The sequence below is a fragment of the Phyllobates terribilis genome, unplaced genomic scaffold (assembly GCF_046119375.1).
Source record: "Phyllobates terribilis strain yellow unplaced genomic scaffold, ASM4611937v1 Scaffold_1__5_contigs__length_1240528914, whole genome shotgun sequence".
Classification (NCBI taxonomy): domain Eukaryota; kingdom Metazoa; phylum Chordata; class Amphibia; order Anura; family Dendrobatidae; genus Phyllobates; species Phyllobates terribilis.
Window position 1 is genome coordinate 714045769 of NW_027362761.1, and position 288358 is coordinate 714334126.

The following is a 288358-nucleotide window of genomic DNA, read 5'->3' on the forward strand; positions in this document are numbered from 1 at the left end:
ATTACCCGATCCCTGTTTCAAACGTCTCAACTCAGTCTCAGCTGATGCCACACGGTCAGGATCATCATATAATAGTCCTAAAGCAGAAAAAAAACTATCCACTGATCTGAAGCATGTATCACTAGGTTGCAAAGAAAAGGCCCACTCCTGAGGCTCTTTGCGCAAAAGTGACATTATGAACCCTACGCGCTGGGATTCATCCCCAGAGGACTTGGGTCTCAAACGAAAATACAATAAGCAAGCATTTTTAAATGAAAAAAATTCTCGATGTTCACCAAAAAATAAATCCGGCAAACATACCTTAGGCTCCAAGAAATATGCTCCAGGACAGTTACTCACGTGCTGACGGAGCTCGGCCACTTCCAGAGAGAGTCCCTGCAGGTGTTTAGCCAAATCCTGAACCGACACCATGATGGAACAAAAAAAAAAAAAAAAAAAAAAAAATCTTTCCTTAGAGAATTTGCAGGCTGGACTTACTGTTATGTTCTGCTACCAAAGCTAAGGAAAGAGAGGAGATCTGTCCCTACTATAAGACTCAGCTGAATCCCTACGATGTAACAGGGAACCTGATCCTGCGATCAGACCTGCTAAAGTCCTAATCTAGTCTGTACGGAGACCTATAGATGTGAGGAGGGAATCCCTACAAGTACTAAGGACTGGGAGGAATATGGGACACCTCCTAACAGAAATAGTAGCAGACAGACGAACAAACAAAATAGATAGAACATAGAGGTCCGTAGACCAAGCAAACTAACAGAGTTAGATACAGAGCACAGGCTAGCTAGAAAGTAGATATACAATGAAGTCCAGCAAAGCCAGAAGGGCGGAGCAGGATTAAATAGGCCAACAAGGTCATGTGACCAGCAAAGGAAAAAAAACCTAACAGCAAGGTTCTAACACTGCCGGCAGTGGAGGGCTATGGGAGGTCTTCATTAAATTAGTTATCTGACCCTGCAACTGACATTGTGATGACTCCAGACTTTGGCATTCCTTAGCCAGATCCAGAGTCATCTGCTTCAGATTTGCTACCTGATCACAGAGAGTGTGGACAGTCTCAATACTGGCGAAAAAGAAAAACGTATGGACCAGACTTAATGTGATGCTGAGTCACTTTTCACGGCCAGGCTGTGAGAAGGGATAGTCAAGGAGTCCGAAGTCAAAGTCAGGAGGGTACGTTATAAACAGAGGGAAGAGGCAAAGGCGTAGTCAGGTAATGTACCGTTGGTCAGAATTCCAGGAGGACAGCAGATCAGAGCAGCAGGGGTTAAACAGACGTATGGTCAGAACAAGGTCCAAGGTCAGGCAGCAGAAGATCAATAAACAGAACACAATGCACAGAGAACAAACCACACACACTAGCTGAATGTATGTCTGGCAGAAATCTGGGACAAACAGCTCAGTTAAGTAGCCAGGTATTCACCTGGGATAATGAACACCTGAAGATAGCCAGTGCTTCCCAGTCTCAGATTGGACGGTTAAGCTGTCAATCACAGTACTGACAGTTCCAGCATGCCCCTGTACAAGATTGGACGGCTGAGCTGTCAGTAACTGCGTCCCAGACACAGTGACGAGTGGAACTGTGACAGTGCTAAGGAGGTCATCCGTGAGAGGAAATCTCCGCGCCTTGCACCAACCTTCCAAAGGCCAGTCCTTCCGCAAGCCTCTGCCTCGGCATCCATCCCTTAATCTATGCAGGTAGACCAGGTAAAGATGGTCAAGTCTCGCTAGGAGGCCATCCGCGCCGAGGGAAGATTCTTTTACTGTGGCAGTCCGAAGCATCTAATCTGCTCTTGTCCAGAGAGACACGGAAACTCCAGTGCCTAGGATCGCTTGGAGAGGTCGTCCTGGGAAAAATCCTTCCTCTCCATCCCTGACTCTGTCTGTATCGATAACCTGTGGTAAGATACATTTTTTTTGAGACTGCCTATCTGGATTCCAGTGCCACTGGGAATCTTATTCAACAGGCCATTGTGAAGCAGTATCAGATCCCCATTCAACATCTTTCAGATCCGTTGGCGGTTTCTTCAGTGGATGAGAGGCCCCTTTCAGAGCCCATCTTGTTCGTCAGCGAGCCTGTAGTTCTCCAGATAGGAATGCTTCACTCTGAGAGAATCTCCTTCTATGTGCTGTCCGGTCTCTCACATTCCTTGCTGCTTGGCCTACCCTGGCTTCAGACACAGGAGCCGGTTTTGAATTGGAGTTCGGGAGAGGTGCTCAGCTGGGATCAGGAGTGTCAAAAAACCTGCTTGGTTCCTGTCCGTCCTGCTCGACCTCTGTCTACTCCAGCTAATTTGCCCGGCTTGCCAGCACCCTACTGGTCATATGCCGACGTCTTTGACTAGAAGGAGACTGAGACACTACCCCCTCATAGGCCGTATGACTGTCCTATCGACCTCATCCCCGGTGCCTCACCACCCCGAGGTCGAATTTACACCCTGTTGTTGGCCGAGACTTGTGCCATATCCGAATACATTGAAAAGAATCTTGCTAGGGGATTTATCCAGAAATCCACCTCACTGGCTGGAGCAGGAGTCTTCTTCGTCAAGAAGAAGGATGGCTCTCTTCGCCCTTGTATCAACTATAGGGGTCTAAATCTAATTACTATCAAAAACAAGTATCCTCTGCCTCTCATCTCTGAGTTGTTTGATCGCCTCAATGGCGCCAAGGTCTTTACTAAGCTCGATCTCCGTGGGGCATTCAATCTGATCCGGATTCGCCAGGGTGACGAGTGGAAGACAGCATTCAACACTCGGGATGGCCACTACAATTACCGCGTGATGCCCTTCAGACTCTGCAATGCACCAGCAGCCTTTCAAGAACTGGTGAATGACATCTTCCGAGATCTTCTATATTCATGTGCGGTAGTGTACCTGGATGATATCCTGGTGTTCTCTTCTGATCTTACCTCACATCGAAGGGACGTTCGACAGGTATTGCAGAGGCTCAGGAAGAATCATCTCTATGCCAAATTCGAGAAATGCGTTTTTGAACAGACTTTTCTTCCCTTCCTGGGATACTCAATCTCGGAGACCGGGCTTAAGATGGATCCCGAAAAAGTGTCCGCTGTTCTCAAGTGGCCCCGACCTGAAGGGTTGAAGGCAATTCAGTGGTTTCTGGGGTTTGATAATTATTATCGCCTGTTCATCCCTCATTTTCCCTCCCGGACTGCTCCCATCTCTGCCCTGACCCGCAAAAGGGTTAATCCCAAGGAATGGACTCCCGAGGTGGAGAGTGCCTTCATATCCTTGAAACAAGCCTTCTCTTCTGCCCTGGTGCTTCATCGACCTGACTATAATAAGCAGTTCTTCGTGGAAGTTGACGCCTCTTCCTCTGGGGCCAGAGCAGTTCTCACCCAGAAATCCTCGTCCGGGCAAATGGTGACCTGCGGCTTCTTTTCCAAGCTCTTCTCTCCTTCGGAGAGCAATTATTCCATTGGAGATCGAGAACTGCTGGCCATCAAACTGGAGCTGGAGGAGTGGTGGTTCCTACTTGAGGGGGCCTTGCATCCGGCGGTCATCTACACGGACCACAAAAATCTCGCCTACTTGCAGTCCGCTCAACAAGTTAACCCTCGTCAGGCCAGATGGTCTCTGTTCTTTGCCCACTTCAATTTCACTCTCCACTTTCGTCCAGAAGACAAAAATATAAAGGCAGATGCACTCTCCCGATCATTCCTGTCTACCAATCAAGAGGAGGAGCCTTAATACATCATTGAGCCCTCCAGAATAATGACTGTCGCCCCGTTTGATCTGTCCCATCTTCCTCCTGGTAAGACCTTTGTGGCGGCTCTGGATATGAAGAGGGTCTTTCTCTGGGGTCATTCATCTAAACTGGCATGTCACACTGGTCAGAGGAAGACGTTTCTGCTAATTTCCCGACATTATTATTATTGACCCTGCGCAAGGACGTTTTAGTTTCGGCTTGCTTCTCCTGTGCCCGAAACAAGACGCCTAAGCAACTTCCGACTGGTCGACTTCTTCCTCTACCAGTGCCTTCCACTCCGTGGCAACATATTGCGATGGATTTAATCACAGATCTTCCTGTATCGACCAGCAGGACTGTCATTTGGGTGGTCGCTGACCGCTTCTCCAAGATAGCTCATTTCATTCCCTTGCCAAGTCTTCCTTCTGCACCAGTGCTAACTAAAGACTTCATCCTTCACATCTTTCGTCTCCACGGCCAACCTTTTCATATTATCTCGGATAGAGGAGTTCAGTTTACTTCACGTTTTTGGAGAGCCACATGCAAGTTGCTGAATGTCGCTTTGGATTTCTCATCGGCTTATCATCCACAGTCCAATAGCCAGGTTGAGCGTATCAATCACTAGCTTCCTTCGGCACTTCGTCAACACTCACCACAGCGACAGCGACTGGGTGGAACTTCTGTCTTGGGCCGAATTTTCCTACAATAACTATGTGAGTGAATTCTCTGCCAAATCCCCGTTCTTTGTGGTGTACGGACAGCATCCCAATATTCCGTTTCCTTTTTCTACTGCCGTGGACAATCCTCCTGCAGAGTCTCTTGTTAAAGACTTTTCTGTGATTTGGGAGGGCACTAAATCTGCGCTGCTGCAATCCTCTGAGCGGATGAAGAGACACGCCGACAAGAGACATCTCGATCCGCCTCTATTTCATCCAGAGGAGAAGGTCTGGTTATCCTCCAAGTATGTTCGGCTCAAGATACCTTCATACAAGTTGGGTCCGCAGTTCATCGGTCCTTTCGAAATTCTGAGCCAAATCAATCCAGTGGCGTACAAGTTGAGACTCCCTGCCTTGTTACGGATCCCCAATTCCTTTCATGTGTCTCTCCTCAAGCCTGTCGTCCTCAACTCCTTCTCTGACGATCCAGGTACCACTCCAGCTCCAGTCTCCACTGAGGACGTTTTTGAGGTAAAGAACATTCTGGCTAACAAGAGGGTAAGAGGAAAGACTTTCTTTCTTGTGGATTGGAAGGGGTTTGGTCTGGAGGAGAGGTCATGGGAGCCCAGGGAGAACATTCATGCTGCTCTTCTTCTGGAAAAATTTCTTGCGGGCTTGAAGAAGAGGGGGCGTAAAGGGGGGGGGGTACTGTAGTGTCGGCCTCTCTGCCTCCTGTCCGGCAGAGACGCCGACCCCCTTACCGCCTTACCCCTTAGCGCGGATTCCAGGGCACAGTGCTTAGGGCACGCACGCGCGATCCCTGCCTCTTGAAGGGGCCATGCGCACCGTCCTAAAATGTCCCCGACCAATGGCCGGACATCTGCTATTTCAGGCACCTTCTCCAAGATGGAGGTGCCTGTGCAATGTTGAAGTTTGCGTTTGTGTGCTAACGCTTCCTCCAGCCCTCAGGTCCCAGTGCTTGCCTGCCAGCCTGTCTATCAGCCGTGCCCGCCAGCCTCTCTATCAGCCATGCCCGCCAGCCTGTCTATCAGCCATGCCTGCCTATCAGCCTGCCAGCTGAGCCTGTCCGTCTTCCTGCACTACCTACCTACCTACAAGCCGTGCTCATCTGCCAGACCATCTGCTGTGCCAGTCTGCTTCGGCTGCCAATCCTGTGGGAGTCGCCTGCTCTCTCAAGGTTGGTCCCAGAGTGGCACCTGGTTCACCTTCCCGGTCCCTCCTTGGCTCATGGAGTCAACTAAGCCGCCGTGTAGCCAGCGTCAGTCCGGGTAGGTCCTTAGTTACGCCCCTCTGGTCCCTCCTTGTACCACGGCACAGTGATTCCACCATCCAAACTCGTAACACGTTACCCCTGACCCGGGAACTCTAGAAGGGTTAGAATCAGATATATAGTATTGCTTTCTCTTATACACTGTTTATATAGGCCTCATATACAATAATGGTCCTAACCTCTATATTCTTGGCTCCTACACCTTAGGTGTTCCAGAGTGCAGCTTTCTTTATTTGCATGTTACAAATATGTTTCAGACTCTTTAATGATACTGCTATATGAACCCTTATATCTGTGGTAATCTAGGTACCATCTATCAGAGTGTCTATCTATACCACTTACAGTGTGCTGCTCTTTAACCCCCGATCTCATTTTGAAATGTGTACCTACTTTTTTCTTATTTTTTTCTTATAATTTTTGTCTAATTTTTCTCTCACTTTCGTCTTTTTCTCCTCTTTCCGTTTGTCTTCTCTCTTATTCGGATCTGACCTGTTTACCAATTATCTTTTAGCATTGATTATAAGGTATATTCGTGCTTGTATAAAATGTTTTCATACATTATTCCTTTCTTTGACAGGCTGTTCAATGAATTCTGTTAAGCCGGAATCTTTTCTCGTTTTTTATGTGCATATACTGTATGAAATTATCTAAACCTCTAGGAAATTATATTATATGCTGTATGCATTCTAACATAGCTCTACGCAGTTCTGCGTACCTGTATATGCGAGTTTGATCTGTTCCCCTTTTCTTTGTTGTTCTTAAATGAGTGCCGGATTCTACTGAATTATTGCATTATAAGGATTGGGACCCTATCCGTGCACCATAATCAACAAAGGAGTGCCATACTTCCTTATATGAATTACACAGCTGTCTGACATCAACCCCAAAAACTATTACCCTGATTGCCACGCACCAAGGCAATCAAGAAGAGTCAAGGCTAAGCGCCAGAATAGGCACATCTAATGGATGCACCATTTCTGGCGCAACTAAGGGTTGGTCTTATTAGGCTCGGAAGAAGCCAATATCCACGGACCTTCCCAGCCTATTAATATCAGCCCCCAGCTGTCTGTTTTGCCTTAGCTGGCTATTAAAAATAGGGGGGGCACCACATCATTTTTTTAGGGTTCCCCCATTTTTAATAACCAGCAAACTAGACAGCTGGGGGATGATATTAATAGTCTGGGAAGGTCCATGGATATTGGCCCTTTCCCAGCATAATAAGACCAGCTCACAGCTGTCTGCTTTCCTTTGGCTGGTTATTAAAAATAAGGGGGAACCCCACATTGTTTTTTTCATTTATTTATTTATTGATTAACAAGTACAGTACGAAACACACACACACACAAGGCACTGCTGCACTCCTCCACTTGGACTTCTGCTTCCTGGTTCAAGATTATTATTTTTTAGTTTTTTTATTCTATGTTATTTTAAGTCATTTCCCTATCCACATTTGTTTGCAGGGCAATTGTCCTGCTCCTACCCCCATTTTGTTTCCTTTTTCAGCCCCCTAGCCCTTACTACGACCATTTTACAGCCATTTTACAGCACCAAAGTTCGGGTCCCCATTGACTTATATGGAGTTCGGGTCCTTCATCAAGTTCAGATCACGTTCTGGTACCTGAAAAATTCAGCCGAACCTGACGAACCGGAACTTCCACGACAGGTCCGCTTATCCCTAATTGCGACATATAAACCCAATTGAGTGTGGGGATGGAAAACATTCCGAAGTTCGCACAGCCTACTTGAAGGTCAGCCCAACCCAATTTAGGTACAGTTTACATGACAGATATCATTTATTTCTTAGAAATGGAAAAGCCAGTGTGAGCAGAACACATGAGAAATAAAATGAAATAATTTTCACTGATGTCATTAATTATATGCTGTTTTACATTCAATTTATTTTTCAGCTAAATCAGACTTTTGTGATTTACGGTACTTTTTAAAAAATGTGCGCCCTACCAATTACTCTTTACATTCATGTGAATGCTGTGTAAATCCAAAGAAAAAAAAATAAAGGCAAGCTTATCTAAATGTCTAAGCCTCCACTCACAGCAATTACTGCCTGACAGATGTTTGCTCTAAAGGATTGAGATCCAGTGATTGTATAGGCCAGTTTATCACAGCATTTCTCATCTCGATGTTTCACAACATTTTCTAGGTTTTGCTACTGTCTTAAGAAATGTTTAATTTTCAGGACCAAAAAAAATTGGTAAGTGTGGTAAATGTGATAAAATAATACAAGAAACAGTAGTTACCTGTTAAATTCCCCTCTCTGGTGTGTGTGCCAAGCCATTTCAAAATGTTATCACTGCAATGACTGGTCTTGTCACACACCATTGTGGACAGATGAGTACTGCATTTTTTTTATGAAAATGTTAAACCCGTTTAAGGGGAATACATACGGTATATGTATAATCAAATTTGGCCAAATCGGTAAAATTTGGTCATCTATCTTATGTGTATCGGGAAGTTCTGAATCCCAATGGTAGATGTTTTGAAGAAAGAAGGATCAAACCAAGTTTAGTATGCATGCAATTTGGGAAGTCAGAAAGCTTAGTTGTTTGCCTAAGGCCTGTTGAGCATGCCTGGCCGCCTTTAAACCTTTGCTTTAGATTGTTGTCCTGTAGCATATTAGGCTTTAAATGAATACATTGTTCAGCATAGAAAATTGTGTGATCTTGGAAAATAGATCTGCTTCATTATTCACTACGCTCTATAAATATTAACTAGTGCCAAGGCAGCCTCATGCCATTACATTTCCTACAACTTGTTGACAGAAGACTTCAAGAACTCCTCAACATCCTTTCATTTGCATTTTCACATGTTCTTCTCTTTGATCTAGATGCCTCAACACTTGTTCTTTGGCACATTCTAGACTTTTCTTTCTATTTGGCAATCTCAAACATTTTTCTTTATAGCTCTGCCATAACGTCAGCATCTCATCATCCTGGAGTCTTCTCTAAACTATTGCACAAGACACTGGTATTTGGTATGTACTATTTAAAAAGCATCTGTGACAAAATTCAAGTATCTAGCTCATGTTATTGAGGGACATAGGCATTGCGCTGGCCTAAACTGGGAGTATAGTTCCTCTAGGTAATCGTAATTATCACCCATACCCCTCTCTGGCCAGTGGCACCATGAGAGATGAGTGTAGTTCCTCTAGGTAATCGTAATCATCACCCATACCCTGCTCTTGGCAGTGGCACCCTCCTCCAAGTGTTCTCCCATGTAGTGCCCTTAGCCTCCCATTTCTTCTCTTTCATTAGAAAATAGCTTTACCAGTAGGATTTAAAGGTTACTGCAGCTGAGCTTAATTTATTTGCGCTGCACATTACCCTCATCTTCAAGGATGAGTAATTGCTTTCCATGCAGCACTTGAGTGAAAGAAAGATCCCTCCTCCCCTTCTTTTAGACTGACTACTTGACCTCTCTAATAGTATTTCAAAATCCAGAGGCGAAACTTCAGATGACAGCCATGGATTCCTATTTTGCCTGCACAAGTGACGCGCCCCCTGGGCCGTGGGGTACTCGGCAGCCAGGCCTCTGGTTGCTGGGGGATATCACGGTAGCTGGCCCGGTCCGTGACCCAGGGCGGTCAGTAAAAAGGGTGGATAGTTAGGGGATTTGGGAAAGTTCGTGACGCCACCTGTGGAATGCGGCTAAGGGGTGCCGCCGCTGCGGAGCAGTCCTCTGGAGCTGGTGTTACGGCAACAGGGATGGTGTGGCTCTCCACAGGTAGAGCTAGCTCCAGGGCAGCGTGGGGTGTAATGGACGGTGGTGCAGGGGAGAGACGGCAGGACGGTCCCGGAGGAAAAACGGACACTCACATGGGGGTAAGCTTCAGTATCTTTACTGGTGATGATGCAGGCACGGTCCAGGGTACTCCAGGTGAAGGGCACTCTTTTGGACTCTCCCCAGTGAGCGGGTATAGGGCCTCCTGATCCGTTGCTTTATTCTCTAAGCTTCTGACCTGCCTGGAGCTAGGCCTAGCTTGGTTACTGTCTCTCTTTGCACCTGCTGACCTGGTGGTAGGGCCTTCTCTTTGGAGATCACTCTCCCTGGATGCTGGGACCTCCGTGACTCCTAGTCCTGGTACTGTAATCAGCGTTTGGTGAACCTGGGACCTGTAGTCCTCCAGGGGTTCCGGTGGTTCCTACTGGGTATAAAAGGTCCCTGTAGGCGCAGACCCAATGTCCGGTATATCTATCTCGGGGTGAGCCTGGTATGCTCCTCTGCCCCCTTGCTACTTCTTCCTTCTCCTCTCGCCTTCGGCCCACTCAAGGCCCTCACTAGGCCTTCACACGTGCTGTAGGCCTCGGCTCGCCTAAGCACAGCAGCCAGCTTGCTGCTCTCTGAGTGTCAGCACGCTCTCTGCTCAACTCTGAGCTTTGTCCCTCTCTGTCTCTTAAGCAGGAACTAATCTGAAAACTAAACTGAGCTGCCTGCCTCCACCCTCCCTTTATATATCCCTAACGGGATCCCTCTGCTGGTCTGAGGTGGTAGGGTGGAGGTGTGTGAATGTGTGAGGGCCTCTTGTGGAGAAGTCCATCCAAGCACCCTTCTGGGTTCTGTGGCACCAATGCGCAGCAGGGTGCCACATTCCTCCCTAGTAAAACTCAGTACTCCAGGACTGAAGCATTTTATTCAAAACAGGTTAACAATAACATTTCTTCCCTTTATGGGAGGCACTTTTCTTGAACGTTACAGGTAACATTATAATACAATAATAACAATTATAAATAACATTAATTAAGTCACAGTAAGTCCCATAACCTGGTGTCCATTTCACCGATGAAGGAACATGAGGGACCCGCCTGAAAACCCTCAACGTAGGCCCTGGGCGTGGCTACAGAGCATAGGTGATCCAGGTGCTGGACCACATCTTCGGACACGCCAAACGGGTTTTTGTTCCGTGGTCACTTAAGGGGCACTCCAGGGAGTGCAACTATGTACATGATAGTTTTTGGGCTGCTCGCAGTCAGCCTACAAGTCTTTGTACCCTGACGGGTAACTAAAGGCGCATATATTTAATTTCAGTTTATACAATAAACATTATGCAATACCCTACTGGGTAACTATTTATACTGTCAGTGTTTCTCTATTCACTCTCTATACCTGACAGGGGTCTGACCTTTTGTGCTACGCGATGACCTACGTAGTACTAGAATGCGTGTAGTGTGGGTGCTTGCGCTATTTTCCGCTCTATGTGTTGGTGGACTGCAAGACTACCTTAACCTCTCTACGGGACTGGCAAGTTCACTGGTTACTGGGCCTTCTGGCTCTGCTTCTAACGGTGATCCTTCTTCCGGGGATTCTTCCTGAGCAGGCTCTTCTGGGGCACTTACAGGTCTTACTTGCAGTGGAGAGTCGTCTGGCTGTTGGTAGAAGTGTAGCACAGGTATTATTACCGCTCCATCCAGTTGAGGCCAATCTGCTGGGAAATCTCCTAAGACAGTATGGAGTACTTTTTCTTTAGGCTCCTCCGGTACGGTGAGAGACACTTCCTCCTGGGGCTTCAGCTGACTTGGGCACAACTTCAGATGGTCTCTTGATACTGTTGCAGTCGTTCTTCATCCGTCTTTGCTAATTAGACAGGTTTTTCTATTATCGAATCTGGAATTCAACACAGTGTAAGGTTCCCTTTCCCACTGGTCGTCAAGCTTGTGGCCTCTTCTCTTTCGTTTCAGCACAACTTCTCCAGGTGTCAATGGTTCTGCGGGTGTACTCTTGTTGTACTGTGCTTCCTGCTTATCTCTCACCCTACTTAGACTGTCTTCGACACAGGCCTGTACTCTCTTGTACTGCTCCTGTCGAGTCACATCCCAGTATTCAGTGGACATATCTGCTTCTGGCTCGACCACTCCAAGCTCCAGGTCCATGGGCAACTTTCTGGGTCTCGCTCTCATGAGGTACGCTGGAGTACAATTGGTGGAACTCACAGGTATGTGATTGTACAGATCTACCATGTCAGGTAGCTTGTCTGGCCACTGGTTTCTTTCTTCTAGGGGTAAGGTCTTCAACAGGTCGATGACTATATTATTCATCTTTTCACATAACCCATTGGTTTGGGGGTGGTACGGTGTAATCCGGATCTTCTTACACCCATACAGATGGCAAAACTCTTTGAACAGCTCGGCTTCAAAGGCAGGGCCTTGGTCCGTCAGCACCTTATCCGAGTATCCATGGGGCCTGCAGAAGTAGGCTTGAAACGTCCTTGCTGCAGTTTCTGCCGTCAGATCCTTGACGGGGGCTACCACCAGGAACCAGGAGTAGTGATCCACCATGGTCAGGGCATACGAGTAGCCTGACCTGCTGGGTGACAACTTGACGTGATCCAGGGCGACGATCTCCAGGGGCAGGGTTGTCTTGATGGACTGCAAGGGTGCTTTCTGGCTGCTGTAGTCTTTTCTTCTGAGGCTACAGGGTCCACAATCCCGACACCACCTCTCTATGGAGCTCCGCATTCCAACCCAATAAAACTTACTCTTCAGGAGGGTCTGCAGCTTCTTCCAACCAAAGTGCCCTGCTTGATCGTGGTAGGCCTCCAACACCATCTGGATGTCTGTCCTGGGCACTACGATCTGCCATACCATCTCATGGGTCCTAGGGTTGACGTACCTTCGGCACAGCTTCTCTCTATAGATGAACAGCCGGCTTCTCTCATTCCACAGTTGCTTGGCTTGTGGAGACGCATCCTTCTCCAGGGAGGAACCTTCCTGGGTTATCAGTTCTTTGATACGGCTGACAACCGGGTCGCTGTCCTGGGTCTCCTTCCAACTGTGATGAGGTAAAGAGTTTAGTGTCTTACCACGATACCTTCTAGAGGTGCGCTGCTCGTGGACCATCCCATTTCTATGGAAGGCAGGTAGCTCAATCTCCTCCAGGTCATCCACTTCTTCTTCAGTGTCCGACTGGTGAGGCATTCTGGATAGGGCATCGGCGTTGGCGTTCCTGTGGCCTGCCCGGTATTTGATGGTGAACTGATAGTTTGACAGACGGGCCATCCAACGCTGTTCCATGGCTCCCAAGTTGGCTGTCTCTAGATGCGTCAAGGGGTTGTTGTCAGTATAGGCCGTGAACTTTGTGGAGGCCAGGTAGTGCTTGAATTGTTCAGTGATGGCCCAGACCAAGGCCAGGAGCTCCAATTTGAAGGAGCTATAGTTTTCTGGATTCCTCTCTGTAGGACGGAGCTTCCTGCTGGCATAGGCAATCACCTTCTCTTTGCCATACTGCTTCTGGCTTAACACAGCTCCTAGTCCCTCGTTGCTGGCATCAGTGTACAGCAGGAAAGGTTGGCTGTAGTCAGGGTAGGCCAAGATTTCTTCGCCAGTCAGGATCTCTTTCATCACTGCAAAGGACTCAGCCTGCTCTTTACCCCACTGGAAGGGGGGGTTCTTGCCTCTGTTGGACTGTCCCACCAGGAGATCTTGCAAAGGTGCTGCCTTCTTGCTGTAGTCCTTCACAAATCTCCGGTAGTACCCGACCAGTCCCAGGAACTGACGTACCTCCTTGAGATTCTTCGGCTCAGGCCATTTCTGGGTGGCAGTGACCTTCTCTGGGTCTGGTGCTACTCCTTCTGGACTGACGATGTGCCCCAGATACTGAACCTTCCATTTGAGCAGGTGGCACTTGGAAGGCTTCAATTTCATCCCATACCGGGACAATGCTTCAAATACCTCCGCCAGGTGCTTCAAATGGTCCTCATACGTCTTGGAGAACACTATCACGTCATCCAGGTATAGCAGCACGGTCTCGAAGTTACGGTGTCCCAAACAACACTCCATCAATCTCTGGAACGTTCCAGGGGCGTTGCAGAGTCCGAACGGCATACTGTTGAACTCGCAGAGTCCCATCGGGGTAGTGAAGGCCGTCTTCTCCCGGTCCTCCTCAGCAACTGCTACTTGCCAGTACCCACTAGTGAGGTCAAGGGTAGAGAAGTAATTTGCAGACTTTAGTGCAGCCAGGGATTCCTCTATACGGGGCAAAGGGTATGCATCTTTATGTGTTATGCGATTTACCTCTCTGTAATCTACACACATTCTCATGCTTCCATCCTTTTTCCTGACCAGGACCAGGGGAGCTGCCAAGGGGCTACAGCTATCTCTTATTACCCCTGCTTTCTTCATGTCGTGCAACATTTCCTTTGCTTTCTGGTAGTGTGCTGGTGGGATTGGCCTGTAACGTTCTTTGATGGGTGGATGGTCGCCTGTGGGTATATGGTGTTGTACCCCTTTAATCCTCCCAAAATCAAGTGAGTGTTTGCTGAATACCTGTTCGTATTCCTGGACCACCCTGTATACCCCTTATTTTTGATGGACAGGAGTGGCGTCAGTCCCAACATGGAGCTGTTGACACCAATACTCCAACTGAGCTTCAGAGTCATTGTCCTCCACTGTATCTGGTGGGGTCAAGGATTCCACTGTGTGTATGGCCTCATCATTCACGGTGTACAACCTGGCAACAGTGGCGTATCTTGGTAATTTAACTTCATCCTCGCCATAATTTAGGAGACGTACGGGTACCCTCCCATTGCGTACATCAACCACCCCCCTGGCGGTTAAGAGTGTAGGTCTGTGCTCTGAGCTAATGGGCTCCACTACCGCCTGGTAGTTCTGTCCTTTGAGGCCTATTGCTGTCCTACACCAAATCAGCATTTCACTCATCGGGGGAATCACAATGGGTATCGGGTCTGTCACCCGTACATTACCAATTTCACCACCTGTTAGCTTTACCTTTTGCTGGTACAGGAGGGCTCGTATCTCCCTATGGAGCACCTTCCTCTGCCCTGGTTTGGCGGTGTCAGCAATCTGTTGGAGCAAAAACAACACTTCTCCCAAACAGTTACCGACAATATTTGTACCAAGTATCATGTACAAGTCTGTATCACTAGGGTTAGTTTCCACTACAATCAGTCCCTGGTCCTTTAGCTCCACTCTCCCCAACTTCACTGTCACATCCTTAACCCCTACTAGGTTAAGAGGAAGGCCGTTAGAGGCATACACGGAGAGGTTCGGGGCTGGCGGCCGAAGTTCATCTACGGACCAGTACCTTTTGTAGAGGACATTAGGCATGATGGTTACCTGAGATCCCGTGTCCAGCAGGGCAGGTGTCGCGATGTCATCCAGCACAATGGACAGGAAAGGTCTTCCTCCCACAAACCGATGGTACCAGCTTGATGGGCCTGCTTGATTTACTCCTGGGTGTCGGCCCTCGGCCCCAGGGTTTGCTCGTTTAAAGGACAGTTCCGCGCTGTGTGGCCTGCCTTCTGGCAACGGTAGCAGATTAATTCTCCTGGAGGGTGACGTTGGTCGTTGGCCCTGCCACGGGGTGGTGTTGTCCTCCTATGGGGTGGCGTTGTCCTACTTTTTCTTCTCATCCAGGGGACATCCTCAGGGCTGTCGGCGAGTAGTATCCTTCCTTCCGCCTCGGGCTCCTCCCGTAGCTGCAGGGTGCTCAGGACAGTGGCCAGGGTTTTACTTAACTGGCGCACTTCAGAGCGTAGGCTGTCCAGCTCGCTAGGAGGCACTGTTGGCATCTTTGTTTCCGCCGTTAATGAAGGAGCAGTGGGTGCTGCGGGCACTGGGGTGGCCCCACCCTGGTAACGCTGGATAGCATTATCTGATGTTTCCAAGGGCTGTAGACCCTTTACAGCCATGTCCTTAAGGGTGTCAAAGGTGGCATCTGGATGGTCTAAGGCCCACCACCGTACAGTTCTGCTCTCCTCCTGGGACCTCAACCCCCGGATGAACTGTTCTATCAGCATTTTATTTTCATTTTGTATGCTGGCTGGACTAACCTGTTTCAGGGCCCGCAGGGCTTCCTGTAAGCGCCAGACGTAGTCCCGGACACTGTCCTCAGGTTTCTGGACACAATGGTAGAACCTCATCCGGAGATCTGTCTCAGTGCGGTTTTCAAACACAGTTTGCAGTCTCTTAAAGATGATGGATACTGATTCCTGGTCTGCGGCTGGCCAGGTTTCAACTTCCCGCTCTGCGGCACCAGTCAATTGTCCCAGCACAACAGCGGCTCTCTGTTTACCGGTCATAGAATACATATCTAGCACACCGCATATTTTTCTCTTGAATCCGGATAGGGTGTCCGGTTTGCCATTATACTGGGGAAGCCATTTCACTCCAGGGGTATACGGCAGGGCCATGGGTATCAACAGGGTCACGACCCCTGCTGGTGGAGCGGCCGCTCCGGCCTGTGCAGCGCCGGGCGCAGGTTGGGCATCTGGAGCGTTAACCGGTGCCCCGGTGGCTTGCCGGTCGTCGGCCATTGTTGCGCCCCCTAGTGAACTGGAGCCTACCTTCTTCACTTTCTCATCAGGTAGGCCGCAGCTCCGCAGGCGGCGGTCTTCTTCCAGGACCTTGCGTCGCTCGCGTCTGATGTCAGAGTGTCCTCTGGGCTCCTTCCAGGACCTGACGCTTCCTGGTTCGACGTCAGGGGCGGGGCGTGTTCTGGGCGTCGCGCGCTTCCAGCAGTTACGCCTCTCCGATTCCCGCGGTTACGCCCATCTTCTTCCCACGTGGCGGCAGGAAAAATGGCGGGGAATGGCGGGAAAACTTCACCACAGTGAGTATTACAGTCTCTTAAGGCACACAGTACCCGGTGGCCACTGGCACGCAATCCTGTTTGTGACGCCAAAACATGACGCGCCCCGTGGGCCGTGGAGTACTCGGCAGCCGGGCCTCTGGGGGATATCACGGTAGCTGGCCCGGTCCGTGACCCAGGGCGGTCAGTAAAAAGGGTGGATAGTTAGGGGATTTGGGAAAGTTCGTGACACCACCTGTGGAATGCGGCTAAGGGGTGCCGCCGCTGCGGAGTAGTCCTCTGGAGCTGGTGTTACGGCAGCAGGGATGGTGTGGCTCTCCACAGGTAGAGCTAGCTCCAGGGCAGCGTGGGGTGTAATGGACGGTGGTGCAGGGGAGAGACGGCAGGACGGTCCCGGAGGAAAGACGGACACTCACACGGGGGTAAGCTTCAGTACCTTTACTGGTGATGATGCAGGCACGGTCCAGGGTACTCCAGGTGAAGGGCACTCTTTTGGACTCTCCCCAGTGAGCGGGTATAGGGCCTCCTGATCCGTTGCTTTATTCTCTAAGCTTCTGACCTGCCTGGAGCTAGGCCTAGCTTGGTTACTGTCTCTCTTTGCACCTGCTGACCAGGAGGTAGGGCCTTCTCTTTGGAGATCACTCTCCCTGGATGCTGGGACCTCCGTGACTCCTAGCCCTGGTACTGTAATCAGCGTTTGGTGAACCTGGGACCTGTAGTCCTCCAGGGGTTCCGGTGGTTCCTACTGGGTATAAAAGGTCCCTGTAGGCGCGGACCCAGTGTCCGGTATATCTATCTCGGGGTGAGCCTGGTATGCTCCTCTGCCCCCTTGCTACTTCTTCCTTCTCCTCTCGTCTTCGGCCCACTCAAGGCCCTCACTAGGCCTTCACACGTGCTGTAGGCCTCGGCTCGCCTAAGCACAGCAGCCAGCTTGCTGCTCTCTGAGCGTCAGCACGCTCTCTGCTCAACTCTGAGCTTTGTCCCTCTCTGCCTCTTAAGCAGGAACTAATCTGAAAACTAAACTGAGCTGCCTGCCTCCACCCTCCCTTTATATATCCCTATCTTGGCTCCCTCTGCTGGTCTGAGGTGGTAGGGTGGAGGTGTGTGAGGGCCTCTTGTGGAGTAGTCCATCCATGCACCCTTCTGGGTTCTGTGGCACCAATGCACAGCAGGGCGCCACACAAGCACCAAGTACCATTTTGGTAAGCCTGATCTGCTGTGTCCTGCATGCCTGGGGGCCAGACAACTCTGCATAACCCTCTCACTCCCTGAGCTAGGAACACCTCATACAGATCATCCTAAATCAAAATATGCCCTAATTCTCTGTATTCATCAGTGACCTTGATCTCCCATTCCATGATGGACTGCTTTGTTAGCAAAGCCATTAGACCCTTGAGCCTGATGACGAAATTGCATATTCGCATTTAAACGTTATACAAAACTCCAAGTTGCACATTATGGTGGACTGACTTATCTGACACTCTTCAGATTGAGGGTAAAGTCTTCCTGTAGCCTGAGGTTGTTTTTCTTTTGCTGCTCTAAGCAGTCATCATCTGAGGTATCCCTTTCTAAGTTCAAAGAAGTTATCTTTAAAAAATGGACAAGAAGTACTCATGTATTAAGCTTTCCAAAAGAGTCCTCAAATATTCTAAGTTTCCATGAAAGTATCCTCTGGTATATCACTGTAACATCCACTGTGTCATGGACCGAGGAGAGCCTGGAGGGGCTTGACTAGGTGAACACCTGACTCTTTTCTAGAGCCCCTGATGGTGGTGTTAGACTTAGCTCCAGATGGATGCCAGGTGCTACTCCAGGGCGGACCTCGAACACATGGGCAGCTGACCCCCAAAGGGGCAGGTGGAATGGCAGGTGCAGACAGATACGGCTGGTATACAGGCAGGCAGGTCCGGCTGGCATACAGGCAGCCACGGCAGGTGCAGACAGATACGGCTGGTATACAGGCTAGCACAGCATGCAGACAGGTATGGCTGGTATACAGGCAGGTACTGGAAGAAACACTAGAACAGGGTACCTGAGAACTAGCAAGCATGCAAAACAAAGCAGAGTTAACTCACGTTTCTCAGGCACCTTTGCAACAGGTGGAGGTGCCTTAAATAATAAGTGCCTCCCAGCCATCGGCTGGGGACACTTTAGGACAGTGCGCGCTGTTTCTCTAAGATAGAGGGAGCGCGTGCTCTCCCTAAGCACAGTGCCTGGGGATCTGCCAGTTGTGCGCAGACCCTGAGAAGCAGCAGAAGGAGGAGGTGCGGGATGAGGGCCGGAGCGGTGAGTGAGTTGCTACAATCATCTACCCAAAACAGAAGCAAATACCATTTCACAAGCAGCCTCCTTTCACAATCTGTTATACTGCCACATAAAATCCTTGGCAAGGTCTTCCTTTAAAGCAGCAAGTTTGTCCTTCACATCCATCTTTGAGTCTACCTAGGCAAGCAAAGCCTACACTGAAAGGGTCTGCCAACTTCTTCACAGTATTGTTTCAGAAACACCTGTGAAAGAATTTTAAGAACTGACTAACTAGCTATGTTATGCCAGGAAGAATCTTTGTAAATCCTGCCTAGATGCAGGACTACTTAGCAATAATGCCTTATTTCTGTTCTAGCCATTTATAGTTTGGCTCAGTTGCTGGTTGTTAGATACAACTTCCTTGTGCACTTTAACAGCTGAATCTTTTGCAGGGTTTTCCTCTTTTTGAAACCCAATTGGTAGAAATTATATGTAAAATCACAAATGGCAAGATTTTCCATTGGCCCTGGAATAGGATTAGTAGCTCTGGACATTACAAAAAAAATAGTTCCTGCTTTTGGTCCTTTCGCAACACTATGAACCGTTACTCTGCTAGACATTCATCTCAGCATGAAGCAAACTAACAATCCCTACTTCAAGTCTTGTTCTGATGACCTTATGCTCTGTTTTCTAAACAAGAAGCTACGTTTCAGTCCATCTCAAACCAATAACTCCAAACACGTCTCTATTTTAGCTTAGGGTACTGTTGTGTTTGTCCCCTGTTTTCCTAGATCTTCTTGGGGAGAAATGTAGATCGTAAACAATTGTTTCTGACAATACTTCTACCCAAAAATGGTTCCCCCAGAGTCTTATGATTTAGTGCCCGAGGGACACTCTAGGATTAACAGTACTACCCAACTGGTAACCAGAAATATTTAGTGCCTAAACATTGTTCTAAATTGTAAGAAATATGTAATTGTTTGTGGAATCTGTGCTAAAACACCCCTAACCTGTCATGCCAGACTTCTCCAGTCCTTACCTACTCCTAACAGTCCTTAGACTTATCTCTCCATGGACTTGATTACTGACCTGCCAACCTCTGAAGGAGAGGTTTTATGTGGTTAGTGGTAGGCAGATTTTGACAGATTGAGTAAACATTGTCATTTTGTTCCTCGGTCTGGGATGCTTAACCTTAAGTAACTTATTAAATATATTGTTCGTTAGATGGTATTTTGGAAAATGTAGTTTCCAACTTGGGGAACTCAGTTTGTTTCCAAATTCAGAAGGACATTCTGTAATAAAATTAACGTAGAATTGTCCTTTTTCTGCTTACCACCCAGATACCAGTGGTCAGACTGAACATGCCAATCAGACCCTCAAGCTATCTCTTTTATGTTATGTCACTGATCATCAGTTTAATCTGGAGAAATATCTACCTTTAGCCGAATTTTCCATGAATCTGAATCTATCTTGCTCATCACCCTCGCTTTGGTTTCTTTTCAGTCTCCAACTTGGACACACCTGGGGCCAATAGATCTGTAGCTGAATTAAAGCTTATCCGGTCTGAGATCAGAGAAAACCTGAGAGGTGCACAGGGTAGACAGATCTCTACTGCTAATAAAAGATGCACTGATGGGCCATGCTTTGGGATTTGTGGAAAAGGTGTTATTAACCACTAAAATATTAAACTAAAGGTCCCCTCTGTTAAACTACAACCAATATTTGTCCATATGAAATAACTAAGGTCGTCAATCCAATAGCCTTCCATTTAAAACCTCCCCCTATTTTGGGATACCCAATTGTCACACGGGCACTGTTTGTAGTCACATGGCAGATCCAAAAACGCAACCACGAACATGCATGGGGCAAACTACTCTGCTTCCCCGAGCACAAGAGTTGCCCTGGCCGTCACCCTTTAATCCCTGTACAGGGATCTGGACTTACACAGGGGCCCCTAGGCAAGGACCACAGCGTCAGCTGCTATTCGGTGTTGCAAACTGGCAAGAAGGATAGTCAGATAGCCGGGTAAGATCCAGGAGGTCACATCAGGAACAGAATCGTAAGACAAGCGGATGGTCAAAATTAACGCCAAGGTCAAAAAACAGGAGGAATCAAGAAAACAAAAGACACATGTCTAGCGCACAAGTCAGGCAGCAAAACTAATTGACTGGCAGTGGAAGTGGAGACCCAGGGGTTTAAGTAGCAGGCAGCCCCGCCCATGTCTCTTAGAAAGGAGTAATCAAAAAAACAGACAGTTAACCCTATAGATCCCTAATCTAGTGGTACAGTATTACATAAATCCCTGCTCAACATGTACTGTTCACATGAGGTACCTGGTACACGGGAAAAGTTACAGCCCTGAATAAAGATCTTGAGTGGCGGCATGTAACATCAATGTCGATACACTTATTAGTAAATTCCAGTGTTATTTTTTTGTTAAGCCTTGCCCTAAATGGTCCAGAGATTCTTGTAAGTGGGGGACACTGTGCTATCCATGTCTGTTCCAGCCCCCTCTGCTTGTGCTTCCATCACCACACGTTGCCATGTCTTTGTCTCAGGAAATGCGGAGCGACAGTGCAGTAATCCTGTGTGATTCTCTGGGACTTGTGGTACCACTGTGTTAAGGAGCTTGAGGGTTAACTTGTGTCTTTGAACCTTGGTGGGGTTGCTGACTATTTAAGCTTTGAATAAGGCTATGTGCCCACGATGCAGAAATGCTCCGAATTTTTCCTGAGCATTTCTGCTTCTCCCTGGCAGAAAAAATGCATGCGGATTGTACATGCGGATTGTACATGGGTTTTCCTGCCAGGTAGAAGAGTTTGTCAAGCGTTTTGCACATGCGATTTCATATGCGGGTTGTCAAGCGCTTTCCAAGCGATTTTAGCATCATTTGGAAAGTGCTTGATAACTTGGTCACACTATATAAATCCATGCAACCGGCATGGATTTTATATAGTGTGACAGAGTCAGTTAAAAAAAAAAGAATAAAAATGGTAAAAAAAAAAAACCTTATACTCACCTTCCGATAGCCCCCGGTCTCCTTATCCAATGCGTCCGGTCTCCCCGATGTCTTGCGGTGGTGTAAAACGACCTTCCATGACGTCATTTAGTCATGTGACAGGTCACACGACTGCCGACGTCAGTGGTCGCGTGACCGGTCACAAGACTAAATGACGTCATGGAAGGTCCTTTTAGACCATCGCGAGCCGCCGGGGAGCCAGGACGCACCGGGGAGAAGACCGCGGGCCATCAGAAGGTAAGTATAAGGTTTTTTTTTTTATTTTAAATTCTTTTTTCTACAGGTACTATGGTACCCGGGTTCGGAGGAGAGTCTCCTCTTCTCCAGACCCGGGTACCATCCGCACATTGAATCGCTTCATATCCGCGTGGGCACATGTAGTCTTGCGGATATTAAGCGATTCAATACAAGTCAATGGCGGCAAAAACGCAGCACTTAGGCAAAATAATTGGTAGTGCTGCGGATTTTTCCGCAATGATAATCCGCAGCGGAAATTTCCGCAGCATGTACACAGCACATGCTGATTATCATTGGGGAACATGGCAGACCTTCTACCAAGCTTATTTTAAGCGTTTCTGCGGCGGAATTGCTGCTGCAGAAACGCTTAAAAAACGCATAGTGGGCACACAGCCTTACTGTTCCCCATTGCCAGTTGCAGTTTTTCTAGACCTGGTTTATACATGTTTGTCTGCCTTTGTCCTGCTATTTGTTTCCTGTTATTTTGACCTTGGCCGTATTCTGACCATCCACCTGCCTGACTTTTCTAAACCTTTTAAAGGACCTTCTGGTTTTGACATGGTTTCCCAAAAGAATTGATGCTGTCTTTAAGGCAATGGGTGATCACACCAAATATTGACTTGATTTAGTTTTATCTTTTGTTCATTCACTTTAACTTTTGTTAATTGGTAAAAATAAACTATGAACTCTTCTATTTTTGAAAGCATTCTACTTTGCAGCATTTTTCCACACCTGTCTGAAACGATTGCATAGCACAGTTTATGCCAAATATACAGTGTATCAAATGAACGCACTTTTGGCCAATTAATTCTAGAATAGCATTAGCACACACATGGGAAGTTGTTTTTTTTTTCTCTTGGTTCTGGCTGTGAATCCCAAACAAGATGTGAATTAAGCATTTGGCCCACAAGATATTATTGGATACATTTTTGTCACCCCAATTTGTGGAATTGCTATCATTTAATTTCAAAACAGCATGTTAGCTGATGTTTCTCTGATGATGCGCTGTTCCAGTCACATGAACGCAGCAGCCAATCACAGGCTTCAACAGTCTTGTGAAAGGAGAGCTGTGGTGACATCATTGCTACCGATGCCGGCACAGAGCACAAGAGTGGCCTATGCTGGATTCACGGCAGTGATAGCTGGAGAATATGTTAGAAAAGTCCTATTTTCACCTCATCCAAGCTGTGGTACCGCTTTTATTTAGACCTGACAACTTCTTTCAAAATGTATTTCTACAAGTCATCTTTATAGAGTCTTCTCAATGCTGCCCTTGTAATTGTGGCAAAGCCACAACATTGTTGTAATACCTTTTTCAGTTTTACCACTATTACAAATTGTAGTAAAAATAATGTGAAATATACCAATCATAGAAATACAAAATGTCAGTGCAGTACATGCATTGCAAACCAATGAAATGCTCCTCCAGAAGCGTTATAAAAAAGGGGATATCTCAGGATGAAGCTAGCAACTCTCACCATTAGGCCACGGCCCCACTATCAGTATTTGGTCAGTATTTTTTCTCAGGAGTGGGAGCCAAAACCAGGAGTGGGTGATAAATGCAGAATTGGTGACTTGTTTCTATTCTACCTTTTCTCTGATTGTTCCTCACCTGGTTTTGTCTCCCACTCCTGAGAAAAAATACTGACCAAATACTGTGAGTGGGGCTGTGGCTTTACCCCTACCCCCACAAATTGCCAGGAAAAGTTGCATCTAGACATTTATTTTGCAGTTCGTTATGGCAATGATTGAAACAATTGGTCTTCCAGGTATTGATGATTTGGGACACTTAGGCTATGTTCACACATTGCTTTTTTCCCAGATTTTTCTGCATGTTTTTTGCCAAAAAATGCAGCATTTTACTGTCCCAGCAAAGTGAAGGACATTTCTGACGTCTCATGCACACGGTGCTTATTTTTTCCTTGCAGATTTGAAGCAGTTTCAAAGCAGCATCATGTGAATTCTTTCAGCGTTTTTGCAGCAGTTTTTCACCCATTTTAATGAATGGGGAAAAAAACACAGCAAAAATCCACATATTTTACGCAGCATTTTCCCTGCTAACACAACAGATTTTTCTGCTGCAAATACTGAGCATGCACAAACCCTTATAGCGGGTCTAGAAACTCTGGCAGCACACAGAGGAGGTTCTCAAGCTGGGGTCCCCCTCTATGATATTCATATGACGCCATATCCTATGACAACTCCCTTAACTGGGGTAATGAATGGAGTTGTACAAGAATAAAAAACAAATTTCCTGAGCAAAAAAATAATCTAAGTGATTAGGAATGAGCTCAGTGCCTGTAAACCTGTCTGTTCTACTGCAAATTGGAATAGTTTATTTATGTTTTTTACATGTGTAACATTAAAAAATGCAGCAAAAAAAAAAAAAAAAACAGACACGATTTTCCCAAATGATTTGTCTGGATTGCATACTTCAGCTCTGACACTGGCGGATACAGACAGATAAGGGCCCCTGTGCAAGGACAATATATGGGCCCTTTCCTGTCCAATAACTCCTCATAATGCACAATTCCACGTGCTGTAGAGATGGAAGTGGGGCCCCTTATCTCTTGGGCTCCTGTGTGGCTGCACCAATGGTATGTCCGCCCTGCGCTCATCACACACCTCTGGAAACCGGAGTATTGGCTGCACAGTCATCTATGAATGAACCACATATTCCCATACGAAAACCCATCAGACCGATGAACTTTGCCTGCTTTTAGAATAGGAATGCCGTGTAGTTTGCACAACTATATACTGTATAAAATGAGAGCTGATATACATTTATAAGGTTTTTTTTGCCGCTGTTAACATCACAGAGGAATCATACCTGCACAACCTGTTTGGTGTACTTGTTTTATGGGAAAATACTAAAGTAAGCCATTAGTAGAGATGGAATATAAATGTCCAGAAGGTGACGTTTGAGCCCCTACATTGTCAGCCCAGTGACCTAATAATTGTGTTACAGACAAACGACTGCAAGCAAAAAAAAAACCTCTTGAGATAACACACTAATATGCAAAGTAGTAAGATACATTTGGCGGTAAAAGGGTTACTTCCCACCCACAGTCACACTCCTCCACCCTTTTGCTTCCAGCTATGCAAGTTCTCTTTCTCTAACTCTCAATCCATATGGTGTGTGCTCCGTTTCCATTGTAAGTATACAGCTGTGTTTATCTGTACAATGACATTTTAGATAGGAATTTATTTACTCTGTGCTTTATGCCTTAAAGGATGTTAATTTCCGGTATTTTTTTTCCCTGAAGATAATACATTTAATTTTTGTAATAATAGCCATGTGCTCTTGACTGCCACATTAACTTTCACTGACTTAGGCACAAGCAGCACCAGCTAATTTCTGGTGGGTTTCCTACATCTACGTAAAAAAAACTACTATGGAGGGGTCTATAGATCCACTGACCAACTGAGCGTGAAGAGGTTCCAATCTTAATATAGTGGTCTAGTACAAGGAAAAAACACATGATCCTGTCTTTATAGCACATGTATAGTGATAAACCCTCACTAGAGGACAGCTTGGCACTAAACTATAGCTAGAAGACCTGTTCACATACAAGCCAGCATTCAGAGGACAAATGTAAGGCCACGGCCCCACTATCAGTATTCGGTCAGTATTTTTTCTCAGGAGTGGGAGCCAGAACCAGGAGTGGGTGATAAATGCAGAATTGGTGACTTGTTTCTATTATACCTTTTCTCTGATTGTTCCTCACCTGGTTTTGGCTCCCACTCCTGAGAAAAAATACTGACAGAATACTGACCAAATACTGATTGTGGGGGTGTGGCCTAAAAGAGACTTCCAGCTCAAGCAGAGTGCAGTGTAAGGCCACGGCCCCACTATCAGTATTTGGTCAGTATTCGGTCAGTATTTTTTCTCAGAAGTGGGTGATAAATGCAGAATTGGTGACTTGTTTCTATTATACCTTTTCTCTGATTGTTCCTCACCTGGTTTTGGCTCCCACTCCTGAGAAAAAATACTGACCAAATACTGATAGTGGGGCCGTGACCTTATGCATCTGAACATGGTTTGGTTGCTTTTCAAAGATCGGAAATAATTGCCAGAAATTTAGAAAAGTCCAATGACATGGAGTCTCAATGTAGCTATATGTTCAGGAATAAGTATTTCCAGTGGCAGATTCTTGCCATTGTCTGCATTTTAGATTTAACAATTAAATAAAATCAAGGACTAATAAGTAAATCCTGGTTTTCACATCTGACTATTCTGGGTTTGCTTATGCTAATTAGACCGAGTGAATATTAGAGTTTGTTACTCAATATTACGATACGTGCTGTTTTTTTTCTCTTTAAGCGCTAAATCATAAAAAAAAAATATATATGTAAATTCTAAGTCTCATTCATCAATTGTTATTTCTCAGTTACTATTTCTTAGGAATGTACTTTAGGGAAAATAGGTGTGAAGGGTTTACACAGGGACAGGGTTGGTCACATCTGTTAGTTTTATTTTCTGCCTAACATGTGAATTTGTGCTCTTGTGTCCGACCTATAGACACTTTGAACAATATGTCTCAAACATCACAAGGATTATAGGTATGTCCAGACTGTGTTTATGGCATATATATAGTATATTTATTTATTATACTCACTGATATAGTACCATTATTTCCACAGTGCTTTACAGACATTATGGGCACTGTCCCCATTGGGGCTCACAATCTACATTCCCTATCAGTATGTCTTTGGAGTGCAGGAATAAACAGAGAACCTGGAGGGAAACCCACACAACCACAGCAGAACATACAAACTCCTTGCAGATGTTGTCCTTGGTGGGATTTGAACCCAGGACCTCAGCGCTGCAAGGCTGCAGTGCTAACCACTGAGCCACCGTGCTGCCCATATAGTATATGCATCGGAAAAGATCATGGCACATCTACCAAACATATCCATAGGGCCCAATTCACACAGCAGATGCCAACAGAATTTCCTTTTGGTATATGCCGGGATTATATACTTTTATTGAAAAGCAAAATCCACCTTTCTATGTAATGACGGCCCGCAGAACAGTTTTGACTACATAGTGTAGAATTTTTTTTTAACATGAAGTATGCCAGTATTTGTTTTAACATCATAAGTAGTGATGAGCGAGCACTAAAATGCTCGGGTACTCGTTGCTCGGGTCGAGCACATTGGAATACTCGGGTGTTGGACCCGAGCAACGAGCCCAATGTAAGTCTATGGGAAACTCGAGCATTTTTCAGGCGGCTCCCCCGGCGGTCTGCAGAGGGCCTAAAAATTGTTCAAATTGATGGGAACAGTGCTCAAATGACATGTGAACAGCATGGGGAAGACCCCTGGAAGCATTTCTGACTCCCAGGTCATTTCTGTCAACAACATGGTCAGAGTATTACACCACTTTTACGGACTCACAATAAAACATACCAAAACGAAACCAAAATGGATTTTCCTGGGAAATATGTTAAGGAACATCCTTTCCATGACATGTACAATGTATATAAAGCAAAATAAATAACCAAAAACAAAAATACTCCTCCACACCTTGGGCTATGTTCACACGTAGCATTTTTGATGCGTTTTTGCACTTTTGCATTGCTTTCAACCATGAAATTTAATTTTAACATTTTACAACCTTATCTGGCCATGTGCTGTGTGACACATGCATACAGTGCTGAAAAATCATGGGAACAGGATGGGGAAGACCTCTGGAAGCATCTCTGTCTCCCAGGTCACTGCCTAAAAGTGTGCCCATCATAAGTGATCCTTGGCGCATGCGAAGATGCCTCCCACCATGAATCTGTCGTTGCAGACTTGCAACAATCACCGTCCACGTCCTTGTCGTACTGCAGCGTTCAGTTGTCCCTACCCCATTCCTTGGAATGCAAGTGCAAGTATGCAGGTGACGCGTCCAGGTGATGGGGATGACTCGGTACCCGGGCCTTTGCCTGGTTTTGGGGATGTCGCGGTGGTCGGCTCCCGGGCCCGTACCCTGGGGTCACTCTTGAAAAAGGTGATTGGAACTTGGATAGAAATAAAAATAAAGTAAATAGTTCGTGACGCCACCTGTGGTGTACCTGGTAAGGATTACCAGCGCTGCTGCAGACCTCCGGGGGGTGATGGGATGGCAGCTGGGATGTTTCTGCTCCCCACAGGCAGAGCGGGACCCCGGGGCAGGGATGGTGTGAAGGGATGCAGGAGAGAGGGGAACCAGCCAGGTCAGAGGAAGAACAGACACACACACAGGGGTTTGCTTCAGTACCTTGACTGATGATGGTAGTCAGGTACGGTCCGGGGTACTTGCAGGTGGTGTGCACTTCTGGAGTTGCTCCCCAGTGAGCGGGTGTAAGGCCTCCTTGCCTGTATCTCCCTGTCTCTCTCCCTGGAGCTTCTGACCTGCCTGGAACAGGGTCTAGCTTCCGTGATGATTCTCTCACCCGTCTGCTTGGCGGCGAGGGCTTTCCCCGGCTTACCACTATCCCTGGACACTGGGGCCTTCGTGGTACCTAGTCCTCTGAATGTGCGGTATTCACGAGTGGACCGAGGGCTATAAAATCCTCCTCGGTATGCCGGATTCCCCACTGGGCATAGAGATCCCAATAGGCACGGGCCCAGTGCCCGGCTTGCGTCTCGGACGAACCTTCTATGGTCCCTCTGTCCCAGATGGCTCTTCTCCTTTACTCTGCCTTCTGGCCCACCCTAGGCCCTCACTGACCAGAGTAGCCCACAGCCGGGGGCCTAGCCTGGCCTTCAGCCACACAGACGGCAGCTTCCTCTCTGTCTGGAAGTTGACTCAGAACTCAACTAAACTGCTCTGAAAGCTCCCTAGCTAAACTCCACCCCCCAGTATCTGCATACTTGTCAGGGCTCCATCTAGTGGACTTGGGTGGAGATGTCTGCATGTATTGAGGCCACTGGGGAGAATCCGTCTGTGCAACACCCAGGAGTTCTATGACAGCCTGCAACTGCAGGGCGTCACAAGGCAGCCACCCACCCACAGGCTGCAATACTATACCACCAAATTTTTGACAGCTGCTTGCACTTGAAATGTGGCCTTTTAGGCTCGTGGAGGTGGAAGCTTTTCATAACCTCATGCCACTATATTTCCCGGTATCGCTTCCGCCTTCCACAAGCACGGGTCCCACAACATTACCCGTGTCCTCCCCAGTGCACTTACTGGGAAGGACCGCCTAACCACAAACACGTGGACAGGTGAATGTGGCCAGGGACGGTACGGAGCCAGTCCACAACTTTTTTTACTGACAGTTGTATTTAGCTCAGTGAAAGGACTGGCATAGAGGGAAACCGTATCTACCCTGCGTGTCATTTCTCCCAGGAAGTCCTGTAAAGCTGCTTTCACTTGAAATGTGGCCTTTTAGGCTCATGGAGGCGGAAGCTTTTCACAACCACATGCCTCATGCCTCGTGTCCATACTCGGTCCCCAGCCGTCACTATTTCTCCCGGTGTTGTCTCCGTCTTCTACAAGCGCGAGTCCCTGAACATTACTGCTGGTACTTTTCTGTGGGAATTTGTTTGCCTCCTACCAGCCTAGAATATTTCCAGCAGACTATGGTACGACACCATGGTATTAGCACTGCCCCCAGCACCAGTAGCGAAGCCATCCCTAATTTCCTTCTCAGGAATTTTATTTGGTAGACTGAGTGGCTGCCCAAATACATTTTCTCACAAAGGAGCTGAAGATAGAGTGGCAGTAGGTGCAAGTTTCTCCAGCCTGTTAGATATTAGAGGGTGAATGGCAGCACATTGGATCAGTGGTTAGCACTGAAGCCTTGCAGCGCTGGGATCCTGGGTTCAAATCCCAGCAAGGACAACATCTGCAAGGACTTTGTATGTTCTCCCCGTGTTTGTGTGTGTTTCCTCCTCATTAAAAAAGCAGCCATAGAGTGTCCAGGAACCTTCCCACACACTTTTCTTAGCCAGGACTGCTTGGCAGGGTTGGACGGTCCCTTGGCTTCTACCTCAGGAGAGTTAATGATAGCGCTAACTTTGCAGCTGCTATGGGGCTCTTGAGCGGGGGAGAAAGGTTACCCCTCAGAATCAAATCCTCTGGTGGGCACAATGTTTTTCAATCTGAAACAGCTTCTCAGTGGGAGTTGTATTTCACCACAGCCATATTCTTTAGCTCGGTGAAAGGACTGGCATAGAGGGAAAACGTATCTACTCCGGCTGTCATTTCTCCGTCACCAGGTTCCACCCATTGTCACACACGACCATGCCTGGCAGTATGTTCAGCGGTAAGAGCCACAGATCAAGCTGCTGTGTTACAGCTTTCAACAACTCTGCAGCGCTGGGCAGTTTGTCAATTAAGCATTAAACATGTTATCTTCAGCACAGCCTGTTGCCGCTTGGCCAATGCAGTGCTGCAGTGCTGTCAGCTTGTGACTGATGTGATCATTTCGGAGATGGAGAAGGAGGTGCATGAGCTGAACAATGTGACTACATTGTTGTTAAATTGGCAACGCTATTTTTTATGCTAAAGAAAGATCCTATTGTTTTGTTTTTTTTTAAAGACAAATGCATTCACCGGGAAATGTCATTTTAACATTTTACAACCTTATCTGGCAATGTGGTGTGTGATACATCATCAGACACATCCTGTTTTATTTATGATGGAGGGACTCTGAAAGTCATAAAGCCTATTTTTATAGGGACATCAGACGGCCCTTACTATTCTTAAAATTCTAGCAGTCGGCCCTAGCTATTGTTAGAGAGCCATCAGCCGGCTATGCTTTGTTGTTCCCATTATTAACAAGTGGGTCTCCTATACTGTTATTGCGTATCCATTGACTGCAAGGGCTGCCAAAAATTTGGACGCAACCCAATACCCCTTTGAAGAGACAAAGAGGAGGGTCTCAGTAAAAAAAATGTTCCCATTATAAAGGAGCGGGTCTCCTATAGTGGTAATGCCCATGCTGTGACTGCAAGGGCTGCCAAAATTTTGGAAAAACCCCACTAAGAATTTAAAGACACATAGAGCAGAGCCACAGTAACAAGTGCGACATGTTCCCATTAGAAAGGAGAGGGTCTGCTATATAGTTATAGGGTACGCAGTGAGTCCAACGGCTGACCAATTTTAGGAAAAACCCCACTAAGAATTTAAAGACACATAGAGCAGGGCCACAGTAATGACAAATTCCCATTAGAAAGGAGAGAGTCTCCCATAGTGTTGGCCTATGCAGTGAATGCAAGGGCTGCCCAAAATTTGGAGGCACTTCAATGCCCTTTGGAAGAGACGTGGAGGAGGGCCTCATAAAAAAAAGTTCCCATTAGAAAGGAGTGGGCCTCCTATACTTGTAATGCCCATGCACTAAGTGTATGGGCTGACAAACATTTACCCCTGGTGGGTATACCTTTACATACTGTATAAAAAAATTTTTTTACGGGCATCATAAACACCCTTTAAAAAAATTAGGTGGGTGTTGCATCACAGACCACAATCACCCTGGTGATATGGTGGTGGAGGATGAGGACAAGAGCAAATAGACAAAATCAGGAAGCGTATACCCATGTGTGGGTATGAAGAGGTGCATGGGAATACACCTCCCAAGAAAAGACACTGGATTTGAGTTTGTTACGCTGGTATCATTTGGTGGTGTTGAGAAGTCTGGTCCAATCCAGCCCTTGTTCATTTTTATAAGAGTCAGCCTGTCAGCATTTTTAGTTGACAGGCTAATGCGCTTAATCAGTTATAATTCCACCAGCGGCACTAAAAACCCGCTCTGATAAAACGCTGGCGACAGGGCAGGCCAGGACCTCCAAGGTGTAGAGAGACAGTTCATTCCACGTATCCAGCTTGGATACCCAATAATTATAAGGCACAGAGGAATCATGGAGGACGTTGGTACAGTCAGCAAGGTACTCCCTCAGCATCTTCCCAAACTTTGCACTCCTTGTGAGAGTACCCCGCGCCTCAGAGCCTGTCCGATGGGAGGGTCTGAGAAAACTCTCCCAGAACTTTGACTGTGTTCCCCTGCCTCAGCTGGATTGAAGTTGTCTCTCTCTCGCCTGTACTCCTTGGTTGTCCAACGAAGTGTGCCCTCTGCCGCCAGCGTTTTCAGATGGGAATTTTCTTAATAGTTCCGCAACAAGGGCCTTCTGGTACAGCCCCATTTTTGTAGACCTGTCCGCCTCAGGAATAAGAGATATAAAGTTCTCCTTGTAGCGTGGGTCTAGAAGTGTCACCAACCAATAATGACTGTCACCCAAAATTTTGAGACTGAGAGGGTCATGGGAAATGCAGCGTAACATAGTAGTCTGCCACGCTTGGCTGAGTTTAACAGGCAAGACTTCCGTGTCCTCACCAAGAGGATGACTGACCATGCTCTCCTCCTCCTTCTCTCTGTCCTCTGGCCATCCACGCTGAACAGATGGTATGACAGCTGTGCAGGTAGTACCATCTATAGTGCATGAAACTAGCTCCTGTCCTTCCTCCTCCTCCTCATTGTCACCCAATCCACGTTGGGATAAGATGAGACTTGGCTGTGTGTAATCACCCTGTATGGTTCCTTGCTCCGTCTGCAATGCATCCTCTTTGATTGTGAGCAGAGAGCGTTTCAGAAGACAGAGAAGCGGGATTGTGATGCTAATTATGGCGTCATCGCCTCTCACCATCTTGGTGGAGTTCTCGATGTTTTGGAGGATGGTACATATGTCTGACATCCATGTCCACTTCTGAGGTCTTATGTGTGGAGTCTGAACTGAATACCGATGGCCTTGTTGATGCTGGTACTCAACAACTGCCCTCTTCTGCTCACAAATCCTTCCCAACATCTGCAGTGTAGAGTTCTAACACTTGGGGACATCACACATGAGTCTGTGAGCCGGAAGCTGCAAACGCTGCTGAAACACTGCAAGGGCGGCGGAAGCTGTAGCTGACTTTCTAAAATGGGCACACAGGTGGCGTACTTTACCTAGCAGATCCGGCAGCTATGGGTAGGATTTGAGAAACCATTGAACCACAAGGTTAGGCACATGGGCCAGGCATGGTACATGTGTGAGCTCGCCTCGCCTCAGAGCTGCCACCAGGTTCCGGCCATTGTCACACACGACCATGCCTGGCTGTAGGTTCAGCGGTGTGAGCCCCAGATCTGCCTGCTCTTTCAGAGCTGTCCACAACTCTTCAGGATTGTGCGGTTTTTCACCTAAGCATATTAGCTTCAGCACAGCCTGTTGCCGCTTGGCCGAGGCGAGGCAGTGCTGCAGTGCTTCCAGCTTCCAGCTCATTTCGGAGATGGAGGCTGATGAGGTGCAGGAGCTGTAGACCATGGGGGCAACCCTGATTGACCTAGGGCCCCGCAATCCTTGGCGTCGGGAGGACGTGTTCCGTCCCAAGGTCCGACTGGGTCCCGGCTTCCACTATGTTAACCCAGTGTGCCGTCAGCGAGATGTACCGTCCCTGCCCACAAGCACTTGTCCACTTGTCCGTGGTTAGGTGGACTTTACCGGTAACTGCGTTGTTGAGAGCACGGCTAATGTTTTGGGACACGTGCTTGTGTAATGCTGGGACGGCACACCGGGAGAAATAGTGGCGGCTGGGGACAGAGTACTGAGGGACGGCCACCGCCATCAGGTTGCGGACTGCTTCAGTCTCCACGAGCCTAAAAGGCAACATTTCAAGCGCAAGCAGTCGTGAAATGTGAAAATTTTGTAGTGTGGCCTGTGGGGTGTTGGCTGCTTATTTGCGCTTGCGTTCCAAGGACTGGGGTATGGACAACTGAATGCTGCGCTGGGACAAGGACATGGACGTGCTTCCTGATGCTGCTACTTGAGTGTGCAACGACAGGTACAGGGCAGGACACATCTTCGCATACACCATGGACAGGGGATTGGCTTGCATGCACAACAGCGGAAGAAGCAATGGTGCCACCCGCAGACACTGTTACTGGACCCTGGGGTTCGGCCCACAAAGTCGGGTGCTTTTTTGCCATGTGCCTGATCATGCTGGAGGTGGTCAGGCTGGTCGTTTTGCCACCCCTGCTGATGCTGGACTTGCAGGTGGTTCAAATGGCCTTTTTGGGGTTATCGGCAGAGTCTTTAAAAAACAACCAGACTCGGGAAGACCTAACAGTTGTAGTGGCAACTTCCTTCGTGTTGGTGTTACGGGAACGGTTGCCTGCCTTCTGTCTGCGGCCACCACACTGCTTCTTCCTGCCTGTTGGGGTGCTCTGCCTCCCTCCCCCTGTGTGCTGCTGTCCTCACTCTGCATGTCCTGCTGCCAGGTTGGGTCAGTTACTATATCATCCACCACCTCGTCTTCCACTTCCGCACCCTGGTCCTCCTCCTGACTTTATGGCTATTGTGTCTCATCATTGTCCACCTCTTGTGACACTTTCCCACCGTCGCCTTCGTGTGACCGTGGCTGCTCAAATATTTGGGCATCGCTACATGCGATCTCCTCTTGCCCCGCTTCAAGTGGACCGGGCGAGAGGCCCGAATCTATAAATGGAAAAGTGAACAGCTCTTCAGAGTGTCCAAGTGTGGGATCAGTTGTCTCTGGGTACTCGGCTTGGTGGGAGGAAGGAGGATCAGGGTGAGGAATATGCGGTCAAGACTCACGGCTACTCAGACTTGACCGTGTTGGAGACCAGGGTGGTGGTGGTGGTGGCTAAGTGACTGGAAGCATTATCCGCTATCCAACCAACAACCTTTTGACACTGCTCTGGGTTCAATAGTGGTGTGCTGCGGTCTTCTAGAAATTGGGACAGGAAGGTCAGGCGAGAAGATGTGGGTGTTTGTTGTGGCACAATTTCGGCTTCCCCACGGCCTTGTCCTCGGCCTCTGCATGCACGATTACCATCATGTCCAGTTCCCCGTCCCTTGCCACATGCCTTGCCCATTTTAAATGGAGGACAATATCTTCCACGCTCACTAGAAATGACTGAGTTTGGAGCGAATTTATATGTGATCCGTGTGACGGAGAAAACAGAGTTTTAAATACCTGGCCTGTAGGTAAGTAGTTTGAACAGCAAACTGCGGTGAATTGCTTCACTGACACACTGAAAGAAATTTTTAATGGAGGCCAGAAATGGCAGTATTTTCTGACAACGTATATGTAATCCGTGTGATGGAGAAAACACAGTTTTTTGAATAAATGGATTTTAGCGCTGTAACATGGAAAGGACCTGGCTGTATGCTGCAGTTCCAACAAGCAAATGGCGCAGAAAAAACGGGTTCTCTGGATTGCTTTTTAAGCAATTAATGAGGATTAAGATGCAAAGAAAAAGTATTCCTGGCCTCTGAGATCTGGGCCTTTGTATAGAAATATCTAACAGCAGCAGAAGGCAGAATTGGAATGGAGCCTCTTGTGCTATATGCACTGCAGATGCTATATACCCTGCCTGCCTATATACACTGCCTGCCTGATATCTCTGCAGATGGATTAGTCCTCAGAAGGACTGTTTGTTAAGATGGATATGTGTAATGTACGGTTTTTCTCCCTACACTACCTAATACACGATCAAATCTTTCCCTGACACAGCAGCCGCTCTCCCTACACTGTCTGATCCGGAGTGACTGTGATGAGCATGGCGGCGCCAGGTTTGATATACACCTGATGACGCTGTGCGGCCTACCAATCACTGTAATGCCCACAACCAACATGGCTACGGCATTACAGTGCATGGCAGGCAATCCCTGCATGTTCATTGGCTCTCTAAAGAGCGCCAAACATGCAGGGAGGGGACCCGAGTTCCCGCCTGAGCAACCCGGAAATATTCGCCGAGCTTGTCTAGCACCGTGATGCTCGGGCGAGTACCGAGTAATGGCGAGCACGTTCGCTCATCACTAATCATAACCCTTCCAGTAGAGCAAAAAGTCTTTAATATCAGTTCTAACCCATTACTACAAAAGTATTTGGCATAGAAAGCACATGCTAGGTTTATTATTAATGGCGGATTCAGATAGCTAATCGTATTAAAAGAGAAGATGATAAGTGAGTTGACTAAGCTACAAGAGCACTATTCTTTTCATCAGGCTCCTGCCAGCTAATTCAATTTAGCAGCGATTTTTCTGTATGTAACTCACTAATATGGTAATAAGAAAAGCAAAATGTAGGACTATAAAATGTAATCTTTACTAAATCATGTAAAAGAGCAATGTGGTCAATAAAGTCAACACCAGCAAATCACCCTAAGTGAATACCAACACCAATAAAAGTCCTAAAAGAAGTACAATATACTCACAGTTCTTACAATGCTCTTACCCAACACAAAAAATTTATCTTACTTGGTAACCATATAAGCAAGCAGGGATTGCATGAAACATGGAGGCTCAGGTAAGTAAATGAAACAGTCTCACCCAAATGTGTTCTGGGACATCAGTTAAAGTTTCAGACGGGTCCCTTTTAAATGGTGCTGGAAGAGATTCAGTTATCCATCATAGACCAGTAACCAAGGGAACAAGAGATACCCATTTCCTCACAAATGATTCATCAAGGAAGTATCCAGTCCTGTCATGTCCTAGACAGCATAGGCAGAAAAAATATATACATGTTTCCCCATCTTAAATGGCTTTTTTAAAGAGTAAGACGCCCTTCCTGGCGCCAAAATGATCAGTTTGTCTCCTATCAAAGCGTCTGGCGCGTATTAAAACACATCCATGGTACGCAGGGTGTCATCAAATGATGCCAGTCAAGCCATGGAACGCATCGTGAAACGCAAAACGTCACATCCGGGCACCAGGTGATCCCACCAACGTCACTTCTGGGTGCCAATACAACCATCATCAAACGGCGCGAGTCAGGCCATGGAACACATTGGTGAGACGCAAAGCGTCACTTCTGGATGCCGATTATCCGGCACTCTTGAGAAGCAGAACTTCATAGCCAGGCGTCGGGAAATGGAACACACAAGGATGCAACTGCCGTTATACTAAAGAATCGCATATTCCATAGGGCACAGTATTATAGGACCAACCAGAAGTGGCAAATAGAGAGCGCATAATGGGGGATCGGGAGATGCATATATCAATGGAGCCTATAAGTATATGAACGGAGTATAAAGATATAGGTTCCAATACAGTAAAAATAGCAGACACCAACTCATCACCCCTAGTCATATTTGGAAGCCCAGAAGGGTCAGATGATTCCAGATATAAACAGTCTTAGGAATGAAATAAAGATAGTCAACATTATAATTAACCGGATTTAAAGCCATATTAGATTTAGAAAATACAATGGAAGAGGCCTTGGATAAAAAATCCTATAGATAAGAGTTTCGATGGAGGATCCAGACACAATAGAGGGTGGGAGGGGACAGATACCATAACTATACTAGAAAGATCTACCTAACCGCATGGGTTGGCACCCTAGGACTTGCACAATGGCGCCCTTACTCATTGGCGGATATCCCTCACTGACTGACCCTGAAAGACCCTAAATGTGAGATAAAACAGCCAAAGGAAAGTTGTTTGTTAAGGCCCAAGGGCGTGACTGTCTTCAGATGGTGAATCCACTTAATTTCGTCCCAATTGCCACCCCTCATAGTTTTGTAGGCATTGATAAGGTAAAAAAAACTAATTCTTGACGTCAGACTCCCATGCATCCACAGCTATTTCTACTGACTCCTCTTAAACTTTTCTTTGACACCAGTATAAGTGGTTCGGATAGTTGCCATTGGTACCACTTATCATGGGAAAACAATTAGAATTAAATCTGTTTACAAAGACCTTATGCTTATGGCCAGCATTCTCCCTTGCCAGCAATAATGACCTGATACTTAGGGGTCTGGCATGCATGTTTGTGCATTGCTGCCAACCTTATCCATTAATATCTTGATTATAAGACTGGACTGAAAACATTAATGAAATAAAACATACACACGGTCTCTATGAAAAGACATACATCCTGCCTTAAGGTCACAAGACCAACATTCCTTTGTATTACATTGCATTGTATTTTAAGCATTTCTTTTTAAGGTATTCCTTGCATATTAACCCCTTAACACCTCATGATCTATCCATCATGGAGCATGTCAGGGACTTTGGAGAGAGCAGCAGCAATGGCTCCACACAGGGCAGATGATGGCTATAAATACAGCTGACATCTCCTTCTAGCAGCAGTGATTTACATGTCTGCCGATTGCTGCCGTTGACCTTCTAAACTGCTGCCAATTTAAGCGCGTCAATCCGTCATGAATGTTAGTCCAGGAGGCCATCTGCTTTCCTGCAATGCGACTGCAGGGAACCAATGGGTTGTTATGACAGCAGGGGGTGGGCTAAACGCCCCGTGCCTGTCATGTGATTTGGTCTGTGACATCCAGTCTTTTTGCAGTTTCATTTCTCTTGTAATTTTTTCCCTATCTTCCAGTAAACAGAAAAAAAAACGAAGAAAAAAACAGCTAGTCCCACAAAAAAACAGGTCCTCATATGGTTTGTCAGTGGCAAAATAAAAAGTTACAGCTCTTGAAAGAAGGTTATGGAAAAATGAAAGCGCAAAAACAAAAAATAAGTTGCTCGGTTCTTAATTGGTTAAAAAAGGAAACAATTAGAATTCAATTTGCTAACTTTGTCATAAAGTTTTTGCAAGAGTGTCCCACCAGCTATGACTAAAGCCTCTCAACATACACCTTAAAGAGCTGCCGGACAAGCAATAGATATCTCAGGGAGAACATGCCTGACCCTTAACTCTCCGAATAATCATATGTCTGGGACCTCGATACACACTAGACTGTCACCCAAACCCGAAGATGTCTGCAGGTTCGGCCGACATTACTGTAATGTATATGGGAGGCTTACAATGCAGATACAATAAACAAACGATGTTAGGCTAAGAAAGCAAAATGCTAATCAACTGTTAAAGGGGTTACCTCATGAACAAAGTGCATTTTAATTAATAAATCTTGGAATAATAATAATCTCCACAATTGGATGTTTAAAAAAAAATGTTCCTGTGCTGAGATAATCTTATAAATGTGCCCCTGCTGTGTACTGTGTAATGTCTGTGTCTGACCGTGCAGGAACATGGTCTGATCATACCACAGCTCCTGGGCAGGGAGGAAGCAGAAGACTATACAGACATTACAGCATGGGATCACAGATGATTCTTTCTGTGAGGTAAAACGAGTTTTTAAACAGGCAGAAAAATGTTTTACCTCACAGAAAGAATCATCTGTGATCCCGTGCTGTCCTGTCTGTATACTCTTTAGCTTCCTCCCCTGCCCAGGAGCTGTGGTATGATCAGACCATGTTTCTGCACGGTCAGACACAACCATTACACAGTACACAGCAGGGGAACATTTATAAGATTATCTCAGCACAGGAACATTTTATTTATCACATTCAATTGTGGAACTTATTTTTATTCCAAGATCTATTAATTAAAATGTACTTTGTTTATGGGAAAACCCCTTTAAAGCAAATCATCAAGTCCCCCACGTTTTTCTCTGTAATCACAGAATAAACACTGTAGCATTGTTTAAAATCTATTTCTGGAAATGACATATATGTGTCTAATAAGCTATAGATCCAAAACCAGTTCTCTGTTTGGCAGGATTAATTTAAATAACCTCTATGAGATAATTTCCTTATCAACATGTTTCTGTGCTTTTAGGCTAAATTCCCATACTAAGAGAACATATAATTGAACATATGCAGCTATATGTACAGTACAGACCAAAAGTTTGGACACACCTCATTTAAAGATTTTTCTGTATTATCAAAACTATGAATTAACACATGTGGAATTATATACTTAACAAAAAAAGTGTGAAACAACTGAAAATATGTCTTATATTCTAGGTTCTTCAAAGTAGCCACCTTTTGCTTTGATGACTGCTTTGCACATTCTTGGCATTCTCTTGATGAGCTTCAAGAGGTAGTCACCAGAAATGGTCTTCCAACAATCTTGAAGGAGTTTCCAGAGATGCTTAGCACTTGTTGGCCCTTTTGCCTTCTCTCTGCGGTCCAGCTCACCCCAAACCATCTCGATTGGGTTCAGGTCTGGTGACTGTGGAGGCCAGGTCATCTGGCGTAGCACTCCATCACTCTCGTTCTTGGTCAAATAGCCCTTACACAGCCTGGAGGTGTGTTTGGGGTCATTGTCCTGTTGAAAACTAAATGATGGTCCAACTAAATGCAAACCGGATGGAATAGCATGCCGCTGCAAGATGCTGTGGTAGCCATGCTGGTTCAGTATGCCTTCAATTTTGAATAAATCCCCAACAGTGTCACCAGCAAAGCACCCCCACACCATCACACCTCCTCCTCCATGCTTCACGGTGGGAACCAGGCATGTAGAGTCCATCCGTTCACCTTTTCTGCGTCGCACAAACACACGGTGGTTGGAACCAAAGATCTCAAATTTGGAGTCATCAGACCAAAGCACAGATTTCCACTGGTCTAATGTCCATTCCTTGTGTTCTTTAGCCCAAACAAGTCTCTTCTGCTTGTTGCCTGTCCTTAGCAGTGGTTTCCTAGCAGCTATTTTACCATGAAGGCTTGCTGCACAAAGTCTCCTCTTAACAGTTGTTGAGGAGATGTCTGCTGCTAGAACTCTGTGTGGTATTGACCTGGTCTCTAATCTGAGCTGCTGTTAACCTGGGATTTCTGAGGCTGGTGACTCGGATAAACTTATCCTCAGAAGCAGAGGTGACTCTTGGTCTTGCTTTCCTGGGGTGGTCCTCATGTGAGCCAGTTTCTTTGAAGCGCTTGATCGTTTTTGAAACTTCACTTGGGGACACATTCAAAGTTTGCCCAATATTTCGGACTGACTGACCTTCATTTCTTAAAGTAATGATGGCCACTCGTTTTTCTTTACTTAGCTGTTTTTTTCTTGCCATAATACAAATTCTAACAGTCTATTCAGTAGGACTATCAGTTGAGTATCCATCAGACTTCTGCACAACACAACTGATGGTCCCAACCCCATCAATAAGACAAGAAATCCCACTTATTGAACCTGACAGGGCACACCTGTGAAGTGAAAGCCATTTCCGGTGACTACCTCTTGAAGCTCATCAAGAGAATGCCAAGAGTGTGCAAAGCAGTCATCAAAGCAACAGGTGGCTACTTTGAAGAACCTAGAATATAAGACATATTTTCAGTTGTTTCACATTTTTTTGTTAGTATATAATTTCATATGTGTTAAATCATAGTTTTGAAGCCTTCAGCGTGAATGTACAATTTTCATAGTCATGAAAATACAGAAAAATGTGCAATTTTCATAGTTAATAAAATAAAGAAAATCTTTTAAATGAGAAAGTGTGTCAAAACTTTTGGTCTGTACTGTGTGTGTGTATATATATATATATATATATAATATATATATATATATATATATATATATCACACACACACACACACACACACACACACACACACACACACACACACACACACACACACACACACACACACACCTCAAAAAAAAATAAAGGGAACACTTAAACAACGGAGTAGAACTCCAGGTAAATCAAACTGTCCACTTAGGAAGCAACACTGACAATCAATTTCACATGATGTTGTGTGTCAGGAATATTATAAAATATTGATATCAGGAAAATGTCCTTCCACCTGAGTGACACAGATGTTCGCCCCCCTCCCTTATTCTCCTTCTGCCAGCACAAATCCCCAATTAACGCACTACTGATAAATAGTTATTCACACACACGGCCAGGGAAGAAGTGTTAAAACTTCGTTAGGGAACCAAGCCTCTTGTCCCTGAGAGAGCAGGGGGTAATTACTATGCGGGCTTGCGCTAATTTACATGTAACTGTTGAAGACCAGTTCCCCAGCTTCAAAGGGGAATTTGCAGACATGATGACTCCGATATTAGATATGAAATAATATGAGTTCTATAGGTCCGACAATAACGGGACCCATATGTGGAGTAACCAAATCAGCCCCGGAATATGCAGGTATTTTTCCACGGCCGTAACCAACATCGGGGGGCCGTAGTGCAAAAACACCCGAATAGTAGACTGCAGCTGTGGGATGCGTGATATCAAAAGAAAGATAAAATCATGAGGGAAAATATGGCGTAGTTTGCGAGCTTCATGAGTTATCGCAAAAGTCAGCATTTCTAATAAAAATCTACAGGCTGAAGACCGGCCCACATGATGTCACCGCAAGGGGCGTGTGGCCAGGTCTCTCCTTAGGTATAAAGTAATCTAGGGGGAAGACAGAAGCACTCATTGCTGGGGGGAATACGAATTATACGCAAAGGGTCCTGTTCAATAACCGCAATCTGGAGAACCCCCCCCCTCCCACTATATTGAATCGTCTCCATGATCGTGTAGTGTAAGTAATTTTCACTCTTTCCTCCTGTTTATTTTATGTATCTGTTTATGTATTTTAATGCCCCCGTTTGTAACATCCTTATGTATATATTTTTCCTAAACACTGCCTCCCTTTTGGATTAAATATAAAATTTAATAGTTCTGCTTCTTTTGTTCTGTAATCGTTCTCCTCCCCGAAGCCATAAACACTATCGGGTTGGTTCCTGACCCGATGCAAGTCCATTAATACCGGGCTGTATCAAACCAGAACTGGTGGCAGCATACCATCTGGGGGATTTGAGGAAGGCTGGCAGTGACGGTCGGAGGTGTGGATATATATTACTGGCGCAGCCAGGGAAATATATATATACTGCCCTCACTGCCGAGGGCCTCAGATACCCAATGGGCTACAGGACGGCCTCTCCGGCGACCACTCGCTCTAGGTGCAGTACCTTGACTGACCTGAGAGGCGAGGGGGCGCCAGAGAGTTGTGCCTGCATTGTGGCGTCACGGATTGATGACGTGTAAGGGACAACACACCACCGTGTTTTCCCCTGTTGGTAGCAGCTTCCTGGCACTACTTACTCTAGGTGCAGTACCTTGACTGACCTGAGTGGCAAGGGGGCGCCAGATAGCTGCACCCACCGGCCGGCAAGTTTTCCTGACAAATTAATCCCACCGCTGCCACCAATTTGTCAGGAAAACTTGCCGGCCGGTGGGTGCAGCTCTCTGGCGCCCCCTTGCCACTCAGGTCAGTCAAGGTACTGCACCTAGAGTAAGTAGTGCCAGGAAGCTGCTACCAACAGGGGAAAACACGGTGGTGTGTTGTCCCTTACATGTCACCAATCCGTGATGCCACAATGCAGGCACAACTCTCTGGCGCCCCCTCGCCTCTCAGGTCAGTCAAGGTACTGCACCTAGAGCGAGTGGTCGCCGGAGAGGCCGTCCTGTAGCCCACTGGGTATTTGAGGCCCTCGGCAGTGAGGGCAGTATATATATATTTCTCTGGCTGCGCCAGTAATATATATCCACACCTCCGACCGTCACTGCCAGCCTTCCTCAAATCCCCCAGATGGCATGCTACCACCAGTTCTGGTTTGATACAGCCCGGTATTAATGGACTTGTATCGGTTCAGGAACCAACCCGGTAGCGTTTATGACTTCGGGGAGGAGAACGATTACAGAACAAAAGAAGCAGAACTATTAAATTTTATATTTAATCCAAAAGGGAGGCAGTGTTTAGGAAAAATATATACATAAGGATGTTACAAACGGGGGCATTAAAATACATAAACAGATACATAAAATAAACAGGAGGAAAGAGTGAAAATTACTTACACTACACGATCACGGAGACGATTCAATATAGTGGGAGGGGGGGTTCTCCAGATTGCTGTTAATGAACAGGACCCTTTGCGTATAATTCGTATTCCCCCCCAACAATGAGTGCTTCTGTCTTCCCCCTAGATTACTTTATACCTAAGGAGAGACCTGGCCACACGCCCCTTGCGGTGACATCATGTGGGCCGGTCTTCAGCCTGTAGATTTTTATTAGAAATGCTGACTTTTGCGATAACTCATGAAGCTCGCAAACTACGCCATATTTTCCCTCATGATTTTATCTTTCTTTTGATATCACGCATCCCACAGCAGCAGTCTACTATTCGGGTGTTTTTGCACTACGGCCCCCCGATGTTGGTTACGGCCGTGGAAAAATACCTGCATATTCCGGGGCTGATTTGGTTACTCCACATATGGGTCCCGTTATTGTCGGACCTATAGAACTCATATTATTTCATATCTAATATCGGAGTCATCATGTCTGCAAATTCCCCTTTGAAGCTGGGGAACTGGTCTTCAACAGTTACATGTAAATTAGCGCAAGCCCGCATAGTAATTACCCCCTGCTCTCTCAGGGACAAGAGGCTTGGTTCCCTAACGAAGTTTTAACACTTCTTCCCTGGCCGTGTGTGTGAATAACTATTTATCAGTAGTGCGTTAATTGGGGATTTGTGCTGGCAGAAGGAGAATAAGGGAGGGGGGCGAACATCTGTGTCACTCAGGTGGAAGGACATTTTCCTGATATCAATATTTTATAATATTCCTGACATTGTGCAAATGGAATAGACGATAGATGGAAATTATTGGCAATTATCAAGACACACACAATAAAGGAGTGGTTCTGCAGGTGGGGACCACAGACCACATCTCAGTGCCAATGCTTTCTGGCTGATGTTTTGGTCACTTTTGAATGTTGGTTGTGCTTTCACATTCGTGGTAGCATGAGATGGACTCTACAACCCACAGAAGTTGCTCAGATAGTGCAGCTCATCCAGGATGGCACATCAATGCGAGCTGTGGCAAGAAGGTTTGCTGTGTCTGTCAGCGTAGTGTCCAGAGGCTGGAGGCGCTACCAGGAGACAGGCCAGTACACCAGGAGACATGGAAGGGCTTGTAGGAGGGCAACAACGCCGCAGCAGGACCGCTACCTCCACCTTTGTGCAAGGAGGAACAGGAGGAGCACTACCAGAGCCCTGCAAAATGACCTCCAGCAGGCCATAAATTTGCATGTGTCTGCACAAACGGTTAGAAACCGACTCCATGAGGGTGGTATGAGGGCCCGATGTCCACAGATGGGGGTTGTGCTCACAGCCCAACACTGAGCAGGACGCTTGGCATTTGCCACAGAACACCAGAATTGGCAAAGTCGCCACTGGCGCCCTGTGCTCTTCACAGATGAAAGCAGGTTTACACTGAGCACATGTGATAGATATGACAGAGTCTGGAGACGCCATGGAGAGCAATCTGCTGCCTACAGCATCCTTCAACATGACCAGTTTGGCAGTGGGTCAGTAATGGTGTGGGACGGCATTTCTTTGGAGGGCCACACTGCCCTCCATGTGCTCGCCAGAGGTAGCCTGACTGCCATTAGGTACCAAGATGAGATCCTCAGACCCCTTGTGAGACCATATGCTGGTGCGGTTGGCCCTGGGTTCCTCCTAATGCAGGACAATGCCAGACCTCATGTGGCTAGAGTATGTCAGCAATTCCTGCAAGATGAAGGCATTGAAGCTATGGACTGGCCCTCCCGTTCCCCAGACCTGAATCCGATTGAGCACATCTGGGACATCATGTCTCGCTCCATCCACCAACGTCACGTTGCACCACTGACTGTCCAGGAGTTAGTGGATGCTTTAGTCCAGGTCTGGGAGGAGATCCCACAGGAGACCATCTGCAACCTCATCAGAAGCATGCCCAGGCGTTGTAGGGAGGTCATACAGGCACGTAGAGGCCACACACAATACTGAGCCTCAGTTTGACTTATTTTAAGGACATTACATCAAAGTTGGATCAGCCTGTAGTGTGTTTTTCCACTTTAATTTTGGGGGTGACTCCAAATCCAGACCTCCATTGGTTAATAAATTTGATTTCCAGTGATGATTTTTGTGTCATTTTGTTGTCAGCACATTCAACTCTGTACAGAACCAAGTATTCAATGAGAATATTTCATTCATTCAGATCTAGGATGTGTTATTTGAGTGTTCCCTTTATTTTTTTGAGCAGTATGTATGTATGTACTGTATGTATGTACAGTACAGACCAAAAGTTTGGACACACCTTCTCATTTAAAGATTTTTCTATGTTTTCATGACTTTGAAAATTGTACATTCACACTGAAGGCATCAAAACTATGAATTAACACATGTGGAACAAAAAAGTTAACTTAACAAAAAAGTGTGAAACAACTGAAAATATGTCTTATATTCTAGGTTCTTCAAAGTACTTAACAAAAAAGTGTGAAACAACTGAAAATATGTCTTATATTCTAGGTTCTTCAAAGTAGCCACCTTTTGCTTTGATGACTGCTGTGCACACTCCTGGCATTCTCTTGATGAGCTTCAAGAGGTAGTCACCGGAAATGGTTTTCACTTCAGAGGTGTGCCCTGTCAGGTTTAATAAGTGGGATTTCTTGCCTTATAAATGGGGTTGGGACCATCAGTTGCGTTGTGCAGAAGTCTGGTGAATGCACAGCTGATAGTCCTACTGGATAGACTGTTAGCTGCTTTTTTCTTGCCATAATACAAATTCTAAGTAAAGAAAAACGAGTGGCCATCATTACTTTAAGAAATGAAGGTCAGTCAGTCCGAAAAATTGGGCAAACTTTGAATGTGTCTCCAAGTGCAGTTGCAAAAACCATCAAGCGCTACAAAGAAACTGGCTCACATGAGGACCGCCCCAGGAAAGGAAGACCAAGAGTCACCTCTGCTTCTGAGGATAAGTTTATCCGAGTCACCAGCCTCAGAAATGGCAGGTTAACAGCAGCTCAGATTAGAGACCAGGACAATGCCACACAGAGTTCTAGCAGCAGACACATCTCTACAACAACTGTTAAGAGGAGACTTTTGTGCAGCAGGCCTTCATGGTAAAATAGCTGCTAGGAAACCACTGCTAAGGACAGGCAACAAGCAGAAGAGACTTGTTTGGGCTAAAGAACACAAGGAATGGACATTAGACCAGTGGAAATCTGTGCTTTGGTCTGATGAGTCCAAATTTGAGATCTTTGGTTCCAACCACCGTGTCTTTGTGAGACGCAGAAAAGGTGAACGGATGGACTCTACATGCCTGGTTCCCACCGTGAAGCATGGAGGAGGAGGTGTGATGGTGTGGGGGTGCTTTGCTGGTGACACTGTTGGGGATTTATTCAAAATTGAAGGCATACTGAACAAGCATGTCTACCACAGCATCTTGCAGCGGCATGCTATTCCTTCCGGTTTGCGTTTAGTTGGACCATCATTTATTTTTCAACAGGACAATGACCCCAAACACACCACCAGGCTGTGTAAGGGCTATTTGACCAAGTAGGAGAGTGATGGGGTGCTATGCCAGATGACCTGGCCTCCACAGTCACCAGACCTGAACCCAATCGAGATGGTTTGGGGTGAGCTGGACCGCAGAGTGAAGGCAAAAGGGCCAACAAGTGCTAAGCATCTCTGGGAACTCCTTCAAGATTGTTGGAAGACCATTTCCGGTGACTACCTCTTGAAGCTCATCAAGAGAATGCCAAGAGTGTGCAAAGCAGTCATCAAAGCAAAAGGTGGCTACTTTGAAGAACCTAGAATATAAGACATATTTTCAGTTGTTTCACACTTTTTTGTTAAGTATATAATTCCACATGTGTTAATTCATAGTTTTGATGCCTTCAGTGTGAATGTACAATTTTCAAAGTCATGAAAATACAGAAAAATCTTTAAATGAGAAGGTGTGTCCAAACTTTTGGTCTGTACTGTATGTATGTATGTATAAATATATAAAAAAAGACACAAGTGGCAAAGCTACCACAAAAAAAAAACATTCAAAAGGACATCAGAAAACAAGCTTTAGTAAAAACACCGCCGGTGTTTTCCTGAGGGGTTTTCTGTCTCAAAAATGATGGGGGTACACCAGCATCTATATGATGCCGTCTGCACATACCCTTTGGGCTCGATTCATCATTGCATTTGTGATTTATTTATTTTTTTCCCCTAGATTTGAGTTTTTTGCATGATTTTCATCTGAACTATATTCTTTTCATTTACATATTTTTTATGTGTGTTCGGAGCCTGTATTTTTAGGTTGTCACTGGGGTGTGGTTTGAGGTTTCCAGATGTTTTCGGTTGATTCTTCAATTAAAATTTTTGTGCAAATTTACTTCAATCCTTCGACCTGGAGTGATTTTAAGTATGTCTGTAATTTTTGCACAATTTTTTTGATATTTTAGCAAAACATGAAAGTTGCAAAACTTGAAAGCATCCTTTTACTTTGCACAAAATTCATGACTCACGTGAACCATTTTGAAGAATTTGGAGCAAAATATATCAATGAATACCCCAAGAAAAAAAAAAAGAAAAGTACAAATGATGAATCCGGGCCCTTAGTTCACAAAAATTTAAGGTATATAACTGTTCCTCCACAAAGCTTATGTCTATTAGCCAGAAAATCAAAAGCATGCCAAATGGCAGAAGTGAGTGAGCCAAAATCCTGCCACAACATAGTTGTGTAATTTAATAACTAGAATGTAGGGCCCATTATTAGCCTTTTTTTTAAAGTCACTTTTAATTTTTTTGTCTTGTGATATTTGTTGACTTTTTTGCGCCAAATTCTTCAAAATAGCTCACGATTCATGAATTTTGTGCAAAATCAAAAATGCTCTATACTATTTGTCTTTAATCCCTTCACAACATATGACGTATATTTACGTCATATTTCGTGAACCTGACTTTTATATGGGTTACAATGCTGAGCCTGCATCTTTACTCACATATGATGGCTGATTTAATCAGCCGTTCTATGCCTTTAACAGTTGCTGGTGGAGCTGTGTTCCTGCCGCAGCTGTTAACCTGTTAAATCTCTGACAGCAGGATTTAACACTTGCCGGCGGGGCACACGTTCTTTCATGCTTTCATCGTGACCTGATCGCGGGGTGCCAATGGGTTGTCATGACAGCTGAGGATCTGCTGAAGACCCCCGTGCCTGTAATTACGATCCTCCTGTGAACGACGGCTCGTGGCCGGCGTTCATAGGAGATTGTGATTTCTGCTATATATACTGTAGCAGTGGTGAATCACTGCTATGTATGGCACATGCTATTGGACTATCACAGCTTCAAGTCTCCTAAGGAGGTTACTAAATAAAGTAAAAAGTGACATTTTTTAAAAAATATGAAAAATATAAAAAAACACAAGTTTAAATCACCCCCCTTTAGCCCCATTGAAAATAAAACAAAAAAATACACACATTTGGTATTGTTGTTTTCAGAATTGCCTGATCTATCAAAATATAAAATAAATTAATCTGATCGGTAAACAGCGTAATGAGAAAAAAAATCGAAACATCAGAATTACAATTTTTTTGGTCACAACATTGCAATAAAATGCAGTAGGAGGCGATCAAAACATGTTATCAATAAAAATGTCAGCTCAGGGCACAAAAGAAAAAGCCCCAGATCCTAAAAAATGAAAAAGTTACTGCTCTCTGCAATTTTCAATAGAAGCAAAAACTTTTTTTCGTACAAATTTCAGATTTTTCTAGTTCTCTTCATCTCTGAAGAGACAATTTGCAGACTTTTTTTCATCACTTAAATAAAAAATAAACTATACATGGATCTGTGTACTCATACTGACCTGGTGGGGAATCATATTGCCAGGTCAGTTTTACCACATAGTGAACATGGTAAATAAAATATGGAAAAAAATAACTGTGGGATTGCAATCTTCACCGCACTTGAAATTTTTTTCCCGTTTTCCAGGACAATATGTGGTGAAATCAACAGTGCTATTCAAAAGTCCAACTCATCCTGAAAAAAAACAAGCACTCGTACATCTACAGTATATTGACGGAAATATAAAAAAGTTATGGCTTCTGGGAGGAAAAAACTAAACCTAAAAATGGCCCGAAGGTGAAGGGGTTCAACTGTTTGCTACATTTTAGTGTAAGAAGTTGCAAATTCCACTAAAATGTCAAAAAAAATTCAGTTGCACATAAAATCACTCCAAGGCTACATTCCCACAATGAACTTTGGTGAGTTTTTGATGTTGCAGATTTTCAACAAAAAATGCAATTAACCTAACTTAATGGGTGCAGAAATGCTGCAGAAAATCTGCAACATCTAAAGCTCATCAAGAAGCTCATCATGGGAAGTTAGTTCGAGAGGGAGTAGTATACATTTGGTCAAAAATTTTGCGACTTTTTAAAAAGTTGCACTTGATGAATCAGCCACAAACATCTAAAAAAACAAAAAATACCCCCCAACAGCAAACATAAAAAAACACACACGTACATATATAAAATAGATTTTTAAAAAGGCACAAATGAAAGACGCACAAATAAATAAACAAATAAATACAGACCTAGTGTGCTCAATAAATCCATACCGATTACTCACAACAGAGTAGGATTTTTGTCTAGAAATTTAATTGACATTCTACAGCAAGGCAATTCAGAAGAAGAGAACTTGAACTCTAGTGCCATCTATTGGATGTAGTAATCTTAAAACTCAATATTGACCCTGTGCATTGCAACATCTGCTGACTGAGCTGCATAGTGGATTGTTTTTTTGCAGGACAAGATGACATTTTCAGCGATACCATTTTTATTTACATTAGAATGTTTGATTGCGTTTTATTCCACTTTTTGTTTGGCAATATGATGAAACAGCATAATTTTTTGACAAGTTTTTTTATTTATTTCTCTTACAGTATTCACTGAAAGGGTTAAATGGTGAGATATTTTTATAGATCGGGTCGTTCTGAATGCAGCGATACCAAATATGTGTACTTTGTTTCTTTATTTTAGTTTTTACATTAATATATATATTTATTGGTATAATGTTTTTTCATTATTTATATATATATAATATATATATATATATATATATATATATATATATATATATTTTTACAATTTTTTTAAATATATATTTATTACTTTTTTACCTTGTCCCAGGATGGGACATCAACTTTCCCTGCCCTAATCGCTGTATGCAGCCCTACGTGAGTAACATCACCCCTTTTCGCACGCATCACCATAGGCATATCACCCACTTCCCCATGCAGCCCCCCAGCACACATCCTCATGAGTGTAATATCACCCTCCTCCCCACGCAGCCCCCCAAGAAAGCAACCCCACGCATGTATCACCCCCTTCCCCACTCATGTAACATCACCCCTTTCCTCACATAGCCTCAGCACGCAGTCCCACGTAAGTAACATTACCTCCTTTCCCATGCAGCTCACCAGCATACAGCCCCTCAGGCATGCAGCCCTCACGTGAGTAACATCGCCCCCTTTCCCACGCAGCCCCATACGCATATTACCACCCTCTTAACAACACATGTAGCATCACCCGTTACCCATGCAGCCCCATACAAGTAATCCTAACCCTTTCCCACACATCAGACCCCCAGCACACAACCCCAAACACAATCACCCCTTTCACTATGCAGCCCCATGCACATATTACCCCCTTCCCTGTTCAGCCCCCCAATATGCAGCCCCATACAAGTAGCAGCAGCCCCTTCCTTGTGCAAGTCTTCAACATGCAGCCCCATGTAGGAACATCCACTTATTTGTACCCCCAAAACACCGCCTCAGATCACTCACACTTAGTCCTGTGTTTAAAAAGAGCATCACTCCATTATGCAGCAGCTCAGTCCCCTCAGTTTAATTTGTCCATGAGCCTCTTTTCATCACCAGCAGGCACAGCACAATGCTCCTTCCTGGTATTAGGTCTGGGTTCTACTGGAGATGGCTCCGCCCCTTCCCGTGACTTCATTCCCTCATAAGAGAACCTTCATTGGGCAACGAACACATGCAAAAGAAGGGTAGAATTTGGACCTGCCCACCCACATCATGCTGGTCAGATGTATGGGCCCTTGTAGAATTCTAAATTCTCTGAGGACATATGTGTTGCAATCTCCCCATTATGTAGTAATGTGCCCTATCCTGTACTAATGTCCCGCATCCTGGGTCACTTCCAGGAGCATATATGTGTGTCCCCCATCCTGGGTTCCTTCCTGGTATATATGTTCCCCATCCTGGTATTCGTGCCCCATCATGGGCCCTTCCTGGTATATATACCCACATTCTGGGTTCCTTCTTGGTATACCTGTCCTTCATCCTAGTATATATGCCCTCCACCCTGGGCCCCATCCTGGTGTATATATTATACAGTATATGTCCCCAATCCTGGGCCCCTTCCTGCCTGATATATATATATTATATACACTGCTCAAAAAAATAAAGGGAACACTTAAACAACAGAATATAACTCCAAGTAAATCAAACTTCTGTGAAATCAAACTGTCCACTTAGGAAGCAACACTGATTGACAATCAATTTCACATGCTGTTGTGCAAATGGAATAGACAATAGATGGAAATTATTGGCAATTATCAAGACACACTCAATAAAGGAGTGGTTCTGCAGGTGGGGACCACAGACCACATCTCAGTACCAATGCTTTCTGGCTGATGTTTTGGTCACTTTTAAATGTTGGTTGTGCTTTCACACTTGTGGTAGCATGAGACGGACTCTACAACCCACAGAAGTTGCTCAGGTAGTGCAGCTCATCCAGGATGGCACATCAATGTGAGCTGTGGCAAGAAGGTTTGCTGTATCTGTCAGTGTAGTGTCCAGAGTCTGGAGGTGCTACCAGGAGCCAGGCCAGTACACCAGGAGACGTGGAGGGGGCCGTAGGAGTGCAACAACTCAGCAGCAGGACCGCTACCTCCGCCTTTGTGCAAGGAGGAACAGGAGGAGCACTGCCAGAGCCCTGCAAAATGACCTCCAGCAGGCCACAAATGTGCATGTGTCTGCACAAACGGTTAGAAACCAACTCCATGAGGGCGGTATGAGGGCCCGACGTCCACAGATGGGGGTTGTGCTCACAGCCCAACACAGTGCAGGACGCTTGGCATTTGCCACAGAACACCAGGATTGGCAAAGTCGCCACTGGCGCCCTGTGCTCTTCACAGATGAAAGCAGGTTCACACTGAGCACATGTGATAGATATGACAGAGTCTGGAGACGCCGTGGAGAGGGATCTGCTGCCTGCAACATCCTTCAGCATGACCGATTTGGCAGTGGGTCAGTAATGGTATGGGGTGGCATTCCTTTGGAGGGCCGCACAGCCCTCCATGTGCTCGCCAGAGGTAGCCTGACTGCCATTAGGTACCGAGATGAGATCCTCAGACCCCTTGTGAGACCATATGCTTGTTCGGTTGGCCCTGGGTTCCTCCTAATGCAGGACAATGCCAGACCTCATGTGGCTGGAGTGTCAGCAGTTCCTACAAGATGAAGGCATTGAAGCTATGGACTGGCCCTCCCATTATCCAGACCTGAATCCGATTGAGCACATCTGGGACATCATGTCTCGCTCCATCCACCATCCACCAACGTCACGTTGCACCACTGACTGTCCAGGAGTTGGTGGATGCTTAAGTCCAGGTCTGGGAGGAGATCCCACAGGAGACCATCCGCAACCTCATCAGGAGCATGCCCAGGCGTTGTAGGGAGGTCATACAGGCACGTGGAGGCCACACACAATACTGAGCCTCATTTTGACTTGTTTTAAGGACATTACATCAAAGTTGGGTCAGCCTGTAGTGTGTTTTTCCACTTTAATTTTGGGGGTGACTCCAAATCCAGGCCTCCATTGGTTAATAAATTTGATTTCCATTGATGATTTTTGTGTGATTTTGTTGTCAGCACATTCAACTTTGTACAGAACAAAGTATTCAATGAGAATATTTCATTCATTCAGATCTAGGATATGTTATTTGAGTGTTCTCTTTATTTTTTTGAGCAGTGTGTATATATATATATATATATATCTATCAGGCAGGAAGGGGCCCAGGATTGGGGACATATACTGTATAATATATATATATATATATATATATATATATACAGTCATATGAAAAAGTTTGGGCACCCCTATTAATCTTAAGCTTAATGTTTTATAAAAATTGGTGTTTTTGCAACAGCTATTTCAGTTTGATATATGTAATAACTGTTGGATACAGTAATGTTCCTGCCTTGAAATGAGGTTTATTGTACTAACAGAAAATGTGCAATCTGCATTCAAACAAAATTTGACAGGTGCATAAGTATGGGCACCCCACCAGAAAAGTGACATTAATATTTAGTAGATCCTCCTTTTGCAAAAATAACAGCCTCTAGTCGCTTCCTGTAGCTTTTAATGAGTTCCTGGATCCTGGATGAAGGTATTTTTGACCATTCCTCTTTACAAAACAATTCCAGTTCAGTTAAGTTTGATGGTCGCCGAGCATGGACAGCCTGTTCAAATGATCCCACAGATGTTCAATGATATTCAGGTCTGGGGACTGGGATGGCCATTCCAGAACATTGTAATTGTTCCTCTGCATGAATGCCTGAGTAGATTTGGAGCGGTGTTTTGGATCATTGTCTTGCTGAAAGATCCATCCACTGCGTAACTTCAACTTTATCACTGATTCTTGAACACTATTGCCAAGAATCTGCTGATACTGAGTGGAATCCATGCGTCCCTCAACTTTAACAAGATTCCCAGTGCCGGCATTGACCACACAGCCCCAAAGCATGATGGAACCTCCACCAAATTTTACTGTGGGTAGCAAGTGTTTTTCTTGGAATGCTGTGTTTTTTTGCCACCATGCATAACGCCTTTTTGTATGACCAAACAACTCAATCTTGGTTTCATCAGTCCACAGGACCTTCTTCCAAAAAGAAATAGGCTTCTTCAAATGTGCTTTTGCATACCTCAGCCGACTCTGTTTGTGCGTACTTGCAGAAACGGCTTCTTTCGCATCACTCTCCCATACAGCTTCTCCTTGTGCAAAGTGCGTTGTATAGTTGACCGATGCACAGTGACACCATCTGCAGCAAGTTGATGCTGCAGCTCTCTGGAGATGGTCTGAGGATTGTCCTTGACTGATCTCACCATTCTTCTTCTCTGCCTTTCTGATGTTTTTCTTGTCCTGACACTTCTGGCCTTAACAAGAACTGTCCCTATGTTCTTCCATTTCCTTACTATGTTCCTCACAGTGGAAACTGACAGGTTAAATCTCTGAGACAGCTTTTTGTATCCTTCCCCTGAACAACTATGTTGAATAATCTTTGTTTTCAGATCATTTGACAGTTGTTTTGAGGAGCTCATGATGCCACTCTTCAGAGGAGATTCAAACAGGAGAACAACTTGCAAGTGGCCACTTTAAGTAGCTTTTCTCATGATTGCATACACCTGGCTATAAAGTTCAAAGCCCAATGAGGTTACAAAACCAAAAAAAGTGCTTTAGTAAGTCAGTAAAAAGTAGGCAGGAGTATTTAAAACAAGAAAATGATAAGGGTGCCCATACTTATGCACCGGTCAAATTTTGTTTGAATGCAGATTGCACATTTTCTGTTAGCACAATAAACCTCATTTCAAGGCAGAAACATTACTGTGTCCAACAGTTATTACATATATCAAACTGAAATAGCTGTTGCAAAAACACCAATTTTTATAAAACATTAAGCTTAAGATTAATAGGGGTGCCCAAACTTTTTCATATGACTGTATATATATATATATGACTCGCCCCCTGGGCCGCGTGGGGAACCCGGAACCGGGCCTTTTGTGGGATGCTGGGGGTTGTAGTCACCGTGGCGATGGCCCGGTCCTGTGGCTCAGGGTGGTCAAACCAGTGGCAGTCTATTTATGGGGTTTTTATGGTTTAATGTCCGACTACACCACCCGTGGATTGCGGTCAGGATGAACCGCCGCTGCAGGGCAGACTGCTGAGGCTGGTGTTGTGGGTGCAGCAGAGTGTAGTACAACTCCCCACGGGAGGAGTATAGCCTCAGGGCAGTGTAGAGTGATGATGGTGGTTGTGGTGCGGGGCGTCCCAGTACTAGTAGTGCTGACGCGGTGAGAAAGCACAGAGACAAGGTGTTGCAGTTCAGGTTCTTTACTCACAGTTCTCATCCAGGTCACTTGTGCACAGGTAGGACCGCCTGAGCCGTGCTGCGTCCACCAGGCAGGGGGCTCGATCAACCCCCAGGTAATTCCGGAGTGTGGCACAGGACTCCCTTCTATCCTTTCGTCAGCCGTGCCCCACCAGTGACACTACTTCTGTCCAGCTGCCTCGGGTCTTCTCCTGGGAGGACTGGATGTCCACTTCCCTGACCCTGTGTGGTGTGCCTTCCTAGTAGGTGTAGTGAGGGGTCGCACCGGTAAATGATCACGACCTCCGGTTCTTGGTTAAGGATTAGTCACCTCCACCAACTTGGGAACCGGTACCCTGTTCTGCCAACCCGTCACCCGTAATCTCCTGGGTCCTTAGGGTTCCTTCTGCCTTCGTGTCTCTGGGCCTCTCTTGGTGTTCTGTTCCTTCTTACTTTCCTTTCTGTTCTCCTCTCTTCTCTCGGGCCGCGGCCTCTACTCTAGGCCTGGCCCTGGAGCAGAGCTCCTGCAGAGCCTCTCCTCACAGACTGCACTTCTTCTCTGCACGACTGAACTCTCTACTGTCCTAAGATGGTGCCCACCTCTTATACCTCCCTCTCTGTGTATGAGCCCAGGTGACTTGCAACCAATGGGCTCCTTCCTATGTCCAGAAACCATCCCCTCCTGCTCCTACATCACTGGGTTTTCCTCCCCCCTCCCCACTCCAGCCAGGGACATGATCTGTCGTGCCTGCATTACTGTACTAATGGGAGCACCGTTGAGCTGTCCCCCGGAAATGGGGGGTGTGTGTGATGCATGCAGCTAACTGAGTCCCTGTCCACACACCATCCTTACCCGGGAGTGGGATATCACACCTCTGGGTGAGGTGCAATACCTCTGTAGCGACCGAACCCTCGGGGCGCTATATATATATATATATATATATATATATATATATATATATATATATATATATATATATATATATATATATATATATATATATATATATATATATATATATATATATATATATACACACATACATACATATATATATATATATATACACATACATACATATATATATATTCCCCATCATGGTATATATGCACCCCATCCTGGGTTCCTTCCTGGTATATATGTACCCAATCCTGGTGTATATATCTCTCATCCTGGGTTCCTTTCTTGTATACGATATAATGTCCCCCATTCCTTGGACACACATCCCGCTGAAATTGGCACTGTCATTGGCTAGCCCACCTCCCACATGGACCCGGTTGTGGTTATGCCCCTGCTGGAGTGCATGGGCTTTGTAGTGCTGTGGTGTGCTGGGGCACGCATGCCATAGTACTGCCACCACTGCAATATGCACAGCCGGCAGCACTCATGCAGCCCTAAACCATGACACTCCCACCACCATGCTTGACTGTAGGCAATACACACTTGTCTTTGTACTCCTCACCTGGTTGCCACCACACACACTCGACACCATCTGAATAAAATAAGTTTATCGTGGTCTCATGAGACCATAGGACATTGTTCCAGTAATCCATGTCCTTAGTCTATTTGTCTTCAGCAAACTGTTTGTAAGCTTTCTTGTGCATCATCTTTAGAAGGGGCTTCCTTCTACGACGACGGCCATGCACACCAGTTTGATGCAGTGTGCGGCATATGGTCTAGGCACTGAAAGGCTGACCCTCCACCTCTTTAACCGTTGCAGCAATGCTGGCAGCACTCATACGTCTATTTTGAAAAGATAACCTGTGGATATAAAGTTGAGCACGTGCACTTAACTTCTTTGGTTGACCATGGCGAGGCCTGTCCCGAGTGTAACCTGTCTTGTTAAACCGCTGTATGGTCTTGGCCACCATGTTATAGTTCAGATTCAGGGTGTTGGCAATCTTTTTATAGCCTAGGCCATCTTTACGTAGAGCAACATTTCTTTTTTTTTAGATCCTCAGAGAGTTCTTTTCCATAAGGTGCCATGTTGAACTTCCAATGACTAATATGAGAGAGTGTGAGAGCAATAACACCAAATTTACTATACCTGCTCCCCATTCACACTTGAGACCTTCTCACATGACACCACGGATGGAAAAAGGCTAATTGGGCACCATTTGGCCATTTTCACTTGGGGGTGTAGTCACTTTTGTTGCCAGCGATTTACACATTAATGGCTGTGTGTTGAGTTATTTAGAGGGCACACCAAATTTACACTGATATACAAGCTGTACCCTGACTACTTTACTTTACATTGTATCAAAGTGTCATATCTCCAGTGTTGTCACATGAAAAGGTAAAATATTTACTAAAATATGAGGGGTGTACTCACTTTTTTAATATACTGTAGTTCATAGTGGAGCTAAGTAAGAAAGTAAAAATGTAGAAAAAAATATAATATAAAAAAACTTACGTAGAAATGTCTTGTCACTAGAAAACTCCAGTTTTATGTAAAATCAAAAATAGACAAAAAAGTATAGATATGTTATTGTAATATCTGGAATGACCTGAGCGATAAAACTCTGTCCCATTGTGTAATCTGTACAGCGAACACGGTGAAAAAAAACCCACTCCAAAAATATAGCCTTTTTAAAAATGACACACAAAAAATGGAGAAAAAAAAAACCTAAGCCCTCACATGCCTATGTCAGCCAGAAAATAGAAAAGTTGTAACTATCAGAATATGGTGATGCAATAGTTTTTTTGTGTACCAGAGTATTAAAATAAAAAAATGTGGTACCACTGGAATCGTACTGACCTGAAGAATAAAGCTATAGTATCACTTGTACCACATGGGGAAATGGTGTAAAAAAGATAAATAGCAAAAATTTACGAATTTCTGGTTTTTGTTCATACTACCTTAATAAATCGGAATAAAAAGCGATCAATAAAATGTTATGTAATCCAAAATGGTACCAATTAAAATTTTAACTCCTCACCCCCCCCCCCCCCCCCCAAAAAAAGGCCCTATTCAGATCTGCCATTTATCAACAGAGAAATGTAGGTTGTACGCGATACTAGTAGCTTAAAGGCGCTGGAAACCTGATATAGCTCCCAAAAACCAGTCCCGTAAAATCCACTCTCTGAAAGCCAGATGGCCCTTCCTTCTGAGCACTGCAGCGTGCCCAAACCACAGTTCACACTAACCTGCATGGCACTGCTGCAGAGGGGAGACCCCATTTAAAGGGGTTCCCCTGGACTTTGATTGATGACCTATCCATTAAAGAACTATCTTACCAAATTGTGGGGTCCAATTACCCCTTGTGAAAATGAAAAGAAGGGTTAACTAACTTCCTAAATGCAGTTATGAATACTTGGAGGGGTGTAGTTTTTTAAATCTTATTCCTTTTGGTGATTTTTTTGACATATAGGCCCCATAAAGTAAATTCAAAGCTTAATAGGTCTGTAATAAAATAGATTTTGTACTTTTTGAACATTTTTCTCCTAAACTTTTAACCCTTATAACATACTCAAAAAATAAAATGACGTTTGAGAAGCAATCCCAGCATAACGTAGATATATGGGATATCTTATCAACTATTTTGTGCGGCAGGACTTTGTTATAAGGGCCTAAAAATTCTAATTTTAAAAATAGCACATTTATTCCATATTTTCACCAAATTTTCAATATATTCACAAATAAACTCAAATTTTATCGACTAAAATTCACCACTATCGTGAATCACAAAGTTCAATGAAAAAATAGTCTCAGAATCACTGATATATGTGGAAGTGTTCCACGGTTATTACCATATAAAGTGACACAACAGATTTGAAAAATGGGGCTTGGTCGGGAAGGTGAAAACAGGCTTTGGTGGTAAGGGGTTAAGGAACTTCAGTCTTGGACTAACGTAATGAAATGTTATTACAGCATTGCGCCTCATAGAAAAATATTAATTCTATAATGCTAGGTTTACATTATGAAATGGTTTGTTTCCGTCCAATAAAGGAAATATTTTCTCAGTGTTTTATGAAAGGTCAAACTAGAATTGGCCATTCATATAATAGTCATCTTCCCTGAATTCCCCATGAACATGCACCCTAGGATCAGCTGAATATTCATGTATTTTGCGATCCAAAGAGTGGAAGACACATCTGGCAGCAGCTTATTTCCTGAGAAAACAAAAGATTGGGCATGATGGAATCCAACATTCTTGATAATTCTTTCTGCCAGGTTGCACCCATGCAAATATAATTATTGGCTGATCCCATTAAAAGTTAATGTAGGGAGCCGCATGAATACAGTTCCCGCATGTGGTTTGCACTGTAGATGTTAGGGGGTCTCCCGACTGTCAATTGGGTGATCGAAGTTAATCGGTTGCTCCTTTTGTTCGTCGGGGAAATAAGCCACTACCAGATGATTTTACAGCAACTCTCTCATAGAGAACACATGGAAGTTCGTCCAAGTTTTCATGATTATTGGGGGGGGAGGGGAGACGAGAAATAGCTGTTAATTTGGCTGCTATCTAATGTGTATGGCCAGCAGGCACTATGGCTGACTTTGAATGTACTGTTATATTGTTATTGTTATATTGTGTATGGCACTGGTAAGGGAATCATGGATTGGTTGGATTACTAAGAGCAGGTTTTATATTTAAAAAATATTCTGATTCTTACCGATCATACCTCACTAGCCTAAAATTTGGACAAATTGTGTGTTTCAAAAACCTGCTGACAGGTTCCCATTAGTGGTGTAATAAAAGATATGTTGGTGCCTCTTGCCTTTTTTTGATTTGTAAAATGTGTTACAAAGCAACAAAGGTAAAAAAGTGCAAATCACGGATAGATCACAAGAGAATTTTTTTTTCTCTATCGTAACTGCTAGTAGGGCCCCTCATGAAAAAAAGAATACTTTCTTCCAGGGCAGGCTCTGCTCCTGTGATATTGGTGCTATGATTCCCAGCCCATCACCTGACATTCTTATGTGTAACCAGTGGCGTAACTGGTGTTTGATGGATCCCTGTGCAAAATTTTGAACTGCCCCCCCCCTCCCATGTTGTTTAGATGTAAGTGCCCTTGTAGCGTTCTAAATCCTTTAAGTACATACTGTACATGTTGCCCCCCCTCCCCCGTTATGTAGTAATGTTCCCCATCCTGTACTCCTTCCAGGTATATATGTACCTCATCCTGGGTCCATCCTGGTAAATATATCCCCAATCCTGGTATACATGTCCCTTAACTTGGAACCCATGCTGGTATATATACAGTTAGGTCCATATATATTTGGACAGAGACAACATTTTTCTAATTTTGGTTCTAGACATTACAACAATGAATTTTAAACAAAACAATTCAGATGCCGTTGAAGTTCAGACTTTCAGCTTTCATTGGATGAAGGGTTTAGGAGTTTCCGCTCCTTAACATGTGCCACCCTGTTTTTAAAGGGACCAAAAGTAATTGGACAATTGACTCCAAGGCTATTTCATGGACAGGTGTGTGCAATCCCTTCGTTATGTCATTCTCAATTAAGCAGATAAAAGGCCTGGAGTTGATGTGAGGTGTGGTGCTTGCATTTGGAAGGTTTTGCTGTGAAGTAAACATGCGGTCAAAGGAGCTCTCCATGTGGGTGAAACAAGCCATCCTTAAGCTACAAAAACAGAAAAAACCCATCTGAGAAATTGCTACAATATTAGGAGTGGCAAAATCTACAGTTTGGTACATCCTGAGAAAGAAAGAAAGCACTGGTGAACTCATCAATGCAAAAAGACCTGGGCGCCCACGGAAGACAACAGTGGTGGATGATCGCAGAATAATCTCCATGGTGAAGAGAAACCCCTTCACAACAGCCAACCAAGTGAACAGCACTATCCAGGAGGTAGGCGTATCAATATCCAAATCTACCATAAAGAGAAGACTGCATGAAAGTAAATACAGAGGGTTCACTGCACGGTGCAAGTCACTCATAAGCATCAAGAATAAAAAGGTTAGACTGGACTTTGCTAAAAAAACATCTAAAAAAGCCAGCACAGTTCTGGAAGAACATTCTTTGGACAGATGAAACCAAGATCAACCTCTACCAGAATGATGGAAAGAGAAAAGTATGGCGAAGGCATGGTACAGCTCATGATCCAAAGCATACCACATCATCTGTAAAACACGGCGGAGGCAGTGTGATGGCTTGGGCATGCATGGCTGCCAGTGGCACTGGGTCACTAGTGTTTATTGATGATGTGACACAGGACAGAAGCAGCCGAATGAATTCTGATGTCTTCAGAGCCATACTGTGTGCTCAGATCCAGCCAAATGCAGCCAAACTGATTGGTCGTCGTTTCATACTACAGATGGACAATGACCCAAAACATAAAGCCAAAGCAACCCAGGAGTTTATTAAAGCAAAGAAGTGGAATGTTCTTGAATGGCCAAGTCAGTCACCTGATCTCATCCCAATTGAGCATGCATTTCACTTGTTAAAGACTAAACTTCAGACAGAAAGGCCCACAAACAAACAGCAACTGAAAACCACCGCAGTGAAGGCCTGGCAGAGCATCAAAAAGGAGGAAACACAGCGTCTGGTGATGTCCATGAGTTCAAGACTTCAGGCTGTCATTGCCAACAAAGGGTTTGCAACCAAGTACTAGAAATGAACATTTTATTTACAATTGTTTAATCTGTCCATTTACTTGTGCCACCCTGTTTTTAAAGGGACCAAATGTTAAGGAGCTGAAACTCCTAAACCCTTCATCCAATTTTAATGTGGATACCCTCAAATGAAAGCTGAAAGTCTGAACTTCAACTGCATCTGAATTGTTTTGTTTAAAATTCATTGTGGTAATGTCTAGAACCAAAATTAGAAAAATGTTGTCTCTGTCCAAATATATATGGACCTAACTGTAGGTCTCCCATTTTAGGCCCCATCCTGGTATATATAGGTCTCCCATCTTGGGCCCATCCTGGTATACAGTCATGGCTGAAATTTTGGCACCCTAGAAACTGTTCTAGATAATGAAGTGTTTCTCCCAGAAAATTATTGCAATTACAAATATTTTGTTATTCATATGTTAATTTCCTTTGTGTGTATTGGAACAACACAAAAAAAACTGAGAAAAAAAGGCAAATTGGACATAATTTCACACACAACCCCAAAAATGGGCTGGACAAAATTGTTGTTACCTTTCCAAAATTGTGGCTAAACAACTTTGTTTCAAGCATGGGATGCTCGTTCAAACTCACCAGTGGCAAGTAACAGGTGTGGGCCATATGAAAATCATACCTGAAACCAGATAAAAAGGGGAGAAGTTGACTCAATCTTTGCATTGTGTGTGCCAAACTAAGCATGGAGAACAGAAAGAGAAGACAACTGTCTGAAGACTTGAGAACCAAAATTGTTGAAAAATATCAACAATATGAAGGTTACAAGTCCTTCTCCAGAGATCTTGATGTTCCTTTGTCCACGGTGAGCAACATAATCAAGAAGTTTACAACCCATGGCACTGTAGATAATCTCCCTGTAATTCATGGACGGCAGAGAAAAATTGATGAAAGTTTTCAACGTAGGGTAGTACGGATGGTGGATAAGCAGCCCCAATCAAGTTCCAAAGAAATTCAAGCTGTCATGTAGTCTCAGGGTGCATCAGTGTCAGCATGAACTATCCGTCAACATTTGAATGAAATGAAATACTGTGGCAGGAGACCCAAAAGGACCCCACTGATGACACAGAGACCTAAAAAAGCTAGGCTGCAGTTTGCCAAAATGTACTTGAGTAGTTCCCATGGATTAAATCTCCGCTTTTAACCCATAATTAGGGTTCTTTTTGAGACTTTACTTCTGAAATCCCAAAACCGGACTCTATCTCCCAAATAGGGCCTTTACAATAATGAATGTCTAGCGTGTTATACTAACCTAATTTGTCTTTGTCTTTCTATACTTCTCTTTAAGATAAGCTGTTATTTGTGATTAAACATTCAGCAGTATCTATTTGATACTAGAGGTTAGAAATATAATGTACCCTTGTCATTGTCCCTATTTAGGGACTATTTCCTATATTTTACCCTTTGTTTCCACCACCCCTCCCTTTTTTCCCTAAGCTATTAAAATTCGTTTATCTTGCCCCCCCCCCTTCCATATTCCCTTCCTTTCCTTTCCCAACAGTTAAATGTTGTGATTAATGTTTGTTATGTCTAAAAATGTATAATTCAATAAAAAAATATTTAAACAAAAAAAATTTACTTGAGTAAGCTAAAATCCTTCTGGCAAAGTGTCTTCTGGACAGATGAGACCAAAATAGAGCTTTTTGGTTAATCACATCATTCTACTGTTTACTGAAAATGGAATGAGGCCTACCAATAAAGGAACACAGGTCCTACAGCAGTGAAATATGGTGGAGGTTCAACGATGTTTTGGGGTTGTTTTGCTGCCTCTGGCTGTGGGTCCCTTGACTGTGTGCAAGACATCATGACTACTGAAGATTACAAAAGATTTTGGGTCGTGATGTAGTTTACAGTGTCAGAAAGATGGGTTTGTGTCCTAGGTCATGGGTCTTCCTGCAGGACAATGACCCTAAATGTACTTCAATAAGCACCCAGAAATGGTTGGAAACAAAGTGCTGGAGAGTTCTGAAGTGGCTAGCAATGAGTCCAGATTGAAATCCCATTGAACACCTGTGGAGAGATCTTAAAATTGCTGTTGGGAGAAGGCACCCTACAGCATGAGAGACCTGGAGCAGTTTGCAAAAGAAGAGTGGTCCAAAATTACAGTTGACAGGTGTAAGAAGCTTGTTGACGGTTATAGGAAGCTATTTGATTTCAGTTATATATTTCAAAGGGTGTGCAACTAAACAGGGGTGGATTAAGAGTAGCAAGGGCCCCGGGCAGTTTAGAAGGCGTGCCCCCCCCTACACACACACACACACACACACACACACACACACCTGATTTATCACGTGACATGTCACATGATCCTCTGTGATAGATCATGTGATAGTTCACGTGAAATTAATTTGGCACAATATTAATTATAATAATTTTTTTTAGGCTGTGTGCCCACTATGCGTTTTTTTAAGCATTTCCGCAGCGGCAATTCCGCTGCAGAAACGCTTAAAAAACGCTTGGTAGAAGTTTTGCCATGTTCCACAATGATAATCCGCATGTGCTGTGCACATGCTGTGGAAATTTGCGCTGCGGATTATCATTGGCGAAAAATCCGCAGCATTACCAATTATTTTGCGGAAGCGCGGCGTTTTTGCCGCCATTGACTTGCATTAGAACGCATGGAATCCGCATCACTGCATCTGTACATGCGGAATCCAAGCGTTTCAATGTGCGGATGGTACCCGGGTGTGGAGGACAGGAGACTCTCCTCCGGACCCGGGTACCATAAAACCTGTAAAAAAAGAATAAAATAAAAAATAAATATTATACTTACCTTCTGATGGCCCCCGGGGTCTTTATCCGATGAGTCCTGGCTTGCCGGCAGCTCACGATGGTCTGAAAAGGACCTGCCGTGACGTCATTTAGTCATGTGACGGGTCACGCGACCGATGACGTCGGCAGGCCATCAGAAGGTAAGTATATATTTCTTATTTTTTACCATTCTTTTACGGTCACACTATATAAATCCATGCTGGTTGTATGGATTTATATAGTGTAACCAAGTTTTCAAGCACTTTCCAAGTGATGCTAAAATCACAACCCGCATGTGGAAATGCAAGTGAAGAACGCTTCACATCCGCATGTCCCTGGCAGGAAAACGCATGTACAATCCGCATGTACAATCCGCATGTAAAATCCGCATGTAAAATCCGCATGTACAATCCGCATGTAAAATCCGCATTTAAAATCCGCATGCGTTTTTTCTGCCAGGGAGATGCAGAAACGCTCAAAAAAAAATCCGGAACATTTCTGTATCGTGGGCACATAGCATTAAATTAATTGTATGACTCAATATTGAGCACACGTAGCCATCTATACACAGCGGGAGGCTGCACGGTGCCATCTATACACAGCGGAAGGCCGCACGGCGCCATCTATACACAGCGGGAGGCCGCATGGCGCCATCTATACACAGCGGGAGGCCGCACGGCGCCCCCCCCCAGAGACAGCAGGAGGCCGCACGGCGCCATCTATACTCAGCAGGAGGCCGCACGGCGCCATCTATACACAGCGGGGGGCCGCACGGCGCCATCTATACACAGCGGGGGGCCGCATGGCGCCATCTATACACAGCGGGGGGCCGCACGGCGCCATCTATACACAGCGGGGGGCCGCACAGCGCCATCTATACACAGCGGGGGGCCGCACGGCTCATTTCTATACACAGCGGGGGGCCGCACGGCTCATTTCTATACATAGTGGGAGGCCGCACGGCACCCCCCCCCAGAGACAGCAGGAGGCTGCACGGCGCCAACTATACTCAGCAGGAGGCCGCACGCAGTCACGCACACACGCAAACATATACAGACATATACATACACGCATAAACACATTTTAAGCACAAAAATACATATAAACAGACATCACACAATGATATCTGCCTACACACACACACACACACACACACACACACACACACACACACACACACACACACACACACACACACACCATCCCCCGACTCAATTCTTTCTGCCTGCTCTGACTTCTCCGCTGCAGCAGTGCAGGCCGGGCGCGCAGTGCGTGACGTCACAGCTAGGAGACACGGCCGCGCACAGGGCCGTGTCTCCTAGCAGTGACGCGGCCGGGCCAGCACAGGGAAGTTAACTGCTGCAGTGCTGGCCCGGTCGATGAAGAAGTAGCGGCGGCCGCTGCTGGGGGAGCGGTCTGGGGCCCCCCCTCCCACCACTGCTACCGGTATGTGCCGCGGCGGTCCGCACATATAATGAGGGCAATCCGGCATTAGACACCCCGCCCAGAGCCGCGGGCCCCTTGCAGGCTCGGGGCCCCGGGCGGTAGCCCGTATTGCCCTCATTATAATCCGCCTATGCAACCAAATATTAAGCGGAGGGTGGCAACAATCTTATGCCGTCCATTTTTGGGGTTTTGTGTGAAATTATGTCCAATTTGCCCTTTTTTCCCTCTGTTTTTTTGGCTTGTTCCAATACACACAAAGGAAATAAAAATGTGTATAACAAAACATGTATAATTGCAAATTTTTTTAGGAGAAATACATTATTCTCTGGAACAATTTCAAGGGTGCCAACAATTTCAGCCATGACTGTATATGTCCCCTGTTCTGCCACTGTTCTTTAAAACATGAAAAACCAAACAATTCTACTCACTTTACTAAAGCTCCTACACTGTGCTGCGTCCTCTTCTGCATCAGGCACAGAAGACGACAGTTGACTTCAGCGTGCAAGCAACGGGCAGCACATGACGTTACTGCCATGCGCCGTCAATGACTTGCACACAGACGTCGGAGGGCCCCCCTCCAGCACGGGCCTGGTTGCGGTCGCATCCTCTGCGACCGTGATTGTTACACCCCTATATGTAACTGTATACATACTGTACAGTATTAAATAATTGTCCAGAACAGCCATTTTTTGAAAGTAACATGCAAATTATTGGTCACGACAGCCAAAGGTAGACTAGTTGTCACAATTCCTTCACTCAGTGCGGTGAGGCGCTGGGGCATGTTGAGCTGTCAGTGTGGTGAATGTCAGTCCAGTAGACCAATCAGGGCCGGGGCGTGCTTGGTTCCCTACAGGTGTCTCCTGCTCAGAGTGACTCCCAGGCTATTTAACTGGCTGTCTGCCTCTAATCTCTGCCAGTTGTAGCTATGTTCAAGTGGTATGTGTGTGTGTGTCTGCTCTGTACTTTAAGTTATAGTATTCAGATCTTTGTTGCCCGACCTTTTGGATTTTTCTTTAACCATCTTTTTGCTTGGCCCCTTTGTCATGATTTGTTACCTTCTTGGAATTCTGACCCCAGACTGTTAGCTGACTACGCCTTTGCCTCACCCCTCTGTTTATAACGTACCCTTCTGGCTTTTGACCTCTAGTCTTGCTCCTTGACTTCCCCAACTCACGGCTTGTCCGTGAGGAGAGACTAGCATCACATTGCTACCTGGACTATACGTTTGTCTTCTTTGCCAGTATGTATGCTAGATAGATTAGATATTAGAAAAAACTTTTCGACGGTTAGGGTGATCAATGAGTGGAACAGGCTGCCACGAGAAGTGGTGAGTTCCCCTTCAATGGACATCTTCAAACAGAGGCTGGACAGATATCTGTCTGAGATGATTTAGTGAATCCTGCTTTGAGCTGGGGGTTGGACCAGATGACCCAGGAGGTCCCCTCCAACTCGACCATTCTATGATTCTATAATTCTATATGCTGTTCACACGCTCTGTGACTAGGTGGCGAATCTGACGCAGATGATTCTGGATCTAGCTAAAGAATACCAGAGACTTGAATCATTGCAGGATTAGATAATTATTTTGATGAAAACTTTGTACAGCGCTCCACTGCCGACAGTGGCTGTGACGTCCGTACCTTCTGATTTACACTTGGTCTCTCTCGAACCTGTGATGGGCCTCCCTGATAAATGTCCAGGAGAGAAAAAAACAGTTTAGGGTGTTCAGGGATAGCTGTAGGATATTTTTTACCCTGCCACCTCGGTCTTCAGGGGATGAGTACCAACGAGTGGGGATAATCATGTCCCTACTGAAAGGGGGCTCTCAGACCTGGACATTTACTTTGTCCCCACAAGCCAAAGAATGGTCTTCTGTTGACACCTTTTGTGACGCCTTAGGTTTGATCTATGACGAACCTGACAAGATCCAGGTCGCTGAGGCAAAGATCATGAACCTGGCACAGGGGGGCCGCACTACTGAGGACTATTGCAATGGTCCACTGATAATCTACGCATGATGCAGCCCTAAGGTGCCAGTTCTGCAAAGGTTTTTCCGAGACTCTTAACCCCTTAACCCCCGAGGGTGGTTTGCACGTTAATGACCAGGCCAATTTTTACAATTCTGACCACTGTCACTTTATGAGGTAATTACTCTGGAACGCTTCAACGTATCCCCCTGATTCTGAGATTGTTTTTTCGTGACATATTGTACTTCATGATTGTGGTAACATTTCTTCGATATCACTTGCGTTTATTTATGAAAAAAATGGAAATTTGGCGAAAATGTTGAATATTTTGCAATTTTCAAAATTTGAATTTTTATGCCCTTAAATCAGAGAGATATGTCACACAAAAGAGTTAATAAATAACATTTCCCACATGTCTACTTTACATCAGCACAATTTTTGAATCAACATTTTTTTTTGTTAGGGAGCTATAAGGGTTAAAAGTTGACCAGCGATTTCTCAGTTTTCCAACAAAATTTACAAAACCATTTTTTTAGGGACCACATCACATTTGAAGTCACTTTGAGGGGTCTTTATGACAGAAAATACCCAAAAGTGACCCCAATCTAAAAACTGCACCCCTCAAGGTGCTCAAAACCACATTCAAGAACTTTATTAACCCTTCAGGTACTTCACAGGAATTTTTGGAATGTGGAAGAAAAAAATTAACATTCAACTTTTTTCACAAAAATGTTAATTTAGACCCAATTTTTTTTATTTTCACAGGGGTAACAAGAAAAAATGGGCCCCAAAATTTGTTGTGCAATTTCCCCTGGGCACGCAGATACCCCAATGTGGGGAAAAAACACTGTTTGGGCGCACGGCAGGGCTCGGAAGGGAAGGAGCGCCATTTGACTTTTTGATTGTAAAATTTGCTTGAATAATTAGCGGACGCCATGTTGCGTTTGGAGAGCCCCTGTGTGCCCAAACATTGGAGCTCTCCCACAAGTGACCCCATTTTGGAAACTAGACCCCCCAAGGCACCTATCTAGATGCATAGTGAGCACTTGGAACCCCCAGGTGCTTCACAAATTGATTCGTAAAAATGAAAAAGTGAAAAAAAAAACACTTTTTCATTTTTATGAATCAATTCCCACATTTCGCGACTTCTTGCGCTAGAAATGTTGCCTTTTAGGTCGTGGAGACAGAAGCATTAAGCAACCTGAAGGCGGCGGCCATTCCTCGGTACTCAGTCCCCAGCCGCCACTATTTCTCCCGCTGTGCCATTCCCGCATTACACAAGCACGTGTCCCAAAACATTAGCCGTGCCCTCAACAACGCTGTTACCGGGAAAGTCCACCTAACCATGGACACGTGGCCAAGTGCTTGTGGGCAGGGACGGCACACTGGGTTAACATAGTGGAAGCCGGGACCCAGTCAGACCTTGGGACGGAACACGTTCTCCCGACGCCAAGGATGGCAGGCCCTAGGTCAATCAGGGTAGCCCCCACAGTCTACAGCTCCTGCACCTCATCCTCCTCAGCCTCATCCTCCTCTTCAGCCTCCATCTCTGAAATTACCACATCAGTCACAAGCTGGAAGCACTGCAGCACTCCCTCGGCCAAGCGGCAACAGGCTGTGTTGAAGCTAATATGCTTAGGTGACAAACCCCACAATGCTGAAGAGTTGTGAACAGCTCTGAAAGAGCAGGCAGATCTGTGGCTCACACCGCTGAACCTACAGCCAGGCATGGTTGTGTTTGACAATGGCCGGAACCTGGTGGCGGCTTTGAGGCGAGGTGAGCTCACACACGTACCATGCTGGGCCAATGTGCTTAACCTCGTGGTTCAGCGATTTCTCAAATCCTACCCGGAGCTGCCAGATCTGCTTGTCAAAGTACGCCGCCTGTGTGCCCATTTTAGAAAGTCAGCTACAGCTTCCACCGCCCTTGCCGTGCTTCAGCAGCATTTGCAGCTTCCGGCTCACAGACTGGTGTGTGATGTCCCCATGCGTTGGAACTCTACACTGCAGATGTTGGGAAGGATTTGTGAGCAGAAGAGGGCAGTTGTTGAGTACCAGCATCAACAAGGCCGTCGGTATTCAGTTCAGACTCCACACATAAGACCTCAGAAGTGGACATGGATGTCAGACATATGTACCATCCTCCAAAACATCGAGAACTCCACCAAGATAGTGAGCGGCAATGACGCCATAATTAGCGTCACCATCCCGCTTCTCTGTCTTCTGAAATGCTCTCTGCTCACAATCAAAGAGGATGCATTGCAGGCGGAGCACGATGAGATGGAGCATGGAACCATACAGGGTGATTACACACGGCCCAGCCTCATCTCATCCCAATGTGGATTGGGTGACAATGAAGAAGAGGAGGAGGAGGAAGAACAGGAGCTAGTTTCATGCGCTATAGATGGTACTACCTGCACAACTGTCATACTGTCTGTTCAGCATGGATGGCCTAAGGACAGAGAGGAGGAGAAGGAGAGCATGGTCACTCGTCCTCTTGGTGAGGACACTGAAGTCTTGCCTGTTAGCAGTCTGGCACGCATGGCTGAGTTTGTTACGCTGCCTTTCCCATGACCCTCGCGTTCTCAAAATTTTGGGTGACAGTTATTACTGGTTGGTGACACTTCTAGACCTATGCTACAAGGAGAACTTTATATCTTTTATTCCTGAAGCGGACAGGTCTACAAAAATGGGGGAGTACCAGAAGGCCCTTGTTGCGGAACTATTAAAGAAATTCCCATCTGAAAACGCTGGCAGCAGAGGTCATAGTTCGTTGGACAACCAAGGAGTACAGGCGAGAGAGACACAACTTCAATCCAGCTGAGGCAGGGGAACACTGTCAAAGTTCTGGGAGATTTTTCTCAGCCCCTCCCATCGCACAAGCCCTGAGGCGCGGGGTACTCTCACAAGGAGTGCAAAGTTTGGGAAGATGCTGAGGGAGTACCGTGCCGACTGTACCAAAATCCTCTGTGATTCTTCGGTGCCTTATAATTATTGGGTATCCAAGGTGGATCCGTGGAATGAGCTGGCTCTCTATGCCTTGGAGGTCCTGGCCTGCCCTGCCGCCAGCGTTTTATCAGAGCGGGTTTTTAGTGCCGCTGGTGGAATTATGACTGATTAACCGCATCCGCCTGTCAACTGAAAATGCTGACAGGCTGACTCTTATAAAAATGAACAAGGGCTGGATTGGGCAAGACTTCTCAACACCACCGAATGATAGCAGCGTAACATAAACTCAAATCCAGTGTCTTTTTTTGGGAGGTGTAATCCCATGTACCTTTTCACACCCACACATGGGTATATACTTCCTGATTTTGGCTATTTGCTCTTGTCCTCCTCCTTCTACTCATCCTCCACCACCATATCACCTGGGTGACCGTGGTCCGTGATGCAACACCCACATAATTTTTTTAAAGGGTGTTTATGATGCCCGTAAACAAAATGTTTTTATACAGTATGTTCATGTATACCCCCCAGGGGTAAATGTTTGTTAGCCCATACACTTAGTGCATGGGCATTACAAGTATAGGAGACCCACTCCTTTCTAATGGGAACATTTTTTTTATGAAGCCCTCCTCCACGTCTCTTCCAAGGACATTGGAGTGCCTCCCAATTTTTGGCAGCCCTTGCATTCACTGCATAGGCCAACACTATGGGAGACCCTCTCCTTTCTAATGGGAATTTGTCATTACTGTGGCCCTGCTCTATGTGTCTTTATTTCTTAGTGGGTTTTTTCCTAAAATTGGTCAGCTGTTGGGCTCACTGCATACCCTATAACTGTATAGCAGACTCTCTCCTTTCTAATGGGAACATGTCGTACTCGTTACTGTGGCCCTGCTCTGTGTCTTTAAATTCTTAGTGGGGTTTTTCCCAAATTTTGGCAGCCCTTGCAGTCACAGCATGGGCATTACCACTATAGGAGGCCCGCTCCTTTATAATGGGAACATTTTTTTTACTGAGACCCTTCTATATGTCTCCTCAAAGGGGTATTGGGCTGCGTCCGAATTGTTGGCAGCCCTTGCAGTCACTGCATACGCAATAACAGTATAGGAGACCCACTCGTTAATTATGTGAACAACAAAGCATAGCCGGCTAATGGCTCTCTAACAATAGCGAGGGCCGACTGCTGGCCCTTTAAGAATAGTATGGGCCACCTGATGGCCCTATAAAAATAAACTTTATGACTTTCAGAGTCCCTCCATCATAAATGAAAAAGGATGTGTCTGATGATGTCACACACCACATTGCCAGATAAAGTTGTAAAATGTTAAAATTACATTTCCCAGTGAATGCATTTGTCTTACAAAATAATGTAAAAACAAAACAGTAGGATCTTTCTTTAGTATAAAAAACAGAGTCGCCAATGTAACCTCAATGTAATCACATTGTTCAGCTCCTGCACCACCTCCTCCATCTCCGAAATGACCACATCAGTCACAAGCTGAAAGCACTGCAGCACTGCATTGGCCAAGCGGCAACAAGTTATCTTCAGCACAGCAACATGCTTAATGCTTAGGTGACAAACCGCCCAGTGCTGCAGAGTTGTTTAAAGCTGTAACACAGCAGCCTGATCTGTGGCTCTCAGCGCTGAACATACAGCCAGGCATGGTCATGTGTGACAATGGGCGGAACCTGGTGACGGAGAAATGACAGCTGGAGTGGATACGGTTTCCCTCTATGCCAGTCCTTTCACCGAGCTAAGGAATATGGCTGTGGTGAAATACAACTGCCACTAAGAAGCTGTTTCAGATTGAAAAACATTGGGCCCAACAGAGGATTTGATTCTGAGGGCTCACCTTTCTCCCCCGCTCAAGAGCCCCATAGCAGCTGCAAAGTTAGCGCTATCATGAACTCTTCTGATGTAGAAGCCAGGGCACACGAGAGTATTCTCTGGTGGGACTGTCCAACCCTGCTGAGAAGCAGTCCTGGCTAAGAAAAGTGTGTGGGAAGGTTCCCAGACACTCTATGGCTGCTTTTTTACTGAGGTGGAAACCCACGCAAACACATGGAGAACATACAAAGTCCTTGCAGATGTTGTCCTTGCTGGGATTTGAACCCAGGATCCCAGCGCTGCAAGGCTTCAGTGCTAACCACTGATCCAATGTGCTGCCATTCACCCTCTAATATCTAACAGGCTGGAGAAACTGGCACCTACTGCCACTCTATCTTCAGCTCCTTTGTGAGAAAATGTATTTGGGCAGCCAGTCTACCAAGTAAAATTCCTGAGAAGGAAATTGGGGATGGCTTCGCTACTGGTACTGGGGGCAGTACTAATACCATGGCGTCGTAACATAGTTTACTGAAAATATTCCAGGCTGATAGGAGGCAAGCAGATTCCCACAGAAAAGTACCAGCAGTAATGTTCAGGGACCCGCGCTTGTAGAAGGCGGAGACAACACCAGGAGAAATAGTGGCGGCTGGGGACCGAGTAGGGACATGAGGCATGAGGTTATGAAAAGCTTCCGCCTCCACGAGCCTAAAAGGCCACATTTCAAGTGCAAGCAGCTTTAGAGGACTTCCTGGGAGAAATGACAGCTGGAGTAGATATGGTTTCCCAAGTCCTTTCACCAAGCTAAAGAATATGGCTGTGGTGAAATACAACTCAGCAAAAAAAGCTGTGGACTAGCTCCACCGTCCCTGGCCACATTCACTTTACCACGTGTTTGTCTGTAGGCAGTCCTCCCCAGTAAGTTCACTGGGGAGGGCACGGATAATGTTGTGGGACCCGTGCTTGTGGAAGGCGGAGACGACACCGGGACAAATGGTGGCGGCTGGGGACTGAGTATGGATAGCCGGTCGCCGCCGCCATAAGATTGTGGACAGCTTCCGCCTCCACGAGTTTAAAAGGCCACATTTCAAGTGCAAGTAGCTGTCAAAAATTTGGCAGTATAGTATTTCAGCCTGTAGGTGGGTGGGTGGCTGCATACTTACGTTTGCATGTGTCTGATGATGTGTCACACACCACATGGCCAGATAAGGTCGTAAAATGTTAAAATGACATTTCCCAGTGAATGCAATTGTCTTGGTTGAAAGCCATGCAAAAGTGCAAAAACTCATCAAAAACGCTACGTGAGAACATAGCCCAAGGTGTGGAGGAGTATTTTTGGTATTGTTTTGTTTTTTTGCCTTATATACAAGTCATTACCTTGGAAAGGATGTTTCTTAACATATTTCCCAGGAAAATCCATTTTGGATTTGTTTTTGCAGATTTTGTGAGTCCGTAAAAGTGGCGTAATACCTCTGACAACGTTGTTGACAGCAGTGACCTGGGAGTCAGAAATGCTTCCAGGGGTCTTCCCCATGCTGTTCCCATGTCATTTGAGCACTGTTCCCATCGATTTGGGCAATTTTCAGGCCCTCTGCAGACCGCCAGGGGGAGCCGCCTGAAAAATGCTCGAGTTTCCCATAGACTTACATTGGGCTCTTTGCTCGGGTCGAGCACCCGAGTATTCCAATTCTCTCGACCCGAGCAACGAGTACCTGAGCATTTTAGTGCTCGCTCATCACTACATAGAATCTCTCGGCACAATTCTTCATCTCGGTGGAGTGCGATCCTGGTCCCGCACCATCTCCATCCTACTACTAGTTATTCACAATCCTGTTATTGATTGGTGTCAGAAGGTGATAAGTGGAGCCTTAAATGTCATAAGAAATGTCTCAGTTCTCTACAAATATGCTCTTCAAGCCTGGAGGGTCTGCTGGCGTACCTGAAGGACTTCGCCTCTTTTTTTGAAAACACCTCTCCGGAGATATTACCTCCCCATTGTCCTTAGGATTGTGCTATTGATCTTGTCTCTAATGCCAGATTACCTAAAGCTTGCCTTTACAATATGCCTGGGCCTGAACATACCGCCATGAATAATTATGGAAACTTTACATAAAGTTTACGGAATGGTCATATCTATCCTTCCTCCTCCCCTGTAGCTGCTGGACTTTTCTTTGTAAAGAAGAAAGATGGTGGCATCTGTCCTTGCCTCGATTTCCGAGAACTGAACACTTACCCACTTCCACTTAGCCCACATCAGCTGATCATATAGGTAGGGGATAACTGGTTTTCTATACTCGACCATAGAGAGACTTACAATTTGATACTCATCATGAAGGGAGATGAGTTGAAAAGCTGTGTTTTTAACGTCTGAGGGTTTATTAGAAAACCTTGTCATGCCATTTGGGTTAACCAATGCATCAACAGTATTTCAAAACTTTTTGAATTATATTTTTTCTGATTGCTTTGGGAGATTTGTTGTGATTTACCATGAGGATATTTAAATTTTTTCGCCTGATTTGCATTCTCACCAGGAACATGTCAGTGTAGTATTAAAAAAGTTGAGGGAGAATTCTTTATTTGCTGAAATTAATTATTTCTGTTCAGGAAATTTCATTCCTGGGGTTAATTTTATTGTCTGAGGGGTTTAAGACTGATCCTGGGAAGGTGCAAGCCATAATAGATTGGGTTCAATCTAGTGACCTGTAAGTTTTGCAATGTTTTCTAGCATTTGGCAACTATTAGAGGAAATTCATTAGGGGTTTTTCTCAGATTGCTAAATCTCTTACTGACCTCACACGTAAAGGGGCGGATCTCAAGGTTTGGCCACAGGATGGTATTAGGGCTTTTTAAAAATTGAAAGAGTGTTTTTATGTCTGCTCCGGTTCTAATCCAACCCGATCTCCAAGAACCATTCATTGCGGAGGTGGATACTTCGGAGGTCAGGGTAGGGGCCGTTTTATCTCAGGGATCCAAAATGCTGACCAATTTGCAGCCATGTGCTTTTTTTTTCTAGAAAAAAAATTTTGTCTGCCGAAAGAAATTACAATGTTGGGAATCGTGAGTTACTCGCTGTTAAATTAGCCTTTAAGGAATGGAGACTTTTTTTTGGAGGGGGCAGTTCATCAAGTCACTGTGATCACTGATCATAAAAATGTAGCATATATTGAATCAGATAAACGGCTAACTCCTAGACAGGTCAGATGGTCTTTAGAGATAAACAAATTTAACTTCTCCATCACGTTCAGGCTGTGGTCTGAGAATGTGAAGGCTGACGCACTATTACACAGTCTTAGTTAAGTTTCTCCACGACCTCCATTCTCCCTGAGGACATTGTGGTCTCTGTGGTATCCTCGGAGTTGGAAGCTGAGATCCTTCAGTCTTTGGCTCCTTCTGCCACTCCATGGTCCAAATTATTTGTACTTGTGTACCTAAAATTTCATCTGTTGCAGCAGTTTCATGATTCTATCTTGAGTGGCTATCCTGAAATCATGGCTACGTGGAAAGCTATTACTAGGCTTATTTGGTGGCCATGTGTAATTATTGAGATTAAAAATTTTGTATCTGTGTAGCATCGACGTCTCTGCCTCCAGCCAGGCAGAGACGCCGTTCCCCTCACCGCCACGGTCCAGGTCCGGTGTCCTCCAGCTCCCCTGCTGCTGCGGCACGCTCTGTGCGCAGCTTCTCGGGCTCTGTGCTTAGGGCGCGCGCGCTCCCTCCCTCTTAAAGGGGCCGCGAACGCCGCCCTATAGAGTCCCCGGCCAATGACCGACGAACTTCCCCTATATTAAGCACCTCCTCCAATTTGGAGGTGCCTGTGCAAGGCTGTTGTTCCGTGTGTGAACACTTGCTTCAGCCCTCAGGTCCCACTGCTTGTCAGTCCTGCCCGCCAGTCTGTCTACAGTCTAGCCTGCCAATCTGTCTACAGTTCTGCCCGCCAGTCTGCCAGTTACCTGCCGTGCCCGCCAGCCTGGCTACCTGGAGCACCTACCAGTTACCTGCCGTGCCCGCCAGCCCGTCAAACCGGAGCACCTGCCAAGTAACCTGTCGTGCCCGCCTGCTTGCCTACCCGGAGCACCTGTCGGGCTATTATCCGTACCTGCCCGCTTATCTACCTGGACAACCTGCCAGCTTGCCTGCCGTGCTCATCCGCTGTACTGGTCAGTTCCTACCATCTGACCCGTGGGAGTCACCTGCTCTCACACAAGGTCAGTCCCAGAGTGGCACCTGATCCTCCTACCCGGTCCCTCCCTGGTTCACGGAGTCGACTAAACCGCCGTGTGACCTTGGTCAGGCCAAGTAGACACTTAGTCACGCCCCTCTGGTCCCTCCTTGCACCGAAGAACAGAGGTTCCACCACCCAGACCTGTAACGGTTTGCACAGGCCATGAAACCCGGTGGCCCCCAGGCTCCTTCGCTCTCTGACCTTCACCAGGAGGTCTCAAGTCAGAGATCCCAACAGGAGACTATCCTGTCCTATCTGCGTAATGTCATCTCCCGCCTGGACACGCTGTCAACCCCGTCTGTGTCCGTCTCTAGCCGAGTGGCACCTGCTCTGGCGGCACCTCAACCTACTGGCGCTATGGCACCCAGCTCTGAACCCCAGCTCTCTGCCCCTCCACGTTTTGGTGGTGACCCCATCTTATGTCGGGGCTTCTTAAATCAGTGCACGCTGCACTTTGAACTCCTGGCACATCAGTTCCCCTCCGACTGGGCCAAGGTGGCGTTCATCATGTCCCACCTCACCGGGGAGGCATTGGCATGGCTAAACCCTCTGTGGGAAAGAGGGGATCCCCTGGTGTCCGATCTTCCGGCTTTCCTCGCTGCCTTCTGGAAGGTCTTCGATGAGCCCGGACGAAAATCTTCTACTGCCTCCTCATTTCTCCATCTCCGCCAAGAGAGTCTCTCCGTGGGCCAGTTTGCCATACATTTCCAAACCCTTGCATTTGAGCTTGCCTGGAGCAATGAGGCCCTGGTGTCCACCTTCTGGGAGGGTCTTTCTAGACGGATCAAGGATGAGCTAGCCGTTCGTGACATCCCTTCCACCCTGGACGACCTGGTGTCATTAGCTACCCGGATTGACATCCGTTTTCTGGAATGTGCTAAGGAGACTACCCGGGAGAGAAGATCTCCGTGTCTCGCTCCTGTATTCCAAAAGCCAGCCTCTCAACCCGCTATTCCCCGGGCATGTTCACCTGAGCCCATGCAAATTGACCAAACCAGGATGGTCAAGTCTCGCCAGGAGACGCGCCGAGCTGAAGGCAGTTGCTTCTACTGTGGCAGTAAAGAGCATCTGAATCCGTTCCTGCCCGATGAGGCCGGGAAACTCCAGTGTCTAGGACCGCTCGGAGAGGTCGTCCTAGGCAAGAGTAAATCCTCTCCATCCTTGACTCTGTCTGTTTCTATTTCCAATGGTGAGACCCGCTTCTTCGGGATTGCCCATATGGATTCCGGAGCCGCTGGGAATCTCATTCAACAGGCTGTTGTGGAGCGGTATCAGATTCCTACTGTATGCCTGGCTGAACCGTTTGCGGTTGCCTCCATGGATGGGAGGCTTTTTCCGGAGACCATCTTACTCGTCACAGAGTCTGTAACCTTCAGGTGGGAATGCTGCACTCGAAGAAGATCTCATTTCATGTGCTGTCCAGTCTCTCTCACCCCCTCTTGCTTGGTCTACCCTGGTTACAAAGACATGAGCCCATCCTGAATTGGAGATCTGGTGAAGTGATCCGTTGTGGTCAGGAATGCCATGAGTCCTGTCTGGTCCCGGTTCGTCCAGCTCGACCCCCGTCTACTCCGGCTAATCTACCTGGTCTGCCGGCACCCTACTGGTCCTATGCTGACGTCTTCGACAAAAAGGAAGCAGACACACTACCACCTCATAGGCCGTATGATTGCCCCATCGACCTGGTACCTGGCGCTTCTCCTCCCTCACGGGCGTATCTACCCCTTGTCGCTGGCTGAGACCTGGGCCATGTCTGAGTACATAGAGGAGAATCTTTCTAGGGGATTTATCCAGAGATCCACCTCTCCGGCTGGTGCAGGATTCTTCTTCGTCAAGAAGAAAGACGGCTCCCTACGTCCATGTATTGATTACAGGGGTCTTAACCAGATTACCATCAAAAATAAGTACCCCCTGCCTCTTATCTCGGAGCTGTTTGACCGCCTTAAAGGCGCGAAGATCTTCACTAAGCTCGATCTTCGTGGGGTGTATAATTTGATCCGGATCCGCCAGGGAGACGAGTGGAAGACGGCATTCAACACCCAGGATGGTCACTACGAGTACCGCGTGATGCCTTTTGGTCTCTGTAATGCTCCAGCCATCTTCCGTTATCTTCTGTATTCTTGCGTAGTGGCATACCTGGACGATATCTTGGTCTTCTCTCCAGATCTGCCCTCACATTGGAGGGATGTTCGTCAGGTTCTGTTAAGGCTCCGGCAGAATCGCCTATATGGTAAGTTCAAGAAATGCCTCTTTGAGCAGACCGGTCTACCGTTCCTGGGCTATATTATCTCCGAGACTGGTCTGCGGATGGATCCCGAGAAGGTCTCAGCCGTCTTAAGGTGGCCCCGTCCGGAGGAGTTGAAGGCGATTCAGCGATTCCTGGGCTTCGCAAATTATTACCACCTCTTAATTCCTCATTTCTCCTTCCAGACTGCTCCCATCTCCGCGCTCACCCGTAAAGGAGCAAATCCCAGGGAATGGACTTCCGAAGAGGAGGAGGCCTTAGTCTCCCTGAAACAAGCCTTCTCTTCCACCCCTGTGTTACACCGTCCAGATTGCAACAAGCAGTTCTTCCTGGAGGTTGATGCATCCTCCGCCAGAGCGGTGCTCACCCAGAAGTCCTCGTCCGGGAGAATGGTAACCTGCAGTTTCTTCTCCAAGCTCTTCTCCTCGTCTGAGCGCAATTACTCCATAGGAGATCGTGAGCTGCTGGCCATCAAATTAGCGCTGGAGGAGTGGCGCTACTTGCTGGAAGGGGCTCTGTACCCAGTGGTCATCTACACTGACCACAAAAACCTCGCTTATTTGCAGAACGCCCAAAGATTAAATCCACGCCAGGCCAGGTGGTCAATTTTCTTTGCCCGATTCTGCTTCACTCTGCATTACCGCCCAGCTGACCAGAACATTAAAGCTGACGCTCTATCCCGCACATTCCTGTCTTCCGACCAAGAGGAGGAACCTCTACATATCATCGACCCCTCCAAAGTAATGACTGTGGCCCCGTTTGACCTGTCTCATCTTCCACCCGGTAAGACCTTTGTAGCGGTTCCGGATCGTAAGAAGGTTCTACTCTGGGGCCATTCATCAAACTAGCCGGTCATGTTGGCCAGAGGAAGACCTTTTTGCTCATCGCCCGTCATTACTGGTGGCCTTCCCTGCGCAAGGATGTTGCGGACTTCGTCCCGGCTTGTTCCTCCTGTGCCCGTAACAAGGTTTCCAGGCACCTTCCATCTGGCCATCTTCTTCCTCTTCCTGTGCCTTCCGCTCCATGGCAACACATTGCAATGGACTTCATCACGGATCTCCCTGTTTCTGCTGGTTGTACTGTTATTTGGGTGGTCGCTGACCGCTTTTCTAAAATGGCCCACTAAATCCCTCTGCCTGGTCTTCCGTCTGTATCTGTGCTGGCTAAGGACTTCATTCATCACATTTTTCGTCTCCACGGCCTACCCCTCCACATTGTGTCTGATCGCAGGGTTCAGTTCACTTCGCGCTTCTGGAGAGCTACGTGTAAACTGCTGGATGTCTCCTTGGCTTTCTCCTCTGCTTATCATCCTCAGTGCAATGGTCAAGTGGAACGTATCAACCAGGTTCTTACCAGCTTTCTTCGGCACTTTGTCAACGCTCACCATAACGATTGGGTTGAGCTCCTGCCTTGGGCCGAGTTCTCCTATAATAACCATGAAAGTGAGTCCTCTTCCAAATCCCCGTTCTTTGTGGTCTACTGTTAATACCCCTGGATTCTGTTTCCTGTCTCCTCTTCAGTGGACAATCCTGCCGCAGAGTCTCTGGTCAGCAAATTTTCAGCCATTTGGACACTAGATCTGCACTTCTTCAGTCTTCAGAGCGGATGAAGAAACATGCTGATAAGAGACGCCTGGATCCGCCTCAATTCCGTCCAGGAGACAAGGTCTGGCTTTCCTCCAAATATGTTCGTCTTAAGATACCTTCCTATAAGTTGGGTCCGTGGTTCATCGGTCCGTTCGAGGTTCTGAACCAAATCAATCCCGTGGCTTACAAACTGAAACTCCCGGTCACCTTACGTATTCCCAACTCCTTTCATGTATCCCTCCTCAAACCTGTTGTCGTTAATTCTTTCTCTGATGATCCAGGTACCGCTCCAGCTCCTGTCTCTGCTGAGGACGTCTTTGAGGTAGAAAACATTTTGCCCACCAAGAGGGTAAGAGGAAAGACTTTCTTTCTTGTGGATTGGAAGGGGTTTGGCCCTGAGCAGAGGTCTTGGGAACCCAGGGAGAACATTCATGCCCCTCATCTTCTTAAAAAAATTTCTTGCGGGCCTGAAGAAGAGGGGGCGTGAAGGGGGGGTACTGTAGCATCGGCGTCTCTGCCTCCAGTCGGGCAGCGACTCCGTTCCCCTCACCACCGTAGTTCAGGTTCGGCGTATTCCCGCTCCCCTGCTGCTGCAGCACGCTCAGCGCGCAGCTTCCCGGGGTCTGTGCTTAGGGCTCGTGCTCACTCTCTCTTAAAGGGGCCACGCATGCCGCCCTATAGAGTCCCCGGCCAATGGCCAGAGGACTTCCCTCTATATTGGGCACCTCCTCCAATTTGGAGGTGCCTGTGCAAGGTTGTTGTTGTTCCGTGTGCTAACACTTGTTTCAGCCCTCAGGTCCCGCTGCCTGTCAGTCCTGCCCACCAGTCTGTCTATAGATCTGCCCGCCAGTCGGCCAGTTACCTGCCGTGCCCGCCAGCCTTTATACCTGGAGCACCTGCCAGATACCTGCCGTGCCCGCCAGCCTGTCTACCTGGAGCACCTGCCAATTACCTGCTGTGCCCACCAGCCTGTCTACCTGGAGCACCTGCCAGTTACCTGCCATGACCGTCAACCCGGGCCACCTGCCAAGTAACCTGTCGTGCCCGCCTGCTTGTCTACCTGGAGCACCTGTCGGGCTATTAGCCGTATCTGCCTGCTTATCTACCTGGACCACCCGCCAGCCTGCCTGCCGTGCTCATCCGCTGTACTGGTCAGTTCCTACCATCTGACCCGTGTGAGTCACCTGCTCTCACACAAGGTCGGTCCCAGAGTGGCACCTGGTCCACCTGCCCGGTCCCTCCCTTGTTCAAGGAGTCGACTAAGCCGCCGTGTGACCTAGGTCAGGCCGAGTAGGCACTTAATCACACCCCTCTGGTCCCTCCTTGCACTGAAGCACAGGGGTTCCACCACCCGGACCCGTAATAATCTGCTTGTGAAGGTTGCACATAACAAGCCAGCTGGGGAACTGGCTCCATTGTCAATTCCAGAAAGACTGTGGACTAATCACGGATTTGCCTCTGTCTGGTCGGAAAACTGTTATTTGGCTAGTGGCTGACCGATTCAGAGCAAAGGCTCATTTTATTACTTTTTCAGAGTTACCTAATGCTGAGACACTGTCTAAGTTGTTTGTCATGTTGTGAGATTGCATAGAATTCCTCTTAATTAGAGATAAGTGAACCCAAACCGTAAAGTTTGGGGTCCATACCGAACACCTCAGGAAGTCTGTGTTACTGTTCGGGTCCAGGTTCATCTGCGTGATAGCACCGGAAACACAGGCTCTGATTGGTGGTAACTTGGGGGGCTGATCCACTGGGGGTTGATATTACTAGTCGAGGAAGGGGCCATTAACCAAAAATGTTCCCTGGCTATTACTAACAGCCCACAGCTGTTTGTTTAGCCTTTACTGGCTAGATTACAGGGGGACCCCTGAAAAAATTGACGTAGGGTCCTCCTATAAAATCTAACCATGAAAGGCTAAACAGACAGCTGTGAGCTGATATTAATAGTCAGGGAAGGGGCCATGGATACTGGCCCTCTCTGGGGCTAATAATATCAGCCCTCTTCGGCCCCAGAAATGGCGCATCCTTAAGATGCACCAAATCTGGTGCTTAGCCTCAGCTCTCCTCACTTGCCCTGTTGCGGTGGCAAGTGGGGTAATGGGGTTGGGGTTCATGTCACCCTTGTATTGGCAGCTGACATGAAGCCAAGGTTAGTAATGGAGAGGCGTCTATAAGACGCCCCCATTACTAACCCCATAGTACATGTTTGGAAATAAAGACAACGGCAAGAATTAAGTCTTTAATTCTAAATAAAAGTCCACACCATTTTTTACATATTTATTTAAAAATAAAAAACGGTTATACTCACCTAACGCCTAATCCATTGTCACCTGTAAAAAAACAGAAAATAAAAAACAACCATATCCCTCACCTATCCGCCGTGTTGACATAATCCCAAGTGTCCCACGGCGATCGGATCATTTGAAGGACAGTCACATCAGTAGTCACTCATGTGACTGCTCTACAATACAACATGCTATACGCTGACACAGGAGTGTAATTTCTCCTGTGTCAGTGTATAGCGCTGAGCTGCCGTGAGGTCACTGGAGTTCAATCAGCTGATGAGCCCAGGTGACCTCCCTTATGGCACCACTGCTGCGTGGGAATTTTCTCACTCAGCCTTTGTGTCGTAAGTGAGATCACCGGAGATTCATCATCTGATGAACTTCAGTGACTTCACTCCTGGCAGCTCAGCGCTATACACTGCAGGAGCGATGACGCTCTTGTCAGTGTACTGCTGGCTGCTGAATAGAGCAGTCACATGTAATGATGTGGCTGTTCTATTCATGAGATCTGCATCGGACACTCAGGACTGCGGCGGATAGGTGAGGATTATGGTGGTTTATTATTTTTTCTTTATTACAGGTGACATGGGCATCGGGTATTAGGTGTTAAGGTGAGTATATGTTTTTTTTAAATTTTTTACAGGAGACGAGGGCATCGGGGATTAGGTGTAGGGGAGTATAATGTTTTTTTTATTTTTATTTATTTATTAATTTTAACTTTACTTTCAGCACAAGTACTGCTGGATGAGACTACTGCTCCCATCCAGCGACGGGTAGTAGTCTCATCAGCCGGCGCCTGTCTCCTGCGGCAAGCTTTTTACTGTGGGTGACAATCACAGCTGCTGGATCACGCTGATATCTGACAGCATGATCTCGCAGCGCTCTGACTACGGTAACGATGTTACCGCCGATCAGAACCCATGTTTCCCGCGCTGGCGCGTAGATGACAGCATGGGAAACCAGGGATGTTTGGGTCCACCATTCATATGAATGGGGCCTGTGTTCGGGTACTGTTCTGGTACCCAAACCCGAATGTTTAATAAACTGTTCAGGTGAACTCCCAGGACCCGAACGGTCAGGAGTTTGCCCATCATTACTCTTAACATTGTTTCTGATAAGGGAGTACAATTTGTCTCCAAATTCTAGAGAACTTTTTGTATGGAATTATTGACTTTTTCTTCTGTCTACCACCCTGAAATCAACGGTCAGACAAAAAGGTCAAATCAATCTTTGATCGCCGTTTTTGTTAATTATGGTTTTCATCCCTATTTTGGTGAATTTTCTAGGATAAATTCTGAATGTCCTGGGTAAGAGGTCACTATACAGAGACTTGGGGATGTCTGGAGGGAGGTTCGAAATAATTTTGGGGACACTCAGATTTGCCAAAAACGGAAGGCTGATAGAAAGTGTCCAGCGGGTCCTGTCTTTAAAGTCGGTGATAAGGTTTGGTTGTCATTCAAAAATATTAAACTTAAAGTACCATTTGCAAAGTTGGATCTGAAGTTCATTGTACACTATGAGATTCTAGATGTGGTCAATCTGGTGGATTTTAAGTTGAAGCTTCCTCTATCACGTCGCATCCCTAACATCTTCCATAAATCTCTGTTATGGAAGTTTGTCCCTTCGATTTTGTCTCCCTCATTCCCACTTCCTCTGGTTTCTGTCAATGACCGCTTACTGTTCTAGGTACAAAAAATTGTGGATTCTCAGAATGTCTGTAATTCCTTCAAGTATCACATCCATTGGAAGGGATGCAAACCAAAGGAGAGATCCTGGGTTCCAGCACGAAATGTGAAGGCTGATCGCCTCGTCAGGGACTTCCATTCTAGATTTCCTGGGAAACTTGGGGGTCCAGTGGCCCCCTCTAGAAAAAAAGGTACTGTCACGATTCCTCCACTCAGTGTGGTGAGTGGCAGCTCAGACGTCCAATCTTGGGCAAGGGCATGCTAAGCTGTCAGTGTGGTGAGTGGCAGTCCAGTCACTCAATCAGGGCTGGGGTGTCCTGGGTTTCGTATAGTTTCTCCTGTTCGGAGTGACTCCCAGGCTATTTAGCTGGCTGTCTGCCTTTAATCTGTGTCAGTTGCAGCTCTGCTCAAGTGGTGTGTGTGTGTCAGCTCTGTGCTTTAAGTTCTAGTATTCTGATATTTGTTTGCCGACCTTAGATTTCCCTTTGACTATCTATTTGCCTAGCCCCTTATTTTTGATCTGCTACTTACTTGGAAATTTGACCGCGGACTGTGACCTGACTACGCTTTTGCCTCACCCCTCTGTTTATGACGTGAGTAGTGACTCGTGTTACACTAGCCAGCCAAAAACATTCTGTCAGGTTGGAGTTTTTTGGCCTTGGTCGGCCAAATTCAGACAATCATTTCCCAATTTTCTCAAGCTTTCACTATGTTACCTGATTGAACAGCTTAGTCTCTTATGTTGCTGGTGGGTCCGTACTTATGAATAATTTAAAAGATTCCGGACATTCAAACTATTATGTGAATGGACAGCCTTAGTCATTCATTCATCCGAGGTATGAATGACAACCCAATGTCAGACTGCAATAAAAAGGAATCTTCGTGTTTCCTATCTGATTTCATTTAGTATTTGTTCAATCATTTCTAATCATCATTTTGATCTGATCACAAATCCTAGCATGTAAACCCAGGCTTAGCATTAGATGCTTGAGGAACAGTGGAAATATAGCAATAAGTCTAGTTTGCAACATTTTTGAAAATTGTCACAAATGGAAATGTTAATTATAAATCTACAGATTTGTAAACCTCGAGCTATAGGTAAGTATAAGCATTTCTCTAACATTCCCATAACTTTACTCCAATGCTTTCCTTTTTTTCCTCTTTCACCCACACACTTTCTTCCTCCCCTCCTCTCTGGTTCTCTCTCTGTAACACCCCCTCCCACGTAGGCAGCCCCTGCTCTGCCTCCTTTTACACATTTCTGTATTTCTTCTAGCTTGAGATACTCTGTCTTATCAGTAACACGAAGGGAAATCTGTTGGAACAAGATCTTTGGAACAGGTAATTACATCTATCGAAATCTAATACTTCCCTTGTGTACACATCAGAACATAAATCTTAATACCAGGTCACGTCACATCATCATGTCACATACCTACAAACTTTTAATTGATGGGCTTTAGGGGACACCTTTGTATTGGGCTTCCTCCAAATCATCAGAATGTCCATCCAATTGATGATGAAAATTAATTAATATAAATGACAACCCAACTCTACAGAATGGGAGAGAATATATTTATTCAGATCATCTGGCATGTAACTGTCCAAATATGTTCCATTCCTGCTCTAATATTCCCTAATTCTACCTTTATGTTAGATATAGGCTTCTTATGCCTTCTAAAACACATACAACATACCTTCCACTTTCCTCACATACCTTTTTTAAAGGCACTGGCACACTCATTGCATTTTAGATGGAAGCTGTGTAGCTGGAGTTGTCAAGTACATTACTTATGCTACTGAAGGGATAACAAGTGGTCTCAGTACGAAACCTCTTTATGGAAATGTTCTCTCTATATTATTTCCTATTTTTTGTTAAGACTTGATGATGACTTGAAGATATATCTTCCAATCTAGGTTTTCTATTATGTATTCTTTTGCTGCTCTTGTGCTTTTGTGTGTTATGTGTTTGCTTACTACACTGTTCAAGAAATTTTCATGAATTCTTTGTAAATGCATTCAAATGAGGTTATTTTACATTTTTATGACCATAAGGAAACAGAATATTACCATATGGCTAAATCATTAGCTCTAGATTTCAAAAATAGGAGATGTGGGGCAATCAAATTAATAAAATACATGGTTACAAAGTGAAATTTACAAAAAGCTTCCACACACTTATTGGGAATTTTTTTATGACAAACTATTATTACATGGGTCAAAATACATAATAAATAACTAACTACATTTGTTGCAATTTTAAGTTGGGCGCTTTCTCTTGGCCTGTTGTTTGTAGTGTAGCTCTGGAGAGTCTCTCTTGATTGTCCAGCAGTAGTCTCCTAACATTGCTGGGCTCCATTTCCCTTCATAACTTTTCTCAATGGCAGCAATATTCTGATGGAATCTCTCACCGTGTTCATCACTGACGGCTCCACAGTTCTCTGGGAAGAAGTCAAGGTGGGAATATAGGAAGTGAGTCTTCAGAGACGTGTACCCCAAGCTTGTGGTAGCACATGAGCATCTTATCCACCAGCTCTTTGTAATTGAAGGCACCCTTGTTTCCCAAAAATGCTGAACAAACACTCAACCTCTTCAAGAGCTTGGATGTATGGGTACGTCCTCAAAATGGCATCAATAAAAATGTCAGCTCAGGTAGCAAAAAATAAGCCCCAGATCCCTAAAAATGGAGATTCTGTGGGTCTCGGAAAATGGCGACATAAGACAATTTTTTTTCTTACAAACTTACAAATTTCGGATTTTTTTTCACCACTTAAATAACAAAGAACCTATACATGTTTGGTATCTGTGTACTCGTACAGACCTGGGGAATCATATTGTCAGGTCAGTTTTAGCATTTAGTGAACATGGTAAATAAAAAAACAAAAAACTATTGTGGAATTTCACTCTTTTTTGCAATTTCACCGCACTTTGAATTTTTTTCCCATTTTCTAGTACACTATATGGTAAAATCAATGGTTTTATTCAAAAGTACAACTCGTTTCGCAAAAAAACAAGCCCTCATATGGCTATATTGACAGAAAAATAAAAAGTTATGGCTCTGGGAAGAAGGGGAGGGAAAAACGTAAGCGCCAAATCGGAAAATCGCAAGGTGTTGAATGGGTTAAAACTATTCCAGGATGCCTTCTCGACAGCCTGAAGTACATCATCGAACTGAATGTTCTTGTAAAGCTCCCTAATCTGTGGACCAACAAAGATGCCCTTTTTTTTCACTTTGCAAGACTTAATCAAGGAAATTTTAATGTCAAATACTTGAAACCTTCACTTTCTTGTTGCACGCTCTTTACAAAGTTTTTCGTTAGTCCTAGTTTGATGTGTAGCGGAGGGAGTACAATTTTCTTAGAATCAACCAATGGTTCATTTTGTACATTTTTTTTGTACCAGGTTGAAGTGTTTCTCTTCCCCGGATATTGCCATCCTAATATGAAAAAATATCTTTTCTTCCATACATTTACTGCATTACAATTCTCCACAATAGACACTTGTAGAATAAAAACTAGAGCTAATTCTCAATTTTATCTGTCATTTTCATTTTAGCAGTATAAAATCTATACAAATTAGCTACTTTTGTCCAATTTAGAATTCTGCTGTTCAACAGTGTTATCGGTCTTTAGCTGAATGAAGAATAAACACCAAGAATATAAAATATATTTGTCCTAGTTTTAGTTTTGATTACTGTCCCCCACAAATACTTACCATAACCATTTTAATGTAGTAACATTTTAGATAAATTTTAGCCAAAACACAATTATCTTCTGAAAGAGGTAATAATAGAAAAGGGCAAATGAATTTCCCCATTTTATGCATCTCCATTTTCTATATACCCTGTACATTTCTCACACCTGGCAAATCAATGTAACATTTTTGTATCAGCTAAACCAATGTACTAGTATCTATTAGGAAGTTATTTGTATAGAAGATCTTATTTTCATGTTCAGAAAGGGTATCACCTTTGGGGTAAAACCTTGGAGCCTTTGTATCGATATCACTTCCCAGCACCAAAGAAGTTCAGTAGAGGTCTTCAGTCTATGTAAGTCCAGCTTCTGCCCTGCTGAAATATGAGAATGCTAATATTAGAAAGGCAAGAAGGTTAGTAGATACTTTGTGATAAGATCAGACCCTGCAAAATGTTTCCGCAACGCGGAGTTGTGAAAAAATAATGTGGTATTTGGCTGCCAATTTGAAGCAGCTTTGCCAAAATAGGCAGAGCTGAGGAGGAGCCAGAACATGCCTACGCCCTCACGTGAAATTCAGCAAAAGTGCCAGCGTTTCTTACACCAGAAATGTTACTCCAGTTGCGGACTGGAGTAGCATTTCTGGCGGGCGTACAAGCCACTGAAAAGAAGTGCTGAATTCATTAAGTGGCATGTGCCTCTTAATGAATTCGAAACATCATACTTTAGCGAGCCTTCTTGATACTGGCGGTGCAATGCCATACTTAATGAATCGTCCCCTGTCTCTGATTTAGAAGACAACATCAAACACCTGAAATAATCCCATATTTACCTACTGGCAACACCTAGAAATGGCTATTAAACCTGCCTCTGAGTCCAACCCCTTTCATTACTCATTTTCTTTTCCTTTTTATTAAATACTTCATTAGTAACTTGCATAAATTCCATTTCAGACGGTTGGCAAATAAGCTGCTAATACAGCTTATTGGGCTTGTGACACATGCTGGTGAGAGAACAACATGCTATTATACCAGTGTGGATCCAGAATTTTTTACTTCTTTTTAAATGCATTACGCCATTCCAGATTCTGGGATATTGCTATGAATCCTTCTTCCTGACTTCAATTAGTCATACAGCAGATTTATGACCTGGGCTGATAAAGTAACAATGGAAAGTCCGTGCAGACAAAAAAAACGTAGGCTTGTGTATTTTTCATAATGTTTATCAATGCGGAATATTGAAGTGTTGGTGGAACCGATATACCTAAATATGGCATAATCTGCCACACAGGGTCAGACATATACAAAATGTGCAGAGAATACAATAGAGATAATCGGCTCTATATACGAATGTATGAATCGCGTACCAGGAAAAATAAGTGCCGCTCGGAGGAAAAAACTCCGTATTGGGGGGCAGGTGAATCAGCTTCTGCAGTAAAATATTTATTAATCCAGTTCTCGTTCCGCAAACATGTTACATTATAAACTTTAGACTAAAATCTATGAATGCCCATGTCATTCCATACAATTAAAGCCATCCAAAATCCTGCCTGGAAGAGAGTTTAATGCGACACAGAAATTCCAATAATATTGTAATAGGTCATTGTTATTTAATCAATTGCCTAAAGAGTCTTACGGTAAAAGTGACAGGACCTCCCTACCACCTTTTTTTCTGTAATTGGAACAGTGATGACTCGTTCTCTGGGTCTTCCAGTATTTTTAAGACATCTGTTCATCTTATTACTGATGGACTAACGGAAAAGAACATTGATACAAAACCTTAGAGCACAAGGTTAGAGAAACTTAGAAACTTTTTTCCCTCCTACCACTAAAAACAGAATGTGACTTCTTATCATGAACTTGAGGTATTATAGTTTATAGCTGTTGTTACACTGCCAGTCTCATTTAGTCCTCTGATATCCATATGACTGTTAAAGGGGTTGTCTGACCTTGGGCTACAGTTTTGCAGCCAATCTATGTAACTGCAGACTTGTGAATTCTTATTGCAAGCACTGTGGGCGGTAATGTGACTGCAAGCATACAATTTGCATACTTCCAGCCACATTCAGACTAGATTGTGTCTGGCCTCGCTCAATACACTTGCATTGAGCTACCGCATGCATGAAAATCGTATACTTGCGGTCACGTTCCCACAGCCCCCGGTGCTGTCACTGCACAGTGCATGCTGTCACGTCAATAACCAACGTGTCTCCTCAGCGCCACCCAACTCATCATGGTCACTGAGCGGCGTCTCCTCGCATCAGGTCGGGTCATTGAGGTTTGTTTCCTGATACACTCCTTTGCACTGCTACTAAAGTATGGTGGTTCCATCTGACCTTAGGGGGGCGTACCGGTCTCTGCAGGAATTTAAACCTGCTCTTTCCTGCAGAGATCTGGCTCCCCGGCCTATTCCATGTGAGTATGCTTTATACTAGGCAGCTCCTCCCACCACTCCTTGCCTAAACGTTTAGTTCCTACCCCGTTTCGTCATGTGTATGCTTTCTTCTGTATTTTGCTTTCTGTTGTTGACCCAGCTAGCTCTCCCATCATGCCTGACCTCGGCTACTCCTACTGATCCTGGGCTGCCTGCCACGTTTAGTCTTAGCCCTTCTGTACCTTGAACACATTTCTCTGACCCTCCGGTCAGGTGCCGCAGACCTGGGGACTGACCTGGAGTGGTACCTGGTGACTATCTGCAGCCAGGCCTAACCTCCCCACCAGAGGCCCTAGCGAAAACCAGGTAGTCGCTTAGTAATGCCCCTCCAGGGCAAGCCCGTCCTGTGGTAAAGTGGGTCCACACCCATCAGTGTTACACTTATGTGAGGATTCACAAGTCTGCAGTTACATAGAGTGCCTAAGGCCAGACAAGCCCTTTAATAACTATTTCTATAATAATTGCTCATGGATCCAATTGCTGATAGCAAATTCCTGCTGATAAATCACCAGGAAGTAGGGGAGTGATCATTTACTGGTTACATTACTATCTTGGTCATGCCAGGACACCTTGATTGTAATTTATTGCACTTGGCAGAAGAACTGTTCTAAGGTGTTGTTTTATTATATTAAGTGGAAGCTGAAGTGCCAGCTGTTTCATAAGAATTTCACAGATGTTAGATATAGATCATAGCAATGGTTTGGTGCCAAATTATAGCAACCCTCCAGTTGACACCTAAAATTTCACTATACGTGGTATGTAAAATTAATATACCTGGTTCCCTTCTTCTAAATCATCCTGCTACCTCCTGTGTTCAGATTCCCAATGCTCTTTGTCCCAAAGTAAGCTCAGTTATCTCAAACAACTCTACGGACAATGCTATAGAGAAGTCCTTCCCCACCCATTCTATTACTTTTTGGATAGGAAAGCACAATAAAATAAAAGCGCCAGGAGCCAAAATTCAGGAATGGCATCAAGATGCTTCATAAGGAGGGTACTAGGTATGTTCAGCATAAATGTGGCATATATAGTGATATTTTAGGTTTTAATTGGAGAGTCACGTGTCTAAACTGTGTTGAAAAAGCCATTTTCTATTGGATTCTAGTCTTGGAACTTACTTTTTATATTATAACCCAAAGACCACCACTAGCTGTGTTAATCTCATTACATTTTAGATTTAAAGAGGTGGTATACTACATTGTATATGCCCCCCATCGATTTACGTCTTTTTAACTAAAGGTACCGTCACTTAGCGACTCTACAGTGATCCCGACAACGATACGACCTGTCAGGGATCGTTGCTGCTTCGCTATGTGGTCGCTGGTGAGATGTCAAACAGTCAGATCTTCCCAACGACGCAGCAATGATATGGCGACCCATAGCGACCTGTATAATGATGCACGCCTATGTGTCTCAGTTCTGAGTCGCCAACGAGGTCGTTGGTAAGGTGTCAAACACACCAATGCATGCTACCCAGCGGGACCTCAACGATCAAAAAATGGTCCAGGCCATTTCGACACGACCAGCGATCTCACGGCAGGGGCCTGGTCACTGCTACGTGTCAAACGTAGCGAGATTGCTGCTGAGGTCGCTGTTGCGTCACAAAACTTGTGACTCAGCAGCGATCTCGCTAGCGATCTCGCTTAGTGTGAGGGGGGGCTTAAGTCTTTTTGTAAATACCTTCTGCTTCTATATGTGCCTGTGAGCTGCTCTATCGCTGACCGATCAGTCTGCATCACTTGACCCCAGTCCGACACTGATGCAAGGTATGTGTCACAGAGATGGCTGTCCTCTGTGATGTAACCCGGAGTGTTTCTCTAGAACACGTAAGCACTTAGAGGATCTTTTGGTGCACCTGGTATGGGTAGCTAGGAGAGTTGTGCGGGTCAAGCTAGCTACCCACGTACCTCACCTCTGGGTGTGGTTAACAGCCTTTAAAATGGATGCTGATGTTTGGAGGGAGAAGGCCTCCTGTGTGTTGTTTCGCCGGACTGAGCTTAAGCAGATACCTGCTTGATGGACATTTTACTTTGCTTTTGCCTGAAGCAAAGGCTGTTTGTATTCCTTTATTTTTGCCGTGCTTATGATGTAATAAACCAACATGAAGGTTTAAAGATTTAAAGTTTGGACACACCTTCTCATTGACTATGAAAATTGTACAGTCACACGGAAGGCATCAATACTATGAATTAACACATGTGGAATTATATACTTAACAAAAAAGTGTGAAACAACTGAAAATATGTCTTATATTCTAGGTTCTTCAAAGTAGCCACCTTTTGCTTTGATGACTGCTTTGCACACTCTTGGCATTCTCTTGATGAGCTTCAAGAGGTAGTCACCGGAAATGGTTTTCACTTCACAGGTGTGCCCTGTCAGGTTTAATAAGTGGGATTTCTTGCCTTATAAATGGGGTTGCGCAGAAGTCTGGTGGATACACAGCTGATAGTCCTACTGAATAGACTGTTAGAATTTGTATTCTGGCAAGAAAAAAGCCGCAAAGTAAAGAAAAACGAGTGGCCATCATTACTTTAAGAAATGAAGGTCAGTCAGTGCGAAAAATTGGGAAAACTTTGAAAGTGTCCCCAAGTTCAGTTGCAAAAACCATCAAGTGCTACAAAGAAACTGGATCACATGAGGACCGCCCCAGGAAAGGAAGACCAAGAGTCACCTCTGCTTCTGAGGATACGTTTATCCGAATCACGAGCCTCAGAAATCGCAGGTTAACAGCAGCTCAGATTAGAGACCAGGTTAATGCCACACAGAGTTCTAGCTGCAGACTCATCTCTTCAACAACTGTTAAGAGGAGACTTTGTGCAGCAGGCCTTCATGGTAAAATAGCTGCTAGGAAACCACTGCTAAGGACAGGCAACAAGCAGAAGAGACTTGTTTGGGCTAAAGAACACAAGGAATGGACATTAGACCAGTGAAAATCTGTACTTTGGTCTGATGAGTCCAAATTTGAGATCTTTGGTTCCAACCACCGTGTCTTTGTGCGACTCAGAAAAGGTGAACGGATGGACTCTACATTCCTAGTTCCCACCGTGACGCATGGAGGAGGAAGTGTGATGGTGTGGGGGTGCTTTGCTGGTGACACTGTTGGGGATTTATTCAAAATTGAAGGCATACTGAACCAGCATGGCTACCACAGCATCTTGCAGCTGCATGCTATTCCATCCGATTTGCGATTTAGTTGGACCATCATTTATTTTTCAACAGGACAATGACCCCAAACACACCTCCAGGCTGTGTAAGGGCTATTTGACCAAGAAGGAGAGTGATGGGGTGCTACGCCAGATTACCTGGCCTCCACAGTCACCAGACCTGAACCCAATTGAAATGGTTTGGGGTGAGCTGGACCGCAGAGTGAAGGCAAAAGGGCCAACAAGTGCTAAGCATCTCTGGGAACTCCTTAAAGATTGTTGGAAGACCATTTCCGGTGACTACATCTTGAAGCTCATCAAGAGAATGCAAGAGTGTGCAAAGCAGTCATCAAAGCAAAAGGTGGCTACTTTGAAGAACCTAGAATATAAGACCTATTTTCAGTTGTTTCACACTTTTTTGTTAAGTATATACAGTTAGGTCCATATATATTTGGACAGAGACAATATTTTTCTAATTTTGATTTTAGACATTACCACAATTAATTGTAAACAAAACAATTCAGATGCAGTTGAAGTTCAGACTTTCAGCTTTCATTTGAGGGTATCCACATTAAAATTGGATGAAGGGTTTAGGAGTTTCAGCTCCTTAACATGTGCCACCCTGTTTTTAAAGGGACCAAAAGTAATTGGACAATTGACTCCAAGGCTATTTCATGGACAGGTGTGGGCAATTCCTTCGTTATGTCATTCTCAATTAAGCAGATAAAAGACCTGGAGTTGATTTGAGGTGTGGTGCTTGCATTTGTAAGGTTTTGCTGTGAAGTAAACATGCGGTCAAAGGAGATCTCCATGCAGGTGAAACAAGCCATCCTTAAGCTGCAAAAACAGAAAAAACCCATCCGAGAAATTGCTACAATATTAGGAGTGGCAAAATCTACAGTTTGGTACATCCTGAGAAAGAGAGAGAAAGCACTGGTGAACTCATCAATGCAAAAAGACCTGGGCGCCCACGGAAGACAACAGTGGTGGATGATCGCAGAATAATCTTCATGGTGAAGAGAAACCCCTTCACAACAGCCAACCAAGTGAACAACACTCTCCAGGAGGTAGGCGTATCAATATCCAAATCTACCATAAAGAGAAGACTGCATGAAAGTAAATACAGAGGGTTCACTGCACGGTGCAAGCCACTCATAAGCATCAAGAATAAAAAGGCTAGACTGGACTTTGCTAAAAAGCATCTAAAAAAGTCAGCACAGTTCTGGAAGAACATTCTTTGGACAGATGAAACCAAGATCAACCTCTACCAGAATGATGGAAAGAGAAAAATATGGCGAAGGCGTGGTACAGCTCATGATCCAAAGTATACCACATCATCTGTAAAACACGGCGGAGGCAGTGTGATGGCTTGGGCATGCATGGCTGCCAGTGGCACTGGGTCACTAGTGTTTATTGATGATGTGACACAGGACAGAAGCAGCCGAATGAATTCTGATGTATTCAGAGCCATACTGTGTGCTCAGATCCAGCCAAATGCAGCCAAACTGATTGGTCATCATTTTATACTACAGATGGACAATGACCCAAAACATAAAGCCAAAGCAACCCAGGAGTTTATTAAAGCAAAGAAGTGGAATATTCTTGAATGGCCAAGTCAGTCACCTCATCTCAACCCAATTGAGCATGCATTTCACTTGTTAAAGGCTAAACTTCAGACAGAAAGGCCCACAAACAAACAACAACTGAAAACCACCGCAGTGAATGCCTGGCAGAGCATCAAAAAGGAGGAAACACAGCGTCTGGTGATGTCCATGAGTTCAAGACTTCAGGCAGTCATTGCCAGCAAAGGGTTTTCAAGCAAGTACTAGAAATGAACATTTTATTTACAATTATTTAATCTGTCCAATTACTTTTGGTCCCTTTAAAAACAGGGTGGCACATGTTAAGGAGCTGAAACTCCTAAACCCTTCATCCAATTTTAATGTGGATACCCTCAAATGAAAGCTGAAAGTCTGAACTTCAACTGCATCTGAATTGTTTTGTTTAAAATTCATTGTGGTAATGTCTAGAACCAAAATTAGAAAAATATGGTCTCTATCCAAATATATATGGACCTAACTGTAATTCCACATTTGTTAATTCGTAGTTTTGATGCCTTCCGTGTGAATATACAATTTTCATAGTCATGAAAATACAGAAAAATCTTTAAATGAGGTGTGTCCAAATTTTTGGTCTGTACTGTATGTTTTGGTGAATTTTTTATTACTTTTTTGATGGGGGTATGGAAAAAAACTGATTTTTGCAATTTTTTTTTTTATGGCTCTTTTTACAGTGTTCATGCAGTGATAGTGACATGTTGATTCTACTGTACTATCAGTCAGATTGTGCAGATTCTGTATCAGTCAGATTGTACATTATTTTTATGTTTCCTTTTTTTGTGCAATCAAATCGGTGTTAATACAAAAAAAAATCATTTGTTTTTTGTCACCATATTCAGATACCTATACTTTTTTTTTTTTTGCGGAATGACTTGAGATTTTCATATAGTGCCATTTTAAGGTATGTGCACACGACATCTTTTCCAGGTGTATTCCGCCTGAAACTGATCTGAAAAAGTATTAAACCCCACAAAGAATGGAAAAATGCAGAGCAGTGTAAAAACAACTTGCTGTGCATATGTTTAGTCTTTTTAAGATTATATTAAACACTTCAAAGGTTTTTACAGACATAAAGCGGTTAAAAGAAGTCAGCGGTCCATTCTTGTGGGGTCCTCCACTTGGGAAACTTCACTATTAACAGTCACAATATTAAAAAATAAAATAATAAAAAAGACTGAAAAGACATAGAAAAGGCACTTCAGGAAAAACAGTTACCGTTTTCCTAAAGCATCTTCCTATAGCAAAAATAATTCGAACACACCAGGTTCTATAAGATGCCATGTGTATATACCTTTAGAGTACATGTAATGTAAAGATGGATGAAAAAACAGTAATTTCAACATTGGGGGAATGGGTGACTGAATGACTTGCAGAACGCTCACTACCATTTTAAAATGTCAGATTACTGCGTGTGACCATAGCCGAAGACAACTGGCACCAGTTGTGTGGGGAATGGGCTGAGACCAACTGTATTCAGTCTCCACCACCTGACTGACAGTTGCAGCTTGAACGGAATGGTTGTGAGCTCTCAATGAAGAGCTGTCAATCAGGCTAGGTGGGCAGAGTTTGAGATTCTGACATGGCTTTTCAATGTGAGCACACCAGCCTCATCAGGTCTTGGCAACTAACTTGATGTATGCAGTTTCTATATTGAAATTTTGTGACAGATTTTTTTAAAAGGCAAAAAGACTAATTTGCAAAAAGGGTAAGGGCAGTCATGACTGTATCGCTGCAGATTTAGTGCTGAAGAAACCCACCTGGTTTTTGGTCTAGAAAATTTAGACAGAAAATGTGCTGCATATATGTCCTCAGAGCATATACCCTAAAGGTTACAGAACATCTGTCACCAGTGTGTCCGGTGTAATAGACAGTCGCTCTGGATAAACTGTAGCTGTAGAAGGTCACTGTGTTTGGCATTGCAGACACCTTGTTAATACTTCTTCCTTTAAGACCCAGCGGCGACCTCCCTCCTGCTGCTGATTGACACACCCTTGCATGGGAGTTAAAAACCCTCAGTTTGCTCCAGGCAATCGCTGGTGATATTTCTATGTACCTTTGTGCATGCTTGGAGCACTATCTATTGGCTGGCTTCTTCTCTGGTGCCCTTGGAGGACAGTAGGCGTTACTCCTCTGGTGTCTGCTCAAGCTAAGATAATCCCCTTTGTTTGTCTACCTTGTCTTTAGTTTGTAGTGGGGCCTGACCAGTGCTCACGCTCCCTATCTAGGGCCAAGCTCTAGGGACATATGTAGCACCCCGAGGGCTCGGCTGCTACAGGGGTATTGCACCTCAAACCAGAGGTGTGATATTCCACTCCCGGGTAAGGATGGAGTGTGAACCAAGACTTGGTAGGCTGCATGCACCACACACACCCCATTTCCGAGGGACAGCTGAACGGTGCTCCCACTAGACTGAAGTGCAGGCACGACAGCATCTGTCCCTGGCTGGAGTGGGGAGGGGAAAGTACACCCAGTGGTGTAGGAGCAGATAGGGGTGGGTCTCTGGGCATAGGTAGGAGCCCATTGGTTGCTAGTCACCTGGGCTTGGGTGTTAGAAGCAGGTATATAAGGTGGGCACCATCTTAGAACAGTGTTGAGTCAGAGGGGAAGACAGGAAGCAGAGCCTCTGCATGGGCTCTGCTCCGCAGGCAGGCCTTGTCCGGAGGCTGGAGCCTGAGAGAGAGAGAAAGGAGAAGGAACAGAAAGGACAGTAAGCAAGGAACAGGAACACAGAGAAAGGCCCAGAGACACGAGTGAAGTAGGAACCCTAAGAACCCACGAGATAACGGGTGAAGGGTTGGCAGAGCAGGGTACCAGAACCCAAATTGGTGGAGGCGACTAATCCTCAGCCAAAACCGGAGGTTGTGACCACATCTTGGTGCGACCCCTCACTACATCCACCAGGAAAGCATACCACATAGGGTCAGGGAAACCGGAGAGAGGTTTCGCCAACAGAAGGCCCGAGGAAGCTGGACAAAGGTGGGTCACTGGTGGGGACGGCCAGAGAAGGGAAGAGAAGGGAGTTCTGTGCCACACTCTGGAATTGCCTGGGAGTTGACCGAGTCCCTCACCTGGTGGACGCAGCACGGCTTGGGCAGTCATCGCCTGCAGCATTGACACGAATAACAACTGTGAGTAAAGCATTGGAAACTGCAACCGCACGTCTCTGTGTTTCATCGCCGCACCAGCACCATTAGTACTGGGACGCTCGCACCATCACTCCCATCATCTCTCACACTAAGTGCCCTGGGGCTGCACTCTTCCCGTGGGGAGTCACACTACCTAAGCTGCGTATACCATCAGCCCCAGCGGTCTGCCTTGCAGCGGCGGTCCCCGCTGACCGCAATCCACGGGTGGCGTAGTCGGACAATTACAATACCAATAGACTGCCACTGGTTTGACCACCCTGAGCCACGGACCGGGTCACCGCCACACGGAGACTACAACCCCCAGCATCCTACAACAGGCCCGGTTCCGGGTTCCCCAGCACAGGCCCAGGCGGCGCGTCACATACAGGGTTTAGGGTCCTGCTCTGCGATAGGTGTGGAACCTATATAGAGACGGTAGGGTAGGCAGGGTGTTATTAGATCTGCCTAGGGGTCTCCACTCCCCATTTCTCTAGTGTTTGGGCTTCCTCCCCCTCTTCCCTTCGTTTTGCACTTAGTCTTTCCCACACCTTGCGTGACAAAATCTGAGTTTAGCAAACCCGTGTGAGCTGACATTGTAGTTAATTCTAATTTATTAGCATTAATATTCTCCATAATGCTGAAACCAAAATGTTCATTATGGTACAGTATGTCTGTTAGAAGTTCTGTAAGAATTTCCTTGTAACAGATTTATGACCCAAATAAACTATCACGACATTAGAGCTGTCCATGGCTGGATATCCTATAAATATCTCTTAAATACAGATGGGAAATTGGGTGCGTAGTACAGAATAAGAATCTACATAGGAAGCTCAGTGACAGATTAGACAAGGATTAGTGAGAAGGATGGAGAACTAGAAACCAAATAAAGAGAATAAGGACTAGATCATTCTTGGATTGGTGATTGGTAATAACAGAATGTGTGCCATCTGTATTAATGTCACAGCGGTCATGACCCCAACTAGCATATGCAGGAGACAATGCTCAAGATTACATGAGATTAGAGGTAGGTGGACAAAATTAAATATATATGTATAGAGATATTTGCTTTCAGTGTTTTCTGCATAGATTTAAAGGGTTTGTCTTAAGTTTGGAAGTCATACCCCTATCCATGGTACAAGGGATAACTTCCTGATCGATGGGGTTAAGACCATTGGGAAATCGCTGTGCAACCTCCAGCATGTTTGCTGGACTTGCAGGAGCAAGTAGACTGTGTATCAGTGGGGTCAAAAGCTTGATGCTGGCAGGAGAACTGTGGTGAGGGGGGCTATTATACTGATGGAGCAATGTTTATTGTTCTGAGGGGCTATGGATGCCATTATACTTGGGGTCTATTATATCAAGGGGTGATGGATGATATTACATTGGGGACCCTATTAAACTTGGGTGGTATTTTAATGACTGTGCTATGGATGTCATAATACTGGTGGAAATGTGAGCTTAGATGTCACTATTGTGGGGTGGGGTAGGAAACTAATGGATGCAATCATACAAAGTTTGTCTGACACAGAGTTATGAGGGTCTAGGGTTAGTATATATCGGAAGGATCTTTATTTGGCGGAGAAGAGGAGGCCTGGTCCACTCTAAAATTCAAGGATGGTCTGTTTACAAGGAAGTTTTGGCCAGGAGCCTGTATACAGTGATGGGGTTTATATTAAGAGGGTCTGGTCTTTGATTAATTAAGATGTCCGGAATGGGTTTTGTGTTCAGTTTTGGGGTCTTATATACTTATGTATCGGGAAATGTTCTAAATAGGAAGGGGAATAGACAAAAATGTTGCTCCTTTTAGTAGGTAGAGCAATAAGCAAAAACTTTGGAAAATATATTTGCCTCCAGTTAGCCCTGTCAGAGTCCTGGATCTAGCCGTTCGGTACACGGTTGGAACTTTTCATCATCAGCGGGTCCATGGTTTATAGAATTCCGGAACACTAGTTTTAAGAACAAACAATGGGGAAGACGCATCAAAACTGTTTTAGGATGCATGTGTGTCACCCCAGGCCTGGATGCCACAAATATTAAAGGCTGTGTCTGAGAGCAGGAGGGAGGTTCCCTGGTCAGGGACCATTAGCATGCAGCACCTCCTGTCCCAGGCCAGTAGGGGGAGCAGGCTGCCCCTATAAAAGCTGGAACTGGGGCAGGGTTAGAGAGACCAGAACCCACTTCTGAAGTGACCAGAAGGGTTCCTTAGAGGAAGGGACAGGTCAGCAGTGGCTGAGGAGTCCGTGAGGCAGAGGAGAGACTGCGAGCCAGGGACAGAGGCGACGAGAGCTGGTCCTGGCTGAGAGAATCACCACCGGACATTGGGGTCCGAGGCTGTCAGGGTTGCAAGCCCAGCAGCAGAGAACCAACCCGCGAGGGATTTCAGGTCCCTTGGCCTAAGAAGCCTGGAGGCTCCGCCACACAGAGGGACCAGTACAGTAGGGGAAAGCAAAAGGTACCTAAGGCCCGAGTCGCAAGCCATACAGGCAAAGTACACGGCCAGCTCAGGGACTGGGGCTATTACACCACGAAGAGGGGGATAGTCAGAAAGAGCATAGAGAGAACGGTAGGCCTACACACTCACCCTGACCAGTGGGGCTCGCCCGAATGCTCTCAGATACCCAGGCCCACTCCTAACCGGTACTCCTGTTGGGTCAGTAATAACATCTGCAATTAAGACCCTGGACTGTTTGAAGTGGACTCTGAACTCTTACTATTGCGGCCTGCACTATCACCCCCAGCATTCACCTACACTGCCCTGAGGCTACACTCTTCCCGTGGGGAGTTATCCTACCCCTGTGCTGAACACCAACACCAGCCTCAGCAGTCTGCCTTGCAGCGGCGGTTATCCCTGACCGCAATCCACGGGTGGCATAGTCGGACATTCACAAAACACTGATAAATAGACTGCCACCATTTGGTCTGACCACCCTGAGCCACGGGATCGGGTTGCCACTACTACCCCCAGCATCGTACAGAAGCCCGGTTCCGGGTACCCCACGGCCCAGGGGGCGAGTCAGTTTTGGCGTAGTCGGCAGGATTGTGACCAACCCGCCACAAACGGGTATTGCGTGCCTGAAAAAGACTTTATACTCACCTGAGTGAAGTTTCCCGCCAATCGGAGCCGTTTCCCGCCATCGGGCGCCATCTTCGGGACGCCGCGCGGGAAGAAGAGGGGCGTGGACGTCAAAAACGCGCGAGACCTGAAGCCCCGCCCTACGCTGAGACGCTGCGCAAGGTCCTGGAAGGAGATCCAGCGGACCCCGACGTCATCACCGAGCGACGCAAGGTCCTCGCCCAGAGCATCGCGAGTGGAGCCGCGGCCTACAGAAGAGGATCGCCGGAAGGTAGGCCACGGTTAACTAGGGGGAGGAAGATGTCGGACGCAGAGGGACCCTCTACCACCAGCATAGCCACTGCAGCTGTGATGCCATTTTCCATGCCCTATATCCCCGGAGCAGCCTGGCTGCCACAGTATGTCGGCGAGTCGCATACCTTGGGCGACTTTAAAGAAAGGCTGTATAGCCTGTTCAAAGTTTATCCCCTGACAGAAGAACAGAAAGTAAGCATACTGATAGGGCAGTTAACTGGTGCGGCCCAGCGGGAGGTAAAGTCTTGGACAGCTGAGGAGAAAAGGACTGTAAAGGGGTTCTGACCCGTCTACGGGACACCTTTGATACCCTTACCTCAGCAGAAATCAAAATGCGGTTCTATGAATGTAAGCAGCGAGCTCAAGAAAGCATCAGAGACTATGCCCTAAATTTACAGGAAGCCTTGGGGGCAATTAAGCAAGCTGACCCTGGCAGCGCGCAGGATACGGATAAACTGTTGACTGATCAGTTCATAGAAGGTCTGCTGTCCAGCGCCCACAGAACCCAGCTGTGCCTCATGGCCCTACAGAACCCCGATTTGACTTTTGCACAGTTCAAAGATAGGGCCATCCGGGTGCTCCGAGAACCCGCACCAGGTGGCGCTGTAGTTTCCCGGCGCCCTGCCATCACTTACCACCAGGAGGCAGCGCCCTACCCTGCAGAGCTTGTGGGGGCTGATGCGCAGGCCCTAAACCCATCCCCACCTGCACCATCAGGTCCAAGAACTGACAAAGAATGTTGCTGCATTGACCAGGACCGTACAGTCGTTACAGATGGACCCCTCAGGACCAATCAAGCTGGCTTCCAATCCGGAGGATGTCCCGTGGCGTTGACGGAGGAGGATCCCGTCGTTCAGAGGGAGGCCCGCCGATCGTTACACTGAGGATGGACAGCCGATTTGCCGCCGTTGCAGCCAGCCGGGACACGTAGCCAGGTACTGTACTTTAAATGGGTCCGACCTGGGGCAGAGGGCCAACCCCCAGGCATAAGGTCACCAGGCCCGTCTAATTGGCGTGATAAGTACGTAGGGGGACGCCTGGTTTTACCCATAGTGCTGGACGGTATCCCCATGAGTGCACTGCTGGACACCGGGTCCCAAGTGACTACCATCCCCTATGTACTTTTCAAGCAGTTCTGGAGTGACACTGACATAACCCGCTATCCAGACAGTGACTTGAGCATCATCGCCAGCAATGGCCAGCCCGTGCCGCAGGTGGGGTTCAGAGAGATGACCATTAAGATTGGTAAAGTTGAACTGCCGGCACAGGGAGTGATCATTGTGGACATTGACCGTCGAGAAAGTCACCCTAAAATAACTTTGGGTACTAACGTGATTGAAAATTGTCTTTCAGAAGTGATTGTAATTTTGCAGCAGGTGGCGATGAATACGAGCTCCAGCCAACAGAGGGTCCTCCAGAAAGAGATAAGAGCCCTGATGAGACGGCAACAGGTAGAACTGTCTGGTGGTGAGATAGGTAGCGTGAGGATGAGCGACCCGTTCACCATTGCCATGCCTCCCAAAAGTGAAATGATGATCTGGTGTCGGACTGCAATCGGGTTAAGAGGGAGAGACTACCAAGCCATGGTAGAACCTGTGTACTCAGACAGCAGGCCCACCATTTTGACAGCCCGGGGGGTGGTTGATGTCCGCCATGGAAGGGTGCCCGTCCGGATCTTAAACATTGGGGAAAGGGAAGTATACTTGCCCCGGTACGCTACATTAGCCAAATTGTTTGCTGTCGAACACAATGCTCTAAGGGTCGTGGAACCCTTGCCTCCATCTCCACCCGTGGAGGATAATGGCTCCCAGAAGCACAAGGAGGACTGGTGCCAGAAACTCCACGTGGGTGCTGACTCCACTCCCTCACACCAAAAACAAGGAGTCTACCGGGTGGTTCAGGAGTACGAGAGAATCTTTAGTAAGCACCCGCTAGACTTCGGCAGGGTGAAAGGGGTAGAACACCACATCCCCACAGGGAGCCACCCACCAATAAAAGAGAGATACAGACCTGTACCCCCTGCACATTATCAGAACGCAAAGGGCATGCTGAGAGAAATGAAAGAAGCCGGGGTCATTAGAGACAGCTGTAGCCCCCTTGGTTCTGGTAAAAAAGAAATACGGTACCATGAGAATGTGCGTGGACTATAGACAAATCAATCGTATCACCCATAAAGACGCGTACCCGTTACCTAGGATAGAGGAGTCTTTAGCCGCACTAAAATCAGCTAATTTCTTCTCTACTTTGGACCTTACTAGCGGGTACTGGCAGGTTCCTGTGGCAGAGGCTGACAAGGAGAAGACCGCCTTCACCTTCACCACCCCGATGGGATTGAGTGAATTCAACTGTATGCCATTCGGGCTCTGCAATGCACCCGGGACCTTCCAGAGGCTGATGGAATGCTGTCTAGGGCACCGAAACTTCGAGACGGTCCTACTTTACCAGGACGACGTGATTGTCTATTCGAAGACTTACGAGGACCATCTAAAGCACCTGGCCGAGGTGTTCGAAGCCCTGGCAGGCTATGGCCTGAAAGTGAAGCCCTCAAAGTGTCACCTGTTAAAACCGAAGGTACAGTACCTAGGGCACGTGGTGAGTGCTGAGGGAGTAGCCCCCGACCCCGACAAGGTTACAGCCATCAAGAGCTGGCCAAGCCCCTCTAACATCAAAGAAGTGAGGCAATTCCTCAGGTTGGTAGGCTACTACCGAAGGTTCATCCCCGGGTTCACTAAGATGGCAGCTCCAATGCAGGACCTCCTGATAGGTCAGTCTAAATCCAGAAGTCACAAGCCACCCTTCAAGTGGGACAAGCCGGAAGAGGAGTCCTTCCGCCAGTTGAAGATGGCCCTCACGGGGGATGAGATCCTGGCCTACCCCGATTATGGCAAGCCTTTTATCCTCCACACAGACGCCAGTAAAGTGGGGCTATGAGCCGTACTGTCCCAAAACCAACAGGGCAGAGAAAGGGTGATCGCGTACGCCAGCCGGAAGCTGAGGCCCACTGAAAGGAACCCGGAGAATTACAGCTCCTTCAAGCTAGAATTCTTGGCAGTGGTGTGGGATGTCACAGAATGGTTTAAACATTACCTGGCCTCCGCAAAGTTCACCGTGTACACGGACAACAACCCCTTTGACACACCTGGACAATGCAAGACTTGGTTCCCTAGAACAGCGGTGGATGGCCCGGCTATCGAATTATGACTTCACAATCAAATACCGGGCAGGCAGAACCAACGCCAATGCAGACGCCCTATCAAGAATGCCCCACCTACCCGAAGGAGAAGAAGATTCGGAAGAGTTGGAGGAAGTAGAGCTCCCTGCGTTCCACCGGTATGGGGCCACTCAGTATTCTCACCGGGTAAGAGACAAAGACCTAACCACCGTCATGTTCAACCCCTTACCCCACCACGGCTGGGCTGAAACGCAAGATAGTGACCCTGCAGTTCGCTTGGTGAAAGACCTGTTAACCCAGGCAGACGCTAGCCCTGGCCCAGACGCTCCAGAGGAAGCCAAGCAGTTATGGAAGGAGAAAAGCAGGCTATTCCTCTACGAAGGTAAGCTGTGCAGAAGGCTTGTCAACCACCGGACGCACGAGCTGACCTGACAGGTAGTGGTCCCGAGACGGGATGCAGCAATGGTCCTGGAGGTCTACCATGACCGAGCGGGACACTTCGGGTGAAAGAAACTGGAGTTCCTACTGAGAGATCGGTTCTACTGGATCGGTATGAGAGGGGCCATAGAGAAGTGGTGCAGGGACTGCGGCCCATGTCACCTCAGAAGGAACGACCGTACCAGCCAGCAGACACCCTTGAGGCCCATCGTCACCAGGCAGCCTCTTGAGCTGGTAGCTCTGGACCATGTGAAGTTGGCTCCAAGTCGGTCGGGCTACATCTATGCCCTCACGATTGTGGACCATTACTCCCGGTTCTTGGTGGTGGTCCCAGTTAAAGACTTGACGGCCCAAACGGCGGCCAGAGCCTTCCAACAACACTTCTGCCGTCCACACGGGTATCCGGAACAGGTCTTGACAGATCAAGGTCCAGCGTTTGAGGTGGAAGTCTTCCAGGAGTTCTGCAACCTCTACGGCTGTAGGAAGATTCGGACAACGCCTTACCACCCGCAAACCAACGGGCTGTGTGAAAAAATGAATAATATCATCATTGATCTCCTCAAGACGTTGCCCTGGAAGAACGCAGCCTGTGGCCGGAGAAGCTGCCAGACCTGATAGACTTGTACAACCATATCCCGGTGAATGCTACCAACTGCACCCCAGCTTACCTGATGCGAGCAAGACCAGGTAAGCTGCCTATGGACCTGGAGATGGGAGTCCTGACACCCGAGGATACCTCCCCAGATGCGGACTGGGATACGGAACGGCGGCTACAGTACAAGAAGGTACAGGAGAGTGTGGAGAGGAGTCTGGCTCAAGCGAGAGAAAAGCAAGAGAGGCTCTTCAACCAAGACGCCCCTGCTGGTCCCCTGGAACCTGGTGAGCAGGTCCTGAAGCGGAAGAGAAGGCTTCACAAGCTAGATGACCAGTGGGAGAGCGACCCGTACACAGTACTGCCGTCCAACCACGACAACCCGAAGGTATGTGTAATTACCAAGGATGGAGGAGAAACCACTAGCACTGCCTCCAGAGACCACCTAAAACAGTGCCCCGAGCAACTGCAGAGTCCAAGTGAAGATCAAGATGACCTTGAGCCCGCAGTGGACAAGGAAGAAATGGTCAGCACCGTTCTCGGAGAGTTCCCCCGGTCCTGGACTCGGATAAACGATGCCATAGTGGTACCCTTCCTACACTTCCTTCAACCTACCTAGCAGGAGCCTACAGGAGAGCAGGAAGAACAAGAAGAACAAGCAGCTCCAGAGGCAGAAGAACCCATGCCAGCAGCCCGGGAGAGTCAACCCTCTGTTGACAGTGAGCCTGCCATGCCTGCGGTAAGCCAAAGGACCCGCCTGTAAACCCAGCTAGTAGCTGTACCCTAAATGCTAGTGGGGAAAGCCAGGTTAGACCACCACCAGACAGTGGGTTACGCAGGTCAACCCGGAGCACTAGGGGTCAAGTACCAGCTCGCTGGAAGATCGAAGTACAAAGTCTACATTTACCTGTAAATTTAATGTCTTATGGTTGTTACCTGATAATTAATAATGTTTTCCCAGTTTTTCTAGATACAATGGACTGACAGGTCATGGACACTGAATGGCCGGAACTGAGTTGTAGATAGTTGCACTTGGTGCCCTCTTGTATAGATGGCCACGGAAGAAAAACCTGTCCGGCGTGGCCTCCTTGTGGCCCAAAGTAGTTAGCTCGGCCTTGTCGCCACGCCCAAAGCCAGAAACTTGGGGTTTATGGAGACAGGTCCCCACACCGTGGAAAACTTCACCTTGTTGGGTGATATGGACACCCGGTCACGGAAGCGCCGTGACCTTAAGGACAAAATGTGCTTGTAAATATGTTATGTTATTGTTTATACCCTGTTCGTTGTTGGCCAAAAAGGCTTAGTCCCGGAGTACTAAACTTTACTAGGGGGGAATGTGTCACCCCAGGCCTGGATGCCACAAATATTAAAGGCTGTGTCTGAGAGCAGGAGGGAGGTTCCCTGGTCAGGGACCATTAGCATGCAGCACCTCCTGTCCCAGGCCAGTAGGGGGAGCAGGCTGCCCCTATAAAAGCTGGAACTGGGGCAGGGTTAGAGAGACCAGAACCCACTTCTGAAATGACCAGAAGGGTTCCTTAGAGGAAGGGACAGGTCAGCAGCGGCTGAGGAGTCCGTGAGGCAGAGGAGAGACTGCGAGCCAGGGACAGAGGCGACGAGAGCCGGTACTGGCTGAGAGAATCACCACTGGACATTGGGGTCCGAGGCTGTCAGGGTTGCAAGCCCAGCAGCAGAGAACCAACCCGCGAGGGATTTCAGGTCCCTTGGCCTAAGAAGCCTGGAGGCTCCGCCACACAGAGGGACCAGTACAGCAGGAGAAAGCAAAAGGTACCTAAGGCCCGAGTCGCAAGCCATACAGGCAAAGTACACGGCCAGCTCAGGGACGTGGGCTATTACACCACGAAGAGGGGGATAGTCAGAAAGAGCATAGAGAGAACGGTAGGCCTACACACTCACCCTGACCAGTGGGGCTCGCCCGAATGCTCTCAGATACCCAGGCCCACTCCTAACCGGTACTCCTGTTGGGTCAGTAATAACATCTGCAATTAAGACCCTGGACTGTTTGAAGTGGACTCTGAACTCTTACTATTGCGGCCTGCACTATCACCCCCAGCATTCACCTACACTGCCCTGAGGCTACACTCTTCCCGTGGGGAGTTATCCTACCCCTGTGCCGAACACCAACACCAGCCTCAGCGGTCTGCCTTACAGCAGCGGTTATCCCTGACCGCAATCCACGGGTGGCGTAGTCGGACATTCACAAAACACTGATAAATAGACTGCCACCATTTGGTGTGACCACCCTGAGCCACGGGATGGGGTTGCCACTACTTCCCCCAGCATCGTACAGAAGCCCGGTTCCGGGAACCCCACGGCCCAGGGGGCGAGTCACATGCACTTATAAGCCAGTGAAAATGGTGCAACTTTTGCCAAAAATATGAATTTAAAATGACAAATTTGCTACAGCTTGCACCATTTTTCAGTCTTATAAATTTATGCTTCCTGCCAAAGTTTTGATCTATGCTGCCTTCTGTTTTGCCAACATCACATAATCGTTGATACCAGTATGTGCACTGCTTATAAGTTGCACAAAAAAGAGGTCATCATTGATACATTGGCCCTTTTTACAAATACTCTAAAACTGAACAGGTAGGTGTTAAAAGCATCTTCAATACATAGTAAATTTGGTACATGTTGTATACTTTATTTACTTTTGAAAGCAAATGACTTTTAAAATGTATATATATTTTGTCCTTATGGGCCTAAGAACTTACAGGCAGGTAGTTGCTAACTACCTACCTGTTGTGAGGAAGGAGGGTTCCAGCTTAATAAGAATTGCAAAACTCTATTGAAAAAATATTTAAACATTCCATGTCATGACTCATCATAGGGAAGCAACGCGTTTCGAACGCAAATTGCGTTCCTTGTCAAAGCTCACCTGCCTGTTGTGCCTGGCGCAGATTGGTCAAAGACCTTTCCTGCCTGCGATCCTACGGCTTCCGCTGATGTCACTTCGGCAGAGCAGGAGCTTCTCTTCCACTCTGCACTGCTGATGGGACGTGACTGGCAATGACTGCGGGGAGGCGGTTGTCAGTCAGAATGACATTAGCAGATATGCCCCGTGGACAGAGCAGTCTGAAATGAGAAAATTTGCTCTGTTGACGTTGGGTCAAGTGAAGCAGTAGAATTGTCGGCAGGAGCAATCCATGACCATTCTGAGCTTGTGTAGGCAGAGTGGGCAGGTAGTCAGTTCTTCGCCCCATGAGAAAAAAAAATAGTTCCTGATAATGTAACCTAATATTACTGATGTCACAAAAAGCAAGAATTTGCTATTTTATCTGTGAATTCCACGTGCCGGAGCAGGTACTGAATACTATGTTCACTCTATCCAATTAGCATGCATTAATACAATCTGTTTAGTTGTAACATGTAGAATGATATGAAGTGATGAATGAAAAGTTATTTTCTAGGCGTAATTTATAGATCAAACTGTAGTTATCTTCTTTTATGGAGATTAAACTGCATTAATTGCCGGTGTATGTTAATAGGCATTGTTCATATTTTGTTCTCAGTCATAGTGAAAAAAGTGAAAAAAAAAAGTTTTGCCAATACATACGCATTTAGAGCAGGTCTAATGTGGAAAGAAAGCTGCACCACAGGGCACAAGCGACATCACTCCTTCATGTTGTAATTAAGATTTTGTTTTCTTGGACTCATCGCTTGAGGGGTGGAACACTGCATTTTATAGTTCCATATGAATTTACAATCTTCTACATTTTTGCAATTTGTCTCATCTTTGGGAAAGTTTAATGAAACAACTGTTTCTAGAAATAGAATATATGAGGCAGTAAGAGGCCAGGGCTACATGGCGACACGTGTCACGCAACACTGAAATTGTAGAGAGTGAGACATTGCAATATTGGATGTAACGATCTCCTATGGTGTCATGTTGCGACATGCGATGTACTGCAACTGCCACATACAGTCACAAATATTTCCAAATGTGTTGGATTTTCGGCCACTGGTCGCAAGTCGCTCACAACACAGACTTCAATGCAACTCACATGTGACTTAATACAACAGCCAAGTTGTTCACAACAGCAATATCAGAGCTCTAAAATATTTGTGTGACAGCAAGTCGCACACAAGTTCCACAAGTGTTTTGGTCGTTTGACTTGTCAGACAACTGCTGTCGTGCAACACATCATCGCTATGCAGCTCCAACCTTAAAGGGGTTGTTTGGCCTTAATATACAAGTCTATAGTCACTCTATGTGACTGCAGACTTTTGAATCCTCACAGTACATGTTGTAATGATTCCCCGGTGCTGGGAGCAGCAGGAGCGTGACCACAAGTATGCAATTTAAATATATGTAGTCACATGCTGACTAGACATGTGTGGTCTCGCTCAATGTAAGTGAATTGAGCGAGGCCTGACACTTCTAGTTGGAATGTGACCGGAAGTATGCAAATCATAATCTTGCTGTCACATGACCCCCTGCTAGGAGTGCTGGCAATGAAGAATCCTTGCAAGTAACAAATCTGCAGTTACATAGTGACTGCAGACTTGTACCCTAAGGCTGGACAACCCTTTTAAATGGGTTTCCCAATGTCAGCACTCCTATTTTAGTTGTTAAGGTCCCAAACGATAAGTTGATCCTAAGGTGTCCTGCTACTGTGACCTTCCATGGTCACCTGCAACTTGCATAAGAACCTTGGTAGCAAATATTCAGCATCACCCAAGTTCCCATTAAAATCAATAGGTGTACGTACAACAACTGTTTTTTCATGCCTCCTTATTAGTGTTGAGCGAACATGCTCGACACTGCTCGGTACTTGCCCGAGCATCACGCTACTCGGGATGTTCGGCGAGCACCGAGCATTTCCGGGTTACTCGGGCGGGAGCTCGGGTCTCCGCCCTGCATGTTTGGCGCTCTTTATAGAGCCAATGAACATGCAGGGATTGCCAGCCAGTCACTGTAATGCCGCAGCCATGTTGTTTGTGGGCATTACAGTGATTGGCTGGCCGCACAGCGTCACCTCGAGTATTTAAAACCGGGCGCCGCCATCTTGGACACAGTCGCTCCGGATCAGACAGTGTAGGGACAGCGCTGCTGATTTAGGGAGAGATATATCCTGCAAAATAGTTAGTGTAGGGTCTGTAAAGGCTGCCAGATCAAACAAACAGTCCTTCTCAGGACTAATATCCATCCCAGGTATATCAGGCAGGCAGGCAGGCTGTATAGGAGACGCAGTGGTTATACCAGCAAACGCTGCATTACAGTCCTGTGTGCTGCTCCTGTTGCTGAAATTGCTGGACTTAGCTCCAGGTCCCGGGGGCCAGGAAAAATCCTTTTTTTTTATCTAAATCCTCTTTTTTTTTTCCTCCTTCACAATGTACAAATACCCATCTTATTAACCTTTTGGTGTCCCCCCCCCCCCCCCCCCCCAAAAAAAAAAAAAAAAAAGTGTGCCTCTGATTTTTCAGACCCAAATATATCTGTTGAAAATAGTCTGGTGTAGGCCAGAGAAATAGAAGTGTGGTTTTGCAGTTCTATGGGCCATTTGTATCTAAAAAAAAACAGTTTGAGTGTGTCGCTCACTGTTCAGCCGCAAATATATATATTTTAAAAAGTCTGGTATACACCAGTAAATTATTACTGTGGTTTTGATGTTCCACAGTAAAAAAATCTCTATTATCCTGCTTTTGGCATTTTTTGCCATAAAAAATAAATAGTGTCTCCTGATTGTTCAGACACAAATATATCTGTTGAAAATAGTCTGGTGTAGGCCCGAGAAATACAAGTGTGGTTTTACAGTTCCACGGTTCAAACCTCTGTATTATCCACTTTTGGGCCATTTGTATCTAAATCTAAGTCTGGTATACACCAGTAAATTATAACTGTGGTTTTGCCATCCCACGGTAAAAAATCTCTATTATTCAGCTTTTGGTATTTTTTTCCGTAAAGAAAAACAGTAGTGTCTCCTGACTGTTGTGACACAAAAATATATCTGTTGAAAATAGTCTTGTGTAGGCCCGACATCCCAGTGTGGTTTCGCAGTTCCACGAGTCAAATCGCTGTACTATCCAGTTTTGGGCCTTTGGTATCTAAAAAAATAAGCAGTTTGAGTGTGTCGCTCACTGTTCAGCCGCAAATATCTCTATTTAAAAAAGTGTGGTATACCCCAGTAAACAATAACTGTGGTTTTCCTCTTCCACGGTTCTAATCTACTCTTTATTAATCTTTTTCCATTGATAGTGCAAGTGTAAGCTGATGCTCCTTCCTCCCACCATGCCGAGTGTCGTCAGACAGCAAGTGATCCCACACTTGGACACTCTGAAGAGCTGTTCACTGGTCCATTTCCATATTTGGGCCCCTCGCCTGATACGCTTGAAGTGGTGGAAGAGGAGATCCCATGTTGCGATGCCCAAATATTTGAACAGCCACGGCCACAGGAAGTCGACGTTGGCAATCTGTCACAAGAGGTGGACGATGACGAGACACAATTGCCAGGAAGTGAGGAGGAGGATCGTGGTGCGCAAGTGGAAGAGGAGGAGGTGGTGGATGATCTAGTAACTGACCCAACGTGGAAGGAGGACATGCAGAGTGAGGCCAGCAGCACACAGGGGGAGGGAGGCAGAGTACCCCAACAGGCAGGAAGAAGCAGTGTGGTGGCCGCAGACAGAAGACAGGCAACCGTTCCCCGTAACACCAACACGAGGGACGTTGCCAGTACAAGCGGTAGGTCTTCCAGAGTCTGGAATTTTTTTAAAGACTCTGCTGATAACCCCAAAAAGGCCATATGTTCCACCTGCCATGCCAGCATCAGCAGGGGTGACAAAACTACCAGCCTGACCACCACCAGCATGATCAGGCACATGGCAGCAAAGCACCCGACTTTGTGGGGCAAAACCCAGGGTCCACGACCAGTGTCAGCGGGTGTCACCACTGCTTCTTCCACTGTTGTGCGTGCAATAGAACCCCCTGTTGTGTGTGCAAGGCAATCCCCTGTCCATACTGCATGTAAAGATGCCCCCTCCTCTCAGTCTTCACTTGTTATGGCAGTTTCTCAAGAAACAGCATCAACGTCCACGTCCACGTCCCACCGCAGCGTTCAATTGTCCATATCCCAGACCTTTGAACGAAAGCGGAAATTCGCAGCTAACGCCCCACAGGCCACAGTCCTAAATTCGCACATATCACGACTGCTTGCATTGGAAATGCTGCCTTTTATGCTGGTGGAGACGGAATCCTTCCGCAATCTTATGGCGGTGGCCGTCCCAGCCGACACTATTTTGCCCGGTGTGCCATCCCCGCACTACACAAGCACGTGTCCCAAAGCATCTGCCGTGCCCTCAACAACGCAGTTACTGGGAGAGTCCACCTGACAACGGACACGTGGACAAGTGCTTGTGGCCAGGGACAGTACATCTCTCTGACGGCACACTGGGTAAACATAGTGGAAGCCGGGACCCAGTCGGACCTTGGGACGGAACACATCCTCCCCACACCGAGGATTGCGGGCCCTATGTCAGTCAGAGTTGCCCCCACAGTGTACAGCTCCTGCGCATCCTCCTCCTCCTCATGTTCAGCCTCCATCTCAGATATCACCACATCAGTTACAAGCTGGAAGCATTGCAGTACTGCCTCCGCCAAGCGGCAACAGGCTGTGCTGAAACTCATAAGCTTAGGTGATAAACCTCACACTGCTTGTGAGTTGTGGACAGCTGTGAAAGAGCAGGCAGATCTGTGGCTGAGACCGCTGAACCTACATCCCGGCATGGTCGTGTGTGACAATGGCCGTAACCTGGTGGCGGCTCTGAGGCGAGGTGAGATCACACACGTACCATGCCTGGCTCATGTGCTTAACCTCGTGGTTCAGCGGTTTCTTAAATCATACCCCGAGTTGCCAGATCTGCTCGTGAAAGTACGCCGCCTGTCAGCTCATTTTCGCAAGTCGGCTACAGCTTCCGCCGCCCTTGCTGTGTTGCAGCAGCATTTGCAGCTTCCGGCACACCGACTGGTGTGTGATGTCCCCACACTTTGGAACTCTACCCTTCACATGTTGCAAAGGATTTGTGAGCAGAAGAGAGCAGTTGTGGAGTACCAGCTGCAACAAGGCCGTCGATATTCAGGTCAGACTCCACACATAAGACCTCAGGAGTGGACCTGGATGTCTGACATATGTACCATCCTGACAAACTTTGAGGAGGCCACCAAGATGGTGAGTGGCGATGACGCCATCATTAGTGTCAGCATCCCACTTGTCTGTCTTTTGCAACGCTCTCTGCAGAGAATTAAAGAGGAGGCATTGCAGCCAGAGTATGATGAGATGGATCAAGAAGCCGTAGCGGGCGATTACACACAGCCCAGCCTCATGTCATCCCAACGTGCATTGGGGGACAATGAGGGAGAGGAGGAGGAGGAAGAACAGGAGCTGCTATCATGCGTTGTAGACGGCAGTACCTGTACAAGTGTCATACCGTCGGTTCAGCGTGGGTGGCCTGAGGACAGGGGGGAGGAGGAAGAGGAGGAGGAGGAGAGCATGGTCAGTCGTCATCTTGGTGAGGACACGGAAATCTTGCCCGTTACCAGTCTGGCACGCATGGCTGACTTTGTTACGCTGCCTTAACCGTGACCCTCGCGTTGCCAAAATGTTGGGTGACAGTCATTACTGGTTGGTGACACTTGTAGACCCCCGCTACAAGGAGAACTTTCACTCTCTTATTCCTGAGGTGGAGAGGTCTACAAAAATGGGGCAATACCAGAAGGCCCTTGCTGCAGAACTCTTAAAAAAATTCCCATCTGAACACGCTAGCGGCAGAGGTCACAGTTCGTTGCCCAACCAAGGCGTACAGGCGAGAGAGACGCAACTCCAATCCAGCAGAGGCAGGGGAACACTGTCAACGTTCTGGGACAGTTTTCTGACACCCGCCCAGCTTACAGGCCCTGAGGCGCGGGGTACTCTCACAAGGAGTGGAAAGTTTCAAAAGATGGTGAGGGAGTACCTTGCCGATCGTACCAGTGCCCTCCGTGATTCCTCTGTGCCTTTTAATTATTGGGTATCCAAGCTGGACACTTGGAATGAACTCACTCTGTATGCCTTGGAGGTCCTGGCCTGCCCTGCCGCTAGCGTGTTATCGGAGCGTGTTTTTAGTGCCGCTGGGGGAATTATAACTGATAAGCGCACTCGCCTGTCAACTGACAAGCTGACCCTTATCAAAATGAACAAGGGCTGGATTGGGCCAGACTTCTCATCACCACCAAATGACAGCAGAGTAACATAAAGTCAAATCCACTGTGTTATTTCGGGAGGTGTATTCCCATGCATCGCTTCACACCCACACATGGGTATACGCTTCCTCATTTCGGCTGTTTTTTGCTCTTCTCCTTATCCTCAGCCTCCACGACCACTATACCACCAGGGTGACCGTGGTCCATGTTGCCAGCATTGCAAGTTCCTCTGTCCTAATTTTTGGCAGCTTTTGCTTGGAAGGCATAGGCAAAGACTATGGGAGACCCATTCCCCAATAATGGGAATAATGTTTTTAATATGCTGTACTGCATGGCTCTTGTAAGGGGCATTAAAACCGTCTTTTTAAGCTACTGTGACCTCCACGTCTCTTCCAAGGGTCGTTAATATTGTCTTTTTATTCCACTGCGACCTCCACCACTCTTCCAAGGGGCATTAAAAGCGTCTTGTTAAGCTACTGTGACCTCCACGTCTCTTCCACAGGGCGTTGATATTGTCTTTTTATTCCACTGTAACCTCCACCACTCTTCCAAGGGGCATTGATATTGTCTTTTTATTCCACTGCGACCTCCACCACTCTTCCAAGTGGCATTAAAACCGTCTTGTTAAGCTACTGCGACCTCCACATCTCTTCCAAGGGGCATTAAAACTGTCTTGTTAAACCACTCTGAACTCCACAGCTCTTCCAAGGGGCATTGACATGTTGTTTTTAATTACCTCTAACCTCCACGACTCTTGCAACGGGCATTGCATTTCCTCCTAATTTTTGTCAGCTTTTGCTTTTCAATGCATAGGCGAACACTAAGGGAGACCCACTCCCCAATAATGGGTAGAAGGTTTTTAATACGCTGTAATCCACGTCTGTTTCAAGGGGCATTGCAGTGCCTAATAATTTTTGGAAAGCCTTCCATTCCCTGCTTAGGCCAACAGTGTACAGGAGACCCAGTTGCTATAAATGGTAAAAACAGTTTAGTTAAGGCCCTCTGACCTCCATGTCACTTCCAAGGGGCATTGGAGTGCCTCGATATTTTTGGTAGGCATTGCATTCACTGTATGCCTTATAACTGTGTAGCTGAACTGCTCCTTTTGGTACAGAAACATATCCTACAAGACATGTGTGGTTGGCTGGCCTGATATTGATGTGAATGGTCCCTGTTCCTCCTGCTCTTTCTCCTTTGCCACCACCTCATCCATCATTCATCACCTGAAGCTTTGTTTTAACGGGAGTCATAGAACTGGGATAGTAGCAGGAAAACATCCAGCAATCCTCGAAGGAGGTAGAATATGCGCCAAAACGCTGACCACCTCAGGCCTAGCTGTTACTACATACATGCGCTTGCATTCCAAGGAACAGAAAGCTAAGGAGGTGGATGGCCTCATGATCATGAATAATTTACTCGTTGTGTAGGAGGCCAACCACTGCTTCTGTCTACCTTCTGAACTTTGTGTTGAAGCCTGATTGACCCAGGACCCGCAATCCTCTATGTCTGGAGGACGTGTTGCATCCCAGTGTCCAACTGTGTCCCGGCTTCCACAATATTAACCCAGTGTGAAGGCGTCAGTGAGATGGACCATTCCTGGCCACATTCACTTGTCCACGTGTTTGTGGTTAGGCTGTCCTTCCCACTAAATGCACTGGGGAGGGCACAGGTAATGTTTTGGTATGCGCGCTTGTGTATAAGGCGCACCGGGACAAATAGGGGCGGCTGGGGACCGTCTATGGACACCCGGCCACCCCCATGCGGCTGGGGACTGTGTGTGGGCACCCGGCCACGGGGCGGCTGGGGACTGAGTATGGTCACCCGGCCGCCCCCTGGCGGCTGGGGACCAAGCGTGGACACCCGGCTGCCGGGCGGCCGGGGACTGAGTATGAATACCAGGCTACCGACGCAACCATGACGTGGTGGCCAGATTCCACCTCCACATGCCTAAAAGGCCCAATTTCAAGTGCAAGCAAGCTAGCAGTATGGTATTGCAGCCTGGGGGTGGGTGGGTGGCAGGCTGCATACTTGCGCTTGTATTGCAAGTTATGGGGGAGGTACAATTGAACACTGCCCTGGGACTAGGACTTGCATGGGGATAGTTGCAAGTCTGCATCTTCTGATGCGGCAAGGATCACTTCTGATGGGCACACTTTTAGGCAGTGACCTGGGTGTCAGAGATGCTTCCAGGGGTCTTCCCCATGCTGTTCCCATGTCTTTTTAGCACTGTATGCATGTGTCACACAGCACATGGCCAGATAAGGTTGTAAAATGTTAAAATGACATTTCCCGGTGAATGCATTTGTCACGGTTGAAAGCAATACAAACGTGCAAAAACGCATAAAAAATGTTACTTGTGAACATAGCCCAAGGTGTGGAGGAGTATTTTTGTTTTTGGTTATTTATTTTACTTTATACACAAGTCTTTACCCTGGAAAGGATGTTCCTTAACCCCTTTCCGACCTGGTCAGTAATAATACGCACCAGGTCGGGAAGGCCAGTTCAGCGGGGGCTCCGGCGGTGAGCCCGCACTGAAGCGAGCACATGTCAGCTGATTATTGGAATCGCAATCCACCCGCGGCTGTTAACATGTTAAATCTCTGACAGTGGCATTTAACTCGCACTTCCGGGAGTCCTAAGCCCCGCCCATCAGTGACCCCGTCACGTGATCGCGGGTCACCAATGGGTGGGCATGACAACTCAGGGTCTGCAGTAGACGCCTGTGGTTGTCATGTCTCAATTGCTATGAGCGCCACCTAGTGGTCAGCGCTCATAGCAAGTGAGCATTTCTCCTGGATACATGCGACCTGCTCATCGCTTGTATGCAGTAGAAGCAATCAGACAACTGCTGCTTCTAGTCTCCTCTGGAGACTATAGAAGCAAGCAGAAAGTGTAAAAAAAAAAGTTTTTAAAAAAATAAAAAATATATAAGTTTGTCACCCCCCTTTCGCCCCATTCAAAATAAAATATATATATATAAAAAAAAAAACCACATACACATATTTGGTATCGCCGCGTTCAGAATCGCCAGATCTATCAATATAAAAGAAGAATTAATACAATCAGTAAACGGCGTAACGAGAAAAAAATTTTAAACGCCAGAATTAAGTTTTTTTGGTCGCTACAACTTTGCAATAAAATGCAATAACGGGCGATCAAAACATCGGATCTACCCCAAAATGGTATCAATAAAAACGTCAGCCCAGCACGCAAAAAATAAGCCCTCACCTGGCCCCAGATCCCGAAAAATGGAGAAGCTAAGGGTCTCGGAAAATGGTGTCATTTTTTTTGTTTTTTTTAGCAAGCTTTGGATTTTTTTTTCACCACTTAAATAAAAAATAACCTATACATGTTTGGTGTCTATGAACTCGTAACGACCTGGAAAATAATGATGGCAGGTCAGTCTTAGCAATCTGTGAACGTGGTAAAAAAAAGGACCCAAAAAACAACTGTGGAATTGCATTTTTTTTGCAGTTTCACTTCACTTGGAATTTTTTTCCCATTTTCCAGCACACGATATGGTAAAACCAGTGATGGTGTTTAAAAGTACAACTCGTCCCGCAAAAAATAAGCCCTCACATGGCCATATTGAACGAAAATTAAAAAAGTTCTGGCTCTGGGAAGAAGGGGAGCAAAAAAGGAAAACACAAAAACAGAAAGACCCATGGTCGTTAAGGGGTTAACATATTTCACAGGAAAGCACTTTCACTTTCGTTTTTGAACGTTTTATTGTGAGCCTGTAAAAGTGGCTTAATACCTCTGACCACGTTGTTGACAGCAGTGACCTGGGGGTCAGAAATGCTTCCAGGGGCGATCCCCATGCTGTCCCCATGTCTTTTTAGCACTGTCACTATCGTTTTGGGCACTTTTTAGGCTTTCTACAGACTGCCGGGGGTGCCGCCGCAAAAATGTTCGGGTCTCCCATAGACTAACATTGGGCTCGTTGCTCGGGTCGAGCACCCGAGTATCACAGTGAGCTCGGCCCGAGCTTCGAGCACCCGAGCATTTTAGTGCTCTCTCAACACTACTCCTTATATAATCAACTAATTTTTCAGGGAAATGGCTGTTTCACCGACAATACGATGCTACCGGTTGTAACGGTCATGCAGTGTTTAAGGTGAAACAGATGTTCACCAGCAAATGTAAGGCACTGTGTAACTATCATGAAAAGTCCGCAGCAGATCAGGGATGCCCTGCCAAAATTGAAGTCAATAATTTGGGCAGCTTAATGATTTGGATAAGCATGTATCTTTAATGAACGGTGTTGTCTGTTGTTTTTCTGTGTATTGTAACATGCATAACCATCACTTAGGACTTTAACCTCACACATTGGAAATCCAAGAGATTTTTATGTGATTAATTTCACAAATGAGAGATATCTTTAATTATAATTTAAGTATCCCTTATAGCAGCAGAAAGGCACCCACATAGCAACTGATGGGGTTTCTATGGCAATGTCATAGCAACCTTGTGCAATCCTTATAGATTCCCTATAGTGTCATGGGAAACTGTCGGAGACTATATTTTTAGAAAGAATCTTACAGTGTAAAAGCGGATCCGACAGTTTAATATGCGACCACACATACGGGCCGCGTATCACAGTGACAGGTTAGTAATTCTAGAAGCCAAAACAGTAGCCAAATAGCATAACATATTTTATCTATGAACCTTGCAAGAGTAAACTTGACACGTAGACACCCGATTCATTAAGGTATTTCTGCCAGTTTTCTGGCGTAACAACAACCCTTTTATAAGTGGCTAAATTTTTGCGTAACTCCAGAGGTTGCACAACATTTTTCTGACTTTTGCCATTTTCACCCCAGTCCCGGACAGCTTCGCCAAAATGTACTACACCCACCCATCTAATTTATGAAAAGTTACGTGACTTTAGTGGCATAACGTTCAACAGAAATGTACTTCAGTAAGTGATCTTACTAAATTGGGCATATCTTGCTTCTACATGTCCCCTCATTAAGACTGGTGGGTACAATGCCAGTGTTAATGAATTGGACCCATAGTTTGTGTCTGGGGATTTCATTAGTGTCGCAGAGTGCATCTTCTTACAGTCACCGCTGTACTTACGAGAGCTTCAATCAGCAAGATATCTTGAGTAAACAGTATTTACTTCATACTGGTTAAACATGAGATACAATTCAGTGTCACACAGTCCGTGTGCTGCTGACATAACACATTCAGGAAAGAAAGAAAAAAAAACGAAGTAAAAACAACCAACAATTGAGAGCTTTCCGCCCACCATTTTACAGCAAGCATATAACTTTACACACTATCGCCATCTGCTGTCTGGTTAGTATAAAGTCCTCCTTTCACTTATAATAAGTTCTAATCTGTTGCATATGCCAACACCCTTTCTCAACAGTAAGGACTTATTCAATCAAACCCAACTTTTTTATTAGTCTCTGGTGTTTATCAGCATTCAACGCCTTCGTGAAGATGTCTGCTGTCATTTCTTCAGTAGGACAATACTCTTAACTTCAAGACTCCTTGTTCCTGATCTCTCAAGAAATGATATTTCACATCAATATGCTTGGTTCTTGGATTGACTCTTTCCATCTGAGCAAGAACAAGACATCCTTGCTTGTCCTCTTTCAGTTTTGTTGTTTCCAACTGTGGTTGTCCTAATTCTGTCAACAATTGTCTTAACCACAGTACTTCTTGACTCGCATGTGCTGCGGCAACATATTCTGCTTCTGTTGAAGACAGTGTCACAATTGACTGTTTCTTACTTGTCCAACTTATTGGTCCACCTGAGAGGAAAAAAATATGTCCACCGGTAGATCTTTTGTCAGTTGGATCTCCAGCCCAATCTGCATCAACATATCCTGTTAAAATGCAATTATCACTTGTGGGTAATTTCAGCTTAACATTGCTGGTTCCTTTCAAATAACGCATTACTCTCTTCACGGCATTCCAATCAGCTTTATTTGGTTTTGATACCTTTCTACTCAGGATTCCTACTGCTGCTGCGATGTCTGGTCTTGTAACGGTCACTAGATACAGTAGTTTTCCTATTGCTGTTCTGTATTCTTCATTATTTGGTAGCATATTTTTTTCACTGTTCATTTCTTTGAGATAATTAGTTTCCATTGTAGACTTTACTGTTTTTGCATCCTTTAATCCAAATTTTTCTGTTATGTCTTGAATCATGTGATTTTGATTCAGTAGGAAACTTCCGTCTTCTCTTTCTACCTGTATTCCTAGGTACTGTTTCACATTTCCCAAGTCTTTGATTTCGAAATGTTGCTTCAGGATTTTTAGAATGTTTTCTTTATCCCTTTCTTGTTTAAAACAAATCAAAATGTCGTCTACATATACGAGTACATAAATCCATCTATTAATCAGCCTTTTTGTGTATAAGCATGGATCAGCTTTGCTTCTTTGAAATTTTTCATTTGTAAGTACTTTCGTGATTTTGTCATTCCACGCTTTAGCTGCTTGCTTTAAACCATATATGCTTTTCTGTAGTTTGCAAACTTTGTTTGGATTTCTTTCATCTTTGAATCCTGGAGGTTGTTCCATGTAAATGTCTTTTGTTAAATCTCCATTCAAAAAAGCTGTCTTTACATCCAGATGTCTCAGTTCCATCTGTTTCATTGCTGCAACTGTAAGTAAAGTTCTTATTGTAGTGTGTTTGACAACTGGAGCAAATGTCTCATCATGGTCTTCTCCATATTTTTGAGAATACCCTTTAGCTACGAGTCTTGCTCAGTATCTTTCAGCTGTGCCATCTGTTTGGTATTTTACTTTAAAAATCCATTTACATCCTATGGCTTTTCTTCCTTCTGGTAAATCTGTTAGTGTCCATGTATTTGAATCATGCATGGATTTAATTTCTGTTTCTGTTGCTTCTATCCGTTTATTAGCTTCTTCTTCAGGAAGTTTAGATATGTCTTCCCAAGAGGTAGGCTCATATATATTTCTTATGCTTGTCTTGTATGAGAGACGTTTTGGTGGTTTTCCTTTGTTCTCTCTCATTGAACGTCTTGGTTCTGTGTCTGTTTGTAGTTGTGATTCTTCACTTTCAGTATTTTGTTCTTCATTAATTTCTACTTCTTTCTCATCAGATATTTCTTCAGTTATGTCACTATTGTTTTTCTCATTTTTTGCTTCAACTGAAATCATAATGTCTTCATTTAAATCTTCAATGAATGTCACAATGCTACTCACCGTAACTCTGTCTGTTTTGGGATCTAGGATTCTATATCCTTTGCAATTTTCACTATATCCAACGAATATTCCTTCCATGGATCTGTTTTGAAGTTTGGAACGTTTTTCTGTTGGAATGAATATAAAAACTTTACATCCAAAACCTTTTAAATGATTGACACTTGGTTTCATACCTTGCCACAGTTCATATGGAGTTTTCGTCAGTTTTCTGGAAAAAAGTCAGTTCTGTAGATATGTAGCTGTCATTGCTGCCTCACCCCAATATTTCTCTGGTAGTTTGGAATCCGTCAGCATTAGTGTTGAGCGATACCTTCCGATATCAGGAAATATCGTATCGGATTGGATCGGACCGATACTCAAAAAGTATCGGATATCGCCGATTCCGATACCGGAAACCAATGCAAGTCAATGGGATACTAATATCGGAATGAAAATAAACCCTTTCTTTCCTTGTAGGTTAATTCTACATGAAGTAAAACAACTGAGAATAATGTAGAATGTATTATGCGAAAAGCCGGCAATTCATCAGCGCATACACCGGTCCCCGACAATTTACAACAGAAAGAATAGAACATCACACATAGATTAGATAGATAGAAACATGTCAGTCACATATATAAGAAGTACAGTGACAGTGTTGTTTACTGTACTTGTCATTTAGTGTAAAGGATTTATTAAAAAAAATAATAGTGTTTTCATGCACCGTCTCTTTAAAAAAGCCGGCCGGCAATTCAGCAGCGGTACCCGACAATTTATAACAGACAGAATAGAGCTTCACACATAGATTAGATAGATAGAAACAAGTCAGTCACATATATATGAAGTACAGTGACAGTGTTGGTTACTGTACTTGTCATTTAGTGTAAAGGATTTATTTAAAAAAATAATAGTGTTTTCATGCACCGTCTCTTTAAAAAAGCCGGCCGGCAATTCAGCAGCGGTACCCGACAATTTAGAATAGAAGGAATAGAGAATCATACATAGATTAGATAGATAGAAACATGTCAGTCACATATATAAGAAGTACAGTGATAGTGTTGATTACTGTACTTGTCATTTAGTGTAAAGGATTTATTTAAAAAAATAATAGTGTTTTCATGCACCGTCTCTTTAAAAAAGCCGGCCGGCAATTCAGCAGCGGTACCCGACAATTTAGAATAGAAGGAATAGAGAATCATACATAGATTAGATAGATAGAAACATGTCAGTCACATATATATGAAGTACAGTGACAGTGTTGATTACTGTACTTGTCATTTAGTGTTAAAATAAAGGATTTATTTAAAAAAAAATTGGCGTGGGGTTCCCCTTAATTTTAGTCTCTAGCGGAGGTTAAGCAGACAGCTGGGGCAGATGTTTGAAGCCTGGGAAGGGGTTAATACCCACGGAGCTTCCCAGGCTACTAATATCAGCCCCCAGCTGAATACCTAGCCTTTACTAGCTATTAAAATGGGGGACCCCCCCCAAAAAAAATGACGTGGGGTCCCCCCTAATTTAGTAGCTAGCAAAGGCTAGGCAGACAGCTGGGGGCTGATATTAATAGCCCAGGAAGGGTGCCATGAATATTGGCCCCCTCCCAGGCTAGAAACACCAGCCGTCAGCCGCCCCAGAACTGGCGCATCCATAGGATGCGCCAATTCTGGCACTTAGCCTCGCTCTTCCACGCTGCCCTGGTGCGGCGGCAGGGGGTAATAGGGCTGGGGTTGATGTCAGCTTATAATGCCAGCTGACATCAAGCCCAGGTTAGTAATGGAGAGTAGTGTTGAGCGATACCTTCCGATATCAGGAAATATCGTATCGGATTGGATCGGGCCGATACCCAAAAAGTATCGGATATCGCCGATTCCGATACCGGAAACCAATGCAAGTCAATGGGACACAAATATCGGAATGAAAATAAACCCTTTCTTTCCTTGTAGGTTAATTCTACATGAAGTAAAACAACTAAGAATAATGTAGAATGACATGAAAAGCCGGCAATTCATCAGCGGCATTCACCGGTACCCGACAATTTACAACAGAAAGAATAGAGCTTCACACATAGATTAGATAGATAGAAACATGTCAGTCACATATATATGAAGTACAGTGACAGTGTTGCTTACTGTACTTGTCATTTAGTGTAAAGGATTTATTAAAAAAAATATTAGTGTTTTCGTGCACCGTCTCTTTAAAAAAGCCGGCCGGCAATTCAGCATCTGTACCCGACAATTTATAACAGACAGAATAGAGCTTCACACATAGATTAGATAGATAGAAACATGTCAGTCACATATATAAGAAGTACAGTGACAGTGTTGCTTACAGAACTTGTCATTTAGTGTAAAGGATTTATTTAAAAAAATAATAGTGTTTTCATGCACCGTCTCTTTAAGAAAGCCGGCCGGCAATTCAGCATCTGTACCCGACAATTTAGAATAGAAGGAATAGAGAATCACACATAGATTAGATAGATAGAAACATGTCAGTCACATATATATGAAGTACAGTGACAGTGTTGATTACTGTACTTGTCATTTAGTGTTAAAATAAAGGATTTATTTAAAAAAAAATTGGCGTGGGGTTCCCCTTAATTTTAGGCTCTAGCGGAGGTTAAGCAGACAGCTGGGGCAAATGTTTGAAGCCTGGGAAGGGGGTAATACCCACGGAGCTTCCCAGGCTACTAATATCAGCCCCCAGCTGAATACCTAGCCTTTACTAGCTATTAAAATGGGGGACCCCCCCAAAAAAATGACGTGGGGTCCCCCCTAATTTAATAGCTAGCACAGGCTAGGCAGACAGCTGGGGGCTGATATTAATAGCCCAGGAAGGGTGCCATGAATATTGGCCCCCTCCCAGGCTAGAAACACCAGCCGTCAGCCGCCCCAGAAATGGCGCATCCATAGGATGCGCCAATTCTGGCACTTAGCCTCGCTCTTCCACGCTGCCCTGGTGCGGTGGCAGGGGGTAATAGGGTTGGGGTTGATGTCAGCTTATAATGCCAGCTGACATCAAGCCCAGGTTAGTAATGGAGAGGCGTCTATAAGACACCCCCATTACTAACCCCATAGTCAAAGTTAAAAGAAAACACAAACACCCAGAGTAAAGTCCTTTAATTGAAATAAAGACACAATTCTTTATTGTTCTAAATTAAACCATACTTACCATCACGCCCATTCCAGCTGAAGCCAACGATCTCCTGCAATAAAAGAAAAATAATAAAGCAACCTCATCCTTACCTTTCGATGGTTCCCAGGACAGCTCCAGCTCTGCTACATCGAGATGACAGGCTGGACCGCAGCAGAAAGCTGCCATCCAGCCTGTCATCCCGCAGACACTGAGAAGCGCAGGCATGCTTGCGCTCCTCAGTGTCTCTCTGTGACGTCATCCAGATGAGCCGAGTTCATGTCCAATGAACTCAGCTCACCTCATGCACGTCACTGACAGCGTGGGAAAATTCTCCTGCACTCAGCGCTTCAGCGTGAGAATTCTCCCACGCTGTCAGTGACATACATGAGGTGAGGTCATGTCCAATGAACTCAGCTCACCTCATGCACGTCACTGACAGCGTGGGAAAATTCTCACGCTGAAGTGCTGAGTGCAGGAGAATTTTCCCACGCTGTCAGTGACGTACATGAAGTGAGCGGAGTTCATTGGACATGACCTCGGCTCATCTGGATGCCGTCACAGCCAGACACTGAGGAGTGGAAGTATGCCTGCGCTTCTCAGTGTCTGCGGGATGACAGGATGGATGGCAGCGTTCTGCTGCGGTCCAGCCTGTCATCTCGATGTAGCAGAGCTGAAGCTGTCGTGGGAGCCATGGAAAGGTAAGGATGAGGTTGCTTTATTATTTTACTTTTATTGCAGGAGATCGTTGGCTTCAGCTGGAATGGGCGTGGTGGTAAGTATGGTTTAATTTAGAACAATAAAGAATTGTGTGTTTATTTCAATTAAAGGACTTTTTTCTGGGTGTTGTGTTTTTTTAAATACTTTACTAGAAATTCATGGTGGTCATGTCTAATATTGGCGTGACCCCATGAATTTTGGGCTTAGGGCCAGCTGATAATGCCAAGCTGGCCTTAACCCCTTTATTACCCAGTGAGCCACCGCACCAGGGCCCTGGATGAGTTGGGTACAGCGCCAGAAGATGGCGCTTCTATGAACGCGCCATTTTCTGGGGCGGCTGCGGACTGCAATTTGCAGCGGGGGTGGCCCAGAAAGCTTGGGTCTCCCTGCGCTGCGGATTCCAGCCCCCAGCTGCCTAGTTGTACCTGGCTGGACACAAAAATAGGGAGAAGCTTCACGTATTTTTTTTTTTAATTATTTCATGAAATTCATGAAATAATTAAGAAAAAAAGGGCTTCCCTATATTGTTGTGTCCAACCAGGTACAAATAGGCAGCTGGTGGTTGGGGGCAGCCCGTTCCTGCCTGCTGTACCTGGCTGGACACAAATATAGTGCGAAGCCCCACGTCAATTTTTTTTAAATCATTTCAGGAAATTCATGAAATAATTTAAAAAAATTGATGTGGGGCTTCGCCCTATATTTGTGTCCAGTCAGGTACAGCAGGCAGGAACGGGCTGCCCCCAACCACCAGCAGCCTATTTGTACCTAGCCGGACACAACAATATAGGGAAGCCCTTTTTTTCTGAATTATTCCATGAATTTCATGAATTTAAAAAAAAAAAAACGTGGAGCTTCGCCCTATTTTTGTGTCCAGCCAGGTACAACTAGGCAGCTGGGGGCTGGAATCTGCAGCGCAGGGAGGCCCAAGCTTTCTGGGCCCCACCCGCTGCAAATTGCAGTCCGCAGCCGCCCCGGAAAATGGCGCGTTCATAGAAGCGCCATCTTCTGGCGCTGTACCCAACTCATCCAGGGCCCTGATGCGGTGGCTCACTGGGTAATAAAGGGGTTAAGGCCAGCTTGGCATTATCAGCTGGCCCTAAGCCCGAAATTCATGGGGTCACGCCAATATTAGACATGACCACCATGAATTTCTAGTAAAGTATTTAAAAAAAACACAAACACCCAGAAAAAAGTCCTTTAATTGAAATAAACACACAATTCTTTATTGTTCTAAATTAAACCATACTTACCATCACGCCCATTCCAGCTGAAGCCAACGATCTCCTGCAATAAAAGAAAAATAATAAAGCAACCTCATCCTTACCTTTCCATGGCTCCCACGACGGCTCCAGCTCTGCTACATCGAGATGACAGGCTGGACCGCAGCAGAACGCTGCCATCCAGCCTGTCATCCCGCAGACACTGAGAAGCGCAGGCATACTTCCACTCCTCAGTGTCTGGCTGTGACGGCATCCAGATGAGCCGACAATGAACTCGGCTCACCTCATGTACGTCACTGACAGCGTGGGAGAATTCTCCTGCACTCAGCGCTTCAGCGTGAGAATTTTCCCACGCTGTCAGTGACGTGCATGAGGTGAGGTCATGTCCCATGAACTCGGCGCACCTCATGCACGTCACTGACAGCGTGGGAGAATTCTCACGCTGAAGCGCTGAGTGCAGGAGAATTTTCCCACGCTGTCAGTGACGTGCATGAGGTGAGCTGAGTTCATTGGACATGACCTCGGCTCATCTGGATGACGTCACAGAAAGACACTGAGGAGCGCAAGCATGCCTGCGCTTCTCAGTGTCCGCGGGATGACAGGCTGGATGGCAGCGTTCTGCTGCGGTCCAGCCTGTCATCTCGATGTAGCAGAGCTGAAGCTGTCCTGGGAACCATGGAAAGGTAAGGATGAGGTTGCTTTATTATTTTACTTTTATTGCAGGAGATCGTTGGCTTCAGCTGGAATGGGTGTGGCGGTAAGTATGGTTTAATTTAGAACAATAAAGAATTGTGTCTTTATTTCAATTAAAGGACTTTTTTCTGGGTGTTTGTGTTTTTTTTAAATACTTTACTAGAAATTCATGGCGGTCATGTCTAATATTGGCGTGACCCCATGAATTTCGGGCTTAGGGCCAGCTGATAATGCCAAGCTGGCCTTAACCCCTTTATTACCCAGTGAGCCACCGCACCAGGGCCCTGGATGAGTTGGGTACAGCGCCAGAAGATGGCGCTTCTATGAACGCGCCATTTTCCGGGGCGGCTGCGGACTGCAATTTGCAGCGGGTGGGACCCAGAAAGCTTGGGTCTCCCTGCGCTGCAGATTCCAGCCCCCAGCTGCCTAGTTGTACCTGGCTGGACACAAAAATAGGGCGAAGCGCCACACATTTTTTTTTTTAATTATTTCATGAAATTCATGGAATAATTAAGAAAAAAAGGGCTTCCCTATATTGTTGTGTCCGGCTAGGTACAAATAGGCAGCTGGTGGTTGGGGGCAGCCCGTTCCTGCCTGCTGTACCTGGCTGGACACAATTATAGGGCGAAGCCCCACATAATTTTTTTTTAATTATTTCATGAATTTCCTGAAATAATTAAAAAAAAATTGACGTGGGGCTTCACACTATATTTGTGTCCAGCCAGGTACAGCAGGCAGGAACGGGCTGCCCCCAACCACCAGCTGCCTATTTGTACCTAGCCGGACACAACAATATAGGGAAGCCCTTTTTTTCTTAATTATTCCATGAATTTCATGAAATAATTAAAAAAAAAAAAAACGTGGAGCTTCTCCCTATTTTTGTGTCCAGCCAGGTACAACTAGGCAGATGGGGGATGGAATCTGCAGCGCAGGGAGGCCCAAGCTTTTTGCCCTCCCCCCCCCCGCTGAAAATTGCAGTCCGCGGCCGCCCCGGAAAATGGCGCGTTCATAGAAGCTGGATGCTGTACCTGGCTGGCATACAAAAATATGGCGAAGCCCACGTCAAAAGTTTTGGGAAAAATTTATTAAAAAATAAATAATAATTTAGGGACTGCATCTTTATTAAGTCCTCAAATGTCATTTAGTGTTAAAATAAAGGATTTATTTAAAAAAAAAATGGCGTGGGATCCCCCATAATTTTAGTCTCTAGCGGAGGTTAAGCAGACGGCTGGGGCAGATGTTTGAAGCCTGGGAAGGGGGTAAAACCCACGGAGCTTCCCAGGCTACTAATATCAGCCCCCAGCTGAATACCTAGCCTTTACTAGCTATTAAAATGGGGGACCCCCCAAAAAAAAATGACGTGGGGTCCCCTCTATTTTAATAGCTAGCAAAGGCTAGGCAGACAGCTGGGGGCTGATATTAATAGCTCAGGAAGGGTGCCATGAATATTGGCCCCCTCCCAGGCTAGAAACACCAGCCGTCAGCCGCCCCAGAAATGGCGCATCCATAGGATGCGCCAATTCTGGCACTTAGCCTCGCTCTTCCACGCTGCCCTGGTGCGGTGGCAGGGGGTAATAGTGGTGGGGTTCATGTCAGCGCCAGCTGCCATGAAGCCCAGGTTAGTAATGATGGCCGTCTATATGACACCCCCATTACTAACCTACAAAGTGTTAAAAAGAAAAAACACACTACACCCAGAAAAAAATAATTTATTTGAAATAAAACACCATTTTATTTAATTCTTAGTTTACTAAAAAAAAAATAGTTACCTGTCCACGTTCCTGCGCTGATCTCCCGTGCACAGCTGTCACATCTGGAGATGGTGACAGCTGTGCATGGCTGCTGTAAGCTCACGCTGCCGGGAACACGTCCGCTCCCGGCAGCGGGAGCCACTGACTGAGGTCACCGGAGTGCATTCAGGCAGCGCAGCTCCGGAGACCTCCTTTACGGCAGTGCTGTACCGTGGGAATTTCTCACGATACAGCAGTGCCGTAAAGGAGCTAACCGGAGCAGCGCTGCCTGAACTCCGGTGAACCCTTACTGCCCCGTCATTCTAGCGGCGGCAGCGGTTCAGAGCGGTCACATTCTATGTGGCTGCTCAGAACTGGAGATCTTCGTGGGACACTCGTGGACTACTACGGAGGGGTAAGGATAAGGTTGTGGTTTATTATTTTATATTTTATTACAGGAGATCGATGGCTTCGGGGAATTAGGTGTCTTGGTGAGTATAGGTGTAGTTTTTTATTTTTTACTTTATTTTAGGTGGCGATCGGCAGGGACAGGTAATGTATGAACTAATTTCTTTTAGGTAACCACTGGCCACCAATGACATGTATTTAACATTTATTGGGGACACAGTAGGGCAATTTAAATAGCAGGATCAGGCTGATGGGAACTACTGCTCCCATCGAGCTGATCCTGCTGGCAGGAGTGGACGGGGGACAGACATAGGCCGATGGGAGTAGTAGTGTCACATCGGCCTATGTCTGCCCGCACACACACCCGCACACACACCCGCACACACACACCCGCACACACACACCCCGCACACACACCCGCACACACACCCGCACACACACCCCGCACACACACACACCCCGCACACACTAATCATGACGGGTCCGGGAGGTGAGGCTGACCTGTGCGGCCGTGGGAAAGTTGATGTGAGTTCATGCAGTCAAGCATGAACTCACATGAACCCTCTGAGGGCACCGCGGCTACTTCAAATGAACAGCTGATCGGCATCACCTGATACCTCAGCTGTTCATTTGAAATAACCGGCGGGAAAGCGCAGCACAGAACGGGAAAGCCGGCGGTGAAGTCTTTTCACTGCCGGCTTCCCCGCCCGGGTCCTTCGCTCCTTGGTGCTGCGCTCCCCGCCCGGTCCTAATTTACGATCGGGATGGGAGGTGGCGAGGGGAGCGGAGGATCGGGGTGGGAGGCTGCGGGGAAGCAGTATGGGGCTGCGTGATTGTTTAAAAGCCGGCGGCTTTTTACCGCGCGCCGGCTTTTAAACAATCAGGAGAATTCTCCCACGCTGGGATGGCATTCTGATGACAAGCTGGATCGCAGCTGAGCGCTGCCATCCAGCTTGTCATCCTTCAGAGACACTGCAGAGCGCAGGCATTATGGGAACTTCCGATTCCGGTATTCGATATTATAAAAGTATCGGAATTAAGTATCGGAATTCCGATACAGTGAATATCGGCCGATACCCGATATTTCAGTATCGGAATGCTCAACACTAATGGAGAGGCGTCTATAAGACACCCCCATTACTAACCCCATAGTGAAAGTTAAAAAAAAAAACACAAACACCCAGAATAAAGTCCTTTAATTGAAATAAAGACACAATTCTTTATTGTTCTAAATTAAACCATACTTACAGTCACGCCCATTCCAGCTGAAGCCAACGATCTCCTGCAATAAAAGAAAAATAATAAAGCAACCTCATCCTTACCTTTCCATGGTTCCCACGATGGCTCCAGCTCTGCTACATCGAGATGACAGGCTGGACCGCAGCAGAACGCTGCCATCCAGCCTGTCATCCCGCGGACACTGAGAAGCGCAGGAATGCTTCCGCTCCTCAGCGTCTCTCTGTGACGGCATCCAGATGAGCCGACAATGAACTCGGCTCACCTCATGCACGTCACTGACAGCGTGGGAGAATTCTCACGCTGAAGCGCTGAGTGCAGGAGAATTTTCCCACGCTGTCAGTGACGTGCATGAGGTGAGCCGAGTTCATTGGACATGAACTCGGCTCATCTGGATGCCGTCACAGAGAGACGCTGATGAGCGGAAGCATTCCTGCGCTTCTCAGTGTCCGCGGGATGACAGGCTGGATGGCAGCGTTCTGCTGCGGTCCAGCCTGTCATCTCGATGTAGCAGAGCTGGAGCCATCGTGGGAACCATGGAAAGGTAAGGATGATGTTGCTTTATTATTTTACTTTTATTGCAGGAGATCGTTGGCTTCAGCTGGAATGGGCGTGACGGTAAGTATGGTTTAATTTAGAACAATAAAGAATTGTGTCTTTATTTCAATTAAAGGACTTTATTCTGGGTGTTGTGTTTTTTTTAAATGCTTTACTAGAAATTCATGGTGGTCATGTCTAATATTGGCGTGACCCCATGAATTTCGGGCTTAGGGCCAGCTGATAATGCCAAGCTGGCCTTAACCCCTTTATTACCCAGTGAGCCACCGCACCAGGGCCCTGGATGAGTTGGGTACAGCGCCAGAAGATGGCGGTTCTATGAACGCGCCATTTTCCGGGGTGGCTGCGGACTGCAATTTGCAGCGGGTGGGGCCCAGAAAGCTTGGGCCTCCCTGCGCTGCGGATTCCAGCCCCCAGCTGCCTAGTTGTACCTGGCTGGACATAAAATTAGGGCGAAGCCCCACGTATTTTTTTTTTAAATTATTTCATGAAATTCATGAAATAATTAAGAAAAAAAGGGCTTCCCTATATTGTTGTGTCTGGCCAGGTACAAATAGGCAGCTGGTGGTTGGGGGCAGCCCGTTCCTGCCTGCTGTACCTGGCTGGACACAAATATAGGGCGAAGCCCCACATCAATTTTTTTTTAATTATTTCATGAATTTCCTGAAATAATTTAAAAAAAATTGATGTGGGGCTTCGCATTATATTTGTGTCCAGCCAGGTACAGCAGGCAGGAACCGGGCTGCCCCCAACCACCAGATGCCTATTTGTACCTGGCCGGACACAACAATATAGGGAAGCCCTTTTTTTCTTTATTATTTCATGAATTTCATGAAATAATTAAAAAAAAAAATACGTGGGGCTTCTCCCTATTTTTGTGTCCAGCCAGGTACAACTAGGCAGCTGATGGAATCTGCAGTGCAGGGAGACCCAAACTTTCTGGGCCCCCCCCGCTGCAGATTGCAGTCCGCAACCACCCCGGAAAATGGCGCGTTCATAGAAGTTGGATGCTGTACCTGGCTGGCATACAAAAATATGGCAAAGCCCACGTCAAAATTTTTGGGAAAAATTAATTAAAAAATAAATAATAATTTAGGGACTGCATCTTTATTAACTCCTCAAATGTCATTTAGTGTTAAAATAAAGGATTTATTTTAAAAAAAAATTGGCGTGGGATCCCCCATAATTTTAGTCTCTAGCGGAGGTTAAGCAGACGGCTGGGGCAGATGTTTGAAGCCTGGGAAGGGGGTAATACCCACGGAGCTTCCCAGACTACTAATATCAGCCCCCAGCTGAATACCTAGCCTTTACTAGCTATTAAAATGGGGGACCCCCCCCAAAAAATGACGTGGGGTCCCCCCTATTTTAATAGCTAGCAAAGGCTAGGCAGACAGCTGGGGGCTGATATTAATAGCCCAGGAAGAGTGCCATGAATATTGGCCCCCTCCCAGGCTAGAAACACCAGCCGTCAGCCGCCCCAGAAATGACGCATCCTATGGATGCGCCAACTCTGGCACTTAGCCTCGCTCTTCCACGCTGCCCTGGTGCGGTGGCAGGGGGTAATAGGGCTGGGGTTCATGTCAGCGCCAGCTGCCATGAAGCCCAGGTTAGTAATGATGGGCGTCTATAAGACACCCCCATTACTAACCTACAAAGTGTTAAAAAGAAAAAACACACTACACCCAGAAAAAAATAATTTATTTGAAATAAAACACACCATTTTATTTAATTCTTAGTTTACTAAAAAAAAATAGTTACCTGTCCACGTTCCTGCGCTGATCTCCCGTGCACAGCTGTCACATCTGGAGATGGTGACAGCTGTGCATGGCTGCTGTAAGCTCACACTGCCGGGAACACGTCCGCTCCCGGCAGCGGGAGCCACTGACTGAGGTCACCGGAGTGCATTCAGGCAGCGCAGCTCCGGAGACCTCCTTTACGGCACTGCTGTACCGTGGGAATTTCTCACGATACAGCGGGGCCGTAAAGCAGCTAACCGGAGCAGCGCTGCCTGAACTCCGGTGAACCCGCTTATGCAATGACGGGGCTGCTTTACGGCCCCGTCATTCTAGCGGCGGCAGCGGTTCAGAGCGGTCACATTCTATGTGGCTGCTCTAAACTGGAGATCATCGTGGGACACTCGTGGACTACTACGGAGGGGTAAGGATAAGGTTGTGGTTTATTATTTTATATTTTATTACAGGAGATCGATGGCTTCGGGGAATTAGGTGTCTAGGTGAGTATAGGTGTAGTTTTTTATTTTTTACTTTATTTTAGGTGGCGATCGGCGGGGACAGGTAATGTATGAACTAATTTATTGTAGGCAACCACTGGCCACCAATGACATGTATTTAACATTTATTGGGGACACAGTAGGGCAATTTATATAGCAGGATCAGGCTGATGGGAACTACTGCTCCCATCGAGCTGATCCTGCTAGCACGAGTGGACCGGGGACAGACATAGGCCGATGGGAGTAGTAGTGTCACATCGGCCTATGTCTGCCTGCACGCGCACACCCGCACACATCGCACAGACACCGCGCACACACCCGCAGACATCGCACAGACACCGCGCACACCCGCACAGACACGGCGCACACACCCGCAGACACCGCACACACACCGCTTTCACCCGCACACATCCGCAGACACCGCGCACACACGCACACATCGCACAGACACCCACACACACCAATCATGACGGGTCTGGGAAGTGAGGCTGACCTGTGCGACCGTGGGAAAGTTCATGTGAGTTCATGCAATGCAGTCAAGCATGAACTCACATGAACCCTCTGAGGGCACCGCGGCGACTTCAAATGAACAGCTGATCGGTATCACCTGATACCTCAGCTGTTCATTTGAAATAACCGGCGGGAAAGCGCAGCACAGAACGGGAAAGCCGGCGGTGAAGTCTTTTCACTGCCGGCTTCCCCGCCCTGGTCCTTCGCTCCCCGCTCCTTGGTGCTGCGCTCCCCGCCCGGTCCTAACTTACGATCGGGATGGGAGGTGGTGAGGGGAGCGGAGGATCGGGGTGGGAGGCTGCGGGGAAGCAGTATGGGGCTGTGTGATTGTTTAAAAGCCGGCGGCTTTTTACCGCCCGCCGGCTTTTAAACAATCAGGAGAATTCTCCCACGCTGGGATGGCATTCTGATGACAGGCTGGATCTCAGCTGAGCGCTGCCATCCAGCTTGTCATCCTTCAGAGACACTGCAGAGCGCAGGCATTATGGGAACTTCCGATTCCGGTATTCGATATTGTAAAAGTATCGGAATTAAGTATCGGAATTCCGATACCGCGAATATCGGCCGATACCCGATATTTCAGTATCGGAATGCTCAACACTAGTCAGCATACATCTTATCATCTCTGTTAGAGTTCTGTTTTTTCTTTCTGCTACTCCATTTTGTTCAGGTGTGTATGGAACAGTTTTCTGGTGTTCTATTCCATTTTGTCTTAAGTAGTCTTCTATTCTGTGACCTGTAAATTCACCTCCATTATCACTTCCGATGACAATTGGCTTCCTTTGAAATTTGTTACTTGATCTTGTTACATAGTCTACAAGTTTATCAAAAACTTCACTTTTGTTTTTAATTAAGTATGTGACTGTGTATCTTGAGTAGTCATCTATAAAAGTCAACATATATCTATTGCCTCCTGATGTAGTCACTTTCATCGGTCCACATACGTCAGTATGCACCAAATCAAGTAGTCTTTCGCTTTTCATCTCACTTTCTTTTGGAATAGATATCCTTGTGGCTTTTGATTTTATACAACATTCACATCTTACGGTAATTGAGCAATCTGATATCTTTAAATCTTTTGTCAATTCTTTTCTCTGTAGTTCCCTTATACTGTCAGGATGTATATGTCCTAGATGTCTATGCCACATGTGAATACAGTTTTTGTGATCATGTGTACATACCTTCATCTGTTCCTTTGGTGTGTCAAAATGATATAATTGTTCATCAGCCTTGACTTTGGTCATCACCTTGTTTCCTGCAATAATTGCACACTCATTGTCTTTGAATTTTACTGTAAGTCTTTTTGCTGTTAAACGTTTCACAGATAATATTCCGCCTTCCAATTTTGGAACATACAACACATCCTGTACAAGTATCTTTGAATCTTGTCCGAACTTGTTTGAACAATTTAGCATACCTTGTCCGATATCTTCTGCGGTTATTTTGCTTCCATCTGCAAGATAAATGGCTTCTTTCTTATCGAAATCAAGATCAGTAAAGAAATTCTTGTCACTTGTCATATGACTCGTTGCTCCTGAATCAATAAACCAACCAAGTGATGATTTCTTGTCTGTTACTTTAAATGTGCCATTCCAATTATTCTCGCATGAATCGGAAATTGTGTTTTTTACTTTCTGTGTATGCTTTTTATGTTGTAATTTTTGTTGTTCTGCTTTCCATATGGTACAGTCTTTCTTTAAATGACCTTTTTTCTTACATCTGAAGCATTCTCTTGTCACTTTATTATAGGTTTTTTTTTTAATTCTGTAGCTTTAAGAGCGTTTTCACTGTCCTTTTCAGTAGAAGAATCATTTCTTTGTTCTTTTCTTCTCTGATATTCATCTATTAGTCTTGTTTTCACAAAATCTAATGTAATATCAGTTTCTGGTCTCGTCTCAAGGGCATTTATCAAGGCTGTATACGAATCTGGTAAGCTGCACAATAATATAGCTGCTACATGACTTTCTTTAATGTTTTCACCAATAGATCTTAGCTGTGATATCACTTCCATCATTGAGAATATGTGCTTCTGCATGTCGTCATTTGCACTAAATCTCATACTGTAAAGCTTTCTTAATAAAAATAACTTGTGATTCAAGCTAGGTCTTTCATACAGTTTTCTTAATACTTCCCACATTCCTTTAGCTGTTTCTTCATTTCTTATGTGTATTAATTGAGCATCATCCACTAATAAGCTAATGGTGGCTCTCGCTTGTCTATTCTTCTTATCCCATGTCTGATTATCTTGATCTGGTCTTTCTGTAACAATTACTTCCCATAAATCATCCTTAGATAACAACATCTCTACTTTGAATTTCCATAACTGATAATTTTCACTATTCCGTTTAGCTACTGTGAATTTCAGTTCTGTTACTCATCATCTTTATATAGTCTTACTTGTTTAGAGAGTTGTACTGAAGATATTCTCCTGTTTTTTCTTGCTGATAGTTCCTGCATGTCCTGCCTGTGTTGAATTCTTTGTAATTATATCCAGCTCCTGGGATTATGAAATCCTCTATCACTCTGTATCTGGACTTATTTCCTTCTGTTTACAGAGCTTATCTGTGTGCTCCGTTATCTGGGGTTATAAACCAGGATCCTTTTGTAGTGCGGGCCTGTAGTGTCTGGGCTTTAGTGTCTGGGTTCTGGCCTGGGCCCATAACCTGTCGCAGAGTGCATCTTCTTACAGTCACCAGTGTACTTACGAGAGCTTCAATCAGCAAGATATCTTGAGTAAACAGTATTTACTTTATACTGGTTAAACATGAGATACAATTCAGTGTCACACAGTCCGTGTGCTGCTGACATAACACATTCAGGAAAAAAAGAAAACACAGGAAGTAAAAACAACCAACAATTGAGAGCTTTCCTTCCACCATTTTACAGCAAGCATATAACTTTACACACTATCGCCATCTGCTGTCTGGTTAGTATAAAGTCCTCCTTTCACTTATAATAAGTTCTAATCTGTTGCATATGCCAACAATTAGGAGAGTGCTCTCCACCACCATCATGATTGATAGGTAGAGGTAGCTGTGTATGCACATAGTAACCCTACAATCCCAAAATATACCTCCAATACTGCGTTAGGTCTCATTCAGAAGTCCATGGTTTTCAAGTATAAAACATACACCCATTGTAGTCTATGGGGCTGTTCACACATCTGTGCTTTTTTGTGGACAATTGTTGCACAAAAAAATCACAGAGGCATTTTTGATACTAGGTCTGTGGTGGCATCTGTGTGCTATTTGTGATTAACATTCTAATGTATGGGAGAAGCCTTGCAATTTTTTTTCACATCAGTGAAAAATTACTGATGAAAATCTGATGGTAAAAACTGACACACAGACCAAACACTGAAGAAAATAGGATCCAAAACCCAGTGACTAACGGTCTGTGTTTTTATGTGTGTGAAAAATCACGGATGTCTGAATGAGGACTTAGTTTAGTTTGAGGGTTAAGACTACTACAACTACCAGCAGGCACTTCCTCTTCTGTATCCCACTGCTGTAGTCTGTTACTAAGCAATGGTTGACATGTCATCAGGTCCAGAGAATTATTTCAACTGTCGCAGAGTGCATCTTCTTACAGTCACCACTGTACTTACGAGAGCTTCAATCAGCAAGATATCTTGAGTAAACAGTATTTACTTCATACTGGATAAACTGAGATACAATTCAGTGTCACACAGTCCGTGTGCTGCTGACATAACACATTCAGGAAAGAAAGGAAAACACAGGAAGTAAAAACAACCAACAATTGAGAGCTTTCCTCCCCCATTTTACAGCAAGCATAGAACTATACACACTATCGCCATCTGCTGTCTGGTTAGTATAAAGTCCTCCTTTCACTTAAAATAAGTCCTGATCTGTGGGCATATGCCAACATCAACTACTATTTTCTGCTTGGTTATCAAGGTACATTCTTTCTCGCTCAGTTAAATATTTTTTCTTCACTATTGCTATTAAAGGACTTGTCCACTACTATAATATTGATTAGTATCAGATTGGTAAGGCCCGACACCCGGCACTCCTACCAATCAACTCTAATCACTCCTGGTAGCGGCTGGATGTAAGCAGAACACCACAGCTCTGTACACTTGTTAATGACCACTGCCGTGTACTGCAGATGAGCTCCTGGGCCCAAAACACAAGAGGGCCCACTTCCACCCATCCAATGCACCAAGCAACTTCTATCACGGACACATGAAATGATTGCATTATCATGAGCTATTGGACTGCAAAAAGGCCCATATACTGTTCTTGCATATATATATATATATATATTTATAATTATATAATTTATATATTAAGATGGCTGCCGGACATGTCCTTGAGGGGAGATATGTATCGCTGATGTTGGCAGCTTCAGTGATGTAAAACCGGGAAAGCATGCTCCAGCACACATAGTGCTGAGAGGGTTAATAGGGCGTATCAGGACTGGTTTTTACGAGCAGTCATAAGAGATAGGTGGGATTGGCTGCTCACATATCCACACCCCAGGGCGTGTGTATAAAATGGAGACAGAGTGTCTCATTCAGTGTCTGGCTGGAGGTGTGGAGACCTCCAGCGTCTCTGCTACAGGACACTGACTAGTAGCGGGCGAACCCGCAGCACTGTATGGACTGTTTTTCTTGTTTTGTTCCTTTGTGCCAGACAAGGCTGTGTTTCATTTACCTGGAGAGTGCGGTTTATGAAGTCCGAATAAACCGACCTTGAACATTTTTTTTAAGAGACTGGCTCCTGTGATTACCTTGAAAGCGGCTGAGTGAGTACCCACCCCTTACAAAATTACAATATATATATATATATATATGTATGTGTGTATACAGTACAGACCAAAAGCAGTCATCAAAGCAAAAGGTGGCTACTGTATATATACAGTAAATCATGAATGAAACATGAGAGAGAATGTACAATGGTTAGGCAAGTAATCGTATACAATCGTTGAATGCTTTTTGTTTGTAGCTGCTTTCCTTGCAGAGGGTAGAATGTGCGAATGTTATATAAAGTATTGTGGAGCTTGTTTTTCTTTTCGTAACCCCCCCCCCCTGCAGTTAATGCTGCTTAATAATTGAGAGCTCTTCCTACCAACAATTGATGAAAATAAGCCAGTATATGACCATTGGCTTTCTTAAAATAGTTGAAGATTTTTGGCTTTTTGATGTATTGATGTAGATTTTCTTGTCTATCAATTGTGGTAGATTGACTCTCTTGGCTGCTTAAAGAGGTAGTCACAGGACACTCTCCGTTTACCTTTTCAACTAGTTTATTAAAACCGTACTGCATATGTGTCGCCCAGGGGGATATAGGGGACTCGGTACCCAGGCCTTTTACCTTGCTTAGGATGTCACGGCAGTCGGCTCCCGGGCCCGTACTCTGGGGTGTCTCTTAAAAAAGGGGTTTTTAGTGTACAGTTTGTTTCGTGACGCCACCTGTGGTTTCCGGTAATGGTTACCGATGCTGCTGCAGACCTCCGGGGGTGATGAGATGACAGCTGGGATGTTTCTGCTCCCCACATGCTGAGCGGACCCCCGGGGCAGAGTTGATGGAAGGGATGCAGGTGAGAGATGGCCAGGTCAGGGGGAATGACGGACACGCACACAGGGGATTCGCTTCAGTACCTTTACTGGTGTAACGGCAGGTATGGTCCAGGGTACTTGCTAGGAAGGGTGCACTTCAGGACTTCTCCCCAGTGAGCGGGTATAAGGCCTCCTGATCCGTGTCTCCCTCTCTCTAAGCTTCTAGCCAGCCTGGAACTTGGCCTAGCTTCTGTGTTGCGTTGCTCCCTCACCTGACCGCTTGGTAGGATCTTTCTTTGGCAACCACTATCCCTGGACACCGGGGCCTTCGTGGTTCCTAGTCCTGTTATTGCTGGTAGCTTCAGGATGACCAGAGGTCTGGAAGCCTCCTGGTATGCCGGTAGTCCCTACTGGGTATAGAGGACCCTGTAGGCGCGGACCCGGTGTCCGGTTTGTGTCTTGGGGTGAGCCTATGATGCTCCTCTACCCCCTCAACTCCTCTCTCCTCTCCTCTTTGCCTCCGGACACACTCGGGGCCCTCAGAGCACAGCAGCTCACGTGCTGCTTCTTCACTGCTCTCAGTGGCAGCACACTCTCTCACAGACTGACTGACAACTGCCTGGCTCCACCCTCCATATATATATCCCTAACAGGGCTCCCTCTGGTGGTATGAGGTGGAAGGGTGGAGATGTCTGCATGTAGTGAGGGCCTCTTGTGGAGAAGTCCGTCCATGCACCCTTTTGGGTCCTGTGGTACCTGTGGTAGCAGGGTGCCACATTCCCTCCTAGTACAATTCAGTACTCCTGGACTGAAGCATTTTGTAACAGGTGTGACCGTGTCACTGGTTTTATATGTGAGGGGAGGTATGTGTTACTCAGGATGCTCTCCTGTGTGAACTAAGACCTACTTTATTTTTCTGCCAGCGTGTTATATGCTGGTAGGTTTACTCTGTTAAAGGGTGTGCGGTTTTCTGGGAATGGCAAAGAGGGCGGGACGCCATTCCCCCTACCTCCCCTCAGGGTGTGGCTGAGCAATGTGTAAAAGCTCAGTCCTTTTTTTTTTTTCTCTGGAGTGTGGTCTGGAGAGGGAAGTCTCCAGACAGTATTGTGGAAGCTGCAGAGCTTGTTACCTGTGCAGTTTATGCTACGGAGAGCGGGCAGAACCCCCTCACCTATGGACTGAGCTATACTTTGTTTTGTTTTCCCGTTTAACCCAGGAGGGTCTTGTTTATTTTTCCTGTGGAACCCTGCATGAGTTTATGCCAGATAATAAACCAGCAGAAAGGTAACCTGAGAACGTGTGTCCTGAGTCTGCCTCCGGGAGAGCCAAGCGAGTCGTCTTGCCACACAGGTTACAACAATTAACAATAGTAATTACAACAACAATAACAATGTTACAGTAAGTCCCGTAACCCTGTGTCCATTTCACTGATGAAAGTAAGTAACATGAGGGACCCGCCTGAAAACCCTCAACGTAGGCCCTGGGCGTGACTACAGGGCATAAGTGATCCAGGTGTTGGACCACGTCTTCGGCCGCGCCAAATGGGTTTTTATTCAGTGGTCAAATAAGGGGGCACTTTTGATGAGTGCAACTATTTACAAGGACAATTTTTGGCTGCTCACAGTCCTCAGCCTACAAGTCTTTATACCCTTACGGGTAGCTAAATGCACACATTATTTTCAGTTTACACAATAAACAATAGGCAATGCCCAACTGGGTAACTATTTATACTTTAGGCATTTTGAATTTTAATCCCTAAACCTGGCAGGGATTTGGCCTTGCGTGCTGCGCGTGGACCTTCGTAGCACTGGGGTGATATTGGTGTCTGTGCATGCACTCTCTGCTAACTTATAAGTAGAGATGAGCGTTGTTCTACTCGAACTGTTCGCCAATCTCAAATTCGAGCTGTTTTGGGCGGTGTTCGAGCCGGTCGGCGAACACGAACAATTTGAGAAAAATTCGGCTGTTCGAGGTTATGTTCGATAACTGTTCGTGCACCAAAATCATAACTGGATTTTTTCTCAGTAATGATGAAAATTAATGTTAATACGCAGTTTGAGTGTACAGCGGGGCGGGGGGAGGGGCAGGGGATGGATCTCTGCAGGAACAATGAAGATCTCCATTTTTTTTTCTCTTTCCCGCATTTGCAGTGGGGAGGTGCAATCTGTCAGCCTATCAGCAGCGCACACACGGAGCGAAGTGCTTTTTTTCACACAAGCAAGGGCATGTGTGATTGGCAGTGTATGTCACATGTCCTTGCCCTATAAGACCAAGCCATTTTCCCCGTCGCCACCATTTTCTCACTGCTGCAGCTGCGTGTTAGACGGCACCGCTGTTGCTGTGTGCGCTATACCTTGTTAATTTCAAGCCAATTTTCGCACAAATATACAGATAGCTTGGGAGTAGGGAATAGTTGTGATTGCAGTCCTTTTAAGGACTAGGTTACAGCATTTCCTACGACTTTTATCAGGCAGGTCTGTGCTCTTAAATAGATAGATTGTGGGAGTAAAGACTAATTGTAATTGGAGTCCTTTTCAGGACTAGGTTACATCAGTTCCTATCAGTTTTTGCCAGGCAGGTCTGTGCCAGTGCTGTGCAAGTTTTTTTCACAGCATTTGGCTGAATCTAGCAAAGCTAATCCTTTTTGGCCTATTGCAGAGTGTGTTAGTCAGTGGAGTAGCCTATCTGTGTTGCAAGATATACCACCTGTGTATAGAATACCAATTTTTTTACTGCACCTAGTGAAGTAAAATCTTTTGGGCATAGCATCATTCTATTAGTCCATCTATACTGACCTCCATCAGGTTGCAAACTGAATATAATTTTTTTCTGCATCTAGCTCTGAAAAAATATTTGGGCTTCTAGCGGTGTGTGGGACTTGGTCTATTAGTCCATCTATACTGACCTCCATCAGGTTGCAAATTAAAAATAATTTTTTTCTGCATCTAGCTCTGAAAAAATATTTGGGCTTCTAGCAGTGTGTGGGACTTGGTCTATTAGTCCATCTATACTGACCTCCATCAGGTTGCAAATTAAAAATAATTTTTTTCTGCATCTAGCTCTGAAAAAATATTTGGGCTTCTAGCAGTGTGTGGGACTTGGTCTATTAGTCCATCTATACTGACCTCCATCAGGTTGCAAATTAAAAATAATTTTTTTCTGCATCTAGCTCTGAAAAAATATTTGGGCTTCTAGCTGTGTGTGGGACTTGGTCTATTAGTCCATCTATACTGACCTCCATCAGGTTGCAAATTAAAAATAATTTTTTTCTTCATTTATCTCTGAAAAAATATTTGGGCTTCTAGCAGCGTGTGGGACTTGTTCTATTAGTCCATCTATACTGACCTCCATCAGGTTGCAAATTAAAAATAATTTTTTTCTGCATGTAGCTCTGAAAAAATATTTGGGCTTCTAGCTGTGTGTGGGACTTGGTCTATTAGTCCATCTATACTGACCTCCATCAGGTTGCAAATTAAAAATAATTTTTTTCTGCATCTAGCTCTGAAAAAATATTTGGGCTTCTAGCGGTGTGTGGGACTTGGTCTATTAGTCCATCTATACTGACCTCCATCAGGTTGCAAATTAAAAATAATTTTTTTCTGCATCTAGCTCTGAAAAAATATTTGGGCTTCTAGCTGTGTGTGGGACTTGGTCTATTAGTCCATCTATACTGACCTCCATCAGGTTGCAAATTAAAAATAATTTTTTTCTGCATCTAGCTCTGAAAAAATATTTGGGCTTCTAGCGGTGTGTGGGACTTGGTCTATTAGTCCATCTATACTGACCTCCATCAGGTTGCAAATTAAAAATAATTTTTTTCTGCATCTAGCTCTGAAAAAATATTTGGGCTTCTAGCAGTGTGTGGGACTTGGTCTATTAGTCCATCTATACTGACCTCCATCAGGTTGCAAATTAAAAATAATTTTTTTCTTCATTTATCTCTGAAAAAATATTTGGGCTTCTAGCAGCATGTGGGACTTGTTCTATTAGTCCATCTATACTGACCTCCATCAGGTTGCAAATTAAAAATAATTTTTTTCTGCATCTAGCCCAGCCAATAGTTTTGGCCTAATACCACAGTTTGGCCACTCAGCTCTGCTCGGTTACCATCCATTGTTTTTTTGTGCAAACAACTCCAGAGTTGTGAATTAGTTAACCACCAAAATGAGTGGAAAAAGGCCTGCTGCTGGTGGAAAGGGGAATAGGCGTGTTGGGAAGGGGAAAAAAGGTTGTGTCCGTGGGGTAGGTGCAGAAGAAAGACCATCTTCCAGCCAAACTAAAATGTCTACTTCTTTTAGCGGACAATGTGATAAGATCCCTTTCTTACGGCCACGCCAATCGCTACAAATTCCAGATGAGGCACAAAAACAGCAGGTGCTTCAACGGATATCAAGTGCTCCTTTAAGTGGGCTCTCCTCCACATCAACTTCAACATCACAAATACTCCAGTCCTCAAAGGTGTCACCCAAATCGCACTTGCTTCCTCACAGCTCCCAAATCTCCAGCTGCCCGTCTGAGTATGAGGTAGAACAGATGGTTGAGTCTGCAGAGCTGTTTACTCATACTATAGCCTGGGAATCAGAGGTCGACTCCAGCGCTTCTGTGAATCCAGACGAGGAAATGATCTGCACTGATGCCCAGAATCTTTGAGTCGGATCCAGGACCAGACGCAGAAGGTTCTGACCATAATGTAGACCCTCATTCCCAAACTGTAACTCCTGTTGGTGGAGACAATGAGGAAGACGATGATAAGACTCAAATACCTGATTGGAGCGACAACTTTAGTTTTTTGTCAGGGCAGGAACAGGTTGGCTCTGAGGACGACGGGTGTGATAACGCACAGGGTGATGATGATGAGGTCGGAGATCCCACTTACTGTCAACCCACAGTCAGCCAAGAGATGAGGTCAGCAGAGGAGGTGGAGGAAGATGCTAGTGACGACGAGGTCAGGTTGCGCCTTCCTGGACAGAGACGTAGTACTGGAAGCACGTCAACAACTGCATCCTCAAACACAACTCTGCCTCTCACCACAAGTCGTGGTGGCTCTTCAGGTCGCATGGGTGCTAAGCCTTGCATAGCCTGGGCATTTTTTCAGATCGATAAAGATGACCCAACTCGTGTTATCTGTAACATTTGTCAGCAAAAGCTAAGTAGAGGCCAAAAAATACATAGTTTGAGTACTTCATGCATGAACCGGCACATGGACATGAAGCATAAGTTGCAGTGGGAAGCTCAGTGTGCTACAATGCGGCCTAGCCGGCCGGGCCAATCACCGTCTGCCATATCTTGTGCATCCGCGGCCTCTTCATCCTCTGTGACTGGGGGGACAGCAGTCACACCTGTTTTGGGGCGCAGACCTGCCACCTATTTACCCGCAACAGCCAGCGTGATTGGCAGGTCATCATTTTCTTTGGAGGTGGTAACACCAGCTGGTGTTGAGCGCTGTCCGACATCGATAGCACCACCTTTGGATCAAGGCAACCTAACATGTCCGCCTGCATCTTCCTCACAGACCGGCAGTTTGCCGGGGACACCCTTATCAACCCCGTCTAAGCACAATAGCCAGCCCTCGGTCCCTCAGATGTGGACAAGTAAAAGACCATTTCCTCCTAGCCATGAGAAAGCTAAGAGGTTGAATTTCACCATCTGCAAGCTCTTGGCTACAGAAATGCTGCCTTTCCGCCTGGTGGACACAGAGGATTTTCGAGACCTTATGTCCGTCGCAGTGCCCCAGTACCAGATGCCCAGTCGGCACTACTTCTCAAAGAAAGGTGTGCCTGCGCTCCACCAGCATGTCGCACACAACATCACCGCTTCTTTGAGAAACTCTGTGTGTGACAGGGTGCATTTCACCACAGACACTTGGACGAGTAGGCATGGACAGGGGCGTTACATGTCGCTGACTGGGCACTGGGTAACTATGGTGACAGCAGGACAAGGGGCTGCTGTCCAAGTCTTGCCGTCCCCACGAGTTGTGCGTCAATCCTCTTTATGTCAAAGTTCCTCCACTGCTTCTGCCTCCTCAACCTCCTCTCGGTCTTCCACCTGCACCCAAAGCCTGTCTGGTCATGCCACAAGCTTTCTAACTGCGCAGAAGGGATCCTGCACACCTCCTTACTATGCTGGCAGTAGGGCTCAACGTCATCAGGCGGTTTTTACATTGAAATGTCTGGGAAATGTGAGTCACACAGCTGAGGAGTTGTGGTCAGCTCTGGAGAACCAATTTCATGAATGGTTGTCTCCACTGGACCTGAAACCAGGGAAGGCCGTGTGCGACAATGCTGCAAACCTGGGTGCGGCCCTTCGCCGGGGCAATGTCACACACGTGCCTTGTATGGCTCACGTGTTGAACCTGGTTGTCCAGCAATTTTTAGCCCACTATCCCAGACTAGATGGCCTTCTGCAGAGGGAACGGTCGCTGTGTGCTCACTTCCGCCGTTCGCATCCCGCAGCTCAGCGACTTACATCTCTACAGAAGTCGTTGGGCCTGCCACTTCACCGGCTAAAATGCGATGTGCCTACCCGGTGGAATTCAACTCTGCACATGTTGCAGCGACTGTGGCAGCACCGACAAGCCCTGGTGCAATACGTTCTGACGTATAGCCTGGGCCAACGAGATTCAGAGGTGGGGCAAATCACGCTGGAGGAGTGGTCTCAGATCAGGAACCTATGCACCCTTCTGCACAGTTTTGAAATGGCGACGAAGATGTTTAGTGCTGACGATGCCATTATCAGCATGACTATTCCGGTGATTTACATGCTGGAGCACATGTTAAACAGAATTCGGAGTCAGGTGGTGGCACAAGAGGAGGTGGAGGAAGTAGAGGAGGAGGAGTTGTATGCGGAAGGGCTAACATCTGCAAGGTCCAGACGGTCGGCAGCACCAAGGCGGCAGGCATGTGAGGGTGGGGGAGATGGTTTTACCAGGGCGCATGGTAGCAGCCAAACTAGTGAGGAAGGTGCAGGAGCCCAGGAAGAAGTGGAGGACGAACTGATGGAAGACTCATCAGATGAGGGAGACCTTGATCACATTTCTGTTGTGCGAGGTTGGGGGGAGAGGACAGAGGAAGGAAGCATGATTGTTACCTCGCCACCAACACAACAGGGACTTGGTGCTCCTGGATGCGCAACACACATGAGTGCCTTCTTGCTGCACTACCTGCAACATGACCCTCGAATTGTGAGAATTAGAAATAATCCTGACTACTGGGTTGCCACACTGTTAGATCCCCGGTACAAAAGTAAATTTGCAGAAATTATTCCTGCCATAGAAAGGGATGCACGCATGCAGGAGTATCAGCAGAGACTGTTGCAGAATCTTACATGTGCTTTTCCACAAAACACCAGTGGTGCACGTAGTGAATCTCACAGTTCCAACTTGCCAACCGTGGGACCGTCAAGTGTTCAGCACTCAAACCGTAACAGAACCACAGTATTTGCTGGTAACATCAATTTTGCGGAATCATTTCACCACTTTTTTAGCCCATCCTTTGCAAGGCCACAGGAGACAAGAAGTCTGACACATAGTCAACGCCTAGAGACGATGGTACAGGAGTATCTCCAAGTAAACATTGAAGCCACGACTGTGTCACTGGACCCTTGCTCTTTTTGGGCTTCCAATCTGGATAAATGGCCGGAGCTAGCCACTTACGCCTTGGAGATCTTGTCATGCCCCGCAGCCAGCGTTCTGTCTGAACGTGTGTTCAGCGCTGCTGGTGGTGTGCTGACAGATAAGCGCACGCGGCTCTCCACTGATAATGTAGACAGACTCACATTCATAAAGATGAACAAATCATGGATCCGAAACGACTTTTCTACCCCTGTGTCATCCTGGGGAGAGTAAAAGCTTGATGATTGGTTAAAATCACCCTACCAACCGTTTTAAGCTTTCAAATTACTAATCATGTTTATCTGTATCTTGACTGGAAAATAATTTGGGCTTTGTAGCAGTGTGCAGCACTGATCCTATTAGGCCATCTATAATAAGCTTCACCAGATTTAAAATTAAAAATAATTTTTAGCTGCATCTAGCCCGGAAAATAATTTTGGGGCTCCGAGATGCGCAAGACACATAAGTGCCTTCTTGCTGCACTACCTGCAGCATGACCCTCATATTGTCAGAATTCGAAGTAATCATGACTACTGGGTTGCCACACTCTTAGATCCCCCAAACTTTTCGATCAACCTTTTCATTTTAATAAAGACCAAAAAAATGGTCATTTTTGAAATTATAAGCATTAGCAGGTTGTTAGAAACTGAAATCAAACAGTTTTCAACTCAAAACTTTATTCTAGGTGATGTTACATTTTCACATAGGACCCCTTGTTCGAAAGGAGCTTCTGAACTCTCTCGTCCATTGAATTTGTCAGGTTTTGGATGGTTTCTGCTTCAATTGTTTTGCATGAGGACAGAATACCCTCCCAGAGCTGTTGCTTAGATGTGAACTGCCTCCCGCCATCATAGACACTCCTTTTAATGATGCTCCAAAGGTTCTGAATGGGGTAGAGGTCAGGGGAGCATGGGGGTCACACCATAAGTTTGTCCCCTTTTATGCCCATATCAGCCAGAGATGCAGATGTTTTATGTGCAGCATGAGATGGTGCATTATCATGCAGAAAAATGATCTTGCTGTGAAATACACGGTTCTTCTTCTTGAACCATGGCAGGAAGTGCTGTTTGAGAAAATCCACATACATTATGGAGTTCATCTTTAGCGCCTTCAGGGATCCTAAAGGGGCCGACAATCTCTCTCCCCATGATTCCAGCCCAAAACATTACTCCACCTCCTCCTTGTTGGCGCTGTAGCCGTGTTTGCGTGGGGTGTCCATCAACCAGCCATCCTCCACTCCATTCATCTGGACCATCGAGCGCTGCACGGCACTCATCCGTGAACAAAACAGTTTTGAAATCAGTCTTCATGTAATGTTTGGCCCACTGGAGCCGTTTCTGCTTGTGTGAAGTGGATAGAGGAGGTCGACAGGATGGCATATGCACAGCTGCAAACCTCTGAAGGACCCTGCATCTTGTTGTTCGGGGGACGTTGGAGGCACAAGCAGCTTCAAAAACTTGTCTGCTGCTATGACAAGGCTTTTTTGCCGCTGCTGTTTCAACCTGACGTAATTGCCTGTAGGAAAGAGTCCTCAATTTGCCCTTATCAGCACGCACACGTGTGTACTGTGAATCAGCTACATACTTCTTGATTGCCAAGACACTTCATCCTGATCATCGCACAATGTTGATTGTAGTCATGCCTTGACCTAAACACTCCACAATTTGTTGCTTCTCAGCAGCCGACACATCCTTTTTCTTTCCCATTTTGGCAGAAAATGTAGGCTGCTTAATAATGTGAGAGAGCCTTCTTAAGTAGTCTTGCCTTTCATTGGACACACCTGCCAAACTAATTAGCACAGGTGTCTGCAATTGCTTACAGTGATATAAAGAGCCCTGACACACATCACCATCAATGAGTTTAACTGACAAACAAACAAATTCTTCCCTTATCACTCCTAAACACTTTTTGCATAATAATTTGGAACGCGGTGTACATGTGCTTTTCCACAAAACACCAGTGGTTCACGTAGTGAATCTTACAGTTCTAACTTGCCAACCGTGGTCTGTATGGAATTGTTCAATAAAGGGCCCAAAATTAAGATAACATAGATGGGAGAGGTCTCTATGAATAGGAATTCCTAAGTATTTGATACCCTGTGAGGGCCAGGCAAAGGGAAAGTTGGACTGGATGGAATCCTATATGGATTTAGGGAGGGAGACATCGAGGGCCTCAGACTTCGCTGCATTGATTTTAAAATTTTACCATGTAACAAAGTGATCTATTTCAACCATAACAGCAGGGATGGATATATGTGATTGAGTGATATATACTAGGACATCATCAGCAAATAGAGAGCACTTGTACTCGGTGCCTCCCACCTCAATCCACCTAATATTGGGGTTATGGCGAATTGATGAGAGCAGGTGCTCCGTCACTAGGATGTATAAGAGAGGGGACAGAGGACATCCCTGCCTTGTCCCATTGGTGATTGTGAAAGGTGATGAAAATGTTCTGACGCACCCCCTGGGCCTTGGGACACCCGGAGCCGGACCCTTTTTGGTGGATGCTGGTGGTTGTAGTCTTCGTGGCGGCGATCCGGTTCCGTGGCTCAGGGCGGTCAAACCAGTGGCGGAACTATTTATGTGGTTTTGATGTTTAAATGTCCGACTACGCCACCCGTGGATTGCGGTCAGAGTGAACCGCCGCTACAGGGCAGACCGCTAAGGCTGGTGTTGTGGGTGCAGCAGAGCGTAGCATAACTCCCCACGGGAGGAGTATAGCCTCAGGGCAGTGTATGCGGAGGATGGGGGTGATGGTGCAGGGCAGCAGCAGTAACGACACGGAGTCAGTGATGCAGTTCAGGGCCTTTACTCACAGTTCTTATTATCCAGACCACGTCTGCAGGTAACGGCTGCCCACGTCGTACTGTGCTCACCAGGTGAGGGGCTCAGACAACTCCCAGATAACTTTGGAGCGCTTCACAGGACCCCCTTTGTGTGTCCTTTGTCTGGCCTTTCTTACCAACACTTCTGTCCGGCTGCCTCGGGCCTCCTCTTGGTAAACTTGGCGCCAGTTTCCCTGACCCTATGTGGTGCCTTCCTAGCGGGTGGAGCAAGGGGCTGCGCCACATAAAATGTCAGAGCCTCCGGTTTCTAGCTGAGGGTCGTTTCCTGCCTCCACTAGTTCGGGGACCGGTCTCCCCCTTTGGCCTGACCCCTCCACGCAGGTGGATTCGGGCGTGCGGTGGCGACTCGCCCGTCCGCATCTCTGGGATCCCTTCATTCCTCGTTCCTGGAGCCTTCTCCGCTCCTCTTCCTTCCTTCTCCCTCTTGCAGGCCTGGGCCTCTGTTACTAGGCCCGCCTCCGGAGCAGAGCTCATGCAGAGCCCCTGCTCCCTGCCACTTCTGCTCAGACTTCTCTGCACTGAACTAAGATGGTGCCCACCTTTTATACTCCCTTCTCAATGCACCCAGGAACTGCTTCCTCCCTGCTCCTGCACTGCAGGGTTCCCCTTCCTCAGTGTTCCCTCCCCCCACTCCAGCCAGGGACAGGGACTGTCGTGCCCATCTCAGGGGCATATTGGTCGCCCTGCCCCACGGCAATGTGGTGTAATGCATGCAGGTGTCGGGTCCTGATCCACACTCCATCCTTATCTGAGAGTGAGATATCACACCTCTGGGTGAGGTGCAATACGTCTGTAGCAACCGAGCCCTCGGTGCTACAGTTCCATTTATCTTCAGCCTAGGTGACGTATTGTGATACAGGGCCGTGATTTTGGCTATAAAAGGGTCCCCTAGACCCCTACCCCAAGCTTTTTAAGAGAATCATATATGGCGTGCCAGGAGACTCTATGGAATGCTTTCTCAGCATCCAACGAGAGTATCTACTTACAAATTTTTAACTGCATCTAGCCCAGGAAATACTTTGTGCCTAGTAGCAGTGTCTGCTAGTCAGCGGATTATCCCGGCTGTTAAGCAAGCTACACCACCTGTAGTTTGGACACTTAATTTTTTCAAAGGAAATGCTTCGGGACCACGGGATACTTAGTGAAGAGCATCAGGAGGCACCCCAAGGCATAGGGGCTGGGACTGGCAGTAGGATGCCTTGCGGTGGACAGCCGAGCTCGATCCTTATAAAAGCTTTTTAACTGCAGCAGCTTTAGTGGACGCTACTGGAGCTGGAATTACGCGGCTGCTGGCATGAGACTTGCCCTCCAATAGATCCTTGTAAATGGATTTAAAGTGTATTCATTCAAATTAGAGGGACAATTTAAATTAAAAAGCTTAGAGCTGCCTCCACCACAGGGGGGCTCTCTCGACCCACCAGCGGACAGGCACCAGTATTGGGAGAGGGGGGCTGGCCGTCAGGGTTCACCGCGGCTCTGGCACAAACCCGGCGACACGGAGGTGGTACGGGCAGGAGCGGACTGGCCGTCTCGGCTTCTCACTTTTTGGATTTTAGAAGGGCATGACATGCCTATATCTGTGTCTCCCCCTCCTTTTACTCCTCCACCTCTTTTCTTTTCGCATGACTATATGTACTTGTCACTTTTCCATGTGTTAGTTGTGTCTTCTGAGCAGTTTGTCAGCTTTTGGACACCTTTGAAGGTGTTTTCTATGTGTTTCTATGTGTTTTTGTTTGCCTGCCATTGGTTTTAACGGTGTTCGAAGGTGTTCGACGAACAGTTCGACGAACAGTTCGGCGAACACACGGGTGTTCGACGAACCGAACCGAACTCGAACACTACGGGGGTGGCTCAACACTACTTATAAGGTGTATGTGCTGGTAGATTATAAAACTGCCTCAATCTCTCTATGGGACTGGCAAGTGCACTGATTACTGGGCCTTCAGGCTGTGCCTCAACGGGTGATCCTCCTCTGACTGGGGACTCTTCCTGTTCCTGAGCAGGTTCTTCTAGGGCGCTCACAGGTTCTTCTTGTGGTTGATAGAAGTGTATTGCTGGTATAATAACTGCTCCATCAAGTTGAGGCGAGTCCGCAGGGAAATCTCCTAGAACTGTGTGAAGCACATCTTCCTTGGGTTCTTCCGGTGCTATAGGAGGTACTTCTTCCTCCGTTGCCTTCAGTAGACCTGGGCACAATATCAAGTGGTCTCTTGAGACTGTTGCGGTTGTTTTACCTCCATCTTTACTGATCAAGCAGGTTTTACTGTTGTCGAATCTGGAGTTTAACACGGTGTAGGGCTCTCTTTCCCACTGGTCATCGAGCTTGTGACCTCTTCTTTTCCGCTTTAGCACTATCTCTTCAGGTGCCAAGGGTTCTGCTGGTGCATGTTTGTTATACTGCTCCTCCTGTCTTTCCCTCACCTTGTTTAGACTGTCTTTGACACAGGCCTGTACTCTCCTGTACTGCTCTTGCCGACTTGTGTCCCATTCTTCAGTGGACGTATCTGCAGCAGGTTCTACCACTCCGAGCTCCAGGTCCATGGGCAATTTTCTAGGTCTTGCTCTCATGAGGTACGCTGGGGTACAATTAGTAGAACTCACGGGTATGTGGCTATACAGGTCCACTAGGTTAGGTAGCTTTTCTGGCCACTGGTTCCTCTCTTCCAAAGGTAGGGTTTTCAACAGGTTTATAACGATGTTGTTCATTTTCTCGCACATACCGTTGGTTTGCGGATGATATGGTGTAGTCCGGATCTTTTTGCATCCATACAGGTGATAGAATTCCTTAAATAGCTCAGCTTCAAAAGCAGGGCCTTGATCTGTTAGCACCTTGTCCGGATATCCATGGGGTCTGCAGAAGTAGGCTTGGAACGTTCTTGCTGCAGTTTCTGCTGTCAGATCCTTGACAGGGGCTACCACCAGGAACCGGGAATAGTGATCCACCATGGTCAGGGCATAGGAGTAGCCTGATCTGCTGGGTGACAGTTTGACGTGATCCAGGGCGACAATCTCCAGGGGTTGGGTTGTTTTGATGGACTGCAAGGGTGCTTTCTGGCTGCCGTAGTCTTTTCTTCTGAGGCTACAGGGCCCACAATTCCAGCACCACCTTTCTATGGAACTCCGCATTCCAACCCAATAGAATCGGTCCTTCAGCAGGGTTTCCAGCTTCTTCCAGCCAAAGTGATCTGCTTGGTCGTGGTAGGCCTCTAACACCATCTGGATATCTGTCCTAGGTACAACAATCTGCCGCACCATTTCATTGGTCTTGGAGTTGACATACCTTCTGCACAGCTTCTCTCTGTAGATGAACAGCCGGCTTCTCTCATTCCACAGGTGTTTGGCTTGTGGGGGAACATTCTTCTCCAGGTGAGAACCTTCTTGGGTTATCAGTCTTTTGATGAGGCTGACAAGCGGGTCACTGTCCTGGGTCTCCTTCCAGCTGTGATGAGGTAGAGGGTTTGGCGTCTTACCATGCCATCTTTTAGAGGCGTGCTGCTCGTGGACCATTCCATTTCTGTGTAAAGCCGGTAGTTCAATTTCTTCGAGATCATCCAATTCATCCTCGGTGTCCGACTGGTGGGGCATTATTGACAAGGCATCAGTATTGGTATTCTTGTGACCTGCCCGGTACTTGATTGTGAACTGATAATTTGACAATCTGGCCACTCAACGCTGTTCCATGGCTCCCAACTTGGCTGTCTCCAGGTGTGTCAAGGGATTATTGTCGGTAAAGGCTGTGAATTTAGTTGAGGCTAGGTAATGCTTGACTATTTCAGTGATAGCCCAGACCAAGGCCAGGAACTCCAGCTTGAAGGATCTGTAATTCTTCGGGTTCCTCTCAGTAGGGCGAAGCTTCCTGCTGGCATACGCAATTACCTTTTCTCTGCCGTTTTGCTTCTGGGACAACACAGCTCCCAGTCCCTCGTTGCTAGCGTCGGTGTACAACAGGAAAGGCTGGCTGTAGTCAGGGTAAGCCAGGATTTCCTCACCGGTTAGGACTTCCTTCATTACTGCAAAGGATTCAGCCTGTTCCTTACCCCTCTGGAATGGGGGATTTTTACCTCTCATGGACTGTCCTACCAGGAGCTCTTGTAAAGGTGCTGCCTTTTTGGTGTAATCCTTTATGAACCTTCTGTAATACCCGACCAGTCCCAGGAATTGCTGTACTTCTTTGATGCTTCTCGGTTCAGGCCACTTCTGGATGGCAGTGACCTTCTCCGGGTCTGAGCTGACCACGTGTCCCAGGTACTGAACCTTCTGCTTGAGCAGGTGGCACTTAGAAGGTTTTAGTTTCATCCCATACCGGGACAATGGCTCAAATACCTCCGCCAGGTGCTTTAGATGGTCTTCATACGTCCTCGAGTACACGATAACGTCATCCAGGTATAGCAGCACTGTCTCAAAGTTCCGGTGTCCCAAGCAACACTCCATCAACCTCTGGAACGTTCCGGGTGCATTGCAGAGTCCAAACGGCATGTTGTTGAATTCGCACAATCCCATCGGGGTGGTGAAGGCTGTCTTCTCCCGGTCTTCCTCAGCAACAGAGACTTGCCAGTACCCGCTAGTGAGATCCTATGTAGAGAAATAATTGGCAGATTTTAGTGCAGCCAGGGATTCATCTATATGGTGCAAAGGGTATGCATCTTTATGTGTTATTCGATTAATTTGTCTGTAATCTACACACATCCTCATGCTACCGTCCTTCTTTCTGACCAGGACCAGGGGAGCTGCCCAGGGGCTACAGCTATCCCTTACTACCCCTGCCTTTTTCATGTCATGCAACATTTCTTTGGCTTTTTGGTAATGTGCTGGTGGTATGAGTCTGTAACGCTCCTTAATGGGTGGATGGTTACCGGTGGGTATGTGGTGTTGTACCCCTTTAACCCTTCCAAAATCAAGTGGGTGTTTACTAAACACTTGTTCATATTCCCGAACCACTCTGTAGACACCATGTTTTTGATGGACAGGAGTGGCGTCAGTTCCAACATGGAGCTGTTGACACCAATCCTCCAGCTGAGCTTCGGAGTCATTGTCCTCCACTGCATCTGGTGGGGTCAAGGATTCCACTGTGTGTATGGCATCATTATTCACAATATACAGTCTGGCAACAGTGGCGTATCGTGGCAATTTAACTTCCTCCTCCCCACAATTTAGGAGACGTACAGGTACCCTTCCATTGCGTACCCCTTTAGCAGTTAGGAGTGTAGGTCTGTGTTCTGAACTGATGGGCTCTACTACCGCTTGGTAGTTCTGTCCCTTGAGACCTATTGCTGCCCTACACCAAATCAGCATTTCACTCATTGGGGGAATCACAATGGGTACCGGGTCTGTCACCCGTACATTACCAATCTCACCACCTGTTAGTTTTACCTGTCGCTGGTACAGGAGGGCTCGAATTTCTTTCTGGAGCACCTTCCTCTGCCCTGGTTTGGCAGTGTCAGCAATCTGTTGGAGTAAAAACAACACTTCTCCCAAACAGTTACCAACAATATTTGTACCAAGTATCATATACGGATTGGTATCACCGGGGTTAGATTCCACTACAATCAGCCCTTGGTCCTTTAGTTCCGCTCTCCCCACCTTCACTGTCACGTCCTTAACCCCTACTAGGTTAAGAGGAAGGCTGTTAGAGGCATACAAAGAGAGGTTCGGGGCTGGTGGGTGGAGTTCATCTATGGACCAGTACCTTTTGTAGAGGACATCAGGTATGATGGTTACCTGTGAGCCGGTGTCCAGTAATGCAGGTGTTGCTATGCCGTCCAGCACGATGGACAGGAAAGGCCTTCCTCCTACAAACCGGTCGTACCAGCTTGATGGGCCTGATCTACTCCTGAGTGTCGGCCCTTGGCCGCAGGGTTTGCCCGTTTAAAGGACAGTTCAGCGCGGTGTGGCCTGCCTTGTGGCAACGGTAGCAGATGAAGTCTCCTGGAGGGCGACGTTGGTCGTTGGTCCTCCCACGGGGTGGCGTTGTCCTCCTATGGGGTGGCGTTGTCCTCCTTCTTCTCCTCATCCAGGGGACATCCTCAGGACTGTCGGCGAGAAGGATCCTTCCTTCCGGCTCGGGCTCCGTCTGTAGCTGCAGGGTGCTCAGGACAGTGGCCAGGGTTTTACTTAGCTGACGCACTTCAGAGCGCAGGCTGTCCAGCTCGCTAGGGGGCACTGTTTGCATTTTTGTTTCAGCCGTTACTGAAGGAGCAGTGGGTGCCGGGGGCACAGGGGTGGCCCCACCTTGGTAACGCTGGATAGCAGTATCTGATGGTTCCAGGGGCTGCAGACCCTTAATAGCCATGTCCTTCAGGGCGTCACAGGTGGCATTTGGATGATCTAAGGCTCACCACCGTACGGTTCTGCTCTCCTACTGGGACCTCAACCCCCGGATGAACTGTTCTGTCAGCATTTTGTCCTCACCATGTATACTGGCTGGACTAACCTGTTTCAGGGCCTGCAGGGCTTCCTGTAAGCGCCGGGCATAGTCCCGGATACTGTCCTCAGGTTTCTGGGTACAGTGGTAGAACCTCATCTGGAGATCTGTCTCAGTGCGGTTTTCAAAGACCGTTTGCAGTCTCTTAAAGATAATGGATACTGATTCCTGGTCTGCGACTGGCCAGGTTTCAACTTCCCGCTCTGCGGCACCAGTCAATTGTCCCAGCACAACAGCGGCTCTCTGTTTACCAGTCATTGAATACATGTCCAATACACCGCATATCTTTCTCTTGAATCCAGACAGGGTGTCTGGTTTGCCATCATACTGGGGAAGCCATTTTGCTCCGGGGATGTACGGCAGGGCCATGGGCATGACTGGAATCGCGACCCCTGCTGGTGGGGTGGCCGCTCCGGCCTGAGCAGCGCCGGGCGCCAGTTGACCATCAGGAGCGTTAACCGGTGCTCCGGCATTTTGCTGGTCGTCGGACATGGTTGCGCCCCCCTAGTAAACCGTAGCCCACCTTCCCTTTCTTTTCCGGGTAGGCCGCAGCTCCGCAGACGACGGTCTTGTTCCAGGACCTGACGCTTCCTGGTGCTGCGTCAGAGCACAAGGCGGGGCTTGAGCTTCTCGCTCTTCCAATAGTCACGCCTCTCTGGTTCCCGCGGTTACGCCCCTCTTCTTCCCGCGCGGCGAGGCGGTAATGGCGGCGATGTTCACCACAGTACAAATACAGTTCAAACACGGCACACAGTACCCGGTGGCAACGGGCACGAAATCCTGTTTGTGATGCCAGGAAGAGAGATGTGTCGCCCAGGAGGATATAGAGGACTCGGTACCCGGGCCTTTTACCTTGTTTAGGATGTCACGGCAGTTGGCTCCCGGGCCCCGTACTCTGGGGTGTCTCTTAAAAAAGGGATTTTTAGTGTACAGTTTGTTTCGTGACGCCACCTGAGGTTTCCGGTAATGGTTACCGGCGCTGCTGCAGACCACCGGGGGTGATGAGATGGCAGCTGGGATGTTTCTGCTCCCCACAGGTGGAGAGGACCCCCGGGGCAGAGTTGATGGAAGGGATGCAGGTGAGAGATGGCCTGGTCAGGGGGAATGACGGACACGCACACAGGGGATTCGCTTCAGTACCTTTACTGGTGTAACGGCAGGTATGGTCCAGGGTACTTGCTAGGAAGGGTGCACTTCAGGACTTCTCCCCAGTGAGCGGGTATAAGGCCTCCTGATCCATGTCTCCCTCTCTCTAAGCTTCTAGCCAGCCTGAAACTTGGCCTAGCTTCTGTGTTGTGTTGCTCTCTCACCTGACCGCTTGGTAGTAGGACCTTTCTTTGGCAACCACTATCCCTGGACACCGGGGCCTTCGTGGTTCCTAGTCCTGTTATTGCTGGTAGCTTCAAGATGACCAGAGGTCTGGAAGCCTCCTGGTATACTGGTAGTCCCTACTGGGTATAGAGGACCCTGTAGGCGCGGACCCAGTGTCCGGTTTGTGTCTTGGGGTGAGCCTATGATGCTCCTCTGCCCCCTCAACTCCTCTCCTCTTTGCCTCCGGCCACACTTGGGGCCCTCAGAACACAGCAGCTCACGTGCTGATTCTTCACTGCTCTCAGTGGCAGCACACACTCTCACAGACTCACTGAACTGCCTGGCTCCACCCTCCATATATATATCCCTAACAGGGCTCCCTCTGGTGGTATGTGGTGGAAGGGTGGAGATGTCTGCATGTAGTGAGGGCCTCTTGTGGAGAAGTCCGTCCATGCACCCTTTTAGGTCCTGTGGTACCTGTGGTAGCAGGGTGCCACACAAACTAGTCCAAAATTAAATAAACAAACATGGCCTTTCTGGCATAACAGGAAAAACAAAATGGCATACAGTCTGCGTGGCTGCGTGGATCTGCTCTCTCAGGGGAGCAAAAACAAAGATGAGCACAGCTCTGGAGGTTTCCTCTCCAGACACACTGAGCACTGAATGAATCCAAGGGCTCCACAATTACCCTCTGGACCACACCCTGGGGTCGAGATATGGTGAACAGCCTCCCACCCACTCTTCAGCTGTTCACAAAAACCCAGCACTTAATATGGCCAATTAGCCCCTCTCAGCACTTGGTATGCTGGACCATTTTTCCAGGTCCATATCACTGAGGCTAACATCCTGAGTGACACACATCTCCCCTCCAGTATCTTACCAGTGATCTTCTCAGTCTATTTTCTTTGTCTATATGATGTATCCGGAGGCTGTTAAAATAAATGTTTTTAGATATTTGATCCCATCACTGATTACTATCTATGTATTGAACTGTTATTCTAGTACGTAGTGAGTTCACATTAAATATTCATATATGTTGAGCATTTAAAGGGGTTGTTCTGCAATCGCAACTTATCTGCTATCCCTAGCGTAAGTGAGTTGCTGATCACTCTCCACAGATCACGAAAACGAGGGTCCTCATAGCTCATTTCAAATACAACTTTCTGACTGTGATCCATTGAAAGTCTATAAGACCAATCAAGGTAGCTGAGTGTTGTACTCTTCTATCTGCATCAGTTCCATAAACTTTGAATGGAGAAGGTTGTGGCCAAAGATCAGGAGAGGATAGCTAACACATTTAGAAACTAGAACCAGAATACTAGAGCAAGTGAGTTACCATCTTTGTACATAGATGAATTTGTTGAGAAAGCCGAGAAGGACCTATGGAAAAGTTGATAGCATCGAGAGGCCGAGGGAGAGATTGAGTTGTTAATATGGACACCAAGTCACCAATTTTGTAAGCTGGTGTTTTAAGAGATCAAAAAGATTCATCTTTGGTTGTCAAAGAAAATGTATGTAAATACTTTTATGCCCCATTCAAAAAACAAAAGTATTCTAGGAGAGATTTCTTTATTGGCTAACCTGAAAAAATTATATTTGCTCTCAGAGCAAAGAGGCCACTTCAAAGAGAGGAAACGTGATAAACAAGTAAACTACATGGAGAATTTATTGAAGCTTGACTTTTACATTAAAAAATATTATTTTGTATCTGCACCGTGAACCGTGGAAAAACAGCAACTCCAAGACTCCTGCTCAGTGGTAGTTTCCCGGCCTTGTGCTTCTTCTTTGCTTTCCTTTCCACAGAAAGCTTCGGAAGATGTCTCCATCACACATTTGATAGAAATTGATCTGCTGTCCAATGGCTCACTCTATTGTTTATGAATATTTGTTTTCACAAACTCATTTTTCATATATTTACCAATATGTTTTAAGCAGTAATTTCATCTCTCTCTTTTTTTAATCACAGACTTAATTTTCAATAAATCTTCATATCTACAAGATGGGTGAGAAAGATGGAAATGGTGACAACTTGTTCCTAAAAGATGATATAACAAAGGGTGAAAAAGCTGAAGGTCGCACGCACAGCTGGCAGCACGCTATGAGAAAGAGAGCATCACGAGCTGGAAATCAAATGCGCAGAGTGACGTTAAGGAGTGTCCATAGATTCCTCCGTCGAAATGCTTTTGTGATTCTCACAATTGCGGCTGTCGTGCTGGGTATGCTATTTGGAGCTGTTATTGTTGCTCTGTTGTTCATAGGATCAGTAATCTCATTAGTCTTAATTCGGACAATATGATAACTAAAGATTTCTAATTATACATTATGTTAAACATATTTTATATAATCCTTTTAATAGATTTTTGTAATTTCTTCAGGTATTGTTTTGGCTTTTGCTTTAAGACGCTACAAAATGTCTTACCGACAGATCAAGTATTTTTCTTTTCCTGGAGAACTGCTTATGAGGATGCTACAGATGCTAGTGTTACCTCTTATAGTGTCCAGTTTGGTAACAGGTAATCATCCAGTTTTCATTTTCACTATTCTATAGTTCACAGTTTTTGTGGTTGTTACGGGAAATAGCTGCCAAACCTGTTGACAGAACAATCCTTTCATATCATTCCTATAATGCCACAGGCCAGTTATAACAGATTTATGAAGACTATGCATCCCAGAATGCAAATCGCCAGAGCAGATCTGTAAGGTTTCTGCTACGAAGCCTGGATTATTATACCAATTGTGATCCTTTAAATTTAAGATAAACCAAAGGCAAGCAAAATACCCAAGTAACTGAAAGTAAATGGCTAAATCGCACAGTGCAAAAATAATAACAAATAATGAAGGGTATTTAGTTAACATAATTTTGATCAAAATAATGTAAAAGCTATCCCGCCACGTCACGGCAACCTTTATGGGACAGTCCTAGCTCTAATATTAAAACCTTACCATTTGTCAAGTGATGTACATATGGATAAGGGCATAGAGACTGACCCCCTAGTAGAAGCATAGACCTGAGGCAGAATGAACATTTCAGCTCAGACAAAGGGCGGCCACACCCTTATATGTACTAAAGCACACTGAGCTACAAATGTATGTACGTCACTTGACAAATGGTAAGGTTTTAATATTAGAGTAAGGGTTGCCGTGGCGGGATAGCTTTTACATTACTTTGATCAAAATTATGTTAACTAAATACCCTTCATTATTTATTATTATTTTCGCACTGTGCGATTTACCCATTTATTTCCAGTTACTTGGGTATTTTGCTTGTCTTTGGATTTTCTTTGTCTAGTGGCCTTGTGTGAACATGCATTTACATTTTGCATGCACATCAATTTATGTTTCAGTTCAGACTTCTAGGTTTTTTCTTTAAATTTAAGATGTTATAATAAACATATTGGAGAAATAGGGTGGCACCTTAATATTTACACACAAAACACATGACCCGTTTCGCCACATGACAGGTTTCGCTAACATGTAGCAACATCAAGTAGTATGAAGCTATTTTCAGTCCTATTGTGGATATAGTAAATTTGAATTAAGTCTACACCAGGGAAACGGATTGCAGCAGTACACCTCTATAACATTTTATCTCTACAAGTAATAGCCATTGCACAGGGCTAGAGGCCAGGGCGCCACAGGTGAGTTGATATGTTCCCATATTTGGTCCAAGCTTGCAGAAAAAAAGGTCCAGCAGCTTGTCCAAAATTGATTAACAGCAACAAAGTTTATTTTATCTTCTAGGACAAGGTTGACTGGAATATGCAGCTAGAACTTCATATAATTCAGCTTTAGTTTGTGAGGAAATGTTCAATTCTCCTTTTTTGTTCATTTTCCATATTGATTGTTTTAGGCATGGCATCTCTTGACAGCAAAGCCTCGGGTAAAATGGGCATGCGAGCAGTAGTTTACTACACTGTGACTACCTTCATAGCCGTTTTCATTGGCATTGTCATGGTGATCATCATTCATCCAGGCAAAGGCAGTAAAGAGACTCTGACAGCCCAAGGAAAAATCGAGAGAGTACAGGCTACAGATGCTATGTTGGATTTAATAAGGTAAGAATAATTGTTTTATATTAATGAAACCTTCTAAAAACACCAATCATTAAAATCATACCATTAAACACCTACCTAATATTGTGTTTGTTGTCCTTGTGACACCAAAATAGCGGTGATCTGTCTGAAGGTGTCCTGTCTTACATGGCTCCTAGATGTTCGCATCAAATACTAACAAGTCTTTTAAAGGGAACCTGTCACTTGATTCACGTCTCCCAAACCAGCTAGTCCCTCGCCAACCCTGGCCGGCTTTTCCTAGCACACATGGCAGTTTTTGACAGGTCTCTCGCTAAGTACACACATGGGAGAGACTTGTCAATCACCTAGAGCGGTGTGGGGAGAAGCCTCACACTACATACGCTCTGTCTGGCGTTTCAGAGAAAAATTTACCTGACTGCAATCTTGCAGCCAGGTTCGGTTTTATGCTGCATGTGAATTGGGTGGCAGGTTCCCTTCAAATTACAGTGTGGCCTCCATGGATTTAATTTGTTTTTCCAGGACATACTCTAGATGCTCCATTGGTTTGGGATCTGAGGAATCATGTTCCTGAAATCATTTCTGAACAATTATTGCCGTCTGGCAGTTGTAAAAAAATGGCCAATGCAATTACGTAATGCAGACAAAGTACACCCCTTTTAAGGCAACTGTAATGTTGTTTAGGAAGGTTACGAAGGTGGTACATTTCATAGTAACATCCAGATAAATGTCAGGAACCAAAGTTTCCAAGAATATTTTCATCCGTTGGTTAGCCTTCCTTCCACAGTGCACTCTGTTGCCATCTCTTCCCTAGGTAAGGGATGAACATGCAATGTCAAAAGTGATAAAGATTAAAATGTGATTTATCAGAACACGCCACCTTGTTCAATTTCTCCATGGTTCAGGTGTGATGCTCACATTGCCATTTTAGGCACTTTCAGTAGTGGTCAGGGCTTACCATGGGCACTTTGACGGGTCTATGGCTACACAGTCCCTTATGCAACCAGCTGTGATGTGCTAAGTGGTCAGAGACCTTTCTAAAGTTCCATTAACTTTTTTGTAATTTGTCACTGGAAACCTATTAAATTGCAGAGGACCTGCTGTTCTGGAGATATTCCTACCCAGCTGTTCCTCTTTTTTGAACAGAGTTGCTCAGATCCTTATTTTTGCCTACTTTTCAAGCTTCCAACAAAAAAATTTCAATTTCTCTAACTTTTGACTTCATGGCCATATGAGGGCTTTTTTTTGCAGATGAGCTGTAACTGTTAATGGCACTGGCTTGGGTACAAATATTTTGAGTTGTTTTTTTTGTTTAGCTTTCATTTTTTATTAGGTTGAATGGAAAAAAAACACCCAAACAAATAAGTTTACTTTTAATTTTGCAAAATAAAAGTTTTTATTTTTTTATTTTGCAAAAATCCTTTTATAGGCCTCATTCAGAGGTCAGTGTTTTTTTACATGCACAAAGAATGATAGGAGTGTCATCAGTGTTTGGTCAGTGTGTCCTCAGTGGGTGAAAAGTGTTTTTCACGTATGGATAAATAAATGTCAAAGCCTATCCCATATCACCTATCCTTTGGCAAAGTTAAATACGGACAGCATATTGTCACGCCAGGTGTGGGAAAGACTTAGTGCAACACAGAGGGAAGAGGGAAAGGGAGCCCAGACACTAGGCAAAGGGGGGAGTGGAGATCTCCTAGTCTGGTCTAGTGTCACCCTGTCTCAACTACCATCTTTATATTGCCTCTTCAGCAATCGCCGCACGCGTGCCTCGCCCTGTCTTTCCCTGGCGTATGGCTAAGGCTATGGATGGGAGGAGATGAGCTCTAGTCAATCTTCACTAAATTCTATAGACAACAAGGGTAGACAAACGGGGGGGGATTGCTTCGCTTTAGACGACTCCAGACAAATGCAAGCTCGGCCTCAAGCTCCAGAGAGGACGAAGTACTGCTCTTGCTAAAGCCTTCACAAGAAGTAATGAATATCGCCAGCACCTCCCTCTCAGACACACCAGTTATATATACACCCAGGCCAGGGAGCTAATTACCAGAGGGAGGTAGCCGCTAGGTGCTAGAGACAGCCTCTCATCTAAGAAGATGTCTGCAATGGCAAACGTAGAGATCTCCTGCTACCAAGTGCAGGGCGACTGTCTATCACCTCTGATACACCTGTGACACATATGGACTGTACACTGATGCCATCTGTGTGCTGTACGTTTTTTTCATAGACTTGTGTTGACCTTTTTCTTCTGTGCTGTCGGAAAAAAAATGGACGCATCTCCGTGAGTATTTCACTGACACACAGTCTGTAAAAAAGGCACGGAACAGCCCCATAGACTATAATGGCTACGTGTTGTATCCATGAAAAACTCGGATAGAACATATACAAGTGCTTCTCACTAAATTTGAATATCATTAAAAGTTTAATTTATTTCAGTTATTCAATACAAAAAGTGAATCTCATATATTATGTATATTATATTTATTAATGTTGATGATTATGGCTTACAGCCAATGAAAACACAAAAGTCATTATCTCAGTAAATTAGAATACTTTATAACACCTTGAAAAAAAATTTTAAAATCCGAAATGTTGGCCTACTTAAATGTACGTTCACTAAATGCACTCAATATTTGGTCGGGGCTCCTTTTGCATCAATTGCTGCATCAATGCGGCGTGGCATGGAGACGATCAGCCTGTGGCACTGCTGAGGTGTTATGGAAGCCCAGGTTGCTTTGATCGCAGCCTTCAGCTCGTCTGCATTGTTGGGTCTGGTGTCTCTCATCTTCCTCTTGACAATACCCCATAGATTCTCCACGGGGCTAAGGTCAGGCAAGTTTGCTGGCCAATCAAGCACAGTGATACTGTTGTTTTTAAACCAGGTATTGGTACTTTTGGAAGTGTGCCAAGTCCTGTTGGAGAATGAAATTTCCATCTCCAAAAAGCTTGTCGTCAGATGGAAGCATGAAGTGCTCTAAAATTTCCTGGTAGATGGCTGCGCTGACTTTGGTCTTGATAAAACACAGAGGACCTACACCAGCAGATGACATGGCTCCCCAAACCATCACTGATTGTGGAAACTTCACACTAGACCTCAAGCAGCTTGGATTGTGTGCCTCTCCACTCTTCCTCCAGACTCTGGGACCTTGATTTGCAAATGAAATTCAAAATTTATTTTAATCTGAAAACAAGACCTTGGACCACTAAGCAACAGTCCAGGTCTTTTTTTCCTTGGCCCAGGTAAGACGCCTCTGGCGTTGTCTATTGGTCATGAGTGGCTTGACACAAGGAATGTAGCCCATGTCCTGGATACGTCTGTGTGTGGTGGCTCTTGAAGCAGTGACTCCAGCAGCAGTCCACTCCTTGTGAATCTCCCCCCAAATTTTTGAATGGCCTTTTCTTAACAATCCTTTCAAAGCTGCGGTTATCCCGGTTGCTTATGCACCCTTTTCTACCACACTCTTTCTTTCCACTCAACTTTCCATTAATATGCTTGGATACAGCACTCTGTGAACAGCCAGCTTCTTTAGCAATGACCTTTTGTGGCTTACCCTCTTTGTGGAGTGTGTCAATGACTCCCTTCTGGACATCTGTCAAGTCAGCAGTCTTCCCCATGATTATGGAGCCTACTGAAACAGACTAAGGCACCTTTTTTAAACGCTTAGGAAGCCTTTAAGGTGTTTTTTTTTGTTGATTATTCTAATTTACTGAGATAATGACTTTTGTGTTTTCATCGTCTGAAAGCCATAATCATCAACATTAACAGAAATCAACGCTTGAAATAGATCACTCTGTTTGTAATGACTCTATATAATATGAACTTCACTTTTTGTATTGAAGAACTGAAATAAATTAACTTTTTGATGATATTCTAATTTAGGGAGAAGCACTTGTACATGCAACACGAATATCTGAATGAGGCCTTATGTCGTATTTTAAGAGCTGTAACATTTTCTTGTCTTTCTTGACATAATTTTATTCTATGGCATAAGTCTTCTTTTAAATGCTGTGTATTAAATAGGAGGCAACAATGCCGCTGTTTCTACCAGACCCAGCATTCACATGATTGCAAGGTAAGTCCGCCATAACATTGGTGCTCAGTCTTGGCAGACACAGATCAGCTTTGCTAGTGACTTATGTAATGGAAGGGGCAGTTCTCTTCCATAATTTGTGCTCCTATGGATGACTCAGTTTGTGTCAACAGCAACCGTAGCATCTAAGTTGTCCCCTCATCACTACTGTCCCTTCCCTTCTACGTGAAGTATTGCAGTATAGTGTACCTGCAATCAATTAATTGCAGGTTTGAGTCCTCTATGAGCTAGTCAATCAAGCTAGCTAGGTTGGGTATGGACCCATTTGACAGGCAGATAATCAGTAATGAGTGTTTCAAGCAACACTCATTCATCTAATACGATTATTAAGCAAACTTAAAAAGGATCATTCTTGTCAGCACATCATCCTCCGTAAATGGAATGCCGATGTGATATTCAATGCGCATAGAGCGATCGTCTTAACTTTCATGATTACTTTCACTGTTTTGCTCTGAAGTCACTTCATGAAAATCTACTTGGCATATTCTACAGGATTGTAAATGTTACAATTGTATTGTAATACTCAGGTTATCTCTAAGCAGATGGCCTATTCAAACCAACTGTCCAGATACTATTAAAAGGGTATTCCGAGGATCACATTGATGGCTCAGTATGTCCTGTAGCTAAAATCATTGACTGCAGAAACCTAAATTTTAATCCTTACCATTGTTGATCCTCCCACTGCGTTTAGTTAAAAAAACACACCATGAATTCTTTGTTGGATGGGGCTTGGCCACAACTTTTATTTACAATTCAACCATTAAAACAGTTAACGTGCAATGTAAATGATCACTGTATTTGAAGCAATATGCTGGTCACCGGACTCCTAGTGAGCAAATCTGCCTTAAGATCTACCACTTCATCACCGCAAGAACTATCAACCGCCAGCTATGATTTGTCATAAGGAAGTGAACAAAACAGAAAAAAAATCCTCAGCACACTCCCGGCTCAAAAAACACAACAGTCCCCAAACCACAGGACCCATTTGGTGTAATTGAGAATGTGGAAAAAAAGCCATGACAGCAATTGCCAAATATATGGAAAAGTAGAAAAAATATTATTTTACTCTCCATTAGCATCTTGTTTGCAAGCAAATAAACTTAGGTATGAGAAGCAATTTTTTTTATTATTGCTGAGCGCTAGGATGAAGCAATTTGAATAAAAAAAAGTTACACACCTTGCCAAATGTGTAATCTATTGCATTACATGACATGCTGGAAGTGATCTTCATTTTCTGACACACTCTTCGATGTGGTGTTCTCTGTTCCTAAATGTATTGGCAAGCCTATTAGGGGAAATAATTGCAATTTCACATTGGATGTTTTGCTTCAAATCTTCCACAGCGTGAGGCTTGATCCAATAGGCTTTTCCTTTGAGATCCAGCAACCATGATGGCCGAAGCCCTTTTTAAATTATTCTGTTGCCCAAAAAGGACAAAATTTTTGCCATGCTCTTTGTCTGTGTGACATGTTGCTCCATCTTGCTGGAAGTAACCTTTCATTAACTCACAATCATCCAGTTGATTCACGAACTGTTCAAAAATGTCCAGGTGCACGTCAGTGTTCATTGTGGTGTCAAAGAAAATGGAGCGCAACTGAGACATCACTCACGCTACATCGACTTTTTGATCATCGAGTGGTTTTTTGTGAGAGGCAAAGGGATTTTGAGTGGCCCATATATGGATATCCGGCATCTTCCTCATCGTTACGATGCCAGGGCATCCTGCCTTGTTCGAAGTTCCATATAATGAGGAGCAGAATGCACATTTTTTTTCTCTCCGATTTGCTTCTGTCCTAATGGGAGTTATAACAGAATATTCGAGGCCTCTTTCGAGTGAATCTACCTATTTTTGTGATATTAGGAAGTTGCTGGACTTTTGACAAAAATTATAAATTGTGGGAAAAACCTTTTAAGAATTTGAACAAAAAAACATTAGTTTGTTCCTGCTTCGTCATAGTTTTGAACTGTATCTACGTTCTTAGGACAATTTAAAATGGGGCTGTTGACTGGGGCCCAACTACCAAAAGGCTCAGTGCAAGTGCACCATTTGCCATATGGCTAAAGCAGCCGTGATTGGTGAAGACTAAACCAGCAGTATAAAGCCCTCTATATACTACAGATATCTGTCGGCCAAATGATCGTTATCTCCCCAGACTCTCCCATACGCTCCGCTGGTCAAGGACTCCTGTGTTTTTCTTATGAGACATCTGCAGCAAGACATTTCATAGAGAGCAAATTAATTGGCAGTCTGAAACCAGACATGCTGGATTCTTCTGTTTCCCTACATCATCTATTGATGGACAGTTGGGAGGCTCCCTTACATGTTAGACTGGTAGCCGAACCTGTCAATATCAATGGTGGTCGGTCAACATTAGTTTAATGTGTATGGGGCCTTAAGAGCCTGGAATAGTGATTAAAATATAAAAATAACAAACACTACACCTATTATATCTCCGGCTGCTCCAGATGGTGTCTGATTATCTTCTTGGAGCGATAAAGAAGGGGGCTGGAGATTTATGGAAGTAGGAAGAGGCCTCCATGACTAGGTCTGGTGGGAGGGTTTTCCCAGGTTTTAAATAAAGTTCCCTTCTAGGTTAGGAATGGGGTGAGGGAGGATTCGGAGCAGAGGTTATGTGATATATAGGTAAAAGTGCGGGGAAGGGGGGCCGTTTCGGGAGCAGAATTCTTACTAAAGAGTACCAACACACTATATACTCTTACCTCATGGCAATTATTGAGGCTCACTTCGGTCAGCTTCGGGCTGCAGCCAGTTCAAGAGGGGAAGGATGGCTCCAGCAACAGATTGCCGGCATGCTGGGCAGCAGCGGAGACCAGGAGGTGCATGAGGGGTCGGTACAGAGATCAAGTAGAATGAGGGCACTGGACCGTTTGAGCCCTGAAGGAACCCCTTGTTGCAGGCACAGACTTAGGAGCCCCTCCCAGCACCCTGAGAGTGGTGGGGGCAGAAAATCTGCAGCACAAAAGCCCCCATGACCCGGCATGAGCCTTGCCAGCCAGCGGCGGCAGGAGAAGGAAAGCTGCGGCCTTCTATTCCCAGAGCAGCAGGAGCAGCGAGGACTGAGACAGCAGGCACACCTGGCGATGCTCCTGTCGGGGTGCCTGCCAGGACGAACAGCAATGGACAATGCCTGGCAAGAGAGCGGTGGGAAGTGGCGGGCAGTGCAGTGAAAGCTGCGCGTGGCCTGGCTGTGTTCAGTGGCAGGAAGTTATAGGTGCGGCAGTCACTGCAGTGGGCGTGTATGGCTTGGGGCCTTCTTGCGTCAGGACCCCGGGAGCATACGGAAGCAGGAAGTGAGAGGAGTGGAGGAGGACCTGAAACAGGAACAGGGAAAAAGGAGACGGGCAGAGGGCCTGGACACCATACAGTCGACTGCAAGCGCTCCGGTCCCCCCTGGTGAGATGGTGGCCAGAGGCGCGGGCCATGAGCATAGATCGGAGTCGGAGAGATCTGACGACTGCGAGGATCACCACGATCGGGATGATCGTCGGGATACTGGTGTTAGAACCCTCCTGTTTGTTTTTTCCATGTGTGTTTTTTCCTTTTTGTTTTGAGGTCACGTGACCATCTGCCTTTATATTCTAGCTCCGCCCTTTTGGCTGTGCTGGACTTCAGTGTTTTATGGTTTCTCTAGCCAGGTGCTTCTGTGCCTTTCTCTGTCAGTTCTTTTGGTCCTTCTGGGACCTCTAGTACTTTTTTGTCAGTTTGTCTTTTTGTGTTCTGCAACAACTTCTCTGTTTAGGAGGTGTCCCATTTTTGTCCCAGTCCTTAGATTTTTTAGGGACCCCTTCCCTTTTGCTATAGGTCTTCGTTCAGACTAGCCGAGGACTAAGGCGGGTCTGTTCGCTAGGAACAGGCAGCCCGCTACATCGTAGGGATTCAGCTTAGTTTTACAGTAGGGACAGTTTTCCCTTATCTTTCCTTAGTACATGTTGCAGATCATAACAACTGGATCTTCAGCTGGTGGATTCACAGCGCCCGTGCAGCCTGGTGAGTTTGATTCTATGTTTTGTATGTCCCCTGTGAGTTTTAGTTCAGGACAGAGTGTGAGTGATCAGGCGGTGGGTTCTAGCGGTGTGAATGAGGGGAGTTGTGGCATTACGGAGATGCCAGGGATTATTTATTGTAAATGTAAATCGGTTATTATCTAGGTTGGATAGTGGATCGGTGGGGGGTTCCGAAGCTTCTCCTTCAGGAGCTTGGGTGCCATCCCAAGCAGAGATACCTGAGTTAGAAACCCGTTCTGTAGTTGGTGGTGAAGTGGGAGCTGCTGGGGTGGCGGTATCTGTGCAGACAGATAAGAATAGGGCCGATTCTATTAAACTAGACGATGGCGCAAAAGGGGAAGTTTGTGCGCTTTGAGGGACCATTAGGGGTTCATTTGAAGAAAGGTTAAAGAGAAGATTTGGAGGGACTAATATGTCGAGATATTTTCTCTTTTGCCCATTGAGAAATTTTAATTTGGATAAAAGTAAAAAGGAGGAGGAAGAGAAGCGGAGGTGGAGATTGATTCCTCAGGCATTTGTCAATTGGATTCAAGTGTTTGCGATCTTGGCAAGTGTGGTGGGGGAAAAGGCACCCGAGAACTGTTCCCCTTTATTTTGTTATATGGATTCCATTGGGGAAGCACGTAGGATTTATGAAGAGTAGACATGACTTAGGTATGATGAGCAATTCCGTCAGAGGAAAGCAGTCCGGCCAAGCATACAGTGGGATCAAAAGGATATTGGGTTGTGGTTGAAGCTTATGGCTCCTTTGAGGCACGAGCATTCCTTTCCTGAGGGCTAAAACAGCGGGAATCAGTTGGCAGCCTTTGTGGGATCAAGCCAGGGAGCACAGGGGTTTAAGGATAGGTCAGGAGCATGCTGGCAGTATAATGATGGTCAGTGCAAGTATGGGGCCAGCTGCAAGTTTAGACACGTGTGTTGACACTGTAACCGAACTTCACACAAGGCAGCGAAGTGCCTCAAAAAAGGAAAGGGAAAAGGAGGATCCAGTGTTAGTCAAGGGGGCAACGCCGGTGAATCATCTAGCAATGGTCCCCTTTCTAAATAGGTGTCCCGATAGTAAAAAAGCGGAGGTAATTTTTAAGGGGTTTGATGAGGGTTTTCAGATTCTGTCTCCGATTCACCAGGTCCCCTTTGCATTAAAAAACCTACGGTCAGCTTTTGATTACTCTTGGGTGGTTGCTGAAAAATTACGTAAGAAAGTGGAATTGGGGTGCATGGCGGGACCTTTTTTGCGTTCCCCCGGTTAGTGATTTGATTATCTCACCATTGGGCGTGGCACCAAAAAAAGAGCCTAATAAATTTAGGATGATTCATCATTTGTCGTACCCAAGAGGTTTGTCAGTAAATGATGGGATTGATCCTGAGTTATGTTCAGTTGTTTATACGTCATTTGATGAGGCGGTGCAGTGGGTTCAGCGTTGCGGACCTGGTTCTTTGTTGGCAAAGACGGACATTGAGTCAGCGTTTCGGTTGTTACCGGTGCACCCTGACAGCATCAGACTGTTAGGTTGTTTTTGGGAAAAAAGGTATTACATGGATAGATGTTTACCCATGGGTTGTGTGATCTCTTGTTCCCTTTTTGAGATGTTTAGCACGTTTTCAGAATGGGTTGTTATGGAAATTTCTGCTACAATGTAAGTTATTCATTACCTGGACGATTTCTTGTTTATCGGTCCTCCTGGGTCTTTGGTTTGTCAGAATTTATTGGCTACTATGGATTGGCTGGCGAACCTGTTTAGAGTCCCATTAACGAGGGATAAAACTGAAGGCCCTTGTACAAGTCTGAGTTTTTTGGGCATTCTTATTGATTCGGTCCAGATGGAGTGTCGGTTGCCGGATGAAAAATTTGTTTAAAGCAGGAGGTAGACAGGGTGCAAAAATTACACAAAGTGATGTTGAAGGAACTACAGTCTTTGTAGGGGAGGTTGAATTTTGCTTGCAGGATTATGTACATGGGCAGGATTTTTTTTAGGAGGTTAGCCAGAGCCACGGTGAGTGGTCATGCCCCGCACCATTATATTCGCTTGAACAAGGATCATAAGGAAGATTTGATGGTGTGGAAAATGTTTTTGAAAAATTATAACGGGAGGTCATTAGTTAAAGAAGCCGTGGTGGATAGTTTTGATTGTGTAATTTACATGGATTCGGCTGGTGGCTCTGGTTACGGAGCTTATTGTAAAGGTCAGTGGAGTGTGGGCGAATGGCCATTTTTTTGGTAAGAGCTGGATTATCTAAGGAATTTGGCTTTGTTGGAACTGTTACCCATAGTGGTAGCAGAATCAATATGGGGTGAGGTTTTTTGTAATCAGAATATCAGGTTTCACTGTGATAACATGTGTGGTGTTATCAACAGTCTTGTGGCCTCGTCCCCTCCTGTGATTAGATTGTAGAGGGAACCGGTATTGCGTTGTTTGGAGTTGAATGCATGGGTAGTAGCAGTGCATGTTCCTGGAGTTCAAAACTCGTTTGCGGATTCTTTATCTTGTTTCCAGTGGGATTGTTTGAGATCGCTGGTACCGGAGGGAGAAGTTTCAGGTGTAGACCTTCGCATCAATTTCTCGGCAGACCTGGGCATCGTATGAGGCGGCTTGGCGAGTCTAGAAAAGTTGGATGTCTTATTGGGGCAATGTGGTAACGGATGAGGAGAGGATGTTGGCGGTATTGTTTTTTATAGATTAATAAATTTGTGGCGGGTCTTGCTTTTGGTTTTAAGTTGAAGGGCATTAGTGATGTAACAACGGTGTTTTTTTTTTTTTGGTAAGACCGGCTTTAAAAGGTTTTAAAAGGGGGCATGGGGTGAAGGATCAGCGTAGGCCTATAACGTATAGTGTATTGGAGAGAATAGGGGAAGCGGTCGAGCGTATATGTAATTCGGATTTTGAGAAGGCATTATTCAGGTTAGCATTTTCTTTAGCATTTTTCGGGGCATTGAGAGTTGGGGAGCTTATAGCGGCCAGCAAGGTTAGGGTGGGTGGTTTGTTTGCGGAAGATGTTAGCTGTTGGGTTGGCGGGATAGACTTCTGGATTTGGAGATCAAAAACAGATCAGTTAGGAAAGGGGATAAGAGTGGTTTTGGGTTGAGAGGATGGGGTATTGATGTACCCCAGGAAGTGTTTTGAAGGAATTTTGGAAAGTTTGGAAGAGCAGGGTTGATCTGTTACTCTGCCATGCAGATGGCCTATTTTTATCCCGGTTTCAGTTTGCAGCAATTTTGAAGAAGGTTCTTTGGGAATTGAGTTTGGATCCATCTGTATATGGAACACATTCTTTTCGGATCAGCGCTGCGACTGAAGCAGCTGGTAGAGGTTTGGGGCCTGAAGAAATAAAACAAATTGGGAGATGGAAATCGAATCGTTATCTGTCATACATAAGGTGTTGAGGGTTGGTTTGTTAGGCGCATGTAGTTTATTTTCATTTGTGTTAATTTTTCTCTTGTGGTTATTCATTACAGGCGGTGTTCCATTATTAGTTGGATTTTTGGACATTTGTTCGTGAATTGGGGGGCTCTTTGAGCAGATATCAGACGGAACGGGAGGCAATTAGGCTTCGGGCAAGACAGAGTGATAATTCGGTAGCTTGGATTCTGGGGGATGGTATAGAGTAGGGTGTTACCCGAATTACAGAAGACGGCTCATTTAGAACGGATGCCGGATATTTTAGTGCTGCATGTGGGTGGCAATGATTTGGGTTCTAGGCCGGTAAGAGAGTTAATAAAGGACATTCGTACCGATATGCTGAGATTGTGGGGATCCTCCCCTGGGATTTTAACAGTTTGGTCGGAGACTGTGCCGAGGAAAACTTGGAGGTTGGCAAGATCTGTGAAGGGGATTAACAGGGCAAGGGTTAAACTGAGTAGGGCAATTTCGGCCTTTGTAGCCAGGAACGGAGGTGTTTGTGTTAGGCATCATGATCTTGAGTCGGGAGAAGGAAATTTTTGGTTAAGAGATGATGTGCATTTGAACACTATAGGGATTGATTTATGGACACTCGCTCTTCAAGAAGGGATTGAAAGTGCGGTTGGGGTGTTGGGGGGCTCACGAGCCTGAGGTATCAGGGTTGTTCGTGGTGGCGGGGTTCTTGGAGTTGTTGTTTAATTGGTGGTGATGGGAATTATATTGGATAATTCCCTACGATATTAAGTCATTAGGGGTTGATCTGGCATTTGGTTCCTCTGGATGGGGTTTTTACCTCGGGAGCTGATGGTGTGGAAGATACCACGTACTGTGGTACTATGGTGCCCTTGAGCTGGGTTTCACGGCTGAGGGTAAAATGGCTTGTTTAAAATTAAAATATGTGCCAGATCTTTTTAGCTCCAAGAACCCGAAAACGCCTTTTAGCTTTGAGGGTGGGATATTGTTTTGAGGTATGTTTAACCCCTTAACATCCACCAATACGCCTTTTAACGTCCGGAATGACCACATTTATAAAACTGTTGCACTATTTATTTCTTTTGTACAGTGAACACCAAAAAGAAAAATAATAAAAACATACCAAAAATGTCGCTTTTTCATCATACTGACACACAAAAAAATGTAATAAAAAGCGATCAAAAAGTCAGAAGAAAAAATTATTTAAACCCTTCACCACTTTGCAAGTTTCTGTTTTTGCGGTTTTCTTTTTCTGCTCCCCTTCTTCCTAGAGCCATAACTTTTTTATATTTCTATCAATATAGCTGTATGAGGGCTTGTTTTTTGCAGTACGAGTTGTACTTTTGAAGGACACCACTGATTAAACCACATAATGTATTAGAAAATGGGGGGAAAAATTCCAAGTGCAGTGAAATTGCAATAAAAGTGCAATTACACAATTGTATTTTGGGTTTCTTTTTACCATGTTCACTTAATGCTAAAATTGACCTGCCAACATGATTCTCCAGGTCAGTATGAGTACGCAGATGCCAAACATGTATAGGTGTTTTTTTATTTAAGTGGTGAAACAAAATCCAAAGTTTGTAAGGAAAAAAAATGTTGCCATTTACCGAGACCCGTAGCGTTTCCAATTTTCGGGATCTGGGGCTGGGTGAGGGCTTATTTTCTGGGCTGTGAGCTGCAGTTTTTATTGATAACTGTTGTTGTTATTGATAAATTGATTTGAAAATGTTCATTTGGGGTAGATACAATGTTTATCGATCATCCATGACAGCACCCCAAACAAGACAGGGATCCGTCAGGCTTTAAAAGGGGCGGTTCCTCTCCCCCTGTCAGTTGGTTGCCTGTCCTGGAACGGTGGTTCCAGAAGATTTTATTTTTTTTTACATGCCATACCGTGTAGCTGGAGCTGTGGAGTCATCAGGAGTGTGGAGGCGGGGTAGGCTGGATCGGACCCTGTTCCCGGCACCTAAGGCTGCGGCCTTCGGTGGGAGAATTCTTCTGGACCGGCGGCTTCATGCTGCGGCTGGCATCCGCCGGGTGTCCAGGGCTGTGCACGCGCCTGGTCGGGCCAGGCGACGAGTGCGCCGGACTTCCGGGGGCAGGCCTTCCTTGTCACACTGAGGGCGGCATCTGCTATGTGGAGCGCCGCAGAGGTCCAGAGGGGGCGGACCTCGTATCCAGTCACGTGACTCGCCCGGGGAATCTGAAGGCATAATTTATAAGGCAGTTAGCGGAGCAGGAGCATTGCCTCAGTTGCTCCATCCAGCTTCTGCCAGTGTTATCACTACAGCAGCTGCATGAGTGGGACAGAGGCTCCGGTGGAAACACAGCCTCAGAAGAGGACACACCACAGTAGCAGCCATTCCTCCCACAAGACCTCCAGAGAAGAATTGTCTCAGGACAAAAGTCCTTCCTCGGCTTCGGTACCTATTCACGTCTGATGGGTGAGAGAGTTCCGTGAATGTGATTTTTTTTCTTACTGAATGGTGTGTCCTGTTTTTTCTTCTTTTTTTTTCTCTTTTGACTCATAAAAAATCAGGGAAATCCACTGCTAAAACTAAATATTTATTGTGTAGACTTTGTGAGCATAGGCTTCTGGACTTTTGGCCTAAAAAATTATGTAAAGCCTGTATAGAGCAGACTATCACGGAAGAATCACCGTTTTTTTCTCCTCCCTGCAGTCCTTAATTCGATCGGGAGTGGAAAACTCCCTTAGGGTTTTTTCTCAGGGAAGTCAAATGGTGCCCCAATCCTCTAATATGTTTTCCCTGCCTGCTGAGGACTCGGATAAATCAGAAGGAGAATGTGAGTCCTCAGGGGCTTCCTCTTTGCCTTCATCAGATGACGATTCTGCCAGATGCCATTGTTTTTCAGTTGAGGAAGTGGGCAATTTGATTAAAGCCATCCGATCTACAATGGGGATAGAGGAGGAGAAGGTGCAGCCGTCTAGGCTAGATCTAATATTTGGGGGATTAGGGCAGAAGAAGCGTCGCCCCTTTCCCCCTGATGAAAGGATCCAGGCCCTAATAACAAGAGAATGGAGTAGGCCGGATAGGAAAGGCGCCCCCACGTCTTTTTTGAAACGTAAATATCCTTTTGAAGAGGCCTCCTGCTCTTCTTGGGATAAAGCTCCGTAACTAGACGTGGCAGTGGCAAAAGCTTCTAAGAAGTATTCCCTTCCCTTTGAAGATATGGGTTCGCTAAAAGATCCCTTGAATAAGAAAGCCAACCAGTTCTTTAAAAATACCTGGGAATCGTCAGCAGGAGGACTGAGACCAGGGATTGCTGCCATCTGTATGGCCGGGTCTCTTATGGTCTGGCTAGACCAACTCTCCAGTCAATTAAAAAACAGAGTCCCTAGAGCCGAGATCTTAGCCTTGGTACCAGTAATACAGGGGTCTGCACCATTTTTGTCAGACGCGGCTGCGGATTCCACCATTTTGACAGCACGGTCCATAGCATCTTCTAATGCCGCCAGGAGGGCGTTATGGCTAAAAATTGGCCAGGGGACCTTCAAACAAAGAACAGGCTAAATTTACTCCCTTGTGAAGGGGAATTTTTATTTGGGGCCGCACTTGATGACATCCTGGAGAAGGCCAGGGATAAAAAGAAAGTTTCCAGATTTTTCAGATTTTTCCCTCAAAAAGCCCTTTTGGACCAGAAGATACTCAAGGAAGTATTCCCCTAAAAAAGACTAGTCAGGTTGGTCAGAGCGTAGGAAAGGAGGGAAAGGTTTTATGTTTAAAGGGTCTGCTCAAGACCCCAAAAAGACCTCCAAGTGACTCCTTCCCCCAGATGGCAGGTCGACTTTCTCACTTCCTCCCTGCCTGGACACAAATTTCTTCAAGCAGATGGATCTTAAGCCTCATAAGAACAGGGCTGAGACTATGGTTTCCAAGCCTTCCTCCAACCAGGTTTCTTGTCATCCCTCCTCGCTCCTCCCAGTATGCACAGCAAGCTCTGGAGAACGAAATTCAGACTCTCTTAAACAAGGCTATCTTAGTTCAGGTTCCGGCTCAGGAGGGGAGAAGAGGTTATTACTCCCCCCTCTTCCTGGTAAAATAAAAAACAGACTGTTCTTTCAGAATCATTTTAAACCTAAGAGACTTGAACAATTTCTTAGTGGCCCCGACTTTCAAGATGGAGTCAATTGGGTCTTCTATAAAGCTTCTCTTTCCAGGCTGCCACATGGCAGTTCTGGATTTAAAAGCCGCGTATTACCATATTCCCATATGCAATTAATCTCAACAATTTCTCCGGGTCGCGGTTCAGATGAACTCTCAGATCAAGCACTTCCAGTACCAGGCCCTTCCATTCGGCATAGCAATTGCTCCTCGTGTTTTCACCAAGGTTATCGCAGAGGTTTCAGCCCATCTTCGAGAAAAGAAGGTGCTAACTGTGCCATATTTAGATGACTTCTTGATAGTTGGAAAGACTGACCAGCATTGTTTGGACCAGGTCCAACAGGTCCTCAAGATGTTACAGAACCTGGGGTGGCTCATCAATTGGGAGAAATCAAGGCTAACCCCATTAACGTCCTAGACCTTCTTAGGTCTTATGCTTGATTCAGGCAAACAGGACTGTCATCTTCCTCGGGACAAGATAATGAGAATCCAGAGCCTAGTGTCGAATGCCATAGAGTCACCAACCATGACGTTAAGGAGAGCTATGTTTTTCCTAGGATCTCTTACAGCTTGTATCCTAGGGATACGATGGGCTCAGGCCCATATCAGGACTCTACAGTGGGACATTGAGGAATCAGAAAATTCTCAATCAGAATCTAGAAGGAATATTGACCCTGCCGTCAGCCGCACTGCAGTCAATCCACTGGTGGCTAGACATGTCTGTTCTATCAACAGGGGTTCCTTGGTGGTCTCCAGCTACAAGGGTGGTTACAACCGATGCCAGCCCTTCCGGATGGGGGGCCCTACTAGACCATCACATGCTTCAGGGGGGTTGGTTGGACACTGTAAAAACCAGTTCTTCCACCGTAAAGGAGCTGGTAGCAGTGGAAAAGGCTATAAAAGGGTTTCTGACAGTATTAGAAGGCCAGCATATCAAGATCCTGACCGACAATCAGGTGTCGTCAGTAGCATATATAAACCACCAGGGAGGGACCCGGTCCAGAACCCTGATTGAGGTAGCAGAACGGATCCTTCATGTGGCAGAGGCTCATTTAGCCTCCATCTCGGCAGTTCATATAAATGGAAAGGACAACAGTAGAGCAGATTTCCTCAACCGAGTACACCTTCACCAGGGAGCGTGGGTCCTAAATCAGGCAATATTCCACCAGATCACAGATAGGTAGTGGGTCCCAACAGTAGACTTATTTGCGACCAGAGCCAACTGAAAGATAGATCAGTTTTGCTCCATAGACCCCAAGGATCGTCCGTTTGCTGTAGACTCCCTATTGATCAGATGGAATTTCAGCCTAGCCTACGTATTCCCTCCACTCATCTTCGTTCCGACAGTCCTCCGGAAAATCCGAGAAGAAAGGGCTCGGGTGATCCTGATCTCCCCCTTCTGGCCGAGGAGGCCTTGGTTTTTCTGGCTCCAGCAGATGTCAATATCTGATCCTTGGGTCCTTCCGGATCTTCCGGACCTCCCCTCCCAGGGGCCAGTTCATCACCCGCAGGCAGACAAATTACATCTGACTGCTTGGAATTTGAGAGGCTGCTTCTGAGAAGTGGCTGTTCTCTGCTGAAGTGTCTTCAACATTCCTTAAATCTAGAAAGCCTGTAACTTCTCGAATTCATCATAGGACTTGGAAAAATTTCCTATCAATGTCCGGAGCAGATCCAAAAGAGGAGGCTCCAATTAATCTAATTTTAGAGTTTTTACAAAAAGGGGTGCAGATAGGACTCTGTTAGCACTCTCAAGGTCCAGGTATCAGCCCAGGAGCCCTTTATAACTTTAACCTAGCAGGGGATCCCTGGGTTTCTCGGTTTATAAAAGCATGTGCCAAATCTAAACCCATCCGATTTATCAGCTCAGCCCCTTGGGATCTTAACCTGGTGCTCGCAGCACTAACGGAACCCCCCTTTGAACCCTTACAGGATGTCCCTATCAAGGTCCTCTCCCTTAAAGCGGTTCTCCTGGTAGTATTGACCTCCGCTCGGCGAATAGGAGACATTCAGGCTCTCTCAGTAGATCCTCCTTTTACCCTGTTTCGGGAGGACAGAGTAATCTTGAGATCTGACCCGGCGTACCTCCCAAAAGTAGCTTCTACATTTCACCGCTCCCAGGAGATAGTCCTGCCCACTTTCTGCAGTAATCCCTCTAATGCTAAAGAACAGAAAATACACTCCCTTGATGTTAAACATTGTCTAGAAAAATACCTAGAATCCACCAGTTCCTGGACAAGGGATAGGTCCTTATTTGTCTGCTTACAGGGATAGATGAAGGGACGTAGAGCCTCCAGAGGCACGCTAGATAGGTGGGTTAGGGAAGTGATTAGTTTGGCCTATTCTGCTAGCGGCAAAGAAGTGGTGAAGAATCTCAAAGCCCATTCCACAAGAGCCATGGCTACTACCTGGGCAGAAAGGTCAGGAGTTTCTATTGATCAAATCTGTAGAGCGGCCACCTGGTCCTCACCCTCAAACTTCTATAAGCACTGTAACGGGTCTGGGAGGCAGAACCTCTGGGCTACTATACAAGGGAGCGGTCCTTGTAAGGGAGCGGGTGGCGACCAGGCAGGCAGTCACAGCAGGTGACCGGGACAGTCTCTGGGTGTACGGGCAGGAGGTCACGGCAAGTGATCAGGGCAGTCTCTGGAAGAACGGGCTGGAGGTCACGGCAAGTGACCGGGGCAGTCTCTAGGTAAAGGGTAGGTACGACCTGTGATGGCTGAACCTCCAGGTAGGCTAGCAAGGCAGATGGAGGATGTGTGCTCCCAGGTGAGCAAGCGAGAGTCTCTGGAATAGCAGGTGGTCACAGCACGTGACGGAGGAGCCTCCAGGTAGGCAAGCAGGCAGGTAGCGGAGAAGCGCTCCCAGGTGAGCGGGCAAGAGTCTCTGGAATAGCTGGTGGTCCCAGCACGTGACAGCGGAGCCCCCGGGCAGGCAAGCAGGCAGGTAGCGGAGAAGCGCTCCCAGGTGAGCGGGCAAGAGTCTGGAATAGCTGGTGGTCACAGCACGTGACAGCGGAGCCTCCGGGCAGGCAAGCAGGCAGGTAGCGGAGAAGCGCTCCCAGGTGAGCGGGCAAGAGTCTGGAATAGCTGGTGGTCACAGCACGTGACATCGGAGCCTCCGGGCAGGCAAGCAGGCAGGTAGCGGAGAAGCGCACCCAGGTGAGCGGGCAAGCTGGTCCATAGACAGACTGACCGGAGTTGTAAGGCAGACCGTCGGACCTCAGGCAAGCAGGCAGGTAGCTGATGTGCGCTCCCAGGTGAGCGGGCAAGTTGGTCCTTAGACAGACTGACCGGAGTTGTAAGGCAGACCGTCGGACCTCAGGCAGGCAGGCAGGTAACAGGAAATCAGGCAGGATTAGGACAGCAAGCTGGCAGGAATCTGGCAGGTAACTGGCAGGTAACTGGCAACGGGACCTGAGGGCTGAAGCAGAGTAGAACGGTGCAACAACATTGCTCGGGCACCTCCATTTTGGAGGAGGTGCCTTATATATGGTAAAGTCCTCCGGCCATTGGCCGGGGACTCCTTAGGACGGCGCGCGCGGCCCCTTTAAGAGGGAGGGAGGGCGCGCGCCCTAAGCACAGTGGCCGGGAAGGAGCGCGCGCTGCCAGCAGAGCGGGAGAGGGACGCCGGGCACGGAGCAGAGCGGTGAGGGGAACAGCGTCCCTGCCTAGCAGAGGGCAGGGACGCCGGCACTACAGTACCCCCCCCTTTAGGCCCCCCCTTTTTTAGGCCAGATAGAAATTTAGCTAGGATGAGAGGGGCATGGATGTTCTCCCGGGGCTCCCACGTTCTCTCCTCAGGACCAAACCCCTTCCAATCTACCAGAAAAAAGGTCTTTCCTCTTACCCTTTTGGTGGCAAGAATGTTCTCTACCTCAAACTCGTCCTCAGCAGAAACCTGAGCAGGAGGCGTACCTGTAGACTTGGAAAAAGAGTTAAGCACCACGGGTTTGAGGAGAGATACATGGAAGGAGTTAGGGATCCGTAAGTTGGCCGGGAGTTTCAATTTATAGGCCACCGGGTTGATCTGACTGATGACCTCCAGAGGACCGATGAACCGAGGCCCTAACTTGTAAGAAGGTATCTTGAGTCGAACATATTTAGATGAGAGCCAGACTTTATCTCCTGGACGAAATTGTGGAGGATCCAGGCGTTTTTTGTCAGCGTGTCTTTTCATACGCTCGGATGACAGAAGGAGTGCGGACCGGGTACTCTCCCATATGGAGGAAAATTTGCTAACGAGAGATTCCGCAGCCGGGTTGTCCACAGAGGTGGAGACAGGAAAAGGAATCCGAGGATGCTGACCAAAGACTACAAAAAACGGGGATTTGGAGGAGGATTCGCTCTCGTGATTATTATAAGAGAACTCGGCCCATGGTAGGAGATCCACCCAGTCAGAATGGTGGGCATTAACGAAGTGCCGGAGGTAACTGGTCAGGTTCTGATTGATCCGCTCCACTTGACCATTGGACTGTGGGTGGTAAGCGGAAGAGAAGTCCAGGGTGACGTCTAGTAGTTTACAAGTGGCTCTCCAGAAACGTGAGGTGAACTGTACCCCACGATCCGACACGATGTGGAGGGGCAGGCCATGAAGACGGAAGATTTGGCGGATAAAGTCTTTAGCCAGCTCGGGTGCAGACGGAAGGCCTGGCAGGGGAATAAAGTGAGCCATCTTGGAAAAGCGGTCAGCGACCACCCAAATGACCGTACAACCGGCAGAGACGGGGAGATCAGTTATAAAGTCCATTGCTATATGCTGCCAGGGGGCAGCAGGTACAGGAAGCGGAAGGAGGCGTCCGGCTGGCAGATGTCTCGGGACTTTGTTGCGGGCGCAGGACACACAGGCAGAAACAAAGTCTATTATGTCCTTGTGCAGGGTAGGCCACCAATAGTGCCGGGCAATAAGCTGGAGGGTCTTTTTCTGACCGGCGTGGCCAGCTAGTTTAGACGAATGGCCCCAGTGTAGGATCTTCTCCCGATCAGGTACTGAAACAAACGTCTTACCGGGAGGGAGACGATTTAGACTCACGGGAGCCACCTGCATTACTCCGGCGGGATCGATGATATGTTTAGGTTCTTCCTCGAGATCGGACACCAGAAAGGATCGGGACAAGGCGTCTGCTTTGACGTTTTTGTCAGCCGGGCGAAAATGAAGAACAAAATCAAAGCGATCAAAAAACAAGGACCACCGGGCTTGGCGCGGGTTAAGTCTCTGGGCATGCTGGAGGTAAGCCAAGTTCTTGTGGTCAGTGTAAATTATTACCGGATGAAGAGCCCCCTCGAGTAGGTAACGCCACTCCTCCAACGCCAGCTTGATGGCCAATAACTCTCGGTCTCCTATGGAATAGTTGCGCTCAGAAGAGGAGAAGAGTTTGGAGAAGAAGCCACAAGTTACCATTCTCCCGGAAGATGATTTTTGAGTAAGTACCGCTCCGGCTCCAGAGGAGGAGGCGTCAACTTCCAGGAAGAACTGCTTGTTGCCGTCCGGGCGATGCAGCACCGGGGCGGAAGAGAAGGCCTGTTTTAGGGAAAGAAAGGCCTCCTCTGCTTCGGGCGGCCACTCTTTGGGATTAGTACCCTTATGGGTGAGCGCGGAAATTGGGGCAGTCCGGGAAGAGAAGTGCGGGATGAAGAGGCGGTAATAGTTGGCGAAGCCCAGGAACCGTTGAATAGCCTTCAACCCCTCTGGTCGGGGCCATTTCTCGATGGCAAACAGTTTCTCAGGATCCATTTGTAGGCCGGTCTGAGAGATAATGTAGCCCAGAAACGGAAGCGAGGTCTGCTCAAAGAGGCACTTCTCATATTTAGCGTAGAGATGGTTCTGCCTGAGCCTGAGCAGGACCTGACGAACATCCCTCCGGTGAGTCTGGAGATCCGGAGAGAAGACCAAGATGTCGTCCAGGTACACCACTACGCAGGAGTAGAGAAGGTCCCGGAAGATGTCATTGACCAACTCTTGAAAGACTGCAGGAGCGTTACAGAGGCCAAAGGGCATTACCAGATATTCATAGTGGCCGTCCCGGGTGTTGAATGCCGTCTTCCATTCATCCCCCTGACGGATACGAACCAGGTTGTACGCCCCACGGAGGTCCAGTTTGGTGAAGATTCTAGCCCCCCTCAGACGATCAAATAACTCCGGAATGAGCGGAAGGGGGTACTTACTCTTCACCGTGATCTGGTTAAGGCCTCTATAGTCTATACAGGGACGGAGAGAGCCGTCCTTCTTTTTGACGAAAAAGAAGCCTGCTCCCGCCGGGGAGGTAGATTTCCGGATGAATCCCCTGGCCAGATTCTCCTCAATATATTCGGACATCGACCGGGTCTCAGCAGCGGATAATGGATAAATACGCCCACGGGGAGGAGAAGTACCAGGTAACAGGTCGATAGGGCAGTCGTATGGTCTATGAGGGGGTAGTGTCTCTGCCTCCTTTTTATTAAAGACATCAGCATAAGACCAATAAGGAATCGGAAGTCCAGGTAGATTAGCTGGGGTAGGAGAAGGACGGACGGGATGAACAGGAACCAGACAGGTCTTATGGCAGCCCTGTCCCCAGCGAAGGACTTCTCCGGTCTGCCAGTCAAGAACGGGTGCATGTTTCTGGAGCCAAGGTAGGCCTAGCAAGAGGGCGTGAGAGAGTCCAGGCAGAACATGGAAGGAGATACTTTCAGAATGCAGCATTCCCACCTGCAGAGTAATGGATTCGGTGATGAGTTGGATGGGGCGTGGTAAGAGCCCCCCATCCACGGCAGCAACAGACAAGGGTACAGCCAGAGGTTTGGTGGGGATGCGGTATTTCTCTACCAGGGACTGTGAAATAAGATTCCCGGCTGCTCCAGAGTCCAGTTGGGCTAGTTCGAAATAACGGTTCTCCCCGTAGACGATTGAAACTGACAACAGCAGGGATGGAGAGGATTTATTCTTGTCTAGGTGGACCTCTCTGAGCGAACCTAGACACAGGCGTTTCCCGACCTCTCCGGGCAGGCACGGATCCGGTGCTCCTTACTGCCACAGTAGAAGCAGGTCCCCTCGGCACGGCGTAAGTCCTGACGGGTCTTGACCATCTTGGTCTGGTCGACCTGCATAGGCTCAGGAGGGTGTACCTGGTTAGAGACAGAAGGAGTGACGGGTTTCTGAAAAGTAGGAGCTAGACGTGGTAACCTCCTCTCACGGGTGACCTCTCTGGCACGCTCCTGGAACCGTAGGTCAATCCGGGTGGCAAGAGTTATTAAGTCATCGAGAGTGGTAGGAATGTCCCGACCGGCAAGTTCATCTTTAATACGGCCGGACAGACCCTCCCAGAAGACGGAAACCAGAGCGTCGTTATCCCAGGCCAGCTCCGAGGCAAGGGTACGGAACCGTATGGCATATTGGCCCACGGTGAGACTTTCCTGACGGAGGCGTAGCAACGATGATGCGGATGAGGTCTTCCGTCCGGGTTCGTCGAAGACTTTCCGGAAAGCCGTGAGAAAAGCAGGCAAGTTGGACACCAGGGGGTCTCCTCTCTCCCATAGAGGATTTAGACAGGCCAGGGCCTCCCCGGTGAGATGGGACATGATGAATGCAATTTTGGCTCGGTCGGAGTTAAACTGGTGGGACAATAGTTCAAAATGCAGGGTGCACTGATTTATGAAGCCCCGAGCCTGGGCTGAGTCGCCTCCGAAGCGAGGAGGTGCAGAAAGCCGAGGTCCGGGGTAGGATATCATGGTGTTAGTGGACAGCGGAGCTGCCGGATTGCGAGACATGGCACTGGCGGAGGTTGTTGGTGGAGCAGTCAGAGTGTCCAGGCGAGTATTGACATTCCGCAGGTGACCCAGGATGGACTCCTGTTGGGACTTTTGACGGGACAGTTCATGACACAGGTCCGAGAGCGAGGGAGCTTGGGTGCCACCGGGTTCCATGGCCCGAGCAAACTGTAACGGGTCTGGGAGGCGGAACCTCTGGGCTACTATACAAGGGAGCGGTCCTTGTAAGGGAGCGGGTGGCGACCAGGCAGGCAGTCACAGCAGGTGACCGGGACAGTCTCTGGGTGTACGGGCAGGAGGTCACGGCAAGTGATCAGGGCAGTCTCTGGAAGAACGGGCTGGAGGTCACGGCAAGTGACCGGGGCAGTCTCTGGAAGAACGGGCTGGAGGTCACGGCAAGTGACCGGGGCAGTCTCTAGGTAAAGGGTAGGTACGACCTGTGATGGCTGAACCTCCAGGTAGGCTAGCAAGGCAGATGGAGGATGTGTGCTCCCAGGTGAGCAAGCGAGAGTCTCTGGAATAGCAGGTGGTCACAGCACGTGACGGAGGAGCCTCCAGGTAGGCAAGCAGGCAGGTAGCGGAGAAGCGCTCCCAGGTGAGCGGGCAAGAGTCTCTGGAATAGCTGGTGGTCCCAGCACGTGACAGCGGAGCCCCCGGGCAGGCAAGCAGGCAGGTAGCGGAGAAGCGCTCCCAGGTGAGCGGGCAAGAGTCTGGAATAGCTGGTGGTCACAGCACGTGACAGCGGAGCCTCCGGGCAGGCAAGCAGGCAGGTAGCGGAGAAGCGCTCCCAGGTGAGCGGGCAAGAGTCTGGAATAGCTGGTGGTCACAGCACGTGACAGCGGAGCCTCCGGGCAGGCAAGCAGGCAGGTAGCGGAGAAGCGCACCCAGGTGAGCGGGCAAGCTGGTCCATAGACAGACTGACCGGAGTTGTAAGGCAGACCGTCGGACCTCAGGCAAGCAGGCAGGTAGCTGATGTGCGCTCCCAGGTGAGCGGGCAAGTTGGTCCTTAGACAGACTGACCGGAGTTGTAAGGCAGACCGTCGGACCTCAGGCAGGCAGGTAACAGGAAATCAGGCAGGATTAGGACAGCAAGCTGGCAGGAATCTGGCAGGTAACTGGCAGGTAACTGGCAACGGGACCTGAGGGCTGAAGCAGAGTAGAACGGTGCAACAACATTGCTCGGGCACCTCCATTTTGGAGGAGGTGCCTTATATATGGTAAAGTCCTCCGGCCATTGGCCGGGGACTCCTTAGGACGGCGCGCGCGGCCCCTTTAAGAGGGAGGGAGGGCGCGCCCTAAGCACAGTGGCCGGGAAGGAGCGCGCGCTGCCAGCAGAGCGGGAGAGGGACGCCGGGCACGGAGCAGAGTGGTGAGGGGAACAGCGTCCCTGCCTAGCAGAGGGCAGGGACGCCGGCACTACAAGCACTATAGGCTTGACCTTTCTGGTACCGACGTCACCTTTGGGAGTAGGGTTCTGCAGGCGGTGGTCCCTCCCTAAAGTTTTCACTTCTCTGTAATTCTCTCGTTTGGGGTTCTGTCATGGACGATCGATAAACACGTAATTACTTACCGTAATGTATTTTTTTCGGAGTCCATGACAGGACCCTCATATTGCCTCCCATTGTTGAGGGTTCGTATCTTCACCTTCTCCTCTTGGTGTCTTGTGTATTATACACGTGGTGTTGGGGTTGCGGTGGACTAACTGTGTTCCTAAGATTAGTTCTTCCAGTCTCTGTAACCAACTGACAGGGGGAGAGGAACCACCCCTTTTAAAGCCTGATGGTTCCCTGTCCTTGGAGGGAGGATCCCTGTCTCGTTTGGGGTGCTGTCATGGACAAATTACCAGTAAGTAATTACGTGTTTTGATCGCCTGTTTGCATTTTATATCAATGTTGCGCCGGCCAAAAGATCGTAATCCTGGCTTTATGATTTTTTTTTTTCTTTGTTACGCCGTTTACCAATTGTATTCATTTCATTTATATTTCAATAGATTGGACTTTTCTGAATACAGAAATACCAAATATGTGTATTTTTTAAAAAAAAATTGTTTTATTTTGAATGGGGCAAAAGGGGGGTGATTTGAACTTGTGTTTTTTTTATATTTTTTTTTAAACTTTTTACTTGCATTAATAGGAGACTTCGGAGAAGCTGCGATCGTCCAATCGCCTGTGCTACACATAGCAGGGTTTCAGCCGGCCAATCTGGCCAGGTCTGTGGGGTTTCCTCAAGGTGTCGCCTGATTTGGGTGACTACCTGGCTGATTAGAACATTGCCAGTTGTAGCTTAGCTCCAGTGCTGTGTGTTTGCTCCATGATCTTATATTCTGATCTTTGTTGCCCGAGCTTGGATTTGCCTCTGATCATCCATTTGCCTAGCCCATTTGTCTTGACCCGCTACCTTCTTAGAATTCTGACCCCAGACTGTGATGTGACTACGCCTTTGTCTCACCCCTCTGTTTATGATCTACCCTTCTGATTTTTGACCTCTGATTTCTTGACTCCGCGTCACAAAAACAAATATATTTTTGTAAAATATAGTTTTTAGTGTGTAAAAGTAGCAAAACATTAAAAAAATATCAATCTGGTATCACTGTAATCATACTGACCAGAAGGTCTTATCATTTTTACCCCATGGTGAATCGCGCAAAAAATAAAAAATGAAAACAATAACTGAATCGCTGGCTTTTCTTCATTCTGCATCTCAAAATCTGATTGAAAAGCAATCAAAAATAGTTTTGTGCCCCAAAATAGTATTAAAAAAATCTCCAACTCGTCACGCAAAAAATAAGTCCTCGTGCAGCTCTGGTCGCCAAAAAATATAGCGACGAAAACTTTTTTTTTTTATAAAAATGTTTTTTACTATGTTTAAAGCAGCAAAACCCAATATAAATCTAGTATTGCTGTAATCGCACCGACCCGAAGAAGAAATCGGTCTTACGACTAATACCTCAGTGTGAACTGTGCAAAAATAAAAATGAGAACTATTCTTCTACTGTTTGAACATTTATTCATTGTGCCTCCCAAAAATCGGAATAAGACTCAGTTCACATTTATCCGGTTCTATATATATTTATACAGGATGTGTAGCACCCTGAGGACTCGGCTGCTACAGGGGTATTGCACCTCGACCCAGAGGTGTGGTATTCCACTCCCGGGTAAGGATGGAGTGTGGGACTGAGCTCAGTAGGCTGCATGCACTACATACATCCCATTTCCGGGGGACAGAACTACGGTACTCCCACCAAGTATATGTGCAGGTACGACAGCGTCTGTCCCTGGCTGGAGTGGGAGGGGGGTGGAACATCCCAGTAGTGTAGGGGCAGATAGGGGGAGTACTCTGGGTAAAGCTAGGAGCTCATTGGGTGCTAGTCACCTGGGCTCACACATAGAGGGAGTATATAAGGTGGGCACCATCTTAGGACAGGGTCAGTCAGTCAGTCTGAGGAGGAGCAGAGCAGAGGAGCTCAGCCAGGAGGGCTGACAGGGAGCTGTGGCTCCGGCTGGGCCCAGCTCCAGAGCCAAGCCTGCAGAGGAGAGAGGAGAAAGAAAGGCCCAGAGTGGAAGACCAGAGGGAACCCTAAGAACCCAGAATCAGACCAAAAAGGGTGAAGGGTTGGCGGACACGGGTACCGGAACCCGAACTGGTGGAGGCCACTTATCCTCAGCCAGGAACCGGAGGTCGTGGTCAAGATTTGCCACGACCCTCACCAAATCCACCAGAAAGGCACACCAAGCATAGGGTCAGGGAACCCAGAGGAGGTTTGACCACTAAGAGACCCGAGGGAGCCGGCCAAAGGTGGATCCCTGGTGGGAATGGCCAGAGACAGAGAGGGAGAAGGGAGCTCAGGATCACGCTCCAGAACTGCCTGGGGGTTAGCCGAGTCCAGGACCTGGTGGACGCAGCACGGCTCGGGTGGTCACTCAAGGCCAGAGTGACTGAGAGAACACTTGTGAGTAAAACCCCTGAAACTGCATCTCCTGACTCTGACTCTTCTTACTGCACCGTCACAACCCCCCTCATCTTCACCTGCTGCCCTGAGGCCATACCCCTCCCGTTGGGGGTTATACCACCACGCTGCACATCCTTATACACCTGGCCTCAGTGGACTGTTCTGCAGCGGCGGCTTCAAAGCCGCACTCAACGGGTGGCGTAGTCGATCAAGTTAACATCTACTGCCATAGACTGCCACTTAGTTTGACACCCTGGGCACGGACCGGGTCACCGCCACAAGGACTACTACCCCTACCCAGATCCGGCTCCGGGTTTCCCCTGAACATGGCCCAGGGGGCGCGTCAGATGCACGTCACGCTGTATAAAAATACGGTGCCAGGATAGGATACCACTCCATATACGGTAATCGGTGAAGAAAAAATCCGGCACTATTGAGTTGCAGAAAACTTATATCAGATTTATTAGAAAAGCAACCATAAAACCGTGAAGTTTCATTCAAAAGGACCCTCTTTGCAAAAACTTTATGGGCATTAAATCCCTGCTCCCCACAGTCCTGTTATATGCAGTGTACCATATGCAATCTGTCTGAAGAAGGTTCTTTTAACTGACACTTCACTGTTTTTGGATTGCTTTTGTAATAAATCTGATATAAATTTTCTGTAACTCAATAAAGTGCCAGAATTTTTCTTCATGTATCCTGTTCTCTCCTCTGGGCGCTTGCATCAGGGTTTCCATGTGAATCCCAAAAAAATGTGATTCAGATGGAACCACTCACTTATGAGGCACATGGAGTCCCTTTGGACTTAGTCTGGTCTCTGTTCGGGCAGTGTCCCATCATTTTAGGGATCTTTTTAGTGAACAAGTGTGGTTGACCACAGTTCTGTACACGCTTAAAAAGATGGATACCACGGGAGCAGATGTCAAACAGACTCCAAAGTGTCTCTATATGCCTCATTACGGTGGGTGGTTCTGTCGAGGAGTTCATCTAAATTGCTCCCACCCTCTCAAAAAAAAAAACAGTGAAATCTGCACTTCCAAATCCAAATGCCCCCCTCCTTAAGAGTCCCACTGTGCCTAAACCACAGTAAGCGGCCAGATGTTTGTCATTACTGTAGTGGATAGAGCACACTTAACAATTTACAGGGTGTGTCTCTCAATAAGCACAAGCTGGGCACAATGTATGGGGGTAACTACAATATATGGGAACTCTACATTGTATGGGGGCACAATGTATGGGCACTAAACTGGCATATTTGAAATTCTCTAGAAAAAAAGCATGGCGTAGATGTGATAAAATAGTCACTGCAGCTGTAGATTAATTCATTGAGATGTACAATTTCTACAAGGGTTCACTTTTGTTTGTTTTTTTCTGCTGTTCTGGCACCTTATGGGGTCTGCAAATGTCGCCTACAAACTATTCTACTAAAATCTATTCTTCAAAAGTCAAATAGCGATCCTTCCTTCTCAGCCCTGACTTGTGACTTAACAGACGTTAGTAATGACCTATAGGGAATCACCGCTTTTGGGAGAAATTGCACAATAAATTATGGGGTCCAGTTTCACCTATAGTGAAACCCATTGTGCAGTTGCCATATTTGCAGCAAATAACAAAAAAAATTACATTCTTACCACTAAAATGTTCTATTTCCATGTCCCAATATTATAAAATGCTGTGAGGCACCTGTGGGTTCAAAATACTCACTACACCCCTAGATGAATTCCTTAAGAAGTGAAATTTCCAATATGGGGTTCACTTGTGGGGGTTTCTGCTGATCTGGCACCTTGCGTTCTAAAAGCAGAGTAGCGCTCCTTCCCATTCGACCCCTGTTGTAAGCTCAAACAGTAGTATACATCCACATATGGGGCACTGCCACGTTCAGTAAAAATTGCATAACAAATTATTGGGCCCATTTTTTTGCATTAGCCCTTGCATAAATTTTAAATTTGGCGCCAAAACAGTTTTTTAGTGGAAATTTTTTTTTTTTCGTTTTCACATCTAAATGTTATAAAGTTTTGTGAATCATCTGTAGGTTAAAAATGATCAGTACACTAATAGATGAATTCCTTGAGGGGTCTAATTTCAAAAATGGGGTCACTTGTAGGGGATTTCTGCTGTTTTGGCATGTAAGGGGCTCTGCAAATGCAATATGGCATTCACAATCTATTCCAGACAAATTTACATTCCTAAAATCAAATAGCGCTCTTTCCTTTCTGAGCCCTGCCATTTGACGAATCAGCAGATTTTGAGCACAAATGGGATATCATTAATTTCAGGAGAAATTGCTTAACAAGTTATTAGGTTTGTTGTCTCCTATTATCTATTGTCAAAATTACAAATTTGTGGCTAAAACAACATTTTAGCTGAAAAAACGGAATTTTTGTTTTCACGTCCACATTTTAAAAAGTTCTGTGAAGCACCTACAGATTTAACAAGCTCAGCACACCCCTAAATGGATTAATTGATGAGTCTAGTTTCAAAAACGTGGTCACTTGTGGGTGTTTCTGCTGTTTTGGTACCTCAGAGGCTCTGCAAATGAGACATGGTGTCTGTAATCTATTCCAACCAAATTTACATTCCAAATACCAAATGTCCCTTCTTCCCTTCCGAGCCCTTCTGTGTGTCAAAATAGAACTTTTTGACTACATGTGGGGTATCCCCGTGCTCCAAAGAAAGTGGGTAAAAAACTGTGGCGTCCACTTTTTCATGTTACATCTTGCAAAAGTGAAACATTTGAGGCTAAAGCAACATTTTCTTGAAAAAAATGAAAATTTTCATTATGACGACCTTATGTTATCAAATTCTGGGTAGTACCTGTGAATTCAAAATGCTCGCTATACCCTTGGATAAAAGTCCTTGAGGGGTTTAGTTTCCAAAATGGGGTCACTTGTGGGGGGGTGGTTTCTGCTGTTTAGGTACCTTAGGGGTTCTGCAGATGTGACATGCCAATCTTTTTCAGCCAAATTTGTGTTCCAAAATTCAAATGGTGCTCCTTCCCTTCTGAGTAGTGGCGTTTATCCAAATAGAGGTTTCTGACCACATGTGGGGGTATCTTGCATGAATTCCTGTGTAGCACCTGAAGGGTTAAAACATTTCCTGACAGCAGTATTGAAATATTTGAGGTGTGCAGTTTTTAAAATGGTATCACTTTTGGGAAGTTTCTAATATATATGCCCCTCAAAGTCTATTTAAATCTGAGTAGGTCCCTAAACAAACAGATTTTGTAAATTTCTTGGAAAAATAAGAAATTGATGCTAAACCTCTAACTCTTCTAACATTCTAACGAAATAAAATGACATTTGAAAAATGATGCAGATGTAAAGTAGACATATGGGAAATGTTATTTATTAATTATTTTGTACAGCATGCCTTACTGGTTTAAGGATTTGAAAATTGAGAATTTTTCAAGTGTCTAGTCAAAATTCCGATATTTTTACAAATAAGCACAAAACATATGTGGCGCCCCTGAGGGTTCGACCGCCACAGGAATGCTGCACTTCTTCATTGGAGTGTGGTGTTCCTCCTCTGAGGTAAGGCCGGTGTGATGGTAGTGACCTAGCCTTTTACATCCAACACCACATTTCCACCAGAGGGAGCTAGTATGCACTAGGTGCTGCTCCCCTGGTTACAGGGAGACTGGGGAACACAAAGTGGTAGGAACCAGTTAGTGGGTGTGGGTGGAGGAACAACTAGATAGTGACACTTTAGATTTCATATTTAATAGAATGCCATCTTTGATCGTGGTCTTTTGGTCCAAGTTAGTCTTTTCTGCTGGTCCATCAGTCTAGCCTTTGCTAGTCTGTCGGCTGTCACTGTGCTGTCAAAATACTGTGTGTAATGTGACTTCCCTCCAGGAGCGCAGATCCTGTGTGGGCCTGCACCGGCATGGGACACAGCCCTCGTACCCCGATCTTTGGGACGAGAGGTAGGTTGCAGACAAGGAACGTCTCAACCCGGCCGAGGACCAGGATCAAGGAGGCCCGGGAGCTTTAGAGTGTGGCTCCCTAGCAAATGGGTCCCGGGGAGGATGCAGACGGAGCGGAGTACGCCACCTGTCCTCGCCTACCTGATCTATTCAGAGGGATTCCAGCTGCAAGAGGGGTACTGGCCCCCGACACCCAACCTTGTACTCTACGTCCAGGACGGGAAAGCCCGGTTAGGCCCTGAGGATCCCGCCGGGCGTCGGATGGAGAGGAATTGCCACCCGACCCCTACACCTGAGAGGAGCTCAGAGGGAGACCCGGCCTATCCACACACGCACAGACGGGAAAGGGTGAAATCTGTAGTGCAGGAACACTCTGGTGTTGGGTCACTACCGAATACTGGACTTTCTCGGAGGTAGTCGGACCCCCCCCCCGTCCCTGGTGGCCGCAGGACTCCGCGAGGAGCAGGGAGTCGCCTTCCCGCTAATATCTGAGTGAGTAAAGACTTGGAAGTTCACCCCTATGGCCTCCGGACTGTTCACTACGCCCCATACCATACTCCCTGAGCTACTGCTACCCCCCTTTCATCCTGTTTGTCTGCCCTGAGGCCTCGCTCCACCTGTGGGGAGCAGTAAGAACTTTAGCCGCCACGACACCGGGCCTCGGCGGACTGCTAGCGGCGCTGGTGGCCCTTCACCAGACACCACAGGTGGCGTAGTCGTTAATATAAGCCACTCAACCCGGACAAGCCCACACCATCTCTTTCTAATGTGACGGCCCTGAGCACGGGTCGGGCCCGGGCCACGGCTGCATCCCATCTCTTCAACACAGGGCCCGACACCGAGTCCCCCAACACCCAGGGTAAAACACGGGCTTTCTGAGTAGAGGCGTCACACATATCAACTTAAATTTACCACTATCATGATGTACAATATGTCATGAATAAACAGTCTTCCAACCACTAGGATTTGTTAAAGCGTTTTAGAGTTTTTACCTCATAAAGTGACAGTGGTTAGATTTAAAAAAATTTGGCCTGGTCATTAAGGTTAAAATTGGCTCTGTCACTGAGGGGTTAATATAACTGTATTTTTTTTTTGTCTAAAGGAACATGTTCCCGCCCAATCTGGTGGAAGCCTGCTTTAAACAGGTATGTAATACACGTCACTTGTCTTTTTTAGGAATGTGTAAATTTACTTCTATTTTACCTTTTTATTAAATATTTTATCGGGCAGGACTAATGCATTGTACATAACCTTCTTTTCCTTATGTGCATATGTGTACTATGTATATGCATGGGTAATGTGTGTAAATGTGCAAGTAATGTATAATTATGTTCATTTTTTATGTGTGTACCTAATGTAAATATGCATGTGTTTACATGGGTGGGCCCTGACAAAGGTGGAGGGCAGGCCCAAACACGAGACCTGCACTAAGGCCCTTGACTGGCAGTGTCCATCCCTGGATTGCATCACTAGTGCCTACTAAGCCTAGGGCCTGCTGATTTATTTAGCTTTCACAATCAAACATTCACCCATGTTTCTTACAGTATCTTGGATTTCAATAACCTGATTCATTACTCCTCAAAAAGTTAAAGGGGCCATTCAAGTTTTTAACTGTATAACCAATAACGTAACTAGAGTCCGATGGGCCCTGGTGCAAAATTTGGATCTGCCCTTCCCCCATGTTGGTCAGATGTAGCATTCTAAAGCCTGTAAGGATCCTATAATGACATACGTGTCATCAGATATTGGGATTTTTTTTATAGCCCAACCCCGACTTGTACTTCTCAACAACTTTGTCCCTGACTTGTTTGGAGATCTCCTTGGTCTTCATGATGTTGTTTGGTTAGTGGTGCCTCTTGCTTAATGGTGTTGCAGCCTCTGTGGCCTTTCAGAAAAGGTGTGTATATACTGACAGACCATGTGACACTTAGATTGCTCACAGGTGGACTTCCTTTAACTAATCATATGACTTATGAAGGAAATTGGTTAGACCAGAATTTTTAGGGGCTTCATAGCAAAATTGGTGAATACATGTATGCATGTCAAATTTTAGTTATTCGATCCATAAATTTAATTTATGCCTATATTTATCTCACTTCACCAACTTAGACTATTTAGTGCGAATGCATCACACACAAATCAGATTACAAAAATATTTAAACACAGGTTGTAATGTAACAAAATAGGTAAAAAGTCAAGGGGGTGAATACTTTTGTAAGCCACTGTATACAGTGATGGACAAGGCACAGATAGTAATAAACTATCTCTACCTTCTCTGGTGTATCCGGCTGTCTCAAACTGTGCTCCCATGTAGTAATGTTTTAAAACGTGACTGCATAGTAGGAGTGGGTACACCTGGACGTCGAAAATCTATGTGTGGCCCAGAAGCAGTTAAGAGAATGTCCAATGTATTTAATTTTGATTTTAATTTGATGATATATAACACACATTTTCTTTTTAAATGTATCTATTATTTTTTTTATTTATAAAACCCCTCCCCACAGGGGTGACTCCATTGTAGAAACACACTTCAATCCTGTACAGAATAATGGGTAATGTTTCCTTCTGAAATGAATTAGTTGATTATTAAAAAAAATATCAAATATCATTTGTAACATACCTGGCGGCGTCCTTGCATGGTGGTCCATCTCCCACTGTGCAAGAGCGCGCACTTGATCTCCAGTCCAGAATGTCTCTCTGGCTTCCCTCCATGCTGTCTGTTTGTGTCTGTTTCTGCTGCTTAAGGGCAGCGCCCGATCACTTCCTGCTTTTTGTACCTGCTGTGGGTCACACCCCTTGTGCGTCCTCAGCCTATTGCTGTCTGTCACCTGGTATATAGCCCAGCTGCTCCCATCTATTCCTGCCTGAGCATAGTGTTTCTTTCAGTGTGTGCTTGCACTCTGAAGGTGCCAGGTCCCGTTCTTTGTCTCCTGCTTTGCGGTATCAGTTCCCGTGTCTGAACTGAGTCCTGTCTATGTCTCCTGCCTTGCGGTATCAGTTCCCGTGTCTGAGCTGAGTCCTGTCTATGTCTCCTGCCTTGCGGTATCAGTTCCCGTGTCTGAACTGAGCCCTGTCTGTGTTCTCTTGTCTGCCTATCCTGGAGGCTGTATTTCCAGGCCTGTCTGAACACGCTCCTAGCCTGTTCCTCCCGCCTTCTAGGGGCCGATTACCTAGACCTGTTCCTGTGTCTTGTCTGTCCTGTCTGAACACGCTCCTTGCCTGTTTGTCCCGCCTCTCTGGGGGCCGTATTCCCAGACCCGCTCCTGTATCCCGCTGCAGTGTCGGTCTCCTCCGTACACTCAGTTCCAGTCTGAACTCTTTCCTATCCTTTACCTGTTTTGCCTCTATGTCCGTTCCCTTCCTTTTTCTGCAGAGTCTGAACTCGTACCTAACTCCTGCTTGTTGTCTCTGTACTCCCGTTTGTGAGTTTGTGGTCCACTCGCTACTTCTCTGCAAGTATCCTGTGGGTATCTGGCTCTGCCTTTCTCTTCCTGTCTGTTCCGTGTGAACAGAGCCCTGTCCCCCCTGCTCTGCCTTGCTTACCGTTCCGGCGGTTCTAGCCTGCTCCTACTCCTTTGTTCACCGCTCCGGCGGTTCTAGCCTGCTCTGACTCCTTTGCTCACCGCTCCGGCGGTTCTAGCCTGCTCTGACTCCTTTGCTCACCGCTCCGGCGGTTCTAGCCTGCTCTGACTCCTTTGCTCGCTGCTCCGGCAGCCTTGCTCCGCTCGGACCCTTTTGCTCGCTGCTCCGGTAGTCTCGCTCCGCTCTTATCCTTTTGCTCACTGCTCCGGCAGTCTTGCTCCACTCTTGCTCACCGCTCCAGGCGGCCTCGTCCTGCTTTACTCTTGCTCACTGCTCCGGCAGTCTCGCTCAGCTCTGACCCTTTGTTCACCGCTCCTGGCGGCCTTGTCCTGCTCTACTCTTGCTCACCGCTCCAGGCGGCCTTGTCCTGCCCTGTTCTCGCTCACCTCTCTGGGCGGCCTCACTCTGCTGTGTTTGTCCGCCACATCTGTGGTTCTGTTCCTGAGTCCCAGTGTGTACTGGGTCCTATCCCGCCAGTGTCCCTACCTGCTAGTGCCTCCCTGTCTGCACTCTAGCTGTGCTTGCCTGTACCCCTCTGCCTGTATTGTTCCTGAGTCCCAGTGTGTACTGGGTCCTATCCCGCCTGTGTTCCTACCTGCTAGTGCCTCCCTGTCTGCACTCTAGCTGTGCTTGCCTGTACCCCCCTACCTGCATACCCGCCTGCCTGCATACCAGTCGTGCCTGCCTATACCCACCAGTCTGTGTGCCAGCCTACCAGTCTGTTCCTGTATTCCCCTGTGTGGGTCAACAGCCGTGTCCGGGGTCTGTCCTGGAGTAGCACCTGGTCCCTCTGCTCGGTTCCTCCTTGGTGCACTGGCGTCGTATGCCGTCGTGCGACCCTGGTCGGATCGGGTGAATACCTAGTTACGCCCCTCCAGGCATTCACTCTCCGGCACAGTCCAGTGGAATCACTACAATCACACGCACACGCCGCTCAGCCCGGGCGTGTGCATAACAGCATGCTCAGGCCATGGTTCCTGTTGAGCCCCACGGCCTTCGCTCTCTGAGAAGTTTTCCAGCGAATACATGCATTAAAATAAATAAATACATTTTTTTTTCCTTAGCCGAGTTCCAGGCGAATTACGCACCGTCCAGATGGATCTATCAGCTCTCGTTCCTGCGGATCCGCCACGTTACTATGGGGATCCAAGACAGTGTCGTGCATTTGTGGAGCAATGCATGCTACACTTTAAGGCCTACCCTCTCTATTTTCCTTCCGATTGGGCTAAAGTGGCCTTTATGATTGACTACCTAGCGGGTGATGCCTTGAAATGGGTCACCCCCCTATGGGAAGCATGGGATCCTGTCGTCCTTGACCTGCAGGCCTTCCTGGTGGCCTTTCGTATGGTCTTCGAGGACCCTAACCCTGAAGCCCCTGCTGAAGCTTCACTTCCCAATATCCCGGAGCAGCCCCGACGGGTAATGTGTGTGGGTAGCGCAATAGTCCTCCAGCCCAATGAGACTACTGCCCACCCAGAATCCTCACAGGGTGACTACGCTTTCCGGAATACTTCTCCCAACCTCAAGAGGCAGTCCAGACGTGCTAGACGTAGAGGCAAGCCGTCACGCCAGGGTCTGTCCTCCCTGAGACCTCCTGACCCCAACCTTGAAGTCCCTACTGAAGCTTCATCTCCCTGTATCCCGGAGAAGCCCCAACGGGTAATGTGCGTGGGTAGTGCACCAGTTCTCCTGCCCGAAGAGACTTCTGCCCATCCAGACTCCACACAGGAGAACTTCCTGCACCCGGCATCAGATGCTTCACCCACTTTAACCGGTGTGCATGTCCAAGGATGCTCCAAAGCTGTGGTTACCTCAGAGTCTGTGCACCTCTACTACCTGGTGGAGGACCCCCTGTTGCCTCCTGAATCCTCCGGGATACCACTCGATGACAAATGGAGAGAGACTTCTCTACACCCGGTACTCGATACTTTGTCCGCTTCGTCCTGTGAGCCTGACAATGGGTACCCCAAAGTGGTAGTTACCCCCGAGTCTCTACACCCCTCCGACCAGGCGGAGGACCTCCAGTTGTCTCCTGAACCCTTCGGGGTGCTACCTGGTAGCGAAAGGACAGAGACTCTCCTATACTCTGTACCTGATACCTCGCTCGCTTCGTCCAGTGAGTCCAACCTAGTGTACTCCGAAGCAGAGGTTACTCCCGAGTCTCTACACCCCTCCGACCAGGAGGAGGACCTCCAGTTGTCTCCAGAACCCTTCGGGGTGCTACCTGGTAGCGAAAGGACAGAGACTCTCCTATACTCTGTACCTGATACCTCGCTCGCTTCGTCCACTGAGTCCAACCTAGTGTACTCCGAAGCAGTGGTTACTCCCGAGTCTCTACACCCCTCCGACCAGGCGGAGGACCTCCAGTTGTCTCCAGAACCCTTCTGGGTGCCACCTGGTGGTGAATGGACAGAGACTTTCCTATATCCTAGATCTGATACCTCGCTTGCTTCGTCCAGTGAGTCCGACCTAGTGTACTCTGAAGCAGAGGTTACCCCCGAGTCTCTACACCCCTCCGACCAGGCGGAGGACCTCCAGTTGTCTCCAGAACCCTTCTGGGTGCCACCTGGTGGTGAATGGACAGAGACTTTCCTATATCCTAGATCTGATACCTCGCTTGCTTCGTCCAGTGAGTCCGACCTAGTGTACTCTGAAGCAGAGGTTACCCCCGAGTCTCTACACCCCTCCGACCAGGCGGAGGACCTCCAGTTGTCTCCAGAACCCTTCTGGGTGCCACCTGGTGGTGAATGGACAGAGACTTTCCTATATCCTAGATCTGATACCTCGCTTGCTTCGTCCAGTGAGTCCGACCTAGTGTACTCTGAAGCAGAGGTTACCCGTGAGTCTCTACACCCCTCTGACCAGGCGGAGGACCACCAGTTGTCTCCAGAACCCTTCGGGGTGCCACCTGGTGGTGAATGGACAGAGACTTTCCTATACTCGGTACCCGATACCTCGCCTGCTTCGTCCAGTGAGTCCGACCTAGTGTACTCTGAAGCAGATGTTTTCTCTGAGCCTCTGCACTCTTCTGACCCGGCGGAGGACCTCCAGTTGTTTCCTGAATCCTCCGGGGTACCACCAGATAACAAAGAGACAGTGACTTTTCCTCATTATGTACCTGATAACCCGTCTATTTCTTCCTGTGAGCTTGACAAGATGTACCTCGAAGCAGAGATTACCCCCAAGTCTCTGTCCCCCTCCAACCCGGTGAAGGACTTCCAGTTGTCTCCTGTACCCTCTGGGGTGCCACCTGAAAATATGTGGAGAGAGACTTCCTTGTGTGCTGTTCCTGGTACTCCACCCGTTTCGTCTGTTGCTGAGGATGGCTGGATAGGAGGTAGCATCCTAGCTAACCAGATGAGATCAGTTTTTCCTGTGGACAGTGGAAGTGATCTCCTTGAAGTGAACGACTGGTCCTCGAATTCCCTGCGGAAGATTCTGGCAGGCCTGAAGAAGAGGGGGCGTAAGGGGGGGGGTACTGTAACATACCTGGCGGCGTCCTTGCATGGTGGTCCATCTCCCACTGTGCAAGAGCGCGCACTTGATCTCCAGTCCAGAATGTCTCTCTGGCTTCCCTCCATGCTGTCTGTTTGTGTCTGTTTCTGCTGCTTAAGGGCAGCGCCCGATCACTTCCTGCTTTTTGTACCTGCTGTGGGTCACACCCCTTGTGCGTCCTCAGCCTATTGCTGTCTGTCACCTGGTATATAGCTCAGCTGCTCCCATCTATCCCTGCCTGAGCATAGTGTTTCTTTCAGTGTGTGCTTGCACTCTGAAGGTGCCAGGTCCCGTTCTTTGTCTCCTGCTTTGCGGTATCAGTTCCCGTGTCTGAACTGAGTCCTGTCTATGTCTCCTGCCTTGCGGTATCAGTTCCCGTGTCTGAGCTGAGTCCTGTCTATGTCTCCTGCCTTGCGGTATCAGTTCCCGTGTCTGAACTGAGCCCTGTCTGTGTTCTCTTGTCTGCCTATCCTGGAGGCTGTATTTCCAGGCCTGTCTGAACACGCTCCTAGCCTGTTCCTCCCGCCTTCTAGGGGCCGATTACCTAGACCTGTTCCTGTGTCTTGTCTGTCCTGTCTGAACACGCTCCTTGCCTGTTTGTCCCGCCTCTCTGGGGGCCGTATTCCCAGACCCGCTCCTGTATCCCGCTGCAGTGTCGGTCTCCTCCGTACACTCAGTTCCAGTCTGAACTCTTTCCTATCCTTTACCTGTTTTGCCTCTATGTCCGTTCCCTTCCTTTTTCTGCAGAGTCTGAACTCGTACCTAACTCCTGCTTGTTGTCTCTGTACTCCCGTTTGTGAGTTTGTGGTCCACTCGCTACTTCACTGCAAGTATCCTGTGGGTATCTGGCTCTGCCTTTCTCTTCCTGTCTGTTCCGTGTGAACAGAGCCCTGTCCCCCCTGCTCTGCCTTGCTTACCGTTCCGGCGGTTCTAGCCTGCTCCTACTCCTTTGTTCACCGCTCCGGCGGTTCTAGCCTGCTCTGACTCCTTTGCTCACCGCTCCGGCGGTTCTAGCCTGCTCTGACTCCTTTGCTCACCGCTCCGGCGGTTCTAGCCTGCTCTGACTCCTTTGCTCACCGCTCCGGCGGTTCTAGCCTGCTCTGACTCCTTTGCTCGCTGCTCCGGCAGCCTTGCTCCGCTCGGACCCTTTTGCTCGCTGCTCCGGCAGTCTCGCTCCGCTCTTATCCTTTTGCTCACTGCTCCGGCAGTCTTGCTCCACTCTTGCTCACCACTCCAGGCGGCCTCGTCCTGCTTTACTCTTGCTCACTGCTCCGGCAGTCTCGCTCAGCTCTGACCCTTTGTTCACCGCTCCTGGCGGCCTTGTCCTGCTCTACTCTTGCTCACCGCTCCAGGCGGCCTTGTCCTGCCCTGTTCTCGCTCACCTCTCTGGGCGGCCTCACTCTGCTGTGTTTGTCCGCCACATCTGTGGTTCTGTTCCTGAGTCCCAGTGTGTACTGGGTCCTATCCCGCCAGTGTCCCTACCTGCTAGTGCCTCCCTGTCTGCACTCTAGCTGTGCTTGCCTGTACCCCTCTGCCTGTATTGTTCCTGAGTCCCAGTGTGTACTGGGTCCTATCCCGCCTGTGTTCCTACCTGCTAGTGCCTCCCTGTCTGCACTCTAGCTGTGCTTGCCTGTACCCCCCTGCCTGCATACTCGCCTGCCTGCATACCAGTCGTGCCTGCCTATACCCACCAGTCTGTGTGCCAGCCTACCAGTCTGTTCCTGTATTCCCCTGTGTGGGTCAACAGCCGTGTCCGGGGTCTGTCCTGGAGTAGCACCTGGTCCCTCTGCTCGGTTCCTCCTTGGTGCACTGGCGTCGTATGCCGTCGTGCGACCCTGGTCGGATCGGGTGAATACCTAGTTACGCCCCTCCAGGCATTCACTCTCCGGGACAGTCCAGTGGAATCACTACAATCACACGCACACGCCGCTCAGCCCGGGCGTGTGCATAACATCATTCATTATAGGGGTGACTAGAGAGACGCATACAGAGCCTAATGTATGTGTATACTGTCACAATAAAACTCTTAAAACACCACAAGACAAATGGCGATGAAGATCATTTTTATCCTGAAGCCTTATCCCATGCGATGTTTGTAAGAGCTCGTTCAGATGAGCATATTATACAGACGTGTGGTGTACAAGTCGAGATCGAACAGCGCACTGACCAATGTTATTCTAAAGAGCTGTTCAGATGACAGTTATCACACAAACGCTCAGTCTGCGGCATGCACTATTCTCTTCTGCATTCCTCATGAGAATCGCCTATTCACCTGTATGGATACGCAAAACAAAAACATGAATAGCAAATGGCTCTCGTATTGAACATTTGTATTGAATATGGATGAAAATCGTTTTCATACACTGATCTGACCCCGGCCTTAAGAGGCAAAGACCGATCTGCATTTCCTAGGTTTATTAAAATAACTTAAAGGCATCCTTAAAGGGAACCTGTCATGTCACTTCTATAAGTTAAGACAATTGATCAAATCAGAGGTGAGTGGCGACACTATATTGAGACGTTTCGGCCTGGACTGGCCTTAATCAATTCAGTCGCTATTTCTGCTGGATGATGTCTATGTGAAGGATTTAGGCTGTGTTTGCAAGCAAGTTGGGCCCCTATGGAGGTAAGCTCTTTGTGGTCCAGGAGATGCTGGATTGGGTGAATTTATGGGAACCGGTATCTGGTAACAGGGCTCGGATGGAATTGTGGACAGCGGCGATGGCTGCGCCTAGCTTCAGTGAGGCCTCCGGTTCCCATAAATTCACTCAAGCCAGCATCTCCTGAATTCAATTCCTGACTGAGGCAACATTTCTGGCGACGTGCAGAACACTTAGAAGATTTGTCAAATTCATTAAGTGGCGTGTACCTCTTAATGAATTTGGCACATCATTTTCCTGCACTCTGCTTAATAAGACTGGTGTAAAAAACGTAACCTTAATGAATTGGGGCCATAGTGTACTTTTTGCATACGCTTTCAAAGCTGGATTTTTTAAAAACAGCAAAAAGGATTTCTACAATCAAGGTGTCTAATTAATCAGTATGAAATCACTTGTATATACATGCCAATAGTGAGAGGTATAACATTTTCATGATAGGTTCTTTTTAACCCCTTCACCCCCAAGCCTGTTTTCACCTTCATGACCAGGCCAAATTTTACCTTTCTGACCACTGTCACTTTATGTGGTAATAATTCTGGAACGCTTCAACGGATCCCACTGGTTCTGGGGGCAGTTTTTTTTTCATGACATATTGTACTTCATGATAGTGGTAAGATTTCTTGATAGGACTTGCATTTATTTGTGAAAAAAAATCAGAAATTTGGCGTAAATTTAACAAATTTCAAACTTTTAATTTTTATGCCCATAAACCAGAGTGTTATTTCACACAAAATAGTTAATAAATAACATTTCCCACATGTCTACTTTATATCAGCACACTTTTTGAAACATGATTTTTTTTTTTTAGTAAGTTGACCAGCAATTTCTCATTTTTCCACCAAAATTTACAAAACCATTTTTTTAGGGACCACATCACACTTGAAGTGCAGAGTGGTCATTGTGGGATCAGATTGAGTTTCTGCACTCTGATTGATGTGATCAACGTCATCGTCCCATCACACCAATCAGTGCTGGGTCTGGTGACGCTGACATTGCTAGGCTCCAGCTTATGATCAATGCTGTTACAGCACCGATCATAGGCTGGACACCAGTGATTCAGGCAATTTAATTCAGAATTGAACAGCCAATCACAGCGATCGTAGTTGCGGGTGGGCGACGAAATCCCCATAACGACGAGCCCAGGTACCCTGCTATTTAGATACAGCAGGCACCATAATGTGATCACCGCGACTGCGGCATTTTAGCCATAATGTACCCAGTGCGTCAAGGTTGAGAAGTCACTCTTCCATGACATACTGGGTATGTTCAAGATCGGGAAGGGGTTAAATATATACTATGCCCTGACTATGACAACATTGTAATTTAACATTAAACCTTGTTGTTGCTAATTTGATTAGTAATGAAGTATATCTTTTTTCCATGCAGTATAAGACACAATACCACACAAAAGTTTACAAAATACCCGTCGCAACTGACCAGAACTTTACAGTACCAACAGAACCTCCCACAGAGGCAGTTAACATCAGTGACATAGTGGAGAACGTGACCCGGGCAATGGGAAGACTTCAGGAGATGATGGAGATAGAGGAAGTGGTTCCTGCAGCCGGATCTGCAAATGGCGTCAATGCTTTGGGCCTTGTAGTCTTTTCCATGTGCTTTGGACTGGTGATTGGACACATGAAGGAACAAGGAAGAGCTCTCAAGGAATTCTTTGATTGTCTTAATGAAGCCATCATGAGGCTGGTGGCAATCATAATATGGTAAGGCTAATGCAACATGGAAAACTTGTGAATATGAGCTAGGGAACGTTTGTTAGAGACGACAGTGATGTGCAAATTGCAATTGAGTTTCCTACCAGCATTTCCATATTTTGTCTAAGAAACTTACCAGTAATGACCTGAAGGTCCTAAATCAGAGAGCTACTGTATGCTGATAAATTCTGAGCCTAATTATGACATGTACCATGATTTATTTCCACTATGATAGTCTTGAATCTTCCCACTATTGTAGTAGTTGTCATCTAAGCGCCTACAATGCACGCTGCTCATAAAAGGTGTTTGGCTGAATTTTATATTCCTTATAAAAATAGGGCACCTATATCTATTCTGTTGTGTTTTTTGTTCATTTCAAAAAAGTTGTCTCATAATGGAAGCCAGACGGACTCCATTAAATTCAATGGGACCGTTCTGCTTCTGATTGCTTCTGTTTTGAAATGGATATGTATTTCACATGAATACTAATCCTTTATTCGTAGACTGTAATCGAATATGGCCTTCAAAGCATAGGTGTGAACAGAGCCTTAGGTTGTGCAAAACATCAGTTTTCAGTTGGAATAACTTATAAACATCCTTCTGTGTCTATATATTGTTGGTACATACCTGGTATGGCCACCATGGTGTTTTTTCGATTCACTCCCAGAATATCTACCTAATATACCCAGTGTTAGTGGTCACACATGCTTCGCTTCTCAGTCTTGCTATCTGGATCTCCTTGCACGTGGACAGCAGAGTGATTCCTAATGTTGTGCAAGAAATCTAGTAAATATCAGCTTCTTCTTACCAGTCCAGCATTACAGAGTAACTAAACTTTCATATTTTTTTAATATAATTCTGTTTAGCTGTAATGTTATGAAACTTTGCAAATCACCTTCTTAGGGAATTTCTTTACTTCTGGAAATAAAATTGCATGTACAATGCCTTGAAAAAGTACACGTTACAACCACAAACTTAAATGTATTTTATTGAGATTTCATGTGATACTGTATAACAACACAAAGTAGCAAGTATTTGTGAAGTGAAAAGGAAATAATACATGGATTTCTAGTTATTTAAAAAAATAAATCTGAAAATTGTGATGTACATTTGTATTCAGCTTCCCTGAGTCAATACTCTGTAGGACTACCATTCCTGTAATTACTGCTGCAAGTCTTTTGGGGTATGTCTTTATCAGTTTTGCACACCTAGGTTTCACCCCTTGTCAAACCACTAATGTAACGGCTGAAACCGCTTCTCTGGTGCTGCTATGATGTTAGGTGGTATGGATGATGATGCCACTCGTAACTGCTTTTCCAGATTTGCATTGGTCTGGAGCACAGCTGACTCTTTGTGATAAGTTTTGTAAAGAACTCGCAGCAGTAAGTTGTACGGGACACAGATGTGTATTACACTGCAAGTCTCCTTACAGTGGGACATTCATCACTGCTCACGTTACATAGACATCTCAGGAGACATGGGGCTGCGGCATAGACATCCCAGGAGACATGGGGCTGCGGCATAGACATCCCAGGAGACATAGGGCTGTGGCATAGACATCCCAGGAGACGCGGGGCTGCGGCATAGACATCCCAGGAGACGCGGGGCTGCGGCATAGACATCCCAGGAGACGCGGGACTGCGGCATAGACATCCCAGGAGACGCGGGGCTGCGGCATAGACATCCCAGGAGACGCGGGGCTGCGGCATAGACATCCCAGGAGACGCGGGGCTGCGGCATAGACATCCCAGGAGACGCGGGGCTGCGGCATAGACATCCCAGGAGACGCGGGGCTGCATCCCAATCTCAAGTCTTTTGCAGCCTCTAAGAGCTTTTCCTCCTGGATTACCCAGTATTTGGCTAAGTCCATTTTCTCATAAACTCTGAGCAGCTTCCCTGTACCTGCTGAAGAAAAGCATCCCCACAGCATGATGTTGCCACCCCCATGTTTGACGGTGAGGATGGTCTTTTCAGGGTGATGTACAGTGTTAGTCTTCTGCCACACCCAGCGTTTTGCATGTAGACCAAAAAGTTTTACTTTATTCTCATCTGATCAGAGCACCTTCTCCCACATGGTAGTTGCTTTCCCTTTATATGGCTTTTTGCAAACTGCAAACGGGACGTTTTATGGCTTAATTTCAAAAATGGCTTTGTTCTTACCGCAATTCCATAAAGGCCAGATTTGTGGAGTATACAACTAATAGTTGCGCTGTGGACAGATTCTCCCACCTGAGCTGTGGATCTCTGCAGCTCCTCCAGAGTGACCATGAGCCTTTTGGCTGCTTCTCTAATTAGTGCTCTTCTTGCTTGGGATGTCACTTTTGGTGGACGGCCATGTCTTGATGGGTTAGCAGTTGTGCTATACTGCTTCTATTTTTGGATGATGGATTGAACAGTGCTCCTTGAGATGTTCAGAGCTTGGGCTATTTTTTTTTAACCTAACCTTGCTTTACTCTTCTACATAACTTTATCATTACCTGCCTGGTGTATTCCTTGGTTTTCATGATTCGGTTTGATTCCTAATGTTCTCAAACAAATCTCTTAGGCCTTCACAAAACAGTTGTAGTTATACTGAGAATAAATTACACACAGATGGACTCAGTGTACTAATTATGTGACTTCTAGAGGCAATTGGTCACTCAGGACTTTATTTAGGGGTATCGGACTACAAATGTACTTCACAATTTTCAGACTTATATATTTTAGATATTTAGAAAACCATATATCATTTCCTTTACATTTAACAAATACTTGATACTTAGTATTGGTAGATCGCATAAAATCCCATTAAAATACACCCACAAACTCAAATGTAACATAAAATGTGGAATGAAAAATTCACGGGGTATGAATACTTTTTTCAGGGCACTGTAAGTAGCTTCCGAACTTTTGCTTTCCTCCAGTGTATTTTCCTGCTCTCAGCTGCATTTATAACAGAACCCACTCATTTGGAGTACTGATGCTGGCAGTGCAGGGGTCAGCACCTGTCTCCTCCTGAGTGTTTTGCTTATCAGAATAATCTCTAGCAGCAGCTTATCTCCATAGTTAGTGAGACACAGGTTCTGACTAGTGATGAGAGAGCGTGCTCGCCACTACTCGATACTCGATCGAGCATCGGGGTGCTCGGGTATGCTAGTTACTAGATCGAGTATCGCGGATGCTCGAGCGCCATGCTCGAGTCCCTGCCCCACATATTTTGCGCCTGTTGGACAGCCAATAAACATGCAGGGATTCTCAGACATACACGTTAATGCCGTAGCCATGTTGGCTACTGGCATTACTGTGATTGGCCGGCCGCATTGCATCATGGGGTCTTGCGTAAGACCCGATGATGTGATGCTCGGCACACTGTCCTCAATAAGCAGTTCAGGGAGAGTTGTTATAGCAGGTAGAACTTATTTTAGAGCAGGCATATAGGCAGGGTTTAATATTGCTACTGCAGTACTTTTATACCTCTGCTGCACCATTAAAACAAAAGTCCTCTTCAGGCCTACATATTTTCCTTTCTCTAGTAAAACCGCTGTTACCTGCATTCAGTGGAGGGATAGTTTTGGATTACAGGCATATAGGCAGGGTTTAATATTACTATTGTAGTACTTGTATACTGTTGCTTTACCATTAAAAGTAAAGTCATTTTCAGGGATACATACTGTCCTTTCTCTAGTATAACCGCTGTTACTTGCGTTCAGGTGGACGAGGAATAGTTTTGGATTAGAGGCATATAGGCAGGGTTTAATATTGCTACTGCAGTACTTGTATAGCTATACCGCTGCTACAACCTAAAAACAAATGTCCTTTTCAGAGTTACATATTTTCTTTTCCCTATTAATACCGGAAACTTTTCAGGCATATAAACATATACCTAATTTAAATTGCGCAAGGCGTGCGGTAAGGGACGGGGAAGTGGACGTGCTGCTGATGGTGCACGCAGAGGCCGAGGTCATGGGCCAGGTGAAACTGCCTGCTGAGGTAGCACAAAAAACACGCTCATCCACGAGACCTAGCTTCCTGTCCCACTTTGTATGGGGGCGCAGGACATCACTCGTGAAGCCGGAACAGTGCGAACAGGTGGTCAGTTGGATGGCAGATAATGCTTCTAGTATGTTTCACAGCACCACCCTGTCTTTTACATGGTCCAGTCGCACTAGCCAAGAGTCTGGACCACATAATCCTCACCCTGATCCTCCTTTGTCCCACCATGGCGAATCTCAGGAGACAAGTGATCCCACACTCGGACACTCGAGGAGCTCTTTACATTTACTGATTCTGGCCTCTCGCCCTGCACGTTTCAAGAGGGATATGAGGAGATCGTGTGTAGTGATGCCCAAATATTTGAGCAGCCACGGTCAGAAGATGATGACAGTGGGGAATGGCATTTAGTGTCTCAAGAGGTAGATGATGACGAAACCCAGTTGCCAACAAGTGATGTTGTTAAGTCATCAAGTCGGTGGAAGGGATCCGCAGCACCGCAACAGGCAGGAAGAGGCAATGGGGTGGCCAGAGGGAGAAGGTAGGCAACTGTTTGCCAAAGCACCCACACACATGAAGTTCCCAGGCAAAGGGTTAGGAGTTATCCAGTATCGCGCTTTTTTAAAGAAAGTGCGGATGATAAAAGAATGGCCATTTGCACCCTTTGCCATACCAAGATCAGGAGGGGCCTGACCACAACAAGCCTGGCCATGAAGAGCAAGGCCCAGCAGCGCAGAGGGGGAGGGATCCACAGCACCGCAACAGGCAGGAACAGGCAGTGGGGTGGCAAGAGGCAATTGTTCCCCAGTGCACCCACACATGTAAAGTTCTCAGGCCAAGGATTAGGTGTTCCACAGTCTGGCACTTTTTTAAAGAAAGTGCGGAAGAATGGTAATTTGCAACCTGTGCCATACCAAGATCAGCAGGGGCCTGACCAACATGCTGATGCACATGTCATCAAAGCACTCGACTAGGTGGGCCGAACACCTGAGTTCACAATCACTGTTTGCGGGTGACATCACTGCCTCTTCTCCTGTGCTATGTGCTTGCCAATTCGCTGTTCATGACGCAGACGTGGATGCCTCCTGTCCTGCACCTGTCGTTGCACATTCGCAAGCACCATCAGCAACTACGTCCAATTCCTTGTCCCAGCACAGTGTTCAGCTGTCCCTGCCCCAGGCCTTGGAACGCAAAAGAAAATACCCAGCCACCCAGCCACAGGCCCAAACACTAAACAGGCACATTTCCAGACTGCTTGCCCTGTAAATGTAGGCTTGTGGACACTGAGACCTTCCCCAACCTCATGGCGGAGGCCGTCCCTCGGTACTTGGTTCCCAGCCACCACTATTTTTCCCGGTGTGCCATCCCCGCCTTACACCAGCGTGTGTCCCATAACATCACCCGTGCCCTCACCAGTTACTGGGAAGGCACACTTAACCCTCCGTCAGGGGCAATATGTTTCATAACGAGTTTAGGGGCATTGCACCTGTCAGGCACAGGCTAGAAAATTGGCTATATTTTCCTTTTTTTAAAATTTCAATGCTCTAAAAGTGATCAGTTACCTTAATAGGAATGTAATAAATGGCTTCTCAGGTTTCACACAGCCTTTAAAGTTAGGAAGGTACTGGGAGGAGGGTGTTTCCCAGACAAACCACTGAAAATAGAGAAATGAAACTAAGTGAGCTTTACCTGTCAGATCAGTTTCCCCTGACGGAGGGTTAATGACTGACAGGTGGACAAGTGACCCAAACGCACTAGCCTCATAGACATATATAATGTTGTCAAGTTTGGGTTAGGATACCTGTTATGATCTGCAACATGTATTAAGGAAAAATAGGGGAAAGCTGTCCCTACAGTAAGACTAAGCTGAATCCCTGCGATGTAGCGGGCTGCCTGTTCCTAGTGAACAGACCCGCCTTAGTCCTCGGCTAGTCTGAACGAAGACCTATAGAATTAAGGGAGGGGTCCCTAAAAGAACTAAGGACTGGGACAAAAAAGGGACACCTCCTAAACAGAGAAGTTGTTGCAGAACACAAAAAGACAAACTGACAAAAATGTACTATAGGTTCCAGAGGACCAAGCGAACTTGACCGAGAAGAGAAAGGCACAAAAGCACCAGGCTAGAGAAACAGTCAAACACTGAAGTCCAGCACAGCCAGGAGGGCGGAGCTGGAATATAAAGGCAGATGGTCACGTGACCGCAAAACACAAGATGGAAAAAACAAACAGGAGGGTTCTAACAGTACCCCCTCTTTTATGAGGATCCTCCAGGCCCAGGCCTATCCGGAAACCTCCTGTGGAAAGCTTTAACAAGCCTAGGAGCAGAGACATCATCCGTCCTTACCCAGGAGTTGTCTTCGGGACCAAAACCCTTCCAGGAGACAAGATACTGTAATTTCCCTCTATGCCATCAAGATACGAGAAATTTCATATTCGCCGTCTTCCACAACAGGAGGAACTGTGACAGTGGCGTCCCTATCAGATACATCAGCCTTTTTAAACAAGGAAACATGAAACACAGGATTAATCTTCCAGGAAGTAGGGACATCCAACCTAACAGCAGACGGGTTAACAACCTGAAGCACCTTAAATGGACCCATAAACTTAGGACCCAGTTTTTTAGAAGGAATCCTCAACCGCAGGTTCTTTGAGGACAACCAAACCATGTCTCCCACAGTAAACAAAACCTCCTTACGTTTCCTGTCAAAATACTTCTTGAACTTCTTGTTAGCCTCTTGAAGGTTGCAACGTATATTAGTCCAAACTCTCTCCAAATCACCAGAAAAATTCTCCTCCTCCGGCACCGCCGACCCCATTTTGGAGAACGAACCAAAAGACGGATGTCTCCCAGTACACCAAAAAAAAGAACACCCAGCAGAGGAGGATGTATGATTGTTAAGAGCAAATTCTGCGAGAGGCAGAAACTCGGATCACACCTCTTGATTGTCCACCACAAAACAATGCAAAAACTGTTCAACATCCTGGTTCTGTCTTTCAGTCTGTCCATTAGACTCAGGATGATAACCAGACGAAAATGACAAATGGACTCCCAACCTGTCACAAAAAGCACTCCAAAAGCGAGCCACAAACTGAGGTCCTCTATCAGAAACAATATCCGTGGGAGCACCATGGAACTTGAAAATCTCCTTAACAAACGCCTTAGCGAGTGTCTTGGCGCAGGGCTACTTAATGAATGGAACCAAATGACACCTCTTACTAAAACGGTCCCAAGCACCCAGATGACAGTAAAACCCTCGGACACAGGAAGATCAGTAATAAAATCCATTGTGAGATGCGTCCAAGGCGCACTAGGAACCTCCAGAGGGCAAAGCAACCCCACAGCAGGAGTATGTGAAGCCTTTGACCTAGCACACACAGTAGACTGACGCACCCATTTGATGACTTCCTTCTGCCATCCAGGCCACCAAAAACCGTGACTGATAAGTCTCAAAGTCTCCGAAATTCCTGGATGACCTGCCAACCGAGAATCATGACACTCCACAAGCAAATCTCTCCTAAAGGCTCTAGGCACCAACAACCTCCCATGGGGAGTGTTAGATGGAGGAGCATCTTGAGCTTTCAGAATCCCATTCTCCAAAATGGAGTCCAATGCCGCCACCACAACTCCTTTCTGTAAAATGCTCTCCTCCTCCTCTGCACCGACCATAGGAGAGAAGCTGCGAGACGAAGCATTAGCTTTAACATTCTTAGTACCAGGGATATAGGTAACAGAAAAATGAAACCGAGAAAAAAAAAGTGCCCATCTAGCTTGACGGGCATTCAAGCGCTTGGCAGCATCCAGTTAGATCAAATTCTTATGATCTGTCAAAACCTGAATAGGAAATCTAGAGCCTTCCAAAAAATGACGCCAACGTTCAAACGCAAGTTTAATAGCCAGCAACTCCCGATTTCCAACATCATAATCATAGAATCATAGAATCATAGAATGGTAGAGTTGGAAGGGACCTCCTGGGTCATCTGGTCCAACCCCCTGCTCAAAGCAGGATTCACTAAATCATCTCAGACAGATGTCTGTCCAGCCTCTGTTTGAAGACGTCCATTGAAGGGGAACTCACCACCTCTCATGGCAGCCTGTTCCACTCATTAATCACCCTAACTGTCAAAAAGTTTTTTCTAATATCTAATCTGTGTCTCCTCCCATTTAGTTTCATCCCATTGCTTCTAGTCTTTCCTTGTGCAAATGAGAATAGGAATTAAAAAGTTCGGCCTTCTCAACATCCTGTCTTACCATTTCTCCATTTTCATCCTGTAAAAATCCTATAGCATCTTTGACTTTTCTTTTACTTTTGACATACCCCCAAAATCCTTTTTTATTGCTTTTGACATCTCTTGCAAGCCTTAATTCATTGTCAGCTTTAGCTAACCTGATACGTGCCCTGCAGGATCTGCAGACTGCATTATAATCTTCTTTAGATATGCCTCCCTCTTTCCATTTGATAAACATTTCTTTCTTTCTTTTTAGCATGTGTTTAAGTTCTGTGTTCATCCATCCTGGTTTCCTTAAATGCTTCCCATTCTTCCTACTTTTCGGGATTGTTAACGATTGTGCTTTGAGAATCTCATTTTTAAAAATTTCCCATCCTTCCTGGACATTTTTGTCCTTAAGGACATCCAGCCATTGGATCCCTCCTATTCTCTTTCTGAGTCTCTTAAAATCTGCCTTTCTAAAATCTAACCTTGAAGTTTGAGTCTTCACATGTCTTCCTCCTCTAGTTATCCAAAATTCTATAATAGCATGATCGCTGCCTCCTAGGGTCCCAGCCACCTTTACCTCCTCAACCATTTCCTCCCTGTTTATAAGGATTAGATCCAAAGTAGCAGATCCCCTTGTTTTCTCCCCTACCTTTTGGAAGATAAAGTTGTCAGCAAGAGAGGATAAGAATTAGCTTGACCTGTTAGTTTTACTTGAGAGAGATTCCCAACAAATGTCTGGATAGTTGAAATCTCCCATGACCACTACGTCATATTTTTTGGAGAACTTGGTCATTTGATACATAAAGAGTTCATCCATATCTTCAGCTTGCCCAGGTGGCCTGTAGTAAATGCCTACAATGGTGTCCTTTCCGTTGTTCTCTCCTTGTATTCTTACCCAAACAGTTTCCACAGAACTCCCAGTCTCTGAAGCTTCAATCTCTGTGCAGATATACGCTTTTCTAACATACAATGCGACACCTCCTCCTCGTTTATCAATTCTGTTTCTTGCAAATAAGTTGTATCCTTTTAGCCTTTTATTCCAATCATGTGTATCGTCCCACCAAGTTTCAGTGATTCCAATGACATCATATTTCTTTTCCTGCATTAGTAGTTCCAATTCTCCTTGTTTGTTGCCCATGCTTTGTGCATTTGTATAAAAACATTTTAGTTTGTGATTGGTTTCTCTTCCTCCCATATTTTTATTTAGATTTTTTTGTCTTTGTTCTTTCTTTCCACTTCCAGTAGCAGAGATCTCAATAGTATTTGTCAGCTGTATGGCTTTTTCTGGCCTTTTGCTTCCCTTCCCACATTGTTCTAGTTTAAAGCTCTTCTGATGAGTGTAGCAAGGCGACTTCCAAATACATGTTTTCCAGTCTTCGTAAGGTGCACCCCATCTCTAGCAAGTAGTCCATCGTATAGGTAATTCATTCCGTGATCCAGAAATCCAAATCCTTGTTGACGGCACCATCGACGTAGCCAGTTGTTCACCTGTAGAATCTTATTCCACCTCATTGTTCCATGGCCATCCACTGGGAGGATGGATGAGAAGACCACCTGCGCTCCCAATTCTTTCACTTTCTTGCCTAAGTCTTCAAAGTCACTGCAGATGGTTTCCAGGTCCTTTCTTGCGGTGTCATTTGTCCCCACTTGTATTAGCAGGAATGGGTAGTGATCTGTAGGTCTGAAGAGTCTTGATATCCTGTCAGACACATCTTTAATTTTTGCTCCAGGAAGACAGCACATTTCTCTTGAGGTTATGTCTGGTCTGCAGATAGCGGCCTCTGTTCCTCTTAACAGGGAATCCCCCATGACCACCACTCTCCGTTTTTTCTTCACAACATTCTTCTTTCTCCATCCAGGAGGATTCTGAGGGCTTACAAGGTTATTCATTGCTGGCAAAGTCTTATCTTGCTGTATTTCTTCATGGTTCTCCTGCGAGAGAGCCTGGTACTGGTTCCTGAGCAGTATGGGTGCTGACTGCCTCTCGATCCTCCTGCTTCTGTGGGTCACATGCTTCCATTCCTCTGTTTCGTCAGGTGCAGTTCGAATTTCTTCTCTTTCTGAATCATGAAGAGATAATTCTGCTCTGTCTAAGAACTCTTCACCTTCCTTAATGATTTTCAAGGTAGTTAACCTCTCTTCTAGATTTCGCAACTTTTCCTCCAACAGGGACACAAGCTTGCATTTCTGGCATGTGAAGTTTGGCTTTTCCACTGGCAAGTCTGTGAACATGTAGCAGGATATGCAGCTCACCAAATGGCTCCTGGACTCTTCCATGTTCTTACTGTTAATGTTCTGAAAACAGTGAAAAAAGCTTCAATATGCGTGCGCCGGCAGGCGCGCGGTTTACCGATGTCCTCTTTCCAGCTCCAACAGCCAAAATCCAATGTTCTTTGAGCTCGCGGAGACTCTTCACTTACCCCAAAATGCAGTGGGAATATGCAAATTATCTCCTCAGGACTCCTCCCCTGGTTTACCGATGTCCTCTTTTCAGCTCCAACAGCCAAAATCCAGTGTTCTTTGAGCTCGCAGAGACTCTTCACTTACCCCAAAATGCAGTGGGAATATGCAAATTATCTCCTCAGGACTCCTCCCCTGGTTTAATTCAGTTCGGTTTCCGAAATTTTTTTCGAAAAGAAGACACAAGGATGTACTCCACCCTTGTTCTCCTGAGACAAAACTGCTCCGACCTCCACCGATGAAGCATCGACCTCGACCAAAAAAGGCTTGGTCTCATCAGGCTGCATAAGGATAGGGGCAGCACTGAACCTCTCTTTGAGATACTCAAACGCTTCAATGGCCTCAGTAGTCCACTGGGCCACATTCGCACCTTTCCTGGTGGGATTGGTTAGAGGTTTAACAATTACAGAAAAATTCTTAATGAATTTCCTGTAATAATTGGCAAAACCCAAAAATCTCTGTATAGATTTCAAACCAATAGGCCTAGGCCATTCCTGCACAGCCTGAACCTTCACAGGGTCCATCTCAAAGCCCTCGCTGGAGACAATGTAGCCCAAAAAACTAATTTTCTGCACAGCGAACTCACATTTCTTCAGCTTAGCAAAGAGTGAATTATCACTCAATAACTGCAAAACTTCACGTACACTCTGCCAATGTGACTCGAGATCTGGTGAGTAAATCAAAATGTCATTCAAATACACAACCACATTCTTACCAATCAAAGGTCTCAGGATGTCATTAATAAGGTTCTGAAAAAATGCAGGTGCATTGGTAAGACCAAAAGGCATCACCAGATTCTCAAAATGACCTACCGGAGTGTTAAAAGCAGTTTTCCATTCATCACCCTCCTTCTCTCGTAACAAATTGTATGCCCCCCGGAGATCAATTTTGGAGAACCACTTGGCCCCCACTAACTGGTTAAACAAGTCAGCAATTAACGGCAATGGGTAGGAATTGCGTACGGTAATCTTATTAATTTCACGAAAATCCAGACATGGACGTAAACCGCCGTCCTTTTTTTTAACAAAGAAAAATCCAACTGCCACAGGCGACTTAGAAGGTCTAATGTGACCAGCAGCCAGGCTAGTCTGTATGTACTCCTCCAAGGCCTTTCTTTCAGGGATAGTCAGATTAAACAAGCGACTCTTGGGACGAGTAGCTCCCGGAACAAACTCAATGGCGCAATCATAATCCCTATGAGGAGGTAAAACTTGCGACTCCTCCTCCGAAAAAACCCTCCAAAAATCTTGAATAGGTACAGGTAATTCCCCTTTTTCCACAGCCGCAATGCGACCATTACAACATTTATCATAGCACTTAGGACTCCAAGACTTAATCACATTAGTAGACCAGTCCAATAAAGGATTTTGCAGTTTTAACCAAGGCAATCCTAGAACAACTGGAGAGGGTAAATTATCTAAAACAACCAAGTCCAAAATCTCTTGGTGAACTCTATTGATAGTGAGGGGAAATGCAGCAGTCTTGTGAGTAATACATTTCAAGGGAGTGTTATCAATAGCAATCATAGAAATAGGTGATGACAAAGGTTTGGATTTCAATTTAAGGTTTTCCAAAAACCCTTTATCAATTACATTAAGTGTTGAACCGTAATCCACAAATACCTGAAATTCAATCAAATCTCCCTGCAGAGTAATACTCCCAGAAAGAAATACTCCTGCAGAGCGTAAACAAGCTATACTGGCGTAACTGACCTTTTTTTTTTTCTTTACTTAAACGACGCTCACAATACTTAATCAAATGGTCAGATTTACCACAATAAAGACACAATCCCTCGGCGAACCTCCGGTCTCTTTCCTGAGAGGGGAGCGACTTCGCCCCAACCTCCATCGGTTCTCCGCCATCAGAGCAGATTTTCTGAGGACTAGGACCTGACATTACAGGAGTCTTTACCTCATTGAGCCTGCACCTCAGTCTCCTGTCAATACGAACAGCTAACTGCATAGCATCCTGCAGAGTCTCAGGTGCAGGGAATGCAATTAGCAAATCCTTAACCCTTTCACTCAGACCAGCAGGAAATAAACATCACCGCGCAGGATCATTCCACTTAACTTCTGAAGCCCATCTCCTGAAGTGTGTGCAATAATTTTCAACATCATCTGACCCCTGATTCAAACGCCTGAGTTCTGATTCAGCAGATGAGATTCGATCAGGATCGTCATATAATAGCCCCGTAGCAGAAAAAAATTCTTCAACAGACCTTAAACACGGATCATTAGGCTGGAGAGAAAATGCCCACCCCTGTGGTTCATTGCGCAAAAGTGACATAATAAAACCAATGCGCTGTGATTCATTCCCAGAGGACCTTGGTCTCAAACGAAAATATAACAAACAAGCATTTTTAAAGGAAAAAAAATCTTGCTGTTTACCATAAAAAACATCAGGCAGTCCTACCTTGGGTTCGGCAAAATGCGCTCCAGAACAGCTACTGTTGCTGAAGCTTGGCCACCTCCAGAGATAATCCCTGCAGGCATTGAGCCAATTCCTGGACAGAAACCATGCTGATCCCCCAATTTCTTTCCTTTTCGTTTTTTTGGGCTGGACTTACTGTTATGATCTGCAACATGTACTAAGGAAAGATAGGGGAAAGCTGTACCTACAGTAAGACTAAGCTGAATCCCTATGATGGAGCGGGCTGCCTGTTCCTAGTGAACAGACCCGCCTTAGTCCTCGGCTAGTCTGAACGAAGACCTATAGAATTAAGGGAGGGGTCCCTAAAAGAACTAAGGACTGGGACAAAAATGGGACACCTCCTAAACAGAGAAGTTGTTGCAGAACACAAAAAGACAAACTGACAAAAATGTACTAGAGGTCCCAGAGGACCAAGCGAACTTGACAGAGAAGAGAAAGGCACAAAAGCACCAGGCTAGAGAAACAGTCAAACACTGAAGTCCAGCACAGCCAGAAGGGCGGAGCTGGAATATAAATGCAGATGGTCACGTGACCGCAAAACACAAGATGGAAAAAAACAAACAGGAGGGTTCTAACAATACCCACAGCCAGTCACTGTCTGTATTCAGTCTGCGACAACAGATGTATGAATCAGGCAGTAGCTACATCTTCTTTTCTATGTGCTTTATAAAACTGATTAAGATAAAAAAAAGTGTCTAAAAAATGTCAGACAGTCTTTTGGTAAGTTATAGTTAGAGAATCTGATGCAGAGAAAACATGATGCAGAATAGATTTGTTGTTAGAAAACACAAGTATTTACTAAAATTAATGGTGTCATTAAAAATTACAATTCATCATGTAAAAAAAAGCCTTGGAACAAGGAGAGGAAAAATTGTATGTGCAAATATAAAAAATGTCCGGGTGCGTAAAGAGTTAAGTGTTACAAAGCGTTACAAATACCTACACACGTGGTCAAAATTGTTGGTACCGCTCATTTAATGAAAAAAAGTAATAATAAATTAAAAATCTTTGAAAATGAACAAATGAAAGTCAGACATTGCTTTTCTGCTTTCACAGAATTTAAAAAAAACTTAAACTCATGAAATAGGCCTGGACAGAAATGATGGTACTCTTAACTTAATATTTTGTTGAACAACCTTTTGAGGAATTCACTGCAATCAAACGATTCCTGTAACTGTCAATGAGACTTCTGCACCTCTCCACAGGTATTTTGGCCCACTCCTCATAAGCAAACTGCTCCAGTTGTCTCGTGTTTGAAGGTTGCCTTTTCCAGATGGCATGTTTCAGCTCTTTCCAAAGATGCTAAATAGGATTTAGGTCAGGGCTCATAGAAGGCCACTTCAGAATAGTCCAATGTTTTCCTCTTAGCCATTCTTGGGTATTTTTAGCTGTGTGTTTTGGGTCATTATCCTCTTGCAAGACGCATGACCTGCGACTGAGACCAGGTTTTCTGACACTGGGCAGAACATTTCTCTCTAGAATCCCTTGATAGTCTTGAGATTTCATTGTACCCTGCACAGATTAAAGACTCAAGACACCCTGTGCCAGATGCAGCAAAGCTGCCGCAGACATAAGAGCCTCCTCCATGTTTCACAGTAGGGACAGTGTTCTTTTCTTGATATGCAAACATAGAGCTGATATGTCTTGCCAAAAACTTCCATTTTTGTCTCATCTGTCCATAGGACATTCTCCCAGAAGCTTTGTGGCTTGTCAACATGTAGTTTGGCAAATTCCAGTCTGGCTTTTTTATGATTTTTTTTCAACAATGGTGTTCTCCTTGGTCGTCTCCCATGAAGTCCACTTTGGATCAAACAACGACTGATGGTGCGATCTGACACTGATGTTCCTTGAGCTTGAAGTTCACCTTTAATCTCTTTAAAAGTTATCCTGGGCTCTTTTGTTACCATTCGTATTATCCGTCTCTTTGATTTGTCATCAATTTTCCTCCTGCGGCCACGTCCAGGGAGGTTGGCTACAGTCCCATGGATCTTAAATTTCTGAAAAATATGTGCAACTGTAGTCACAGGAACATCAAGTTGCTTGGAGATGGTCTTATAACCTTTACATTTAACATGCTTGTCTATAATTTTCTTTCTAAAATTGTCACCAAACAGCACAGTGAGTATCTGTAGCCCTATATACAGGCCCACTGACTGATTACAAGATTGTAGACACCTGTGATGCTAATTGGTGGACACAACTTGATTTAACATGTCCCTTTTGTCACATTATTTTCAGGGATACCATTATTTCTGTCTAGGCCTATTTCATGAGTTAAATTTTTTTTAAAATTCTGTCGAAGCAGGGTTGAAAAGCAATGACTGACTTTCATTTGTTCATTTTCATAGATTTTTAATTTATTATTACTTTTGTCAGATTCAAGTTATTTTTGTGACCATTGTGGGTTTTTCTTTCATTAAACGAAGGGTACCAACAATTTTGACCATGTGTGTAGGTCTGCTATAGCTTATCCAAAATGTATAATCGCATACAACACTTTCTTTTACTGTTCACAGGTATGCTCCAATTGGAATTCTGTTTCTGATCTCAGGAAAAATCCTTGAAATGGACGATCTGTTAGTTATGGGGGGACAGCTTGGAATGTACACAATCACTGTCATAATAGGACTTCTCATCCACGCTTTGATTGTACTTCCATTGTTGTTCTTCATTGTTACTCGGAGGAACCCCTGGCCATTCATTGGTGGCTTATTACAGGCTCTAATCACTGCATTGGGGACGTCATCAAGGTATGGAATGGTCAAAATAAAACATGTCAGAACCATATGCTAATATATTGCTAGATGTAATTGTATTGGACTTAAATTGTATTAATATTTTTCAATTTATGGCAAATTTTCATATATAGTCTTTCAAAAACATGGTCTCTTCATGACGTACAGAACGCACACTGTACATATAAATATAAATGTGTATATATAGTGTGTATATACTGTATATTTGTGTATATACTGTATATGGAGATATATAGAAAATGCGTGTCTATATACATAAACATATGTGTATATAATAAATATATATATATATATATATATATACAGTACAGACCAAAAGTTTGGATACACCTTCTCATTTAAAGATTTTTCTGTATTTTCATGACTTTAAAAATTGTATATTCACACTGAAGGCATCAAAACTATGAATTAACACGTGGAATTATATAGTTAACAAAAAAGTGTGAAACAACTGAAAATATGTCTTATATTCTAGGTTCTTCAAAGTAGCCACCTTTTGCTTTGATGACTGCTTTGCACACTCTTGGCATTCTCTTGATGAGCTTCAAGAGGTAGTCACCGGAAATGGTCTTCCAACAATCTTGAAGGAGTTCCCAGAAATGCTTTGCACTTGTTGGCTCTTTTGCCTTCACTCTGCGGTCCAGCTCACCCCAAACCATCTCGATTGTGTTCAGGTCTGGTGACTGTGGAGGCCAGGTCATCTGGCGTAGCACCCCATCACTCTCCTTCTTGGTCAAATAGCCCTTACACAGCCTGGAGGTGTGTTTGGGGTCATTGTCCTGTTGAAAAATAAATGATGGTCCAACTAAACGCAAACCGGATGGAATAGCATGCCACTGCAAGATGCTGTGGTAGCCATGCTGGTGTCACCAGCAAAGCACCCCCACACCATCACACCTCCTCCTCCATGCTTCACGGTGGGAACCAGGCATGTAGAGTCCATCCGTTCACCTTTTCTGCGTCGCACAAAGACACGGTGGTTGGAACCAAATATCTCAAATTTGGAGTCATCAGACCAAAGCACAGATTTCCACTGGTCTGATGTCCATTCCTTGTGTTCTTTAGCCCAAACAAGTCTCTTCTGCTTGTTGCCTGTCCTTAGCAGTGGTTTCCTAGCAGCTATTTTACCATGAAGGCCTGCTGCACAAAGTCTCCTCTTAACAGTTGTTGTAGAGATGTGTCTGCTGCTAGAACTCTGTGTGGCATTGACCTGGTCTCTAATCTGAGCTGCTGTTAACCTGCGATTTCTGAGGCTGGTGACTCAGATAAACTTATCCTCAGAAGCTGAGGTGACTCTTGGTCTTCCTTTCCTGGGGCGGTCCTAATGTGAGCCAGTTTCTTTGTAGCGCTTGATGGTTTTTGCCACTGCACTTGGGGACACTTTCAAAGTTTGCTCAATTTTTGGACTGACTGACCTTCAATTCTTAAAGTAATGATGGCCACTCATTTTTCTTTACTTAGCTGCTTTTTTCTTGCCATAATACAAATTCTAACAGTCTATTCAGTAGGACTATCAGCTGTGTATCCACCTGACTTCTGCACAACACAACTGATGGTCCCAACCTCATTTATAATTCAAGAAATCCCACTTATTAAACCTGACAGGGCACACCTGTGAAGTGAAAACCATTTCCGGTGACTACCTCTTGAAGCTCATCAAGAGAATGCCAAGAGTGTGCAAAGCGGTCATCAAAGCAAAAGGTGGCTACTTTGAAGAACCTAGAATATAAGACATATTTTCTGTTGTTTCACACTTTTTTCTTAACTATATAATTCCACATGTGTTAATTCATTGTTCTGATGCCTTTAGTGTGAATGTACAATTTTCATAGTCATGAAAATACAGAAAAATCTTTAAATGAGAAGGTGTGTCCAAACTTTTGGTCTGCACTGTATATATACACTGCTCAAAAAAATAAAGGGAACACTCAAATAACACATCCTAGATCTGAATGAATGAAATATTTTCATTGAATACTTTGTTCTGTACAAAGTTGAATGTGCTGACAACAAAATCACACAAAAATCATCAATGGAAATCAAATTTATTAATCAATGGAGGCCTGGATTTGGACCCCCCCAAAATGAAAGTGGAAAAACACACTACAGGCTGATCCAACTTTGATGTAATGTCCTTAAAACAAGTCAAAATGAGGCTCAGTATTGTGTGTGACCTCCCTACAACGCCTGGGCATGCTTTTTGTGTGATTTTGTTGTCAGCACTTTAAACTTTGTACAGAACAAAGTATTCAATGAGAATATATCATTCTTTCAGATCTAGGATGTGTTATTTGAGTGTCCCCTTTATTTTTTTGAGCAGTGTGTGTGTGTGTATATATGTATATGTAATACTGTATGTATTGTGTGGTTGCAGCCGGACAGGTCGTGGACGAGAAGTATATTGCCCCAAGGTGCCAAACCTTGGTGATGTTGGACTCGGAAAAGCAGGCTCCAGCACACATAGTGCTGAGAGGTGTTCCATGGGCCTGGATTATAGGGCCGGGTTTTACAGGCAGCTGAAATACCTGGGTGGGATCGGCTGCTCACTTACTTCTTACCTCCAGTCCAGGTCTTGGAAAGGATGATTTTAGACAGCTGCGCCTGTCTCAATCTGTCTGTGTGTTGTGCAAGGAGAGCAGACCTTGCATGTGCTGCTCAGACCCTTCTGAAGGGAAAGAAAAGCACTTTATTTAAATGGCTAAGGCCGTGCTTTATGGACTGTTTATTTTTCTGTTTTGTTATTTTGTGCCGGAGAAGGCTGTGTTTTGTTTGCTTTGAAATTGCGATTTATGAAGCCTAAATAAACTTGCCTTGGACATTTTAAAGAGCCAGTATCCTGTGCCTACCTCTAACACGGCTAAGTGAGTACAAAACCCTACGGTATGTATGTTTATCTGTGTGTGTGTTCAGCATAAATGAGTACACCCCAACAGATTTGTCAGAAAACCTTTAGTTTCCTTTCAGAATCAACATTTTCTATAATTATATTTCCATATATCTATCCACTGGATTGGTGATAAATGGTAGATAAGTGGGGTCTGTCCACAATAGCTTTGGTGTAAGGTCTATGAAGGGTCCATTGTGAATCTATTGACTGTGGTTCTATAAATGTTTCTGTTAGTATTGTTTTTTTTTGTAAATAAAGATTAGTATTTTAGACTTTTACTGATTTACGTATAATTATAAAAAAAACAATCAAGATCCTAATCTAATTGTAATGAAACTGATAAGGACTAATTATAACTAATGCAGATCAGTGTGGGCAAGCCCCGCAGTAATGAAAAGGATTGGTCAATTTAACCACCATTTTTTTTGTCAACCTGTCTAGTTCTGTCTCTGTTCACATCAGGGCCTGACTGTGACAAAAAAAAAGCAGCCCATGCACACAGACCCCACCATCCCAATATCACTCCCCCGGTCACCAGTATTAATATTAAGGAAAAATTGCAATGACCACTAATACTGCCACATAATGACCATATAGTGGACTAGGTTTTCACTGATAGTATACAAGGTATTGTAATGCTGCAGAGTATGTAACAGAATGTCACACTGATCAGATGCCACATATGGGCCAAACAAATATCACAGTGCAACATTACTGACCGCAGTGTCACCACTTTCCCACCCTTGCACACTCTCAGCAGTATTACTCCCTTTATTCCAGTGACGCGCCCAGGGGATGGGGACGACTCGGCGCACGAGCCTTGCTGTTGGTTTTGGGGATGCCGCGGTGGCCGGCTCCCGGGGCCGTACCCTAGGGTCACTCTTAAAAGCAAGGAATAATGGGGGAAAGGTGTATGGGAAAGGGGAAAGTTCGTGACGCCACCCGTGGTGTCTGGTGAGGATCACCAGCGCTGCTACAGTCCTCTGAGGCCGGTGGTCAGGCAGCTTAGTTGGTGCGGCTCCCCACAGGTGGAGCAGGGCCTCAGGGCAGCGTAGGAGAAGGGATGCAGGACAGAGGGGACCCAGCCGGGTCGGAGGAAGAATAGGCACACACACGACAGTTCACTTCAGTACCTTTACTGGTGATGTTTCAGGTACGATCCAGGGCACTTTAGGGTGAAGGGTGCATTTCTGGACTCTCCCCAGTGAGCGGATGTGGGGGCCTCCTGTTTCTTGCCTTTTCCTGATAAGTTTATGACCTGCCTGGAGCTAGTCCTAACTTGGTCTCTGTCCTGCACCGGCTGACCTGGTGGAAGGGCCTTCTGTTGGAGTTCACACTCCCTGGTCTCTTGGGCCTCAGTGACTCCTGACCCTGGTATGACAGTCAGCTTTTGGTATTCCTGGGACATGTAGTTCGCCAGGGGTTCCGGTAGTTTCTGCTGGTCGTAGAGATCCCTGCAGATGGGGACCCGGTGTCCGGTAAAAGCTTGTGGGGTGAGCTGGTTAAGCTCCTCTGTCCCCTATGTAGCTCGCTTACTCCACTTGCCTTCGGCCGCGCTCGGGGCCCTCACTAGGCTTCACACTGGCAGTAGGCCTCGCTACTCTTCACCGCTCTTACGGCGTCGGCACGCCTTAGGCTCTCTAACTGAGCTCCCTGAGTCTGGGCTGGACTGACAACCTCTCTGGCCGCAGCAGACTGACTGACTGCCTAGCTCCACCTTCCCTATTTATATCCCTAACGGGCTCCCTCTGGTGGTCTGAGGTGGAAGGTGGAGGTGTGTGTATGCTGTGAGGGCCTCTTGTGGAGGAATCCATCCATGCACCCATCTAGGATCTGTGGCACCAATGCGCAGCAGGGCGCCACACCAGCAACAGCAAATCGCCTTATTTTCCATCCCTTCCACCACATATCCTTAGGATACGTCATCAATGTCTGATTATTCAGAGTCTGACACCCGACACCATCACCGATCAGCTGTTATCCGTGTTGGTGACGGCGAAAAACTGCCTTGCTGAGCTGCTCCGTCTTCTGATAGTGGCTGAGGCTTGGTACTTCACATCTGCCTCCTATTCAAATCAATGGGAGGCGGATGTATAGTGCCCTGCGGAAGACGGAGAAGCTCCGCAAGTGAGTATTTCTGGCCAACGCCAATAACAACTGATCGGCGGGGGTGTCGGGTGTCGATCAGACATTGATGACCCATCCTAAGGATAGGTCATCAATGCTAAAGTAGTGTGCAGCCTCTTTAAAGCCCTGGAATAGATGGTGCTTTAAAATAAAATCTAAATAGATGATGGATGATCATGATAGAGAACAATTTTGACTACATGTGTGTATTATATATATAATACACACATGTAGTCAAAATTGTTGGTGCCCCTCGTTTAATGAAAGAAAAACCCACAATGGTCACAGAAATAACTTGAATATCACAAAAGTAATAATAAATTGAAATTCTTTGAAAATGAACAAATGAAAGTCAGTCATTGCTTTTCAACCCTACTTCCACTGAATTTTTAAAAAAATGAAACTCCTGAAATACGCCTGGACAGAAATGATGGTACTCTTAACTTAATATTTTGTTGAACAACCTTTTGAGGCAATCACTGCAATCAAACGATTCCTGTAACTGTCAATGAGACTTCTGCACCTCTCGACCGGTATTTTTGCCCACTCCTCATGAGCAAACTGCTCCAGTTGTCTCGTGTTTGAAGGTTGCCTTTTCCAGACGGCATGTTTCAGCTCTTTCCAAAGATGCTCAATAGGATTTAGGTCAGGGCTCATAGAAGGCCACTTCAGAATAGTCCAATGTTTTCCTCTTAGCCATTCTTGGGTGTTTTTAGCTGTGTGTTTTGGGTCATTATCCTGTTGCAAGACCCATGACCTGCAACTGAGACCAAGCTTTCTGACACTGGGCAGCACATTTCTCTCTAGAATCCCTTCATAGTCTTGAGATTTCATTGTACTCTGCACAGATTCAAGACACCCTGTGCCAGATGCAGCAAAGCAGCCCCAGAACATAACAGAGCCTCCTCCATGTTTCACAGTAGAGACAGTGTTCTTTTCTTGATATGCTTAATTTTTCTGTCTGTGAACATAGAGCTGATGTGCCTTGCGAAAAACTTCCATTTTCGTCTCATCTGTCCATAGGAAATTCTCCCAGAAGTTTTGTGGCTTGTCAACATGTAGTTTGGCAAATTCCAGTCTGGCTTTTTTATGATTTTTTTTTCAACAGTGGTGTTCTCCTTGGTCGTCTCCCATGAAGTCCACTTTGGATCAAACAACGACTGATGGTGCGATCTGACACTGATGTTCCTTGAGCTTGAAGTTCACCTTTAATCTCTTTAAAAGTTATCCTGGGCTCTTTTGTTACCATTCATATTATCCATCTCTTTGATTTGTCATCAATTTTCCTCCTGCGGCCACGTCCAGGGAGGTTGGCTACAGTCCCATGGATCTTAAATTTCTGAATAATATGTGCAACTGTAGTCACAGGAACATCAAGCTGCTTGGAGATGGTCTTAAAACCTTTACCTTTACCATGCTTGTCTATAATTTTCTTTCTAATCTCCTGAGACAACTCTTTCCTTTGCTTCCTCTGGTCCATGTTGAGTGTGGTACACACCATGTCACCAAAACAGCACAGTGAGAATCTGTAGCCCTATATACAGGCCCACTGACTGATTACAAGATTGTAGACTCCTGTGATGATAATTGGTGGACACAACTTGATTTAACATGTCCCTTTTATCACATTATTTTCAGGGGTACCATCATTTCTGTCCAAGCCTATTTCATGAGTTTAATTTTTTTTTTAATTCTGTGGAAGCAGGGTTGAAAAGCAATGTCTGACTTTCATTTGTTCATTTTCATAGACTTTTAATTTATTATTACTTTTGTCAGATTCAAGTTATTTTTGTGACCATTGTGGGTTTTTCTTTCATTAAACGAGGGGTACCAACAATGTTGACCGTGTGTGTATGTATGTGCGTATATAAATATAAATATATATAGATATATATATATATATATATTACAGACCAAAAGTTTGGACACACCTTCTCATTTAAAGATTTTTCTGTATTTTCATGACTATGAAAATTGTACATTCACACTGAAGGCGTCAAAACTATGAATTAACACATGTGGAATTATGTAGTTAAGAAAAAAGTGTGAAACAACTGAGGATATGTCTTATATTCTAGGTTCTTCAAAGTAGCCACCTTTTGCTTTGATGACTGCTTTGCACACTCTTGGCATTCTCTTGATGAGCTTCAAGCTGTGAAGTAAACATGTGGTCAAAGGAGCTCTCCATGCAGGTGAAACAAGCCATCCTTAAGCTGCAAAAACAGAAAAAAAACATCAAAGAAATTGCTACAATATTAGGAGTGGCAAAATCTACAGTTTGGTACATCCTGAGAAAGAAAGAAAGCACTAGTGAACTCATCAATGCAAAAAGACCTGGGCGCCCACGGAAGACAACAGTGGTAGATGATCGTAGAATAATCTCCATGGTGAAGAGAAACCCCTTCACAACAGCCAACCAAGTGAACAACACTCTCCAGGAGGTAGGCATATAAATATCCAAATCTACCATAAAGAGAAGACTGCATGAAAGTAAATACAGAGGGTTCACTGCACGGTGCAAGCCACTCATAAGCATCAAGAATAAAAAGGCTAGACTGGACTTTGCCAAAAAAAACATCTAAAAAGGCCAGCACAGTTCTGGAAGAACATTCTTTGGACAGATGAAACCAAGATCAACCTCTACCAGAATGATGGAAAGAGAAAAGTATGGCGAAGGCATGGTACAGCTCATGATCCAAAGCATACCACATCATCTGTAAAACACGGCGGAGGCAGTGTGATGGCTTGGGCATGCATGGCTGCCAGTGGCACTAGGTCACTAGTGTTTATTGATGATGTGACACAGGACAGAAGCAGCCTAATGAATTCTGATGTATTCAGAGCCATACTGTGTGCTCAGATCCAGCCAAATGCAGCCAAACTGATTGGTCGTCGTTTCATACTACAGATGGACAATGACCAAAAACATAAAGCCAAAGCAACCCAGGAGTTTATTAAAGCAAAGAAGTGGAATATTCTTGAATGGCCAAGTCAGTCACCTGATCTCAACCCAATTGAGCATGCATTTCACTTGTTAAAGACTAAACTTCAGACAGAAAGGCCCACAAACAAACAGCAACTGAAAACCACCGCAGTGAAGGCCTGGCAGAGCATCAAAAAGGAGGAAACACAGCGTCTGGTGATGTCCATGAGTTCAAGACTTCAGGCAGTCATTGCCAACAAAGGATTTTCAACCAAGTACTAGAAATGAACATTTTATTTACAATTATTTAATCTGTCAAATTACTTTTGGTCCCTTTAAAAACAGGGTGGCACATGTTAAGGAGCTGAAACTCCTAAACCCTTCATCCAATTTTAATGTGGATACCCTCAAATGAAAGCTGAAAGTCTGAACTTCAACTGCATCTGAATTGTTTTGTTTAATATTCATTGTGGTAATGTCTAGAACCAAAGTTAGAAAAATGTTGTCTCTGTCCAAATATATATGGACCTAACTCTATATGTAGATATAGACATACCTGTTTGATTAACCTTTTTTTCTAGGTAAAAAAATCACAAGGGATTGCATAGTAGAACAGGTCTACTCCTTCTCCAATTATTCTACTGTTTATGTATGTATTCGAGTTAATGACCTACATAATTTCATAATATAACTGTATAGGTGGAACAGTGTTGCAAGGTCTGCTTGCCTTTACACAGACTTGAAAAAATTAATCTATAATGCTAGACGCCAAGTCACCACTAGGAGGACTCCATGCGGAGTTACACTCTTGGTATTCAACTCACTGTATGCAGTGATCTAACCCTTGTGGCAGCTGGAAGCAAATGCAAATAAGCTCTAATTTGACAACAGGGAACCTTTGAACAGTTCTTTAATTGGTTGTTGATTTATTCCCCTTCCTGACATATGACAAAGTATTGCTTCATGTAGGGACCCAGTCTTTGATGTAAGCTCAGAAACTGAGAAATCTTACAGATCTGGAGAATCATGTTCACAAGTCAATTTTACCAAACAATGATCAATGTAAAATCAATTGTGGAATTGAGTTTTTTTCACAATTTCACTGCACAAGAATTTTTTTTCCTGTTTTCCAGTACTGTACATTGAATGGTGTCATTCAAAACTAGAACTCGTCCCACTAAAAAACAAGACGTGATACATCTGTCAACAAACAAATGAAAAAGATGGGGTTCTCGGAATAAGGGGAGGAAGTGCAAAAATGGAAAGTTGCCCAGTCAGGAAGGGGTTAATATGTGTTTAGTATAAATTAATTCAGCTGCCAGAAATAAAGTACTTTTGTAACTAGATATACAACTGGGTTTTATACATCTTAAGGCCCCCTTTATACACATTACATTGATGGCTGTTGGTCGAATGATGCTTCAGACGATCTTTCAGTCATCTCTCCCATACACAGTAGTGCTTGATGGGCCGAGCGCTCTTGTGTTCCCTATTAGAAAACCTCTGGCTAAGGCCAAGTTCACACATTTAGTATTTGGTCAGTATTTTACATCAGTATTTGTAAGCCAAAACCAGGAGTGGGTGATAAATCCAGAAGTGGTAACGTATTTCTATTATACTTTTCTCTGATTGTTCCTCTCTTGGTTTTGGCTTACAAATACTGATGTAAAGTACTGTCCAAATAATCAAAGTGTCAACATGGCCTAACACATCAGCTGGCGGCTTATCTCTGGGACAACAATGTGATCAGCAGTTTGAAATCAGGTATGCCTGATCAACATCTCCCCAATGGCCACACATTATACACAGACCATTGTCCAACATTGGTTTAATGTATTTAGGGGGTCTTTAGACTCTCAAGCAAATAAATCGTTTTGTCTTTCTACAAATTAATAAACTAATGTATTGTAATGTAAATATCAAAAAGACTGACCAGCACCTCCAAACAGAACAAAACAAGTGTGAACTAGTGCAAGCTGAGACGACCAAATCAAGAAAGCTATAAAAAAAAAAACAGCTGCACTCTAAAATGCTATCTATGCAAACATTGAATATAGAAAATTGGAACTGCATTACCGCTATAGAAAATAAGATAAAAATGAAGGTCCTTAGCACACAAATTGGCCAATTCATGAGAACCCAATAGCCAGGCATACCCCTTTGTTGGGGCCTAACCTAATATGATGCCTCTCTCGGGCTAAAAGCCTACAATTTTAAGGGCAGGTAGGATCCACTTCTAATTAAAAATACCTACCTTAGGCTGATGGGAGGGCTGGATCCTACTTGTCCTTAAAATGTGTAGGATTTTAGCCCGGGAGAGGCATCATATTAGGTTAGGGACCCAACAAAGGGATATGCCTGGTCACTGGCTAATGGGCTCTCACGAATTGGCCAATTTGTGTGCTAAGGACCTTTATTTTTATCTTATTTTCTATAGCGGTAATGCAGTTCCCATTCTCTATATTGAATGTTTGCATAGATAGCATTTCAGAGTGCAGTTTTTTTTTCTTAGATTTATTGTAATGTAATGTAAATAGGAAGCACAAAGTCACCTGTGGGACCAATCCATCTAGGGTCCTATTTAATAGGCTTTAACTAATATTATGTTCCCCTTCCCCATCGAACCACTAAATACATGATATAGCCTCATATCAATTCTCATTAGCATTGGGGCACTGTGCTTGAGATGATAATAGACCTCAAAAGCTGAATATTACAAGTGTGCAAAAAGATAGAATTTTATGGACGTAATGAGGCCCAACTATTTTTTGTATAGACCCCAGATATTTATGATGGTGGCGCTGAGTAGTCAGGACCATTCACACCTATGTAACTAGGCTATCTACATTTAGTTGTATGTGACACCTTCTGACTTTTGTTTCTACAGCTCTGCTACTCTACCCATCACTTTCAAATGCCTTGAAGAAAATAATGGCGTGGACAAGCGTGTCACTCGTTTTGTGCTGCCTGTGGGAGCCACCATAAACATGGATGGGACTGCTTTGTATGAGGCACTGGCTGCTATTTTTATTGCACAAGTAAACAATTATGAACTGAACTTTGGGCAGATCATCACCATCAGGTAAGTTGCTCTGAGTCAGGTTAGTGGACCTCTAGCCGTATTGATGATTTTGCCTCTAATACAAATCATTCACACGTATATGTATTTGTGTATATGTGTGTGTGTGTATGCGTGTTACTATATACAGTGAAGGAAATAAGTATTTGATCCCTTGCTGTTTTTGTAAGTTTGCCCACTGACAAAGACATGAACAGCCTATAATTTTAATGGTAGGTTAATTTTAACATAGAGATAGAATATCCCCAAAAAAATCAAAATCAAGAAAATCACATTGTATAAATTAGATATTTTTTTGCATTGAGAAATAAGTATTTGATTCCTCTGGCAAAGAACACTTAATACTTGGTGGCAAAACCCTTGTTGGCTAGCACAGCAGACATTTTTTGTAGTTGATGATGAGGTTTGCACACATTTCATGTCAGGAGGAATTTTGGTCCACTCCTCTTTGCAGATCATCTCTAAATCCTTAAGATTTTGAGGCTGTCGCTTGGCAACTCAGAGCTTCAACTCCCTCCATAAGTTTTTTATGGGATTAAGGTCTGGAGACTGGCTGGGCCACTCCATGACCTTACTGTGCTTCTTTTTGAGCCACTCTTTTGTTGCCTTGGCTGTATGTTTTGGGTCATTGTCTTGCTAGAAGACCCAGCCACAACCCATTTTCAATGCTCTTACTGAGGGAAGGAGGTTGTTGGCCAAAATCTCGCGATACATGGTCCCATCCATCTTCCCCTCAGTACGGTGCAGTCGTCATGTCCCCTTTGCAGAAAAGCACCCCCAAAGTATAATGTTTCCCCCACCTTGCTTCACGATTAGGACTATGTCTTCTTCTTCCTCCAAACACGGCGAGTTGAGTTAATGCCAAAGAGCTCAATTTTTGTCTCATCTGACTACAGCACCTTCTCCCAATAACTCACAGAATCATCCGGGTGTTCACTGGCAAACTTCAGACAGGCATGCACATGTGCCTTCTTCAGCAGGGGGACCTTGCGGGCACTGCATGATTTTAAACCTTTAAGGTGTAATGTGTTACCAATGGTTTTCTTGGTGACTGTGGTCCCAGCTGCCTTGAGATCATTAACAAGTTTCCCCCCGTGTAGTTTTAGGCTGATCGCTCACCTTCCTCATGATCAAGGATACCCCACGAGGTGAGATTTTGCATGGTGCCCCCAGATCCATGTCTTTTGACAGTCATTTTGTATTTCTTCCATTTTCTTACTATTGCACCAACAGTTGTCTCCTTTTCACCCAGCGTCTTACTTATGGTTTTGTATCCCATTCCAGCTTTGTGCAGGTCTATAATCTTGTCCCTGACATCCTTAGAAAGCTCTTTGGTCTTGCCCATGTTGTAGAGGTTAGAGTCTGACTGATTAATTGAGTCTGTGGACAGGAGTCTTTTTATACAGGTGACTATGTAAGACAGCTGTCTTTAATGTAGGTAACGAGTTGATTAGGAGCGTCTAACTGGTCTGTAGGAGCCAGAACTCATAATGGTTTGTAGAGGATCAAATACTTATTTCTCACTGCAAAATGCAAATAAAATTATTTAATTTATACAATGTGATTTTCTTGATTTTTTTTTTTTTTGGATATTCTATCTCTCAATGTTAAAATTAACCTACCTTTAAAATTATAGACTGTTTGTCTTTGTTATATATATATATATATATATATATATATATATATATATATATATATATATATATATATATATATATATATATATATATATATACACTATATAGCAAAAAATGATTAGAGGCAGCACACCATGTTGTGTTGAAAAAATGCTATTTAATAGCCCATAAGGCAATGTTTCGGCTCCAAGTGTGAGCCTTCTTCTTGCATATACCACAATAGATGAAATGATACATGTAGACATCAAACACCCAAATAAAAAATGTTATCCTTTACACCATAAGGGGTCACATATTGAGGCATTCCAACAATTAATATTAAAGGAAGTAAGGTCAATTCCCCGCATGAAAATGAGAGATAATTTGAAAAAAGAAGAGAGAGCAGCCATTGAATCTATCAGAGAAAATAATGATATTATCATTCGTAATGCAGATAAGGGAGGAGGAATTGTCCTTATGGATAGATCTTGGTATGTGGAAGAGGGCATGAGAATATTGAGTGATACGGAATTTTATGAGAAGTTGGAGGATGATCCTAATATCAGTATCTTTATAAAGTATAATCTTCTAATTAAGAAAGCTTATGAAAAGGGAATACTCAATAAAAAAGAAAAGAACTTTTTAGACATTGCACAATATAGAATACCTTTTTTCTATTTTCTGCCCAAACTGCATAAAGACCCAAAAAATCCTCCTGGACGCCCAATAATATCAGGGATCCAATCCATTACAAGTAATCTATCGCATTATGTAGATTTATTTTTGCAGACATATGTTCTGAGATTAACATCATATCTAAAGGACTCGTCACAATTAATTAAAGAATTAAGGGCTCTACCACCCATGGAGGGATGCGTTTTTCTCTCTCTGGATGTAGTGGCGCTCTACAATAATATTTCACATACATTGGGAATAAAGGTCATCAAAGAGGTTTTAACTGGAGACACTAATATGCCTATAGACCAAAGAGAATTCATTCTGAACGCAATAGCGTTCATATTGGAGAACAATGTGTTTTCCTTTGAGGATGGGTTATATAAACAGATCAAGGGCTGCGCGATGGGGACGAGATTCGCACCAAGCTATGCTAACCTTTTTATGGGTGCGGTGGAATCCGTCCTCATCGCGCAGCCGGGATCATCCACGAGTGGAGTACTTTTCTATAGGCGCTTTATAGATGATTTATTCATTATATGGCATGGATCAATAGAGGAGGCATTGAGCTTTGCGGACAAACTAAATCACAATGATTGGGGGTTAAAATTCACGGCCACAGCATCATCCACTTCTCTCCAATTCTTAGATCTATGGGTACAGTTCGACCACCTGGGGAGAATATTCACATCCACGTTTTTTAAACCAGTAGATGTGAATAGCTACCTCAAATTCAACAGTGGACACCTTCCTGGATGGATCAAAAATGTGCCTTATGGGCAGTATTGGAGAGTCAGGAAAAACTGTACTCTGGATTCTGACTTTAAGGTGGAATCCAAGATTCTCAAAAAGAGATTTTTGGAAAAAGGCTATCCAAAAAAACTTTTAAAAGATGCATATAAAAGAACATGCACTCTATCACAGGACTCGTGCTTGGACAGAAGGGAGAATCCGGATAGGGCTTCTGTAAGGACAGAGGAAAAGACAAAGTGGAGTTTAATTACTACATTTTGCCAATCCAGGTCGGTAGTACGGGAGTTATTACAAAAACATTGGTTTATTTTAAAAGGTGACCCCATTCTCTCCAAAAGTATCCCAGAGAAACCAAATATTATCTTTAGGAAGAATAGAAGTTTAAAAACCTTGCTTGCTCCTAGCAACACGAATAGAAAAAAGAAAAAAATAAGGGATGTGACGACTAATCCTAACACAGGAGGCTGCTTCACATGCAATACACCTAAATGTATGTGTTGTGGCGTTATAATCAATAATGCAAAAACCTTTAAATCTAATACCACTAATGAGGTTTTCCAGATCAAGCAGAGATTAACATGCCAATCCACCTATGTAGTGTACTTGCTGGAGTGCCCTTGTGGCTTGCAATACATCGGCCGGACAATTCAGACCGCCCATGCCCGATTAAATAAACATAGATCTAATATAAGGGCAGGATATCAATTACATAGTGTCTCTAGACACTATGCAAACCATCACCACAAAGACCCGAGTAAGATGAAAATAACCATTATTGACCACATTGTGGATAATGGACCAGAACGATTGAGTACACTTATAAAGAAAGAAAGTTTTTGGATATACAAAATGGGCACTTTGTACCCTGAGGGTTTGAACCTTACGATTGAAAACACATCAAACCATTAAATCTGAGAAGGTTTAATGTTGTCCCTCTCATATCTTTCTCGGGTTGTCATCAGCCGTTTAATGATGGCTTGCGGGGCTACCTGCACAGGATTAAAGGTATGGTATGACGTAGCATAGCAGGAGATTTGCTTGCCCTTTCGGGCTGGTATTTAGTTCTTTTTTCATGTTGTCGTCAGTTACTTAGTTTACTGGAAGCATAGGTTCCGATCATGATAATGGATAGCATTGGGTTTTATGAGTTTTATTATAGCAGTGGGCAATTGTATAAGGTTATTTTCGGCTATTTTATATGAAAGTGTACTGTCTCTTTAAGAAACTTAACTTTAGAATTGGGGGTTGACAATCGTAGTATAGCATTGTCAGGACACTCTGGTAAGGTTCCCAGGGTGTTTTTAAACATTCATGGGGTTTATAATCGCAGTGGGCAAGGGTACAAGGTTATTTTCGGCCATTTTATATGAAAGTGTACTGTCTCTTTAAGAAATCCAACTTTTGAATTGGGGGCTGGAAACTGCAGTATAGCATTGTCAGGACACTCTGGTAAGGTTCCCAGGGTGTTTTTAAACATTTATGGGGTTTATAATCGTAGTGGGTAATTGTACAGGGTTATTTTCGGCCATTTTATATGAAAGTGCACTGTCTCTTTAAGAAATTCAACTTTTGAATTGGGGGCTGGAAACTGCAGTATAACACTGTCAAGACACCCAAAGAAGGTCCCCAGGATGATTTTAATAATTTTTAATAGTTGGTAATAAATATATTTAAAAAAAAAAAAAAAAAAAAAAAAAAAAAAACTTATTTATTTTTTTACAAATAGGAAGTTTTTACTAAGAATTGTGATTTTAAGAATCCATGTAGGGATTTTTTAGTGCACAATGCTGTTTCCAGGGGAAATAAGAGGTTAATTGGTTAAGAATGTATTATATGGAGTTTTTCAATGAAAGGGTTAATTGATTACAACACGTGGTCTAAATTTTGTAAAATACCACCCCTTTATAAAGCTGTCATTGTAACATTCCCCGTTACCCCACCTGATGAAGACGGCTTAGACCGTTGAAACGCGTTGTGGCAGTGGTATTGGAGGAAGAATAAAAGTCGGTTGACATCTACTAAATTGTCCAGTATTCCTTTGGCGCTCCCTGAGACCGCTGCACCATTGTTTACTTCTTCTTGCATATTGACTGTGAAAATAATTTCACTTATGTACGTGATGTTTTTTTCTGTTTTATTTTTATTTTTTACACCTTTTACTTATTGTGTATGTTTACCTGTTAACATGAAAATGTTTGATTCCAAAATTCTGTGGCGATAATTTTTGTTTTTTAATGTTTGTAGAGTAGTAACAGCCTTGTTTGAAAAGGTTCTACAATTAGATTACACTTATCATATATTTTATCATTATTAATATTTTTATTATTATTCTAAATGATAGTTTATGCATAGTCAGACAGTAATAATAATGAAAGTACTCTGCTCACCCTGTGCAATATTACGCTAAGTGACCAGCAAAAAAACATTATTGCATGCATTCCAGTAAGTATTGAATTTTTGCTTAGACTAAAATTCTGTTTGAAATAATATGTCTTGTTTTGAAGATATTTCTTTTTTACAATAATTTAGAAATAACGCCTGTTTTGATGACTCAATAGAAGACAAAAAAAGGCCACATTCACACGTTCCGTATTTGGTCAATATTTTACATCAGTATGTGTAAGCCAAAACCAGGAGTGGGTGATAAATGCAGAATTGGTGACGTGTTTCTATTATACTTTTCCTCTGATTGTTCCACTCCTGGTTTTGACTTATAAATACTGATGTAAAATACTGACCAAATACTGAATGTGTACGCAGCCTTAGTGTTCAGAAATATAAATATCTATGTTGGTTCGTCAGGGTTCTGTTCACTTGTATGCAATATAAATACATAAAATTGGCCTTACTGATTGTGTTTGGACATTTAGCCCCAGTTGATCCCTTAGAAAAGTATGTTCATATTTTTTTTATTTTAGCAGCATGACTAGAACCTTCATCATGAAGGAATACCATTCAGATCATGCAGCTCAGCCATGATTTACAAATTTTGCAATTGATTTCAGTTTACATCTAAACTAGTCGGGAGAGTAGATTGTCTGGAAACTACGGTAGATTTTGCTTGTTCAATGTCCTTGACTGTGATGCTTATTCTGTTTGTTATATACTGTGAAAGAAGGTTTTCTGAAGTTTCATTTTATTATTCTCACAGTATCACAGCAACAGCTGCCAGCATCGGAGCTGCGGGTATCCCTCAGGCTGGCCTGGTTACCATGGTTATAGTGTTGACATCAGTAGGGCTCCCCACTGAGGATATAACACTCATTATTGCAGTAGACTGGTTCCTGTAAGTATCTAAACAATAGGGTGAATATGGTAAAGATAACTTAATGCAAGAAACCAATAGACAACAGGGACTGTTAAAGGGAAGTCTGTCACCCCAAATTTACGCTTTAAACTAACCACATAGCCTTGTAGGAGATGGAGCAATAGCAAAAGTCATTCTTTTTGTATTAAATTTGTTCCTACATTGCCCTAAAAATAACTTTTATTGTAATATGGAAATGAAAATGCTCAGTGTGTCCTCGGTATGCCTCGGTGAACCGTTCCATCCACTTATTTAGATTACTGCCCTCCTTCTATGACTTACACCGTTGGCTTTCCCAGAGCCATCGCTGACAAACCTCCATTATGTGCACACTGTCCTTATGCAGGAGCGAGGAGGCGCATCACTCTCTTCTAACTGCTGACATTGCTTGTCTACTCTGCTATCATACAAATCACTTTCTCCTCATTGATGACTATGCTGGGATATAGTTGTGTAGCGATGTCAGCTGCAAGGAGAGAGTGATTTGTGTGCTCTATCCTGCACTGAAGTTATAGCAGAGGAGATGAGCAATGTCAGAAGCGAGGAGAGAGTGATTTGTGTGCTCGCTCTCGCACGGGGATAGAAAATGAAATATTTTTATTGTTGCTTCGTCTCCTAGAAGACTGTGGGGCTAACTCATCAAAGCAATTTTGCAGGAATTCTGGAGTAAATTGCTTTGAACAGTCGCAAAATATTTCACATTACTTAGTTGTGTAAACATTTTGCAACTTTTGGTGTTTTCGCGACAGTCTCAGCCAGCTCTGCCAAAATGGGAGGAAAAAACCAGGCAATGTGAACTGAGGTCTAAGATGGTAGACATGCAAGAAATAGGAGCATGTTCACACTAGCAAAAAAGAAACAAAACCTACAAAAGACAAAAATATAGCTCATACCCTACCATCATTATATATAAATGTAAAGCAAAGTTGCATAATAAATATAGGGTACTTAGTGAACTATTTTGGGAGGAGCTGGAGTGAGACTGGGGCTGTAGTGTTTCTTTTGGCAGAAATCTCAATCCAGTCAGTGACTGAAGTGAGATTTCTGGAGTGGCGCAAGGAGGCGCATGCCACTTGTCACACTCTTCTGGATCATTAAGAGGCATCCGCCTGTTACTGAATCAGGAGTGTCTGCTCCAACATGCCCCCTCATCTAGACCAGCAATAAAATCACTGTTTTTGATGAATCAGGACATATGTGGTTAGTTTGAAATGTAAATTTGAGGAGACAGACTCCCTTTAAATGCAATATTAATTTAAGTAGAATGGAGGTGGTTCAATAAGGTGCTAAACAATTTAATAAGTCTCAACATTTTTAATATTGCAACCTTTGCCATTTACTTGCCAGACGGCCAGCTATGCCAATATGGGTGTAGCATAGGTGAGACAAGACAAGGTCATGCCCGCCTGTCAAATTCATTATAAGTTATGCCACTAAAGTGGCGTAACTTACTTTAGTCGGTGTATTCCAGCAAGTGCTTCATTAAGACTGGTGTGTGCTACTCCAGTCTTAATGAATGGCCCCCAAAAAGTTTTCATCTTCCCTTCTTATATTGTGATACAACATTAATTCTTTTCTACAATTTTGTCTTTAAGTGACCGTCTGCGCACAACTACCAATGTCCTTGGAGATTCCTTGGGAGCTGGCATAGTTGAGCACCTTTCAAGGCATGAACTTCAGAAACAAGATGCAGAACTTGGAAGCTCTGTACTGGAGGAGAGTGAGAAACCCTATCAATTAATCTGTACCGATAATGACATTCAGAAGCATGGCAATAGTGAAACGTCTATGTGAGTGTACGGTCATCTCGTCCCTGCACATGTGACTTGGACCCATCATTCCGTGTATCTCCCATGTCAGTCTTTTAACAATTCCTGGGTCAATATTTTGGAAATGCAACAGAACATGGACGTGAATTTGGAAGGAGCTTTGTAACTGGCTTAGTGAATTTTTCCAGTGAAGATCTTCTGCAAATGCCATATCTCTCAAGCAATACCATTGCTACATTGTGAAGACTTCTGAAAGATCTAGGTCAAAATAATGCTTGAAATCCCAGAAAGTAGATAATTGCCTACAAAACAGGTTAATTCTATGGATAATGTACAGTTTATGTCTGAGCACCTTTTTTGCTGATCCAGGAGTTTAGTATATTACCAACTGTATGTAAAAATGTGGCGTAATGCAGAAGATACACACAGAGGATGTACAGTAACATATCTGGGTGATCACAATTATTTTTGTACTAAAAGATATAGGGTGGAACACTCTAAATCTATGAGTATGAACAAATAGAAAGAAATGTATTATTGTAGCTTACAAATATTTCAAGGCTTTTGCTTTGAGAGAAGAGAAAAAAGACCAATCCAGGTTTGCAGACCTAGTCATGCTGCTAATGAATATTCTGGCTTGAAGTGGTGCTGTAGATGAGCACATGGAAATGATGTATTTACTGCACACTGTAAATGCTATAATTAATAATTGATGAAAACGACAGGTGGTCCTGTCCATGGCTGCTTCATAAAGAGCAATAGAAACTATGCTCAGATGATTAAGTATGTGCATTATTGCTCACGAGGATCACATTCTTCTCTGATCCAGGCACTATTTATCTACTATCACAGAAAATAATAAATTGTTTGCTATGTCTATAGTCCAATTTATGAAATCTTTTTCTGAGGTGACTTAAAGGAAACCTGTCACGTGAAAAAAACACTATTAACTTGCAGATAGGGTGATAATCTGCAGGTTAATAGCGTTCTGAACTTAGACACCACTGCCAGGAGGAAATGTAACTTTATTCCTCCCCTCAGAGTTCGGGTTTCACGGGAGCGGCACCGGTACGGGATCAGTCACTGCTCTGTGTATGGAGAGCGGTGACTGTAATTGCACCCTCAGCACTGACTAACAGCCGGCCCTAATGCTGAGCTGCTGTCAGTCAGGGTCAGGGGCGTGGTTACAGGAGCAGTGACCCTGCACAATGCCCATGACTGAAACCCAAGTGCTGCCAGGGTGGAATAAAGTTAATTTCCTCCTAGTAGCGGGGGTCTAAGTGTGGGTGCCGGGTTCAGAACGCTATTAACCTGTAGATTAACCCCATATCTGCAGGTTAATAGTGCTTTTTCACGTGACAGATTCCCTTTAATTCACATGCTCTACAGAAAAGTGAGAAACAATGGCTTGCAACTCTCTGTAATGAGGCATGCCACAGAGGCAAATGCCTCCTGTTTATTTGGTCCATAGCAGTCTATAAAGGCACAAAGAGCAGAAATGCATAGAATAATTCACAGAAGACAAATCTGTTCTACTGGGACTTTTTTTTGGTATAATTGTGATCATATCAAACAAAAAAAAAAAAATAGGCAATTGAGAAATGAAGCTGCTTCTAGAATTTAAAAATGGTGTCCTAATAACCAGAAAAAAATTATTTCTATATTTTTTTCAACTGCCTTGCTATACATTTTTATTATTTTATCAAAGATTAAAAGCGGGGCTATTCCGGCACAAGACCTTCCTGGTAATGGCAAAAATTATCTCCACATGTGGAGCAGTTTGCTGTGTATAGAAACTGTTGGTGGTGTTCCCATTAGAATAAATAAGCGTCATCCGAGGAAACGTGAAAAGTGGCACTCACCAGATTCTGTAGTAAAATCCTTTATTCCATTAATGTAGCAAACAGGCAGGGAGTGAGTGGGAGATTAAAGAGGACGACTGCTGTTTCGCGTTGTCACGAGACTAAAGAGGACGTCGTCCTCTTCAGTCTCCCGCTCACTCTTTGCCTACCGTCTTGTTTGCTACATTAATAATAAAGGATTTTACTTCAGAATCTGGTGAGTGCCGCTTTTCACGTTTCCTCGGATGACGCTTATTTATTCTAATGGGAGCACCACCAACAGTTTCTATACACAGCAAACTGCTTCACATATGGAGATAAGTCATGCCATTACCAGGAAGGTCTGGTGCCGGAATAGCCCCGCTTTTAATCTGCCTATTGTTTTGTTTGCTACATTAATAATAAAGGATTTCACTACAGAATCTGGTGAGTGCCGCTTTTCACTTTTTCCTCGGATGACACATTTTTATTATTTTAGTCCACTTTTAATGGTTTCTCCCAGATCTTACAATAAACTGTTAGGCTGAATTCACACATCAATGTTTTTTCTCATCCACATCAAAATAAACCATCACATGTTAGTGTGCTGGATCTTATTTTTTTGGTCCATGTGTCTGCTTTTTTCATCCATGTGTCATCCGTTTTTTTATCATGTGCAAATAAAAAATAGATTTTTCCCAATTTTCTCCTAGCAATCAGTGTACACCTAGCCTTAGTTAATTAAGACATTTGCTATATTTCTTGGGTTAATGCTGTGAATGTCCCCTGAGAAGCAGCGTTATGTAAATTCTTTATCGATATGTGAAACTCACTTTTGTTCATCAGTGTAAGACTCTGTACAGACTACGCTCAAGCCTTTAGTTCAAGTAATACATCAGGAAGTTTCACGTAGTATTAATTTTACTGAAAACTGCAACATATGCCGCTATTTAGACAAAGGGGACTTACTGTACATTACTCATTGAATCCAATTGTAAAAAACACTTGTACAGTGCACGGTGTACTTTTTAAAAAAAAAAACACAGTATAGGAACCAACAGCTTGCTGTGCTTTCATATACAGTAGGAAAAAAAAGAACGTATACTGACATGTATTGGCCTGATGAAGGCCAAAAGGATATTATGAATGTAGCCCCATTGAAATGATCGACATATACGGTGTGCACTTTGACAGCCATATACGTTAAGTATAGGGTGCGGACAGTGTGTGCCGAGAGCTTAAGGAAAATATTGATTGTGTTCTACGCAGTAATTTCAGCTTTAGTTTAATTCTGTGAAGATAGCCCAATAAAAATGTGATTTTTATGAGGTTATAATAACATGTAATATAAATAATGACTTTGTTATCTATTTACAGCCATGATAATGCTGCTACCAGGGATTAGGTATCTGAATATATCAAATTACTTTGACTGTGTGATAGATTTTTTGATTCTTATTGTGTTTTCCTTCCCTGCTTTTCCAGTTTATGTTGGTGTTTTATTTTTGCGATATGAAAGTGTGTGTATATACATTATTTAATGATTCAAAATAACATTGGGTCTGATGCTTATTCATTTCATTTCTAAACTTTAAGGCTGTGTTCACATGTAGTGGTTGTGGCATGGTTTTTCTCCACAATTGCAGTAAAACCACAACGTTTTTGTTGAGATTTTTGATAATTGCGGCAAACGGTGCATTTTATTGCGCGGTTGCAGCAAAAACCCACACCGTGGCCGCAACATGTGACCACAGCCTGAGGCATATGTGTAAATTAAGGTATATGGATTAATCTTTGATGTACGTTATTGTTGTACAAACCCTGACTGGTCCAGACCTAAGCTGGAACATTGCGATTTATTAAGTGTAGAATATTAAAATGATAGCAGCTCTCAAGGCGACGGGCTTATATGGTGTTTTAAAATTAAAAGAACTGTTCTTTCATGTAATATGAGACTTGTGTGTATTTGGTTAATAAGATGGTGGGTGATAAGAGAATGGCCACAATGGCTACCGATTTAATGTTAAAGGGGTTATCCAGGGCTAGTTTATTTTTTTACAATGTACCTAAGAACCGACAGGCAAGTAGTTGCTAACTACCTGCCTGTTCTATCCGGCGCAAGCTCAGATCAGTCACGGATCATTCCTGTCGACAATTCTACATTTTCACGTCAACAGAGCAGCTGTTCCTCCCCTCATCGCTGGTGAGCCTGCCTGTTTGACAGCTCACCAGCGATGTATTAGTGATGCAGCAACGATCCCTGACAGGTCGTATCGTTGTCGGGATCGCTGCTGCATCGCTTAGTGTGACGGGGCCTTAAGTCTAGTATAAAGGCCCGGTCACACTAAGCAGGCTGGTAACTATGGTAAATATCGGGTTACTAAGTGCGCGTGTGCCCCTAGTAACCCGCTGTTTACCATGGATACCACTCTGCTACGGTGCGCTGGAGCCTCCGCTCACCGTAGCAGAGTGGTATCTATGGTAAAGAGCGGGTTACTAAGTGCGCGCGTGCCCCTAGTAACCCGATATTTACCATGGTTACCAGCCAGATCGTTGGTCCCGCTGGTCACACACAGCGATGTGTGCTGGCCAGCGGGAGGCCAACGACCAAAAAATGGTCCAGGACACTTTGCAACGATCAGCGACCTCACAGCAGGGGCCTGATCGTTGCAAAGTGTCACACATAGCGACATCGCTGGTGAGGTCGCTGGTGAGTCACCAAAACCGTGACACAGCAGCGATCTCGCTAGTGATATCGCTTAGTGTGACGGGGCCTTAAGGCCTAGTGGCTAGAGTGAAAATTGTAAGATTTTTTAACAATGGGTCATTTTCTGATTCACATTCCATTCAAATCTATGCTCTTCCTGGGCTTTTCAGTCAAGTAGGCGGTCGTACTCAATGACTAACCGCCTATCTTGTATAAGTGTGCATATAGAGAGAGCTTTTAGTGAGTAGGACACCCATTTGACTTAAAAGCCCAAACTGAGCAGGAATTTAAATGAACAAATGAATTTAAACAAATCTCTACTGCTTGAGGGAACAGAGGAGCCGGCATCCAGGTTAGCAATATAACCATTTCAACTTTAATATCTTCAAATTAAAACAAAACATGGATTAACTACACAGACACTGAACAAGTAGCTTGACTGTGATGACGCGTTTCAGGCCATTGTGGTCCAAAGCTCATATCTACAATACAAAATATTCGTACTTTAAGAACAAATAATATATTAAAAACATATATTAAAAAATCTAAATTGAACACTCAGACATAGACAAAATATTCATATACCAATGGGGGCTAAAATACTACTAAGTATCGTTAATGCTGGATTCAGCAGCCAAGATAGGTAATACAAGTCTGTAAGCTGCAGTCTGATTCACGAATAATAGTAAAGGAGAGAATGAAATAAAAGGATATATAACCTATAACGTACCTATAATATCCTCTATAGAAACACACAGACTCTACCTAACTGCAGAGGTTTGCACCCTAATGAGTATATGAGGGTACCCCTGCTAAAAGACCACTCACCCTTTTTGGTCCTTTGTATATTGTGGACTATCAGCAGAGTGAGCAGTCCATATCCAGTATAACCAATTGGAGATGAGAACCAGTAAACATACTCATAAATAATGGTGGTTTATAAAGTGGCGATTAATTACTAGATATACGTACTTCCAATACATGAAAACCCACCATATAATTCTCACCAATATGTGAACAGTATCTTGAATATCTCAACGTGGTCTCTACAAAGCATGTTCAAACTTCACATACTTATTTTTTCAATGAGTTTCCCCACCATAGGTCCAGGTGTTCATCAAGGGACCTTAGGTCTACTGTGGGCAAAGAGAATGTATGGTCCTGGTTGTGGCAGGATGTGCCTACTAAGAGATTGATGCCATGTGCTTGTAGACACAAGTGATTGGCTGCAACCTTGTTTATGTGACATCACGGTTGAAACCACAGCGCTGGCTACAGGCAGTAAGTACTTGTATAGCTTGGTTTGTGAACCTCAGTTTGGTGAAAGGGGTAACCCTTTTCAAGGGGATTTGTACCTTAGCAGCACTGAAAAATTTACATAGTTCCACAATCTATTCCAGCCAAAACATCCAATAGCGCACTTTCTCTTCCAAGCCCTGCTGTGTGCCCATACTGTTTCTGATAACATGTGCATTATTGCAGGGCCGGCTCCAGATTTTTTGGGCCCTGGGCGAAAGAGTCTCAGTGGGCCCCTTTAACACATACCACGATTCATGATGCACAGATACCGCAGAGAAATATATATATACAGTACAGACCAAAAGTTTGGACACACCTTCTCATTTAAAGATTTTTCTGCATTTTCATGACTTTGAAAATGGTACATTCACACTGAAGGCATCAAAACTATGAATTAACACATTTGGAAATATATACTTAACGAAAAAGTGTGAAACAATGGAAAATATGTCTTATATTCTAGGTTCTTCAAAGTAGCCACCTTTGGCTTTGATGACTGCTTTGCACACTCTTGGCATTATCTTGATGAGCTTCAAGAGGTAGTCACCAGACACCAGAAATGGTTTTCACTTCACAGGTGTGCACTGTCAGGTTTAATAAGTGGGATTTTTTGCCTTATAAATGGGTTTGGGACCATCAGTTGTGTTGTGCAGAAATCTGGTGTATACACAGCTGATAGTCCTACTGAATAGACTGTTAGAATTTGTATTATGGCAAGAAAAAAGCAGCTAAGTAAAGAAAAATGAGTGGCCTTCATTACTTTAAGAAATGAAGGTCAGTCAGTCCGAAAAATTGGGAAAACTTTGAAAGTGTCCCCAAGTGCAGTTGCAAAAATCATCAAGTGCTACACAGAAACTGGCTCACATGAGGACCACCCCAGGAAAGGAAGACCAAGAGTCACCTCTGCTTCTGAGGATAAGTTTATCCGAGTCACCAGCCTCAGAAATCACAGGTTAACAGCAGCTCAGATTAGAGACCAGGTCAATGCCACACAGAGTTCTAGCAGCAGACACATCTCTTCAACAACTGTTAAGAGGAGACTTTGTGCAGCAGGCCTTCATGGTAAAATAGCTGCTAGGAAACCACTGCTAAGGACAGGCAACAAGCAGAAGAGACTTGTTTGGGCTATAGAACACAAGCAATGGACATTGGACCAGTGGAAATCTGTGCTTTGTTCTGATGAGTCCAAATTTGAGATCTTTGGCTCCAACCACCATGTCTTTGTGCGACGCAGAATAGGTAAACGGATGGACTCTACATGCCTGGTTCCCATCGTGAAGCATGGAGGAGGAGGTGTGATGGTGTGGGGGTGCTTTGCTGGAGACACTGTTGGGGATTTATTCAAAATTGAAGGCATACTGAACAAGCATGGCTACCACAGCATCTTGCAGCGGCATGCTATTCCATCCGGTTTGCGTTTAGTTGGAACATCATTTATTTTTTAACAGGACAATAACCCCAAACACCCCTCCAGTCTGTGTAAGGACTATTTGACCAAAAGGGAGAGTGATGGGGTGCTATGCCTCCACAGTCACCAGACCTGAACCCAATCGAGATGGTTTGGGGTGAGCTGGACCGCAGAGTGAACGCCAAAGGGCAAACAAGTGCTAAGCATCTCTGGGAACTCCTTCAAGATTGTTGGAAGACCATTTCAGGTGACTACCTCTTGAAGCTCATCAAGATAATGCCAAGAGTGTGCACAGTAGTCATCAAATCAAAAGGTGGCTACTTTGAAGAACCTGGAAGATAAGACATATTTTCAGTTGTTTCACACTTTTTTGTTAAGTATATAATTCCACATGTGTTAATTCATAGTTTTGATGCCTTCAGTGTGTATGTACAATTTTCAAAGTCATGAAAATACAGAAAAATCTTTAAATGAGAAGGTGTGTCCAAACTTTTGGTCTGTATATATATATATATATATATATATATATATATATATATATATATATATATATATATATATATATATATATATATATATATATATATATATAGTACATTGCCGAAGATTTCGTTTCTTACATTACATGAGCGATATCTATAGTAAATTCTACAATAGCTCAGAAACCAGCAAATCGCTCCAAACAGTATACTGGCCCCCATATAAGGCCCCATACGGAATACTGGCCCCATATAACGCTCCATGCAGGCTGTTCCCCCCCACATAATGCCTCATGCAGGCGGTTCCCCCCACATAATGCCCCATGTAGGATGTCACCCCCCTCCCTTATAATGCCCCATGCAGGATGTCACACCCCTCCCTTATAATGCCCCATGCAGGATGTCACACCACTCCCCCTCCCTTATAATGCCCCATGCAGGATGTCACACCACTCCCCCTCCCTTATAATGCCCCATGCAGGATGTCACACCCCCCCCTCGCTTATAATGCCCCATTCACAATGTCACGCCACCCTACCCCACCCCACCATATAATGCCCCATGCCTTCATACAATAAAAAACAAATAAACTAAAATACTCACCTCACTTCTCACCTGCGGCCGCTGCTCCAGACTCCTCTCGCGCGCCGGCATCTTCCCGCTCTGCACTGTGACTGCTCAGGAGAGAGCCGCCCTCTGACCTGAGACGTCACTGTGCAGCAGCCGCGGAAGAGACAGAAGCTGCTGCGGAGGCACGGGGAGAGGTAAGTGTTGCGCCGGGTGCCCGGGGCCCTGAGCAAGCGAGGGGGAGCGGGCGCTGGCAACGCTCTCCTCTGCTCACGGGTCCCATAGCGTGGCGGGGTGCCCGACGGCAAGTGGGCCCCCCCCGCCTGCTCAGGGCCCTGGCACTTGCCCGGGTGTGCGGGGTGCTGACGCCAGCCCTGCATTATTGCTACATTCCAGACAGATTGCACAACAAATTGCAGGGTACATTCTTTCCTAACACTCTTTGAGAAAATAGAAAATTTGGGCTAAAGCATCATTTTAGTAAAAAAAAAAAAATAAATTTTATTTTAATTGTCACTTTTTTTATAAAATTTCTGTGAATCACATGTATGCATTCCTTCAAGGGTGCAGTTCCCAGAATGGTGGGTTTCTGCTGTTTTGGAACCTCAGAGTCTTCAAATTTGTGGAATGGCATGCCTCCTCCCCAGGATCATCTGTTTTAAGTGCCACTGTTGGCAATTGATAGCAGTATCGAGAGCTCCTGCTAAAGCAGATGCTGGCTGTGTAACCTTCCCCCACGTTCTGCCCTGATGCATACTGAAGCACACAAGACGTCATTTTCTGAATACTTCATAAGGTGAGTATTAACCAACCACTGATCAGATCCCTTCACATCAGGTATCAGATTAATCAGGATCACAGCGCCATTATGGCCATGCCTTTAGTTTATAGGGCTAAACCCTGCTTACAGGTTCGCTTTAAAGGAGTTATATGATGAGCCCCATGTGAATGGCACCGCGGTGCATATGATCAACCACAGCTGCATTTATATGGTGCTCTACAGAGCTACTTTTCTCAGGATCGTGAGGGTCTCAGCGGTCAGATCCACAGCAAACGGAAAGTCATCACCGATTCAGAAGAAACTTGGGATAACCCATTTAAACAGGCTTTTAAAGATTTATTTTTATTTGCCCATAGGAATGTAGAAAATAATAAACCAATAATGACAATCTAGAAGTCCAATGCCGCCAAGGGCTCATGCAAACAAGTGTATAACTGAGGCGTGTGCTGTCCGATGTTTTATCAGATCGCACACTGACCGATGTTATGCAATGAGGCCGTGCAGAGAAACATTATTTTCTCATACTGATTGGGTGTGAAAAAAAAAATAGTAGCAGCTGCGATCTGACTCTGGGTGCGAGAAAAAAATAGGATGCCGCAGTATGGAGCCACAGTACACATCCGATACATACGGATACATTACAATTCTGTAGCAGCAGAAATGGTAAATGATTAATCGCTGCTGAGAAAAAAAAACTGACTGCACACGGGTGATAAATGATTGTTTTACCTACCCAAATAGAGATATAATTACACCCAGTATACAGGACAGGAGAAGTGGTACTGGGCAGTATATATTTATATATAAGACAGGAGGAGTGGTACTGGGTAGTGTATATGTATATATATTTATATTGATACTGACAGAGTCACTGGTATTATATGCAAGGGGAGGTACAGTTATATGAAAAAGTTTGGGCACCCCTATTAATCTTAAGCTTAATGTTTTATAAAAATTGGTGTTTTTGCAACAGCTATTTCAGTTTGATATATGTAATAACTGTTGGACACAGTAATGTTTCTGCCTTGAAATGAGGTTTATTGTACTAACAGAAAATGTGCAATCTGCATTCAAACAAAATTTGACAGGTGCATAAGTATGGGCACCCTTATCATTTTCTTGTTTTAAATACTCCTACCTACTTTTTACTAACTTACTAAAGCACTTTTTTTTTGTTTTGTAACCTCATTGAGCTTTGAACTTCAGAGCCAGGTGTATGCAATCATGAGAAAAGCTACTTAAAGTGGCCACTTGCAAGTTGTTCTCCTGTTTTGAATCTCTTCTGAAGAGTGGCATCATGGGCTCCTCAAAACAACTGTCAAATGATCTGAAAACAAAGATTATTCAAAATAGTTGTTCAGGGGAAGGATACAAAAAGCTGTCTCAGAGATTTAACCTGTCAGTTTCCACTGTGAGGAACATAGTAAGGAAATGGAAGAACACAGGGACAGTTCTTGTTAAGGCCAGAAGTGGCAGGCCAAGAAAAACATCAGAAAGGCAGAGAAGAAGAATGGTGAGATCAGTCAAGGACAATCCTCAGACCACCTCCAGAGAGCTGCAGCATCAACTTGCTGCAGATGGTGTCACTGTGCATCGGTCAACTATACAACGCACTTTGCACAAGGAGAAGTTGTATGGGAGAGTGATGCGAAATAAGCCGTTTCTGCAAGCACGCCACAAACAGAGTCGGCTGAGGTATGCAAAAGCACATTTGGAGAAGCCAATTTCTTTTTGGAAGAAGGTCCTGTGGACTGATGAAACCAAGATTGAGTTGTTTGGTCATACAAAAAGGCATTATGCATGGCGGCAAAAAAACACAGCATTCCAAGAAAAACACTTGCTACCCACAGTAAAATTTGGTGGAGGTTCCATCATGCTTTGGGGCTGCGTGGCCAATGCCGGCACGGGGAATCTTGTTAAAGTTGAGGGACGCATGGATTCCACTCAGTATCAGCAGATTCTTGACAATAATGTTCAAGAATCAGTGACAAAGTTGAAGTTACGCAGGGGATGGATCTTTCATCAAGACAATGATCCAAAACACCGCTCCAAATCTACTCAGGCATTCATGCAGAGGAACAATTACAATGTTCTGGAATGGCCATCCCAGTCCCAGACCTGAATATCATTGAACATCTGTGGGATCATTTGAAGAGGGCTGTCCATGCTCGGTGACCATCAAACTTAACTGAACTGGAATTGTTTTGCAAAGAGGAATGGTCAAAAATACCTTCATCCAGGATCCAGGAAATCATTAAAAGCTACAGGAAGCGACTAGAGGCTGTTATTTTTGCAAAAGGAGGATCTACTAAATATTAATGTCACTTTTCTGGTGAGGTGCCCATACTTATGCACCTGTCAAATTTTGTTTGAATGCAGATTGCACATTTTCTGTTAGTACAATAAACCTCATTTCAAGGCAGAAACATTACTGTGTCCAACAGTTATTACATATATCAAACTGAAATAGCTGTTGCAAAAACACCAATTTTTATAAAACATTAAGCTTAAGATTAATAGGGGTGCCCAAACTTTTTCATATAACTGTATGTGTCACCCAGGTTGCTGGCCTGTGTGAATTGAAACCAATAGATTTTCTGCCATCATGTTACATGCTGGGAGTTACCTCTTTCAAAGGGTGTGGTTTTATGGGAATGACGTAGAGATGGGAGGGAAGTCATTCCCCATACCTCCCCTCAGGGTGTGGCTGAACAGGGTATAAGTGTTCAGTCAGTTTGTTTCCTGGGTGGAGTGTGTGGTCTGGAGATTGAGGTCTCCAGGCTGTGTGTGGCTGACACCAGAGAGCAACACCGGAGGACTGGTGTTGCGGAAACTTCACAGGACTATCTGCAGCTGGCAAAGGCCTTGCTGGCTAAGAGAACTCTGTTATATTTTCATCTTTTGCTTTCCTGTTAACCCCAAGAGGGGCTGTTTATTTTGTTGGGATGCTGCTGGAGTTTATGCCGCACAATAAACCCGCAGGAAGCTTACCCAAACTGTGTGTCCTGTGTCTGCCTCCGGAGAGCCGAGGGAGTCGTCTAGCCACAGTTGGTGTGAGATTGCGAGCAAGATCCCAGGAGCACGTGAGCCTCTTATAAGAAACGGTGGATGTCCTGGGTGCAGGCCGCCACCCAGCCAGAGAAGGCTGGCAGCATGGAGGAGCTCATTAATCACCTGGTGCAGAGCCAACAACAGATGCACCAGCAGCACTTGCAAAGTCAGCAGCAGCACCAGGAGACGACTAAACTGTTGCTTCGCAGATCCAGTTGCAACAAAAGGCGCAGCAGGAGGCACAGCAGCAGATACAGCGTCTGGTGGACGCCATCCAAGGCAGGGTGACCGCCCCACCTCCAGGGCCGACTGATGATTGCCACGTCAAGAAGGCGGTAAGACGGGCAATGCAGAAAATGACCCTCAGGGATGATGTAGAAGCATTTTTGACAGTCTTTGAGCGGGTGGCTGTTCGGGAGAGACTTCTACTAGAACAGTGGGCAGAGGTTCTGGTGCCATATTTGTCTGGTGAACCACAAAAGGCATATTACGACTTGGCACTGCAAGATGCCAAGGAATATGCCAAACTAGAGACAGAGATCTTGGCACGCCTGAGAGTGAATATGGCGGTGAGAGCCCAACGAGTCCATCACTGGGCGTATTACAGCGACAAACTCCCTCGCTCGCAGATGTTTGACCTACTGCATCTCGTCCAGAAGTAGTTGCAACCAGAGTCCTCCACTCCGGCCCAGATGGTTGAGCGGGTGGTGATTGACAGATTCGTGCATTCCCTTCCCAAACCAGTACAGACCTGGGTTGCCCAGGGCGATTCCCAGAACGCAGATGACTTCATGAGCCTGGTAGAGAGGTACCAGATGGTTGAGAAATCTCTCGGGAAACCGGATATAGTCAATTCTCCGTACTGGGATACCCAAAAGGGGGCGGGTTCACCATGGAAGGGGTCTAGAGCCACCACTGGGGGGCGTCCCACTCCTGCTGAAGGTGCCACAAGGACTGGGGTTAAGGATATAGTCTGTTGGCGGTGTCACAACCCTGGACACCTAGCCGCCAGGTGTCATATGTCCCCTGAGTCCATGGACTGCAGCCTAGGCAGACAGGTCTCCTATTATGCTTACCCAGCCTGCAGTGTGGACTGTTGACCCGGCGAGGTGCCGCAGGAGTGTGCCATATCCATTCATGGAGTGAAAGTGCTTGGATTGTTAGACTTTGGGAGTCTGGTGACCTCAATCAGAGCTACCCTTCCCCACCAGTTGATCCCTTCCAAAAGTGTGTGTTCAATGCATCCATGGCGACGCCAAGGACTATCCCATGGCCACAGTGACAGTAAGAACAGACTGGGGTGCCCAATCCCACGAAGTCAGGGTGGTTAAGGACCTGATACATCCCATCATACTGGGTCGTGATTTTTCTTGATTTTGGGACTTGTGGGGGAAGGGAACTGGACTAAGTATTGTGGGGAAAAGCCAGGTCCCTGGAGAAGAACCCCCGACGAAGTCTCAGGTGGATGAGTTCCCACTGAGCGTCCTTGCCGGCGACGAGGGCGAGACTGTGACCAAGGAGGCCGACCTCGCTGAGTTAGATATGTCCGGAGAGAACTTTGGGACTGCTCAAATTCAAGACCTGACCTTAAAGGGGGCGGACCAGGTTACTGTATGTAATGAGGTTGCCCAAGAGGCGGGGGCCAACACCAGGTTCCCCCACTTTGCAGTGCAGGGGGAGTTGCTATATCGGGTGGCCAAACTAAGGGGCGTTGAGATAGTGGAACAGCTGTTAGTGCCGGGGCCATACAGACGGAGGGTACTAGATATGGCTTATTCACATGTTCTGGAGGTACACCTAGGGGTCGAGAAAACTCAGGAGAGGATACTGAGAAGGTTTTATTGGCCAGGGTGTTACCGAGAAATTCAGAACTATTGTAGGTCCTGCCCCACCTGTCAAATAACCGCTCCGTCTCCCCACTTTCGTAGCCCCTTAGTTCCACTACCTGTGATAGAGGTTCCCTTTGAGAGGATTGACATGGACCTCGTGGGTCCCTTAGTTAAATCAGCTCAGGGCCACCAATATATCCTGGTGGTCATGGACTATGCGACCCGGTAACCCTAAGGAACTCGTCCAGTAAAAGTATAACCCGAGAGCTGGTCCATATTTTTGCTCGAACAGGTTTGCCAAAAGAGATTCTGATAGACCAAGGAACCCCCTTCATGAGCAGGGTGATGAAGGAGCTTTGCAGAGACCTTCAGATAGCTCAGATTCGGACCTCGGTTTATCATGAGAATTTATGGGAATGATGTAGAGATGGGAGGGAAGTCATTCCCCATACCTCCCCTCAGGGTGTGGCTGAACAGGGTATAAGTGCTCAGTCAGTTTGTTTCCTTGGTGGAGTGTGTGTGGTCTGGAGATTTGAGGTCTCCAGGCTGTGTGTGGCTGACACCGGAGGACTGATGTTGCGGAAACTTCACAGGACTATCTGAAGCTGGCAAAGGCCTTGCTGGCTAAGAGGACTCTGTTATATTTTCATCTTTTGTTTTCCTGTTAAGCCCAAGAGGGACTGTTTATTTTATTGGTACGCTGCTGGAGTTTATGCCGCACAATAAACCCGCAGGAAGCTTACCCAAACTGTGTGTCCTGTGTCTGCCTCCGGAGAGCCGAGGGAGTCGTCTTGCCACAGTATATTTATGTGTTCATATATACATAGGACAGGAGGAGTGGTACTGGGCAGTATATACACTACTCAAAAAAATAAAGGGAACACTCAAATAACACATCCTAGATCTGAATGAATGAAATATTCTCATTCAATACTTTGTTCTGTACAAAGTTGAATGTGCTGACAACAAAATCATACAAAAATCATCAATGGAACTCAAATTTATTAACCAATGGAGGCCTGGATTTGGACCCCCCCAAAATTAAAGTGGAAAAACACACTACAGGCTGATCCAACTTTGATGTAATGTCCTTAAAACAAGTCAAAATGAGGCTCAGTATTGTGTGTGGCCTCCACATATCTGTATGACCTCCCTACAATGCCTGGGCATGCTCCTGATGAGGTTGAGGATGGTCTCCTGTGGGATCCCAGGCCTGGACTAAAGCATCAATAAAGGAGTGGTTCTGCAGGTGGGGACCACAGACCACATCTCAGTACCAATGCTTTCTTGCTGATGTTTTGGTCACTTTTGAATGTTGGTTGTGCTTTCACACTTGTGGTAGCATGAGACGGACTCTACAACCCACAGAAGTTGCTCAGGTAGTGCAGCTCATCCAGGATGGCACATCAATGCGAGCTGTGGCAAGAAGGTTTGCTGTGTCTGTCGGCGTAGTGTCCAGAGGCTGGAGGCACTACCAGGAGACAGGCCAGTACACCAGGAGACGTGGAGGGGGCCGTAGGAGGGCAACAACCCAGGAGCAGGACCGCTACCTCCGCCTTTGTGCAAGGAGGAACAGGAGGAGCAATGGCACAGCCCTGCAAAATGACCTCTAGCAGGCCACAAATGTGCATGTGTCTGCACAAACGGTTAGGAAACCAACTCCATGAGGGTTGTATGAGGGCCCGACGTCCACAGATGAGGATTGTGCTCACAGCCCAACACAATGCAGGACGCTTGGCATTTGCCACAGAACACCAGGATTGGCAAAGTCGCCACTGGCGTCCTGTGCTCTTCACAGATGAAAGCAGGTTCACACTGAGCACGTGACAGAGTCTGGAGACGCCGTGGAGAGCGATCTGCTGCCTGCAATATCCTGCAGCATGACTGGTTTGGCAGTGGGTCAGTAATGGTGTGGGGTGGCATTTCTTTGGAGGGCTGCACAGCCCTCCATGTGCTCGCCAGAGGTAGCCTGCCATTAGGTACTGAGATGAGATCCTCAGACCCCTTGTGAGACCATATGCTGGTGCGGTTGGCCCTGGGTTACTCCTAATGCAGGACAATGCCAGACCTCATGTGGCTGGAGTGTGTCAGCAGTTCCTGCAAGATAAAGGCATTGAAGCTATGGACTGGCCTGCCCGTTCCCCAGACCTGAATCTGATTGAGCACATCTGGGACATCATGTCTCGCTCCATTCACCAACGTCACATTGCACCACACACTGTCCAGGAGTTGGCGGATGCTTTAGTCCAGGTCTGGGAGGAGATCCCACAGGAGACCATCCGCAACCTCATCAGGAGCATGCCCAGGCGTTGTAGGGAGGTCATACAGGCACGTGGAGGCCACACACAATACTGAGCCTCATTTTGACTTGCTTTAAGGACATTACATCAAAGTTGGATCAGCCTGTAGTGTGTTTTTCCACTTTAATTTTGGGGGGTGACTCCAAATCCAGGCCTCCATTGGTTAATAAATTTGATTTCCATTGATGATTTTTGTGTGATTTTGTTGTCAGCACATTCAACTTTGTACAGAACAAAGTATTCAATGAGAATATTTCATTCATTCAGATCTAGGATGTGTTATTTGAGTGTTCCCTTTATTTTTTTGAGCAGTGTGTGTGCAATATATATTATACATTATATACCTTGAATAGACAATCCTTCCATTTGAGACCTATTTTTTGTCTTCTTGTATATACACACTTTTCTGTCACCAAATTTAGTTTTCTTGATTATTTTTTGTGCTGTATTTTTAATATAATATAGTGGGTAATAGGGTGATTAGGGATTCAGATGTTGAGCGGGGGTGATATATAGCCAATATTAGCATGTCAACCTCCACTGTAGGTAGGGTGACTGACAAGGATTTCTAGGGTAAGAATACCCCCCACAACCATCTTTTTGAATATAAGGTTTGATTAAACCCTGGCAGGCCCCGACTGATTACACCTCTATACTATTCTTAAGTTTGTTGAGTGTTGTACTTTTAGTTTATTAAAAAAAAGCAAATTTTTAGGGGTCCATATTTTCTCTTTGGTTCTGATAGTATTTTTGTTAAAGAACCATACATTAATAGAGCACATGGCCTCAATACTATCAGCATATACCAACATAACGAACTACTATAACAAAACATTTTTCAGGTGCTTTCATATCAAGCTGTTTAGCACGACAGTCTCGATTATCTAGCTATCTTATCATTAGACGGGTCATCACACAGGACCCGCTCCATTATCAGCAGCGTCCAGCTCTTTTCACTCCTAACCCTTGAGTGCTAGTGTTAGTATATTTTTAGGTATTTTTTTCTTTTTATTGCCTCACTTTTAATAGAGTAAAAATGGGTTAATTTGAACTTTTTAGATATATATTTTTTTATTTAAAAAACAACACCACTTTTTTTGTTTTATTTCTTAGTCCCCTTAGGGAACTAGAACCTGTGATCATCTCATTTCTAGTGTTATATGTATCGCCAAAATCACTGTCTCCTATGAACGCTAGCTACAGGCTGGCTTTTCAGACTGACAGTGGCATTTTCCAGAGGCGGGTGGAGGCAGATCCCATCATCTGCCAGGAATGATGCGAGCTCAGATTGGGAGAACAAATTAAAGTCAGGGACCTGACATATGATGTAACTATATGCCACGCCAGGAAGAGTTTAAATAAAAGTTGATTTTTGGTGATCTTTAATTGATCAGTCAAACCAATTTCCAATAGTGGTGACATTAAAAGTCTTGCGGCAACACTCAGCATACTTCAAGAGGTTAGGAGCAGTGTATAGATTGTATGATAGAGACATGGACTGCATGGACACTCTTTTCTTTCGTTTCATGCAACAAAATCAAATTTACAGACCATACTTACTTTCGTGACGGCGAAGATGAGGACTGCATTTTGTTCATAACCGTTCCATGTCAAGTAGTCAAAATTGTGATTATAATCAATAAAGAATTTTGAAGCTTTTAATTTTCCCCACACTACATTCTCCAAATAATACAATAGGGGGACTAAGAATTTTTGAGCTTTGACATTAGCCAAATGTGTATGAATGTATTTATGTATCACCAAAAAATATTTAGACTACATGCCCACGATCAGGCTACAGCAGCGCTTTGGGCACAGCGTATTTTCGCTGTGTCCAATCATGCAGGTAAATCCGCATGTGTTCATTGAATCCACCACATCCAATACATTCTATTGGGGAAATTTCTGCTGTAGAGACTAGAGTCTCCGCTGCAGATAATTGACATGCTGCAGATTTGTAAAGCCAAGCCAAGGGAGTTTAAGCAGCGTCAAATAGAAGCATAGTGGGCATGGGATTTCTATAAATCCCATCCACTGTGCTTTTACTGTACAATGCAGCGTTTTGGACACAGCACAGGTGCTCTGCGTCCAAAATGGTGCTATTAGGGATCGTGGGCACGCAGCCTTTAAAACCATGTGCGTATTACACAAGTACGTCAAACACTTTGTAAATGGCCTAGGAAGTAGATAGATTGCGTTGTACTTTCAGCAATGTCATTCAACCCGCTACCTTTATTTAGTAGCTCTATATCCACAGCCTCAGAAGTGCATCAGACACAAGTTCAAGTTTCTGGATGAAAAATGAAATATTAGCATTCTTAAAGGGAACAGGTCATGTCTTATCTACTATGCATCACTAACAACACTATGGGGGCAGTTTCCAATGTGCATCACTAACATGCTTTTTTTTTTTTTTTTTTTTTTTATATACTCATATTTGCACCAATTTTAATAACACTTTATATACTTAAAATCCTACCTGCTCATTCAGTCATAAGGGTGTGATCCTCGTATTCAGTCATGAGCGGGCGCCGCATTCAGTCACTGCTGGCACCACCCACGTATTTGAATTTTGCTCCCGGCGAGCGCTGATATTTGTGGGGCGCATGCGCTGTATGACACGGCCAGGCAGTAATGCTTCCAGCGCTGGGAGCCATGCATGCGCTGCGAGGCTGTGTAGTTTCCGGCTTCACAGCGCATGCACGGCCCCACACAGTGAAGCTGGGAACTTCACTGCGCAAGCACGGCCCCGCACAGTGAAGCTGGGAACTTCACTGAGCATGCACGGCCCCGCACAGTGAAGCTGGGAACTTCACTGCGCATGCACGGCCCCACACAGTGAAGCTGGGAACTTCACTGCGCAAGCACGGCCCCGCACAGTGAAGCTGGGAACTTCACTGCGCAAGCACGGCCCCGCACAGTAAAGCTGGGAACTTCACTGAGCATGCACGGCCCCGCACAGTGAAGCTGGGAACTTCACTGCGCAAGCACGGCCCCGCACAGTGAAGCTGGGAACTTCACTGAGCATGCACGGCCCCACACAGTGAAGCTGGGAACTTCACTGCGCAAGCACGGCCCCGCACAGTGAAGCTGGGAACTTCACTGAGCATGCACGGCCCCGCACAGTGAAGCTGGGAACTTCACTGCGCAAGCACGGCCCCACACAGTGAAGCTGGGAACTTCACTGCGCAAGCACGGCCCCGCACAGTGAAGCTGGGAACTTCACTGCGCAAGCACGGCCCCGCACAGTGAAGCTGGGAACTTCACTGAGCATGCACGGCCCCGCACAGTGAAGCTGGGAACTTCACTGCGCAAGCACGGCCCCGCACAGTGAAGCTGGGAACTTCACTGAGCATGCACGGCCCCGCACAGTGAAGCTGGGAACTTCACTGCGCAAGCACGGCCCCGCACAGTGAAGCTGGGAACTTCACTGCGCAAGCACGGCCCCGCACAGTGAAGCTGGGAACTTCACTGCGCAAGCACGGCCCCGCACAGTGAAGCTGGGAACTTCACTGCGCAAGCACGGCCCCGCACAGTGAAGCTGGGAACTTCACTGCGCAAGCACGGCCCCGCACAGTGAAGCTGGGAACCTCACTGAGCATGCACGGCCCCGCACAGTGAAGCTGGGAACTTCACTGCGCAAGCACGGCCCCGCACAGTGAAGCTGGGAACTTCACTGCGCAAGCACGGCCCCGCACAGTGAAGCTGGGAACTTCACTGAGCATGCACGGCCCCGCACAGTGAAGCTGGGAACTTCACTGAGCATGCACGGCCCCGCACAGTGAAGCTGGGAACTACACAGCCTCACAGAGCATGCGCGGCTCCCAGCGCTGGAAGCTTTACTGCCTGGCCGTGTCATACAGCGCATGCGCCCCACAAATATCAGCGCTCGCCGGCAGCAAAATTCAAATAAGTGGGCGTTGCCAGCCATGACGGAATGCTGCGCCCGCCCATGACTTTTTACCAGGATCACACCCCTATGACTGAATGAGCAGGTAGGATTATAAGTATATAAAATGTTATATACTCATTACATTTGCACCAATTTTAATGAAAAAAAGCTAGTTAGTGATGTACATTGCATCACTAACAACGCTAGGGGGGCAGTTTACATAGTAGATAGGAATGTTAAGGGAACCTGTCATGTCCTACACATCAGGTGAAATAGCTAATAGCTAATGGAGGATTTTTAGCTACCTATGACATTTTTTTTTCTTGGTGCAGCAGTTTTCAGCCACTGCAGTCTATTACACTATAACAAACTGGAATGAGTGAAGTTTAAAGGTCTCATTCACAGAATTTGATATGGTTTATATAAAAAAAATTGTTTTATATTTTATTAATACTATGAATGAAAAACTAAGCTGCTCCTTCTCTGGACACAGACTTCCAGGACAGAATAGCTCCATCATCTGGTGCCACTGGAGCATTTTTTTTCTTATGGATTTAGAGGGGTTCTCCACTACTCGGACAACACCTTCTTAATTCTCACGATTGCCCCTTGTAAAATAGTACCACTTAAATTCTCACGTTCGGTGCCAGCACCATTCCAGCGCTGTCAGTACTGGCTCTCCTGCGGATCACGTAACATTATTTGGCCACAGGGATTGCTTGACATATCACCGCTGGCTGTCTCACATAGATCTGGAGGAAATGAGACAGTAGCGGCTCTCGCTTCCCCGTATGCAATTTGTCCTAAGGCGGGGAATGTGAAGTAAACTGTGAAAGGACGCAGGGTTTGCTTGACATAATGTTACACGATCCCCAGGAGAGCCAGTGCTGACAGCGCTGGACCAGTGCCAGCACCAAACACAAAAATAAGTGGTATTATTTTACATGGGGGAAAGATAAGGATTAAGAAGGGGTTGTCAGAGTAGTAGTCAAACCCTTTAATTTGCAATCTGACAGACAGATAAAGGCTTCTTAAAAAAAGAGAAAAATACAGACATACTGTAAGACCCAATTCACCTCTATTGGTGTCCCATTAGGGCCTTGCGCAACTCAGGCTACATCCCCTCAATGAGTATTTGGTTCTTTTTTTAATGCAGCAGAATTTCTTTCTGCAGCATTTCAGTATCAATTCGCTATATTAGGCTACTTACTTTTCAATGCTTTGTTTTTTTGTTGTTTTTTTCTTTACCGCTGTGGTTTGTTTCTTTCTGGCATGTCAAATTTTAAATAAAAATATCTTGATTGGGAAACATGTTTGCGGACCTTTTCTAAAATTTTATTGCTAAAGGCATGTGCGAATTACATGTGTTTTCATTGCATTTCCGCTGTAAAATTGTGATAAATACACAAGTGCATTTATATGGGGATTTTCTGCATCTTATTAAAAGTCTATGGAGAGAATCAATAAATACACTGCTCAAAAAAATAAAGGGAACACTTAAACAACAGAATATAACTCCAAGTAAATCAAACTTCTGTGAAATCAAACTGTCCACTTAGGAAGCAACACTGATTGACAATCAATTTCACATGCTGTTGTGCAAATGGAATAGACAATAGATGGAAATTATTGGCAGGTTCTGCAGGTGGGGACCACAGACCACATCTCAGTACCAATGCTTTCTGGCTGATGTTTTGGTCACTTTTGAATGTTGGTTGTGCTTTCACACTCGTGGTAGCATGAGATGGACTCTACAACCCACAGAAGTTGCTCAGGTAGTGCAGCTCAGGATGGTACATCAATGCGAGCTGTGGCAAGGTGGTTTGCTGTGTCTGTTAGCGTAGCGTCCAGAGGCTGGAGGCGTTACCAGGAGACAGGCTAGTACACCAGGAGATGTGGAGGGGGCCGTAGGAGGGCAACAACCCAGCAGCAGGACCGCCACCTCCGCCTTTGTGCAAGGGGGAACAGGAGGAGCACTGCCAGAGCCCTGCAAAATGACCTCCAGCAGGCCACAAATGTGCATGTGTCTGCATAAACGGTTAGAAACCGACTCCATGAGGGGGGGGGGGGCATGAGGGCCCGAAGTCCACAGATGGGGGTTGTGCTCACAGTCCAACACCGTGCAGGACGCTTGGCATTTGCCACAGAACACCAGGATTGGCAAAGTCGGCACTGGCGCCCTGTGCTCTTCACAGATGAAAGCAGGTTCACACTGAGCATATGTGACAGACGTGACAGTCTGGAGACGCTATGGAGAGCGATCTGATGCCTGCAACATCCTTCAGCATGACCAGTTTGGCAGTGGGTCAGTAATGGTGTGGGGTGGCATTTCTTTGGAGGGCCGCACAGCCCTCCATGTGCTCGACAGAGGTAGCCTGACTGCCATTAGGTACCGAGATGAGATCCTCAGACCCCTTGTGAGACCATGTGCTGGTGCGGTTGGCCCTGGGTTCCTCCTAATGCAGGACAATGCCAGACCTCATGTGGCTGGAGTGTGTCAGCAGTTACTGCAAGATGAAGGCATTGAAGCTATGGACTGGCCCGCCCGTTCCCCAGACCTGAATCCGATTGAGCATATCTGGGACATCATGTCTCACTCCATCCACCAACGTCACATTGCACCACAGACTGTCCAGGAGTTGGCGGATGCTTTAGTCCAGGTCTGGGAGGAGATCCCACAGGAGACTATCCGCAACCTCATCAGGAGCATGTCCAGGCGTTGTAGGGAGGTCATACAGGCACGTGGAGGCCACACACAATACTGAGCCTCATTTTGACTTGTTTTAAGGACATTACATCAAAGTTGGATCAGCCTGTAGTGTGTTTTCCCACTTTAATTTTGGGGGTGACTCCAAATCCAGGCCTCCAATGGTTAATAAATTTGATTTCCATTGATGATTTTCGTGTGATTTTGTTGTCAGCGCATTCAACTTTGTACAGAACAAAGTATTCAATGAGAATATTTCATTCATTCAGATCTAGGATGTGTTATTTGAGTGTTCCCTTTATTTTTTTTAGCAGTGTATAAACAAAATGCATATTAACCACAAGACAGACTAATATGCTGCGGATTTAAAAAAAAAAAATACATTGCTGGTCAATTTTAGCAGCATATATAAAAAAAAAAAAAAAAAAAAAACACAAATAACAGCACCATGGACATAATCATAAATCTCATCCACTTTGCTGGAACTGTAATATTCTGCATTTTTTGGCTGATGAAAATATGCATTAGAAAAAAATTGAAAACAAAAAGCCACACTAAATACTTTGTGTGCGAACATACCCTCAGAGGTCTTGTGAATGAGACCTAAAGCTAGATGTACATTGGAACGGACTTTTCTCCTTTTTGCAAAAATCCATTTAATTCAATATACGGAATAGAAACTACATCTGTGACTTCAAAAACGGGGAAAAACAAAACAAAACATTGCATGTATTGGGTGTTTATCCTAAATAAACATATGAAGGTAAGTGAAAGAATAAAATGAAAATGAACACACTGAGTGACACAAACACATTCAATCCAATATAATCCAATATTCACTTTACAAGGAAAATTAAATGAAAGTCACAATTGCTTTCTACATTTAACAAAGACCAAAACATAGAGCTCTGAGAGTGGGCATTAAGATTATGTGTATTTACAACCCTTATTCTGTTTAATATACATTAGTGCCTTTAGATATGAAAAAAATACAACTTTAATATGCATTTTAGAAAAATAAAAAAGGAGCTGTAAATTCCCAGATAACACAAACAAGTGTACATTACAAGCGTCCTTTTTCAGCCTGGGAAGTGAATGAAGTAGAACGACTAGGTCATAGAAAAGATAATAAATCAAAATAATGCACAGTAACGTTAGTCCACTCTATAAATGGGAACAGCAGAACTTAGCGGCTGACCAAATTGAGGGTAAGGAAGAACAAAAACAGTACTGTTGTATTAGAACATAAAATATCTAACCATTACTTTTATTCCATTAATACATGACTACGTAATTTTATTTTGTGTGTGAAAAAGTAACAAAATTGAAATAGAAAAAGGCCGTTTGCTGTGAAAAAGGAAAAACCAATAACGGGTGAAAGTATTGAAATACCAGATTCAATCGTGGAAAGAAAAATTCAGCTAGCAATATATTCTTCAGAGGCCAAGGTTTGGCACTTTACAAACCGCACATCTGATTAACAAGTCAATTACTACTATCAAAGTATTAGATTTCACAAAAATACACACTTAAGATTTTTTTTTTTTTTTTTTTTTTTAACTTCCTTCTAAATTTCCCAGACTTAAAAAGGTTTACAAGAAAGGCAACTACACAGTCCCAGAGAAGGGTACAAGGCCACATGTTCACATTCAGGACACAGAAGTTCAACAGTCGAGAACCGCGTCACGGGTCACCAGCAAGACTCATAGTTTGGTTTCCTAATATGCAGTGATAGGTCTTCTCAGAATAAGTTTATTTACAGGAAATCTGCCACCAGGTTTTTGACACTTAATCTGACAGCAGCCTAATGTAGAGACAGAAACACCAATTCCAGTGATGTATCACTTACTGGGCTAATTGCTGTATAAATCCCGCCCCCACAACTGATTGGAAGCTATGTAAAGTGTACACAGAAAGCGGCCAATCAGTGCTGTGGGCGGGGTTATACAGAGCTCAGCATGCAGACAACTTGTAGATCTGCAGCAGAGAAAACTGTGATTTTATCAAAACTGCAGCAAGCAGCCCAGTTGTGATACATCTCTGGAATCAAGGTTTCTGTCCCTAACATTGTGCTGTTCTCAGATGGGGTAGAAAAAAACTGACAGATTCCCTTTAAGTCCAAACTCTACATGTACTTTAGTAAATAATGTTCTAAAGTATTTCTTCATATAACCATAGATTTCAAATACAGTAAGTGAAAAAGATATCTCTATACTTTCCTGCCCACAAACAATATCTACCATGTACTAACGGTCTTCTAATTACCCACGTACACTGTAAAGATCAATATAGACTAGTGACCTCCATCTCTAGCACATGGTATATGCTTTATCGGGAGGTCACTTAAGAAGTTCACATTTTTGAGAACATTTGTATAGTAAGTTAGTTTAGGCTCAAGTGAACCAGAGTCTGTGGAAACAAATAAAAACATATATGCAAACAATGAACACTAAACGGTACAGAGAGCGGGTAGTGAGGCAGGATCAAATACTAAGGCACTGGTTTGCTAAACTCTTGGCAAGCTGATGTTGGTACCAGAAAGCACAGACACTGAGCACAGGCCAAGACCAAATCTATCGCGTTACAGATACTATGTAGACTAGGAAGTCATGAGAATAGTCCTTCTCTGAAGCTTTATGGGATTATCCAGGATAGGAAACAACATGGCCGCTTTTTTTCCAGAATCATCAGTCTATGGGCTATGCATTTTATCTCCACTGAGCTGCAATACCACACGTAACCTGTGGACAGGTGGGAATCAGTTTCTAGAAGAAAGGAGTCATGTTTTTCCAGACCTATACAACCCCTTTAAGTGGGGGAAAAAAAAACAAAAAAGAGTAGAATTCCTTTACTGGATTCTGAAGGCACCAGAGCCGAGACAAAAAAAAAAAAAGGGTCTGCTCAAATTCTGGGCATATCACAAAATAAAGGCAAATCTTTGTGCTTTGCCTTCAGGATGCTTTGGTATTTCAAACTTAAGACAGAGAAATGATGGGGGTACATCAGATATACACCTTAAAGCCTAGATTAAACAGATTTCTTCATAGACTAACTGGCAACAATGTACAAGACCTGATCCTAAAGGTTTAATAAACCACCATGAGATGAGTTGAGCATATAGAACTTTTTCAATGATTTTTTTTTTTGTCAAGAAAGGCATGAAGAAATGCAAGACACTCCGCAGGTACTGCAGAAGACCTCCCATTTAGGAGAGTCCGTAACCTTTTATAGAACTGCCATTTTTTCCCCAGAATTACTTTCTCCACTCATGGACACCTTGGAAGTTCTCATACTCTAGTGTGTTGTCTAAAGCACGGTGTGATTTGGCAAATTAATTCCGCCCAGGTCAGGGATATATACAGTGAGGTAACAGAGCCATGGTGTACAAGTACCTACCCTGCGCCACAAGTTTGGAAAAGGCTTCGGCTAGAATCCATAATATTTACTTTGATTTATGTTAACAAATCCCAAATATAATCTTAAAACATCTTTCTACACATCTCCAACCTAGGTAACATTTGCACAATATAGAAGATGGGCTGGAACGTGGCACATTTGGCTGTAGTGGGGATTGTCAGTGATGTCGCATCTGTTCCACACCGGACTTCTTCATTTCAAAAATTAACAGCAAATGTCAAGAAACATGGTTGACGTAGTCCTTTAAAGGAAAACACACTGAACTCTCAACATTGTGTTGTGCAGGCACTAGTTTCATGAAGGCAGGCTGCCTCACAAATGAGGAAAATCCCATTACAAGAAGCATTAAGGCATTAGCTGACTTTTCCGTTTTTCTTTTTCTACATTTCCTGCATGGAGTGGTTTATATCCACACGCTCCCTCTTCACTGGGGGCTCACCCGAGGCTCGAAGGTCCCCATCTGTATCACTTTCAAGCTCACTGATGTCATCTGTATGAAGGGAGAAATAATAGTTTACCAAGTTTTAGGAAAGAATTTTACAATAATCAGTTTTCAACAATTTAAGAGCAAATGGAAACTAAATGTATTAGACTATTTTGGTAGTAATTATTAATGTCACCTTATTATGTATCTTCATGCCGTAATTAACGGATGGCCTACTAACCCCTTCTCTCACTCAGACTCCTAATGCCCAATCACTTAAAGGTATACTACAGTTTAGTTGTACATAAATATCTTCTTGCACCACTTTTTAAACCCTTAAAGAGACTCTGTCACCAAGTATTTGCAACCCCATCTAAAAGCAGCTTAATGTAGGGGCAGAGACCCGGATTCCGGTGATGTATCACTTACTGGGCTGTTTGCTGCAGTTTTAATAAAATCCCTGTTTTCTTACTGCAGGTCTAGCAGTTCTCTGAATGCTGAGCTCAGTAATAACCCCGCCTACACCACTGATTGACAGTTTTCGGTTCAGTGTGTAGAAAGCTACCAAGCAGTGGTAGGGGTGTAGTTATAAAGAGCTCATGACTATGGAAGACTACACAGCAGCAAGTTTACGAGTCCTCTAGTGATAATCTCCTGCTGATAAAACTGATTTTATAAAAACTACAGCAACAGCCCAGTAAGTGATATATTGCTGGGATCAGGGTCTCTGTCTCTACATTATGCTGCTCTCAGATTTGGTGGCAGAAATCTGCTGAAAGACCCCCTTTTTTATTGCAATTGCACACAACAGGGATGCATATTTACCTCTCACACATGTGAAATCTGAAGTGGGTAATGGTCCACATTTCAGTAAATGTCATTCACATTCTGCAATATTTGTGTGTGGAAACTGACCTATAGCATGGATATTCACAGTGGATTTTACCCTTTTCAATGCAAAAAGGTATAAACCACATTTTACATCTTACTTATATAGATAGCAAAGAGCAATAAAAAAGGGTTCCAGTGTGCTATAAGAATGTCAGGAAGAAATTAAAATCCATTTCTGAATGGCCGCACAATCCTTTTTGGAACGCTTTATTTTTTAATAAAGTATTGCATTTAGTGACTGAATATTTTCTGTGCATTAATGAAAACCGTTTTGTGCGAGGCTAGACAGAAGTTACGGACATAAAACATTGGTGCTCCTGACTGTTATAAAGCGGTTTTGGTATAGAAAAGTATGTGGCTCGACGTTCAATACTAGTTTCTAAAGTTAAAATATGTCAATTACTCACCTTTATCCATTAACACAGGAGACATAGAGGACAGGTCACTGAACTACAGAAGAAAAATACAATATATGCATCTTTAATTTCTTAAATAAAAAAAGATGAGAAAAAAAAAAAAAGTAAATTAAAAAGCTGGGAGACAACAACATTTTGAATTGGGAGCTTTGTTGAGGAATGAAATATAAATCAGTAAGCAACTCTGCTTGTAATGGCCAAAACAGTACAATACCATGGGATCTATTAACCTACCTCTCCCATAACTGCAATGGGGGTCTCTCCGGTCGCTTGAGCCACTCTGTGTTCCACCAAGTAAAACATGTATTCATCATAAAGTAATCGAATTAGATGAAAGGACCCAAAACTGGCAGCACTACGCAAGGTGAGGTCCCGGATTACCATTGAGCTGTGAAGGAAAGAGAAACATTGTAGAAAGGAAGGGAACAATTAGGATAGACAGAACTATAGAAATAACTACTGTAGCAATAAATTGCTACACCTAAAGGTTTCCTCATGTTCTCACATGCAACAACTAACCTGTAGAATGACCACTTTAGGAGGAACTGCCTGGCAGCTTTCGGGAAGCTGGCACTCCCTTCATGTGGCTTCAGCACTTGGGTAACCACATTATCGAGCCAACTTGCCCACTGGTCTAATGAACTCTGCTGCTGAAGCGTTAACTTGAAATCCTGCTCCAGCTTTTGGACCATGCCTTCCTCACACTGGCACACCCAGGATGCTTGTTCCTGTCGTCACCAACAAAAATGGCTATATAATAAACGCACACCATTAATCTTTTCAAAGACTAGCAACTTCTCCTATATTTACCTGAACATTGGCAAAGTCCACACGATTGAGATCACTAAGCATCTGGTTAATTTGAGACGTGTTCTGTAGCACGGCCCGGGCTGCTTGAGCCAGATGATTTAAGGATGTGTACCGACGCAGGGTCTGAGCAAATGCACTAACAACTCCAACCTGAAAAGTCAAAAACATTGAAAGTTAACATGGCATACACATTCAGCCAAAGGGAAAAGGCAAAATTATTGCATTTGGGGGGGGGGGGGAATCATAGACATAAAATACAATAACATTTATTTTAAAGAGGTTATCTACTACCCTAACTCAGTTACTACTACAGCTTTGGTCAGGATAATGCCCCTTAATACCATAGATGAACACATATTTAAGCTGATCATAGGTGAACACATACTTAAGCTGACTTTAATGCGACCAAAACCCTGCCCACCTAGAGCCAAAACTCCGCCTACTTACTGTTAACCAATTAATTTGATGAGTGGGTGAAGTTATGTCCGCCGAACACCTGAATTTTACACCCAGTGCACTGAGAGCCATTCAGAGAATTTAGTGACTGTCACTGGGGTGCCAGCTCCCATCATTCATAGCAGGGAGCGGCTCTTTGTACCAGGTCGGTCACGAACGACCCATCACTAACAACAACCTGTTCAGGAGACTGCTGCAGGCAGGCCAATGATACTTTATTCACATGACCTTCCCATTGAAAAAAATAAAGTTGGATCCAAAACGGCCGACTTCAAAATGGCCACCATGGTCACCACCCATCTGGAAACATTTCCCCCATCCCATATAGAAATGTGCCACAAACAGGAAGTTGATATCACCAACCATTGCCATTTAATTTAGGTGTATCCATATAAATGGCCCAATATACACTGCTCAAAAAAATAAAGGGAACACTTAAACAACAGAATATAACTCCAAGTAAATCAAACTTCTGTGAAATCAAACTGTCCACTTAGGAAGCAACACTGATTGACAATCAATTTCACATGCTGTTGTGCAAATGGAATAGACAATAGATGGAAATTATTGGCAATTATCAAGACACACTCAATAAAGGAGTGGTTCTGCAGGTGGGGACCACAGACCATATCTCAGTACCAATGCTTTCTGGCTGATGTTTTGGTCACTTTTGAATGTTGGTTGTGCTTTCACACTCGTGGTAGCATGAGACGGACTCTACAACCCACAGAAGTTGCTCAGGCAGTGCAGCTCATCCAGGATGGCACATCAATGCGAGCTGTGGCAAGGTGGTTTGCTGTGTCTATCAGCGTAGTGTCCAGAGGCTGGAGGCGCTACCAGGAGACAGGCCAGTACACCAAGAGACTTGGAGGGGGCCGTAGGAGGGCAACAACCCAGCAGCAGGACTGCTACCTCCGCCTTTGTGCAAGGAGGAACAGGAGGAGCACTACCAGAGCCCTGCAAAATGACCTCCAGCAGGCCACAAATGTGCATGTGTCTGCACAAACGGTTAGAAACAAACTCCATGAGGGTGGTATGAGGGCCCGACGTCCACAGATGGGGGTTGTGCTCACAGCTCAACACCGTGCAGGACACTTGGCATTTGCCACAGAACACCAGGATTGGCAAAGTCGCCACTGGCGCCCTGTGCTCTTCACAGATGAAAGCAGGTTCACACTGAGCATATGTGACAGACATGACAAAGTCTGGAGACGCCGTGGAGAGCGATCTGCTGCCTGCAACATCCTTCAGCATGACCGGTTTGGCAGTGGATCAGTAATGGTGTGGGGTGGCATTTCTTTGGAGGGCGGCACAGCCCTCCATGTGCTCGCCACAGGTAGCCTGACTGCCATTAGGTTCCGAGATGAGATCCTCAGACCCCTTGTGAGAGCATATGCTGGTGCGGTTGGCCCTGGGTTCCTCCTAATGCAGGACAATGCCAGACTTCATGTGGCTGGAGTGTGTCAGCAGTTCCTGCAAGACGAAAGCATTGAAGCTATGGACTGGGCCGCCCGTTCCCCAGACCTGAATCCGATTGAGCACATCTGGGACATCATGTCTCGCTCCATCCACCAACGTCACGTTGCACCACAGACTGTCCAGGAGTTGGCGGATGCTTTAGTCCAGGTCTGGGAGGAGATCCCACAGGAGACCATCAGCAACCTCATCAGGAGCATGCCCAGGTGTTGTAAGGAGGTCATACAGGCACGTGGAGGCCACACACAATACTGAGCCTCATTTTGACTTGTTTTAAGGACATTACATCAAAGTTGGATCAGCCTGTACTGTGTTTTTCCACTTTAATTTTGGGGGTGACTCCAAATCCAGGCCTCCATTGGTTAATAAATTTGATTTCCATTGATGATTTTTGTGTGATTTTGTTGTCAGCACATTCAACTTTGTACAGAAGAAAGTATTCAATGAGAATATTTCATTCATTCAGATCTAGGATGTGTTATTTGAGTGTTCCCTTTATTTTTTTTGAGCAGTGTATATACAGACAGACACACACACACACACAAAGCTCTGGCAAAAATTAAGAGACCACTGCAAAATTTTCAGTCTGATTTTTCTCTTTATAGGTATATTTTTGAGTAAAGTGCACATTGCTGTTTTATTCTATAAACTACTGACAACATGTCTCCGAAATTCAAAGCTAAAAATTTTGTATTTATTTGCAGCAAATAAGAAATCGTCAAAATAATAAAAAAGAACCAGTGCTTTCAGACCTCAAATAATGCAAAAAAATCAAGTTCTTATTCATTTAGAAACAACAATACTCATGTTTTAACCAAGGAAGAGTTCAGAAATCAATATTTGGTGGAATAACCATGATTTTTAATCACGGCTTTCATGCGTCTTGGCATGCTTTCCACCAGTCTTTCACACTGCTTTTGGGTGACCTTATGCCACTCCTGGCACAAAAATGTAAGCAGTTCTTCTTTGTTTGATGGCTTGTGACTATCCATCTTCCTCTTGATTACATTCCAGCGGTTTTCAATGGGGTTCAGGTCTGGAGATTGGGCTGGCCATGACAGGGTCTTGATGTGGAGCTCCTTCATCCACACATTGATTGACCTAGCTGTGTGGCATGGGGCCTTGTCCTACTGGAAAAAACAGTCCTCAGAGTTGGAGAACATTGCTTGAGCAGAAGGAAGCAAGTGTTTTTCAACGATAACCTTGTATGCGGTCCTTCACAAAGATTGACCTGCCCAATTCCAGCGTTGCTGAAGCATCCCCAAAACATCACCGATCCTCCACAAAATTTCACAGTGGGTGCATGACACTGTGGCTTGTATGCCTCTCCAGGTCTCCGCCTAACCATTAGACGACCAGGTGTTGGGCAAAGCTGAAAATTAGACTCATCAGAGAAGATTACCTTACTCCAGTCCTCTATCCTCCAATCCTTATGGTCTTTGGCAAACTTCAGCCTGGCTCTCCTTTGCTTCTCATTGATGAAATGCTTTTTTCTAGCTTTACATGACTTGAGGTCTGCCTCTAGGAGCCTGTTACGAACGGTTCTTGCCGTACATGTCACCCCAGCTGCCATATGCCATTCCTTTTGTAGGTCACTTGATGTCATCCTGAACTTGCTGAGTGATATTCGAATAAGAGGACGGTCATCCCGGTCAGTGGAGAGTCGCTTTCGCCCTCTGCCGGTCTTTAGCTTTGTTGTCCCTCCCCAAAGTCTGCTGCTTGTAATGGATTGCAGTCTTCAAAATTTTAAAGGTTGTAGGCAACATAACACTCACTGTATCCCTCTGCTAGAAAAGCCAGAATTGAGCCCTTCTTTTCCTCATTCAAGACTTTTCTTTTCCACTCCCTTGGCGTGGTTAAAAGTTATTTTTTCATTCAAATTCCTTTTGGGCTATTCCTAGCACTTGTTTTGCCATCCAGCTTGTCCTATTGCAAGAGGATTGTGAAGACCACAGCAGTGTTTTTTATACTTTCCCTCGTAACATAAGATTTGGTTCAGGTGATCACCTAATCAGAAGCACATTAAGCAGAATGAGGTGTACTTTCGTTGGAATTCAACTGACACTGGAATGGCCGTCATATTTGATGATTATCAAAAAAAAGTTAATTTTTGCCAGAGCTGGCTGGCTGGAGATATATATAGATATATATATTACAAACCAAAAGTTTGGACACAACTTCTCATTTAAAGATTTTTCTGCATTTTCATGACTATGAAAATTGTACATTCACACTGAAGGCGTCAAAACTATGGATTAACACATGTGGAATTATATACTTAACAAAAAAGTGTGAAACAACTGAAAATATGTCTTATATTCTAGGTTCTTCAAAGTAGCCACCTTTTGCTTTGATGACTGCTTTGCACACTCTTGGCATTCTCTTGATGAGCTTCATAGTCATGAAAATGCAGAAAAATCTTTAAAATGAGAAGGTGTGTCCAAACTTTTGGTCTGTAATATAAATATATATATATATAGCCCTATGCAGGCTGTTCCCCCCCTTATAATGCCCCATGCAGGATGTCACCCCCCCATATAATGCCCCATGCAAGATGTCACTCGCCCATATAATGCCCCATGCAGGATGTCACCCCCCCCCCCAATATAATGCCCCATGCAGGATGTCACCCCCTCTTTATGATGCCCCATGCAGGATGACACCCCCCCATATAATGCCCCATGCAGGATGTCACCCCCCCATATAATGCCCCATGCAGGATGTCACCCCCCCCCATATAATGCCCCATGCAGGATGTCACTTCCCCCCATATTATGCCCCATGCAGGATGTCAGCCCCCCATATAATGCCCCATGCAGGATGTCGTCCCCCCCCATATAATGGCCCATGCAGGATATCACCCCCCCATATAATGTCCCATGCAGGATGTCAGCCCACCATATAATGCCCCATGCAGGATGTCACCCCCCCCCCCCCCATATAATGTCCCATGCAGGATGTAATTCCCCCCTCCATATAATGCCCCATGCAGGATGTCACTTGTTCTCCCCCCCATATAATGCCCCATGCAGGATGTCACTTGTCCCCCCCACCATGCAATGCCTCATGCAGGATATCACCCCCCCATTTAATGCCCCATTACTGCATACATTAAAAAAAAAAAAATCAAATACTCACCTCACTCCTCCTCACCTGCTGCCACTGCTCAGGTCCGGACTCCAGCGTCTTCCCGCTCTGCGCTGCCTGTGACGGCTCAGGGGAGGGCATGGTGGAAAGACGTTACTGCGCCCTCTGATCTGAGACGTCACAGGGAGCGCAGAGCAGGAAGACAGCTGATCTGCGGAGGCACGGGGAGAGGTAAGTATCCGGCTGCCGGGGACCTGAGCAAGCGGCGGAGAAGGGCGGGCAATGGCACAGCTCTCCTCCACCCATAGCCCAGCGGGGTGCCTGACAGCAAGTGAGCCCCCCACTTGCCCGGGTGCTGACGCCGGCCCTATATATATATATATATATATATATATATATATATATATATATATATATATATATATATATATATATATATATATATATATATATATATATTAGATAGATAGATCTCTATCACACGCAGCAGTGTCTTCGGCCATATGACAGAAGTAGTGAGTGAGCTCTGGTGAATAGAGGCCTGCCCGCCCAACGCAGCATGAAAGTCACATGATTGAAAGATCGCAAGATTCTAGAGCCAGGAAAAAAAATGAAGCCAAGAGAATTCTCAGCCAGAGGTCATGTGACCAGGACAGCATCTCAGGTTACAGAAGGATTTGGGAAAGCAAAATATCTACAAAAAGAGCTGTTCTAAGGCAGCTTGTTCACATGAAAGGGGCTTAGAAAGTAGTGGACAAATCCTTTAAGCAGTAAACTTTACCTTTGCCTGGACAATCTGCTGAGGAAAGTCACACATTGCATTTGTCAACCACCCTTCAAGACTCTTTGCAAAATTCCGGATAGCCTGAGTCAATGTGCCTAAGATAGAATGTAAAAAGAATTAACTTAAAAATAAAATGATATTAAAGGAGGGAGATGGTTGAGAAGCCCCTCTAATCATATTACTGGTTATTGAGGGCCTGCACACAAAAATGATCAAGAAATTATAGAGAACCAAAGCAATTTCATGATTTATGGTCAGAACAGTAGCTCCACATTTAGGTTGCATGGGTTACTGTAAATAATGAAGAAGCCCACCAGGATAGAGCAGGTTAGAGGAGGCTGGTTTTCATAAAGCTGGGAAATTTGCATCACCTGGCCTTTCCTAACGATGATGGTGAGCTAGCCATAACCCTAACAGGCTAGCTAAGGTCTGAAACCTTGGTCAAAGTTATCTGAGCACACAAATCTCCAGGGGTGCCCAAACTTTTGCATCGGCCCATTTTCCTTACTGTAATTTTTAAAATGCCTAAAATACAAAATAAATGTGTCATCTTCAACTTTATCCCTTTTAGAGATCTTGCCATCTTTAACTTGCTTAACTGTTCACAATAACAGTAATTTTGCCCAGGGGTGCCCAAACTTATACATGCCACTGTATGTCAGACCAATAGAAAGCGTCCTCTAACGTACTCCCTTAATTTGACGTTTTTAAGGATGGCCTGTCACCAGAACAAAAGTCGACAGTTTTTACACTTATTGTATTACCACTGATCCCGAGTGATTTGCTTATTATTACAAAATTCACTATAGTTCCAAAAGATACGGGCCTTTTTATCTAGTGCTAATATAAGAGTAAAAACTGACCACTTTTCTCCTGGTGACAGGTCTTTAAAAAGACAGAAAAAAAAAACCAAAGAATGAGGTCTAAATGAAAAAGAATGAGGGAAAACAATATAAGCCATCTTAAATACTCACTAGGCACTGGACGCAGAACATCTGGGATGAGAATTTCTACAAGGGCTTGATACAGGATGTGGTCACAGCTCCTCATCCATCTCATAATGGGTTCATATTTACACATAACCATCAATTTGTCTTTAGGGATGATGGCTTCTGGTTCCTCGTCACTGTGTAACAAGATAAAACTATCTTTACTCATTTCTAAAATTGCAGCTGGTTCCTAATTTCAACAAGGAAAAATTTATATTAAATTATAATCCCAAAATCGAAAACTTATCCCCTTTCAGACTGGGACTCTAGATCCCAAGAACCGGCCTCCACAGGGCTCAGTCTTGAACTTACTAGACCTTGGCTCCATTCATTTTCTATAACTGCAAGAAATGGCCAAGAGCATTGTCAATGGTAGTCCCAAAGACAATTTATTGTGCATGCACACATCCACTTTATTGAAAGGTAATCTGTCAGCAGGTTTTTGTTATGTAATCTGAGGACAGCATGAGGTAGGGGTTAAAACACAGATTTCAGCGATGTGTCATTTATTAAACTGTGTGCTGTTTACTTAAGGTGAAGGTTTTATCATTAGGACATTATCATTGCTTAGACTAACTGGCAAGCGCTTGCTAGTCCAATTCAGCCCATTCTGCGATAAGCAGCTCATTCTCAATAAACAATTAGAGCCTGGTGTGGGCGTGTTTAGCTTTCTCAGCTCCGCTGCATTCTACATCTAAAAGCTCTGATTGTATCACAACAGCTGCACCCAGTAAACTAAGTGATACATCATTGAACTCAGGGTCTCTTTGCCTACATTATGCTTCTCTCAGATGAGTTAGCAAAAACGTGTTGACAGATTCCCTTTAACACCTTTACCCCCGAGGGTGGTTGGCACGTTAATGACCAGGCCAATTATAACAATTCTGACCACTGTCACTTTATGAGGTAATTACTCTGGAACGCTTCAACGGATCCCGCTGATTCTGAGAATGTTTTTTAGGGACATATTGTACTTCATGATTGTGGTAAAATTTCTTCAATATGACTTGCGTTTATTTGTGAAAAAAAAAAATCAGAGATTTGGCGAAAATTTCGCAATTGTCAAACTTTGAATTTTCATGACTTTAAAATCAGAGAGATATGTCACACTAAATAGTTAATAAATAACATTTCCCACATGTCTGCTTTACATAACCACAATTTTGGAACCAAAATATTTTGTTGTTAGGGAGCTATAAGGGTTAAAAGTTGTCCAGCGATTTCTCATTTTTCCAAAAACATTTTTTAGTGACCACATCACATTTCAAGTGACTTTGAGGGGCCTTTATGATATAAAATACTCAAAAGTGACACCATTCTAAAAACTGTACCCCCCAAGGTGTTCAAAACGACATTCAAGAAGTTTATTGACCCTTCAGGTGCTTCACAGGAATTTTTGAAATGCCGAAGAAAAAAATAATGAACATTTAACTTTTTTCACAAAAATGTTACTTTAGCCCCAATTTTTTTATTTTTGAAAGGGTATCAGGAAAAAATGGACCCCAAAATTTGTTGTGCAATTCCTCCTGAGCACACCAATACCCTATATGTGGGGGAAAACCACAGTCTGGGCACACGGCAGGGTTTGGAAGGGAAGGAGCGCCATTTGACTTTTTGAATGTAAAATTTGCTTGAATAATTAGTGGACGCCATGTTGCGTTTGGAGAGCCCCTGATGTGCCTAAACAGTGGAAACCCCCCACAAGTGACACCATTTTGGAAACTAGACCCCTCAAGGAACTTCTCTAGATGTGTGGTGAGCACCTTGAACCCCCAGGTGCGTCACAGTTTATAACGTAGAGCCATGAAAATAAAAAAAATCTAACTTTTTCCACAAAAATGACTTTTAGCCCCACTTTTTTATTTTCACAAGGTTCACAGGAGAAAATGGACCCCAAAAACTGTTGTGCAATTTCTCCTGAGTACGCCGATACCCCATATGTGAGGAAAATACACTGTTTGGGCACTCGGCAGGGTTCAGAAGGGAAGGAGCACTGTGTGACTTTTTGAACACAAAATTGCCTGGAATCGAGAGCCCCTGATGCGCCTAAATAGTGGAAACCCCCCACAAGTGACCCCATTTTGGAAACTAGCCACCTCAAGGATTTTATCAAAGGGTATAGTGAACATTTTGAACCCAGAGGTACGACACAGAATTTGATAACATTAGGTCATCATATTGAATAAGTTGTCATTAGTCTTGAGAGCAAGTGCTCGATACCTAAGTTTGCATCGGGTGCTCGAGTGACCTGATCGAGTCCCAGCCCCACATATTTTACGGTTATTACAAAAAAACATGCGGGGATCGCTCATGCATGGCAAGCAATCCCCACAAGTTTTGGGGCGGAGACTCAAGCATGTCACTCAAGCACCTGCAATACTCGGTGAATACCCGAGCACCCGATGCAAACTCAAGTAGCGAGCACTTGCGCTCAACACTAGTCGCCATATCGTCAACAGTTTTTTTTCCTTTACTTTTGAAAAAATCCCAACCCTAAACTCTGGCCCTAACCCTAAACTCTGGCCCTAACCCTAAACTCTGGCCCTAACCCTAAACTCTGGCGTTTATTTTTTACGCCGTTCCTCGTGCGGTATAAGTGATTAGACAACTTTATTTTTCGGTCAGTGCAATTACAGCAATACCAGATTCATATCGGGTTTTTATGATTGACAGCTGTCACACACTAAAAAAACCTTTTTTTTTTTTTTTTTTTTTAAAACGTTTACACTTTGGTACTTTTTCATTTTTTGGAGTCTGCATAGCATAAGGATGAACCATCATCCCCTATGCTTATGGAGGCTGTCAGCCCCTGCATACAAGCTAGGTAAAATTGTGCACTGAGCACGATCTATCTTGCTGATGCCTGGTGACCCGGATGTCGTCATGACGGCATTGGGTCACCATGGCAACTATCCGGTCCCAGCATACACAGCGCGGGACGCTGGATAGAGGCAAGAGGGGACCCTCTCACTGCTGCTTGCCCCGGAAATTCTCCGATTGACTTCGATTGCAGCATTTTGGGGGTTAATGTGCTGGGAGCGGTGCGGGACCGCTCCTAGCACATGGTCATAGCTGACACCCGGTACTATCAGCTGACACCCGGCGGCGATCAGGCCCGCACAGCCTCTGTGCGGGCGCGATCCCCAGGGCATATTAATGCGTATCTTGTCCAATAGCCCCAGGGCACAGATACGTATTAATGAACCCCACGTCAGAAAGGGATTAAAGACTGGGCTTTACAGACCCAGTTCACAGGATCACCGAAGGTCCAAGAGATTAGTCCTCAAGCACTCAGTAAATTACTCCTCTCCTTTGGATAGGGAATAAACTTGACTCTTGAGAATATCCTTTAGCATTGTGCTTGAGCTGTTGTTTCATGGCTCAAGCACTTACCTCTGCCAATTCCTATTAAAAGCTACATTGCATGCTTTTTACAAAGTTTCAGAAGTGAATCAAGTGTAAAATACCCAAAGAAATGAAATTTGAATTCACACCTTGCCAGTGTGGTAGAACCATCTGGAGAACTTGGCTTAGAGTTCCAAAATGCCTGCCATAACTTCTCAATGTACTGGAACTGTAGATTCATAACCACATCAATAGTAGCCTGCAGATACAAAATTTTTCCTAGTCAGATGATTCAATGGGAATATTAATTCAGAAAAAATAACAGAAGCTGCGAAAGCAGTGCTAAACCCAGAGTAAGGCCACGTTCACATGTTCAGTATTTTACATCAGTATTTGTAAGCCAAAGCCAGGAGTGGAACAGAAGAAAAGTATAATAGAAACACGTCACCACTTGTATTTATCACTTATTCCTGGTTTTCGCTTACAAATACTGATGTAAAATAATGACCAAATACTGACCGTGTGAACGTGGCCTAAATCAAGAATCCTAACCTCACAGTGTCGCCGGTACATAAGCTGCAAATTCTTTATATCAGTCATGGTGATGCCATCTGGTAAAAGGATGGTGCCCAGATCTGGTGCAGGAAAATCTGGGAACACATGGGACATATCTAAAAGCAAAACAAAGGCAATTATAGCAAACCTCTTCTCTGGCAAATGTTTACCAAGTGCACAAAGAAAACCTACAATACCCTTTTATGAAGACTTTAGCAAAAACTGCAGGCCAGGCGTGGGAGAGAAGGACTGATGTAGCGCTTACTAGGGAGAGATGAGCAGATCTGACGAGATGTCCCTTATTATGCTCCATTATGTAGGGGAGAGAAAAAATGTTTCATCTCACTGCTCACCTCCGCTGCGCGGTTCTTGGTGCATCTTTTTACCGCTGCTGCGCACACTAGACCAAGACTTCCAGCCGCAATTAGACCCAGTTAGTCTCTGCACGCGCGTTGATGGGTCACAGAGACGTCGTGTCATCACACCGTGCGCAGTGACTTAACACCACCCACTCGTGCACGTGCAGGGTCGGCTCGGAGATAGTTAAAACCAGAAGTGAAGGCCTAAAATCATCCAGGCCTAGTCACGGCCACAAGCCCAGGCCTACCGAGAAGATCCAGCGGCAGTAAAAAGATGAGCAGAAGACTATAAGGGGTGAGCGAGCAGTGGTGGTGCTTGGAGAGAAAAGCTAGTAGGTTAAAAAAAATAATAAATTGCCGGCCCTTTATGGTTCAGCAAAATGGGGGATACAGAGAAAATGGATTTTTGTAAAATTCAAGTAGAATTCAATTCCTATGGACTTACCTATAAATTGTTGGTGATGCTGGCTCTGGGCTGCTACAGACTGCTCAGGAGAAGTGTGCTGGCTGCTATTTGGAGTGCTTTCTAGCATGCCTTCCATCTTTTGTGAAGGTCTGTACCTAGTCAGAAGTATACAACAAACAAAATAGACTTTACATATCCCTCTATGCAGAACGCAGCCTAAAACTTTGGTCAGAAGCCTTAAAGGGGTATTCTCATCTCCAAAATCATATCACAATATGTAGTAGGTGTAATAATAATAATAATAATAATATTAGAAAATACCTCAAATTAGAAATATAGTATAGGCCTTCTGATAAGCTATGTCGCTTACCTCATGTAGGGCATTGCAGTTGCTTAGGTATCCATGGTTACGACCACTAGTAACTAACGGTCACAGTATGAGTGGTCATAACCATGGATACCTAAGCTACTGCAATGTCATGCACATGGGGTAAGCAACATAGAAATGTAGAATAGTCCTTTGATTAGCTAATTTGAGGTATTTGCTAATATTATTATTATTATTATTATTAATATACCTACTACATATTGGCATAGGATCTTGGAGATGGAAATACCCCTTTAACCTTACGACTACTGTGGAGTTCTTTAAAGCTATCCTCAGTAGAGGTGAAACGTGTCAGATCACAAGGGCAGGGGTCTTGTTGAATTGAGTGGAAGTAAGATATAGAGCGGAAGCTCCCCTCAAATGTCTACGGGCCCGACAGAGCTAGACAGGCGCTATGTATGGCTATCCTCACCAGTCTTACATTTTCAGAATAGAGCAGCAGCAAAACAAAAGAAGAGACGCCTGTTTTCTCAATCAAAGGGGTTCCCATAGGTGAGACCCCCAGCAATCAGACACATTCACAAAATGGTTGATAAGTTTCACTTGTGGGACAACCCCATTAGATTCTTGAAGACCTTGGGTTACCACAGGTATGTAAAAGCATCAGAGCATTTTAAATATGGGACATATTACTATACACTACAGAGAGAAGCCATTTGTGCAGAGGAAAGATTGTATTTAACACAGAGGACTTCTATATGGGTGTAATGAGATACTTTACAAAAATGTGCACGGAGATCACTAACCTTTGCTTCTGATGAATGGGCTGCTGTCTCATTGCCATGTACTGGGTGTCCTCTTGAAGTCGGTTCAAAGGAGAATCAGGTTTCAGTCGTATGCCATAATAGTGGTATTTAGAGTTTCCCCTGTTACATAAAATTAAAAAAAAGTTATATATATCTAAATAAATATATTGTATGTAATCTATAAATATATATAAATAAAATACTATATATATATATCTCATCTCTATCTATCCACGCACATATACTTCCAACCATGTCTACTAACATCAGTAGTTTTCTGAACATTAATTATATATTTATACAGCCACTGTCACTGGTATAAATGAATAAATGGCATTCCCCAATAGACAAGCTAAAGCCAAGAGCTGGTCTACCATGAAGCTCCATTGTACCAAGTGTGTTATCCTTATCTTTTGGTACCCTTTCAATTCTACTTGGATTCCCAATTATTGACACATTAAGTGCACTAAAAGACATACCTAAAAAATGGACAGCTGAGGAACAAAGTGATATTTTAATATTACAAGTTTAAAGGGTTTGTCCAACCTTAAGGAAACTTTCAGCAAGCCCTGCAGAGTGTACTGTATACACAGTTAGGATTCAGCAAATCCTGAGTGTTCCAGCAAGTATGCAATATGCGGTACATTACACACCGCTAGGATTCAGAAAGCTGTAGGGTTTGCTGAAAATGAGGAATGGACAACCCCTTAAAGCATCACAATATCTTCTACCAACCTGGTGCCAAGACGTCGTGTCCGCAGCCCCATAAACACGGAACGTATCAATTTGCCAAATGAAGCTGCATTCACTGGATCCAGTTTATGCTCCTGGCAATGGCGCAGATAATGGTTGTAGAGGGAGCTTCTGGGAAGGCTCACACCATCAGCTGTTTCATAGTTATCCAACAGCCACTGAAGCTGCAGAAGTAATGGAAAGAGGACGAGAATGAGGACATGCCATATACTATATGATACTCTCCTTTCTTATCCAAGGCAGACCTTCCTAAACTTCTGCTACCTACTAAAGGTTATGGACAGAACTGAAAAGTTTAGATCACATGCCTAATCAGAATTAAAGCAGATCTGACCCCTTTCCTGACATGACAATCCTGGAGCATTTTTTCTTAAAAGTTTGCATTCTGCCATACATTTCTAGGAGGAATGACATGGGTATCAATAAATTGACAACAGGGTGTTACTAGTTGGGAGAAGGTCTGTCCCTTCACAGTGTGACAGTCCAATCAGAGCTGATCCTACAGGAACACACCTAATTGCCAATTTGTTCATACACTTCAGAGAAATGACACAGGGAAGTGTTCTAGGACAACATGCTCCAGGATTGTTATATTATAAGGACAGATATGACCGAACTGGGGCCAGGAGCTCTTTAAGCCACATTTTCTGTAAGTAGTAGAAGTATACTGGTCTGCAAGGAGGCTACATAAGCCAAGGCATAAGAAAAGATGGCTGCCAGTTTGCGCTGTATTCATTCGTATTCTGCATATTAGACAAAGGGAGGGCAAAATTGCTGCTTGTCATACAGCTAGCATCTTGTGATCTCCAAGAATCTTTCTCCTTTCCGACAGTCATTAAATAAGTGGCACCAATACTATTTTTGCAAATTCTGCGGACTGGTAATACACTAATGATCTTGATATTTGGACCTTTGCTTTATACCCTTATCTTCATGATTATAATCATGGTATTTCATGATGGCTTAAAGGAGCACTCACTCCCATCAACGTTCTTATCCACTTCACATAAAACCCCTGGCAAAAATTATGTAATCACCGGGTTCGGGGGATGTTCATTCCGTTGTTTAATGTTGTTGAAAAAAAGCAGATCGCAGACATGGCACAAAACTAAAGTCATTTCAAATGGCAACTTTAGGGCTTTAAGAAACACTAAAAGAAATCAAGAAAAAAAATGCGGTACTCAGTAAGGGTAATTTTTTTCACACCAAGCAGAGGGAAAAAAATATGGAATCACTCAATTCTGAGGGAAAAATGCTGGAATCACCCTGTAAATTTTCATTTCCAAAACTAACACCTGCATCAAATTACATCTGCTCGTTAGTCTGCATCTAAAAAGGAGTGATCACATCTTGGAGAGCTGTTGCACCAAGTGGTCTGACATGAATCATGGCTCCAACATGAGAGATGTCAATTGAAACAAAGGAGAGGATTATCAAACTCTTAAAAGAAGGTAAGTCATCACGCAATGCTGCAAAAGGTGTTGGGTGTTCACAGTCAGCTGTGTCTAAAATCTGGACCAAATACAAACAACATGGGAAGGTTGTTAAAGGCAAACATACTGGTAGACCAAGGAAGACATCAAAGCGTCAAGACCGGAAACTTAAAGCAATATGTCTCCAAAACAGGAAATGCACAACAAAACAAATGAGGAACGAATGGGAGGAAACTGGAGTCAATGTCTGTGACTGAACTGTAAGAAACCACCTAAAGGAAATGGGATTTACATACAGAAAAGCTAAATAAAAGCCATCATTACACCTAGACAGAAAAAAACAAGGTTACAATGGGCTAAGGAAAAGCAATCGTGGACTGTGGATGACTGGATGAAAATCATATTCAGTGATGAATCGCGAATCTGCATTGGGCAAGGTGATAATGCTGGAACTTTTGTTTGGTGCCGTTCCAATGAGATTTATAAAGATGACTGCATGAAGAAAACATGCAAATTTCCACAGTCATTGATGATATGGGGCTGAATGTCAGGTAAAGGCACTGGGGAGATGGCTGTAATTACATCTTCAATAAATGCCCAAGTTTACATTGATATTTTGGACAGTTTTCTTATCCCATCAATTGAAAGGATGTTTGGGGATGATGACAAAATTTTTCAAGATGATAATGCATCCTGCCATAGAGCAAAAACTGTGAAAACATTCCATGAAAGAAGACACATAAGGTCAATGTCATGTCCTGCAAATAGTCCGGATCTCAATCCAATTCAAAATCTTTGGTGGAAGTTGAAGAAAATGGTCCATGACAAGGCTCCAACCTGCAAAGCTGATCTGGCAACAGCAATCAGAGAAAGTTGGAGCCAGACTGATGAAGAGTACTGTTTGTCACTCATTAAGTCCATTCCCGCAAGCTGTTATTAAAGCCAGAGGTGGTGCAACAAAATACTAGTGATGTATTGGAGTGTTTTTTTGTGTTTGTTTTTCATGATTCCATAATTTTTTTCCTCAGAATTAAGTGATTCCATAATTTTTTCCCTCTGCTTAGTCTGAAAAAAATTACCCTTACTGAGTACCGCATTTTTTTCATGATTTCTTTTAGTGTTTCTTAAAGCCCTAAAGTTGCCATTTGAAATGACTTTAGTTTTGTGCCATGTCTGTGATCTGCTTTTTTCTCAACAACATTAAACAACTGAATGAACATCCTCTGAGCCCGGTGATTCCATAATTTTTGCCAGGGGTTGTATTGTAATCATCATATTATATAGCACTAGATCACATACATAAATAAAGTGGTTGTCCAGTCCTAAACTACAAGTCTGCAGTATGTGACTGCATTACTAAACTGTGAATCCTCTGGGTGTTGTGATAATTATGCAGTGCTGGCAGCGGCGGTCACATCACTGCAAGTATGTGATATACAAACTCCCAGCCACATTCAGACTAGATGGGCGCAGCTTCACTCAATGCAAGTGTATAGAGCTAGGCCGGAAAGTCTAGTGGGAATGTGGCCGGGAGTATGCTATAGCATACTTGGGGTCGCATGACTACCGTTCCTGGCGCTGGGGATTCCTCACAGAGTGTAGTGCTCATGATGTAAGGATTCACAAGTCTGTAGTCACATCAAGTGACTGCAGACTTGTAATTAAGGACCGGACAACCCCTTTAAAACGATTTAGGGCAAACATTTTTTACTGAGACCATTGTCTATTTGAGTATGTGACCACTGGGTGGCAGTATTGTGCCTTCAATGCATTGCAGCAAAGCGAAAGTATAAATGCACTATAACCGGATACTCCTGCTTTACTGGTCATATGTAGAGGCCACATTTTTAGAACTGTTTTTTTGGCTTTTAAAGTTTAACTAATAAAAGAGAAAGACATAGAAACGCAAAACTCCATTGTTAAAGAGTTTTGTCACGGCTAATGCACCCAGGACCTGGTATCTGAAGGGGCCTAAACGCCCATCTGCCATATGTAGACCAGCAGTATTATTAACAGTACGTGGTAGCTGGAGGGTCCCGTTACAGAATTAGCATTGGGGCCCAGGGTATTCAAGTTACACTTCTGGTTCTGTGACAAAGCGCAGTGGGAAATGAAATTATCAACTGTATTAAAGGAAAAAAGAAACCAATTCCCTGTCATATATACCACCATCTTCTACACATTATACCAGAGCATATGAAGTAGTATGAAGGCTATGTAGAAGAGTTATAAACAGGCATGCCGGAAAGCTCTTGGGACAGGCAGAGGACCTCCTGTGCGAGCACACTGTGAAGTTAGAGGTGAACTTACATGGCTGTTGAGCAAGCTGCTTTTGTGAGAGGTGATGCCTTCATTTTTTTGGAGATTTTCAATCGCCATTTCAAGCTACAGAGAAAGCATGCAAAAAACAGAGGAAACGTCAGACAGAGCCCCGATTATGAACGGGCAGGAATGGGGGGAACACATGGCCTGAATAAGCCTTCTTGTTCTGCGACATGCACTGACAGATTCAGAAGAACCTTGGAGAAGGATTACTCCGGATAATACATTCACTGTGTTAGGAAACAGACAGATACGGGTTGGTGCCAAACTCACATACGCACAAGCGGCAGTGCTTGATCTCAGCGTTATAGAATACAGGAGTCACGTGTAGGTGCTGATGGCGGCCACTCCATAGCCAGACAGCATGGCATTTATTTCATTGCACAACACAGATCGCATGTACGTGGCAATCAATACAGTCACGAGTGACATTTTCTAAATAAGTCCCCAATATAGCTACGTTCTAACATATGTGAGACTAAATTTACTGTAAATGATACTACCACTTCTTAATAGAAAAAAAATGGAACCCATCATTTTTAATGGGATGTCCCAATGGGCAGGAGTTTGGTTTCTAGGGCTCTTTCACAAAAAAAATGTGTGACTATTCTGCCTTCTCATTCGGCTACCATTGTGCATTGTGGGAGGATATACGACAGTTTAAAAGGACAGCATGGCGCCATTGGCCATGTGACACCAAGACTGCAACGTTAATGATCGTGAACACGTTAACGTTAAAGTCCAGCTGTTTTCCATTGCAAGCAGTGGGACAAACAGTAACTGTCGTTTTATTTCATTTATCAATCGTACACATGAAAATAAGCAACGTTGTAATATTTCTTATCAGGGAAATTTCCCTCTTCCACCTCGTGATCTGATCTTTTACTCTGAATTAATGGGTAAAAATCTGTATTCAGTGAAGACAGATGGCAGTTGGTGCTTTTAAAGTTCTATGGAGATGGGGAGGAGCTAGAGGCAACGTGAGGAGTTAGACACAGACATTCTGCTGCAAGTACTTCTGAAATTACAGTTACAGTTCTCCATAGAACTTTATAAGCACCAAGTGTCATCTCCTACCTCAGTAATGGGAAATAATGTAATCTTGGTATAAAGATTGTACCCACGAATTAAGAATCTTGAGAGTGAAAGATCAATCCAGGTGGAGAAAAAAAGAAGTGAATTTCTCTAATAAGAAATATTACAAAGTTGTTTTTTTTACTATGGATTTATGAAGAAAAAAAATAAAACTATGGTTACTCTTTAAAAGCAATGAAATAAAATCCATGAAATAGACAAGAACAAAAAGGTTAAAAGGAAACCATTTACTAAGGTATGAAAATGATCAAATAGATCTAAACTCAATATTGTTAGATGTGTAAGAGTGCTTTATGAAGAGGAAGTGTAAAGTGGGCAAAGTTAATACCTATAGCAGCATTTCCGCACATGCAAACACTGGTGTCTGTTATACAGAGATACAAAGACTTACAAAGTTAGGGGAAAAATGTGAAGAAAACGCTTTTAACGTGTACAAGGTTCCATCAGGTGGTGAAACTCATTCTCAGGAAGCCTCAGAATATTGACACTTTATTCTTGTCTTTAGTTTAGATTATGAGGGATTCTATATCAAATTGACATGATTTAGCCTGTACTTGGCCTAAAATAACTTAAAAGGGGCAATGACTTTTTCGACTGCATAAACCATATATAGGATGACCATAGCAAACAAATAAGGAAGTCATCAAGGGGTATTCCCATATCCAAGATCCAATCCCA

The 288358-nt window shown here is 45.2% G+C and overlaps 2 protein-coding genes across 6 annotated transcripts in view; one reads left to right on the forward strand and one right to left on the reverse strand.

The window, feature by feature from the left end:
* The first annotated feature begins 24754 nt into the window (after positions 1-24754).
* On the forward strand, positions 24755-242455 carry LOC141274040 (excitatory amino acid transporter 1-like). Of its 3 annotated transcripts, XM_073686270.1 has the most exons (11): positions 24784-24861; positions 86203-86267; positions 160972-161221; positions 161381-161518; positions 162856-163060; positions 195376-195418; positions 205397-205731; positions 221313-221546; positions 232377-232571; positions 238764-238898; positions 240515-242455. In XM_073686270.1, the coding sequence occupies exons 3-11, from the start codon at positions 161005-161007 to the stop codon at positions 240711-240713; spliced, it is 1701 nt and encodes a 566-aa protein (XP_073542371.1). In that variant the 5' UTR covers positions 24784-24861; positions 86203-86267; positions 160972-161004; the 3' UTR covers positions 240714-242455. The 3 variants fall into 3 exon arrangements, with proteins under 3 accessions (XP_073542372.1, XP_073542371.1, XP_073542370.1); XM_073686271.1 differs by lacking the exon at positions 86203-86267 and having other exon boundaries at positions 24755-24861; XM_073686269.1 differs by lacking the exon at positions 24784-24861 and having other exon boundaries at positions 86115-86267.
* A 21882-nt stretch (positions 242456-264337) lies between these two features.
* Positions 264338-288358, reverse strand: part of RFX2 (regulatory factor X2) — a 53527-nt gene continuing 29506 nt past the window's right edge. For 2 of the 3 annotated variants that reach the window (XM_073686272.1, XM_073686274.1), the window contains 13 exons: positions 286574-286648; positions 282813-282994; positions 282078-282197; positions 280983-281098; positions 280176-280294; positions 279773-279882; positions 276264-276415; positions 275287-275384; positions 269487-269636; positions 269196-269404; positions 268911-269064; positions 268668-268710; positions 264338-267435 (listed from right to left, as the gene is read on the reverse strand). In XM_073686272.1, coding sequence (XP_073542373.1) covers positions 267326-267435; positions 268668-268710; positions 268911-269064; positions 269196-269404; positions 269487-269636; positions 275287-275384; positions 276264-276415; positions 279773-279882; positions 280176-280294; positions 280983-281098; positions 282078-282197; positions 282813-282994; positions 286574-286648 — 1638 coding nt within the window. In that variant the 3' untranslated portion in view covers positions 264338-267325. The remainder of the gene's footprint in view (positions 267436-268667; positions 268711-268910; positions 269065-269195; positions 269405-269486; positions 269637-275286; positions 275385-276263; positions 276416-279772; positions 279883-280175; positions 280295-280982; positions 281099-282077; positions 282198-282812; positions 282995-286573; positions 286649-288358) is intronic. The other variant, XM_073686273.1, reaches the window with a different exon arrangement.

Excerpts from the sequence above, each read along its gene's own strand:
- LOC141274040 (XM_073686271.1), top strand. The coding sequence starts at position 161,005 with ATGGGTGAGAAAGATGGAAATGGTGACAACTTGTTCCTAAAAGATGAT. Across the intron at positions 161,519-162,855 it reads AGTGTCCAGTTTGGTAACAG|GCATGGCATCTCTTGACAGC; the intron begins GTAATCATCCAG and ends TGATTGTTTTAG. Across the intron at positions 195,419-205,396 it reads TGGAAGCCTGCTTTAAACAG|TATAAGACACAATACCACAC; the intron begins GTATGTAATACA and ends TTTTCCATGCAG.